Genomic DNA, 243793 nt, shown 5'->3' with positions numbered 1-243793 from the left:
TGCCAATCTCGGTGTCACCCAGTGAGAGTGGAGTTCAGGTCAGGATCATCTGAGCACTTCAGACACTGAGACAAGTTGTTTTATCGGTCACTGTCTGACATTTTATTTCCCTGCTGTTTGTTTCTGTGAGTCAGTCTGTCTATGCTTTCCAGTCTGCCTGAAAAAAAAAAGCATGATTTCTTATTTTTTACATTCCTTCATGTTCTTCTCTACTCTTCTCTTCTTTCTCTTCTAACCTTTCTCTTACTTGTTTCAATTGTTGTGTGCTGAAATATTTTTGAAACTGTTTTGGAAATCCACATTCAACTACCCAGACTTGCAGCTGATTACAGCAGCCTTTGCCATAAGTATTTATCATGTATTTGCTATTTGGAGATCCCAGATCTAGTTCGTCTATTGCCCCTTCATTTTCCTTTTTTTAAACTTTTGTTCAAATCCATTGCCAAATCAAACGACTACGCCAAGACTGTCGTGGAAATTCCGTAAAATAAGAGATTCTCCAGAAAATGTCTTTCTGGATCTTTACTAATACTTGCAAGAAGTCTCAGTTAACATACAGAAATCAAAGGTTCCTACAGGTGAAGAGCAAAGCACTCTTTGTGTCCTCATGCCTCATACTCTGCCGGGCATGGTTTCTGTAATACCCTGTACCAGCAGCAGACTAGCTCCTCTCTGCACTGACCACTCAGTATCCATGCTTCGTACAAGCCTCGGGCACGTGAATATATCGGGTCTTACTCTACTAAACGCTGTTGCTGGGCAAAATTAGGAGAGGTCAACTAAAGGACACACACAGACACACTTTATAACAAAGCATAGTACAGAGCATCCACACATTAAATGGTATGCAGGGGAGATAACAGAGACACAAAGTACCGAGAAGAAAAACAATAGAATACAAATCTTCCATTACACTATCTATCTATCTTGTATTTATTCATGTAATGACACCTCTTTCATTCTGTCTCCCTTTGCGTTTTGGCACAGTGATAAAGCTGGACATGCTACACTCATAAGATGAAGATATGAAGGATCCAGTAACAAATCCTGAAAAGTCAAGAACTTAAATCACGTTTTACTTACAACCCTAATTTAAGAGTGTCTCATTAAAATAAAAGTCTTGGAGAAAACAAATGTAAATGCATACATTACATTTATATATTTTGTTTCTTGGAACATGGAAAATAATGGCATTGTATGGCTCAAACACATGGTATACCATATATCAGACACCAGTATAAAAACTATGGTAAATTAACATGAAATTATAAAATTTCTGAAAATGTATATAGATTTGTTACTCACCCATAGATGTTGCAACAAGCCTGTAGTGTCCAGTATCTTCCAAGTGTAATATCACACCATTTAAAATGTTCTAAAAATCTTAAGATGAAAAAAGGCTACAGAGTTTTACTTGACTGAGGAGAAACCTTGTTAAGTAACCTGAATAAAATGACAAGGCATCCCTTCTTAAGGACTATGCAAACGTTTTGCAGGGGTCAAGTGTAAAAATAGGGCCGTTATGAGAGAACCAGTTAAAGGCAACTCTTTATCATAAACATTCAAAACGAATAGCACTTTACAGAAATATTTTATTAACTCAAGTCAGAAAATCTATTTTCGAAAGCCAAAAAACTGAATTAAATTCTATGAGTAATTGTGCAAATTTTGTCACACTGCATTAAAAGCATGCTTCTCATTGAATTTAAAATAAAAATAAATGGACTAGAAGTGATTAGACAGTTTTCATGCACTTCTTTAATATATCAGTTTTTCATATTCACAACAAATACATTAAGCTCTTTTTTCCTTTTATATAATACAGTCTTAAATATTTTTACACAGAAATATTTTCTCAGAACTTCATCTATCAAAATGTCTTTTCTTAACCTTTACTTCTTAAGATGAAACATTTGAAGTCATTTCATTGTTTTTAGCTCCATGCCTCCTAGCAAACAGACATTACTTCCTTTGTACAGCTATTTACAGGTGAAAAGAGTCTCCCAAAACATCTGTATGATAATTCTCACTTGACTGAACTTGCACTGGGGTTTAAAGTGCAGACAAGGCAACAGAAAGGAATATGCTATGGAGGTTTCATTTTCTGTTGGGGGGCCGGTTAAAGGCTTAAAAAGCAAAAAAATAAAAAGGGGTTTGGATGAAGCTAATTTATAAAAAAATCTCAAAGTAGGTCCCTACAAATTCCAGAGACAAGAAGGTGCAATCCATCGAAAGACAAACCTGTCTTCAGTAACATTCCCATAGAAAATAAATACAGCATTCTTAAAATACACATCTACCATTCCTATACGCAACCCACGTTAGGTTTGCCAGCTTAATTTAAGAAGTGTTTAGCCCACAACACACAGAGCACTTCCAAGTCCATTTAAACATCTATACATGTTTGGGCCGTGACCACTGCCACAACCAACGGGGTCGTGAAGTAGAAACTTACATTTCCTCAAGTATAAGTGGCATGTTAAACAAATAGCCAATTCACAGAGCATCACCCTTGATATTCCATATAAAAATTATTGGAAAAGAAACTAAATAAATTATTGAATCCTTCTGAAAAAGCAAGAAGATTGGTGTGTGTGTGTGTGTGTATTTGTTTTTGTAACAGAGCATGAAAAGAAAATCAAGTGCAGATCCTAGGTTATCTGTGCAATATCGAGCATTTCGTGGATTTGCAGTTTTAGTGAAAAGCAAGAAACAAAGAATGCGTAGTATCGTACAGGAAAAAAAAGAGGCCGTGACAGCGGAGCCACTGACGCAAGAGCAGGTTTCAGTACAAAGAGGCCAAAATAACAACAACAACAACAAAAAATCACTGACTTCATCTAAATGAGGACAGGTCCAACATCCACAGTGTCCAGGTGAACTTCAAGGCTACACAGTGCTAGAGTCACCACAGCCCAAATCTTTGGACCACTTTGTTCATGTATAAACGAAGAGCTGGCGTTTCATCATACTTTGTGAGCTGGACGGGCGCTTGGGATGTCTGTTGAAATCATAAGGCAAAACAGCTTGGTTGACGATCCAGATAACCGTTGTCCGGCAATGGTGAAGGTGGACGCAAATGTCGTTAGGGTGTTGGATTAGGCTTTGGTTTTTAGTGTCCCATGGCCCTACCTGCCTTGTAATTGAGCTTTTCATTTTGGAATCCTTTAAACCATGCTTTAACCTCTTAATATGACAAAATATATTAGTCTTTAAAAAGGCTATTTGCTTATCTGCATCAGTCATTTTTACAAAGTGCACAGACACACTGCTTGAAAAGTCCATTTCAGCGATCACATAATGAGTGAGAGAAAATATATATGTATATACACACACACACCTCTCCATAGGTTTTGAAACACCAAAATAAAAGTCATAAAATTAAAGTAATATAAATTAATGTAACTTAGCAGGCCTGCCTGTCTGTCTATAACACAACACAATGTAAAAAAATATATAAAATAAGCAAAAAAAAAAAACAAAAAAAAAAAACAAATGACCCGTGAACGAATGTATCGGAATGAACGCCAGCGACGCAAGGTCCAATGGGTTGTCAAATGACATGCGGATGAAAAAACAAACACAACAGCAACATCATTTAACCATTGCGGCCTCAAAGGAATGGCTTCTCATGACAACAGTAAAGCATAAACTTGAAACTTGCAGTGAAAGACATGTACAGAATGACTTTGCCCACATCTGAATTTCATTACAAGGCGTCATGTTTGCTTTATACACTGTTTTTTTTTTTTTTACAAGCAACTTTAGAGTCAAATAATATTACCTTTGACAGCAGTAATGGAGAACGCCTTATTCAGAAATATAACTTAAGCTACCATACGGCAGTGAATAGTCAAACAGGAAATCAAAATTAAGCTTTACAAGCCCAGAAATGACTTTAAAGTATTTGTATCCACCCCAGAGCTTGATGGTTAAAGCTCTAGAAGACTGCCTTTTCAGAAAAAGCACAGAATCTACAGAAACTCTACAGGAATTTTGAATATCTCCTAATGTTTTGTTAAAGAATAGCTGGTCAAGAGGTCAGTGACTTTTCTATGGTTGCTTCATTTACCCATGCTCACAAACTATATCTGCAGAAAAAACCCCATCCTGGTTCTGTCTATCTACAAACTTAAGACCCAGGTGAAAAACAAAAAGCCAAAGGCAAATAAATGTGTATTATTAGCAACTCCAGCCATAGGCAACATCACAGGTAACACATTCATTGCAAGAGAAAGAAACATTTCTAAACATCATTCAAGTTATCGCATGACTTCCAGCACTTCTCCACGATTGGCTGCGACCTGACGTCCTCCCGTTATGCCGACCAATGTGCATTTACTCCAACATTTGCATTGGTCCAAACATGGTCCCGGTTGTCTGGCTGGCCAATCCTGTGCGTTTTTTCCTTCCAGGGGCGGAGACAAGGCGAGGCTTATGCTCCCAAAATCACAGAGTTTCTTCTTCAAAGACAGCAAAACCCAAACTCAGCTAAATATATTTTTCCCACCACAAACTATTAGTTTGGTTTGTTTGCCTCTTTGCTTCCAGTGGCCAGGATTTTGTTTCTCATATCAGTCATTTTAATTTATGCTGCTTTATCGAGTCCTATTTTCTGTTTATGACATTTTTGTGGAATCAGCAACGACACCCTGCAGAGATCTTTTTATTTTAAAGCAATTCCATCGAGGCCGTAGCTCTTCGGATAAAGAGGAAGAAAAACAGCACATTCTTTAAAATGATTCCTTTTCTGTGTTTATGGATGAGCCCACTGTAGGAACACAAGACGTCTTAAAAAGTGACAAGGGATGGAGTATGAGGATTTGCAGCACTATTTGAATGCTGAAAATTCACCTAAAAGGAGAGAAATAAAGAAGTGCATAAGATCAGTCTTTTACAATTTTAGAACAGAACACAAGCATTCTCTCTTTTCAGCTGCAAGAGGATGTTACAAATAAATAAATAAAAAATAACAATAATGTTTGAGCATGGCTGATGTTATGAGAGCGGAGGTCTGTCTGCACACGCGTTCATACACAGTACATGTGCGCTTGCGTGCAGTCGGTCAATCAAACATGCACGCTCACAATCTCACTTGAGTATGGAGTGGTGGTGGCGTAGTGGGCTTAAGCACATAACTGGTAACCAGAAGATTGCTGTTTCAATTCCCACAGCCACCACCATTGTGTCCTTGAACATGACACTTAACTCCAGGTTGCTCCGGGGGAATTGTCCCTGTAATAAGTGCACTATAAGTCGCTTTGGATAAATCGTTATGACTTGGCACTGAAGGATTTTTGGTGCTAATACTGGATATATTGCTCTTGTTTATGAAAACATCTCTGGTGTATGTGATGTTGAACACTCATGGTGTTTGTTAGTTAACAATCACAGTGACAACAGAACTGATCTATATCAGAAAATCTAAATGTAAAACCCATTATGTTTAAAATAATTACTAAAAGGGATAGTTGACACCAAAATAATCCTTCTCTCATCATTTCCTCACCCTCATTCCATCCCAGATATTTATGACTTTCTTCTGCAGAACACAAAGGATGATTTTAAGAAAATTATTTCAGCTCTGTTGGTCCATACAACGCAAGTGAATGGTGACAAGAACTTTGAAGCACCAAAATGCACATAAAGGCAGCATAAAAGTAATTCATAATACTCCAGTGGTTAAATCCATGTCTTCGGAAGTTATAGGATAGGTGTGGGTGAGAGAAAGTTCAATATGTCCTTGGCTTTTTTTACTATAAATCTCCACTTTCACATCTGTAAGTCACATGTAGCACCTGTTTAGTTTCACATTCATGTCTAAAAGTGAAAGTGGAGATTTATAGTACAAAAGCCAAGGACTTAAATATTGATTAGTCTCTCATCCACAGAGCTGAGATATTTTTTCTAAATAATAATCATCTTTTGTCTTCAGCAGAAAAATAAAGTTATACACATCTGGGATGGCATGAAGGTGTGTGTGTGTGTGTGTGTGTGTGTGTGTGTGTGTATGTGTATATATATATATATATATATATATATATATATATATATATATATATATATATATATATATATATATATACACACACACATATACATACATATATACACACACACACACACACAAATTAAGAGTGCGGCCCTCGAGGGTACATGGATCCAGCTTTGCAGCCCCTGACCTTTCTGAATTTGAGTAGCCCTGATTTATACTGTACAGAATGTAAGAACCAGTACGCTAGTATTCCATTGTGTAACACAGCACATATACTGTAAGTGAATACAGTGCAACTGTTTTTGTTTGTGTCTACTTACCATAGCCACCAGCTTGAATGGGCGTCTTGGGGGAAGCACAGGCGTATAGGCTGAAGTCCTCCGTCTGGAAGCCAGCGCGGTTCAGGGACGGCTCAGAGGCGCTGCGGTGGATCTTGGGCAGAGAGCGTGCCAATAATTCGATGGAGGCCAGGATCTGTCAAAAAAGACAAAAATTAAAACAAAACATTTAATCTAAAGCAACTTGAACATAATACTTTACCACACTAAAGCATTGAGTTGATACTGTGAAAGCAAATTCAAGATTTGATCACATTAATACAGCAGATATATTAGAGGTAAACCAAAGTTCTGAAAGCATGGGTTAGAATCAGCCAAATTTTTACATTTGTCATCCCAAAAGTTGCATTCTGCTAATTAAAAACACTCTGATGCCATCTTGTGGTGAAATACATGCCTTTGACAGATCACAGGCATAATACATTTCTGTGTGTACTATCTGGAGAAACCAGATATGTGTTCACAACATTAACATTGCTGCAGCAGCGGAGTCCAGCAGGGGGTGCTCACCCTGTGGTTTGCGTGTGTCCACATGCCCCTGTATATTGACAGTTACACTATACTGTAAAAAGGCACAGTCCTTCGGATGAGACATTAAACCAAGGTCCTGACTCTCTGTGGTCATTAAAAATCCCAGAACACTTCTTATAAAAGAGTAGGGCTGTAACTCCAGTGTCCTAGCCAAATTCCCCCCATTGGCCCTTCTCAATAATGGCTTCCTAATAATCCCCATCCATAATATTAATATATAACTCTACTCTCTCCTCGCACACTAAAAGCTGGTGTGTGGTGATCGTACTGGTGCACTATGGCTGCCATCGCATCATCCAGGTGGATGCTGCAAACTGGTGGACGTTGAGGAGAGTCCCCTATTCACTGTGTAAAGCGCTTTATGTGTAGTGTCTGAAAAATCACTATATAAATGCAACATTCATTCATTACCTGAGGGAAAAGAGGTCTTTCCTCTCTCTTCTTTTTCAGACAATCTGCCATAAGTCTTTTCATGGCCTTGGGGCAATTACTGCGTACTTTGCTCAGGTCAGGGGACAGGTAACCCCGGCCAACCATGAAGATAATCTGGAGTGGGAGGGATTTGTTAATTGATGTCATAGTTATCCTCTTACACAACGCACTAGTAGACATGCATAACATTAACATCAGTAAACGATAACCGAAACCAAACAATAGATAAATGCATAAAGGTTTGCAGGTTTGGCAAAAAATGGCTAAAGATACTATTTAAAGGAGTAAACATTTTGAACCTAGTCTTCATTTAATATTACTAGTTGTAGCAAGAAATCTCAAACTACTTAAAAAAAGGGATAAATCACTCACCTGGTCTCTGTTGTTAATGTTTGAGTAAGGCAGAGCCCCTGACATAAGCTCATACAGCACTATGCCAAATGCGTAAACATCTGACTGGAAACTATATGGGTTTTTATCCTGCAGTCTGATCACCTCCGGGGCCTGGAAAAGACCAATATGTCAGTCAAGATGAAAGCATTATTTCACCATTTAGCTGATGCGTAAACTATAGGTTAAGTGCTTTGCTCAAGGGCACAATGGTAATAATTGATGTATCAGCCCTTTTACCACCCCAGATCTTTAACTACTAGGCAACATCAGCCCAAGTTTAAAATCAGAGAGATCAGAGAAAGATAATTGCACTGACAAACAGAGGTAAAGACCTCAGCCCATGATACGCACCATCCATAAGATCGAGCCTGAAAGCTGCTCAAATTGATGTGAGCCACTCCAGCGGGACTTCACTGTAGCCAGACCAAAATCACCAATCTTTACCGTCAGGTCCTCATGCAAAAAGATATCTTTGGAGGTGGTGTTAAGGCAGACATTCCAAAAAGCATATGCGAGCACTTATGTTGTGGTGAATTTCATAAACAGATCAATGTTGACTTACAAAATAGATATATAACATAGTGATTTATGAGTAGAACAAACTTCATAGCTGGTAAACAGAATACATCATCATGACTAGAGCCTGGTCCTAGTCCTTGTGCTTTGCCTCAGATAATCAAATGATTGGCATTAATCTCTTAAATAAAGATTTTGGATCGGTAAATGTTTTGCAGGCAACCAGTTTGCAGTTGAAAGGATACTGTTGCTCTTCAGATCTCTATGGATGATGGACTTGGCATGCAGATAGCTTTGGACAAAAATAAAAATGATTAAAAAAATATTAAATTAGTGTATTACAGCTTTATCCATTTAGTACTGGGATAGCAGTGCATTTCAGCCTTTCTGTGCAAGTCTTTTCTTAGTAAACATTAGAGTGCATCTCTACATAACAAGCCCATATTGCAGCCTTGAGGACATGCATTTGCTGATTCAGTGACTCACTCCATGCCCTGAGCCGTTTGGCGGGCGATGTCAATCAGCTTGATCATCTCAAACTTGGTCTCGATGATGTGCAGGTGGTGGTAGAGACTCGAGCCTTCACACCACTGTGTAACAATAGCCAGCTGGGGTTTAGTGGTGTAGCCCATAAAGAGCAGTATATTCACATGGCGGGTTTTCCTGCAGAAGACAAAAGTTAATACAATAACATAAGACAAACATATCAAAGGTTAACAAATAATAAGTGAAACTGATAAAACATCTAGTTAGGGATGCAAGGGCTACAATTTAATTAGATAAATATATAGTCTGCACATGCTGCATGCTTCAAAGTAAATAGATCTTGTTTAAGAATTTATGAATGTAAATGTTGAGCCGACTGCTTATACCAAGGAGCTCAAAAATACCATCATGAGAATTGCATGCTCTGTTTATAGCAGATGACAGTGAGCAGAGTGCTAATTCATGATGTATTGTGCAGCACATACAGACTACATATTTATTTAACGAAATAGCAGCCCTTTGCGGTTTAATAATAACATTTGGTCACGTAGCAACCTGCTTTTTCAGAGGTGAGAAGCTACTGTCAAAAACACACAGAAACGCAAAGGGCTTCACTTCAAAAATAACAGCTTCTGCCAAAATAAAAGCTCCACTTAAATGGAAAAATGTATGACAGAAATATATCACTACCCTATAGTTATGTAATATTCACTGTACTGCTACTACAAATAATAATGAATTAATAATAATTATCTTATATTTAGGCAATATCTCACATTTGTGATGGTCTGTTGTGCAGCACTTTATTTGACGAAAATAACTCTACTGTTGCATTTTGGATTGTGTTGTGAGGTTCAGTATAAAAGCACTTCATTTGATAAAAACAATATGTTGGAAATGTTATGTTCTATAAAAATTACAAGCAAAAAAAAGTATCAAAATGGAACCATCAGATCTTGTACTCATTCTCCAAAAATGGTATCGGGAAATCCCTACTTCAAGTAAAAGGTTCGGCCAATAATGTGCTACTATGGCATATGTATACAGGGGGGATAAAAACACTTATGATAATTTTTTACATGTACAAAATGTCTTACTATGATTTTAATTTATTTATCCTAAATGGGGTGTTAAATTTGAAGCACTAAATCTACACCATAGCGATAGGGCACTTTCCATGAATGGAAATAAACATAAATAATAAATAAATGTGTACAATAAAACAAAAAATGCTAGAATGAGTTACTGGATTGTGAGTAACAGGGCTGAAATAGAATCAGCCATTAAAAAAAAAAAACATCGGTTTACCACTACTATCACAATTTAAGAGCAGCCTGCAGTTCTGGCCTTATCGTACCTGAGGACACCCACTTCATTCTTAAAGGCCTGTAGTTGTTGTGGAGTGGGAGCTGTGACATTCAACATCTTTACAGCCACATCACCTATGAGGAAGAAACACAGATTACAATCTATTCTAAAAACAACAACAACAAAAAAATCATTAACATTTTTGCGAGACCCACCATGCCACTTTCCCTTGTAGACTGTTCCAAAGGAACCAGACCCTATCCGCTGACCCAGGGTGATCTGACCTTCTGGGATCTCCCAATCATCGCTCGAGTCCCGTCGACCCAAAGTTTTCTACCAAGCAAAACAGAAAACCAATTAAAATGGTTTATTCTATTCAATGACCTCGGACCTGGACCACAAGATCCATTGAGGTCAAAGAGATTCTTGATCAAGCCTACAATGATCGCTGAAGCTCCTTACCATTTTATTGCGGTCCTCAGATGAAGACGATGGCTTCCGCTCCCTAGGTTGGCACGGTGATTTTGACAACTTCACATTGGTCAGGGAACCGGGAAGAGAGGCAGGAGGTGTGGCTGACAGGCCTGCTGTGGAGCCTGGAATTTGGAGAGGTTGAGAAACAAAATAAAATGACTTTAACAGAATGTAAATACAAGCAAGAGAGGAGACAGACAGTAATAGTGAAATAAATAATATTTTATAGAATCAAGTCACATAGGGGAGATAATACAAGGATATAGTGAGAAACGGGGGACAGTGAGCGATGCATGCAGCAACTAGAGAATAACATCAAAACCTGAACCAGGGGCCAAAGTTTCAAAATCTAATAGCATCCCAAAACTGTCTATCATTGAGCTATCAGCAGTCTAAAATTAACCCCTGACACACAGACCAGTAAGAACAAAAATATACCCTACGCAAGTACTACGCAAATGCAAACATGAATGCTTAGCCTGCATATTCCAAGTGTGCGGTCCCACTGTACATAATACCCGTTTTTGTGTTACTATGCTGTAATAAACCTCAGGATTCAAGGGGTTGGTAGTTACCTTCAAATGTTGCGTCATTAAAAATGATGAGTTATTATTCAAGTAGCTAGTGTTAAACATGTCGACAGTTTAACTAAGTTTAATTCGCTGAGTAAAATTGTCTTTAAACTGTTACTGTCACAACAATAGTTGACTGACTGTAGAAGAGTTTACACCAATTAAACTTTTTTACGTGTATTCATTCAGAGTTTCCACCGGCTTTCCAGTTGTTCATGATACTGGATATGTATTTTAAGAGAGTAGGGCAATAAAAACAAATGTAGCTGTCGAATAGTCATATGATCTAATTTAATGTAAAATGAGATCATATGAATCTCTAAAGTGGGTCATGTAAATAAGCACAAACTCTGAAACTGGCATTTCTCTGTGCGGTTAAAGCTGCTTCTATGAGTCACCTTAAGTGACCCAAACTTGGGGGGTTGAAACTGCACCCGGAGACGCTCATGACATTAAATCATTACAAACTGTATGTGCACGTGTTTCTTATCGTAAAGAAATTGACGATACGCAGCTCTATTAAGTAAAGAGAGATTGTTTTAATTGTTAAAGATGGATCCAAATTTAAGTGAACAAAAAGGTGAGAGAAGGTATCTTAGTCAATTATACATGGCAACAAAATTATATATATTTTTGGCTTGTTTTCAAGTACTCGAGGAGCTATGATGCAGAAAATATAAAAGTTTGCTTTCAGAGAATGTTGAATATAACCTTGAATATATATGTGTGTATTTTGTCTCTAATACCCTGGCAGAAGTATAAAAAAGTGAAAAAAATACACATACAAAATACACATATATTCAAGATATATTCTCTGAAAACAAGGATTTTTAGATATTTTTTTAATGGAAAACAAGACAAAAACACTTGATGACAATAGGATTTGTTTTTCCAGTGAACTTTTTACTGTATTATAAGTTAAGAAATTAAGTGAAGATCATTTACAGGCATTTTTAAAAGATTATATTGTACTCTTTTTATTTTTAGTAAGCACATATTTAATACAACTTGAATTGTTGGTTAAGAACTAAAGATTACCGCTAAACGGTGCAATAATCGCCCGAAAAGTCGAATCATCGTTCTAATAATCGTTAGATTGGTCGATTATCAAAATCATTTTTAGTTGCAGCCCTAGTACGGAGATGGCATGCACTACGATCATTTTTGAGCGGATGAAATATTTTAGAGCAGAGCATTGAGGCTATTTTCCAAGACTTTTTGAGACCTGGAAATAACTTGTTTTTCACAGGTTTTCAATGACCGTGGGAACTCTGTTAATTGAGTTCTGACTCAGATCACAATAACATGTAGAATCGAGCTTGCGTTTGTGTTAATGTGCTCATGTATAGTATTGCTGCACAATCAGTCAAATAAATAATCACATTTACAATTATAGCTTTTGCCACAATTAACTAATTGTGAATATTGTCAACTGCAATTCATTTGCAATGTTCATTGCCGTGTTGGTGCATTGTAACAAAATCACATACAGGTCTGCTGCCCGCTTTGCGTGTAATTTATTCAAAATTTTAAAGTTTTGTTTTCTTGCTAAGAGTGAAGATTAGGCACTTTCTTGATTTACTGATGTATTAAACAGAAATATTCAGATTCATCTATTCATCTGCTTTTTTTGAATGTGTAGACAACATGAAGTATATCACACCCACACAAAATAAGTAAGTCAAATTAATTGCAACTACAACATTAAGGGAAATAATCGACAGTTATTCATTTTTTAATTATCAAGCAGCCCTTGCATATAGAGCATGTTTCTGGCCTAAAATGTGTCCTGGAGATAAGGATGCTGGTGACTGCTTAAAAAAAAAGCTATAGCATGAAGGAATCTTCATTTAAAAGGGGGACAGACCTGTCCTTTGAAAATGTGTGAGTAGCATGTGCTGTTTTTGCATCACTAAGTAAATTTGTTAAAATATAGTGTTAACATCAAAGGAAAGTGAGTACAGCCCATCAAATGTCATTGTAAGCATTTATATGAGAGAAGTGGCAGAGAAAGTAAGAATTAAAAAAGAGGGAGTGAAACACGTCAACAAAACACACAAGGTGACAGACAGACAAACAAGCAGAGGACGAGACAAGGTGTGGGACACAGTGACGCATAAAGGCCTAGCTACCTCTGAACACTGGCTCAGGCTCAAAATCAAAGACAATGTCATTGGGGTGGGAGGACAGAAGGGGGCTTGAGGTCCGTGTTCGGTTCTTCCTCAAGCACCGGGCTGGTTGTTGCGAGGGGGCTGCAGGGGGAGAGAGACAGACACAGGATCACTGGCCCTGAAGCTCAGGTGAACTTCTTGTCTCCCACTACCAAAATCCTGTGTCTACTCTCAAAAGGTTGTTTAGAGATTATTAGGTGAAGCTTAGATGATATAGAGCCAGTTTTGCTTTAGAATGATATAAAGTCTATCCTTTAAAGGAACATTTCAACCAAAAATGAAAATCATACACTCACCCTCATGTTGATCCAAACCTGTATGACTTTCTTTCTTCTGTAGAATATCAAGAGAGATGTTAGGCAGAATGATCCCATTGTGCTTTCAATATGAACGTGAATGGGGAGGGGGGCTGTCAAGCTCCAAAAATTACTAAAAAAAGCACGATCAAAGCTGAATACACTAAGGGTTATAAAACTTTTTAATTTGTCAAGAAACCTCATAATTGATGATCCCCTTGCGAGGGACCACCTTCCTAAAATATAAAGGCAGCTGTATATTTTCATTTAGAATCATGTATATTTATGCTGTGTGAGAAAAATATTTGATTTTTTTTTTTTTTATTATAGATATTTGTCATAATCCCCAAATGAATAATGAAAAAATATTATATGGAATTTTTTTTTTATTTAAATTTTTTAAATGTACTGTATTTTTTTTAACTTTCAGGAATGAGCAATCTAAAGGCAACAGTGGCAAGGAAAAACTCTAAACAGATACACAAGTACAAACTATTATTGACAGTACAAACAAGGCAAAAAATGCAGAGATGAACACTGAAAAATACATAAAATAATGTAAAACTATATCCAGAATTGTATTTACTTCTTACTGTAAAACGATATGTTTGTCAATAGAATAAATAATCACGATACAGCTCAGGATTTCAGAGAAATCTTTAGAAAGCAGAATGAAAGGGGTAATAATGTCAAATTCTGTAAATATTATTATACCTTTTTTCAACATTTGACACCCTTTTTTGTCTGAACATTTTCTGTTGACCCCAGAGAACCTCCTTGCAGCCCCCTGGGGGACCCCGGACCCCATATTAAAAACCCCTGGTCTATATGACTCGTGCACTATATTCCAAGTGTTTTTAAGTCATATAATAGTTTTGTGTATATAATAGTATAAGACATTATTTTCAGTCATTATTCACTGAAAATGTTGTCCTTAGCCATGGCTCTCACATCACATTTTTACATATTCAAATTTGCCATGTTGTAAACCAACAGCATTTGCAATCACCATCAATATCAAACCTGGTGTGACGCAACTTCATGCATCAAATTTTAATATGCGCAACTTCATTTTCAATGAATAATGACTAAAATTTCATTATGTTCATAACACTAAGCTATCGTATGATTCAGAGGGCTCTGAAAATAGCAAAATATTTGTATGGACTAATTGTACGAGAATTTTACGGTGCATTTTTGTACATTTTGGAGCTTAACGGCCCCTATTGACCTGCCTCACATCTCCATTTGCATTTCACAGAAGATAGAAAGCCATACAGGTTTGAAACAACATGAGGGTGAGTAAATGACAGAATTTTCTATTTTATTTCAACTGAATTGTTCCGGATTTGTTTTGGAGCACCGCTCAAACAGAAAGGACTGGTGTAATAGGCATAGATCAGGAATTAGTTGTTTAGATCAGGCTGCTATTGATAAAGAAATGGGCAAAAGCAATTCACATAGCAGATGGGGAAGAGAAGTGTCAATCGGTTTGTCAGCTTTAATACCAGACAGAGTGAAATGGAACAGCTTTGCCAAACCTTTAAGGCCAATGACACAGAGATAGCACAAAGACATGGGATGATGGAAAGCCATTTGAACCCGTTGTGTCTAAGAGTATGTTTTACGTTTGCAAGATTCCTTACCTCCATCTGACCTCGGTAAGCCTTGATCACGAATCAAATCCTGTACCAGAATAAACCAGATTAGCAGCAACTACTGTTTCCATTGGTATATCCATATTATTCAAAAACCTGTTCTAAAAGTTTATAAGATCCCTGTAACTACACACAGACACTTTTGGGTAGTTGACATGAAATGCTTATTAAAACTGATTAAAATAACATAACTTACGTTGGTTTAGTCACTATTTACTCATGTTTAAAACCCTTGTCTTTCTACAGTGGAACACATAAGCTGTTAAGTAAAATTCAAGGGACCTTTTTTTAAATGGAAAAAATGCAATTAAAGTGAATTGTGAATGAGGCTCACATTCTGCCAAAACAAATAATTTGGTGTTTCACTGTAGAAAGTCAAATAGGTTTTGAACAACATAAGGATGATTAAATAAATACAAAATTTTCATTTTTGGGTGAATAATGCTTTAAAAGAACCAGTGACTGGTCAGACCACCAAAAAATATACACTTTCCATTATATATTCAGAAAAAATGTAACCTAAAATCTAAAAAAGATCATGGATCTGTTCTATCAACTACCCATTTAAATATATATAGAACAGAACATCTACTTATAACTTTGCAACTATGTGCGCATATTTTAGTTCTCACGTCAATGTTGACCGGTTCGATGGTGTTGAGATGGACGTTAGGGGCGGAGGAAGAGCGATCCCTCTGGCCAAACTGGTTGCGATGGTCCTCCTCTCCGGGTCTGAAGGGCTGTGGGATAGGGATGGATTTGGATGGGGACACAGTAGGATGGCACAGACACCTGCAAGAAACACAGACAGAAGCCCAGTTAATTTCCACATAATAATGCAGTAACAAACACTGTAGACTTTTTAAACAGGACAGGCCTTTTCCAAATTCTTAGCAATAACAGATTGGGGGGTCTTACCCAGTGGACTCAAATGGAGGGAGGGAGGGGCACATCTCTGACACAGGGGTTGTGCCCTCTGATGACACCTCCTCCTGGGTAATGGGGTGGTGCACCAGAAATTTTGATGCCAACAGTAAACTAAACAGGAAAAATAAATAAAATTCAGTAGAAAATCAATAATGCATGATCATTACATGGACCCAGAGCACAAAACTTTTATTTTGAAAAAACATTTGAATAAATATTACACAGAAATGTGGAAAACACACACAATTAGTGATGACCAATTAATTAATAATTTGCCCGATACTATGCATTTTTATGTTCAATTGGCAGATTAAAAGGATAGTTCACCCAAAAATGAAAATTCTCGCATCATTTACTCTCCCTCATGTCATATCAGATGTGTATGGATTTCTTTCTTCTGCTGAACACAAACGAAGATTTTTAGAAGAAAATCTCAGCTCAGTTGGTCCATACAATGCAAGTGAATGGTGACCAGAACTTTGAAGGTCCAAAAATGCACATAAAGCCAGCATTAAGATACTGTATAAGACTCCAGTGATTTAATCCATATCTTCAGAAGTAATATGATAGGTGTGGGTTAGAAACGGATCAATATTTTAATTCCTTTTTTACTATAAATCTCCTCTTTCACATTGTTCTACTTTTTGGCAATTCACATTCTTTGTGCATATCACCATCTACAGGGAAGGGAGAATTTATAAAAAAAGGACTTAAATATTGATGTTTCTCACCCACTCCTATCATATCACTTCTGAAGATATAGATTTAACCACTGAAGTCATGTGAATTATGCTGCTTTTATGTGTTTTTTGGCAATTAACATTTCTGGCCACCATTGACTTGATGTCATTCTAAATATCTTGGTTTGTGTTCAGCAGAAGAAAGTAAGTCATACACATCTGGGATGGCATGAGGTGAGCTATCTCTTTAACAAAAGTGGTCTGGCTGGTGTTCCAAATTCTAAAATCAATAGCTATTTAATGGATAGTGCACATTTTGTTGTCAAATAACTTTTAATGAATGGAGTACATTTTATAAATAAATAAGAGTAAAATAAGTGTTTATCTTATTTGATATGACTAAATACATCAAAATTATTAACCATCGGGCAACTCTGCTTCCTAGATGTTACTATCTGCCATAAAACTAAAACGAATAATGAAAAAAACATATTGGCTAGCCACTACACACAATACGCAAACTATTTCAAATATCACTTATATGGTGCAGATTAACTTAAAAGTTAAAAAAATAAAACTATTATCTTATTGTTTCACTCTTGTGCAGACCATGAGGTAATACACTACTGAATCGGATGAAATCTCCCATGATGACTCACTCCAGCTGATCGTAGTTGACACACATGAGCGGGACCTCTGTGCTGCAGCGCTGGTGGAACTTGTAGCCACATGTCTGACAGCGAAAGCCCTGAAATAGCAGCTTCCGGCAGAAATCACAGAAGGCCAGCGTGAAGAAGGTCTTTCGCACCTGCCAACAGCCATCATAATAGCGGTCAGGGTTCAAACCCAGGCCATGAACAGTTTGATATCTTCAAAGCATGGTATTTTTTACATTAAAAGAATAGTTTACCCAAAACTTTCCAAAAAGTATGACTTTTTGCTTTTAATGGAACAAAAAAGGAAAAGTGTTAGTCTCAATCTCAGTCACTTTCATTGCATCTTTTCTCCATAAAATCACAGTGAATGGTGACTGAGACTAACACTTCCTTTTGATCTTCCAAACTCATACAGGTTTGGGCAACATGAGTGAATAAATAATGCCTGAATGTAAAACTCTCACTTTAGGTCACTTAAGGTAAGTTAAAACATCATTACAAATTTCTAAAATAAAAATGACCACACCTATGGCGTGCCCTGTCGTCTCTTACTCCTTCTTTCATGTAACTTCTGATTGATTATGAGTCAAACTTTGTGGTCAATTTCATCATACTTACAAAATTGTGGGTCGTCAGTGGCACATTCTCTAAAACCTCAACATGAAGCTCCTCCCCCGTCAACCAGGAAATGTCTGTGTCCCAGCCAATGGGCTTCTTCTCCCTATTGTGGGCAGGACAGTGTAAATAGCAGTGAAATTCAGTATTCAGTATGACAATAGCATTAACTTAATGGCTTAGATTAAAAGAATACATTGTTATGTCCCCTGAATGGGCTTATTACTTATTCGCATTAGTTTCACTAGTAATTGTGTGCATTATTAATTTTTTTACCCATCCTGAATCCTGTAGACCGCACAGCATTCTGGGATCAACCCTCGCATCATGAGAGCCTTCTTTAACGAGTCTCTCACAGTCATCCCACAACGAGCTGGGACCTGACACATACACACACACACACACACACACACACACACACACACACACACGCGCGCGCACACAACACACAGATGAGACCACCACTTACTCAAATGTAGCTCTTATCTCCTTTCAGTAAGTCTAAGACTTACTCGTCTGTGGTTATGTCAGGGCACATTTGATTTCTTGGCTTCTGTTCACATCGGAGCTTCTCTTTACTAACCCAACAGAGACATGCTGAGCAGATAATCAAAGTAAAGGGGGTCACCTAGATTTGCTCATTTCACATGGATTCCAACAGCTTTACAATCTGGCCAGTGGAAATGTCCTTTCTGAAGCCCTGTTTGCAGCCTAACTGGTGAGTGTTGTCAAAATATCTCAACATCTCAGTTAATGACAATCAGGTTGGGAATCAAGAACCAGTTCCTGTTTAAAACCAGTTAAATTCTCTCTAAATTCTGTACATATAAAAGCAAAACAGGACCAATAAGTAATCAGAAAATGGCAACAACCATCTTCAACTCACCACCGTCCTTTGTTTGTTGGGCAGGAATACCCTTACAATGGGTTTCTGAGGTGAGCGGGGATTGCTTCGGCTTGCGTCAGTTGGGGTTTGTAGGACAGCCAAGGTGTTTGGGGCAGAGGGGGCACTATGCCCCTTCACATCCAGCAGTGTTGGGGTTGGAGAGGAGCAGAACTCTGTCCCATTCCCAATGGACTCCAAAAGTTGCTGTTCCCGCTGTTGTAATGCATCCAGCTTACTTGTGTACTCCTCATATGCCTGTGGCATGGAGGAAATAGATCATCAATACTCTATGACCATGTTTCACATAAATGATCATCTGTTTTGAACCTATAGAAATAATACAGATTTGAGGTTTTGTAAGCAGAGACGAATTAGCGGTTAATGCATACACAAGAAAGGCAATTTTACATTCGGTGTATTGGATATTCCTCATACAGAATGCAAGATGAAAGTATATGCAATTTCTCTAAACTTTAAAACACTAGTGGGTTCATTTGCCAGAAACTTGATTGCACTGAATTTTCACTCTTCAATAACTTTCATGAAGGTCGCTAAGCGACAGCAACTAACTGTGTTGCTTGCTATAATTTCTGTCTGCCAGCAAAACAAAACCAGAACAAAAACAAGACAAAACTAAAGCAGATCAAAAGAAAGTTTCTGCATTCAACAGCCAAGTCTACAACAGTTTATATCAAGAACAATTGTACATGCCATGGTGTCAATTTCTGCTCACTTATTTATGATAAGAAGTTTATTTTTATTACATCAGGTATCTTTCAAGTTTTTTTCTCTTTCTCCGGCCAACTCACCTCCAGGTATATAGATGGCGGATTGTGTTCTCCTCCAAACTTATCTAAAAGGGCTTCAATGTGCTCTTGTGTTAGCTTAATCATCTGTTTGATGTTCCATATCTGCAAAGAAAATAAATGATTTAGGTGTTAGCAAACCAAAATTTCCCCAGCTTCCTTTTTTCGATAACACTCTTTTTAGTGGGCAAGCGTTTCAGCAGAGCCTTTTGAACTTCACCACAGCAGAGTGAGGGCCTCATGCTTGTGCTAAATCTAATAAACAAAGTGATTGTTAGTTGTCCTCATTAAGCTATAAAAACTGAGTGTGGACACCCTGTCTCTGGCCCTGCCCACAGACAAATGTGTAATAGTGATTAAATCTGAAGTGTGGAGGATGTAAAATATAGGCTAGACTAGGCCTTAGATCTAGCTCTGACAATGCAACAGTGAAAACATAACAAAACAACTTACCGGTAGCTGAATCGGTTAACCTAATGTACAATTTAAAATAATGCACTATTTCTGCAACCTTAAATCTTCCAATTGTCACACCACTTGAGAAACTCTAAAAGTTACAGTAACTCCCAATCAGGTTTTCACTCGAGTCATTCATTGGTCGAACAAACGAATAGTTCAGCATCAAACTCAAGCCACTGGTTGAGCCAATGTTGCCGTGTCAGGCTGGTCAGTATGCTCATAAACAAAGCAATCTTTTGATTGTGTAACAGTGCTTGCACCTTTTGGGCAAATCGATCTACGTATGGCTAACTTATAGTAGTTTCTGCATAAATACATTTGGATTAAAAATCACATTTAAACTGAATATTTCAGGTTCAATACAAGTTTAGCTAAATTGATAGCATTTGTGGCATAATTTTGATTACCACATCAATAAATTGACCCTCCTTTTCTTTCAAAAAAAAAGAAGCTAATATCCGTGTTCCAGTGAGGCAATTACAATTGAAGTGAATGGGGCCAATTTGTAAATGCTAAAATAATCCGTTTCAAAGAAAATTGCCACAAAATAAACAATATTCATGTTAACATGATTCTAGTGTGATGAAATTGCTTTCTAACATTTTCTGTAAAGTTATAGCCAATTTTTCAAATTCCGTTGCCATGACGATGTAATGTCAACAAATCCTTAAAACTAGGGATGCTCCGATCGATCGGCTACTGATCGGTATCGGCTGATATTCACGTTCTATGACTCGATCTGTGATCGGTAATTAAACGATCACCGATCGCTCATGCCGCAAAAGATGCACGGCTACTTTAAGACTTTAGAAGCACTGTCATGACATCACGGGGGGAATACTGGCATAATTTTGTAGGACAACAAGCTTAATTCAGCAATTAAGAATGATGCTGTGGGAGAGGTATGGCGAATATGAAAGGTACTGTTAATGTGGCGTTTCACACGCGTCAAGGCAAAGGGAAAACACCGCTGTGAAAAGGTCTATATTATCATTCATAGCAGCAACTTCTCTGTCTCTGCCAGGCATAGTAATAACCAATGTGGTGTAATTAAAAAATCTTTATTAAATATCTCCTGATTAAATGGCATTAACAATAGTAGCACATAGTGTTGCCACGGTACCAACCACAGTAGTCGGTACCGATACCAGTTCAATTTCACGGTTCTCGATACCAATTTCAATACCACAGGAAAAATATGCTAATATGATAATGTGCTATCGAACACACCAGTTTAGTTATTTTTAATTATGTTAATAATTATAGTTTAATAATTATTATTATTTTCCAGAAATTTAGTTTAGTTTAATTTAATTTCATCATTAAAATGGTGTCTAATCAATAAATTCTTACAACTTTTAACAAGGGAACATAAAACTTTTTAACATGTCATTGCATATTTATTTTTTTTGCCAAACTTTTATTCAACAGATGTCTTGCTTGTGATACTTTAATTATTATTATTACAGAGAATGTAAAATGTTACTATAAAGTTGAAATATATTTGTATTCAATTTCAGGCATCTAGATTTTATTTTGAATCGTGCTTTTATTATGACGTATTTTTTGCCGTATACTCACTGATCTATAGAGTGCGTGTGCTTCACTTTTCTGGATAAACAGTTTGCTACACTGTGCAGTATGATCACTGAAATCTCATCTTTTTATACTGGCCTTTAAGTCTGACGAATGAAATGTAGGACACAGTTTTGGAGTGTTTGTATTTTAGATTACTGGTGTTTGTGTATGTGGTCATTTTGAAATGTTGTTATGTTTTAAATTGTATTACTGTGACGCACTTTGGTTAACTGTTGTTTTAAATGCGATATAAATAAAGCTGAGCTGAGATTAGAGCGCAGATGCTGTGATTTTAATTGTATAAATATATATTTTACATGATTCACAATGGATAAGTGATCTGCTTCATACAACGTTTGATGCAAGATTGCAGCCTTTATCAGTTTAATAAATCATACTAGGCCATGTCACGACTTTAATTTGGTTAATTGTCATTTTCAGTCTACAAGAAGTAAAAGATCACGAATTCAAAATAAGCCTGTGAGCATTTTAAAGCTGTCGTGTGTCAGTCATACTGTGCGCTGATACCGGATAGATTCGGTACTCGGTACTACCGAAACACTGGTACCATAACATCTTTTTTATTTTAGTATCGACTTGGTACCGAAGTACCGGTACTTTTGACAACACTAGTAGCACACATAGAGTCCAGAAACATGTGCTTGTTCTCTGCTTTCCGGTCATCTCTTGCCCTCATGAGAGAGCATGTGTTCTCCTCATTGAACTCAAGTTCAAGCAGCAACAAGTGAATAATAAACTATTAATACAATCATCCAACTAAATGAGAAAGCAGGGAAGGAATTTATAAATATAATAATAATTTTTACAATATTAAGATACCATAATGTAATGTATTAAATACACTCACCTAAAGGATTATTAGGAACACCTGTTCAATTTCTAATTAATGCAATTATCTAATCAACCAATCACATGGCAGTTGCTTCAATGCATTTAAGGGTGTGGTCCTGGTCAAGACAATCTCCTGAACTCCAAACTGAATGTCAGAATGGGAAAGAAAGATGATTTAAGCAATTTTGAGCATGGCATGGTTGTTGGTGCCAGACGGGCCGGTCTGAGTATTTCACAATCTGCTCAGTTACTGGGATTTTCACGCACAACCATTTCTAGGGTTTACAAAGAATGGTGTGAAAAGGAAAAACATCCAGTATGCGGCAGTCCTGTGGGCTGAAAATGCCTTGTTGATGCTAGAGGTCAGAGGAGAATGTGCCGACTGATTCAAGCTGATAGAAGAGCAACTTTGCCTGAAATAACCACTCGTTACAACCGAGGTATGCAGCAAAGCATTTGTGAAGCCACAACACGCACAACCTTGAGGCGGATGGGCTACAACAGCAGAAGACCCCACCGGGTACCACTCATCTCCACTACAAATAGGAAAAAGAGGCTACAATTTGCAAGAGCTCACCAAAATTGGACAGTTGAAGACTGGAAAAATGTTGCCTGGTCTGATGAGTCTCGATTTCTGTTGAGACATTCAGATGGTAGAGTCAGAATTTGGCGTAAACAGAATGAGAACATGGATCCATCATGCCTTGTTACCACTGTGCAGGCTGCTGGTGGTGGTGTAATGGTGTGGGGGATGTTTTCTTGGCACACTTTAGGCCCCTTAGTGCCAAATGGGCATCGTTTAAATGCCACGGCCTACCTGAGCATTGTTTCTGACCATGTCCATCCCTTTATGGCCACCATGTACCCATCCTCTGATGGCTACTTCCAGCAGGAGAATGCACCATGTCACAAAGCTCGAATCATTTCAAATTGGTTTCTTGAACATGACAATGAGTTCACTGTACTAAAATGGCCCCCACAGTCACCAGATCTCAACCCAATAGAGCATCTTTGTGATGCGGTGGAACAGGAGCTTCGTGCCCTGGATGTGCATCCCACAAATCTCCATCAACTGCAAGATGCTATCCTATCAATATGGGCCAACATTTCTAAAGAATGCTTTCAGCACCTTGTTTAATCAATGCCACGTAGAATTAAGGCAGTTCTGAAGGCGAAAGGGGGTCAAACACAGTATTAGTATGGTGTTCCTAATAATCCTTTAGGTGAGTGTATATTGAAAACATAAAATAGAAATAAAATGAGGAATTATAATAATTATATGAAACGATGACAATGAATCATTAACCAAACACATTAAGTTTAATTGCACATATGGGTTATCACTTTGTCTTGAGTTTGACATTAAGCCATTGTTAGCCAATACTTGATTTGAAGTCTTTTTATTTTTTTATAAAAGCTTTTTTTATAAGCATTTTAAACTTTTAAAGGCAAAGTGACATTACTGGGAAGATGCACATTAAATTAATAGTGACAGTGAGCAGAAAGCTTACGTGTAGCATTCTTCAATTGCATCATAAAATTTTATCATATTCAAAGTTTACTGGAAAAAATCCCAGCCAAGTAAACACAATTTGAAGGTGCTACAAAGCTTCACATGTACAATTCATTATGATCACTGTTGAGAAATAATTTTACAGGAGACGGTCAAGAATCCTATAATGCCTCAATGCCCCACTTGAAATAGTTGAAGTGCATCTAACTTTATTTCGGACTTAAAATCCTGCATTCCGATTCAAGCCGACACTTGATTCTAATCAACAGTGCAGACAAACTGGCTCTACTAGTCAAATTAGTGCAAGAAAATGCATTACAGCATCCTGTTTAAAAGGCACCCGTGACCAGGGTGAAACTGTTGTGATTTTCTCCTGACAGTTTCTTTAACAGAAATGTGTTAGAGGCCTCTCTTTTAATGCAAATTCCATGTGGTAATAGACCACATGTTTTCAACATGATGCAACAAAACCAAGTCCGTTTTAAATAGCATGATACATGTGAAATACTTGCAGCTATTCACAACTTCTCTTTAACATTCATACTGTAGTGTTCCTGTAGCTAAACTAGCAATGTGCTAGCACTGACAAGGATGTGGGTTCTAATCCCAGGGAACATGCTAATATTATGTATAACTTAAATACACAATACGTTGCTGAAAACAGCAATGTTTACCATTCCTGACATCAAACAAATACATATAAATAATTGTAATAAAAGCAAATTAGTTTTATGGATTGTGCTACACAATCAAATCCTACACCAATCTATTTCAAGAGTTATTTTTGTTCTCAAAACATGAATAAAAGACTAATATTAAGTAAATATACAATTACTATTATGAGTAGCACAAGTAAAACCAGACATTATAACTGTTAGAGAAGCCACCAGTTAAATTAATTCTAATCACCACTAAGCTAGCACTCCTATACCGATAATTTACCAGCTCTTTAATCCAACTAGTCTGCCAGCAAATCATGAAAGCTGTTTCCATAATAAACACGTATGTGACCTGCTCTGTGACGGTGTAAAATATTTTAATAATTAAATGAAATTAGATGAATGGATGCATAGATAAATACAGTGTGTTTCAGTAATAGAGAGGGCCCGTTATAACAGCACAGGTGATTTGAGCACACAGACAGCTAATTTATGTTTGGAGAAACGCAGGGCTTCGTGCACGAGCACAATGACATCACTGGAGATTTAAATTTAAATGCATTCTAAAGCAGATTCGCAGCTCGCGCCAGCTGGTGTCACAAAGAAGATAAAACAATGCATTATGGTTCCCCGTGCGATCAGTAGTTCGCTCGTTAATAAGGTGAGATAGGTAGCATGCATGCTATAGAGCTGGCCTGCCTGAGCTATATGAAACCAATAAAGCCAATGAAACACGGACAGGCCTTCTGATAAACATTGGCTCAGAACTGCATTGAAAACGGGAGAGAATTATAAATGGCGTCATTCGGAAATGCACCTTGCGAAAATACATATGCATATGACTCCGCATTTGCTCGACTATATATTTGTGCATTATCTTGCACCACCGCCTGCAATGCATTGCATCCCTCAAGATCCGTAATGCAGCCGGTGTTTCTAAAATATCTCCCATCCAGCCCAGCTCCGCTCAACAACCGAGCTCTCCTTCAACCTCGACTCCCCCCATTGTACCTCCTCGGGAATGTCTTGTTGACATTCGGGCATCGCTGCTCCTGCGGGACAGGCGGCTTCGAGCCCCGAACCCAGCTCGTCCAGTCCCGGGTCCCTCTCCGGATTGCGGCTCATGGTGTCTCCGTTGAAGACGGCCGGTGGGGACTCGGCGCTGCTCAACGCCGCCATTTTAAACCGCGAGAAACTGAGTGGAAAATAATAGAGGAAAGAAACAGAGAACGAGACAGGAGGGGGAGACAGATTCAACAAATGTAAACCCTTGGAGAGGTAAATGGGGAGACTGGATACCGAACAATCCACTAACATTAAGTTGAAACCTCTTGGAAGCCATTGTGTCAATTATAAAAATGAATAACTCGCTGCATGTTACACTTTGTATACTTGACTTGTAGTAATATTCCCATGATATCTTATAGTGATTTTATTCCAAGGCATATAAGATCACACAAATTGGGTGTGACTTTCAATAAAGTAGAGTATAAGAGTAAAATTGCAGGTTGATGAACTTGGGAAAGGGGAAGTGTGTAATTATATCTATGTTAAAATACTTGTCTCCTATGTCATATACTGAAACAACTAAGTAAACCATGATAACACCGAAATAGTAAACATTGGGGTGCTTTCAACATGTTTGGGCATCCCGGCATAGCAACACCCTAGATAGCATCTCCAAGATGTCTTCTGGAAAGTGTCACATTATGTTTTACATCTGCTAACCATCTTAAAAAGATCCTATTTACAAACATCCTAAATCATAAACATCTCAAAGGCATCTTCTGACTGTTTTTTGACATCCACAAAGAAACGTCTTATAAATGAATAGCAGATGAGCAAAAAACCTAAACAATACATTTTCCAGATGTTGACACTCTAAAGACGTCTGTCAGGAGTAAGGGGTGGGTCTATCTGCTTTTCAACCAACGGAAAATGGGGGAATGTTTGGAAACAGTAATTATTTTAGCAATTTTATGCAAACTGCATTTTGAAACCACAAACTTCACATTTTAATCTTAAATGAGTAATTTCTGTGAAACTAGCGCCACCAAAAAGAATGGCAACCCTTACAAAAATATAAACTGGCCACAAACTTGCCGCCAATTTGCCGATTGTTATTTTCACATGCAAATGAGATTTTAATGCGCCGTAAATGTTTGGCAGAAGTTTGGAGCTCTTCCAGCAAACCTTTGGCAACAATGGACCATTTGCCGCAAAGCTCATTTGCATGTGAAAATTAGCAGTGGCAAATTTGCCATGAACTCTGTTTTCATAAGAGAAAAATAAACCTTGTATGCGTCAAATCTTTTATGAAGGATGCACATCTCAGCGGGTAAAACAGTACATTCTTTAGGTATGTATGGGAATAGTATGAATTGATTCCGGAAATACTTTACCCCAAAATATGATGCAATAACAACAACGGTGAAAATAATCTAGTCTGGTTTTGTTAAACAATACCATTCAAGCAATTTTTTTTCTATTTAGCAATTACAGTAGTTCAGAGCTGCCTGACTTGTGGTTCTCTGCTGTTTTTTTTTCGTTTTTTTTAAACCAGCATTTTGAATGACATCTCCTCACGTCCCGTGGCATTATGGGATATTTATGTGTCCAGTCGATGCACATTTCAGAATCTCACTCGAAATAGTAAGTCATCCGGTTATTTCTTGCTTACTGTTTTATGAATACTGAGGATTTGGACATTCTACTAAATTGGCATACTTTTCAAAATAGCTTTCAAAATACACCCTTTGTCTGCCAGTATAACTGATAGTCCCTCCTCAGTCTTACGCCATTGGTTGGAATCAATGTTGCTGTGTTTGGCTGACCGGGCCACTCAAACAAATAGAGCAATATTAAAAGTGTCATAGAGCCACAGTCATTAACACGTTTCAGGGAAATCAACCAACGAATGGTTTACTTACAGTTGTCTCTGCTTATTGAGCTGGGATATAACAAAAATTGAACATCGGGAAAACTAACACACATCAGTTTTTCCAGTTGAGAGCTGGTCTGGGTGATTAACCAAGACGAGTAGGTTCCATGTTTCCAAAATTAAACAAATATATAAAAATCATACACATCTAAAAATATGCCTCTCTCTACAGCCCCTCCCCGAGAATCCCCCAAAAACACCAAATAACTGCCCTATTTCCCATCAAATGAATCCCAGATCCCCAGCTTTCTACATGACACCTCCTCGAAAGCTGCCATCCTCCCCATCACCACGCAGCACTCCCAAAATGAGGGAGCTCCCTTTAAAACAATCTGTCTGCCTGTCATAACACTGGTCAGAACCCAATTTTGTATGCGTTTATCCCCTATATTGATGACCGCCCCATCGCCAAAAATGCAGTTTCTGGGTCAAAACGAAACCCGAGTGCCCAACACGTCAAACACAATACTCTGAACCTTCAACCAAAATTCATGGATCTCAACACACCAAAAACATGGGTTGTGTCTCCATCTTCTGATGGGCATTGCCAGCAGGTGGGTGTGTATTTAAGACCAAGCCTAAAATATCTACAGGGGGTCCAAAAGAATCTATATAAAATCTTGAATTGCATAAGGTGCACCCTTGCATCTCTAAATACAGACTTGATTTTTTTTTAGAATCCTAGCCCACACTCCCTCCTCCAATACCAATTTTAAATCTTTCTCCCATAATCTCTTGATAGAAGTTAAAGCTCCATCCCCCAGACTCTGAATTAGCAGGGAGTAATATACTGATGCCTCATGACCTTTTCCAAAAGCAGTAATCACCACTCCCAGAGTATCTGCCGCTTAAGGGGGGTATATGCTACTTCCACAAATAGTACATGGTGCAGCTGTTAATACCTAAAGAACTGAGATCTGTGAATCCCAAAATGTTTAACCAAATTTTCAAAGGATCTCAACACTTGTGCGTATTAACCTCCCTCACAATCCGCTCTGACCAACAGAAAGGTAACTTATTAATACATAATTTTGGGTTCAGCCATGTGCTCAAGGCAACATTTAAATAAATGTCTGAATTAAACACTCCGAACACTTTTGTCCATACCGAGTGCAAATGCGAGATAACGAGGTGTAACTTAACTTCTCCGATTTGTTTGAATGAAAGGCTTTGCAATAGTGAAATAGGGGCAAGAACTTCCGGTTCAATACAAAACCAGGGAGGGGCTCTCTCAGGTGGAAGTGACCAATGAGCCAAATATCTGAGATTGAATGCATAGTAATAAAACAAAATCTTGTCAATCAGCCTATGTAACTTATTGAAATGTGCTCTGGGTCTAGGATGCTTACCATTCCAAATGAAGGACTTCGCTATGCTATCAAATTGCTTGAAATAAGAGAGGGGGACATCTACAGGGACTAATTGACTCTGTATCCTGAGAACTTAGAAAATGATTTCATAATTCTGTGGAGGCAAGGCATAGATCTAGTGTGGTTGGAGACATATAATAAAATATCATCTGTGTAGAGCAAAAGCTTATGCGCCATACCTCCTACCACCACCAAAATCATCTTCCTTTCTTATCGCGGCTGCTAATGGTTCCAGGGCAAGACAGAACAATAATGGGAGTAAAATAATTGGAAATGTATCCATATGTTTGTACCACCGCTACTGGATGTCTATAAAGTAACTTAATCCATCCAATAAAAGCATTCCCAAATCTGTATATTTCCAAAATCTTAAAAAGAGAATACAATTCTACCATATCAAACTCCTTTTTGGCATCAACTGACCACATGATATTGATGAAACATCTAATGTTATCAGAGGAGCTGCGGCCCAGAATAAACCCCACCTGATATATATGTATAAGAGATATCATAACTTTACTTCAGTTAGCCAGAATATTTTTCACAATATTTTTACATCTAGCTGGATCAGGGAAATCAGACTGTAACTTTTACACTTGCTTGTGTCATGGTTGGTGGACGCTTTCCATTCTTTAATGATTCAGTATAAACTTCTAATAAAAGTGGAGCCAGTTCTGTAGTATAAGATCTAAAAAATTCAGCAGCAAGGCTGCTTGCCCCAGAGACTTGCATGTAGGCAAGGCCTTAATTACCTTCCAAGCTTATCTCAGAATCAAGAGAATTCCTTTGCTCGGTCATCAGCTCAGGAAATTATAATGGTTCCACAAGGTTTCTAATATCTTGACGCGGAACTATAGAGATCAAGATCAAGAATTCTTTAAAAGAGTTATTAATAATAATGGCTGAAGTAAATATTTTACCACCAGCAGATTTCACTGAGAGAATGGTAGAAAAAGACTATCTCTGCTTTATATATTGAACCAAAATTCCCTGCTTTGTCCCCTGACTCATGGTATAACTGTCTTGCCCTGAATAGCCAAAACTCCACCTTCTGTATCAAAATAGTATTATATCTGTATTTCAATTGGGTCAGTTCTCTGAGGCCATCAGATGACATTCGGCACTTCAGCTATACCTCAGCACTTTTAATATTTTTTGGTGAATGAAGGCATACTGTATGATCCGACCCCTAAGAACTTACTCGCTTTCTTATTGGCAAAACAAATTCTGAAGACATACTCATACTAAAATCTGTATTATTCTTTCTCAGACTCAAAAACTGAAATGAAACATTTGAATAAGCAGACAAACCTTTACACTCTTGAATTGTAGAAATAAAGAAAAACATTCTGTGTTGATAAAAGCATCATATTTTTTAACCAATGGCTCCCTACAAACTTCCTACAGATTTTTGTTTTCCTCATCAGTATTAATGCTTGGGTCTCTGAGGGTTAAGGTGCTTTATTAATGTGACAACTATTTGGAGTCCAGATAAAAAAGTGCAAACAATATACATACTATAAGAAAAGACTAAAAGTCTCTCTCTCTCTCTCTCTCTCTCTCTCTCTCTCTCTCTCTCTCTCTCTCTCTCTCTCTCTCTCTCTCTCTCTCTCTCTCACTTAATTGACATGACAAATCACAACAGTGTTCTGTTAAATTGTAAAGTACTAGGAATATTTGTAATTGTAAATATACTCTCAGAAACTCATTATCCATGATTCCTGCATAAATTGAGTGTAACAAAGACTTTATTTTAAAGACATTTGTTTTCACTCTCAAATAAATGTGAAGTAAATTATATTTCAAATGTTTTTGTAATCTACATGTGTTGAAGGACTCCTGTATTTACTCGCCTCATAATCTTCCAGGTCTTCTCTAGCGGGTGCGTGGAGCATCTCAGGTGGGGGTGTGTAGACACCTGAATGTTAAAATGCACAGTTTTAAATGTTAATCATACTTTACAAAGCTATAAATTAATTAATTAAATCACTTAAATCAGCATGTTAGCTGTAGCCTAAACTTTCAATTGCAGATTATTTTGGATCTCTTTGACCATGATTCTTTGGATTATGTTGGATTGGTATGTTTCAGTTAAGGCACAGTTCAAACATATTATGTAGAAAATGATCTGTGTTTATACATTAAATCTCTTTAATCTTCAGAATAAGGGATGTCTTGGGCCATACACTCAGCAAACCGAAGCAGATTTCTGGGAAATATGAACAGGTATTTGCTGTAATGATGGAAATCGGATCATGGACAGGTAATGCTTATACAGAAGCCGAGCCAATACTAATTGTGATGTCAAAATCATGCAGATCACTGATTGGTCAGGGAGAATCGTCACAACCAGCGTCACTGGATTTCCGAAACGTGACATCAACCCACTAGTTTTAAAGTTAAAAACAGCGATAACAGTATAATTTGTTCACGCAACTTTCAAATTGTGAAAAAAGAAATGGCTGTGTGCAAAACCACGCCATGGTCAATAAACGAGGTGCAGACGGTCCACTTGTTAGCGATGAGTGAAACGATAAAGTCTCTCAGGAAGTGTCTCAGCTGTTGGCCACAAACGGCTACCCCCGGACCTACCAACGGTGTAGGGAATAATATTTTTATAAAAATGACTACAGAACCATCAAGCAAAATGGAAGTGGTTTGATCAAATGGACGCTATCTAAACTGGTGAGCAATGGGAGGGAGAGCGCCCTGGACTGGCTTTGATCCACGATGGAGGATGGTACGTTTTGTTATGTTAACTTTATGCTCTACTTGAAAGCTTCACTTTATTTAGTTGACCAGCTACTGGAAGCTTGTTTCTAAAAAAACCAGGGCAATTTAACTGTTACACTTGCTGTAAAATCACCATGCAACAACTGCTTTTGCAGCACAATGAGCTAGTAGCTAACAGCTAGCGGTTGTGTTATTGTTTTGGTAAGTTTGTGTCGTGTTTAAGATGATGTCACTGCAGTAGAGGTGGCGCAACTATGACGACCAGCCTATAATCCCACCCATGTTGAGATGGCACTATACTGCAATGAAAATGCAAGCTCAGAAAAGTAAAGCGAGTACAGTTGAGGCAAGTCGAACATAACGTGCAGTGGAAAAGTGCCATAAGACTGATTATTGATTATTTAAGTTGATTATTTTCTCAGGCTATATGAAAAGCAAACTCACTCCTGAACACTAGGTGGTGATTAATGAAAAGCAAAAATTTTTCCAGTACACCCCTGCTTACACAGATGTTAATGAAATGTTTTATAAAAACCGTTATTAAAGTCGGATGACAATTTCTTAATAGCAAGATTACTTCAAATAAAATACAATAAAGAAAATCTCAACACTGATTCCGATTTTCTTTCGATTTGTTGGATCCGTTGTGAATAGCGCCATAGGAATCCTATTCTAAAGCTTGTTTGCACCAAATTGTTGGGCTTGGTGTGAATAGGCCTTAATTGTGAATGTGACTCACTCTGGTGGCTTTGCTCAAAGTCTTGGCCATGGGCTAAATAATTTAATTAATTGAAAAAATCTGCAGAAGCTGCTAAAACAATCTGCAGTCCAGACAATGTGTTAAAGGTGTCATGAAAGGTCACAGCATATATTCTGAACATTCACACAGCAGTGACATAGTGTGGAACACCACATACCATATTTATGCAGCACCGGGCAAAGTGGTAATTTTAGAAAAACTTGAGCACTTACTGTATACTAAAACATAAGAGGATTTGTTTTTGTTGCCATTGTATTCTTATAGTAGAACTTCTATTTTATGCGTCAATCACGGCTGCTGCAAGCCCCAAATAGCTAAGAACTTTATATCTGCTTTTATCTGTAAAATTAGCCATTTTTTATTTGTCAGTGAGCTTGCTTGTGTGAATCAATGTTATATCTTAGTTTTCCATAACAAAATATGAGGTCCAGCAGGAAAGCATGCTAAACAAATCATCGGAAATATATTATATCAACTATTGATGATAAAGTGTTATACAAGAATTCACTGTGATTGAAGTATTTTACAGTGTTTTTGAAGGTTGTTACATATGACAAAAATAATTTAAAAGTTTGCACATTTCACATTTAAAAATGGTAAATTATATTTAAAATAAACTAGAATATTACAAAGCCACATAGACTTTCAGGAGCAAAAGTGCATCCACTGAGTCACTGTTTGGAGTGTGTATTTAGGGTAGATATTTTGTTAAATATCACAAAAAAAACTTAAAAATTGCTGGATTTGAACCTAGACTTTCGGGAACAAAGGGCAAAAGTATTTCTCCTGAGCCACTGTTTTTGGCAGGTTTGTTTTTGTTATATATAATGAAAGGAACATAAAGAAAAAATGTGTTAGATTCACACCGAGACTTTCAGGAATGAAAGGCAAGCATTCATTTCCTGAGCCACAAAAGCTGAAGTGTTTTACAGTGTGTTTTTAAAGTGTGTGCTTTGACGAAAGAAACTTAAAAATGACTAGATTTGAACCTAGACTTTCAGGAATAAAGGGCTAAAATTCATCACCTGAGCTACAGAGGTTGTAATGTTTTTCTGTTTTGTAAGGGGGGATTTTTCATCAGAGATGAAAAAAATACAATAAATAACCTGTCAAATTTAAACCAAGACATTTGAGGACAAAAGGTGAGCTTTTATCCCGAGCTTGGCAAAAGCATATTATTTGACCCGCTGAGTTTGTTTATTGCAGCAGTGTTTTCAAGGGTCTTCAATTTTAGTACCGCTTTTTTGGGGTTGTTTTTCTTGCTCACTATTTCCTGTTCTTTTAGCTGAAATAACTTTGCTTATTTTGTAAATTATTTCAAAAAGGTGGCATTTAAAATGCAGGATTGAGTGTGTGTTTCTGTGACCCACCATACAGGCAGAGGCAGAAGACATCCCTTCAGATTCATTATCTCTGGTTACTTTACAGTAAATGTTAGAGGATTCCCTCAAATGTATTTTAATTCACAGGAAACTAGTCCAGACATCCACAGTATTGGTTTTAGATGATCATGTCAGTCATTATACACATCTGGAGGATCCCAGAGGCTTCATCAACTCATTCTGAGCTAAAGCTTTATATAATGACTGGAGAGACAGCTACCTACAACTCTGCATTTGTCATGAGAATCAAGGTTTTACAGGAGTAAACATGGACATTAAGCACTGAAATAAGTAGTTTCAAGTTGTGGCACAAAGCATACCTGTCTATTTATTAACAAGCCACAAAGTCAGTCAGTCATGTTTAAAATGTATGAAACTAATATGCAAGTGTTCATGGTTAAGTTCAACTCTGTGACATGCTGTCGATCACCATTAGAAATAATTATACTCCATCCCACAATTTGTAAAAACAAATTACACTATCAATTTGTGTGCACTCATTTAACAGTGGGAACCAATGAATATTCTATTCTATAATGTATATATATTTTGTAGCAGTATATCCTTTCAAACCCATATACACTGTATAATGTAATTTTAACAAAGCACCAAATAAACAACCTATTTTTGTGCTCTAAGCATTTATGGATGCTTGCACACTTAATTCTTTCTGAATTTAATCAAGTGTTATTTTAGGAAAACAGACTGCTGATGAAGTAAATCTGAGGACGTCCCAAGATTTATCAATAGTACAATGGTGAACACAGCTTGCAGAAGAATGGCACGATGAAAAGAAAAGTTAACATTTTTTAAACACTAAAGTATTGCAGTATAAATTAAGTTTATGTTTTACATTTAATCTCTGACATCAAGTGAGTCCAGGTCTGCCAATACGGTGTCACCATAGTAACAAAGATTGTCCTGTTGTCAACGCAGGTTTATAGTTCATGTACAGAGTCTCTTCATCAGATTTCAAGTGTCTGTTCAATAAGAGCTGCCCAACACAGAATGTTCTGGTCTACTTCTTCTTTGTGGCTCTCTTCCCCTCTCCCTTCTTTGGTTTTCCCTTTCCTCTCAGTTTTCTCAAGCGCCTCATTTCCTCCTTGAAATCCTGGTGCTCATCTCTACAACATTACCAAAAAGAAAATGTATCAGTATATTCCACAAAAACAAAGTGACTAAACAGAAAACAAGCTCATAAGGTGTAATATCATTTTGTGTCACAGCCTACCTGAAGAGTCCCATGTATCTGAGCTTCTGTGTCATGGAATAGTAGATCTTGTGTGGGGGGTACCAATCATACACTTCTTTTTTCTGAGCCACAGGGGGCTCTTTAAAAAGTTCTACCACTTTCATGGACTTGGGGTCTGTGTGACGTGCCACATCTCCAAAGATTCGGGCGCTCAGGCGAGCCATGCGCAGGGCATAGTTAGACAAGCTGGCCATCTTCACCTAGAAGAGTGTGCACACTTGTTAAGCATTAGTTAAACACCTTACACATTCATTTATTAATATATTATTTAATAAGTATATCTCTAGACCTAGAATTTGACAGCTATCTAAAGACAAAAAAAATCTTTATTCTTCGTCTTTGCAAGTGTGCATTTTAGCTGAAGTAATTAATATCTTACTAAATACTCTGTCTGCAGGCGATAAACTTGTATGCTTTGTAGACTAACAAATAAGTGAAGTATTGTACGTGAGACAAAATAGCTTACCTTTTACTAAAATTCCCGATTGAGCACCTGCGGTCAGAAAAAACAAGGATTAAACATATAATACAGACATTTGCACAGATATCAATCAATATCTATAAAACAAACACAGAATCTTCTGTTAGCCGTTTGATTAGCTGACAGTACAACCTTCAAAAGCTCAAAACCACATTTGAGACAGTGAAAGAATGCGCATGCGCAGATCGACCGAGCGCTTCCTCTTCGTTAAGGTAGTCTCTCGGGTCCTTGATATAATAGTAAAATATGGTTTATTATTTCCACTAACTTCGTGGTACAGAGTCTTCCAGTTTTCCAAGGTGATATGTTTTAGATTTAAATACGGGGGTTATCGATTTTAATTATATTGAACGGTAATGCGAATGCCTATCTTTATTTGAAAAGACTATTGCTTTAAGGACCTGGCCAGAGAGTAATTCTGTGGTGCTTCCTTTCCACAAACAAGGTTAGCAAAACAAAGCCAATGTAGCGGCACACTGGCACAATTCTTTTTGAATGGATGTCTATGTTGAATTAACTGATTTTGTGAGAAAACAGTGAGCTCATAGTTTAATGGATTGACCGTCTGTCGGCTCATCTTCAAAATGTTTATACTAAACAGTCCTTTTGATGTGAATTATGTGTGGAGATTACTACGATAAAATACCAGATTATAAAATAAGTAACGGACAATTTTGCGACAGGTCCGTGTCAGTTTACGACTAATCCCTTTCATTTGTATGGCATCCGCAAACAGTGATTTACTGTCGTAACATACTGTCGCTGTTCATTGAGTGGCTTAGAAGACTCACGTGATCCAAGTTCCCCTCCCTCTCTCTCTCTCTCTCTCTCTCTCTCTCTCTCTCTCTCTCTCTCTCTCTCTCTCTCTCTCTCTCTCTCTCTCTCTCTCTCTCTCTCTCTCAATTTCAATTTAAAAGTACTTTATTGGCATGATTGCGTTTACGTACAATATTGCCAAAGCATTAATACACAAAACAGATAATGACAAGACAAATAATAATGATAAGATAGAATTAAAATAAGGTGCCAGGTAATGAATCAAATAAAATAAAATAAAAACTATAATAACAATATACACTATACAATATAAAATAAAATATGCATTTAATACAACATTATAAACATAAGAGAATAAAAGTACTGTGAATTAAGTACATTAAAGCAGTAATTGGTGTCTGAGGGTGTGCAGCTCAAAAATGAATTTAGCTGCAACTGATGCATGATTGTCCTCCCCCAGTAACACCAGCATCTGATCGGTTTCTGCCAAACTGGAAAACTGTGGCATGAATTAAATTCAAAGGGACTTTATTGGCATGAATGTAAACAATACAATATTGCCAAAGCAGAGGTTGTGTAAAAAAGCAGAGTTACATCTTAATCTATAATTACATTTAGTTTAACAAATATAAAAATAAATAATACAAATAAATACAAAACAGGTTCAGAACTGCTGAAGATAGGTCTCTCTCTCTCTCTCTCTCTCTCTCTCTCTCTCTCTCTCTCTCTCTCTCTCTCTCTCTCTCTCTCTCTCTCTCTCTCTCTCTCTCTCTCTCTCTCTCTCTCTAGCAGTATAAAATAATCTCTGATTCTGGTAATTCTTTTCAAGATAGCTGCGCTTTTGTCTAGTCATCATTTGGTTCGTGATTTAAACAGTATTATGGAATAGATACCGTTTTATGGATTATTTGGTTTGAATCAACTTGTTACAGCGATTATATAAGTGTAAATGTTGTGAACTTTACTGGAAACTTTACAAGCCTTTTCCTTATGAAAATAGTTTCCAAGATTAGACTTCTGTCCAATGATATAAGCAGGGCATATTGAAATGATCACGATTATTAGGGCTGCGTGACGTTGACATAATTTGCAGTACCATTTTTGTCCAATAGATGGCGATACCTGCGTTACAGAAATGTAAAAAGAAAGCTGCAGAAACACAGTTAAATAAATTAACTGATGGACAGCTCTCTGGATTAGCATGACAATCACGTTTTTCCTTTTGTTCTAGAGGATGTATCTATTAACACAATTCTGGGGACAAAATAAAGGAACAAGAAGATAACACATCCTCAAATAGCACAAGACAAATTGCCTTGTGCATCAGCTGCATTTTTAGATTACATTGTTCAGTTTTCACTATTTGCTGCAAATGAGATCTAAACAGACTTTGCCTCCCTTAAAATGTAATTTACATTTAGCTGTCAAGCTGTCATTCACACTGTCCTAAAGACAATTACAGTCTGAGAGAATACAGAAAATGCATCTTGGAAGATGTAGCCCCAATAAGAGTCAATTCATTGCATCAAGGCTCATATTATACTGCTTTCAAACTTATTTTGCAAATCATGTCACATTAAATCTTAGTCTTTAAAAAGTTGCATGTTCTCTTGCATGAGACATGACCTAAAATGTGACATTTTAGTGCTTGAGATGCAGGTAAAATAGGTTTCCATATACTTTTGTTCTCAAAATATCTGTTAAAATACCTAGCATTGCTTTAGATGATGACTGCCTTTTAACTGCATAAATGCACATATTTTAACCAAATATATTTGTTTTGTCATGTTGTGTTATGACATTGTGCCTTATATGTTATATGCTTTTTATGTTGTTGTAAGCAAACCTGTACTAAGCAAGAGCTTGTATATGTAATTTGTAAAGTATACCAGCTTTGGTAGACAGTTGGATGAAGCACTTTGGTGCAGTTTAACAAGCTCATAACACATTTATGTATTGACTTTTCACTATAATTAAACTGCATTTTTACATCAGTATTGTTAATGTCAATATTTTGTCTTCGTCCATTGACTTACACAAGTCATACACCCAGCACCACTAATATCTTCCTTACAGTGACTCATTAGGGATTTTTCAGCTCTCGCTGAAATGCAAACAGATGTACATATGGACATAATACATGTTTTGAATGCATTCTATATACATATTTTAGAAATATGTGTAACCCAATTAATGTACTTAAAGGAATAGTTCAGCCAAAAATGAAAATGTTCTCATCATTTACTCACCCTCATGTCATCCCAGATGTGCTGAATTAAGATTTTTAGAAGAATTGTTCAGCTCTGTAGGTTCATACAAAGCATGTTATTAGGTACCACAAAATCAGAAGTGATATGATAAATATGAATCAGAAAAAATAAATAAATATGAATCAGTCTTTTCTTTTTTTTTTTACTATAAATTCTCCTCCCTGCCCAGAAGGTGGCAATATGCACAAAGAAGAATGTGAATCACCAAAAACAAAAGAAGAAGAATGTGAACTTGGAGATTAATAGTAAAAAAATCATACACATCTTGGTATGGCATTAGAGTGAGTAAATGATGAGAGAGAATTTTCAATTTGAGGTGAACTATCCCTTTAAAAGTAATTACCTTAATTTAGTCAGTAACTGTAATATGAGAAATTAAAATGTAGTACATTACACTACTTTTTGATTTTGTATTCAGATTACACCCAACACTGCACACTAATAGGTGAAGGACAGGAGGAGAGCCCCTACACTCGGCCACCCAATAATAATGAAAACATTTACAATGGCCTCACAGACTGCACTCACACAGATGGGGATCATTCTCATTCATTATTCAGCAATATACCTGACTGCTGCTGTCTCTGGACAGTGTGTAGTAGTATCAAATAACCAAACTTAGTATGAGAGAAAGGATCTGTTTTGATGTAGAATAGTAAAATGAAAGCTTCTTTGGCAGACTTTAGTTATTTATTGGCGGAACACCAGGGGTGAAAAGAGTACTGAAAAATAAGACTCAAGTAAAAGTACTGTTACTTCTTAAAAAATGTAGTTTGAGTAGAGTAAAAGTACCTGTCCTAAAAACTACTCAAGTAAGAGTAAAAGAGTAGCTCATTTAAAAGTACTCATGAATAGTGAGTTGTGGAAGCTATGCCCCTTTATAATAAAAACTCTATGCTGTAATTTAAAAATGTTGCACACATCCTGTAATTTAAATTCCCCTTTGTGGCTGTTTGCCAGAAAGAATAAAACATATAGGTATTTGATAGGTGTTTGTGACACAACTTTTAAAATACATCAATTATCTATGATACTGTAAACACTACATGAATCTGATTTAAAAAATAAATAAATAAAAAAAATAAAAGGGCGACATGATTGCAGGAATGAAAAGATGAAAAAGTTATTTTCAGTACAATGATCCCCATTTCATATCATAATGTATGAAACAATTACATTAATATTAGTTTATGTGTAATGTCTAAATTTCCCTTAATGCCGACAGAGAGATTTACTGTTGTGCATGAAACATGTTCAAAACAATGAAAGAAAAACACTAAAAAAGCAGGGTCACTTGGTGCGTTCTCATGGTGTTCTCAGTCTCATGCATGATGCACAATTTTGTGACTTGTGGAATGTTCCGCTGAAGTATTGCTCTGCAAATGTTGACACTTTTCTATCAGGTATTACAAAAAACTTGACAAAGTCTAAGCATAATTATTAAATATTTTATCATCTCTATATTCCTGGTAATTTATTATACAAATGAACACACTCTCTACATCAGGGGTTGTATTATTAAAAAACTAACAATATGTTTAAATAATATTATTATTAAAAATGTCACTATTTTATTCTATTACATTAATACTTTTAAAGCTACTCAAGTTATTCTGCCAAAAGTAGTGAGTGGTTTTCTCGTTTCCTTATTAATGTTGTTTGATTAATAGCCTTTATATGACATAGCCTACTATACAGTGCTCAATTCGGTTACATGCACACTTCAAGTCCAACATTTTGATGCAAATATGCTTTTTGTCCCACTGTTTAAGTTCACGTTAGACCAAACCGACTGCGTTTACATTAAATCCTCACCAAGACGGGCATTGGCTGAATTATAAATTGTATTTGATCATTTAGGCGCGTACCCGCATTAGCGCACAAACATTAGCAGCCTGTCAATCAAACAGCGTGCAGCTACAGACATATCTTTTATATTTTATCCAGATCAACCAACCAGTGGTTATCTTGCTATTGTGATCGATGTAATGAACACCCCTGTTCTAGATGTAGAACAGAGGCTCAAAACTTTATCATCGGTATGGAGGACATCTCTCTCTATCTCTCTTTTCAGATAAAAATCAAGATTGTTTTATCGCCCAGCCCTAGAGATAACATTGCCTTAATCTCACACAGAAACTCAATAATCTCAGTGATAGATAGCTACATTTCAGTCTACATTATAGACACAGAATCTAATAAGCAGAAATATGAAATTTACCTCGATGATAATTTTTCTTCAAATTAGAGGTAGGATTAATGCTGATATCTGGCTTGAGCAAGTTAAACTTACATGAAACGATCTGACCGGCGTAGAGCAGCAACTTCTGCGTAGAGCAGGTATCTGCCACTGCTGTTCAAGTTTATTACATGTGAGTTGATGAGAGTCACGAGACTTTCCCTTGCCAATCATGTTGATAGATAAAAAGAAAATCAGGACAGGGAAGTAGCGAACACAGATGGAGGTAAAATAGCGCAGTAAAAGTACAGTTACAGTACTTAAAATGTACTCAAGTAAAAGTATACCATTTTGAAACTACTTAAAAAAGTACAATTCCTGAGAAAAACTACTTAATTACAGTAACGTGACTTTTTGTAATTTTTTACTTTAAACCCCAGCAGAATACACAATCTAATTTATCTAAGAGTGCATTGCCAACAAAGCAACTCCAGCTACAGTTGGACATGGAGCCAATAGCAGTAGTACGACTCCTTTAAGAAGGCGCTTTAATAAACAATGATCATCTCATATTGACAGCATGACATCACTGCTGTTTTTCTCAGACAGAAGCAACATGCACAGAGGATGTTCGAGGAGGATGCACCATCTGCCAAATGTTCTAATGTCCACACACTCATCTGAACATCAAGCTTATGAGATGCTGCGTCGTTGAACCGTTTGAAAACGCAGACCTTTTTTTTTTCTTTCTTTTTTTTTGGGCAGCGCATCCTGTATAACGTACAGGCTTCAGTGACTGCAAACGTAACATGGGCTGGGGATGCTTTTATTGCAGTGGAGTGGACCTGCCTCCCCAGCTTTAATTGGGGTAAGTGCACAATTTAATTTACTTTATCGGTTCTATAAATGTCGACCCATAGATTTCCGAGCAATGTATGCAATAAGAGCATAGCTGTTCGGAAACATTCATTTACAGGGATGATCCCGAGAGCAATGTGAACAGCTTCAGTATTCATTTCTTTAAATTCGATTTGAATAACGGTTTATTAGAATATAGCCTAATTATTATCGAGTCATCTCGTTAAATGTTTTCCTAAACAGCCAGCAATGTGATTAATAATCTAGAGACTGCATGAGAAAATAAACTATTGTACATTTCTATGTTATGGATATGAGTCTGCCAGGTAAATGTGATAGGGAGTGGTGGCTGGGCAGATGTCTAAACCAAACATGTCCCTTTAAATTGGATAGATGCCTTTAAAGCCTTTAGGGTGACGCCATGGTGCGATTGGGCTATTTCATAGCACGGTTTCGACTGGAGCAGCTAGTCTTTTATATCAGATTTTAATTAAAAGTAATGTTGAACGTTTGATGTTTTACATTTTTTTTCCCTCTCTGTCTTCTTTTGTAAAGCTTGGTTCCGGTGAGCGAAGATATTTGGACTGAATGCAATACGATTCGTTCACTCGTATTACATGGGAAGCGCTACGGATGGACATTGAGTTGCGAGTTAAATAAGGCTTCTTTATATTTTCTTTGGTCAAATAAGCACATAGTGGCTTCACCTCGAGCTCTCAAATTCAAACGAATTCCGCTGCACCGCCTGAAATTCATTCTCTCTGTCCGGGTGTCCGGCGGGATGCGGATGCACGTCCAGGAGCTGTCCGAGCTGTTGTGGTGCTGATGCGGCTCTGAGCGCACGCGAGCATGGCTGCCGGGAAGTTGCTGCTCTACGCCGGTCTGTCTCTCTCCCTCTGCGCTCTCGGGATGCTGGCCGTGGCAATCTGCTCCGACCACTGGTACGAGACGGACGCGCGAAGGTACCGAGAGCGGTGCCGAAGTTTCTCCAGTCGCCGGAAGGATCCGGGCTTTATTTACATCCCCAACAATAGCCTCCCTCTGCGCGCGAGCCGCTCGCTCCTAGACCATTGGGAGGAGAAGCTGCTACTGTCGCGGAACCGACGGCAGCTTTTCGCCATGAGCGCCGCCGATGAGTGCAGCAGGCAGTATAACTCCACCAACATGGGGCTGTGGAGCAGATGCCATCGCCTGGGATTTGATCAAGATATCGAGGACCTCATTCGCAAAGGTAGGGGACACAGCTGCTTATTATGGTGTCTGTCAATAATGCCCAAAAATTGTATCTGGTAATCTGGTAGCCTGATTAATACAAATAGCACGACAGAAATTATAATCAGTAACGAAATCTTAATTACTTTTGGATTATTTGCATGATTTGCTGAAAAAAAAAAGTTGTTAAAACCAGCTTAAGCTGTTTTAAGATTGTTTTAGCTGGTTTAAGCTGGTCTCCAAGCCTGGACAAGATGGTGCACAGCTGGTTAAGATGGGAGGCCATCTGGTTTCCCGGCCACACCAGCTAAAAGTTACACAAACCCATCTAAAACCAGCTAAATGACCAGGATGGGCAACCATCTAAGACCAACGAAGTGTATTAAAGGAATATTCTGGTTTACTACAAGCTAAGCTCAATCCACAACGTTTGTGGCATAATGTTGACTACCACAAAAATTTCAACTTGTCCCTCAAGAATCAAGAAAAAATCGAGATGACAGTGAGACATATGAAGCTTATAATTTATAAAAGCACTTACATTATTTCTTCTGTTAAATCTTGTGTATTATTCCAGAAGTAATCTATCCCGCACTGCCGATGCTAAGTAGTATTATGGATATCCGTTTAGCATTGCAGTATCATGAAAAACACTGAAACGTTTTTATACACAAACTGAAGTCAGTACTCTCAGCTGTAGCCTTGCGTTCAACATTATTGCCTCGTTCATGTGTACTGACATAAATAATAAAACAGATGATACAAAAATTAAGAGCCCACTGAGCTCATTTGTTAGCCGGACTGACAAGTCACTTGTATATAAATGTGCGAAGCCCTATGGCTAGTCTCACACTCTGGGCCTTGTTATCTTCCACCAAACTAGGTTAGTTTACTCCTCATTGCATTGAGGCATATCTGAATGTATTAATAGTTGCACACACAAGGCTATGAATAGATTTTGAGTATAACGCTGTGCTAGCCCAAACATCATGGGTTGTGCTCATTCACTTTTTGTCAGGGAACAACAAACAATTGATTCAGATGGTCTGAGGATTGCACACACTCCTGTTACATGGGAACCTCTGTGTGCAAAATGTGTGTAAGGCAGCAGCACAAAATGGCCTCTAAAATAGAAAAAAGCAAAATTCTGGATGTTTGAATTTTACAGCCTTCACCAGAACTGGTGTCAGATTATGTAACAGGGATTTTGTGGTGAAGAGGTTCTCTTGTAGTGCTGTGTGTTACAAGACTTTGTGCATTGTGTATTGCCTCTTCAGCGAAAGCTCCACTCTCTGGGGCAACTGCCAGCTACATCCTTCGTGTTAATTTGGGCAGGTGGTGTTGCACTGATAGAACAATGCAGTGTTATTCTACACCATATCTGCCTTTCACCTTGGGTGAAGTGGGAGCATAATAAAAGTAGTACTGTTGCTTTCTTGTGTGGTGGTAATATATAAAGAATAATTGATCATTAGTTGACTGCTTATGTTTGTGTATTTGTAAAATGCATATAGCTCAAATAAACAGCTTGCTTGCTTTGTTTGGTAAGTATTAGTCAATAGCCATGCATGTTTAGAAATAAAAGTGTGAATGGTATGTATCTTATATATTATTCACATCATTGTCTGTGTTGCAGGCACATGGTTTTATGAAATGTGCTGACTGTGCTCGTGCTCATTGCTGTCTCTCAGAGGAAGTCTTTACCCAGTACCTTCTCTTGGGAGAAAGAAGGGAATAGAATGATGTATGAAAGAGCAGAACAGTAGTGCACAGGGTCAAAAATTATGGAAGGGAAACTTATACACAGAAAAGATGGGAGAAAATTTATATTAAACTAATATTAAAGGAATAGTTCACCCAAAAATTAGAATTTTCTCATTGTTTACTCACCCTTATGCCGTCTTGGACTCGTATGATTACGTCTGCAGAACACAAATGAATAATATTTGGAAGAATTATTTTTTATTTTTTTATCCATGTAGTGCAAGTCAATGGGGTCCAAAACATTTAAGCTCTAATAGGACATAAAGGCAGCATAAAAGTAATCCATATGACTTTAGTGGTTTAATCGATTGTTTTATGAAGCGATGCAATCAGTTTTGGGTGAGAAACAGACCAAAATGTAACTCCTTGCTATAAATCTTGACATTGGAGCTTGAAAGTTATACGAGTTTGAGATGGCATAAGGGTAGGTATAGTGAACTATTAAATTAATAATTTATTAGCACCCCCTTCTTGTTCAGTCACGCCTTGATAATGTATTAGTTTTAAAGGCATATTCGTTCTTGAAGATATTTCATTATAACTAGTGGTTGACTGATATAGGTTTTATAGCCAATGCTGATACCAATATGCACAGTTTAGAGTGGCTGACATAATTCTAAAATGTAATAAATAATACAATTTAATGATGGTTGGGATGAGGAGGAGGGTGTGGTCGGGCCATGATGATGAAGTTTTCTAATCAGTGGGAGAGAGATAAGGAAGTGCCGGGACGCCAGTTAGAAAGAGAGAGAGATATGCACGTGTTGTGTGTGTGCGTCTTTGTTTTGTCTGACTTATGTTCTGTCATTAAAGTTTAAGTTGCTGTTCAGCCGATTCCCGCCTCCTCCTTGCCCATGCGCTGAAACTAGTTACAATGGTAAATAAGATGTACGTAAAATGCTAAAATTAAATGTTTAAAATATTTGCACAAGAGTCACTAAAAATATTTGAAATCAGAAAATACACTCAATGAGCACTTTATTAGGAACACATGATCTTCAGCTTTTGTAGCCCATTTGCCTCAAAGTTTGATGTGTTGTGCATTGTGAGATGCTATTCTGCTCATTACAATTGTACAGAGTGGTTATCTGAGGTACTGTAGCCTTTCTGTCAGCTCAAACCAGTCAGACAATTCTTCGCTGACCTCTCTCATCAACAAGGCGTTTCCATCCGCAGAACTGACGCTCACTAGATGTTTTTTGTTTTTTACACCATTCTGAGTAATCTCTAGAGACTGCTGTGTGTGAAAATCCCAGGAGATCAGCAGTTACAGAAATACTCAAACCAGCCCATCTAGCACCAACAATCTTGTTACGGTTGAAATTATTGAGATCACATTTTTTCCCCATTCTAATGGTTGATGTAAAAATGTAATGAATCACTGGCCCATATCTGCATGATTTTTTGCTCTGCACTGCAGGCACACGATTATCTGAATCGCATGAATAAGTAGGTGTACATGTGTTCCTAATAAAGTGCTCAGTAAGTGTATTTATTATTAGATTTGTTTATGAATGTGTTTAGTAGATGTTTATTATGTTAACAAGGTTGTTAGGTTGAATTTGGAATCTCTTCGGGAGTTTGTTAATTGGCCAACCAGACTTGCTGGTCGATGCATCAGTCTTAATAACTAACAGTAAAAATGTAAAGCAGCCCAGAGGAAATTATGTTACTAGTTTGTAAAAAGACAAATATCTGACATGTGAAATGGAAAGGGTGACCAGACATAGGAAATGATGCAATATATTGTGGCATCTGGAGTTTGTGGAAAATTGAGAAAGTGTATGAGTGTGAGATCATGCAGAAAGAGCCAACCCATCTCATTGTCCACCATCTGTCCCTGCCTCCCAGCGGGACACTCATCAGGGCCATTTTAGGCCATGGACAAAATCACTGAGAGGAGACAACTCAGAGTAAGACAGTCAACCTCTCAACATATATACATGCAAAACTAATTCTAGTACATTATCGTGGCCTTGGGGATGAGATTGAGAGAGCATAGAGTTTGACTGTGAAAGAGACACTATGCAGTTAGCAGGCTACAGTGAAATACAGGATTATGCTCTGGTTTTCAAAGGATATGGCTTCCTTGTTTTCAGTGTTTAAATTGCATGCCATGTGAGAAAGATGCCATGCCTTCATGGTTCAAGAAGTAAGTCCCACTGGGACTCTGGCGCTGGCACTAATCAAATAGACAGGTGTTGAGGTGAGATGCTGGGTACATCTCCAAGGAACAAGTAATACCCTGTGCAATGCAGCTTTTATTGCTTTAAATATCCTCTGACAATTATTTTATTCCAAGGCATATTAGATCACAGAAATTGGGTGTGACATTCAATATAGTTCAGTGAAAGGGAAAAGTATTCAGTGGTTTTTAGGGCCAGTAGGCATTTAAGACTAAGGAATTGTTATTAAAGGGGAAGTGTGTCATTTTATTGATGTTAAAATACTATCTCCTACCCCAGCTCAATATGCAGAGAAAACTTTAATTAAGCCATTTATGGATTGACTCCCACGAAAATAAGTAACACTGTGGTTTTTTTCAACACTGCTCTGTTGGTTTAAACCAGAAATCTCAATTGACCTTTTTTCTTTTGGCTTTTTACAAATATCCACTATGCAATATGTGACTTAGCCCACAACCTTTAATCATGATTTGGCCTTAAAGTGTGTCTCGCTTAGAATAAGATACCCAGTTGTGCATTTCAGATACGATGGATTTAAAATAAGTACCCTGCTTGATAACAGCTTGAGTTATATATCCTCTCCACTACTTTTTGAAATTATGCTAATATGATCATTTGCTACAATATTGGCACATACTGACATATTTTATCACACTATGAGAGCTCTCAGGACTGAGATCATCTCATGTGGTTCTTCAGTGGATTTAGTAGTTGTGAGTTTCCTGGAAGTTTGCATTGCATGGAGTATGGGCACTAATCTGAGTGATCGAGACATAAAATTGGCGCACTCATAAGAATAATACATGTATTTTCCTTGTTTTATTTATTTATGTTTATTACTGTTTAATAAAATATAGACAAAGACTGATCTGATATCTTGCAATGGTGCTAATGATTGTATAATGGCCCTAAAAGCTAATTTTTAACACTCCATGAACAATTGTTTGGAAAATCTGGGCAGTGTATTCAAAAATACATATTTAGAATGATTGATATGGTTATTATGACAAAATTATCACTTTGCTGAAATAAGAAAATATGATTTTCATTACAAGGAAATTAGAGACAGGACTTTACAAGCCAAAAGAGTATGAAACGTTTTTCTGAGATTAGATCTTACATTGGAATTCAATGGCATGGGGAAAAATATAAAAATTTCAAATATTGCATCAGTTGGAACACAATTTTAGATGCTCAGAAAAATATGAAATCAAAATCGACCCTATATACTTATACAGTATGTATACATGTTAGTTCGTAATGCTCAAATAATACATTTTTAAATAATCAATTAAATTTGATTCTAAAGGTACAGTCTGTACATTTTGTTAATATTGCTCTTTGCTATTACGGCAGTCGTCCTGGACTTATATAGACACCTACACTCTAAAAAAACGCTGCACAGTAAAAAAAACTGGGTTATTTTTTCTACCCAACCGTTATGTTGAGACTGTAGTGTAAGAAAGCTGGGTTGATTTGACCCAATTTGGGTTGGCAACAGTTCCTCACCAGTAACCCAACAGCGCTGGGTTGCCAAAATAACCCAAATTGGGTTGTTTTTAACCCAGCATTTTTTAGAGTGTAACGGCATGACATCTACAACCCCCCCCCAAAAAACAGCTTTGTGAAATATAGGCACTATAGAGCTACATGCTTTTGACAATTTCTACAAATGTAATACTTTAAACATCCCATTAGCCTGCTAAGAATATAGGCAGATGCGAGTGGAAACACTGGAGACGCAAATTGAAAACAGGTGAATCGTGGAAAACTTCCGCGTTCACGAAAAAGTTGGATGTGGGCTTACCAAATTAAAACGGTCCCAATGAGGAAGCCCATCTCCATGTAAAATTATGTTTGAAACATTTCAAAAGTACTATTCATTCATTTAGGGCTAAAACTTGTTTAATGGAGAAAAAACAACTAGTGCACATTTAAAGCAATTCCTCGATAAATCTGCCATTTTTGAACCATTTCTGGAAATCAATTTGAAAACCACCAGAATACTTCCTCCTAATTATAGTGTGCCAAGTGGGGATGGTTGGAGTTAGCAAAGGGGTTAAGAACAAAACAAAACAACAACAACAGTAATACTGCAAATAAACGAGAGCACAGCGAGAATATAGCTTTTTTCCAAAAGCTTGCAAGTTGCATCGTTGCTTACTGCCTACATAGGCAGCTACATTCTAAGGCAGCATTCTGTCATTGATCATAATATACGACAGAGTTGGAATACACTACATAGGCTACAACTCTGAATATCATACAAATATAGCTAGAAAACAATTGATTTCTAAAAGAGTATGATGTTAGCATGTTGCTAAGCTAATGGTACGATACTCCAATAAGCAAAAAATGCATAGTGCACACACACATATATTGGAAATAAATGATCCACTATTGTTGTTATTGATACTTTTCATTACTGAATTAACTTATTAATTATTATTGATTATATAATCAAAATGTCTCTTAAACATGTTTACTATCTTGGATTTAGGCTTGTCACAACAGATTCTGTAATTTTCTTCTGCTTGAAAGATACTACCTTAAAATGTGTCTAAAAGAAGGAGACAGCATATTTAAGTTTCTGGAACAGCTGTGTGACTATGATGCCTTAAAGGGATGGTTCATCACAAAATTGTAATTCAAAGACTGCCTCAGTCACCATTCACAATCAATGTGTAGAAAAATGTTTTAATGAATGTGAAAGGTGATTGAGACAAACATTCTGCCTAATATGTCTCTTTGTGTTCCATGGAAGAACAACATAGAGGTGAGTAAATAATGATAGAAGTTTTAGGTGAACTATCCCTGTAAAATCCCATATCCGTAGGCAGCTCACTAAGTTTCTGAACTGAGCATGTACGTGTTGCTGTGGAATTATAGGTAAAACGTCCAGTCAGATCAATGCAGATGGTTTGTGCAATTACAAACAGAAGTGGAGGGATAAAGGATAGACAGCGCAGGCTGTTAGTCAAGAGGAAATGACACTCTGTCTTCCCTCCCCCTCGCTCGATTTGTCTCTCTCCTTCTCAAGCCCAATTTATATTCTGACATGCAGATTAGTTTCCTGAAAATGAAGTGCTGACGATTTCACCATGAAAGGATTACAGTGAAGTGACGGATAGAATGAGGTAAAATACGACTGAAAAGCGTCTATTTTTCTCTCACACTATCTTGTCATTCATGTACACCTAATCAAATGGAAATTCCTTTATAGAAGTTATCTAGAAATGGCCCCTCAAAACCCCTGACGATCAGTCATAGAGGATCTTTTTAAGTTTCTTTGACTTGAGTCATAAGGCAAGTAATGCATTTGTGAGACTGGGACAGAGATAGATACATTCTGCTACTCATCAGTTTGCCATTGAATAAGGGAGAGTGTAATAAACATAGGATGCGCTGCACTCAATACTCAAATCTGAACTGAAATTTAAAAGCAAAAGCCTTAAAGTCAGCACAAAACAACATTTGCAACCCATTCAACTTTCGTAATGTGACATATTTTTGTAGGACGTGACTTTAATTTATACATTGGGATATGATTGGATCATGAAAAGTGGGCATTCTGAAAGACAGCTGGCACCCATTGGTTGAAACTTAAGTGGATTTGATGATTTTTGCCAAAAATGAAAGTAATTTCTTAGGTAGAGGAAGTTCAAACACAGTGTTAGTTTTAGTCATAATTTGAGTCTGCATATAGTGCATTGTTATGGCAATGGCTTATTCACAATGGCAGATATGCATTCTGACTATTGTGTGTTCACTTCCTTGTCCGTACAGATGTAAGCTTATAATATTATATCGAAGTTGTAGATAGTTGATTAATCTTATATCCTTGTGTGACCCCGAGTACACATGGTTGGATGTTGCATTTTGGCTTCACTATACGCAATGCATAATTTAAATTAATTTAAACCAACTGATCTCAGTTCAGGAGACCCTGTGCTGTCAGCAAAGGTTTAAACTATTGACGCACCGGGTTATGTGACAAAACAACATGGTGCAGACCACAGGAGAGTTTGTCTTTGGGAGAAAACGACATCTGGTAAGAAACCCAATTAGTGTCAAAAGATTTGTTTCATCCAATATGCCATTTAAAAAATGTGAGCAATTTATCATGAAACTGCACTCTGCTAAACACAATGTACAATAAAGTGTATTATAGCACAAGTTTTCATAAGAAATCATATGTTCACAGTGCATTTTCACATTGAAGGTTTATATGGAGTTCGGATGTAAATATGGTGCATTTCCAATTGTTCTGAGACCAGTACAGACAGACAGCACCCTTAAGGTTAAGCCATTTTACTAATTAGGTAGCAAGGGAGCATCCTATAGCTTTCATATGAAGCCAGGTGCATTCAATCCAAACTTCCCAACAAAAGTTCAGTTTTAGGCTGCAGATGATGTTTGAACCACTCAACATGGTTGGCAGACATAAGACAATGATAATCAGAATTAATGAAAAATATAATTTTATTTTAACATTGGCAGTAATTTGACAGTGCTGGCCATTACTTTGAATCAGAATAATTATGCTAATTTCGGATTTGAAAAATGTTTAATAACTGGCTATATCTTGTTTGTTTGAGAGTGCAAAGAGAGAACATTAATATTGTATTGCCAAAGTAAAATAAAAAAACAAAAACATTGTTAGGTAAGTCAAATCAAGACAAATCATTTTTATTTTTATGGTTTTTATTTGTGATTTTCCCAATACACACTGTACCAGTGCAGCTTTACAGAAAATCACCTGTGATGTCTGTAAAGTCTCAAAAACATGAATAAACAACTCTCCTGGAAACATAAACAATTTGATAAAAAAGAAAAAAATTAAAACATGACTTTCTGTAGGTTTAGATCAAATTTAAGAAAAACTGTTTGCTCTAGATTTTTGTTGGTTGTTGCATATTTATTATGTGATACTAGTTAAAAATCAAAAAGGAAAATGGAAAATACACACAGCAGTCACGCTCGGGTCTCAGGAGGATATAGAGCCTACATAGGATGCGTTTGAGTATGGTGATGCGGTGATGGGGGTGTCTGCGGAGAGCGAGGCAGAGAGAATGAGTACAGTAAGGATTGACACATGTGCGATATCACTTCTAACAGTTGTTAGAGGGATTTAAAAGGACAGTCCAAACCTCCGGAGATGAGAGAGATGCACAAAGCTGTGTGTGTGTGTGTGTGTGTTTGAGTGTTGGCTGAAAAGAAACAAGTTTTTGTGAAAATAAAGAGACTTACGTTGGATTGTTATCTGGCTCCCGCTTCCTCCTTTGGAGAGAATTAAGGACCTTGTCACACGTGATTAACCCTGTTGTAAAGAAGCGCTTCAGTTTCCAGATGTTCAGCTCTTTTATCTCACGCAGCTCATGTGAAAAAATCCCCAAAATACTATGACTGTATCATTTGAATCAATGATATTCAACAAGATTGATCTTATTCTAAAAATATTGTTTGTTCATTGGTCATTTCTTGCAGTTTTGTTTATTTCTCATCATATTTTCATAGTTTAAATCAAGTCGTTTAATTTGTATCATGATGCATATTTTGCATATGACTTAAACATAACTAACTATTGTGTGTTCAATTCATTGTTTGTACAGATGTAATTTATAATTTTATAGCGAAGTTGTAAATATCTGATTAATCTCATATCATCTGATTGATTTTCAGTAATCCATAATGCTGTGGTTGAATCACAATGAATTAATCACAGTCTACACACACACACAATTGTCATCACCCTCAAAGTAATGTCAATCCCTACTTCCTGTTGTGGTTACACATCTCAATAGATTTGATTGAGGGATAGCTAGGATCCAGATCTAATTTCTGATGTATAACCTCTCCTTTCCTCCTCTCGGTGACCACCCCTCCTCTCTCTCATCCCCTCTTCCTCTCATCCTTTCGTTTGATCAATGGTTCATCAGAAGGTCTGGACTTCAGTGAGGTTTCTCTCACAAAGCAATGGCACCAATCAGCCATCCATTCAGGCCTGAGAAAGACAAGACACTTGTTAAAGCTCTATGGGAGAGAGCCGAATAATTCGAATGGGAGCCACGTCCACCGCAGCTGCTAGGCTGAATGGAGAGCTTGTAGGAAGTTGACAAAGCAAGAATTATGGCAGACAGAGGAGTCACACAGCTGCTTCTGCCTCTTGGACTGAGTGTGTAAAACAGGGTCAGACAGGAACCAGGGCTCGGGCAAAAAATGCCAACAAAAGTGACAAATACCCCAGATATTTAAAATGTATTGGAGCAAAAAAATGCTTCTTTGTTAAATGCAACATATCTATCATTTGCTATATTTAATATTATACAACAGTTGGTTTCAGTCGTAATCTGATTGGACAAGGTTGCGAGACAGCAGATTGCGTGCAGGTTAGTGCTGTGTTAAGGTGTTACCGCTCTGTGATGGATGGAGGCAGTTGTTTGTTTTTCGTATCTTTTACTGAGGCAGACAAATAAGGCACCGGCAGAAGGCTACATGATGTCATCTGTCAAGATCTACGGAATAATTTATCTCGCTTTTGTTGTCGTGGCAACCCGAACACACCATTTGACAAATGCTCTTTGAAACAAGCGTTTATTTGTTTTTTATGGAATGATATTCCGGACATTATTCAAAAGGAATTGCAAATTGTATTTGCAATTGCGTTTTCAATTTGTGGACGCATAAAATGTGACATAATCCAAACGCAATTGCAAATCGCGCATTACCGTTTGCATTTTCGTTTAAGCGAACGCACAGTGACTGCCAAATTTCAAATGGAAAAGCAAAGTCCGTTTGCAACTGTGTTTCCCATATCTTACGAGTTTTGGCCCTGTCATATTTAAATAGCAATTTCAATTACCACATCTGCTTTTTCACTTTCTCAGCGTCGCGTATGTAGCCAGCCAAAACTCAAATGGAATACTAATTCCCTTAGTATTTCCATTTCCGATGCCTTACACAGAAACCTGTCAATCAGGGTCAAGGGTGGGATTATGCTATGGGGCGTGTTTGTCTTGGGAAGTGACATCACTCACAGTCTATCAGGATCAATAATTAGTACTGCACTTTATTCATCTATAATCTCACACTGGACTGTCAACATATTCTCCTCAATATATATACTATACTATATATATATATATATATATATATATATATATATATATATATTTCATATACTCCTACTTATTGTATTGTATATTGTGTGTATTGTTTACTGTACATTGTATATAATTATTGTGTTGTGTAAGTATGTGTACATTTGATTTGTAAATTGTGTTGTGTAAGTATGTTGTTTACTGTAATTGGTATATGTCTCGTCACTGTCATGACTGCTATGTTGCTCGGAACCGCACACAAGAATTTCACCTACTGTTGCACTTGTGTACATGGTAGTGTGACAATAAAGTGATTTGATTTGATAAACCGGCGTCTGTTCAGGGCATCACCTCTTGACCGTCGACTGTGAGTGACGTCACTTCCCAAGACAAACACGCCCCATAGCATAATCCCACCCTTTACCCTGATTGACAGGTTTCTGTGTAAGGCATCGGAAATGGAAATACTAAGGGAATTAGTATTCCATTTGAGTATTAGAAAATCAGTTATTTTGAATTCTTATAATAAAGGTGGCTTAAATTTCATTGATTTTGATTCTCTTAACAATACCTTAAAAATTAATTGGCTTAAACGTTTCCTTCACAATCAATCTTCTATTTGGAGTATAATCCCAAGATATATTTTTTCTCAATTAGGAGGTATACATTTTCTTTTAATGTGCAATTATTCAATTAGTAAACTTCCTGTCAAACTTTCCAATTATCATCAGCAGATGCTTATGGCTTGGAAACTTATTTACAAGCATAATTTCTCGCCACACAATTTTTTAATTTGGAACAACTGTAATATTCTTCATAAGAGGAAATCTTTATTTCTTGAAAACTGGTTCAATAATGGGGTGATATTAGTAAACCAGCTATTTGATAGTGAAGGTAATTTATTTAATTATTCCGATTTTGTTTCAGGATACCAATTCCCAGTATCTAGTAAAGAATTTAATATAGTTTTCAAGGCCATCTCTTTGGAAATCTGTATGCTGTTTAGAAACAATAATAGTGCTACAGTGACTTCTGTTTCTCCCCCTAGCCCTGAATCTACTGTGGTTGGTTCTATTTGTTTTTCAATACATAAATCCAGTTATAAAATTAGGTCATTATTTTTGGACCCTGTTACTTCAATTCTTTCCTCCATTTCTTATTGGAATAACCTTTTTGATGATATTAAATGGTCATATGTTTGGTCACATCCTCAGAAATTCTTTCTAACTAATAAAGTTAAAGAAATATCCTATAAAATTATTCATAGATTTTATCCAGTTAAATACTTTTTAAAGAAATTTAGAAATGATATTGATACTTCCTGCTCTTTTTGTGAAGCCTCCTCTGAAACTGTTGATCATTTGTTTTGGAAATGTCTTTTTACTCGGTCTTTCTGGAACAATATTGATGCTCTGATTGTCCAAAAGGTTTTATGTAACTTTTCTTTATCATATAGACACATTCTTTTTGGATTTTATGTTAAAGACAAGAATCTAATTAATGCATGTTTTTGTATAAACCTTCTTTTATATATTGGAAAGTTTCATACCCATAAATGTAAATATATGAAAAGTAAACCCCACTTTAGCTTTTTCAAAGAAGAACTGAAGATGTATTTAAATACAATTTCAACTTCTGTTAACAAGAAAGCAATGAAAACATCCAGAATTAGTGCCATGTTTAATATTCTCTCTTAATGTTTTTTTCTTTTGTGCCCTCTTCTTCTTTTTTTTTTCTTTCTTCTCTTACTCTCTTTTCTTTTTAGACTATTGTTGAATATATTTCAATTTCTTTCACATTTCCTCTCTTAATGTATTCTGAACCATAATTTCTCTTTTGTTTTGAAAGATTGTTTATATTTCTTGTATGTATCGTCTTGTTCTGTTTCTTAATATTGCAATAAAAAAAAAAATTTAAAAATTAGTATTCCACTTGAGTTTTGGCTGGCTACATACGCGACGCTGAGAAAGTGAAAAAGCAGACGTGGTAATTGAAATTGCTATTTAAATATGACAGGGCCAAAACTCGTAAGATATGGGAAACACAGTTGCAAACGGACTTTGCTTTTCCATTTGAAATTTGGCAGTCACTGTGCGTTCGCTTAAACGAAAATGCAAACCGTAATGCGCGATTTACAATTGCGTTTGGATTATGTCACATTTTATGCGTCCACAAATTGAAAACGCAATTGCAAATACAATTTGCAATTCCTTTTGAATAATGTCCGGAATATCATTCCATAGTTTTTCTCTTTACTGCTTTCTAATTCCTTTGGTATTTTCAGAATGGGCTCAGGAGAGACTGTAAAAGACATCTGTGTGTGTGTGTGTGCGTGCGCGCGTGCGTGCGTGCGTGTGTGTGAGTGTCTAATTTTCTCATGAAATGCCAGTGAATATGCAAACATCTCCAACCTAAATACATGACTTTAACTTTTTTGCACTGTAACATTATATTTTTGACAATTTAGCTCCCCTATGCACTGTAAATTCTCATGACCGTAATGCAAAAAATGTCATGAGCACAGTTTGGGGATTTTTTTAATTTTTTTAAATTGAGTGTATATTTTTAATTAATTTTCTGTAATACATTATTTAAAAGTAATTATACAGCATGATAGTAATTGTTGAGCTGCCCTTAATTAATGCCTATTTATATAAATAAAAAATACCCCAGAAAACATTTAAAAATTATTTCAAAGAATTTAAAGACAATCAGTACTAAGAATTATAGGGTAAAAATAAATAAATAAATAAAACTGGCTTGAGGAATCACAATTATGAGAATTTTGGGGGAAATGTGTTTAATTTTCATGCTAGTAAAAAAGCCAAACATCTTACCAAAACATCGGTCCTAAAAATGGTCTTTGTTTTCTTTATTCAAAATAAAATGTATGTTTTTCCTTTGATTTTGCTGTGAAATATGACCCGAATACATTTTCATGAGATTCACCCACGTGTGTTTATACTTTATGTGTAGTAGAGGTTGCCGATGTATCGGTTTTACCGGTTTATTGGTTTTACCAAATAACTGGTGCCGATTCTTGCTTTTTGGAACTCTTGGCTATCGGCAAAAAGCTATGTCGATAGGTTGTTATTATGACTAGACAATCATGTGTTATAAATTGAAGTGAGGGCATGCAAAGAAAAGTGCAAATATATGGAAATGTGCCCCATCAGCACATGTAGTCTCCAACTTCATATCTTGTGAATAATAATAAACATTATTCAAAATTAAACCTCATCTGGTGGAATATATAGGCTATAAAAGCATTGCTCCAGGCATTAATAATCATTAAGCATTAAAATAGAGCATTGCAACAGGGCCACATCTCTGTCATATCAAAATAACAGTCCCTGGTGTGTTTTAGGCTTGTTTATAGTTAAAAGTACCATGTTATGCACCAAATTCTATTTTGTTTTCAGGTTATTATTGTGATTTTGGTTGGACAGTAAACTGCATATGTGGTTTTATTGATTTTGGAATATTGTAGCCTCTTTGTCTGTGCCCATCATAGTAAGGAAAGAATAAGAAAATTTTTAACATTCTATGAATCTGCCAATTAATCAGTTATTGGTCTCACACCACCTTAGTTATCGGTTTCGGCAAAATTGGTCGACCTCTAATGTGTATGTGAGAGAGAAAAAACTCTTCAGATGAGAATGTAAACAGATGGGTTTAAGTAAAAGAAAAAAATAGAGACCCTCATAGGGATTCATTCTTATTCACATACACATACGCAAAAAGAAAAGGCAATGACAGTTACTGTCTGATTATATAAAACAGAACATAACACATTGGCAGGTTTGGGAGGGTTACTTTTAAAATGTATTCCACTACAGATTACATAATACATTCTTTTTTGTAAAATGAACATGTTAAAAATGATTGTGGTGGTAACATGTGCATGTAAAATGGCTAAAAATTGCATTTTAGCTTAGCGTAAAGCTGACAATTTACACAAGGTTTATTTCTATTTCTTCTGCTCCAAACTTACTTCAAACTTACTTCTCTGTCTGCTCGTATGAATGTAACACATCATAAGAAAGTGTTTCACCGCTGTTCAAATGCACTTTGGATCGCATCATTTATATGTATAAATGTTTTCCATCTGAAAGGACTAAATATTAAATTAAACAAATGACAATAAAATGCAAAGTAATCTCTTCAGTAATCTTTTTGAATGTAACTGTATTTTGATAACCAATTATTTAATTTGTAACTGTCACGAACGCCGAGATAGGCGCCTCCTCAACCGGCCATCGGAGATCTGAATCACCCGAATATTGACTCTGACACTACAATTCCCATAAACCCACATACCTGGTCTTATTGCACTACAGCTCTTCCCTATCTCTGCCTCTATTTAAACCCTGCCCGTTGTTTTACTCATTGCGAAGTCTTGTTTGCCCCAGCTACATTTCTGAGCGTTATTGGTTATTCTATCTGATCTGCTGTGTACCAACCTTGCCCTGTATATTTGACCACGTTTGTTTGCCACCTGCCTTCATTGAACTCTCGCCTGTTACACTACGTTTACCCTGTTTGCCTGTTGCTTGACCCTCACCTGTTATAACCTGCGATTCTCAATAAACTGCTTATGGATCCCAACTTACCTGAGTCTTCATTACAGTAACTGTAGTGGAACACAGTTACTTATATTTTGTATTATAAATATGTAATCCTGTTACATGCATTCCACCTCTCCCCAACCCTGCACATTGGTCATTCATAAAAATCCTCTGTCCTCAAATGCTTATTATATGCAGTTATTGGGTCTCAGGATGCTCAAAAGGCAATAATAGCAAATAATGATGGGTTTAAAAAAGTGTTTTTGCTATACGTCAAGATTCTCACAAGGGTGAACTTGACCTTTAGCCTCTAAACCTAGACATATTGGTTCTCAGCAGGTAGAGACTCAAATAAATATGACCTGATTCCTGCAGGACAAAAGTTTCATCATCTCCTCAATCAACTGCAAACCACATCTGGCTCCATTCTGATATGGAACGCCCACTTTTCATGATCTAATCAATTGCCAGTGGATAAAATACTGTCTCACCCTACATCTTTTTCTTGTATTTCACTCAGAATCATATTACATTACAGAAGTAAAATGGGTTGACAATTCTATTTCATGTTGACTTTAAAACTAAAGCATAGTAATTTAATAAATCAGAAGTCAATTGTTTCCCCAAACTCTGAATTTACAGAACATCTTACAAAAGCCTTAGATGTGCACTTTACAGAGGCATTTTAGGTCCACGGCAAAGCATAAAAGAAGTAACAGAATATAAGTTCTCCAACAGCGCTCTATTTCCTATTCACTTTGGGTGCATTTAATCTCCCCTATTCACAGTCTGAAAAAGTTCATGTAATCAACACCAGGAAGCTGGATAAGTAAAGCCTGTTCTCTCTCATGTCTTAGAGATGCAGCATTAGCATTTCAAGCTTACTTATAGAAGAGTGTGGCTGAGAACATGGCACATACCCTCTTTAAATGTGAATAAGCACCTGATCGCAACCTATTAACCTACAGTATATTAAGGATCAGAGAGGCTTTGATCTTCTAAGAAAAGCTATGCACCGAGGATTCAGTCTCAAACCCTCTCAGCTACTACAACTAGAGTAAGCTATAAAATTTAGATTCTGATATCCACTCCCCGAGGTCTAAAGGAGACTGTGTCATATATTAGCCATTACCAACAGTTAACATGTTGCTTGAAAGCATAAATACCCGAGAAATTATACTGACTGGCTGCAGTGGTAGTGTAATTTAATACTGGCATCTAAATGAATTATCCACATTCTTCTCCAAAGCAGTCTGAAACTGAAGACCAACTTAAAGTGGCTGAGCAGGTAATTCAGTTGCACCACATACAATGGGGTCAAGGTTTGGCTGGTTGGCATGGCCCAGTTAGCCCGTGCTGGTAGACCATGCTACACCATTCTGCATGCCAAAACATCTTTCTTCATTGACGACCATACCAAAGCTGTGTATTCTGACAAAATAAAATATTTGCCAGTGACCAATTGTCACATAACAACTATTAATCGAACTTCATTCTCAACTTCTTGTTTCCCATATATGGGCTGCCCTGTGAACGTGCAAAATGATTGACAGGCAGAAAGTGAATAAAAGACCTCTGATTTGCTAATCAAGGAATTTGACCACAGCCTGCTGTCACATTTTTCTGAGACTAGTGATGTCACAGAGACAGCTGTAATATTTCAGGAAACTGAATTCAGTGATATCTGTCAGGAAATGTTAAAATTTTTCATTGTGCTATTCCTTAAAAAAAATAAAAAAATAAATAAATAAATATATATATATATATATATATATATATATATATATATATATATATATATATAAAACTGTTCAGATGGAATAAATCTCTCAAATGTTGATGCAAGGATAGAAATGTCAAAATTAATTAACATCACCATTAAAAAAAAAAAGTTATTGAGTGTCATCTATGGTCAAGAGCAAAATTAAAAGTGGGGGAGGACATCTTAAAGGGTCGTTTTGTGTCCATCTGTGCTGTTTCCTTTTATGGTTTTACAAATTATAATTTTTATTGCATTGCTGCTGCTGTGCATTTTGCATTTCCCTTTTTGATTTGTAACAAGTAGCACCTAATAAACATGCAAAAAAAAATAATTTTCTAAAGCAAATAATTTTCCTAAAAATTGATGGTAACAAATGTGGACCTGGATCGGTATCGCCTTCGAAACTGAAGCTTTTAGACGGATTGGGTATCGGTCCGACGGGCACCATCCAAATCTGATACTCTGTGTTAGTCATGTTTGTTACCGTCAAGCACCAAAAATGACAAAAGAACTAAAAAAAACGTCTGGGTTACGTATGTAACCTCCATTCACTGATGGAGGGAACGAGACGTTGTGTCGAAGAAGCGACACTAGGGGTCTCTCTTGGGTGCCTAGTGTTGCTTCTTAGACACAACGTCGAAGTGAGTGACAGACGGGGAACAACATTAAAGCAGTTCATATGACTTGTGCGTTTTATTCAAAGCTACTTGTAGACATGCAATAGCTCTGTGAATCACAAAAGGCTGTTTAATAAGAAAATATATAGTATACGCAGTGCCAGCGCATTATTGAATGGCGCTGCTCTGTTTACACATACACTCACAGCTATTTTTAGCCTTCACGTGGTGCTCAACATTTGAGCGCTTCTCACAAATGACATCTCAGATGTAGATGCTCAATAGTTCGGTTCACTTATAATATGCATTTAGAACGGCACCAGAGGTGCATTTTACCAGAATTTTTGCTTATTAAATTACTGTGAACTTGCCTACAACAGACACTTACAGGACTTCCTGGAGAGTTCAGAATGTCAAAATAAAAGTGTGAGGGTTTAAAAAGTGCACGATTGAGATATATTACTGTTGTATTTAAAATAGTTTTTGTCAATAATAATAATTTGTCAAGTCAATAATAATAATATGAATAAAAATGTATTATTATTAGTAGTAGTATTATTGTCATCATTAGTATTTGTTTACAATTTATAACAATATTTAAGTTGAATGGGTCCCAAAAAATAACTGTGTGAATGAAATGTGGACTGATGTCTTACTACTAAATTGAACAAAAAAGAGATCTGAATCCTTTAAAGTCCAGATGCAAGTTGAAAATGTTTTTGGGAAAAAAATAAAAATAAAAAAAATACACTGTTTGTTAGACTTGAAGACTGGAATTACTTTTAATTTTGCTGCTACATTATCCAGTGTACTAGTTAATAATTAAGTATTTCTTAATGAGCTATACATTTATATTTACATTTTTTAGTTACATATTAAAGAGTACTCCCAATTAGTTCCACACAATAATGTAAAGATACTCTAAACTGATTATGCAAAAAACACTCAAATCGCATCGGGATCGATATCGGCTGATACTGAGATTTCCGGTATCGGAATCGGAAGAGAAAAAGTGGTATTGGTGCATCCCCAGACTTAACCTCCACTGGTCTCAGAATAGTTTGAAATGCACCTCCATAAAGCCTCTGAAAGCAAAAAAATTCAGCTTTTAGATGCATCCATTGATTCTAAATGTGATAACACATAGTAAATAAAGGATTTCTAAGGGAAAAAAAATTAGCTAAAGTACACATAAGTGTACATAGTGTTTAGCAGCCTGGTGTTTCACGATACATCGCTCAATTTTTTAAAATGGTGTATTGGATGAAACTAGAGACTCTGAATCCTATTTGAGTCAAAAGATTAATGTAAAATCTTAATTAGGTTTCTTACCAGATGTAGTTTTGCTGGCATTTCTCTCAAAGACAAGCTCCACTCTGATCAGCGCCATGTTGTTTGGTCACATGACTCTCTGTGCGTCAAAAGTTTAACCCTTATCTGACAGCCGAGAGTCTTCTGAACTGAGATCAGTCGGTTTAAATGAATTACAATTATGTGTTGCGTATAGCAAAGACAGAATACAACGTCCTTGCATGTGAACGTGGGGTTGCATGAGGTTAAACGTGCTTAATGGACACCTTTGACCATTTGCACTGCATCTCGTTCGCGTGTCTCTTGCTAGAGTGCTGCAATTTTAAGATGCCATATCAAATTAAAAGAACTTCATCTTTTAAAAACACACCTCGAGACACCTTCATTCTTTTCCATTCATTGTGTTGTGTCCTGCCTTTTAACAGAAGAATGCATTTGGTCTGAATGACCCCGTACCCAATCTTCCCATACATGAAATCACAGAAATCCTCTGATAATAATTGTAACTCAGATATCATTTAGAAAACAACACCCATCCAAATAGTGCTTATGTTAGCAGAGAGAGAAATGGAGGCAGCAACACTATTTCAATGATCCAGGGATTCATCACTTATTTCAACAGAGTCAGTGGGGAGTCTGTGTCTGTCTCAGCACAGCTTTATCAAACAGAGAGCCTCAGGCTAAGAGCTGACCACTCAGATAAGCAGGAGATGATTTAGGGATGTGGAACTCTGAACATCCACATTTTATCCCAATCCCAATGGTCTGCTGTCCAGACTTGAGGGCAAACAGAAAAGTAAAAAACAAGAAAACAGAGGAGGATCAATATTGGCATCACAAATAATGCAATGACACATGCAGCGAGGGATGGATACCTGCACAGAGCTTGAGGATCATAGAAGGTGTGGAGTAAATAAAAAGAGAGAGCACAGCATCATGTCATTTCCATTTTTACCTGGGGTGATGGAGGAGGCAACAAGAATACTCATGCGGAGAGGGGAGATGGAATTCACTCTCGCCTGAGGGAGTTGGCATTAACTCACTGGGCTGTAATAGGCAGACGGTCATGCTGCTGTTGCTAGGTACACACTTCTATAGGACTCATAAGAGAAAAAAACCTCCTGTTCCCTCTGGCCACACTAAAATCCCTAAATGGAGTGAAATCTTCACTCACAGAAAGCCAGATTTCCCTTGAGTTTGTGGTACTTGCTAAGGGAGTCTTCTCTATTACTATTGCTCACTTGTGGTTGGGTATTTTTTTTAAACCCATATCTCTAAATATTAAACTTTAATGTATAACTCATCCTGCACTGTTTGAGTTACAAACATAAATTATACCTCAAATGAAGGGTTTTCAAACTTTACGATGCCAAGGAACTCCCAAATATGATTCTCTAGCACCCCCTTGAAGCCCCACGTATTGACAATGAAGAATCAAAGTAATATATTGTATCTGCAGTAGATAATGTGTAATTATGACAGCACATATCAAATAACAGAGTTAATATGCACTTAGTGAATTTGAGTAGATCTGATTCCTTTTGTGGATTAATTCAACAAAAACATCCCATGACACGGTCTTGGAAAATGTCTCCATGCAAACAATTGTACAGATGTAGATACGTTTGGACCAGCTTGCTAATAAAACCGCAATCCTGTGTTCATGTTGAATGATCTTAAATTACTTAAGTTTGTAAACAGAATTAGTAGCCGGCATCAAAGTAGGTGGAGCTCCAGGTCACACTTACCAATGATATGGACCAATGGCAGTAAGGTGGTTAGTAGCCGGTACAAAGTTTTCCTGAAAGTCTGAGCTGGCGAGCGGTCACGAACCACCGAAACGAACTGAAGAAAACCATTGTTTTGGCCAGATTTTGTTCAACACACCCGTTTGTTTTTCGATTTTGTATGAAGTATATTAAAATGTATTTACTGGAATTTAAATTTGGACAGTTCTTGGTCTAGAAATGTTTTTTTATTTTTTAACAGGTCATTGTTTTGCCATAACTACAAAGCATTTCCAGCAACGCATCACACTTCTGCACATGACTCATCTAACATAGATTGTGTGCTGGATGAGACATGAGTCATACCTGAATTATTAAATGGTGCAGCTTATTGAGCAACGGTGTGCAGGCAAAAATCCAATCAACTTACATTGAAGGAGGGAGCTGAGCCATACCTGGGGACCTGGGGTTAGTTTTCTTGTTTCTACTATTGGGCCAAATGAGGGTGTGTCAGTGTGTGCCAGGGCCAGTTGCGTTCCCACTGTCACTTCCCAAACTTCATCGTGCCTCATCGTTGCTTCCTTTTGGCCAACAGCCAATGGCCTTTGGCCCACCAATTACCCTTGGGTCAAAAAAGGCCAACTGGGGATTGAGGCTCAATGTCAAGGCAGAGTTCAGCTGAGTCCGGTCAGAGGATCAGCACCAAGATACTAATTTCCCAATTTTTCAGAACTAGCTTCAAGTTTACCTCAACAGATTAACGTCAGAATTGTCAGTACTGGTCAGCAGATGAAATCATGTCTCTTCATCAAAATGTGCAACATCAGATCGACACCATCTGCCGAAATGAAGATGTGATTACGTATATTGTCGCCGAACTTGCCTAGTTGTGTATCCACTGAACAATGGTACAGGTTCGGAAAAATAAAAATCAATGCTGGCACAGTAGAAATCAGTGCTCATTTTGAGGGCTAACTAGTTTGAAGCTTGAATTTCCCTCTTGCTTGTGAAATGGGTGGGGTGTGTGATGGTGTACTAAGGGTGGGTTTTAGGATAACGCTGCAAGGCTATTGGCTCGATGGTTGGAATGCAGATTGATTCTGGTCTCGTGGCTTGTGGTCCAAGGCTACTGGCCCCGGCTGACCAGTTGATAGCCCTGGCTCACACTGGCCCGATTGTGCAAAAGCGGTTATTGAAACTTGGGGACAGGGCCGGATCTAGGGGGTTGCTGGGGTGGGCTTGGCACCCCCGAATTGTTCCTTCTCTCATTATCCTAGAACTCTCAGGAGACTAGAAATCTCCTCATCTCTGCTTATTTTCAGTCTGCCAGTCAACTTGCAGCTGACACCTAAGGGATATTATTACTGTCTGCAGCTATAAGCACAAAACATAAACACAAACTAAATATTTTTTGTTTAACCCTTTAACAACAAATACCACCAAAAGGTTGCATTTAGTTACAAACATGCATGAATAACACATTTATGCATTATCTGTACAATTAAAATTGTCATAATTTGTGCCTTAAAGTCAACACAAAACATTTCCTACCAGTTCTTACATCTGTAATGTGAGATGTCCAAGTGAAACAGTAAATTCAATGTTGGGGACTTGATTGAATTGTGAAAAGTAGGCATTCCATGCCAAAATTTGGCCAGACCTGAATGTGAGTTCTCTAAAAGAATGCTAAAAATGTTTTTTGGGTATTGGTTAATATTATCCAGTAGCTTGCATGGCCTTGGTGACAACTGAAAAACGAACGTAGTTTCAGGGGAAGAGGAAGTTATTATCTTTTGATTAAATATTACAAAAACCATCTGGAATAATGTGCATCGATGAATCATTCACTATAACACCTGGGGACTCATGTATAAAACTTTGCTCATACTAAAAGTGATTTCATACAAAAGTTTTAATATTTATAAAACCGTACATTCGACAGGATATGCGCAATGTTCTCTTTATAAATCCCAGTTAGCGGAAGATTTTGCGTACATGCGCTTGCTTCCTTCAGCACCCTGACTCCCCAAAATAACCATATATGGAGCCTGCATCACCTGTTTTACAATGCACAACCTCATCTATATATAATTACCTTCATAAAACTTCAGGCAGCATCATTGGAATATAAAATATCACAAGCCAAGAATCCTCGCTTTCATTATAAATATGTTCCCTCCATATGATGCCATGGGAAAGTCTTCCAAAAGCAGAACATCCATTCCCAATATTTCTTATATTTAATTGGATTTTCAATTAGTTATGTATATATAGCCTTATATCAGCTGCATAATAGCTTTTCTGATTTGATTGCTGAACTATTTTATTTGAACTTTTTATTTGAAATATGGTTTATCAAAAGAAAACTTTTGTTTATAATCAGTCTGTTCAGTTCATTACTTGCCCATTTGGAGTTGCCAATTCAAACACACCAGTAAAAGTGTGCAGATGGTGCGCACATATTAACTGCAAGTTTATTTTTTATAAATCCCGATGTGTGAGCCCATTTTGTGTGAACGCAATGATAATACATCAGGCCCCTGGAGCATGCATTAAGATAGTAAATAGAGTGAATTTCGCAAATTTAAAATCTTTTGGCACCATTTTCCCTCAGTTTCAGTATCATTACACCATTGCATCTACAAAATCCCTGCACTACAAAATCTTTGAACTATGCCGATAAACCAGCAGCCATCATGTTGTTTCTCTTTGACTTTTGCTGTGGCAGCTGCAAATCTAACTGTGAAATCAAAGAGAAAAAAGTGAGAAGCCATGTGCGAGAATTCAAGAGAGGCTGAAGAAGTTTTGTAGGTTGCCACAGTGGCAGTTCTCTCTCCTCTGGTGTGATGAGGGGAGAAGCTGATAACTGTCTGACTGCTTGTATTGCTCTGAGACTGGCTGCAGCAGGGTGCCCTCTGGGTAATTGCCTTTCCCCCTTTTTCCTCTATAATGCCTCTCCTGATCCTCACTCTCTCTCTCTCTCTCTCTCTCTCTCTCTCTCTCTCTCTCTCTCTCTCAATTTCAATTTTCAATTCTCTCTCTCTCTCTCTCTCTCATGCACATGCACAAGCATGAAAACACACTTACATAAACACTGACACACAACCACTTGTAATAGCATCAATAATCAGAGTTCCAATACATAGTGCAGCTTTAAACTTGAGTGTTTCAATTTGAAAGGAAATGTACATTGGGATTTAAAGGCCTGAGTCCACACTGAAAATCAGGGATTTCATTTAAACTTCAAAATAAACTATTATTAGGATTTAGAACTATTTAAAAAAAAAAAAATTATAAAATGGCATAAAATACTTGAGATATATTTAAAATTCTGCACTATTTCTAAAGTCATTATTGAAAAAAATGAAATTTGAGACATTGACTATGTTAGCTTCTTTTACTAAAGGCTAGATTTCCTTACTTCCATTGAAGCACACAAGATGCTCTTTGGAATATTCTCAAATCATGCTGGGATAACATAGATCACCTGGTTTTGCACAAATTCTGGAGTCCATGCTGGTTCAAGGGCATGCTATCAATAAAGCAAAAGGCAGAAGTATAAAATAAAAGAAATTCTGAATAATTTTCCAATTCAACATTTCATTCATATTGTTATATTGATAATGGAATTCCCAATTCCTTTCGAAAAGAAAGACACTATTTAATTAGAGTCAAAATAGAAGCATTTTCATAAGTGGACTCAGACATTTGAATCAAGGGCTGACAGATCAGCACAATGTTAATTAGGTTCACGAAAAAATTACAGCTCACAAAGTGTTCTCACCGACATCAAAAATGTCTTTCAGAGGAAGTGTAGGTGGGATCTTTGGAAAATCAGACTGTGGTAAAGCCCACCAAGTGTCTATCAGTTTGATTTCAATGAAATGAGATTGGATCCAATCAGCAAAAACTAAGGTGGAGCCCCAATGAAATGACAAACTGCTAGAACACGGATAATTTGGACTGATTGCATGTTTTGCTTTCATCAAGTGCGTTTTGCAAAGGCGTATTATGAGCAAATATTCCCCCAGTGTCAGGCCCATAATTATCAACAATCAAAGATTAAAATTGGCCATCTAATCTAGATATTATTTATGGGCAACCATTAGAGTTTTGCTGCATAATCCTGGCATATGAATACAATTAAGTTATTGTTGTTTTTTTTGTTTTGTTCGATCAATCAGCAATTGGGCTTTAATCCAGACAAGGTCCCCACTTCACTAATGATTCATTAAAGTCTGTCACAGCTTCATTGGCTCATATTTAGGAGTAAGGGGACACAATGTTCTGGGGGTTGATAAAAATTTTTATGATGCTCCCTGATTGGTGGAAGGCATTGATTTTGTTTGTTTGTTTAAACTAATTCTCTTTTACCAGAAGGTGTTTACATGATCAGAATTGCAACCTGGTACTCTACTACCTAGTCCAGAAAATTGCCATAATCTCCATTAATCTTCTGGTTACTGGATGTACCCTGGTATTTTTCTCCCTGCTACCACTAATGGGTTTACCCAACTTGATTTGGGTACATGATCAGAATCTATGAAGTCAACATGAAATGGCATCACAGACAATTTTACTTCTGTAATATGACGTATTTCCATATGAAATTAGATGCTGAATGTGAAAGAAGTCGAATAAGAAGGCTTGGTGATGTTAGCCAAAAAGTTAACATGTTCTGTTAAACATGAGTTAAAAATGGAAACATGAGTTGAAGCAAGCTATAACTTTTTTGATTCAAGTTAACGAATGCATAATTTTTCTTTGAATTGAAATACTGATGGTCCATTTTTGTATTAACAAATTTCATGATGTCAAATTGAGAGAGCTGAAGCCTCAGACCACGCCACACTAATCTATTTGCGTTTGAAACCTCTGTTTTCATTTTCCTAACGTCATTGGTTTCCAAAGTATTCGGTGATGTAGAGCATTTTTTAAAGTCTCAGCTTTCTGTGCAGGAAAATGCTGTTCTAGTGTGGGTGAGAGGCATAAACATAGTGAAATTATTGTGTTTTCAAATGAAAATGTATTAGTGTGGACGTGGCCTCATAATCACCCTTGACCTGTAATAGGCATTACATTCCATGTTCAATTTCCTGTGCATAACCCTGGACTCTGGTGTAAATGACCTACACTAGAGCCAAAACAGACTTGGTAGATTGTTTACTCTAGCCTTGATGTTTTCACCGGAAAATGAAACAGAATCCACACTCGACATACAAATCTTGTCGTCAGCTAATGGCAGCCCGGCAGCACTACTATCATTAGGAGTTGCATACACTCTTACTGAAAAGATGAGTGTTTAATTCACCTCTGAATTTCCCCAGGAATGGGTTTCATTCATTTGAGCCCAGTATGAAGTGATCGAGACAGTCTCAATAAGCCAGTCGCTACTCTTTCTCCATCTCCACACTGGGTCTGTAATTGAATTCCTCTTTACAGCGGGTGCAGGGTTGTGCCAATGTGGTGTGTGCTGTGAGCTGAAAGTACTGTGGAGTTTGTAAGATGTGTTATGGAAGAGCACAGAACTGACAACGCATGACGGATACTGAGAAGGGAATATGGTCTGCTTTTTCAGTGGGAGACAAATTTATAGATAACTGGTACATTATGATTGCAGATAATTAACGTCATATGAGGATGGCGTAAGCTAGAATATAAAATACATTCTTTTATCTAACTGTCTATATTTGTATGCACTAACTGTCCAATTCTCATGAGCATGGTGCTGTAGAGCAATGGCTCTCAACTGGAGGTCTGCAGCAAGGAAACATTTTATGCAAATAATAAAATACCCAACCATATAATTGTGCATTTAGCCTAGCAAAATAAATAGGCTCATCAGCTTTTAAAAGGGAGGAGAAAACGTATATCTTTTGTTGTTGAAGTCATAGGTTGTGCATCCAATCAAAAGATATCATCACATTTCACAATTTGTCACTTGGTAGTTCATGTCAACTTTCTGAATTAAGAAGATGCAAATTTCAAATCAAAACAAGTTGAGAACCTCAGCAATAGACCTATATGCTCTACTTTCTAACCATCCAAATCTTATCGTCAACTATTGGCAACCCAGTCGCACTCTAGGCCAATAATTAGACGTTGAACACTGTCTTGCCTAGAGGAATCTTAGAAACACACCATTACACAATATCCTGCAATACAGTGTAATGTAATATAGTGAGACCACAATAGACATTTTCAAGTCATATAGACAAATATAAGTTTGTTCGGCAAGCCGGCAGCTTTTGCCTTCAATGAGATGTTAATTCAGGAAGTAGTTACAGTGTACAAATGGACTGACAGCACCGTAGTAATCGTCCCATCTGTGAGGTGATACACAGGAAGCAAGCAGTCATACCAGATTGTGGATAAAGATGGCACGCACCATGGTGCCAGCCTACAAAATGATTGTATTTATGGAACATTTTTTCTGTCTGATATTCCTATGCTTTCCTCCCTGCTCAGAGAGACCCAAAGTGAGAAAATGTGAGCATAGTGCTTATAATGTGAATAACTAGCCTGTCTTAAAATAATTACGCTTTATTTATCTGGAGATTTTCTTGGCGTTAATGCGATTCATCAAAAATTTTCATTTGGCTGAATTTGCATATCATTTAAATTTGTAGTTATGGTTTGAGGGACAGATAAGTATTTGTTTATTTATTTAAATTTTTTTAACCTTTATAATCCTTTATAACATATTGTGTCGACTGTGTTTTCCACAACAGGGTGGAAGATAAATGTTATCCATATCAGAAAAAAAGAGACATTAAAAATCTTTAAAGGATAGTTCACCTCAAAATGAAAATTCTGTCATTATTTAATCACCTTCATGTTATTTGAAACCTGTATTACTAATGGAACACTAGTAGAGATGTTAGGCAGAACATTAGCCTCAGTCACCATTCACTTTTATTGTATGGAAAAAGGATACAATGAAAGTGAATGGTGACTGAGACTAACATTCTTCCTTCACAGATGAACACTTAAAAAAATGTTCAGCTTATTTTTAAGATGTGTGCATTTCAAATGAATTGTTTATTATTGTAGGTTCAATATGTGCCATATGTTTTGGGATATTCAGAAAATGAATAAAATATTGTAAAATAAATAATTACATAGAAATATTACCAGAGCCAATTGAATTTGTACCTGAAAAGTTAATGCATTAACTTTGGCCGCCCTAGTAATAGACAAAAAATATGGGTCTCTTCTAAAATTCTGAGAACATAAACTAAAAGGTAGAGAAATAAAACTTACTACCACAGGGCTTTTGGTAACTAGTTCACAAGAATTGTCCATTTGATTAAATATCCAACCAGGGAGACTAAACAGCTTTCAGTTCATTTTCTTCAATAAAGCTTCTTGCATTTCATCATGTATAAAGATGTTCATAACCAAGATTAAGTTCTAGCTGAGAGGAACTTCTTGTCTAATGAGAATACGGTGGTGAACAGCACCAAAAGCATCTGCTATACCTGTTTGGAGACTCTTGTGAGGCTGTTCCTCTTAGGCAGTCAGTAGGGATGCCAGAGACTGAAATAACTTGATTAATGTATGGCACTGCTGTTCGCCAAAGCCCCCTGGCTATGAAGTATTCAAAACAAATACCATTTCTATTGGTTTCCTCTTCTAGCTTGCAAGACTTGGCTTCGTGGAGAGACCGGCTGGTGTTGGCTTTTAATCATCTCATTTGCACATGCATTGATAGATGATTTTCACTGTTATTGAGTTGTAGTATGCTCCAAAGGCCAGCTTAGCTTGTCATAAGCACAAATTAGCTCAGGCATAAAACTGCTATCGATAGTCTTGCGGCATGTTGTGCGAGTTATAATTGGTTTCGGACATAATTTTTGCTCAGAAACGACTCAAAAAATAATCTATGGGCGTTTTTCCTACGCCCATTTTAAAGCTGTTATTTTACAATTCAACGGCTAATGCACACACTTATAGAGATGGATGTTCTTAGGATCTTTAGTCCTCTTCAAGGGGAGAGCATATGATGTAGTTCCGAGAAAGGCTTCATTTCAAATGACTTCAAATAAGTGGGACTTGGCAGCTTTTAATTAACAACGAGGTTTGCTCTGGAAACCGGAAGATAACGTACCACTCAAATTCAGTGCGAAGCACACAGAAAGATGGATGGAGAGAGAGTAACGTTCCGTTCACATTAATTAAACGGCTGGCCGACCCAGCTTTACTAAAATAGTGAGACGCAGAGCAAGGAGAAGATCAAAAGGGAGGGAACACAGTCCTTTAGTACAAGCTTTAGGAAATGGGGCAAAAAGGCCTAGGGATGATTTATGCATACATATAGGCACTAAAAAGACGTTTGTTTTGCATAGTTCAATCAAAATAGCTATAATAGCAGTCAGTGTCTGGTAGCAACAGTCATATTTAAAAACAAGTGTGAATGGGTAATCAAAGTCAATCCCCTTTACTATAGAGCACAGCAGTGCCTGCCCACTTATTCAGCCATTTTGGTTTCAAAAGTGTTTTTCCGATCTATATCATGAACCCAACCAACAAGCTCCGATAAGAATCATAAGATTACAAGCTTTAATTTGAAGGAAAAAAGTATTTGAAAATAGACATGAAAGGTACAAGACTGTGTACTTAACACCTTTGATGAAGGCTATACAGCATTGCAAATGGCTTAACGAATGAAAAACTATGGAAATATCTAAAACTATTGATTTTACTTTGTTGATGATAAGTATAGAAATTATATATATTCAGATATATACACATAATTGGGTACTTCTAGAGTGTAGGGAAACAGACTTGATTGTGTTATGGGAGTAGGCGGTCACTACAGAGCTCTTTTGGCACTCTTTATTCACTGCAATTCTCTGGTTGGTGGATCTTTTCCCTTCAGGATTCACAGGTAGAAATTCTGCTACTAAACATGATTTGTTTTTAAAATGATAAAATTAAATAATAAAGACTAGTGGCTTTAACAGAAGCATATACCATTGATTAACAACATGGAGGCGCTCATAAATGTGCGCCTAGCACCATAAGATGTATAAAGCAGCTTTTTCTCCAAGACTGACATGACTAGAGTCTTCATCTCATATGAGTGTACACCAATTTAAACATTTTTAAAAATATCTTCTACTAATACTATTTCTATCTGTTGAAACATTTAGCAATTAGTGCACCTTTAAGGGAGTCACTTGTGTACATAACCATACTGAGTGTGAACATAACCTTATTTAGTGCTAGGGGATATGCAGTAAAATTCTGCAGCTGTGCAAATGTGTACTAAGGAAGATATAATGTGCTGGTGAAATGTCCAATTAGGACAGAAGCTCTGATTGCATAAATGAGAGAAGTGATTGACAGTTTCTCCCAAGAGACAAGCCTGGCCATGACTTCCAGTAGTAACTTGACTCCTATAGCAGAAGAGTCGATTGAGTGACTTGCACAGGTCTCTTGCCCTGGAAATTTGCAATCCAATCAGTCTCAAGGTTGACAGGCCTCAATTGGAAAGTGTATATATGTGAGCTTTGCACAGCGCAGTAGGCTCAATGCTCTTTTCAACACAGTTGAAAAATGTATTTATATGTGATAGCGTCCTTCGTTTCTCACTGGAATTACTTACATGGCCCCTTTAGCTACCAGGGCCAGATACGGTCACACGATATCTGGTAATATAAAATGGCAACGAGTGAATTCGTTACATATATATGACTTCTCTTTTCATGCCTTTGTCCATCTTACTCACTCTTAATAGCATGATGGCCTTTCGATAAGTGGGCATAATTATATTTGCATGCCAGCATGGAATCAATTTTGGGACAGATCTCCGGTGCACTTCATGAAAGCAGTGCTATAGCAGTTAGTTTCTAATCAGTCACTTATGAGGTTCCATTTGGGTTGGATGCTGCCTTAGGTAGATGGTTATTTAGACAGTAGACATCAAGGCGGCTCACTTGTTTTTGGAGCTATTATACTCTCTTAAACGATCAATGTGTGGTCACATGACCAAGTGAATTTGAAGAGAGGCCATCAGATTTTGATTTGCATCAGCAAAGATGATAGTTGCTAGTCAAAAACAAAAAGCCTCTTTAAATGACAAGAATATTAGGCCACTTACTGCAGTCTGTGGTCTTACAGTACTGACATCCTTAAAGCTTTTGAGCTGATGACACAATCAGTCTTGGCTCAGCTTGGCTGCAAGCTCCTTTAATTCCACCAACTCAATCTTTGAGGGAGGAGACATTGCAAGTCATTGTCTGCGGCCGAGAGTGGGCTTTTGGGGGATTCAAGATGGTGACACACTCTTTGAGCTGACTAGTGAAATGAAAAGTGTAGGGTGAGCAGCTAAGATGTATTTCTGTCTTTGCAGTGGCTGCAGTAAGCAGATGGAATGGTAAAGAATTAGATCCGAAGGCCTTTGAGTTTCCCTGACCCAGATTTCACTCTCTGCCTGATTTACTGTAGGTGTGCTGTGCTCATGTTTGAGGCAGAATGTGTCAGCTCTCTTATACGTCAAACTTTTGTAGGGTCTTACACTTCAATGACCCATGTAGAGGGTTTTATTTGTCTTCCAAATCAGCATAGCTTTACAATGCCACAGATAACTTATGTAAGTGTGTAACTTCAAGACCACCATGGTCAAAGCGATTCTGACATTGCTTGGAAGCTGGAGGTTTGCAGTTGCACTACACTCTTGCATGATTGCAGCTCAGCAGCTTGCAAATGTATCATGAATGCATCCACCCCCGCCTTCCCTGCTGCTTTATACGCACCTCTGCCTTTCTTTCGGCTTCTCGTGACAACTGTGTGTTCCTAGTGAATGGAATATATTTGTTTATACACTCGGCATCTTGATCACTCTCTTGGATAAGAGCCCACAAGACAAAGTGCCGGAAGACTGAGCAAATGTCTGCTTCCTCTTTCTCGCTCTCTCTCACTCCAAAGTAAACTCAACTAACTTATGGATGCAAAAAAGGAAAAGTTTGGACAAGGTGGAGAAAATAAATTTGATTTGCCTCTTGATCCACACCTTGCCAAAGGTCAAAACTCCAGTTCTCTGCCTATTCCCATAAACTTAATTGAGACCAGCGATTATGTTAATGAAGCACACACCTGAAAATCTCTGGACAAATTACCTTGAACCATAGCTTAAGGTCTTCTTTCCAATTAACAGATCAGGCAGTGCACACAAACTTTAACTTGCGTGTAGGTATATTGATGTTCAAGACCTCTTGAAATGGCTTGGTGAGTGCAGTTGTCTGTCCTGTGTTGACTTATTTCATATCAAAACAGTAACTTTGGGTGGGACGTATTAAGGGCTCATCTCTTTTTGGTTTTAAATGGCCACTAAAGTGACACAGAACAAGTGCGATACATTTTTTCCATAGGGAAATTGATTTTTAACAATGACTTATGAACATTAAAAGAATTGTTAATTGATGTTATATGCTTCTGTTGAAGTCATCTGTCCTCGTGAAAAATTCCATGGTTTTAAGTCATTCGCAATGCTTCATAGGATTGTAGTATATGCCCTCATGTAAAATGTTAAGAACACAGTCTTGAACCTTTGCTTTGGTCACATTTATTTAGTTGCTTCAAATCAAAGTTTGAAATGCTGTGATTCACCTCGGAGCTGGTTGGTTCGGTTCATAGCTCAAAACTCTGTTATGAAGAATTCTATTAAATCCCTATGAAAGAAATTAATGGAAAAAATATTACTGGAAACAAGATGCCTGAAAAAGTGTCCAGACACTGTTGCGATCTAAAGGCTTTAGTTATGTTACAGCCATGAACAATGATTTGCTACTTACTGGTCGGATGACGGGCGAGTGCAAGATGAGTCATCAATATTTTTGGTCCGTTTTCCTTATAGACAAAGTCTAATTTTGAAATGTGCATATCTAATTTCATCAACTTTTAGGAGTATGCAAGCATATAGACGGCTTCGAATGCTAATAGACATGAACCAAAAGACACAAATCTCCAATTTTAGAGCGAGGGACTAACAAAGTGACCCTAGAAACATTCTGTAAACTCCAACACTGAACAAGCAACACTATCCAATTCATTAAAATGGACAACATAGGAATCTCAACAAGACAAGTCCCACAGTACCATATGTCTGATCATGAAATCAGTAGAGAGCAGTAAAGGAAAACACTGCCCCCCTGGTCTTTTCTGTACCCAATTCTTAACCCTGCTGATAGCAAGCTCAGCAATCCCTAAAATGTCCTTATCAGTAGATCCTAAGTAACATGCTGGCTGTATATGCCCCAGTTTCCCTGGCAGAAAGCCAGATGGCTGTCTCATAACATCTCTCACCTCTATTTCATTGAGGCGGATGCCAATCTTGAGATACAGTGTACATTCTCATTTATTATTTACAGGCGATATGAAGTTTTGCTGGGTTCTGTTTGCTTTTCTGTGAGAAATACCAACACTTTCTGTTTAACAATTAATTTTTTCATCCATTAATTATCCTCATTCAACAAAAACAAAGGGTTTCCAGTCAATAGCTTGCTAGATACGAAAGGTTAAGCAGCTTTACTTTCCTTCTTGAGAATTTGTCAAGCCCTCGAATGCTTCACTGTTTTATCTTTTGATAACATTTAAACAGATCCAAAATTAACACTCGCCAAATGCCAAATGCATAATGAGTAAAATTTGGCTTTTGGAAGTAAATAAAATTGCGTTATTGGCCAGCTGGCAGTATTAGTTTAAGGAATTTTTACAGGAATAAATTAAATCCTAATTTAAGAACAACTGTATGACTTTCATTTCCAAAACAATTTAAAGAGATTCAAACTATCTACTAAAGAAAAGTCATATACACAAGAGATTGTTGACACCTTGAGCCATACCAACTTTTCTGGTGCAACCTCTGGCAAAAGTCTCCTCAAACTGAATGCATCTCATGGGAGCCTTTACTTAGTGTTGAGACTGCCATTATCTATTTGCTGTGAACGTCAGCAACATATTTAATGGCAATGTGAGGTTTCTCCTAGAGGAGAAAAGGACAGTATGTTGGCATCCATTTTCAGGCCTTTAATTAGCAGCTCTCGGTCAGTTTGTCTAGATAGTATCTGTCAGTAATGTCTGCCTATGCTTCCATCTGCAGCACAAAACAGATAATGATAATACATCTTTTTAATTATCTCATCCTTCGTGGGGTGCAAACCGACCAAGACTAACACAGCAACACCCTGTGACAGCTTGTCAAAGACTGAAAATTGACTTTAGAGGAGTGATGATTAACTCGCTAAACAACACTGTTGCCTTGTTATAAGATTAAAGTTATAAAATAGGTGCATATTTTGAATTTACTTGGAAATATAAACTGAAATGATCTGATATATCACAACCACCTAGTGTTGCCAGCTCTCACGTGTTAGACGGGACATCCCGTATTTTGGTCGAAATGAAGATGTTTTGACCAAAAAGGCAGAAGTTCCTGTACTGATGGCACAGTGACACTAGGACCACCAAATAAAACAAAAGGTAGATTATTCAAATTTGATATGATTAGGGGACAACTCATTAGGGCTATTGCACACCCACAGAGTTAAAGAAGAGCGATTAGACTGACTATTTATTTATTTTTTCACCGACTCCGGGTGAGATCCACCACCCTGTGTGAACTTGAGCCTAAACAGCAGGGCGATGTAGACCACACACCAACCCAGATTCATTAATCTTCGTTCTCTAACATAGTGGCTTGAGGGCTTCTACCATGTACATTCTGATTCTGGTGAATTACAAGAGACAAGCAACTCCTGAGGGAAGCTTCCATGGCCCTTCAAAAAATTGTGTGATGCTGCAGAGTGTAGATTTCTCAACATGATGATCCATAGCCATTCAGAGCCATTGCAAACCAAGATCAATGTTCCCTTTCAAGAATACCTTGCACTGTTTTTTTCAAGGTATATACTCTTGAAAGCTGACTATTAAGCTGAAAGAGTACAGTGATTTTTTTCATGCATTGAATAAAAAGTAAAAATGTTGCATTTTTACATAACAATCGATTAGGTCGTGATAATGCAAATCTTTAAAGTAATTGCAGGAATTTCCATGCTAATTTAGGTAGTTTAAGAATGTGTGCAGGTCTCCAGCTCCCACTCCAGGCCTTTAAACAAGATCGGCCTAATGTACAGCCTCAGTGATAACTCACAACTAGCAAAATTAGCTGCATATTACATTCATCAATGTGATATGCTCACCGTCTGCACAGAGCATATCTGAATTAATTTCACTTTGCTTGTAGAGCAAAGAAATGCATCCCTCACAATTTTCCCTGCAGCAGCTGGCTGATCTACCTGCAGAAAGCATGTCTGTTGTCTTGTAATTATGAAAACAATGGAACATATCAGCTGGGTCAATGAGAACATGGCCGTTATAACCCAACCCATGCACTTATCTGGTGTATTTCACCCACTAATCCAGTCTGGCTTGGTTTCGGGGAGGGATGGCCCGCAAACTGGGTCAACAAATAATGAGGCCAGGGAACGTACTGCATCGTACCATCCATCTGGCAGCTACATGTGCATGTCTCTTCCAGCAATATGCAGGCCTGGAGATATAAACATGGTGGGCACACAAAAAGCATGTGTTTGTACCTGGCTTTGGCTGAGAACCTATTTTCTTATACTAATATAACAAAAAGCATGGTGGCACAAAAGCATAAAACAAATCATTTCATTGACTATGCATTGAGATTGTAGCCCACTTATATATATATATACAGTATAGAAAGAGATTTTGTTTTTGTAAAATTGTAATCGGAAGTCAATAATTATCATGATGCAAAATAAAGGTATATTATTAGTAGTTATATCATAGATCAATACATTTATCTGAGCAATAAATGTAAAACATCAGACTTTATTTTGTTGCTTGGTTAATTATTGGTTTATTAGTTAATAAATGATGCAATTTATATGATGTATTCTGTAATGCAAGCTCTAAAATTCTGTTAGATATAAACCTGTTTATTTTTTCTTCTGTGCTAATAAAGCTCTCGAATGATCCATATCCAAATTTCCTTTTACACACATTTATAGGCTTATTTTATGGCCTAGATGATGGTGCATGGAACGGGCTGCTTAGCTTGCACGGAAACCATTAGAATGAATTGCAATTAAAAATAAATGGAAATGAACTAAAATGTACACAGCCATTAGCAAGCTGCTGTTCCAGCAATGCTCCCAACTGAAAATAAAGCCACACATGCATTTATGCGAACCACTGCACCCTGGGGGCAAAGAAAAAAAACAGATTGTACACCACGCCACACAATGACAGGGATCTTTGATGTGCATATGTGTGTGGGTGACAGCACACAGTGGACTAAAGCAGAATATTGACTCATAGACAGAGTTATGCCAAAAGCCTCTCTCTGTCTTTATCACAAGCCTTTATCTTCATCATAAGGACAGAGAGCGCCACAAGGCACATTTATAATTAGATTGTGGAGTGTTGGGTCAAACCCTGTGAGTCAGCTAGATGAAAACAGCGCTCTGGGACTATTAGCGTGAAGCGCGGCTTACTCCAGCTTTGATAAAGCACTCATATCATGGCTTTTGTTGATCTTTTGCTATGTGACAAAGATCTACACGTGCACAACGTGTTTTGAAATGCAATACTCCTCAGAGGAAAGAACAAATAAATTCCAATTATTTATTCTGAATGATACTATGTAGTTAGGATCAGGGGTCTTTAACAGGGGGTCGGCCAATAAGTGTTTGAAATCAAAATTTTGTGAAAAAATGAAGATTAAGCATTAAGCAAAAATAAAAAAAAATTAAGTTAACTTTAACCTAATGACACAATAAAAATGTTTGGGTGAACTATCCCTGTAACTTACGATTCAGGGGCGTGTCCTGATGGGGGCATGTTGTGGCCCTGACTTGTGTTGTCTCTGGTTTGTTTGAATCAAATACCCTGCAAGTACCCATGCTGTTTTATTAGCTTGTTTTAGCTCTTACGGTTTGTTGTGGAGAACATGTGAAAGGAATAAAAGGAAGACAATCACAAACATCGGCAAATGTGTTTTATTCAATCAGGCTGCTACATATCGTTTGTTTAAATTGGAGCGGAAAGCAGTGTCAGGAAATTATAGTTATCCAAGTTGCAGGGCTGGATTGGTAATCTGTCATACCGGGCATTTTCTCAGTGGGCCGATGCGCTTTGGAGTCGATCACGGGCAGACTGGCCATCGGGAGCACTGGGCTGGCTGTGAAATGGGCCGAATAGGCCGTGATAAGCTGAAATGAGCCGGCCTGTTATGTAGAACCGGCCACAAAACGGTGCCGCGATATGCCAAAGGGGGCAGCGATATGCTGAAAAGGACTGCGACACCTGTATCCCCATACCAAAACAAACCCACACAATCTCAAAATAAATAATGCATCACAGACTCTTACAAGCTCCTGTGTACTTGGAGAAAATACAACAGTGCCGCGTATTCACTCTGAAGGACGTTGCGCATACATTTATTTAACCAGATCATAATCTTTTTAATTCGATAATCACGTTAGGTCATATCAAGATTCTGTTTTTTATATTTTTATATATATATAAATAATTCTTGCAATTATTAATATTTCAAATAAAAAAAGATATCCACATCAGTTTTTTCAGGATATTTTCAGACCGCCCACTCCAAGATACGATGCCACATTGCAATGAACCTTGTAAACTTTGGAAGGGTTTTTAATCATAATCATGTGTTGGAGTTCAAATATTCACATATACATTTTTTAATTAGCAGATATCTAAGTATTCATTTAGCCTTTATTTATTTGCTATCATAATGTAATGCATTGAGTCTTAATTTGTAGTACGTCTTCAAAAAAAATTGGAGATCAGAAAAAGTTTTAATATCAAATTAAGTTGTTTTTAAGGCACCATATAATTAATCAAATTATCTTTGGCAGTCCCAATATATGGCTAAATTGAGAAGCTTACACAAAACTGAATGCACATTCACATTGTACATTGCACATTCTTTATGTGTAGGCCCTTGATAAGATATATATCTTCAATATTTTCTTTATTGTCTGAAAATAAAACAATAGCCTACTTAGTAGTATTACATAATGCCATGTTAGCATCATCTCTCCAACTCCAAAACTCCACAAAATTGCACAGAAATGTGCTGTTCTTAATTTGTTCATATTAGCAGTGTCATAACATTTATGCAGTTTAAAGCGACCCTACATTATACAGAGAAAATACTAAATGTAAAAAAAATAAATGCTATTTGGCGTCTTCTGTGTTTTGCAGTATTAATAAAAATGAATCAATTATTTAGCTAAGTAACATTCGACTATTACAAATTCCTGAAAATGTATACATCTTCTTCTTCTTATTATTAATAATATCAGGGATGTTGAGATACACTTCATGCCACCATTGAATGAGTCTGTGCCCCACATTGGCCACCCCAGTCAAAAAAGTCTGGACATGCCACTGCTAAGATTTAAGACCCCTGAGTAAGAAGAAAAATATAAATGAACAAAAATGGACTAAAGTGTACTGCCCAATTGTAACAATAACATCTTAATTATTTTATTTATTAGCATATCATCAAATAAGGAGATAATACATGGATTATCAATAATACATTGATTATCACTAGAATGTCAGAGCAAACGGTGTCTAGCAGTCATTCTTCTATGAAGCAGCGTATTTGACCCGAATGCAACAGTAAGTCAACAAGAACAACATAATGATGACTAATGTATGCCACTGAACAAGGGGAATTGCACCAGATGACAGAAGCACAGCTACAGGCCTGTAGCAGAGGACGGCGTTTATGATTAATGGAAATAAATATGAAAAGTATCACATCGGCTTCAGCATCTGATCACTCTTGCCTCCGCAACTGTGTTACCGCTTAGCAAACAACTACATCACTAGAATGAATACAGCCATCAGTTCAGTTGTGTGTATGCACTACACTGCACTCCTGATGGAGTCAGTGGCCGGTAATGATGTGTAAATATCTCCTGATAGAGAGATCAGGATTAATCAAGCACATGATTTTGATGGAACTATTTGTGGGTGTTTTTTGTATTAAACAATTCTACTCTTTTAAACCCTACAATCTCTAGTAAAGGGGTTATATTGCATACTGTATATTAAATATGTTGAGGGGATTTTAAATGTTTGTTTAAATATGTACCAATGAAAATATTTCCTGCATTTTACTAATCATTAAATTGTTTTATTGAAAGAGTACTGGACCATGAATATTAAGCTGGGATAGGAAAAAGTACTTTAAAACTGAAAAAATTAAACCCTTCACATTTAAGCCTCACTTATTTGGACACTTATAATGTATGAATTCATTTATATATATATATATATATATATATATATATATATATATATATATATATATATATATACTATACACATACTGGTGGCAAAAAGTTTGGAATAATGTACAGATTTTGCTGTTTCAGAAGGAAATTGGTACTTTAATACACCAACTCATTCAACTGATCACAAAGTAAAGTCAGGACATAACTTATGTAAAAAGCAGCACCATCACTATTTGAAAAAAAGCAGCCATCACTCCAACAACTTATATATAAGTTATACAGTATATATATGTATACCGTGTATACTTTATGCTAATTCTCACCCTGTTATATTTGAACATTTAAAGGGACAACTTTCCCAGAATTGACAATTGTCATCATTTATTTTTAAGCTTGTAAACATGCTATTTTTTTGAATATACATATTTTTTTAATTATTATTTTAGTACACAGTTTAGTTTTTGCATATGTAGCAAAATAAGAAAAGAAAAATGTAACACAGAAGGAGATGTTGGGTATATTGTTCTCCCTATTCAATTTCATCTTATAAAAAAAAAAAAAATAGCAGTGTAAACATTCTTGAAAATGTATCCTCATGTTGCATGGAAGAAAGCAAGTCATATGAGTTTATAACATGAGGATAAGTACTATCCCTTTAAGACATTTTTAATATGTAGCACAAGTACTCGTCATGGTGACTTTGAGATATTACAGTACACCACACTAGAGTAGTGAAGTATTGATCCAGATTACATGTAATGAGGATACTGGACACATATAATTGTTTCCAGACCAAGTCCAAAATCAGTCTATTGTGTTTGTAATCTGTTACCTTACTGACATGCAAACCTTCTGCAAGTTGAGCAGTCCTCTCACACTGTTGTCAATATTGTGTTTCTGAGCTTTTTCGTAGGAAGGTTTTCGCTAATTAGGAGACATGAATTGACTAGAAGGACTGAAAAATGGAAGCTAAGGGCTCATGTATTATTGACTTAAAAAAAAAGACATTAGAAATATCACAATGTGACATTCCAAAGGTTCCTGAGGAAATTCAGAGGGTGATTAATTTTGCAATGGCGCCTTTGCACTTCAGTTGGCAACGTGCGAAACGTGTTGCAAATGGATTATTTAAAATGCGCTTATTTATTTATTTATTTATTTATTTATTTGTAAATTCGGCTGAGCAGCCACATTAGCTGTGAATAATGGTAGTGATTAATCCTGGAGTAAACAGCTGAAAATGCCCTTGTGATAAAGAAACACCATTAAATTCACCCTTTAGGAAATGAAAACGAAAAGTAAAAATATCCTTTCTCACTCTGTGATGGTTAAAGCAAAGCAAGAGGTGATGGAAATTCATAAATAATTTAAAGACTCTTCCAGTCTGCCAGATTCCTTTCTGTGGACTTTAGATTAGTACAATGAACAGAAGAAAAAAAGATTGCACAGGGGAGTCTGCCATGTTCTATGCAAAGCAATGGCACTTGCTGATTCTTATATGATTTCTATACATGCAGGAATGTCCTGTCAAAACGATATGGGAAAATAAAACACTAAACAAACAATAGTATATTGAATTCTAAAGCCACTTTTTTCTATTGTCTAATCAATGCATTACTTTTTTAATCTGAATATCTTAATATTTTTATATTTGTATTATTTATACACACACACACACACACACACACACACACACACACACACACACACACACACACACACACACACACTCTATAAGCTTTAGTGTGTCAATACGAATTATAAATTTTAGACTCCCAAACATTCCTTTTGCAAATAGAATAGAAGAACAGGGAGCACTATAGCAGATGTCATGGCCCCCACAGAACATTGAGTCTGTCTGGGATTACATGAACAGACAGAAGCCATTGAGACAGCCTGAATAGACTGTGGCGAATTGACATATGAAGACATCCTCATTATGAAATCTTTTTCACAAGTGCCTAAGCCTTTGTACAGTACTATATACATACATGTATATATACTCACTGAGCTCTTTATTAGGAACACTATTGTTCTAACAAAGTGCCTGACGTGGTCATCTGCTGTTGTAGCCCATCCACCTCAAAGTTCAGTATGCTGTGCATTCTGAGATGCTATTCTGCTCACTAAAATTGTACAGAGTGGTTATCTGAGTTACTGTAACCTTTCTGATAGCTCGGAACAGTCTGACCATTCTCCGTTGACCGCTAGGCATTTCCGTCCACAGAACTGCCACTCATTGGATGTTTTTAGTTCTTGGCATCATTCTGAGTAAACTCTAGAGACGGTTGTTCATGACACAACCCAGGACATCAGCAGTTACTCAAACCAGCCCGTCTGGCACCAACATTCATGCCACGCTCCAAATCACTGAGTTCACATTTTTTTTACCATTCTGATGGATGACGTGAACATTAACTGAAGCTCCTGACCAGTATCTGCATGATTATATGCACTGCACTGCTGCCAGACGATTGGCTGATTAGATAATTGCATGAATAAGTAGTTAAAGTCATGAAATCGCTTGATCTGTGCAGTTTTCCATACTTTGTTGATGTATTTCCTATTAAAGCAGGAAGATGGGGGTGCGACAAATCTAAGGGCTTGTTCCTTTTTTGTTAAATAGCCATTAGCCTTTAGTTTACATCAAAGCACGAACATAATTTGCTACTTGCTAAAGCTAGTCAAAAATAGATGGTATTTGGGGAAGGACATTTTCATTCTAGAGAGCAATTGATTAAACAAATATAGTGAGTGCTGTGTGAGTAATTATTATTTTAGAGCCGTTGTGCTGCTTTAAATCAGCTTCTGATCAGCTTTACATTTTTAGTGTGTTTATCTGTTAACAGACATGGATTAAAGCCACAAAAAAAATCAAACCCTTTGATTTCATGGGGTCTTTAAATGTGTAAAATGAAATGAAATCTCATTAAAATAACATGAAATCCCAAATCACATGAAGTCAGTTGCTCTAACTGAAGTGAACAGATTTGAATTTGAGTCACACATCCAAACTTAATTCAGTACTGTGGTCCCAGTGACACTTACTGCTTTCTTTCTGTGATGCCTTAAGGGTTCTTTGGCGTTTTTAAAATATATTGAACTCTACCAGGCTTGGCAGGCCATCAGAAATCTATATACAGGAACACTGCTGTCTGGTCAGCCTGGAAGAAAGATGGTTTTGGTTTACACTCAGTTGCTGACCCGATCAGCTTTAACTCCGCAGGGATGCTCAGGGCACAGGACGATCTGTCTTACATGCCTGTGTAACGGGAGATGTTTGTAAAGTTCTTCTGTTAAGCTCAGCGTAAGCTATGTTTAAAAAGCACAACACAACACTAACTGTAGTGACTTAACTAAAGAGATTTATAATTGTACATCTTTTACTTTCCCCCAATATTACTCCATCCCCATTCAATTACCTTGTTACAACAGGCTCTGTTGATGTGGTCCAGAAAGCAACAAACCCAGAATACCTTAGCAACTGTATAGCAACATGCTAAAAACCACTCAGAACACCTTAGCAACCATCCTGCAATGCCCTGATAACCACCCACAACACACTAGCATCGCAACAGATTTCTTCACGGGCAAGCACCACTCACACTTTCTGTTTTTAAACGCAAGACATGGTTCACATGGTTTTCGTATAAAATTAATACAAGTCATTTGATATCAACAACATCTACTGTTCATATGTTTTTTTTTATATTATTTTGACCATGCAACATAGAAGAACCTCACTTACTATAGCATATCCATTTTCAACTCGTGACACTAATGATTTGCTAATCAATGTGACATTGGAACTTTCCCCTGTAATATAACATACATTTTAGCTGGTCTACTAGTTCCTGGAAGAAGGAGATGATAGAAGACCGGGCCAAGAGCTGGTACTGAAATTCTCATTTCAGGATGAAAAAAGGCTGCTATTTCTATCTGCAGAATTTCATTATCAACAGGAAATGATGTCTTGCACAATAGAGCAAGCTGGAATGACTGCTGGCATGTGCCGTTAGGACACTGAAAAATGTATAATTATCTTTGTCACTGCGTATTTTCACTGCTGATCTGTGCATGAATGAGTCCTAAGGACATGAGCACATCACCTTCCTGTCTAAGGGAGAGGATGTGTTCAGGCCTCATTCTAAAAGCAATATTATTCTCAAAGAAGCTCCAGAGTGTTCTCAAATGAACATTTCAGACACAAAGCAGCATATCTGTCCACTCAAGGCAGATTTAGGCTGTACAAGTTGACAAAAAAAAAAAAAAAAGCAAGCTTAAAAATGCATTGTTGGAGATTAAGTGGGATTTCAAATGAATAACAGACTGTGGGAAACCACCGTTTGATTCAAAACAAAAGAGAAACACAATCATATTACTTTGTTGGTGTTGGAAAACCCCCGGGACGTAAAAAAATTAGACCTCTTCTATAAAGGAGTTCAAACTCAAGTCAAGTGAAAATTAAAAACACAACAAAAAATCGAAGGTGTAAAGATTTTAGCTCTGATTTTGTGGAACACAGAAATTGAAAACAAAATCTCTTGCAGGAGTGTGTAGATGGTATGCCTCGTAAATGAAAACACAAGCTCTTTTTCAAAACATAGCAGTCGCTCAGAATCCGATGTTAGCATGTAGCTAAACTGAATACCTAAACCTGTCAAGCACATAAGCATATAAATACATAGCACACATAACTATTGGGTAAAATAAGGGGGGCAACAACTGGCTGGTTAAGCAGGTCACCGTTAGCCCCTGATATTAGATCATACCTGTCAACGCTCCCTTTTTCCCTGGAGTCTCCCATATTTCACACCCATCTACCGCCCCCCTCCCATTTTGTAAATTCTCCCGGGAAACTCCCGTAATTTGTATGGCCCAAACCTCGTTATATGAATAATCACATCAGTATATTATTCCAAGGTTGTCCAGTTGCCAGATCTTGTATGAAACGCATCCTACTCACACAAACGACACATCATACACATTTCAACCCATTTGTGACCTCAACCTGGCAATCTACAACCAAGTTGCACTGTTGATATCTGCGCAGGTAGTAGATGCGGGAAGTTAAATCAAGCATTACTGGGAGGAGAAGACTCCGGCGAAAAAAAATTAAAAATATGCATCTAAATTTAACAACAGCCGGATGGAAGAATTTAATTTCATATCTCGAAGCAATATTGAAAATGACCACGCCTTTTAGCAAAGTGTGTCGCACTGATTTTAACATCAGATACAGTGGGAAAATTAATGGTACTCAGGACAATAAATCACAACGGCACAATTTGTATATATATAATCTGCCCTTGTGATCCAGCAAAGCCTTCTCTGCTGGCCTAACATGTCTAATAAATAAATATTTTTTCATCCTTTCATTCTCATTCACCTTCATCTAAAAACGAATAGCAATCAATTAATAGTTTATCCAATCAGAATTTATTCCTTGTTCCTTACAAGCGAAGTGTGACGACTGGTTCACAAATCGCATGCCCAAAGCTGAGTGCTTCCAAAGCAGTTCCACCCCGGTAAGCCTTCAGAATTTCTACAGAATCCCTCAACAGTTCAAGTTAATAGGCATCTAATGTCAGATTGTCTGAGTCATCAGCCAATCAGATTGATTTATTTGTTCTTGGTGGGTGTGATCTTTAGGATATGTCCCAGTCGAGGCCTTCTAGCTGGTGTTGAGTGACGCAATCACGCTTTAAGTGATGTATGTCATTTGAAAGCGAAGAGCACGAGATCTAGCTGACTAGTTGGCTGTCACTGCCGCTATCGCCAAAGAGAGCCGTAGGGATTTATAAACCTGAGATGTAAACAGGAAAGGAGGGCTTATTTTCACTCCAAGTAAATTGGTAAGTGCTTTTTGCATTGTTAAAGCAACATCAGGAGTTTTCTATGTGTAATTTAGCCTGCTGGAGCATTCAGTGTCAGTTTAAGTTTTCAAAATGAACCGTGTACCCTGACAAAACAAAAAATATTGCAAGCAACATATAGATCGCAAATATTATTAGATAGTTTTCCCTAATATTAGACCTTCTTGGTTTTGGCTTTCGTGCGTGGACGTGTTTTAAAAATGCCAATTGGTATTATTATTTGGCTGCAATGTAATGTATGATATCCATAGGCATAGGGTCTTATTAATTGTGAAACAGTGTTTTTTTAATGGCATTAATCGCACTGAAGGACAAGACTTAAAATACATGGGCTTACACATGCTATTTTTACTGAAGGTGGTTATGATGTTTCTGTGATTGACTTGATTTTCATTTAACATTGCTAGTTGACGAAGAAAAATGTGGAAGTAAACTATAGCAAGTGCAACCCATGTATGATTTGGCTATTGTCATTTTGGTGTACTACTGAAAGTATGTAAGTTGTGCATCTATTTAAACTCAATTATTGCCTGAGAAAATAAATATGCAAAACAACTGAGTGCAATTCTCTCAACCTTTTTATCTCTTCCTCTTTTGCAGGGTCGATTGCAAGATGCTCCTATATCAAGTACCACTACTCCTCAGCCACAATACCCAAGAATCTCTCCTACAACATCACTAAGACCATACGTCAGGATGAGTGGCACTCTTTGCGTGAGTAACCAGACTTAACTTTTATAAACACACTCAAGCTATGCAACCACTCTCATTAGAGATTCTTTGCCTTGTAATAAAACTAATACATTGGTTTCTCAAAATTTGCCACAAGGCCCATCATACCTCACTTGAGGACAATGAGCTGCCATAATAGCTTGACTAAGTTACATTCATGGTACAAATCAGTGTATATTCTACCAACTGATGATGAGAAAAGCACTCTCGAAAGAGCTCAAACAGTAATCATCAAAGGCCTAGTGATCTCACTTGCTCAAATGCTACACCTAAGGTCAAGTCAAATATGGAAATGGTAAAGCAAAACAATGTGATCATATTCATTATTTTACACAAGCAAGCACTCGGTAGTCCTAAAGATAGAGATAAGGAGATATGTTGTTCCTTTTTTAAGAGTAAGTAGGGTACATATGTCAGAGTCAGATACAGGATACCTTATTGACCCAGTTTTGTCTGGTCCTACATTACCTACCACATAAGATGGAAGTTATGATGTTGCTTCTGTAGAGTGATGGTTGAGAAATGCTCTAATGCTGAGAGCAGGCCATTAGCAGGCACACACTGAATCTGCAGGCAGAACTCCACAGAAAAACCACTAACGGTGAAGAGCTACAAAATTCTTGAACACATTTGAGGTGAATCGCAAGCACGTTTGCATGTGAAAATAATGAGTGGGAAATGTGTGGCAAGTTTGCAGCAAGAATGGGGAAACTCGGGTTGAATGGGGATTTTTTTGTAAGGGTCTGCATGGGAAAGGCAGCACCAACAGATCTTTAAAGGGGATTAATTTAAAGTTCCATCTTCTCCAAGAGGGTTTTTCTATGCAAACTTTCTAACAGCAAAGGCTGACAGAAACCTAATTAAACTAATATATTTAAGAAAAAAATCTAGATATACTAATACACTAGGTCAACATTGTGACCCATCCCTAGTGATATATATAGATAGGCCTAGCATTAAAAAAGTTCATGTTATTAACCCTGTGCTTATAAAAATGGATCTAAAATGGGAACACATTGGAATTGAAACATGAAAAAAGGAATTGTTTTGAGAATGCACAAGCTTGTCCAAACAATGGCTCTTTTGGGGTGAACACACATAAGCTTCTATTTTCTGGCTAACAGCCACAACTGTGAAACTGATTTCCACTACAACTTTGAAAATGTACACTTAGATGGGCAGTGTGAAAATCTACACACAGTGCCTTTGAGGGTATCAGTTTGCAAGAAAACACTCTTAAGAAATTAGATAGTGGTTTGCAGATGACGTGTATAGCGTTTCGTCAAGGCTAGTGTGGACATAAGGATGAGCAAGCACGTATCTAGCATGGCGTAGGCCGCGCCAGCCTTTTGTCTCTAAGTTTTATCTCCACAAAGTATTTAGTTATATTATACTCTCATTATATGCACCAGAGAAGGTGTTCTTTTCCTATCCTATTATTTCAGTGGGAAAAGAACCCGCAGAGACCACATCCTGCCCTGAAGGGGAGGTTAACATGTGGCAAATACATCTCATGGGCTCACAGCCTCACATGGAAGAGGCGCAGTGGTAGGTCCTGCCTCGAAGGTGAGGAGCTCTACAAAAATTGCGACCGGGGCAGAGAGGGCTCTGCCCAAAGGAGACGCGGGTCTACCTATAGGGAGACCGTACCGCGAAAGATACATCACAGGGGGCTACCGAGGTAACCGGCACCTGTGGAGCACCTACCCCAGTACATGGTAGGTTAGCACATGTACCGGGTCCAACTACGAATTCCTCAGCCGAAATTGCAAGCCAGAGGGCTAGGGAGGATGGGCATTCAGGGTTCACGGTTCGTGAACTCGCATGAGAGCGAGAGCGCATGTCTTTGCCTCATGGAGGGGAAAGGTGCAATATGAAAGCGATACACCCGGCCAGCTGTCCTGCAGTACCAAACTTACCTATTCATACCTGAAAAAACGTGGAATGAGAAAATATACTCTTTTGCTCAGAATATATACTCTTTTAGCACTGTCGAAGCACCCAGGGGTGTACTCTGCACTAATCGTGCAAATGGAGAGAAAGCAGCTGGAATGCGCATATATCCAACAGCATACTCTTCTTGATAGGTGGATGGACTGGCAGTAGTATTCAGCTTGTTGACACACAACCGCTTGGCTCTGAAGAAAAAATCTGAATGAATGGATGCATTCCAGCTCCTTTTATACCCGCATGTCTGGGGGAGTGGCATGCAAATTCCACTCGCCAATTCTCATTGGCCTTTTCTCAAAGATCTACTTGGTTCACATGAATTTGTTCCGTGATAAGTTTGGCCTTTTCAGCTGGAAAACTGTTCATTCCCATTACTAGCCTTTTTGATATCAAAGACTGACCCAGGCTGGCATCAAGACGATTTTTAACATGCATTGATTGGGCACAGTTTAAGGTGCATCAAATATTTGCTTTGTTTTGTTTTACCTTACACCAAATGAAATGTATTGTACTTTTGGCAATTTAGATTGTGTAAACTCACATGAGATAAAACTCCACTCCCTCATGGTGGCCGCCATGTTGAAATCGCACAACCAGTCGAATACTCTTCACTTATCTTTGTAATACCCCTGTTTTGGAAACTTTTGGCTGTTAAATAAAATGATAATGGGAACAAATAATCCTGTAAATAGGACATTTACGCAATGCCAATGCTAACTGAAAACTTTGTTGTAGTGCAATGTTGCTTCCACACCTATTGGTCTCAGTACAAAGTCCAAGACCATTGCTGTATCAACCAGAGGAAAATGGGCTAAATCTCTTAAATGGCTCTTTAAAGAATTTGATTAAATTATAAAGCAAACATTTAGCTGAGGAGTTGTAGAAAATCTCCCATCTTTTTGAGTTTTACTCTGTTGAGTGCCATATTGATTTTGAGGCCAAGAGAGGTCAGAAGATCAAGAACATTTTATTAGAGCACATTGAGAAGTAAATTACTCCAATGCAGTCTAAGTAATCTGTCTAAACCTAGATGCACTACCAAAAATAAGGCCCAAAGTCTGCATTTACACGGCAAGGCTTAATGCAGAGACCTGATCTTTTGACAAATAACAGATTTGTTTTGTCCCACAATTACATTCACTCAAATGACTGTTTACATCAATGACCAATTAAGACTTAGGCTGGCACTTTTAACTTATTACTTTTAGTCCTGTCAAGTGTATGCATAATCCATTAGTGGTTATTAATGAAGAAAAATTGTGAAATAAGAGAATAATCAGACACAAGTTTTTAGACTTTAGAGTGTATAAGTCAGATGATCTCTGTATACATATTACCGTACATTTAGAACCACATACGAAAGAAATCAGCCTAAAAAATCAGATCTGCCTCTGTTTAAGTTAGATCAAAGCTTGTGTTGTGTTAAAATTTATTGAAGCAACAGAACATGTAACGATCAAGTGTCACTGCAGCTCTAGTTGCGTTTCGCTCAGATGAGGGCCCAGGCCTGACATTTCATCAAGAGTGTGAAATTGAACAAAGGCAGGTTAGAACATTTCCTGTGCTCTCATAATGCTTATCTGCTCGTGGGTGACATCAGTGAAACTTCACAAGGCTGTGGGATATAACACAGCACTCATTTGTACCTGTCTGTCAAAACCCGGGAAACCAACTGTACCGGCTAGAAAGTTACAAATAAAGACACTGCTTTTATTATGCTGAGTATCAAAGCCAAAGATAAGACTCAATAGAAGCCTTAACCATTTGTTTTTAGCAACGGACAGATTCAACATAACGGATGCTTTTTGGCATTTTCTCTTTAGGTGAATGTATAGCCCTCTGGGAAACTACTTTCTATGTAGGTTATAGGCATAGTGTTCCAAGAGTGCTGATATTTACTATTACAGCACTGGGATGCTTCATTGTTTGTATCACTCCACTTATATGTTTTCACGTTGTTCCAGACAGGCTTTTAATCTGTGTGTTGCTCTGTGAAACTTAATATTTGAGCCTGCTTTGGCTTTGTTTGGACCTATTTTTGTTAACAGAGCAAAAATAGAAAAAATAACTGGCTATATTGTGTCTAAAATGTAAGTTACTAGATATTAGCTTTTTGTTGAAGTTAATAATGCCGAATCACAGCAGTGCTGATAGTCCGAACTCTTATTAGTGTTATAGTGCTTAAATATACAGTCTTTCATTACTCCACCTTTTACTTTAGTCTTATACAAAATGGGAGTTTGATTGCTTGATTGTTGTTCTCTTGGGACCCTACTTAAAACAGGATCTGTAATGACATGCTAACATTCTAAGCTGTAATTTAGTCTTTACCCTGGGGTGGGATACACAGAGGAAATGAATTAAGAGTAATTAACCATCACTGTTGTAATCAGATACTATTAAGTTGGGATGGAGCCATTTGTATCATTGCTGTACTTACACTTGAACTGTATGAGTATTAACTTTTAATGGATAGAATGGCAGACGAATTGCTTTTAATTGTGCTTTGTAGAATGTGGAGTTCGAATATGGCCACGCCATATCATTCACTTGTTATACACAAGGGATTTAATTTCCTCAAGATGAGATATTTATATGTGTCTAAGCATTAATAAATGGAAATTGGCAGTGGTGTCATCATGCAAACCATCTGGGCCTGACATTAGGACGGTACAAATCAGCCAGTCACAGGTTGAAGGGGAGGAGGGGGAAGTGTTCGAAAAATCTGTGATTTGGCATTTTGACATCCATGATGATGATATTTACTTTCAAAAGTGGAGAGACCTTTTCCTCGGTAGTTGAGCTATCACCAGCCAATCTGACTGGTGGAGACTCTGACATCAGGACTCTGATTTTCTTTCACCCTAAAGGCATATGTATATACAACAGAGGTTATAGTCAACATGAAAAAGCGTTTGCAACCCAATTTATGGGTTCATCTATGGAGGCGATATTTTTGCCAAATGATTTTAACAGGACCCTTAAAAATATCTCTGCAATCCTGAGGTAAAATATCCACTGAGTGGCGCTAAAAGTGAGTAAATATTTTTCCTAAACAGATTGTTTCGAAGGTTTATGCTCTATCGTGTTTTAAATCGACAAAACCTACCTCCCTACCCTTAACCCAATAGTGTCATGAAAAGCAAATAAAAAAATGCAGTTGCTAAAGCAACCATGTTATTTTTGGGTGCTTCTGCGACACTTTTGGCTCACGTGTCAACTCGTGCACTTCGGAACTTGAATCCCAATCCTTTGTGTTGCAAGTGCAACACTCTCTTAGTTGAGCTACCACACAATTTGATTGTATTTGAAAAAGTTTGTAAATGTAATTGGTTATGCAATGCAAATCTTAAAATGAATTGGCTGAAAGTAATGCACTATAGTAAAAGTGTTTTGATGTCATAAGAAATTATTGTGTGAGGAACAGGGTAAAAAGTGTTTATGAACTAATAATCTGCCGTATTACTCGTGATTTGTGTGAAAGGGAATGAAAAGCATTGTTGTTGTAATGCCTATAATGTTTATTTCACCAGAAAACTGCCCTGATGTGATTCAATTGGATGAGGTAAAACATGCCAATAAAATATATTAAGGGTTGTAGGACAAAAATTGTTGAAACTAAAATGAAGAACTATTAGATGAAGCACACTTGGAATTGTTTCCAAGTATTTGGAAAGACTACATACACATTAAACTAAAAACTGCATTTTTGGCTAAGGGAATAAGTAAGGCTGTAATATTCCAAATGTGACCTTGCAGGCTTGGAATGACAAGGATGATATTCTATGGATGGAAATTGACAACAATCAATCATCACTGACAAACACAAAGTAAGACAGTGCTAAATACATTTGGTATTATCAGGCAACAAACACTCTGCCATGTAATAATAATTATTAAAATCCTTATTTACAACTGTAATCCTTTATGTACCACATAACCTCACTGGAACACAAAATTTGTAGTAAAAATCTTGGGTCTCTTTTTTATAGCTGTTTATATAAACCAAAACAAAACAATGCTGTTTAATTTTATCATTACCAAGAGGAAATTGTCTCAGAAAAAAAATATTCAGAGACCTATTTATGTTGCCTGAGTACACAGTTGCTAATCCCTTTGCCATTAATTACAAACCATGATTTCTTTGTCCTGCCTGTTTTAGTGAATGCACCATTTTGACTTGCAATAATCATCACTCACGCATTATATAATCCACAGACCACAGCAGCAATGACAAACCCTTATTTGAAGGATGATTGATGGCAAATACAATCAACAGAAACAAATTTTACAGGAAAGACTACAACAGTCATAGAAAACTTAGAGCCATAGATTGATGCAGTTCACACACATGCTCATCATTTCAGATTAGCCAGAGATCCCTTTGTGTTTGAGTGTGTGATCAGTATGCCCAGAAGGGCTGTAATCCGACAGACGACCACCTAGTGATGATTAGTCTGTGAATGGTCAAACGAAAGTTGCCCAGTGGCCACAAAGTAACGGCTTACTTTGATCTCTGAGTTTAAATGGAAAGAATACTGCCCTGCTATTGCAATAAATGTTTACAATCACAGTGCCACATGATGGAGCAGAATCTACAACACAGTTTTAATCTCCATCCATCCATCCATCAATCCATCCATCCATACATAAAATGACTTAACATTTTAACACTCTGCACTTTGCAATAAGCCTGCATAACATCTATAATGGTAGCATAGCCCCAGACACATGAAAGTCATTGTCTATATCAGTGGAACATTTTTGTCAGATTACAGTGTTTTCAAATAGAGCTCCTTTTTTCAGTAAAACAGAGGACACTGACTCACATATTTTGGCCCCTTTTAGCTCTAGTGAATTTGCAGATTAAATTAGGCCAGGAATTCACCATGAAGGCCTGTGGCAAAACATGTGACAAGACGCTGACAATGCACAATCTCTTCAGTAATGTAAGAATACGCTGTCAAGGTCAAGCATTTGAACCAGACTGATCTCATAGTGGAATCATTGACTTTAATTAAAATCAGTCTGATCCCCCAACCCCCTATACCTATACCAAACCGAGTACAAATGTAATGTTAGGGGTGAAAATGCCACCTCCAAATTTTGCTTGTCACTGATTATGGAAGAGTTTACTTCCTGGTATCAATGTGGGATGTAAACCCGGGTCTGCCATGGTGCTGACGCAACATCCAGTCGTGCCACAAGGGAAGGTAAACAAACTGGAGCGATGCAAAAAATGGCTGTTGGAAGATGGAACTTGCCAGTAAGTCAGAATAATGGGGGTGATACTAGAAGTTTAATTTGTAATTTAATTTAGTCTTATCAGTTGATAATTTTTTTTTTTATTGCGATTAATCACCGATTTTGAAAGTGCTGAAATTTCACACTATATGTACTTCTTTTCCTATCAAAGTGCATTTATTTCCATCATAGGAAAGAAAACAAAATAATATGTAACCAAATAATGCTTTATTAACATTTTACAAACAAAGCCTTCCACAGTATAAAGACAGAAATGCACCAGATATCACCAATTCAAGTTACATTAAACATTTCCCAAAGTCTAATTAAGAGCTTGACTAACTGAAAGAACTAGTCTCCACACATCGGTTGAATATTCAGTGCAATGGGCATTAAATCTCTTAAACTCTCATCCTCCACAATATTAATCTGCTGGTAGACTGTGGCTATCTGCTTTCTTACTGTAATCGTGAAGTCATGTTTATGATTCACATCAGGGCGGCAATGCAAGCATCAAGCGGCGCCATAAACTCCACACGAAAAGCGCTTGCAGACAAAAATGTCTCATTCTGCATTTTGGTGATAGTTAAGACATGATGTGCTTCTGTGGTAATTAAAATGTGCCTTACATAGGCTGAAAATTACTTGATTCCAAGTTTGATTCCAAGTCCCATCTGATTTTAACAATAATTTTATCACTGAGACGAAGCACTGTTGTGTGTGTGTTGTGAAGTGTCCATCAATTTAATGACTCCGGCAGACACATCACAATGGTTCCGCACATCCAACCAGTGCTTATGCTGGTTTATGCTGTATTAATGGTAAATGCATTTATCGCAATTAAGAAACATTTATGCGATAAAAGATTTGTATTAATCACATGCGTTAATGTGTTAATTCTGACAGCTCTATATTATTTTATTTATGATTGTTTAAATTAATACATTTAAATATTATAAGATGCATTCTCTGAAAACAATTATTAATATCTTAGCAATTGTGTACTCAAGTACATTTCTTGTTTTTAGGATGTTTAGAACTTTTTACTAGAAAACAATAAAAAATACTGATAAAAAAAAAAAAAAAAATATATATATATATATATATATATATATATATATATATATATATATATATATATATATATATTAAATTTTACGTGTTATTTTTAGTCAAAAGAATCAGCACTGAATTAACGCGTTAAATAAAAAAAATATAATAAAAATATTTTTGTATTTATTATTTTTATTTTTTTGATTTAACGCATATTTTTTTATTTAACGCGTATATATATATATATATGTGTGTGTGTTTTTTTTTTGCAGAGCATTTTGATGATTTGTATTATTACTTGAATTATTGTGCCATCCTATCCATGCACAATTCTACGGAAAACGATCCATCAGTTGATCTACTGTGCTTAATCTATTTCAGGCTCTTCAAATGGGTTAACAAAATGATCAAAGAACTGTCACTGACTGCCATCTATGCCTTCTGTTCTGAAGGGAGTACTTCCTTTCTTTTAGATGAGTACAGTGGAGAACAGAGGGCTGTAGCTAATTAAAACAGGGAGAGGAGAGGACACTATAAATGAGCCAGAATTTGCCTTCTTTATCCCACAAGAGAGCAGACAATGGCTTTGTTGCTGTAGGTGATGGCATCCATAGAGACTCTCCTGGATTAGTTGAACTGCTGGACTGTAGCTGAGGCTTTCAGTTCATTAAGCGCTTCACTGGGAGCTGGTTAATGACAAACGCTCTAATGGTCCTTCCACAACGTACTCATTGGAGAGTAAGCAATGGATCTAGCACTGTGGAGGCCTAAGAGAATATTTTCTTTTCCTTTTCCCTTTTTTCTGTGACGTCTGATTTAAAAATAGCAGTGTGGAAATTTATCATGCATATGCAAAGCAATAATGGCTTGATGAAAATGCATTGCCATACTTCATAGTGGTGAACATCAGGACAGTTTTCCAACAGTATTGGAGCATGGATTTACTTTGAACTGTGTGCCATCAGATTTGTAGATTACGTGACATTTCGATGAAAGGATTTTGCTCTAATATTTATTTCTGGGTGAATCCTACAAAAACATGTCCAGGCCACTTTTCACCCAAGGAATTATATTTTGCAACAAAGTTTTATATTTGAGGACAATTTTTAAGCCTATGTGTGACAGGGCGGAGGGCAGGGCTGGGTCATGATTCCACACACCCGGCCCCTAATCAGGCTAATCAAGCCTCAGAGAGGGGTTAAGGCCGAGATTTACAGACAGCTGTCCGACACCTTTGTGTGTTTGTCTTTTTGGTTCAGTTTTATATTAAACTATAATTTATTTTGTCAAGCCGGTTCTCTCCCCCTCCTTTCCATTAATGCCTTTACACTGGTGCCGAAACCCTGGAAGAAGGAGGGATGCGCCGCAGTAGAGTCCTCACCAATACCATCCACCCCAACGGAGCAGCGGCAGCCATCCGCTGGAGGACTGAGGAGCCCGGCCGCCTGAGAGCGGACGAACGGCTGCCGACCGCGAAGGGAGAAGGGGCTCCTAACCGACTGCCTGGAGTGGTCAGGGCCGCTGCCAGGGGTAGAGGAGACCCCTACCAGCTGCTGAAACGTGGCGGGTTATGAGATCGCCAACCGCGTGCGGGGATGGGCTCCTGGCTGGCCGCCTGAAGCGGGAGAACCACTGCCAGGGGCAGGGGAGAAGCTTTCTGTTTCCCGAGAATGTGGCAGGGCGTTCCGTCCGCCAGGGGCCAGAAGACTGCTTCCGTCCGTTGGAGGTTGGAGGAGTGGCCGAGGACCAAGCTATGGCGTATCGGAGAACCGGCAAGTAAGTGTTTTTTTTTCTCTCTCTCCCAATGCCACTCCGTGTTGGCCTTTCTCTCTCTTTTTTATATTTTGTTAATTTGGCACGATCGTTACGGGGTTTACGTGCCACATTTTTTTTATTTCCCTCCCCTTGTCCCCTGCCTCCTCCAGGTAGACGGGGATGACCTGCCGGCAGACGGGGCATTAAGCACGCCCCTCCCCAGGGAAAGAGGGGGGGGGTTGTACGTCATGCTGGGGGCTCCCCGGCCTGAGAGAATGAGGGAAGAATTTGACAGGGCAGAGGGCGGGGCCGGGGATTCCACACACCCGGCCCCTAATCAGGCTAATCAAGCCTCAGAGAGGGATAAAGGCCGACTGGAGACTGCAGTGGGACAGAGAGAGAGATTTACAGACAGCTGTCCGACACCTTTGTGTGTTTGTCTTTTTGGTTCAGTTTTATATTAAAATATTATTTATATTGCCAAGCTGAATCTTGCCTCCTCCTTTCCATTAATTCCTTTACACTAAGTTTAAGGATCATTAAGAATTATTATTTTAATTATTTGTATTTTAATATTTTGTTTTGCCAATAAAGCCCATTTTCCACCAAGTCCTCCAACAACATTTATTTGTCATCAATATTTTGGCAAAGTTATGCAAACCTTTTGTTTAGTTGTGTTTGCATGTGTAATCAGTTCTTCTGTATAATTATTATGTTTTATTTGTTTGAAGAGTCTTTTTGACATATGGAGACATTTTTGTACACTAGGATAAATTATTTTTGTAATGCTATAAATTTTGATTGCTTTGTCTTTTCAACACAAAATATTTTGCAGATACAATTGACATGATCAAACAAAATAAATGTTTAAGAGCCACCTTATTTACACCCAGAGATATATAATGTCAGATCACAAAAATAACATAAAAAATACAATTTGGGCTCAAATGTTTTTGTGATTGTTCAGCAGTTTCTTTGTCTGAGAGTCACAGAATGTATCAATCTATATCATTAAACAATTTGAAAACACTTGACCCTCCATGTTTGTTTTGTAGAGTTATAAGCCTTTAATTTTGGGTTCGCCACTGAAACAGGAAATCTTTAGAAACACCTTCAGAGCTTATAAGTAAAATAAATTTTCACAAAAACACGTCCAGGTAACATTTCATCCTAAGATCAAAAGAAATAAATTGAAAGATATAATATGATTTCTTTATATTTTCTGTTTTATTTTAGGGTGAATTATGAAATATTCATGAGATTCATACTTCTGTTGATTTTTAGACCATATACATCAAGAAACAAGGAACAAATACATCAAGTAAGCAAACAAACAAACAAACAGATGTAGAAAGCACAGAACATTCAGAATGTGTGGATTAGAAGACTAAAGGAGAGTTTCTTGTTAAAACAGAAAATACAATGTTTGAAAAACAGGACTTCAAAAAGCACTAGTGTCTCATTAAATCAGCATGTTTGGCAGCGCATTTTCTGCATAATCACGGCCGTTAATCCACCTGACACATCGCTATATATGTCTGTGTGGATAATCCCTCTTTTTGCTATTCCTCAGCTTTTCCTTTCTGCCTCAAAAATAGCTTTATTCTCTTCAGCTTTGCCTTGGAGGGACTGAGCAAGAATCCAACTTTATTTCATCCCTTGTAGTCACAAATGATGACAAACTAGCCCCAGTATTCAACCTTTAGAGATCCCAATTGCAATGAGATCTTTGGACAGCAAAGCTTTATTTTAAATGTACATTTAGCCCCTATTTGCCACACAATTCTCAAAGGCTCATTGCACTGCATTAAAGGGTCTCAGAAGTAAAAGCTACTCTCCCTAGAGCAATGTTGTTTTATCAGATTCAGTATATCAGTAAGCATGAGTAAGTAAGTATCCAGTGCTTGGTCGGCTAAATTAATAATTATACATGGAACAGGATTAAAGTCAGCATGTAAAAAAAATAACCCCATTTACTTTCTTAATCAATTACTGATTGATAAAAGTAAGTCCCGTCATTCATTTTCCCATTGAATTTTCAGATTCAATCAGTTCCCATTATGGAATAAAAAGGGTTGGAAGCAACATTTCATGTTGACTTTAAGCTTGCATTGTGAGGGACATTATATATAGACTAGTTTTAAAAACAACAACAACAAATGATTAAAATGATTAAGATTAAAGGACATCAGATAATTTGATTATAAATAATTTATGATGTACTGTATTTACATAGTCGGCTCACAATGCTGAGAAAATGAGCAACAGCTCTAACCTCCATTTAACATCTGTAGGGGGATTTTGTTGGGTATATAAACTGAATATTTAATGCAGACAAATTCAGATCCTTTAATGATTTATAGTCTAGCAGTCTACATCTAGCATTACGTCCTCAGTCACCTTGAAACCTGGCATTGATAATATGTGTGCATAGATATCTGTTTTAAAGGCCAGATGAAATCACTTGATGAGCACAGCTTTCTTTACCGTCTTGACATAGTGGAACATATCAAAGGGCTTGTCCCCTTTTCTTCAGAATAGTCCAATAGACTTTATTTAACATAGCAAAATAAAAAAATTACAAGTAAGATTGACTTAATTTTCATTTCGTAAGTTTTTGCACACAGTTCTTTTAAAGTAATTTAATGGTATGAAATTAAGTAAAATTGACTTAGCTTCATGACATGATTTTGATTGAGCAAATTTAATTTAAACATTTCAGTTAATACAGTAACTTTTCTTACATAACTTATGTACATTTGAATGACATTTTAATGAACATTTAATTGGCACGTCATATTTAGAACTTTCCTTTCAAACTCGTTTAATCACATGATATACCGAAACCTTCCACAGTGAAGCTTAATGCACGTCATGTAGTCTATTAGACAACATCACCTGGCAATACAGGCAGTAGAAACAAGATAAGGGGCTGTGCATGCAGACCTCAACACTTGGTGCACACAAAAAAACAGTGATGGCAGGGACGAAAATTTCATCAAAATGTTGGGGGGGGGACAATAAACATTATTTTAAGAATATATCATTATATTATTTACAATACACATATTTTAATGTTATTTTAGGGGGACAACCCTCAGATGGGGGTCGGACCCCCAACCCCCCGCGATTTCCGCCTATGAGTGATGGTAATAATCAAAAGGTAATTTCTTTGATCATGAACAGGTCATTTTGAGTAGAAAATGATCTTCAGACTTCATAAAACAAGAAGTTACCAAACGTAACAGCAAAATTAGCAATAAATAACCCTCAAACCAATGAAGCCGTTCATTAATTATTCAAGCCTTCATGGTGCACGCTGGAAACACCAGCTTTCAAAAGTTAAGTAAAATTTACTTATTTTATTTAATTGTGATATTTACTCAAATTAGAAAATAAATATGACAAGGTTTTCTACTTTAAGAATGATATATATTGGCACATTTTATAGATAAGAAACAATCATGAATACTTATAATCTAGAGCATTAATTGTTACACGTTTGTATTTCAGTAAAAAATATGAATTTATTTCATATTTCCAAGTTCATGCTTAAACTAACTTATTCAAAGCAGAAATTATGTAATCTTTTCTGCTATATTTACTTCACAATATATATATATTTTCAGTGAAGGACATGATGTGCTATTGCTAACCAGAAACAGGTGGCATTAGGGGAAGGGAAATTCTCATTCTAGAGAGCATTTTATTGGGCAAAATGAGTGAGTGCAAGATGAGCCATCAATCTACAAAAAGTAAATTTTGTCAACTTTTAGGAGTACACTATCATAGATTACCACAAAGCTAACAAACATGGACTATTGTAAATGCCATACAAACTCAACAATTGCTAAAATGAGATCTACTGCAGTACCTGTGACATTAAAAACACAGCCCTCTGCCCTCCCTTGAAGACAAGACTGCCAAATAACTTCCCATTTCAAAACTCCAAGCATGCTCTTGTTTAATTTGACACGAATTTTCAAATTCAGCCGTGACATTGAGCTTAATCAGAATTTCTCAGCACTTCAGCAGTCCCATCCACTTTCAGAGTGAGAGGCAAAGATATTTAATGATCTTAGGATGTGCCGGAAGGAAAATTGTTATATGAATGAGTATGTGTGTATATTTGTGCATACTGCCTTAAAACGTGTTGAGTAAGAGAGGGAAGTTGGAGGTGTGCCATGTGTTGGCTCAGCATCCCCCACAACGCTTGTTCTCTTAGGGCACTAGAGAGAGAAGATACACAAACATGACTGTACTCACCAAACACAGCAAACAGAGATGTGTGCAGGCTGCTGAATACTACTACTACAATACTACACCATTAAGCAAATTAAATTCTATTTTTTTATTTACTTGCACATAATAGTAGCTTCCTTAAATAAAACCTGATGTTCACAGATGCTGTTTGTGTTTTAATAAAATTGTATTTGTAGGCCTAAATATAACATAACATAACATAATATAATTAACTGATGCCACTCGTGCCTTATTGCTTTATTTGGTGTTACCAATTAACAGCCTTTAAGTGTAACATTTTTATTTCTAACTGCTTGGAAAAAAATGAAAATGATTGGCAATATTGCAGATGCTGGGCATTAGGTTGTCTTGGCAATTATTAAAACAACCCAAAACCTAATAAATGTGACCATTTACCTCTTTGAACTTACAGTTCAATTCATGAGATGAATATGGTTGTAAGCATTTATACTTACGGCTTTGAAGAATCCAATTGGATAAATTTGATACAAGTTGAGAGATACTTGACAGTAATTGTTGTGGTCCTGCTGTGACAGGCTCCTCTTATTGATAATTTTAGTCAATAATCTTCAAACGGCTAAAAACACATCTTTTCCAAGAGCACTTAACCAGTCACTAAAAAAATAAATACATTTATAATTCTTGTTGCACTTAAATCTTTCTTGAATACTATTCTGATGCTAGTCAAACTTTTCGTACCAATGTCTCCTTAAGATGATTCGCTTATGTTTTCCTCTTTTGTAAGTCGCTTTGGATAAAAGCGTCTGCCAAATGAATAAATGTAAAGAGTCCCTCTAAATGACCGGTCTACTTGTAATACATTAGCAACTCCTGTGAAAATTAATTGATAACTCTTTACATCACGTAACATTACCCAAGATTGATAAATGCTGAAAAAATATATTGTTCCATAGCATTAACTGTTACGTACACTCACCTAAAGGATTATTAGGAACACCTGTTCAATTTCTCATTAATGCAATTATCTAATCAACCAATCACATGGCAGTTGCTTCAATGCATTTAGGGGTGTGGTCCTGGTCAAGACAATCTCCTGAACTCCAAACTGAATGTCAGAATGGGAAAGAAAGGTGATTTAAGCAATTTTGAGCGTGGCATGGTTGTTGGTGCCAGACGGGCCGGTCTGAGTATTTCACAATCTGCTCAGTTACTGGGATTTTCACGCACAACCATTTCTAGGGTTTACAAAAAATGGTGTGAAAAGGGAAAAACATCCAGTATGCGGCAGTCCTGTGGGCTGAAAATGCCTTGTTGATGCTAGAGGTCAGAGGAGAATGGGCCAACTGATTCAAGCTGATAGAAGAGCAACTTTGCCTGAAATAACCACTCGTTACAACCGAGGTATGCAGCAAAGCATTTGTGAAGCCACAACACGCACAACCTTGAGGCGGATGGGCTACAACAGCAGAAGACCCCACCGGGTACCACTCATCTCTACTACAAATAGGAAAAAGAGGCTACAATTTGCAAAAGCTCACCAAAATTGGACAGTTGAAGACTGGAAAAATGTTGCCCAGTCTGATGAGTCTCGATTTCTGTTGAGACATTCAGATGTTAGAGTCAGAATTTGGCGTAAACAGAATGAGAACATGGATCCATCATGCCTTGTTACCACTGTGCAGGCTGGTGGTGGTGGTGTAATGGTGTGGGGGATGTTTTCTTGGCATACTTTAGGCCCTTAGTGCCAATTGGGCATCGTTTAAATGCCAAGGCCTACCTGAGCATTGTTTCTGACCATGTCCATCCCTTTATGGCCACCATGTACCCATCCTCTGATGGCTACTTCCAGCAGGATAATGCACCATGTCACAAAGCTCGAATCATTTCAAATTGGTTTCTTGAACATGAAAATGAGTTCACTGTACTAAAATGGCCCCCACAGTCACCAGATCTCAACCCAATAGAGCATCTTTGGGATGTGGTGGAACGGGAGCTTCGTGCCCTGGATGTGCATCCCACAAATCTCCATCAACTGCAAGATGCTATCCTATCAATATGGGCCGACATTTCTAAAGAATGCTTTCAGCACCTTGTTGAATCAATGCCACATAGAATTAAGGCAGTTCTGAAGGCGAAAGGGGGTCAAACACCGTATTAGTATGGTGTTCCTAATAATCCTTTAGGTGAGTATATATAACCTAATTGTAAATTTGGTTATATACATTTACTTGTATATGAGCTCTTAATAAAACATTTTAAGACATTTATAAGATGTGAATTATTTTCTTATGGGAGAAATAATAACTCATTCTAGAAATGGAAGTCCCACCTTTCAGTTAATAGAGCCAATCACCTTTCATGATACATTTTATTTATTCCAGAATGCACATTAGCAGGATACAAAAGACAAAAACAAAGAAAATTAACTAAACAAAAAAACGAAACAAAGAAATGAAACAAAACAAAGAAAGGAAACAAAACAAACACAAAACAAATAAATGAAACAAATCAAAAACACAAAAGACAAAAACAAAAAACTAAACAAATCAAAAGAAACTAAACAAAAAAAAATGCAAAAGACAAAACAAACAAAAACAAAACAAAGAAACATAATGAAAAAACATTACAAAACAAAAAAATAAAAAAGATAAAACAAGATTTTATTTATTTCTTTTGCCATGACATGAGCTATAGCAAAATAATTATACCATTATTGTCAGCGACTTTATTGATGATTTGAAATATATTATCGATACCATCTGATAAACAGTCTTTTCCCTTTCGAATAAATTGAAACTATACTTGTAGACCAATTACCCACATATTATTAAAACAGCTGTTACAAAGATGGCCACTGAGTGAATTGACTTGCCTAAAGCAACTTTGTTAGTGCATATCCTCCAACACATTGAGCTTTGAAGTTCCAACCCAGTTCCCCGCATAATTTCCTGCCATATCTCTACTATGCCTAGAACTAAAAATGCCAATATATGATCCTTGATTTTATGGGATTCATTACAAGGCTTGATTTCTTTCCCAAATGCTTACATAATTCTCTTCCTGCATCAGTATGATACCTACTGTAACACTCAGTATTGACACTCACTTAGTGCTTTCTCCAGCAATACCAGCACCATACTGACGGCTCCATCTTCTCCCCAAAGTGCAGCAATAATCTGGTTAGTCACATTGCCCAGTCTCTCTGTCCACTGCCTGGCAAATCCCAACGTAACTTAGACTTAAAAGAAGAGGAGGTGGTTTACGCTGCTGCAACTGGCTGCCACGTAGAATTTCACACCACAATGTTTTGTATTGCTCCACTGTTTAGTGCCATTAGATCAAATCCCGTCTTCAGCTCGTGTCTGCTGGAGACTCACCACGGTGTTGAAATGTTAAAACGGTGCAAAACACCCACTTCAACACCCTACTTTATCTGACATTAATACACATTAAAATTCAACAGCCAAGGAGCAATAGCATAGTCATAATCACATGATGCAACGAATGTAATGAAAAGCAGTGCTGAAAGTGAATATTCACAGAGTTGGTTTACCAAGAGTTCTATGCATTTAGATTGTACATGTGCATCTATGCGTTGTACATGTGTCTGCCGTAACTCTGTTCATCTGAAAAATATCTGCTGTGACGACTGTGGAAAGAAAGAGAAATGTTCTTCGAAATGGAGTTTTGAATTTCCTGTTATAAAACTGATAGTTCCAAATGTACATTGTTTTTCAAATAAAAACACACCTGTGACTTCATATTCAATATTAATGTGCCAAGTTGCTACGTTGCTTGGGAAATCATAAAAAGCATACCTTTAGAGTAATAAATCAATACTTTGCTAAATAATTGTTTATTTAGATTATTATTAATAATATATATATAACAATGAATTAAAAATTGGTGTCTGGTCATATTGCGGTTAATACCATATTACTGACAATTAAGGGGGTTCTAGGCAAATATATTGTAGTAGAAAGCAGTTCAAACAAGCATATTTAGCTTAACTTGTCCTGAAGGCTTGGAATGCAGTCACACATTTTTACCATCCTTTCTCACTTGTCAAAGGTCATTGTGCGAGAACTTCTTTTGGCACCTTGCCTCTGAAGAGCTTGCTGTCTAGCCTTGTTAGGAGTTGAATGAAGAGTGGATTTTGCCACCATTCCCTTAAAATTGCACTTCCCTTACCATCTGTTTGTGGACTATATGTACAAGTAAAATAGGTCACGAAGCATTTGTCAGACGAAATGTAATCTGCGTGACTCCAGAGATGCATGTTCAAGTTTCAGTGGCTAAAAACTGTGTTTGCAAATATTTTAGCCAAGAAAAATCATTTAGTACAGATACATATTAGGATGCAAATGTACAAGAAAATATGTAACTAAATCTGCAGCGATTCAAGTTGAATTGTTTTAATACAAAAGACCTGTTCAAGTTCTACATCTTGCTGTTGTTGAAAGCAAGAATCACAGACAAAACACGCCAAATGTGCAAACAAAAGACTATGTTTCTGCTTTGACACACTAAACACAATGAGCACTTTTGGGCCTATTTGTTCAAAGCACTTGACCAAATGAGTCTCAAAACTCTATCAGAAAGCCCCTTCCCTCTTGTTGTGGTATTATATACAGCTCCATTGTTTGTCCATATAGCTGGGAGGGAGCTGTCTGTGGATTCGGGATTATGATTGCTTGATTTAGGCCACAGAGAGTCAACATTATAATGGAAGTGTCCATGTTTCACATTGGTATAGCAGAAAAAGACTTATGGTGGTGGCCAAAATATTGGCACCCTTGGTAAATATGAGCAAAAAGGCTGTGGAAAAAAAATCTGCATTGTTTATCTTTTTGATCTTTCATTAAAAAAGAAATCTCAAAAATCAAAATTCTCACACAAATAAAACAGCGGAAATATCATATTATTAAATAAATATTTTTCTCCAAAACACATTGGCCATAATTATTGGTACCCTTTTATTCAATACTTTTTGCAACCTCCCTTTGCCAAGATAACATCTCTGAGTCTTCTCTAATAATGCCTAATGATGTTGGAGAACACCTAGCAAGGGATCTGAGATCATTCCTCCAAACAGAATCTCTCCAGATCCTTCAAATTCAGAGGTCCATGTTGGTGGACTCTCCTCTTCAGTTCACCCCACAAAATGTCTATACGGTTCAGGTCAGGGGACTGGGATGGCCATGGCAGAACCTTGATTTTGTGATCAGTGAACCATTTGCAATTTCTTTGGTCACTTGAACCATCCTCCTCACTGTGCATAGAGGCAATATAGACACACATCCTTTAACGATTCTTAAGATCTCCTGTTGTTTGGAACTTGGAAATTATTGCCATGATGGTGGAAATGAGCATTTTCAATGCTTTGGCTATTTTCTTATAGCCACTTCCCATTTTGTGAAGCTCAACAACCTTTTTGCCGCACATCAGAACTTTATTCTTTAGTCGAATCCGCTGTTATTGATGTTTAAGGGAATTGGTCTGTGTTTTGAAAGCTGTTTTGAAAACCAAGAGCCTTGAAAACTTTATTTTTGCGTTTAGTGGCGCCAGTGGCGAAGGAATCACATACTTCAGCTTTATTGATATTACAAGTACATTTCAGTGCTTGATTTTAAGGACAATTTTGCACACAATTCTCTACAAGGTCACTGTATGCCATAGCATTCAAATTGTTCTGTAGTGTAGTGTATTGCTGTATGTTTTGATAGAGGTTGTTTGTCAGTACCAAGTCAATGTAGTGAGGCAAAGATAAGAACCAGTTTCCTAGTTAAAACAGCAAGACACCGAACTAAGTCATTTGAGCTGGACACGGCTGTCTGGCTTCCACCAGCATCTTGTTGAGAAGTTAAAGCTTCTTCATCTCTCTCTCATTTTATCTCTCTGAGATGGAAATATTCTGTGTGCCACTCTGCTGGAGCTTTTGGCTGGTGTTTGGAGGCACGAGCGTCAGCTTTTGCTGTCTTATCAGCTCAGTACAGTCAAGGGACAGACTAGAACGCTCAAGGTCACTGCTGCCTCACAATTCACAAAGAACAGAACAGCAAAAAAAAAAAACAGCATTTTGGATGCATATTTATGGCGCAGAGGGAATGCATTTTAAGTTATTTTATTTGTATTTTTTTCCACCACCTTTGGTGAGGGATGTTTATGTACAGATGTTGCAGGCAAGATGAGGGTAGAATAGCAGTGTTTGTGTATTCTAATGGCAGCTAGTTTGCCCCTACATAAATCTTTTCCTTAGGGTCTGATATAGTCTTTGGGTGTAAAGTAGTGGTGTTGTGGTTACTAAAGAGATGGGCATACTGTGAATTTGTCAAGAACGCTGAAATGTTTTTCCACTAAGAAATATACAGTACATTGATATGTTCTGTTACAGTATGTCACAAGAGGAAAAAAAAAAACACTGTCAAATCGTGGGTTTACAATTGCTGTAGCAAAGTGGATATCAACAGACTGCCAGCTGATTCATTTTGTGGAGGATGAGAGTTTTGTGGAGGAAGAGATTTAATGTCCATTGCAATAAATATGCAACCTATGGAGGGGCTAGTTCTTTTAATTACTCATACTCCCACTTAGACTTTGGGAAATATGTAATGTTACTTGAATTGGTGCTTTTTTATTCCATTTCTATCTTTACTACTTTGGAAGGCTTTGTTTGGAAAATGTTAATGAATGTTGTTACATATTGGGTTTTTTTCTTCTAAAAAGCAAATTAATGCATTTTGACAGGAAAAGAAGTATATACGGACTCAAATGTCACTATATTCAAAATCTGCGATTAATCACAATTAACTATGAAAAATTACACGATTAATCGCGATTACATATTTTAAGTGACAGCACTAGTTTAAATGTATAAATAAGTTTGAGTTTAGCAGCAAAGTATGTTTTACAGCATGCAGATTATGACACAATGTCCACAGATCAGCATTTCAGTAAGTGGTGTAGTGGTGACTGAAAAGGTGGGCATACTGTGAATTTATAAATGTTTCAAGGACAAAATGCATGTTAGGGTAAGAAAGTTTCTTGCTGGCATGGTGTTCCATACAATACTAAAAACCATGGAATGCCATTTCAATTGATATATTTGATTAAACGTTCTTGTTCTGACTAGGTAACACTTTACAATTAAATAGTAAACTAATACATACTGTACATTAACTAATACATAATAAACTATTAAGCATTGTATGGCTAATATAAGTTTAGTAATGTTCATGTTTGCTATCTTTTATTAATACATAAGAACTTATTATACATAAGAATTTATAATTTGTGTTTAGTAAAGTGAAATAGAGAGTTTTTCTACTTCGCAAAAATTTCAATACCATGTGGAAAAAAGCACCACTGACAGCAGTGAAAGTCAGGGGGAAAATTACATTTAATATAATTAGAGGACATTTAGGTTAACTTGGCCAGCATCTGCAAAGAGCATCACAAACTAGTATGGGTAGGATGCAGTTAATAATTTTATAAAGTTGAATAGTACAACTTGTATTTCAATGCATAAATGTTCACATTTAGCAGCTAAGTACATTTACAGTGCTAACAAAAAATTGTAAAAAAAAAATTAAAATGACTCTATTACTACTGGTGCATCAGCCAAAGTCTTTTTCAAAGCAAGTCAGTCCACTTGGCGGCCAACTTTGGAACGGTCCCTGGCAGCTATTTTCAATGGATACAAGTGGCATAAAGGTACAGCTCATATCTACTTGAATGGGTAAAGACCGAAATCTCCAAACCGGTTGGTCAAGATTAGGATTTCAAATCAGCAGTTAAATCTGACGACAGTGGTATCATAAATTGTGCTTCTTTAGCTCAGATCATGCTTGAAATCACCATTTTTCAGGCTGGTCTAGCTTATGCGCATGCGCTATCTCAAGTTGACTGGCAGGCGATGTCTGCATAAAAGGTTATTGGCTTTTGAGGCAGGACTTTCTTTTCTGCAGCCGCCATTTAGGCTGTTCCTATTTCTCCCATTCATTTTAATACAAGTGATCCGTCTTGTGTTAAAAAGTCTTTGCATCAGCATTTCATTGTAGATGCTACAAATGTCCTGCACTTAATGAAATTAAAAATACAAGTGGTTAGCAAATATCACATTGTGGCTGAAACACATGTTCTGATTGGTTATTCAGCTGTTACACCTTCTGTCTTGCCCTTGCCTTAAGTTCAGATCATCTGCCTCCCACTGCTCCATGCACTTTAAGGTAGAATCTTAAAAATAAAAATAAATTATTAAAGAAATATTCCGCAGATCAATTTAAATTAAACTCAATCGACAGTATTTGTGGCATAATGTGGATTACTACCAAAAATTTTTTTGACTTGATTAATATAAAAGAATTACTAAAGCCTCAAGGGCTCCACATTTTTATAAGCTTTATAAAGTGTGGAGATGCCACAAACGTGAGGCAGTATCATTCTGAAGAACATCAAGTTGTTCAGCTACATGGCTGAGGCAGGTTCTGTCACAAAGGGCCTGTCATGGGACATTGGTGGGCTTTCACACCCGCACAGCTGGTGTCAAATCCTTCGCACTGGTGTCAGCTTCTCTCACTTCTGTTGTGACAAGTGACAAGTGGAGTGACACTGCCCCCTGCACTCTTCCCAAAGTCCCACTCAGCATCAGTAACAAGCAGAACTGCATGCACCCAGATCCTTACACTGCTTGCTGAATGCGTGGTTTAGCCAATCAGGTGCTGCAGTGACGTGTGACATTAGCCTAAGGCAAATGTGGTAAGATAAGGCATTGGCAAGTTAAGAGAATAAATAAGGCAGGAATGTAAGACACAGATGGGTGAATGTGTGGAAATAGGAAAACGAACAGGGGAGTCTAATGTCATGGATGTCTGAATTGGTCATATTGGAATGAAATGAGGGTGAATAAATTATGCCATAATTTTCATTGTAGGGGGAACTATCCCTGTAAGATCTATTGACAGCATCTGTCACCTGCTTTTTAGTACAACAGAAAATGATTTCACATAGTCCAGTTGGTAAAAAAATTAACAGTTCATTATTTTATGTGGTAATCGACTGCATGGAGGTTTTGCTTGCCACTGTCACCTTTACCTTATCACCAAAAGTTCTTTATTAAAAAAAGTCTACTTTCTACTTTCAAAGTCTTACTAATTTGCATTGCGTAAAATCACTATACAAATAACATTTAATTGAACTCAACTTGAATTGAACTCAAAATACTCCTTTCAGGACATTAAATAAAATCCAAATATGTCTAGACTCACTGCATAAAATTATGTTTGCTATTCAATAATTTGTTTTACCCCCCACATATTTGATGACCTAATAACAGCGTTATAAAAGGACGTTAATTGTTAAATGTTAAATCATTAACTTAGGGGCAGTGGTGGCTCAGCGGTTAAGGCTCTGGGTTACTGATCAGAAGGTCGTGGGTTCAAGCCCCAACACCACCAAGACACCACTGTTGGGCCCTTGAGCAAGGCCCTTGAACCTATCTGCTCCAGGGGCGCCGTATCATGGCTGACCCTGCACTCTGACCCCAGCTTAGCTGGGATATGTGAAAAATAAATAATTTCACCATGTATATGCAGAAATGTATGTATAATGTGTGACAATTGGTCAAAATTAAATTAAATTAACCTTGAAGTCATATGTCTAGACTGCAATCACACAGGAAAGCTGGTTGGAACTTTTCCTTGAATTTGATCGCATTAATCTGTCTTACAATATTTAAAATGTAATTACTTTCTCCGTTCTCCTGGTCTGAACCCATTTGCAATGCATAATCATTTAATAAAACAGAACAGAAAGGACCTCAATGGACGCTCAGGTCTTTTGTAAGTGTGCATGGGAGATGGGTTCAGACAGGTTAAGAGAAGTAGTCGAGAGGTAATTGAATGGGGTGACAACAAGGCTCCCATATCAGTGGTCATCCCTTAATCAAATGGCTAACTTGTTATTTCGGAGACTTTTAGCTCACTAAATGGGCTTCAAGGTTAAAAAACGAATGCTTGGAAAACTCATTATTTGAATCATTATTTTTGCAACTTCTTTTGGCAATGATGTTGTAGTGTGGTAGAAAATACTAGCTTTCCCTTTAAGTCTCCTGAGCTATAAAAGAGCAACCTTAGAGTGCTAAAATTTCCCTCTGGGAAGGCATGTTCAATTTTCTTTTTAAACGACCACACAGGAAAAGAAGACGTGCCACCTGACAGCTGTGCATGTGAAAACGTATGGCTTTAAACCAAGTTCCCTCAATTGGTCACACTGTGCTCGCAAAAACCAAAGCGCTATTCTAATTCGTGAGTGAACAAGTGAGAGAGCTTAGATGTAAAAGCTGCTCTGTATCTCTGATTCCGCCACCCTCCCCCTCCAGCCTTTATGTCTTTCTATCCTGTGGGCTTTGGCCATCCTGCTCTAAAGCTGTCCTGTGATGTTATGGAGCCAGACCGTACTATGCAGATGCCAATTGCGAGAATAGGTGACAGTTTAGCACACAGACAGTAGAGGTACAAGCCATCCAAATACACTTCAAGGCAGAACCTCCTCTGGGGTTTCACCTCATTTGTGGAGAGTGCCCGTGTCTTTGGTGTTCATCTGCCATTTGGCTGAATGACATTTAAAGCATATCTAGTTTCAAAGCACTGCTCCATTTGTACTGATTTTCTTGAGCTTGGCATTGTTTCTAAAATGTTGCACTGACAGCTGGAGTCATTGTGTAACATATCACAACCTTTTTGAAAATCTCAGATTTGAATTACTTTAAAACGATTTGTAAACACAAATGCACAGTCAATAGCACAAAATCGGCTAAATGGAATGATGCAAAGCCACAATGCATACAAGACACAAGATTTGCTAGCTAAACAAGATTTTGCATGATCTAAATGTAAACAACAGGATTTAAATCTAGGCATGGTGCTTAGTCTCATTCATGTGTGCATGAGCGCATAAGGAAACACCAAAGATGGTCAGAGCTGTGTTTTCTGTTGTACATCATGACTGTAAACCAATGAATTGAACCTTTTCTCTCTGATTGGACAAGCTGTTCGATAAAACCCTTTGGGTCATGTCCCCATCATATCTATATAAAATCAGTATATTGAATAAGATGTTAAATTCACAAAGGCCAAATTGTATATAAATTCACTACTTTGGTTTGGATGACACCATGTTGCAAAAACTGGCAATTTATTACCAAAGGTTCCAGGTGCTTCTTAAATGTTTTATTTTCTCTTTTTGAAATGTTTCAAACAAAACCTGTTTCTTGTGAAAAATGTTTTAATTGGTAATCAATTTATTTAAGTTTTTCAAGTCCTCAGTATCACTTTCTGTCCTATTATAGTCTTTTGTACTTTTGTAATATCCCTTTAATTTTCAGTCTGATCTCATGAAAATTACTTGACTGTGGCAACATTGTTGCATAATGGTATTATGCGGTTTCTTACACGTATTGCAGTAGGTCCGAGGTTAAAGCGAGTTAAATGTTCTCCCAAACAGTTAGAGTTTTAAATCAACAAAACCGACCTCCCTCTCCTAAACCAAAACGAATGGTGTCATAAAAAGCAATTATGAGATGAAAAACGCAATTGCCGAAGCAACTCAATCATTTCAGGGTGCTTCTATGACACTTTCGGCTGAAGTATCCTATTTTGGTCATTTGCATCGCAAGTGCAACGCTCTAGCAGTTGCCCTACCGTGCAACTTGATCACACTGAAATAAGCTTGTAAATGTAGTTGGCTATGTAATGCAGATGTTAAAATGTACCACCTTACAAATCATGTGCTATAATAAGTGATTAGATGTCATAAGGCAGCATTGTGTGGACAGGGCAAAAGGTATGTGTTTATGAACCGAATAAAGTCATTATTGTTGTAGTTCAAGTGTTTATTTCACCAGGAAACTGCCGTGATGCGTACGAGACACAGAAAAAAATCATTTAGCAAAAATATAGGTATGGTAATGAGTTTCTATAAATCCAGGTTGTTAATTTAGGATTTATCTACCAAAAATATGCTCTGGTAGTCAAGCTCAAATGCACAAAAGTTGTGGATGGAACTTTTAAGGAAATAACAGAATGGAAATAAAGAGCTAAATATAACTATTGCTCATTGAAAGATTAAGAGTTACTTTATTGTAACTGCGTAACAGAAATAACTCTTATTATCATACAAACATTTAAAAGACATGATCTATTTTGCAGATATTAGCAATATCTCTGTCGCCAGCATTTTCTCAAGGCTTAGCCTTATGATCAGTATGCAAATCCACTGCCGTATGTGAGTGTCTGTCCAGTTGACAGCAGCATGCAAATGTATCGTCCCATAATCACAATGCAAGACAAAGGGAATGCAGCTCCCTTTCCCGTCAACACAGGAAACAAACAGCAATGAGTGGCAGTAAAGTCAAGAAGAGGTGACTGACCAGGATGTATTTGCCTTTAAGCCCCTAGCGACAAACAAGTTTATGGTTGCGAGTGCATCGCAGCACATAGCCTTGCACACAAGAGTGCAGAATAGCTTTTGTGTCTGCATAAACAATGTCAAGTGGCTGTCACATCAAATATCTGCCCCTTTGCCCGTTCTGTCCCCTGCTGTTGGGCTTGTGATGACTGCGTGCAAAAGCACATGAGAGACAGATGCAGTGATTGACAGCTGGCAGAGACTTCACTGTTACACTCAGCATTTTACATAGCTGTGCCATTCTGCTGTCAAGATCGGCCATCAAGAGGTTCACTTGATTAAATATAGAGTATGTTAATTCAGTGCTACACATTGCATTGGACTGAGAGACTCTAAAATCATATTCTGTGACAACAGTAAAATGTAATGCTTTTTGATGTTGGTTTTAAAAACCCAATGAAATCAAAATTTTAGTTGGGGTTTTTGGTCCATGTTTATTATTGTACTCTTAAAAGTCCAATATATATTTTTAGTAGATATATGCTTTTAAAATGTACAGTTGGGTGAAAAAAAAACAAAAAAACAAAAAAACAAAAAAATATGGATGACTCATCTTGCACTACACAGAATTTTGTCCAATCATATGCTTTTATAAATTACAGTTGGGGGAAAAGGACCGAAAAACTGACCAAAAATATGCATAACTCTTCTTGCACTTCACATATTTTTGTCAAATCGCATGCTCTTAAAATGCACAGTTTGGGAAAACGGACCAAAAATAATATAGATGACTCATTTTGCGTACACAGATTTTGGCCTATCGCATGTTCTGAAGAACGAGAATGACCCTCTCTGTAATACCACCTGCAACCAACTAGCAAAGTAGCAAATCGTGATTCATTGCTGTGATGTAACTAAGAGGCTAGTCCCTTCTTTTTTTATACATAAATATATATTTTTTTTAATTGCAACTAAGCCAGTGGATGTATTAAAACAAGAATGGGGCCCCCCCTCAATTCGAACAATGTAAATACATCAACACAATTTACAAAGTAGAGTGCCTTCTCTACTGTATTGCAGTGCAAGTCAGCACACGTGATAGAGGACGAAAAGCTTTCTCACCATGCCTTCATGTGTCATCACACAAATCAACACTTTATTGATGTAATGGCACAGGGCTGCGGCACTGTCTAAATGATACATTGCCATCAGGCTACCATCATCAGCACTGCTGCAGACATGCACAACTCCATAAAACTGCTCAACCTCAACACTTCATTAAAAAAACATCTCTCCAATTCTCTATATCAATACTTGTCCCCTGCTGTCAGTACTAGAACCATCTAATTACATGTGCATGTCCTGCATTGTACTTTCTTTTAAAAGGGTTTGTGCACCTAAAAATGAAATTTCTTTCATCATTTACTCACCCTCTTGTCTTTCCAAATTCGTATGGATTTTTTTGTTTATATTGAATGCAAAAGGAGATCTTATGCAGAATGTTATCCTCAGCCTCCATTCATTTTCATTGCAGTTTTTCCATGAAATAAAGGTGAATGGTGACTGAAGCTATCAGTGCATAACATATCCTTTTGTGCTATGCAGAAAAAGCAAGTCATACAGGTTGTTAAAGAGTTTTTATTTTTCGGGTAAACCATCACTTTAAGTAATCTAAAGTCTTGAGGTCAGAGAGGACATTTTATGTCTAGACAGAGTTTTTAGATCTACTTATTCTAGCGTTGACCGCACACTTTATGACAGTGGAGATATGGATTGAGATCATTTTACAGTACTCCCAGAATGGCTTGTTTGTGGTTGTTCAATTTGACCTTCTGATCTGTAAGATTTTAACCTTTATTTATCACAGTAAACAGCCAGCATGCATAAAATGTATTTGTCTCTGAAACAAGCAGATCTTTTTAGGTGATACCATCTTTATTTCACAGACTATCAGGAGAAAATGTGCTATAAAGCATGCTGGACCACAAAATTAACTAACCTTACTCCCTGAATATTGATTCCAAAACAATTCATTTCCTCCTCAGGCATTGCATATCTCTGTATACAGCCTGAAATGCAATGAAAGTGAATGGTCATGGAGACTCATATTATGCTGTAACATATTTTGTGTTCCAGAGAAAAAAGAAAGTCATACCTGTTCAGAAAAATATGAGAGTGAATGATGACAAAATATGATGGATCCAACTCAATTGCTGTAATCACTATAGAACAGGTAGTGAAAATAGTGGAATGTTGCACAGTAGTCCTCTGTCAAAATCTTTCCATTATAAATGTGTACAGGACATTTTATTTGCCATATCCTATGGTGTGTTAACTGACATTGCAATGTGCAGGAATGAGCCATCATCCACAAGGACATGTCGGACACTTCCGCTCGGCACGCAATGCTGTTGATGACCAGTCGATCGCGACACATCAGCGCAGTGCTTGACTGAAGTGCCAGCTGTCTGTCATTCAAGAATTCCCACAGTGGCTCTCTGAGTGAGCTCTTATTGACATTGCCATGTCCAGCTGTAACCTCCCTCAACGTATAGCCTCAGTCCATCCCCTATCATTGACACTATCACTTTACACCATCGGATTGGCAGGTCCCACAGGATTAACAGCAACTCTAACCACTAAGGAGCAATGCAAAGAGTTGTAATTTACCTGGAGAGAGCTATCCGATATCGCAGTGCAGTGAAAGTCCAGTCATGCTTTTTAATGGATAATTCACCCAAAAGGACAATTCTGACATATACTTACCCCCATGTTGTTCCAAACCCCATACTACATACAGTACACATAGCAAAGAGCAAACTGCAGAAATAGTTAAATGTTACTATATTATTCCCAACATAGTCAGAGACTTGTTAGTCATGCTGATTAAATGCAAAGTTACATCCTCTCACCTTGTAAACAGTCGCACACTTGCTCCTCTTGAGCATACAGCAAAAAAGTATGATGTTCTCCCAGTTTCTCCCACACGTCTTCTGTAATCTAGTTTTAGCTTTCAATTGTTTCCTACCCAGTGGCACTTGACACAAAATAATGTAATAAGGCTTGGTTACCTTTAGGGGCCATTCCAGACAGTGAGAAAATGCAGTAACAAGAAAAAGTCGTCTTTTCTTAATGCAAGGAGAGTAAAGCAACAACAATGTAGCACTGAATCACGCTGACTCTTTTCAATGAAAACTTGAAACAAAAACACGCAATATGCTTGTACAGTCTTTTGGAATCAGTTTGACCTATAAACTTCTGGAAAATACAAGCACTTTTGTGGATAACAGAAATGTGTTTCCAATTGGCAGGGTAAATCCTGCCAAGAAAGACGAGGTCCTAAAACAGAGAAAAACAAAGCCACTAGGGCTAGGCAAATGTTTTTGTTTTAAAACATTTCAACCAAAGATATTTCTAAATTCAAATTGCACTTAACTAAATGAAAAAGCAATAAAAATAAAGTGGCCACAATGTTTTATACAACCACCCTTCATTTTCCATCATGCCAGTATTCGTCTACAACAGGTGGAAAATTACTAATACAAATTAAGATCTAAAGACAATATAAATGTAAACATATTAATAATGTTACATGATACATTTTAGGTTCAATGTGAACAGGTTGTATACACATGTATAGGCTATAAAGTTAACCCTGCAGGGTTGTGTTCACAATGCATGTTAAGTGCGAACTGCTCCATGGAAATAGTAAACTAAACTTCGAGCACCTCCTGAGATGGTCTGAGGTCACTTGGAGCATTCTCATAAACAACACTATTCTTGCAAATAGTTTTTAGATGACTGAAACAGAAAAGAATGAGAACTCTTTACATGTGCGTTTCATGAGACACAATCGCACGCTGGACTCTGAACAACCAGATATGCTGTTAGACACAATGACATGTGCTTGAAGAAACATACGTTATTATATTTTGAAGAACAGACGAAAGAAAAGCCATTGATGTGTGTTGGAATATGATGCACAAGCCACTTTTTTTACACTTTTGGGTGCAATTTTATGTTTAAATTCACTATCGACTGCCGTTGAATGGATATTTGTTTTTAAATATCTTCTTTTGTCTAACAACATTTCTTGTCATGTGTCATTCTGAGACATCTGGCAGTTAGCCGGCCACAGTGGCGGGTAGATGAGCAAAATGACCCGCCATGTGCATAAAATACCTGCATTTGGGTTACTACAGTATTTCATGTATTTGGCTACCTCCTAGCTCCATGTTTTTTTATTGTTGATTCCTGATATTGGCGATTGGGAATCGCCAAAATGATCTGTCAATGAGTGTTGCAATTGGCATCGGGATATTTGTCAGATAACGTTAATATCCAGTTACATCGTCCTATCGCTCAGCCCTAAAAGCCACATCCAAAAATTGCTGCTAAAAGCCGAAGTTTTTTGTAAAATAAGCAGAACAAAGCAACATGTCTATGTTTTAGTATCCTATAATTCTGTGCAGCTATTGTAAAAAAATGTCATAGAAGGAAAACAAAATTAATAATGTAATAATGAGGTGCTGAAGAAGAACAGCCCTTGGCCTAGCAGTTAGCATCAAGACACATTGAGCCTTGGAGCTCATATGGGAATCTCAGGTCCCACCTGCATCATGTTCTGATCCATCTCCTCTCCTGTCTAGTCATTTCCTGTCCCCTGTCACTACTTTCCAATCAAGTCCTGTCTAAAAATAAAAACAATATAATCCAAGAAAAAGAGTCTGCCACAGAAACAATCCTGGCTAATAACCAGCCAACCAGTGTTCTCACTTTGGCTTGACGATTCTGTAAACTAATGAATACCGCCACCATCCATATGAGTCAAGTCTCACCATCCTCATGTTGAAAAAAAAAAAAAGGAAACTGTTAAACCAGTGGAAATAAAGTTAATGCGTATTATTCCACAAGCAATATGAATACCGCACTCCCCAGTATCATTTCATTTGTTCCCAAGCAGTCAAATTTGCATTTGCTCCCTGTAACAGATCTCATTTCCAGACAAAGACCTTCCTCTAACAATGATGCAACCCTCTAAAGCACCATCTTGAAAAGGTCAGAGATGAAAAGAGTCATGTGTTTCCCTCTCTGATTCTGTTGCCTGTAAACAATGTTGCCATATGACTCGAGACATGTTTGACATCATCTGATAGGGATACTGGCAAGGGCTCTCGCTGTCTGGCTTGGCTAAGACAACACACAAACCTGCTAACATTTGCGATGCCATGGGATAACTTTGTGAAGGGGAGCAGATATTTGCCAAGCAGGTTTGTTGATTTGGCTCTTCAGTGTGGTAGCCAGGGAGGGCCTATCAGGAGTACTGCTCTGTCAGGATCCTCAAGACTATTGGTTAGTAGTCTCGTATAGCCAGATCTTTTGAGGACAAATTACAGTAGTGAAAATACACGTTTCCCAGACTTAATTAAGAAAACAAAGCAAGACATAAAGTTCTGTTTGTGGATATCTAGTTTACTTGCTACTCCGTGCCTCAAACAAAACTCTGAATATTTGTATTTTTTTGAATAAGCTTATTTTTAAATGCACTCAGTTTTAACCAGGTGCAACCATTAGTCAGTTTAGGGTTAGGTAAGGGTTGTCAGGCCTGTCAGGTCTCATTCCCCCTTGACCTGTTATCCATACAGTGGGGCTTAATTTACCATTATCTGCAACTGAATTAACTCTGTTAGCACACAGTATGTTTATGTGAAAGACACAAAATTAAAAATCTAAAAATAAAATCTAGATCAAATAGTCAATTGCACTAATCAACTAGTGAGTTGTTAGAAGACTAGTCCTCTAGTCAACCATCTTTTCCCATTCTCAGTTCATGAACATACTGTACCTGAGCTGTGTAATCCCAATTTGATTACAACACAAAATCATTTCCAATTTAAGTATGATGTTATCCACCATGACTATTTCATCATCAATCATGTTTCACATTAGCCTAAGATGGCACACTGACTATGCATTAGATAATGGAAGAGACTAAAAATACTTTTGTTACAGGGATTAAAAACTTTATGAAGAGAAAGTAATGTGATTTATCACAGGATATTTACAGACAGCGATGTAGCCTGATGTGGATGTCGAAATGGATTTACAATTATGCATGAGGTCTGTGATCATTTTGGGAATAGTCTACAAATTTGAACAAGAAACTCTACTGTTAACAGAGCTTAAACTGGGAAGGGAAAGATAAAAAAATCCCAGGCAGAATATTTGACAATGGGCTGAAAAAGGACTTTCCTTATCTCTTATCTTATTGATTTAATTTATGCTCTAAATATGGCTATTTACTCTTTACTTTCAGAATACATTAGTATGTTGCTTTACAAAAGTGAAAAGGGTTGCTAATTCCATTTCATGTTGACTTTAAAAAGTCATTTTGTTGATTTGGTATGGTGTTGTCCAAAATAATCTTGAGCATATCATTATACGTCTCACCTCTAAAAACTGCAGTTTATCATATGGATCAGCACTAGCTCTGAGACTGTACTACAGTTGGTTTCATTTTGAGGATGCTGTCAGGTCTAGCCCTGAGGGAGCTGCCCATCATTTTGGGCATTCATGAAATATATTCTAGAAATCTGCATTTGAAAAATTCCACATTTTAGTTTGGTGGATGCTGAGAAACCACAAGCTTTAGTACAGTCTAGTCTTGAATGGACTCACCTATACTTCTATACAACAGATACATATAATCTCCTCTTTCTCTCTGCCAGTTTGATTCCCCCCCTCATTATTTTAATCAAAGATCTTTCGGCACAAATAATTTTACACCCTCTGCCTCAGAAATTTTCAAGTCTTCTTTTTTATTCAGCACTCAAAGGAACAAGGGAAACAAAAAAATTGGCAGATCCTGACACATCTAGAAGCCCAGCAGGATAAGAAACAAGAAATTACATGAATATCAAACAATGGAGAGGCCAGCTACACTTCTTGTCCGTCTATTATTTTTCATTCTTGTAGCCTCTTCCTCCTCCTATATCTAAAAACAAATGCTGTTATCATATATTTTGAAAGGTTCTGACAGTTTGGTTCAGTATCAGACTGCAAATTTCTTCAGAACATTACAGAAACCTTTCCACAACCTCTTCACAACTCATGCTTGATAGATTAGCTTGATGGATGAAGTCATTAATGGCAGCAAGGCTAAATTGTATGTGCATGATGCCTGCTATGGATGTGTAACACTCTCGTATGCCAACTGTCATGTTCATTGGTGTCTTTTGTCTTCGTGCTTTTATGTTGATGTTTATGGATGTTTGTTCTTCGCCTTTCCACCTGTTCTCCCCGTTCGTGGTCCCTTGACGTCTTCCTGCTTTTTGTTTATTTTTCCCATCGTGGATGTTTGGTTTGTTCCTGTTCAGTCTGTTTTACTTTAAATAAATACGTACTGCATTTAGATCCTTGCCTCTCGTCTCCTTCATCTACTCAGTGTTACACCAATGGTCAGAAGTAGTAACTTTTCTTTTTTGTTGTCCAATCACAATATGTTTAATTTGGACTTTATCAACTTCTCTTTTGGACATATTATTTTAAGTATTTATGCTGGGCACTTGTGCACTGCTATTGCTTCACAATTAATTTCCAATCCATTACAAACAAACACTGAACAATAGATAAATGTGCCAAACCTTATGATAAAAATGTATTTTAAAACTATTGCTTGAATGAACAAGATCATGAATGATCTCACTCGATGAGAGAAACCTATTGGTTTAGTCATTAGAACAAACCATTAAAAGATCGCTCGAACAAACCAAGGAACGATCACTCACACTTTCTGATAATACACTCAGAGCGCTTTACACAGTGAACAAGGGACTCTCCTCAACCACCACCAGTGTGCAGCATCCACCTGATGTTGCGATGGCAGCCACAGTGCACCAGTATGCTCACCGCACACCAGCAATTGGTGGAGAGGAGAGAGTAGAGTTACTGAGCCAATTAATGGATTGGGATTATTAGGAGGCCATAATTGAGAAGGGTCCATAGGGGGAATTTGTCCAGGACACCGGGGTTACACCAGAACATTTTATAAAAATTAAACATCATTCCTATTCAAAGTAATAAAAGCTTCTTAAAACATTCTCAGGCAGTGTCTGACTTGGAGGTATACTCTGTGACCCGTTTACAGTTGGCTGCTGTAAGCTACTGTACCCTGCATTTTGGGCCAGCCACCTCCTTTACTGTGAGAATTCAACTGTGAGATTAAAAAGAGTAAACAAACCCAAATGCTGTGACCTACCCTCTAGCTAACACAGAGTCAGCCCTGCCACGCACAGGTTGTGGCCGCATACACACATAAAGGGACAAGTGTGTGGGATCAGTACCATTGCATGATTTATAAACTTTATATTTACAGAGCTATATTAGTTTTTGACTCAGTGTTTTCAGAGTTTTCAGTGCTAAAATACATTTGAAGTCTCATCCAGGAAAGGTTTTACAAAAATACATTTGGGGTTCATTGAAACCCTCAGGCTTTTCACACTGAGTTTAACCCTGGGTTAATGTCATTTTTAGCACCAGATTAATCCATTGTAAATCTCAAAAACCTGAATACTCAGAATTAATTACTAACTAGGGTTAAGTATAAAAAGTGTGAAACATGGAACAGAATAACCAAGGATTATGATAACCCAGGGTTTAGAAACAGAATTACCCTGGATTGACAATTTCAAGTGTGAAAGCCCAAAACATTTATTCAAAATGCTTCATTGTGCCAACCTATTGCCCTTATCAGCTGAGTCACAATGTTTGACTTACCTTATTTCTTGACACCCACAGATCTGCGGAGGATGACAGCAGGCTTCATGGGAATGGCAGTGGCCATTATTCTGTTCGGTTGGATCATTGGGATGCTGGGCTGTTGCTGGGATCGTGGCCTCATGCAGTATGTGGCAGGACTGCTCTTTCTTATGGGAGGTGAGTCAATTCAAACAGGCATGGACAATAGAGACTGTTTATAAAGGGAATGCAATCAACAAAGTGCAAAGTATGTACAAGTTTGAGTAATAATGAGATGCTGGGTTCCTCATTGCATAACTAGCATAACATTTTAAAATATGTTTAAAAAATTAAGTTGTTTAAAGGAATGGTTCACCAACAAAATTCTAATTTTCATCTCACCCTCATGTTGTTTCAAACCTGTATGACTTTTGGTTCTTCTGCAAAATACAAAAGAAGATATTTAAAAACAAATATCCATTCAACGGCAGTCGATAGTAAATTAAAACATAAAAAAAGCACCCAAAAGTGTCAAAAAAGTGGCTTGTGCATCATATTCCAAGTCTTCTGAAGACATATGAAGTTTTAAATGTATTATAGCTCTCTTGCATTCATGGGTGCATGAGAGAACTTAATTCAAAATGGATTATGCTGAAACAGCAAATGCAAAAAAGATCACAGAAGGCCCATTGCACGGGCATGAACCACTTGCATTTTCCAGAAAATTTAAAACACTATTTTTGACTAAAAAGTGGATTGGATAAAATCTATGTATAATGAAAGAGAGCAGATTTTGCACTAAGAAGCAAAGAGTTAAAACAATTTATTTAGAAGCATTGCCAATGTGCAAATTGTCTCCAAATGATTTTCTTCTGATATCCTGGGGCTATATCACATATATTTCCAAATGCAATAAAGACAGACACATTTTATTATAATATAATCAATATATAATTCATAAAACTGCACATCATGCTCTCATATATGGCTTACATATTGCAAGCAATACTATCTTGCCAGAAAGCATACAGCACTCTTCTGAAATGCTCTCAGGGTACTCAAGCCAATGTACGAACACCCACACTCAGGCCTTGCATATTGTATGCTGAGCACAGCGCAATCATCAATAATTTCTATGCAAATAACTTTACGATGACCAGTATTGTTGACAAAAGCTCTAGTCATGTTGATTTTCGCTCTTTTGAAATGCACCAACAAGCTCATCACCTCTCTATGCAGATGCTCGAATCAATCAACAGTCTGTGGCCTTATTATTGCACATTTTAGATATTCTGTTATGCCCGTCAAGTGAAGGAAGTGACTGTCTTGTTTGCGTCACTCTCTCCGCTCCCATAAGTGCGGTGCCGGCACCATAGAGTGTGATGCAGAGACGCAATTAAGATGAGTGCAGGATTAATGCGATGCCCTGTGCATGAATAATGAGATAGCAATTAAAAAGCCAATTAAGATGCTAAATTATAAGGCAGAAAGCACTGAGGGTCAGATTATGGCAGGCTGATTCTGCTCTGAATGTTCCCTGGGTCTAAAAGTGTAGTAAATGAGTTCCCTAGGATAGAGCATTTAACCGACTAGCATGATATGACAGTATTATCTACAGCAGTGGCTCGCAACTGATTTTGCTTCAGGACCCAGATTTTACCTTGGACACTGCGTGGTGACCAAAACTGTACCAAACTTGTTTACCGCACAAATTTAAGCCAAAATGTCCTTAAAGGAATGTTTAGGGTTCAATACATGTTAAGCTCAATCGAAAGCATTTGTGGCACAATGTTGATTTTCACAAAAAATTAATTTTGACACGTTCATCCTTTTCTTAAAAAAAAAGCAAAAATCAAGGTTACTGTGAGACACTTACAAAGGAAGTTTATGTCTTGAGGCAAAACATTTTTTAAATATAGCCTCAAGACATAAAGGCTTTGTGAGTAAACATGATTGTGTCTCTTGGGAGCCCCAAACACATCAGATCTTTGAGAAAAGGCCAATGAGAATTGGTGAGTGGAATTTTCATGCCACTCTCCCAGACATATGGGTATAAAAGGAGCTGGCTCGCAAACTCTCATTCAGGTTTTGTGCTGAGGAGCAGAGACAGGGTCCCGGACATTTCAGTACAGCATTGTGGCAATGTCTCGTTCCCTCCATCAGCGAACAGAGGTTACGACAATAATCAAGACGTTCCCTGTCTATCACTCACTTGAACTTGTGTCGATGTAGTGACACTAGGAGTCCATATGCAAAATGCCACAACAGCTGAACTGTGTTACGTGGACTGCCGCAGGTCCAAGCAGGCTACTGTGTTCGTAATAGCAGATGCACTCAGACTGCATGTAGCCTCCCCCAACGCCCCAAAAAACGTAGTATAGTTCCCCACATCCCTACTTTTTCGGCTGGGGCCTTTTAATGCTCATTATATGCATCAGGGAAGGAGTTCTTTTCCTTTCCTATTCTTTCAGGGGGAAACGATCCCGAGAAAACACATCCTGCCCAAAGGGGAGGTTAACATGTGGCAAATACGTCACATGGGCTCACAGTGGCACATGGAAGAGTCTCAGCGGTAGGTCCTGCCTCGAAGGGGAGGAGCTCTACAAACACAGTGAGAGAGTGCTGCCCAAGGGAGACCCAGGTCTACCGATAGATATACCGTACCATGGAAGATACATCACAGGGGGTTACCAGGTTAACCGGCACCGGTGGAGCACCTACCCCAAGTAGAGGGCATGCTAGCACATGTACAGGATCGTGAACTTGCATGGGAGTAAGGAGCACACATCTTCACCTCATGGAGGGGAAAAGCGCTATACGCAAGTGATACACCCAGCCAGCTGCCCATATTCCCAAACGTACCTGTTCGTTCCTGACAAAACACGGGACGAAACCGGCGAATGTAAAATCTTGTGAAGGTATTGGGTGGTGCCCAGCCAGCTTCCCTGCAGATGTCTGCTAAAGAGGTGCCATTGGACAGTGCCCACGAGGATACCACACTCCTTGTAGAGTGTGCTTGAATTCCCAAAGGGGCGGGCACGGCCTGGGCCTGGTATGCCAAAGCGATGGCATCCACGATCCTGTGGGCAAGCTTCTGTTTGGAGACAGCATTCCCTTTCTGCTGTCCACCAAAGCAGAAAAAGAGCTGCTCAGAGTGCCTAAAGCTCTGCATGCGGTGCAAGTGGATCCGCAAAGCGCGCACCGCACACAGCAATTAAAAAGCTGGGTCTGCCTCCTCCCTGGGCATTGCTTGCAGGCTCACCACCTGATCCCTGAAGGTGGTTGTGGGAACATTGGGTACATAGTCTGGTCGTGTTCTCAGGATTTCATGAGTCTTCCGGACTAAACTCCAGGCAAGTATCGCTGACAGAGAATGCCTGCAGGTCCCCGACCCTCTTGATGGAAGTGAGTGTGATCAGTAGGGCGGTCTTCAATGAGACGACCTTAAACTCGACAGACTCAAGGGGCTTGAACGGGGCGCTTAGAGGGCCCAGAAGGACCACAGAGAGGTACTGAGGTACAATACTTACCGTCTACTGCATCGTGATGTGCTGATATAGCGCCTACATACACAAACAGGGTGGAGGGGGACAGCCACCCCTCCAACTTCTCATGCAGGTTTGAAAGCACTGACCTGACTGTGCATCTCGAAGGGTCTTTGCCTCGGGAAGAACACCAACTCACGAACACACACCACTTCAGAGCATAGAGCTGTTCATGTTTATGCTGTTCACTTCAGTGTATGGAGTGTTCATGCTTACCACTGCGGGTGGTAGACTACTTAAGTCTTCCGCATACTGTCCAGACATGGAGGTCCGGGTGTGGGTGCCAAATGGTGCCCCGTCCCTGAGAGAGGAGGTCCTCCCTCATGGGAATTTGCCAGGGAGGTGCTGTCAGGAGGAGCTTGAGGGCCGAGAACCAAGTCGGGGTGGGCCAGTGTGGTGCCACGAGGGTGACTTGTTCCTCGTCCTCTCTGACCTTGCACAGAGTCTGTGGAAGTAGGCTCACTTGGGGGAACTCTTATTTGCGCAGCTCCCGGGGCTAGCTGTGCACCAGCGAATCAACTAAGAATTAGCTGGACCACCTGGGGGTGGAGTCTCCCCTCTCACCTGAGGTCACCTGCCGTGACAGCGTGTCTGCTGTGGCATTGAGGCTGCCCGGGTTGTGAGTGGCCCACAGCGACCTTAGCCACTGCAAAGGAGACATGGAGACACAAAAGGAGGAGACATGCGACGAGAACGTAAGACGCCTTGGTGATTTATATACACTACAGTTAACATGTTGTCCATCCAAACAAACACATTCTTGCCCTGGATCCAAGGCAATAGCCTCCACAGGGTGAGCAGTACAGCCAGCAACTCGAGGCAGTTGATGTGCCAACACAGCCACAGTCCTGTTCAGGAGCCAGCGGCTGCATGCCTGTTGCACACAGTGCCCCAGCCTAACTTGGAGGCCTCTGTCATAACCACAACGCACCTGGACATTTTCTGTAGGGGGACTCCTGTCCACAGAAACACAAGGTCTGTCCAAGGGCTGAACAAGTGGTGGCAGACCGGTGTGATGGCCACACGATGTGTGACACGGCGCCATGCCCACCTCGGGACATGAGTCTGAAGCCAGTGCTGAAGCGGTCTCATATGCATCAACCCGAGCGGCGTGACCACCAATGAGGATGCGATTTGCCCCAGGAGCCTCTGAAAGTATATCAGTGGAACCGCTGTACTGCGCCTGAATGACTTCAGGCAGTTCAGGACCGACTGTACGCGCTCGCTTGTGAGGCGCGCTATAATTGAGACCGAGTCTAACTCCAAGCCGAGAAAAGAAATGCTCTGAACCGGGAAGAGCTTGTTATCAGTAGACGGCTGAGGTGCGTGTGCACCAGGTCCCTGTGTGCACACAGCAACTCTCACGAGTGAGCTAGAATCAGCCAATCGTTTAGGTAGTTGAGTATGCGGACACCCACTTCCCTTAATGGGGCAAGAGCTGCCTCTGCGACTTTCAGTTGGCCGTGAGCGGCGCCCAAAACCCCCGAAGGCACTAGCCCAGCCGAGTCCTCGGCGTCTGACATCACCAAGGTGCTCACCGATGCAGCAATTAAAATCTCATCACTGAGGCGAGCTGCATGTCTCATCTCAGAACTGGACCAGAAAGAACGAGCATGCTAGGGAATGAGCAGTCCTCGGGGATTACCTGGCGGAACCAAACCCATTGGAGCCCCCAAATTGCCTCCAGCATTAACCGGGCCGGGCTCATACCCATAGGTAGAAGGTCTTGTGCGGGGGACGGCTGAAGTGGCTTTCCCCCGGAAGAAAGAAAGCCGCAACCGCAACATTGCCATGGTTATGTTCTAGCATCTGTACTGTATATATTATGGCTGTCGATTTATCATGTAAATTCAGTGCGAATAATAACATAAAAAATATTGTGTTAAATAATAATTCAATTAATCATGTCCCCGGACTGTAATAAGGAATCTTATCAGAGCTATTTCAACTTGAAGCACCACCTGTTTTCAGCAGGGGGCAGTAAGCAAAACTCCACCTGTTTAGCCAACCCCACCTGTACAGACAGCAAACCACACTCAGGCTTGCCTAACAATAGCAACAGCAAAAGAGGAGGATGGATTTGTTCTTGCATTCAAACACAGCGTTACGGAGCACAATTCCAAATGCAGGGATCTTGAGACGTGTTTTTTTTTTTTTTAGTTTCAAACTACATTTAACTAGACATCGACCTAAAAATGTGGCGTATATAATGCAACGCAACCAAAGTGAGATGCTCTAAAAGCATCCGTCTGATGCAGGTATACATTGGCGCATCCCTAGAAGATCCCTTATAATATATCTATCTCGGACAGCTTGACAAATTCAATTGCAAAATGGACTGCTGTGGACTGTATGTAATGATATAGCTTATGTTCAATAATATGGAAATAAACAATTTGCCTTCTAAAGCCACTTTTTGTCTTAATAATGCTATTTGTCTGTGTAGTGCATTTTAATTATCTTGTAATAAAATGTTTATAAAAATTTAAATAATTGTTATATTTATGATGTATATATATATATACACACACACACACACATACACACATATATATATATATATAATTATTATTTAAATAATTATTTATAATTATTTAATCATTATATACTGAATTATTGTTATTTTAGGGCCTTTCTCAACAAATATTTAAATATGTATTAATCAAATTAATCTAATTTTTAATACATCGATTGACAGCCCTAATTAATATAATTATTATATATTTTTTTTAATATAACAATTATATATTTATATTAATTATTAATTACTATTTACTATTATAAAAGTATTACATTTACTATAATTTTCATTTTACATAATAATATAACTTATATAACATAATATATACATTTACTAACATTACAGGTTTCAAAGAAAAATTTTGATTTCTTGAGCTTCTGCATAGGCTCAATAACATACATAAAAAATAGGACTGTATATACTGCAATTATTTAATGTGGTCTGGGTTCTATTTTCTTGTGCACATCTACCTACTGTAATATGGCTAGGTTCTACCAAGTGACAGATACATTTGCACCAAAATTGGCAACAATTAAATTAATGGGAAGTGTTTTCTACTGTTTAAAAGTTAATTAGCCTCTTTATTTTGCTATCCAAACTGTACACAATTACATGATTAGTTTTATTTGATTATTTAGGTCTCATCTAAAAAATTATCAGCAATAGTATTTAATAACACATCTATAATACATTTATAACATAATAATGTAGTAATAATAGTAATAAATTATAATAAAGTAATAATACTACCTATTCTGTATTAATTCATGATTGTCCCTCTCTCTCTTTTCAGGCACATTTTGCATAATTTCCCTGTGCACCTGTGTAGCAGGCATCAACTTTGAGCTGTCCCGTTATCCACGTTACATATACGGTCTCCCGGATGACATCAGCCATGGTTATGGCTGGTCCATGTTTTGTGCTTGGGGCGGTTTGGGACTGTCCCTCATTGCTGGCTTCTTCTGTACACTGGCACCCTCCGTACAGCCAATTCCCCGTTCCACATGCCCCAAGTCCCGTCAAGAAAATGGCACTGTGTGTTAATCCCTGATCCCTACATGCAGCTGGACAGTGGAGGAAAAAATACATACAAAAAAAATAGACCATAACTGACGATAAAAATTATGAATTCATATAGAATCATTCTAATCTCACCAACCAGGCCACAAATGCCATTTTAACCACATGTATGAGTGTCCCGATTGTTCAAACGAAAACAGACAAAAAAGGCGAAAAAATAGGCCAACATGGTTAATTGTAAAGATTGTGTTGGTGAGCCTTTCTGTTGTTGAGATATGGCACAAGAAAATGGTACGTTGTTATGAGCACAAGAACAAAGATGACATGAAATTAAGAAAATACTTGCACATTGTTCAACAACAAAGAGACAACATTGCTCATTTTGATGCCATTGGATAAATGGATGGATATGGACATATAGACCGATACCTAGAAACTGCCAAATGTCCTCTCTTTGGAGTCTATGGTAATAGTGTCTGGAAAGCACCACATGCAGCTATATAAGCAGTGTATGGATGTCCCGTGCCAATGTTTTAAGCCCAGGAGCTCTGAGAGTTCTGAACTGCAAGGACCATGGTGTTCATTCTCGTGAGAGGACAACTAATTGGACGCTTAGATTTGGATCTGTTATGTTTGAATTGTTTGTTGGGCCCTGGAGACTATTAAAATGCCTCTTGGGATCTGGCTGAAGGATCTGCTCAAGCGTGAATCTCTAGAAGATTTTAGGAATGGGACATGCCTGCTCATGACATTATATTGATATTTCTGTACAGCAAATTGTAATGAAAAAAAAAACCCAACAACAATACTTATATTACAGAAGATACAAAAAAAGAAAAATCCAATCCGAGAGGACACATTTTTAAGCATTTACTTGTTTTTCCATTCTTCATTTCTTAGTCCAAATGGTGTCAGAGAACATTTCTTACATGCTTTCCATTTTATCATGTGCTTTGGTTTTCTTGTAATTACATTTATCATTACAGTGAATGAGTGATTAGAGAGCGTGTGCAAATTCTTTACCCATTATTCTCATTGAAAAAAATTGTGTTTTGCAGTCTTCATAGAGAGAGAAAAAAACGGACAAACAAGTCGTCTAATGTAAAAATCATACAAAGCATAAAATGAAAACTCTGCCTTGAGGGAAATCAAATAAGCTCTTTGTTGAATCGAGAGTTTCTCTCAAGGAAAGATGCCATATCCTGTTTTAGACAGCTGAACACTTAGTCCCTGTAGACACAACTGACGTAGTATGCACAGAGACAACTCAACATCGCACTGTTACTGCCTTAAGCTTGCCTAGGAGGCGGCATTTATTCCATTTGATGGGAATGCATGCTGACTTTCTTTTGAAAGCATCAATGTACTGACAAAAGAAATCCTCATTTGAATCCAGCTTACTTCTCCGTTTAATCGTGTGTCTCATTTGACTCGAAGGGAACACCCAAAACAGGATGTGGTATGTAAGTGCCTCCTGATTACATGAGAGAGCAGTGATGCACAAAAAAGGCACCTCTGTGGTAACATGACCTCAAAATGGAGGATGAGCCCTAACATTGAGTGAAGCACAAGCTTAAAGGGATATTTTACCCAAAAGTGAAAAGCACCATAAAAGTGGTCCATACAACATGTACTGTATTCCAAGTGTTCTGAAGACATTTGATAGATTTGTGTGAGGAAAAGACTGAAATGTATGTTTTTATTTATTGCAAATATTGTGTGACAGCTGGTCACCACAAGAGCAGCTTGGGTATTTCACTACATAAATGAAAATAAAACCCTTTTGATTTCCACTGAAGAAAGTAATACGGTTTCGAAAGATTAGTAAATGACAACAGAATTTTCATTTTTGGGTCAACTATTCCTTTAATACAATCTCTAAGCCAATATGCGATTGGTTCCCTTTAGATCAGGGCTCAAGCTTTGATGCTCACAGTGATCTGAAGGCATTATTATTTATCTCATGCCCCTCTGATCACTGTAGCAGTAATTTCATAATCACAAAGCCTATTTTTAATATCCATTTCACATGCAATAAAATCAAACATATACTTGAGCAGCCATATTGCAATTTGACATGCATCAAGGGTCACTGGCAAATCAGTTATAACACTCAATTCAACCATGCCAGTTGTTTTTTAACAAGAATATTTTAAATTGCCGGACGACTATGTTTACAGATTTCCAGAAGGGATAACTATCAGTTATCAGACAAAGGATGTCCAAAGGCACTTTGTCTTATTATTGAACATTGTCCATGGATGTTTTAGAGCAGGTGGCTATTGCCTCATACAGCACATACACACAGTCTAGTATGCAGTTAATCCATGTTTCCGCCAAGAATGGGTGCTTGGATATTAGAAAACCCCATGAAATTGAAAGATTTGTGGCTTTTAGTCTTTGTTTAATCTTTGAGGTTAACTATAGGTTAGTGTACTCCTAAAAGTGGAGAAAATTGAAGATGTACACTGATCAGCCACAATATTAAAACCACATGCCTAATATCATGTAGGTCCCCCTCATGACACCAAAACAGCTCTGACTCATCGAGGGATGGACTCCACAAGACCTCTGAAAGTGTCCTGTGGTATCTGGCACCAAGACATTAGCAGCAGATACTTTAAGTCCTGTAAGTAGCGAGGTGGGGCCTCCATGGATCTGACTTGTTGGTCCAGCACATCCTATAGTTGCACAATCGGATTGATATCTGGGGAATTTGTAATGTTCCTCAAACCATTCCTGAACAATTTTTGTAGTGTGGCAGGGTACATTATCCTGCTGAAGGAGGCCACTGCCATCAGGGAATACCGTTGCCATGAAGGAGTGTACGTGGTCTGCAACAATCTTTAGGTAGGTGGTATGTGTAAAACTAACATCCACATGAATGCCAGGACCCAAGGTTTCCCACCAGATCATTGCCCAGAGCATCACACTGCCTCCTTCCCATAGTGCATCCTGCTACCATCCCTTCTCCAGGTAAACGACACACATGCACCCGGCCGTCCATATGATCTAAAAGAAAACGTGATTCATCAGACCAGACCACCTATTTCCATTGCTCCATGGTCCAGGTCTGATGCTGTGGACAGGGGTCAGCATGGACAATCAGACTTTTCTGAGGCTATGCAGCCCCATACGCAGCAAGCTGCGATGCACTGTATGTTCTCACACTTTCTATCATTGCCAGCATTAAGTTTTTCAGCAATTTTTGCTAAAGTAGCTCTTCTGTGAGATCGGACCAGATGGGCTAGCCTTTGCTCCCCACCTGCATCAATGAGCCTTGGGTGCCCATGACCCTGTCGCTGCCGCACTTATGGGGTACTAACCACTGCACAATGGGAAATCCCCACAGGACCTGCCATTTTGGAGATTCTCTGACCCAGTCATCTAGCCATCACAATTCGGCCCTTGTCAAAGACTCTCAGATCCTTTCGATTGCCCATTTTTTCCTGCTTCCAACACATGAAATTCAAGAACTGACTGTTCACATGCTGCCTAATATATCCCACCCCTTGACAGGTGCCATTGTAACGAGATAATAAACATTATTCACTTTACCTGTCAGTGGTTTTAATGTTGTGGCTAATCAGTGTATGTAATTAGACAGTCTCACTCCTGGCAATGAGAATGTCACCTTCACCTAAATTATAAACACCCCCTAACTCTAAATAGCAATGCTAATGCTTGTTCTTTATTTCCTTCACAGCCATCAATTGATTGTGAAGGAAGTGGAACAGGTTGCCATTTGGATATGTCCCAGCCCAACATTTTTCAACAGGAAAAATAACAATCCATTTCATGGGGTTTTAAACACAATGGCAATGCAAGTCAGCAGATCAAACGGCCCACCAAATGCTATAAATTCTCCCCATCTAATAGTGTTGACTTCGTATTCATGAAATTTGGGTTCTGCAATCTTTGAGAGAGCACTCTAATTTAGATATAATTAGATATTTACTGGTGGTTTGCTTAGTGTGTTAGGAAGTGAAGTGAAAGGTCTTAGTTGCAAGGGATACGTGCTGATAATGCAATCGTCCATGAAATAGCATGAACTCTTCCAGCCACACTTAAAAAACTCCCAAGGATTTTTTTTGCACCTCCTAGAAGCAGACCTTGAAGACAAATCTACCCTGTTGCTACAAAACAAAGTCCACAGTCAAACCCACTGAGAGTGCTGAGTCTTTGATTACCATATGCACACAACAGAAAACACCAATAACAAACAATAACAATCTGTTTTTAGAGGCATCTTGCAATAAGCCATCTGGTCTTATATAAGATAGTGTTCCTTGACACACTTAGGCAGAAAATACTATTTATTTCAGTGCACACATCATGCTTCTAGGCGTAAACGCAAATGGGGTCAGTCACTGGTGGTACACGAAGTTCACATTTATTTCATGCAAATAAAAAAATCACCATTTCATAGTCATACTTGAGATGTAAACTTTTACCATTTTTAACAACATATTTCTTTGTCATTTCTTACTCCAAATATTATATTTCCAATAAGGCAAAGAGGGGTGTTCCATCTCAGAGTATAAAGATATCAAAAAGTGAAGCGCAGATGCTCACATCAGATGCCAAGAATAAACACTTTCAATTACAGTTTAATTGGCATTCGTCCCAGACAAAGTGAGATTTGATGGAAAGCAGGTTGTAAACTGCTATTCATAAGCTTTGTATGGTTCATTGTAATGCTTAAAGCAAATATTTTTAGCCAAAACTTGTTGTAGTGACTGAAACCTAACAAAACAACTAACTGTCACATAATGGGCATTTTAATAACTCCTAAATGTTGGGCATGTTGGTTATGAATGGGCTCAGGAGTACAGTTTCCTTCATTGGGACTGGCAAGAAATCATAATCACACTCCATTTGTTTGGTACATACAGATGTGTTTACATTACAGCCAACAGTTGGTAGCCTTTGCGGTTTAGTTTTGGTTTTTCTTTGGGTAGGGCGGGATGGATTTAAAGTGAGTGGGAATATTTTTTCTGTCTTCAAATGTAAAAATATAAAATGGAAAAATGTAGCAGAAACTGCAACTTTCATTTTTATGGGACACTGAAGCTTATAAAGGTTTATCTGATCCTTTTTATCAGTAATGTGTCTGTTGAGTACATGAAAAAAAAATGGTAAACTGTAAAAATGTTGAAGAATAAAAAAGGAAAGAAAATCCTGGAAAATATAAAAAATGTGGAATGTAATATCATTACATAATAAAAAAAATCTCATTGTTGTGTTTACATGTATTGTATACTTCCCTTTATACATTTAACATTTTGGTAAAACATGATTCTATAGGTGATCAGTAATTAGACGTAATGAATGGCTTACAATTGCACTTGTGACTAGTTTGTGACATTGTAAGGCATTTATTAAGCCTTTATTGGCTGACTTCATATTCTAAGTCTCTTTTATATTTGTTTTTTATTCCTAACGATGAACTTATTAGTTAACAACAAAAAATACCTAAAGCTAGTATTGTGCAAATCATAACCTTTATAGGTTATCGGTTCACTGTAACCAAATAAATATGGCATGCATATTTCAAAGGCATTCAAATGAGCTGAAAAGCAACAATACAAATGTGGAGGCAGGAGTTTTCTAGATGTTTAGTCTTTATATAAAGATGCATTATAAATTATTTGTTGGTATATAACTACATTTAGAAAGATTACTCCACTTTTGTATAACAGAACAGTGCATTCCAGCTCATTTAACTGGCTTTGTTGAAATAACCCTTCTACATTTATTTCACACGTATTCACACAGACTAACGTCTGGATTAATCTGGACAATAATAAGTACTGGTGTTTTTGGTTTTTAGCTGACAAGTTCATTGATAGGATTTTTTTGTTTGTTTGTTTAAATTGTTTTTGTAAAGAACAAGAAACAAGCCCATAACTAGCCACTTAAAAGTGCAATTATTAGTCATTAAATAGTTTAAGCATTTCATTTCCATAACATAATTCCATCAAAAAGAATGGAGTATTCTTTAATAAAATAAAAACGTAATATTTTAAGTTAACAAAACATTAAAACCACCTACCTACCTAATATTGTGTAAGTCCCCCCTCGTGCCAACATAACAGCGCCAACCTGCATCTCAGAATGCTATTCTTCTCAAGATAATAGTAAAGAGCAGTTATATGAGACTTTGTCAGTTCAAACCAGTCTGGCCCTTGTCTGTTGACGTCTCTCATTTACAAGTCATTTCCATCCACAGAACTGGAGCTCACTGGATATTTTTGGCACCATTCAGAGTAAATTCTAGAGACTGTTGTGCGTGAAAATCCCAAGAGATCAACAGTTACAGAAATACTCAAACCAGCCAATCTGGCACAAAAAAATCATCCATGCAATTATCTAATCAGCCAATCGTGTGGCAGAAGTGCAGTGCATAAAATCATGCAGATGTGTGTCAGGAGCTTCAGTTAATGTTCGCATCAACCATCAGAATGGGGAAAAAATGTATCAAAATTTATCATATGACCGTGGCATGATTGCATGGAATGATATACAGTATATACTGACTGTATCACACAGGATGACAGTCAAGCAAGACCACAAGATCACACCCTGACATTTAAGGCAAGTAAAATCAACCATGGCAACAAATATGATGAGATTACATATCGGCAGCTGTGGCTCAGGTGGTAGAGAGGGTTGGCAGTTCGATTCCCAGCCCATATGACTACACATGTCGAAGTGACCTTGGGTATGACACTAAATCCCAAGTTGCTCCCAATGGCAGACAAGTGCCTTGCACGGCAGCTCTGCTATCATTGGTGTGTGAGCGTGTGGGTGTGTGGGTGAATGAGTCAGTGTAAAGCGCTTTGAAAACCACTAAGGTTAAAAAAGCACTATATAAGTGCAGACAATTTACCTTTATTTTCTGATCAACTGTGCAAACTGTCCAATGAAAGTAAAAAAAATTAAAAATAGAGGGCACATTCATCAAATTTGATAACAGTAAGCAGTGATGATACACTCAATAACATTTTATTAATAAAATCTAAAAACTACATTTGTTCAAGTTTAATTAATTTAATTTTGTTAATGATTTCCCATTTCAATTTGATAAAATTTATGATATAAAAATGCGTAAATCTTAAAAATAGGCTAATATACAGTGTACACACACACAACTAATATATATATATATATATGTGTGTTCTGTGAAAAAGTATTTGCCCCATCCTGATTTCTTCTGTTTTTGTGTATACCTCATACTCAAAAAAACAACAAAAAAACAAATCTCAATTTCAAACAAAATCTAACAGATAAAACAAAGGCAATCTGAATAAACAAAAAATATAGTTTTTAAAAGATAATGTCATTTATTGAAGCAAAAAATTTATCCAACACCCATATCACCCATGTGAAAAACAAACTGCTCTCTTAAACTTAATAGCTGTTTGAGCCACCTTTAGCAGCAACAACTGCAACTAAATGCTTCAGATAACTGGATATCAGTCTTTAACTGCATGTTATTGCATGTCGCCTTGGCTTTGAAGCAGCAAAGCATCCTCTCACCATCACATTACCACCACCATGCACCATTTCGTGGAATTCTGTGTTTGATTTACGGCAGATGTAACGGGACACCTGTCTTCCAAACAGTTCCACTTTCAACTCATCAGTCCACAGAACATTCTCCAAAAAGCTTTGAGGATCATCAAGGCGTGTTTTGGCAAAATTCAGACAAGCCTTAATGTTCTTCTGGTTTAGCAGTGGATTTCACCTTGCCACTCTCCCACGAATGGCATTTTTGCGCAGAATTTTTCTGATAGTGGAGTCATGAACGGTGGGTGACCTTTACTGATGCGAGAGAGGCCTGCAATTCCTTGGATGTTGTCCTTGGCTTTTTTTTTTTTTTTGAGACTTCCTGGATGAGTCGTCACTGTGCTCTTGGAGGAATTTTGGAAGGTCGGCCACTTCTGGGAAGGTTCACTACTGTGCCAAGTTTTATCAATTTGGAGATAATAGCTCTCACTGTGGTTCTTTGGATTCCCAAAGCCATTGAAATAGCATTGCAACCCTTCCCAGACTTATTAATTTAAATCAACGTTTTCCTCATCATTTCTGGAATTTCTTTTGACATTGGCATAGTGTGATTTTGAGACCTTTCAGCCAACTTCAAGCTGCTGAAAAGGTTTATTTAGGTGTTGATTTGATTGAATCAGGCCTGGGTGTGTCTAGTCCAGCTGAACCCCATTATGGATGCAGATTCATTGATTTGAGGATTTTAGCAACTTGGCAAATACTTTTTCCACACAGGCCCAATTGGTATATATTTGCTTGAATTAATAACATTATCATTTAAAAACTGTATTACTACTACTACTACTTTGTTTTATGATAAGATTTAATATGAGATATACACACACAAAAAAGAAATCAGGATGGGGAAAATACTTTCACAACACTGTATATATATTTTGAGTGCAGAGGCCAGGTTTTTTTCTGCATTTGTTCAAAGATAAAACAGGCTCTTAAATGAGTGGCATTTGTTTGAGGCTTGACGAATACTTGAATGCATTTAGAGGGTGTGCAATACTATGAATAGACACCTCTGATTAAGAAGAAACAGCTCGTGTTCGAAAGGGCAAGGACCATCAGACCCCCTTAAGAGAATGAGTACTGAACCTACTTTTGATGGCGTGAGACAGAAATGGTGGCACGTTAACATGAAAAGCATTAAGCTCATTATACTCAGATATCTCTACAATATAAAGTCACATCCACAGAAAAGGCAGTTGATCGTTCAGTCTCCATATACTGACATCTCAAACAGCTTTCAATTCTACATTTACCACTTGGAAATACATTACATATTTGGATCATTATAAGACCCCAGTGAAAACACATGCCCAGTTGCTGCAGTTTCAGTAACACATATTTGCAGGCAGCTTCCACTGCCAATTAGATCAGCACTGCAGTAATTTACAGACGAAAGCATGACAGAGTGGCTGTGCTGAGCATTTGAAAGAAGAGTGCTCAGTAAGCTCACTGCAAACGCACTCTTGACATTATCTGGGAGCTGCTGCCTCTTTACTGAGATAAAGTTAATTGGGCTGCACTGAACACATTTGAAGGCTTGTGGACTGGAGGTTGGTACTGACACCCACTAGAGAAAATAAATTCAGCAAGTGTCACAAACCATCTCCTTTTTCTTCCTTAATCTTTAACAGGGCCAGTGGAACAAGATTTGCATGAGCATTCATCGACAATCACTGACACAAATGAGGAGGATGCGTCCACACACTCGGGGGGTAGAATTAGAACATTTGACAAAACATATTGCTTCGGGGAGAAAAAATAATTAAAAAAAAGCTAACGGCCAATCTCTTTTGTGCATTGGTTACGAAATCATGTTTTGGCCTGTCATATGTTGAAATGCTAGGGTGAAAAAGTGTTAAAAATAGACTGTTGTTGTGGCATGACATACACAGGGTCCCCACAACGTTTGACAAATTAATTTCCAATCTTTTCCAGTCATTTGTGATTACTGGATAAGGATTTTCAAAACTATTTTTCTAGATAATCACACACAAATAGCAATTTCAACCCAACAAAATATTTCAGACACTTTCTTTTGATTCTTTCCATTTTGAAGCAATTACATTTGTAAACAGACATATCTTTTTTTGTTGAAAATGCTCTTTTGAGTACTGCTATACAAGTAATATCAAGTGGTCCAAAATTAAACTGATAGTTAGTTCACCCCCAAATTTTTATTTTGTCATAATTTACTTACACCCAATTCTTTCCAAACCCATCTGACTTCCATGGAACACAAAGAGGTATTGGGCAGAATAGGTCTCAAACCCCCTTCACTTTTAATTCGGGATGCACAGATATAAAAATATGTCTGGCCGATAACGATTTTAACAAAAATCTATAGGCTGATACAGATACGCTGTAACATGGATTGGATCTGTTAAATAGATGACTGGCCAAAATTTTAAGAACCACAATTAAAGACAATTACAAGATATTGTGTATATATATATATGTATATATATATATATATATATATATATATATATATATATATATATATATATATATATATATATATATATATATATATATATATTATATATATATATTATATATATATATATATATATATATGATATAATTAATTATGTTTTTCATATGTGTTTTCATGCTTATAATCGATATCTTGATGGTTTCAATTTGGTCAGAATTTGTCCAAAAAATAACCGTGAGCTGATATACATCGCTGCATCTCTACTTTTCCCACTTTCATTGTAGGGAAAAAAGATGCAGTGACCGATCGTATAATATGATATATATATATATAAATATTTTTTTTTTAAATTGCACTCACAAAGAACAAAACCGAACCAACAAAACATTTCAGTGCTGATCATAACAAGAAAAACTCCTTGTCACTGTAGAAATTTCCATGACTTTTCTTAAGATTTTATTAATTTCCATGACATTTCCAGGCCTGGAAATCACAATTTTAAAATGACCTGATATATTTTATAAGACTTTCCATGACTGTAGGAACCCTGTAGACAAAAGGCATGATGAATGAGAAAGATTAACAATTTTCAACACAAGCTCACATTTTCTCTTTTATTTAAGATTTAGTTTTCATTGTCATCCAGACTTGTAGAGAGGTACAATTCTTTTAGCTCTTAATTCTTAAATTTTCTTACATTTTAGAACTGGGTAAAACCCTAAGTTAAACTGTACTGGTTTCTTCATGAGATTTTAATTTATTCATTCCTCTGGAATACTGTTGAATACTGAACAGTCGGCAGGAAACTAAACAGCTGATACATGATTAAGATCATTAAAATAAACTGAAAAGGAGGGGCAGTAAGAGAGACAAACAGTGTTAATGGTCACAAGAGACCTTGTGTATAGCCAATACCTCTGTTGCCCAGTAGCGCTGCTATCCCAGCTTTCACCATCATTATAGCACCCAATCATAATCATCTTGCAATGCCAGTGGAAACTGTAAAATGTGCAAAGTAATTGCTACAGACACAAAGAGTATGATCGCATCCACTACGCAGCCTTTTTTCCTCTTCAACAACTACCAAGTAAAATTACTGATTAAAAGCAACCGATTTCTCTTCAAATGTGAACATTCGAAAAAGCCCTTAATTCAATTTTTTTTTGTTAATACATCCATCTAAATTACATAGTTAATCATTTAGTTTCATGCTTTGCATTCACATTCAAAACATCACCTTGTTTCAATTTGATGAATCAACACTAGATCTAATTCTTACATTTCATGCATACTTTCAAGTTTCTTCAAGGAGCATAGTCAGAGCGTAAACACCGATTAGGCCACATTCATACTTTTGCCCACCAGGCATGCTACACAAGCCCTGTACTTTAAAGGGGTCAATTTTCCCAGCTCTTCTATAGAACAGCCTTCCTCTTAATTTTGCAAAGCACCGCCTTCTGATACAGAGGTTAAATGCGGTGTTGCATTGAAAGTGAAAGCCCCTCTCACCAAGCAGGTCATTTGGTGCAGGGGTCATAGGCAAAATCCATCTAAGAGATTTAGAATTTTTTTAACTGGTATGGCCGATATGATCCATAACAGTATTCAGAGTGGGCTTCACATTTATGACCCTTAAAAATTAAAGGTAGAACAAAGTTAAAAGGCCAAAGATCCATAGAAAAAGTGCTTATGCTTTTTGCTTCCTCATCATTATGTATTTGATCCTTCAGAATAATGGAAGTCAAGTACCCTTTTAATCAAACAAGCCCTGTATTTATTGGGGGGAGAGGGTCTACTTGATTGCTTAGAGTGAGATGGGTTGAAGAGCCATCACAAGAAGTCACTCACTTGTGCAGATGTTGAACTGGGGCTGTACTTTTTGGTTTAGCTTTGAAGGCAGATTTGCTTCTAATCAAGAATCTTTCTTTTGATTCTTTCCATTTTGTTTCAATGGAATAAAAAAAATGGTTTTTTTTTTCCATTGACAAAGCTCTTTTGAGTACTGGTATGCAAGTCCAAAATGAAAGGGTTAGTTCACCTAAAAAAAAATCCTGTCATGATTTACTCACCCTCAGGTCTTTCTTACATCCAAAGAACACAAAAGCAGATGTTGTGCAGAATGGTGACTGAGGTTGCCATTTTGCCAAAAATCTTTTGTGATCGAAGCAATCAAGCAATAAACCCGTGAGTAAATGACAGAATATACATTTTTGGGTGAACTATCCTTTTATTGCACTGATGTTAATGCTACATATTGTGTACTATGTTCTAACATGGTCTAACAAGTCTGATTAAGCCTCTAAAAGATCTCCTACCTTTCAGAAACGTACTTGTTAGGCTTTGCTATGACTACTGGCTTGTTTATGTGATGGTTTCAATCGGGAAAGCTGGAACAGAACACTAAGGCAACAAGGAAAAAGTACTAAACCAGGAGAAACACAAATCCAGAAATGGGAAAAAATGACCGCAAAGAAACGCAAAATCTTGTTATTTTGTTAATAGGTTTGTACTGATTTGACTGTTGTGTTTGCTGTGTGTTTTGTGATGCGGAGGATGGGATTAGATTTCACAGATTCTAATGGCGGTCCATGCCGGCAGTCTGTAGCAGATCTGTAGAGGCCTGGGCTGAGGGTCTGAAGGCAGACTGGAACCCTGGAGGAGGTAAGTGGAACTGGGTGGTAGGGTTAGCCGAGGCTGTGGTTGGATAAGGTGCCCAGCCGGCTCTGTGGGGGAACTGGGCCCCGAAAGACCCACTGTGTGGGGGCTGTGGGGGCACTGTGGCACTGGACGGGACATCCATCTCTGTGAGTGCCTGCAAGGATTTGAGCCAATGTGGAGGATTGTCATCCTGCAGAGAGTCCAGACTGTTGCCCGAGGAAGCTGGGATACCTGGAGGACACAAAGTGACAAAAATTGTAATAACCAATTCAAACTCATAACTGCATGTTATAAATCCTGTAGTGTCCATGCCATTTTTGACCCATTTAAGAGTTAAAATGAAAAAAAAAAAAAAACCTTAATCCTGTATTTGGTCAAAATGCCTTTGAATTTTCAATGAATGAAAACAATGAATAAATTAGGATTTCCATTCAATCGGACAATTCGATACTACGTCAGTAGCTGACACTATGGGAAACTCCTCCCAGAAGTGACAATCTATGTGGCCCTTTATAATCATGACAATCTATTGGCCGGTGCCGCTTGGCGGTCGGCCCCTGATGCACATGTCAATGCAGGCATATAATCTGGAGCACAGCACCATTTCATCAGAATAGGGACCATCACAACATCATTATAGCACCCAATTATAATCATCTTGCATGGTCAGTGGAAAATGTAAATGTGCCAAGTAATTGCTACAGACACAAAGAGCATGATCACATTCAATACGCATTCTTTTTTTTTTTTTGTCTGCCAGGCTTACGTTTATATTCTAATATAAAATAAAAGTTTTTTTTTTTTTTTTTTAAATAAAATACATGATTGTCCATTTTTCTCAAACGAATACAATTTGCAATTATTCCAATGATTTCGTTTTTTTTTTCTCAAAATAAAGGCTTAACCTTACACCTACTGTAAACTGGAAGATTTTTTGCATTTTTTTACATAATCGGCATCGGCCAATATATCCAAGTATATCAAGCCGATTATTAGGCAGGCGCATCTGTGGGCAGCCTAGTGTTGTTGTGGAACACGTGTTCGACGCACACTGCCCCTAGAGTCATTTTCCGAGTGAGCAGACCTCATCCAGTGCCTAAGGAAGGAGCAAAGTTCCTTGGAGAAAACGGTAAGATTAAATTCTTATAACTCCTTTATATTTAATTAAAAACTTTTGATATGTTACTGCCAACTTCAAGAAAAAACGCGACAAACGCGATAGGTGACATGACGTTCGGCTACTTTGGATATTGATAGCGTAGTTGAAGTTGCATTATCACAGCAGAAGGGTTGCTATCATGTCACAATAAGTAAGCAAGAATTTTTCAATTACAGATAGTGAATCTGAGACTTTTATTTGTTCTGTTTGTGTGTCTTATATTTGAGAGGGTTGTCACTCAGTGCAGAGAAATAAGTAATAAAAAAAGATACCAACGCAGTATTTGAAGGACTGGCTTTGGTAAGCTCGGACATTATCGGTTCTGCTGTCGGTACTGGAGAAATTAAGAAAATACATTTATTATTGCTATAAAGAGAAAGTTATTTTATCTCGCCAGCCATTTCTATGTATAATAATATGAAACCATTTGTCTCTGTGATGCAATTTAGCTATTCGCAGTCAGAGAGAGAGAGAGAGAGAGAGAGAGAGAGAGAGAGAGAGAGAGAGAGAGAGAGAGAGAGAGAGAGAGATCTCGCTGACGCGGTGCCACAGCGAGCACAACACGAGCCCTGCTTAATGAGTGATGATGGAGGAGAGAACTAAACATTCAAATATAGCCTGGTTTAGATCTGTGATTATTAGTCTGATTTTATTAGTCTGATTTTATTTTAGATTTCGCCTTCCAAAGATTATAAAAATAATATTTATACATAAGCTGCATTCTGTCTAGCACAACTTCCTTCCCTTCACAGCGGTGCACTGACATTTCTCCCTAAAACTCAAACTTGATGTCAGAATCAGCACGATCGGTGATTGTTGTAAAATGCAGTCTGGCTACTGTTGCTAAATTGCGGGACGCGTTTAATAATAAAAAGAGCGCAAGAGATACCGTTCCCAAGGCGATGCGCGCTCCGAAGCAGACCGCAACGCGACAAGCAAAGTATAGGCTACTTTGGGTTTCATGTGCGCGTCTAAACGATCAACTATACACGATATAACGCTTGGAGATTCACTTAAACACAGTTTATGTCTTAAATGGACGTAGTTATGAAAATAGTTAGGAGAAAATATGGTGCATCAGGAGCCTATTAGACTCGGTCTTAAAGGGGAAGCAGTCTAATAAACATGCTGACGATTGAGCCATCGCTTACTGCGAATCAAACAACAAAAGGCAAAGAGAAAATCACTTTCAGCTCTTGAATGAATAACTTCTGCATTAATAAGCATTAATCTATCTTTGATAAACTATGCAGTGTTATTTTACAATTGATTACTTTATTAGATTTCTTTTTAGACCACACCTGAACAGTAATGTTAGTAGACCTTCCAGAAATTAAATCACTGTGCCTAATGTTTATCTTTTGTTTTATATATATATATATATATATCAAAAATAATTATTTGTGTTACATTTTATCTTTCAAATAAAAGGTTCAAATAAGAGGTTAAAAACAAGCACATATCGGCCAAAATAAATCTGCAGCATTTATCGTCATCGGCCGACCCAGATTTCAAAAGATCGGCATCAGCCTGAAAAAACCCATATCGGTCGACCTCGAAAAGTACCATCACTGACATACAGGTGGCATTCTTTTCCACATTAAATGCTCTTAACATGGGTTGTGTGAAAAACAAGCCTAAATTAATGTTCATGTTTAATATCAAAACAAAGGTGCTGTATATCTATTGCACTTTACCAGGAACAAAATGGTTGTTTGGAATTTTCTACAAAACAGAAGGGTTAAACAGCATTTTTAATAGAAACATTAAATATTTGAAAATTTGTCTCACCACAAGGCCAATGAAATGAACTAGAAGCCAAAAGGGTGATTCAAACTATTAAACATTTAGAGGAGTCAAAATGTACACATCCTTTTATACATTCATAGGCTATATATTTGACCATAAAATATTTGTTGATGTTATCAATAACCCATATAAAGATTGTACATAGTTAAAATCATTAACAGATCTGAAATCACAAATTATTTACAGGGTGACATACAATGGCTACAACTGAGCAAAAATTTTGCTTGCTGTCAACAAATCCAGTGTTCTTTAGTTAGTGCCATCTATGAATATATTTAGAATGCGGGCAATATTATTGACAACATTCTTAAATCAGTAGTCATAATGGCATTAATTATCATGGAAACTGAGCATTTTGGGGTGCTTTTTGCGACACTTAAAGCATTGCAGCCTGCTGCGAGCCATTAATCTCAAACCCCCTGTGGATGATGGATGCTGCAGGCAGCCGTTGTGAACACCCACACAACAGCCATGACATCCATACAGATTGCAACTATAACCTTAGGGAGCTATAGATAAGATGTTGCAATTGCCTCTCCCAGCAGAGAAAAATGGCAAAACTTTGCTAAATTATTGATTACTTACAACTACAGCTCTTCAATTCAGTTATTCTCTTTGCTCTCTTTATTTCACATATAGTCCCAATTAAAACTACTCAAGGCATTTCAAAACACCACTAACTCAATTATCATGCATGCTAATTTTATGATCTCATATTCATTTGTAAAAATAAAACAAAATTATGTGTCACAATGTGAAACTATTTAAAATGAATGTGGCATTGGTGCACGCACGCACGCACGCACGCACGACGCACGCACGCACGCACGCACGCACGCACACTTAAAACCACCTGCCTAATACTGTGTAGGTCCCACTTGTGCCACCAAAACAACCACATTCTGAGATGCTATTATCACCACAATTGTACAGAGTTAGGCAGTTCGAACCAGTCTGGCCATTCTCTGTTGACCTCTCACTTCAAGGCATATCCGTCCACAGAACTTCCGCTCGCTGGATGTTTTTTGTTTTTGGCAACATTCAGAGTAAATTCTAGATACTTTTATGCATGAAATTCTCAGGAGATCACCAGTTATAGAAATACTCAAACCAGCCCATCTGGCACAAACAATCATGCCATGCTCCAAATCACTGATCACAATTTTTTCCCATTCTGATGGCTGATGTGAACATTAACTGAAGCTCCTGACCCATATCTGCATGATTTTATGCACTGCTGCCACACGATTGGTTGATTAGATAATCGCATGGATGATTGTTGGTGCAAGACAGGCTGGTTTTAGTATTTCTGAACCTCCTGATCTCCTGTGTATATATATATTTAGCTGTCAGAATTAACACGTTAATTTTTCTTAATCGCATTTAACTTAAAATGACTTAACATCAAGACATTATTAGTTGAAATGTTGCTGAATAAATGATTTAAAGGATTACATGCATCATTTATCTCCCTAACAAGGCAAAACGTACATGTAACTTTTTGTTGTGAAAGTAACGGAGAATAACAGGCGAAAGATGACAAACAGAATTGTTATTAAAATGTCAGCTAGAATAACTTAAGAGAAATGGGGCTTTTATCTCATTCCTGTGCTCAAGAGACAAGCCTGAGAATGACAACCGATGAAATTTGTACACTGTGAAATGATGAAGCTGGTAAAAACTAGTGAATTTTCAGAGAGGCTTTTACTGTGGTATCAGCACAACACGCAGTCAGCACACTGAAGCACCGCAGCTAAAAACATAAAAACTAAAATAATTTGAAATAAAAATAAATAAATAAATCAAGATAAACTAGATGACCTCACTAATTAACTAGCTAGTTGTTGGACTAGTCGATTAGTAATAACTGGCATGCTGACTGCACCTGTGATGATGGCAGGGTCCATCCAGCTAGTTGTGCCATCCCAACTGAGGCTGTGTGAGATCCCGCCTGTGTGGTTCACGCTGGAGGATGAAGACGAGGATGAAGATGAGGAAGAAGAGGAACTGGGCAGTCCACCGAAGTTAATGTTTATGTTAGGTAAAAGTGCTCTGAGCCCATCCTGCCATTCCTTTACATTTAGACTTTCTACTGAGCTGCTGTTTTCTGTTTGGAGAGGGAGGAGGGGATTCCAAACACCCATGTGTCCAGATATTCCAGCAATGGAGAGTGAGAACAAGAGAGAGAGAGAGAGATAGGGGATAGCGGAAAAATGACAGGAAAGACAAACAGGAAATAGAAGAAAAGGAAAACATACTGTCAGTTTCAAAATCTTTCTGGCATAACATAGAAACACAATGCAATCCAATTTTATTTCGCTCTGTTTTTCAAACCAAGTCTTTTGAATTCCACAAGTAACGCATCTTTAATAATATGAAGTGAATTCAGATTCAGTGTGCTATTTTATTAACCTATAACTAACATTGTATGGACCTATAGAGCTGAGATATTAATCTAAAAATATTTGTTTGTGTTCAACAGACGAACGAAAGTCATACCAATCTTAGATGGCATGAGAGTGAGTAAATGATAAGATAATTTTCCTTTTTGGGTGAACTATCCCTTTAAGACATTACATACAGCACTGTGCAAAAGTTTTAAGCACTTGTGAAAAACGTTGAATAGTAAGAATTTCTTCAATAATAATTACATGAATAGTTTTCATTTATCAATTAACATCATCCAAAATTTAGTTAACAAAAATAAAGCTAAATCAATATTTGGTTTGACCACATTTGCCTTCAAAACAGCACCAATTTCCTAGACACAACTGGACAGTTTATCTTGGTTGTTGGCAGATACAATGTTCCAAGCTTCATGGAGAATTATCCACAGTTCTTCTATTTATTTAGGCTGTCTCAAATGCTTCTGCTTCTTCATGTAATCCCAGACAGACTTGATGTTCAGAGGGGAGCTCTATGGGGGTCATGACATCTGTTGCATGGCTCCATGTTCTTCTATTCTAATCTTTTCTATTTGCAAAAGGAATGTTTGGGAGTCTAAAATGTATATTTCCCAGTGACACACTATCGCTGAAGATATAAATAAATATTTTAGGACAAATGTTTGTGAAACATCTTATGTGCTTTTGAACAGTACGGTACATTACATCCAGATTTTTCTGTAAAAACTGCTTTTAATATGTATTGTAATAAGCGCAAAACAAAAGACTTGTCTATCTTATATGTAGTAAGAAAGTAAATAAGCTGTCATTCGGAAGATCCATATTATCCATAATAATTTACAGTATACTTATTACAGTCTCCCTGGCCATCAGAGAGCCAAAGCGCGCACACGCACAGAGAATCCACAGTCATTTCCAGGACAACGGCGACATGAGGCGCATGTGGCGGTGCATCACCAACTACAGGACAACATCAGTTGCCTGTGACAAAGATGCCTCCTCTCAAGATGCGCTGAATGACTTCTATGCTCGGTTTGAGGCGCAGAACGACGTGGTGGCGAGGAAGACCACCCCTCCTCCCAACGACCGGGTGCTCCATCTTAGAGCGGCCGATGTGAGGAAAACTCTACGTAGAGTCAACCCACGGAAGGCTGCTGGACCAGACAACATTCCTGGCAGAATGTTGGTGCTCAGAGGATGTGCAGACCAGCTGGCAGATGTTCTTACCGACATCTTCAACATCTCTCTGAGCAGCGCAGTCGTTCCGACATGCTTCAAGGGCACCACCATCGTCCCCATGCCAAAGAAGTCTTCAGTGTCCCTCAACGACTACAGTCCCGTCGCACTCACACCCGTCATCATGAAGTGCTTCGAGAGCCTCACTAGACCCAATGCAGTTCGTGTATTGTCCTAACCATTCAACAGACGACGCCATCGCCACCACCCTCCATCTAGCACTCACACACCTAGATAAAAAGGACTCCTACGTTCGAATGCTGTTCATAGTCTTCAGCTCATCATTCAACACAATCATTCCTCAGCACCTGATTGGAAAGCTGAACCAGCTGGGCCTTGACACCTCCCTCTGCAACTGGATCCTGGACTTCCTGACTGGGAGACCTCAGTCAGTCAGGATCGGGAACAGCATCTCCACCAGTGTGTGCAGTCCACTGCAGTTTACTCGGCTGACTCACTACTGTGCAGCAATGCACAGCTCGAACCACATCAACAAGTTCGCCGATGACACGACCGTGGTGGGTCTCATCAGCAAGAATGACAAGTCAGCATACAGAGAGGAGGTGCAGCGGCTAACAGACTGGTGTAGAGCCAACAACCTGTCTCTGAATGTGGACAAAACAAAAGAGATGGTTGTTGACTTTAGGAGAGCACAAGGTGAACACACTCCGCTGAACATCGACGGCTCCTCTGTGGAGATGGTCAAGAGCACCAAATTCCTTGGTGTTCACCTGGCGAAGAACCTCACCTGGTCCCTCAACAGCAGCTCTATTACCAAGAAAGCCCAGCAGCGTCTACTTTCTTGGAAGGCTGAGAAAAGCACATCTCCCAGCTAGTTTCTTATTTTCTGTGCGTCATACTAGAGGAGAGATGTGCAGCTTCAATAATGCAGAGCTACTTCAAACTGGACTGAGGCCAAAATAAACCTTCTCTTATCAAGGCAGTATTCTCCTAAGGTTTACTTCTGTCCACAGGGAGGGAGAAAAGCTAAAGATATGATGGGGAGAGAGCAGGACAATCATGGAAGAATTGCAAAGACAGTAGAATAAGGTGAAAAAGATAAGCCAAGTCTTTAGCCTCCGAGTCTGACTTAACACAACACGACTTTAAAATCTAACCAGATTTTTTAAAAACTAAGCATCACACACCAAACGAATGGGGAGTCACACACTACTCCCTGCATGGCATTTTACAAGCTTTGTTTTAGTAAATATATTATGTAGCTAAATATTGTTTTTATTATTGTGTATTGTTATTTTGCCGCATATGAAAAGAAAATTTGTCCGTGTACATTTCATAACTATTTTTGTTTTTTAATTGCAAATTTTTTTTAAATGTTAATTTCATCGTAATTTTTTTTTTAAGATGAATAATGTATTTACTTTTTTTTTTATATTTTATGATACATTGCCCAGCCCTAATCCAGATAAGACAAAGTTGGTTAGTATCAGTGAGACAGAAGTCTATTGGGGCAGAATCCTGCTGAAATCTCTTCAGACAATAAAGGTGAACCCTGCCAAGAGACCAACGGCTTCGATGCTGCCAAAAAGGTCATGCTTGTAATTGCATTACTTTGCAATGTGGGAATTTCAGTAGCAGACAGACCTCCCCCTCTGATACCATATTACATCCATTTCTTCTGAATATGGATTTCCTTTTTGATCCGATACAAAAGTATTCAATGCCAATATAGCCGGTATCAATACTAATATAGATACATTTTTGGGATTTCTGAGGATAACATTAAGAATTATACATTTTACCACACCCACCCACACACACACAACAATTAAACTAATTTTCTCCTCTAACAATTACAGAGCATGACGATTTAACAACTTTTAATTTAAATATATATACATACATACATATATATATATATATATATATATATATATACATATATATATATATATATATATATATATATATATATATGTATATATTATAATAAGTGTCATGTTTAGCTTTATTTATTTAGTGGAAATTATGTATTTCAGCATTTTTTTTATGACCAAATTTTCCACTTTACTTATTATACACATTAGTTTTCAAATTAAAAACAAATAACATTACTAGTTAATTAAAACATTATCGATATTATTATATGAGGATCGATATTCAAGATAAAACATCAATATCAGATTTAGAAGTATCAATATTTCAATATTGATCCACTCATCCCTAGAGCTATCAGATGTGAAACTGTGGATGGTGCAAATTCAGCTGTGTTAATTCTCCCTTAAATCAGTTAGTGAAAAACATAAAATGACAACCAATAAGCAATCAACCCACAATGGATCAATATGCTCGTCTGAGAAGCCAAACACCTCACCTTAAAAATAGACGAGAGTAGGCGGCTGCAGTCAGGGGAGGAGTTAAATAACTACTGTCAAGTCAGACAGTTCTCACATCTCATGGTGGATCAGCCACCAACAAGATCAAAAGGCAGATCATGTGCTTTGTTGTTTATAAAGTGGATGTAATTTAAATAGTTGGTTTTATACTAAATAAAATACGATGATCAAGTTACAATGTATCTGATAGTTCATTCCCCCCAAAAGCAGTGTCTTTTTCATACATTATTAGTTTTATAAAAGACACGCATGAGACAGTGGTGAATTCTCAGGGCAAGCAAAGCCTTCTCTGCTGGCCTAACATGCCAAATAAATACATATTTTTCATCCTTTCATACCAATTCACCTTTTTGCTAAGTATTTTTAATCGCTTTCCACTCTTAATTTAGTCAGAATTTATTCCTTGATGCTTACAAGCAAAGTGTAACAAATTTTTCACAATTTGCATGCCCAAAGCTGAGCTCGTTAGCCGAAGCTGTGCTCGAGTCTGAGCTCCACCCCCTCATACCTTCAGAATTTCCACAGAATCCCTCAACAGTGCAAATTAATGGGCAACTTAAGTCAGATTCATCAGCCAATCAGATTGATTTATTTGTTCTTGGTGGGTTTGATCTTTGATATGAACCGGTCGAGGCCTTCTAGCTGGCCTTGAGTGACGCAAGCACGCTTTAAGTGATGTATGTAATTTGAAAGTGAAGCGCATGAGATCTCGCTAATGAGTCAAATGTCACTGCTGTTATTGCCATTGAGAAAGACATTCATTGTGAAACTGTGTTTTCTTAATGGCATGAATCACACTGAAGGCCTAGACTTAAAATGCAAGGGCCACATTTTGATTTGAGACATTTTAGAAATATGATTAATCACATATCCCATTCAGTGATCACACTGTCAGTGTTAGGAATATTCACACATCATTTATACACATAATAACAGAGTAAAAAAAACAAAATTATTTTTAAGAGAAAAAAAAAAAACGTATTTAAAAAAAGTATTTTAGTCATTAAGACAGATTCTAACCAGCATGCATCTGTCATTGATCAATGGTGATTGGTTCTGCGCAGAACTTCTCAAGTTCTCATCTCAAACAAGCCAAATGGATATCAGAACTCAAACACAGAGAAAGTGACATGTTCACATTGGGCACAGCTGAATTGGTTCTCTACTTGATACTGACCGCAAAGACAAGTCAAGTGTGAGAACGAGCCAATATGAGGATCTAGACACTCAATATCAACACCTGAGGGGGATTGGGTTTAATGAAACACCTCAGAAAAGTGATAAGATAAATAAGGTTTTGAATGAAATGAATGAGTTCTTTTTAAACCAATCAGTTTAACAGTTCTTCTTTTGATTGGAAAGTGCTTATCTAGCCAAGTGTGGCAGGCATTAACGCAGTCACCAGTGTTCCTATTGCATACACAGATAAACAAGTGTTGTCATGTTTTATTTATGCAAATTGAACAAAAGATAAATTCAGAATCATATCATCAAAGCCAAGGAACGTCTCTTGCATAGTTGTAGAGCAGGTCTTTTTTTTTTTTCATACAGCTTTTAGGGAATGTTTGCTTTGCATTTCACTTTCTTCCTGTTTGTTATTTGTCAGATTTTTCTTGACATTTGTTCACCAGTGACACTGACATTAATTTAAAATGTTATAAAATAGATAATTCTGGATCAAAATTCAGAATAGACACACTCGACAGACTCATTGCTGAATTTGAATTCTGAATAAAGAACAGTTCACTACTTAATAAAATAAACTACTTTTATGGTGCTTTTCTGTTTTGTTTTTGTCTATTTCAGAGCTTAACTGTCATGTTTACAATGAAGTGTCATTGTAAGGCAAGAGCTGCATAAAGATACTTTAAAACGAGTAAAGTTTGACATCAATGGTATTTTGACACCAATGGTCCTTTAGCAAAGTTGTTCAGAAAGCGGAGGCAACTGGGACTTGTCCTCCACCCCCCAGATTGAGGTGAGGAACCGCACCACCACGAGGACCTACTAAGTAGTGGGAATTAGGCATTTCAAATTGGGAGAAAAGGGGATACAATAAAATAAAAACATATCCTTAATCATTATATTGCTTGGAAACCATAATAATGACAGGTTATACTTACTGGGCTATAACAGACTTCTTTTAGTTCCCCTAAAATTATGACGAAATGCATGCAGATATTTTTGTTCTGCTAAGGTCTTCGTTTGGTGATATTTCTCCTGTTTGCACACATGCCTAAAATTCTAAAATGCAGTCATAAATATTGCATGTTCACATCAAAGAGCGTTTTTTTATTTTATATAAGCACCTTTACTTGCATTCTGGCAGCTTTTTTTAATGTCCGCAAGCCTGTCAAAGTAAACAAACATTTTTTTTTTTGCATTGTTTTTTTTGCATTGTTATAATTATTAGCTTCATTTTGATAGTTATCTGTGTTTTGTTGTGCTATATGAATACACAGCTTTATTCATGAAACACAAGCAAAACGATGTTGTGTAAATTATATGCAAAACAATTTGTATGTAAATTGCATGATTAAATTGGACAATTTAAGTACATATGGAATTACAAACAATATGCACACATTTATTCTGCTAGAGTTTTATGAATAAGGAACCATGTCTGTAGAAAAGACTGCCTTCCATACATGTTTTTTTGGCGTCAAATAGAACCAAGTCTATTTGATATTTATTCCAAATATATTTGATATGAACCAAGGCTGTGTTATGATATTTGAGATCTGAATTTTACAGCTTTGCTCTTTGCTGACAGGTTCAGGTTAGGGCTTGAATAAAATGTCAAACTGTAGCCTTTTCCCCTTGTTGGAGTTTTCTCTTCAGACTGACAGTATTGGTATTTTATTATATTTTTTGTGAGCTATGGGCTGTTCCAAATATCCAAAGAGTAAGCAAAAATCTAGACGGTTTCTTTGTTTAAGCTCCCTTAGAGTTCATGTTAGGAGAATCATCTGCCTTTTCCATTCAAATTGAATTATACTGGCTAGACTGGCTACTTTCAATAGAAGCACTTATTGCCCTACGTGGACATGCATGCTCAAAAGTCTACATCAAAGACCATAAAAATTACCCCCAGAGAAAAATGTAAAAGAGAAAAGTAGGTAGATGTAAAAGGCCTATCATGTATTATCCAGACTGCAGCAATGTCTTGAATTGACCTCAGGTAATGATGATTGTATGCTGTAAAATTTGTAAAAGGAAAAAAAATAAAAATAAATACACCAAGCTCAGTGCTATACTTCAAAATCACGAGGATGTTTTCGATGTCAGAGCAATCACCAGAACATTCTATGAAAGCAATCTGATGATTTCTGCATGCTGCCAAAAAGCAACACACTGCCACCCAGTGGCTGGTTTTGCTGTGACGGTTACCCATAATGCAATTACCTAAAGGCAGTTTACATTTCAATATGGTTCCCTTTAGAGGTGTAAATTGCAAATGAGTCATCACATCTTACTGAGGACTTGTTCAGAACTTGCTGCAATTTAAATATTAGCTGTAGGGATGAAAATCATTTAGTGAATCTGGCTCCGATTCATTTTCAATGGATTCTGGGGACTGATTCAAAAAGCATTCTCAAAAATATTTTTTTTTCTCATTTTCTAATAATTTTATTTATGTTTTTTAAATATTATTTATTAATAAGCCTATTCTCATATATATATATATATATATATATTTTTTTTAGACTGTAAAAACTTCTACTTCAAATAAATTTTTAAGATTTTTGTGAATCAAGCCCTTGGTTTCTTAAATGATTTCTTGTAGAAACTGAGGTAGAACGAATAGAAAGAGTTTGGGAAATTGTCATCAAAAGCTTGTTGGTAAGTGATGAGAATTTCATACCAACACATCAACAGAACAGTACTAAGAAATCTTAGGTTATTAAGTCATTAACGTTTTTTGCCAACTTTGCGGTCTAATTTTCTTTATTATTTCTCTCTAAACCCTTACATCGAATTAAGTTTGTCTCAGAGGAATGTTATGTGAACCATGTCCATGAAATGGCATAAATACCAAGAAAAGGCACATGTACACAGTTTCAAATTGAGGGAAAAATTATTTTTACTCTAAAAAGTTGATTCAAAATGCACAGCGGACAGAAAATAAAATGTGCCCCGATGATCACGACAACAGAACCAGAAATTTTAATTGACTCCGATGCGTATATTGCACATTACGGATGGACATCGCCAACCACCTCATGATACGATATGTATAATGATGCATATGTTGCGATTCATAATATCATAATTGACAGAGCATCTCCGCAAGAGAGAGGCTCCTTCATTATTGAGCTGTTGGACATGATATGAATACACAAATAAATTACTTAAAACATCAATACCGGGATCAAAAGTAACGATACAATATTGTGAAAAAACATTATGCAATATATGGCTGTATCAGCACAGCCATATTGCATATTTTGTTATAGTGTTCCAAAAACATAGATGAAAGAAAGCAAATGTTTCAGAACTATTACCTAAACCAAGCATCATGGAAACCATTTTTTTTCTTATAGAACCAGTTCTGCATGAGAACTTTAATCAGCTATCTTAAACACTTGATCAGCCTACAACATTATTATACTCTACACATCTTTTCGACAAAAACACTCCGGTTCCAGTACCTATCTCTACGTACCTGTGATGGAGATACCTCCAAGCCCCGTACTGTGACGATGCTGTTGTTGTGGCACCATATTTAAGTCCAAAAAGCTGCTGTGATGTGTAGCAGAAGAAGGGGCGGCGCCGTGACCAGTGATGTGATTCAAGTGCGGTAGGTTATTGCGCATGGACATGCCCATCCAACAGTGTCGAGAGCTCTGCGTCTGGCCAGGAAAGCTAAAGGAGTTGTAGACGGCACGATGTGGGAGCTGGGAGAAACCCCGTGAGGGCAGGCTGGAGTTTGGGTTGAAGTGTGAGGATGTAGGAGGCTGAAGTGGGCTTTTCATGGAGGAGCCGCTGTGGAGTGAGCCCAGTAACGGCCCATGGGGGAAGCCTGGTGCTGACGTTACAGTGGTTGTGGGTAAGGAGGCTTTGTCTTCTACAGAGAGCTCGTTCTCTATGAGGTCAGCCAGCGCCTTACGGGTGATGTCAAAAGGGTCAAAGCCAAGGTCATCATCCTGTTGCTTGGTCGACGAGCCAAAGCCAAAGGCCGCTTGCCAGTCTGTGGAGGACGACACTGGTATGGTATCTGTCGGAATGAGGACAATTTGAAGTGCATTTCACATTTTTGTCTTAAACAAATCAGTCAGGCAGGTGATCGCAAAAGGAAAAGGTTCAGAGAATTTTCTGTCTCACAGCAAACATCTTAGATAACAGACAAAACTTTAGTTTATTACATATATTATTCAATTAAATCTTGACAAACACATCCAATCAGTCTGTAGATGTTATGAAATATATAGACAACATTTGGAAAAGGGATCACAAGCTCTGAGATTTGACTTGAAAAATCATTACATTGGATCAACTCTTCTGATGTTCAGCACATGGCCACTAGAGGGCGCTACTAGCTCACACATCACTGACTGAAGCGATCAATGCTGTATGCAGACGGTTTCAAAACACACCATTTTGCAGTTTAGTAACAGTGCAATGCCACATCGTGATTTCAATCTTAATTCAACCCATAATGCTGCGTTGATTGATATATCAGTATCTTAGAGGTCAAAGTCTGCAGGTTGCAAAGCTTTTCGGATGATTTTCCCTCTACATGTACTGCAAGTGCCAGGTTTACAACCAACAGGCTGTTTTTTTTTTTTAAATGACAATGAAGAAACATTTAATTATACAACCCTTCTACATTCTGTGGCTATTATTATTTCTGGATTGCGCATTTTAATTCACAAAGGTTTTACAGATTGTGTGGTCCATCAAAAAAACATTTCATCATGTCCGTAACGCAAGATTTTAACAGCAGCGGTTCCATTCGCGTGAAGGTTGAATGACACCCTTTGGGTGCAAATGCTAACAAGAATGCACAGATAAATCAAGCATATCAAGAATTAGGATGGGTCTCATTTTTATGTCCCAAAAACAAATTCCAGATGAATATCGTAAAAATCACATCCCTAAACAGTGTTTTTAATAATAATTAAAAAAAAATTATACAAAAGATCAGAATCTTAAACATAACAAAAATGTGGACCCTCAAATGTTGAATCTAAGCCAGGCTTGTTACCTGAGGTGAAGAGGCTCTGTGGTTCTGGGGCTGTGGGCCAGTCTGAGTTGCTGTGAAGAGAACTAGGAAAACCGGGCAGGCTGCTGGGGATCGGGTTAGGGTGCCTGAAGTTGCTGTTGTCTGAAAAGAGTGACTGTGACACGGCTGCTACTCCCACAAAAGGTGACCGTGCTGTCAGCCCTGCTACACAAATGGGCACCACTAGTGGTGGCTTAGTCAGGCCAGGAGGGGGTAATGGAGAGTCATTGCTGGAGATCTGAAGGGGTTTAGTAAGGAAAGAATGAGTATCTAAAAAGATGCCCTTATGCTTAGAAAATCATTGTTCTAATTGAGAAAAGTGTGCTTTTAGTTCACATTTTAGGTGTTCATGATGTATTTTCTGTTCCACTAGTGTCAGCAAAAATAATGCAAACATAGGGAAAAGAACATTCACTTATGTATTCATGAACTTACTTGTGATGTTTCTCCGTTACCTATACTGATGCCATCCAAAAGGTTGTTACTAGGGCTGCAAGAAAAGAGTGAAAATGTGAGAATCACAGCAAACTTTAACAGCCTAGGATGACTGTTCTAAACATTCTCTCCTTCTATCTTGAGTATTCAGCCTTTATACTGTTGCCATGCAACTATTAATCACACTTATAGTAATGCCTTTAATAACACTGTAACCATGATACTCAAGAATCTTTAAGGATTAGCGTTTCAGATATACTGGCAGGAAAAAAGCTGATATCTGTAGTGGGCCTGATATTTTGCTCATGTAGACAAACTTGTTAAAATGCTCCGATACCAAAATACAATTTCATGCAGCACACATACAATGAACGCATGTTGAAAAATGCTTGGTTTGCATCCCAAGGTAGGAGTACAGAAGTTGACAGACCGGCTACCTGACAGGGTCACAGTTTGGCATGAAGGGGGGTAGGTCAGTGATGGGGCCTAAACCCAACTCTGTGTCTGGTCTGTCTGAAGTCATGTTTTCCGAGTCTGAGCCGCCATCTGGTGGTGGGGTCTTATGGTGTTCTAGAAGCCCATTGGGTGTCTTCCCTGTGATTTGTAATGAAGGCCATGAGTCTTTGTTGGTACTGTTGGAACTGTGGATATGGGAGACGTAGACGTGACAAGAGACAAAAACATACGCTTACTAAGAGAAGAGCAACAGCGCTTATAGTAATGCTTTAGTGCCAATCCATTTTGAGAAGGAAAATGACTAGACTGCATGAGCAATATATTGACTTGAAGAGCTGTGAAATGTAATGCAGTTTGTTATAAAACCCCGTGACTGGCTGAGAGCATTTCAAATAATAATAATAATATTAATGTAAGACTAATATTAATGATGTTTTAACCATTTTTCAGGGACATATCATAAGCACTGTTAGTTTTACACACTGAAAAATATATATTTAAGTTGTCAGCTGCTGTGAAAGGTGATTTTTTTTAACTACAAACCTCTGTGATAAGCCTGATTTGCTCTTTGTCTTATCCCCAGTCCCTGTTGAGTTCTGTAGGAAGTTGGGGTTTGTTTTGTAGAGGTCTTGTAAGAGTTTCTGCTCATATTCCTGGTGTTTCCCTGCCTGCAATGCCAGGTGTAAAGTTTAGATTCAAATTTGTAGATATACCAATAGAGGTTACAAAAGGAGGCTGCGGTGTTACCTGCATTTCCTCTTTAGTGAAACTTGCTGCTTCATCTCCCAGCTCATGAAGATACATGCAGTCTGGTTTGGGGCACTGCATGCTTTTTAGAAAATAACTGCAGTATTTTGTTGTACCTAAAGAAGCCTATAGGACAAAGTTGGGCACATTTTTAAGCAAATAAACTATATATTGGATAGTGCACAGACACCGACTAACTTTAAGATGAATTATGTGCACAGTATTGGTCTATTTTTGTCACAGATTACCTTAAGTGTTCTGCTGTCTACTACAACATTGTTAACACACTGTATCGCTCTAAGGGCGTCTTCTGATCGAATGTAAGTGACGTAGGCACTGGCGCTAGGACCCTGGAGACAAAAAGATGAAAGGAGTTTTTCCAGTTATGCAATGTGTCACACATAAAATTGAGCAATTTAAAGAAGCTTTGCAAGACAACCAGGAGACACAGATAAAACTAAATCAGTAAAACAAATCAGAAGTTAGGGTATTTGCACTGTAGTGAGGAAAACTATTTCCTGTTGAACTGCAAGCAAAATAATCCTTGAGAAATAAGCTCTTAATGAAGGTTAAAAATATATTTGCTTGTTCAAGGGTGATTTATGAAGAGATGAGGTCAATTAAGAAAGCAATGCTCACCTGTGAACCAGCATATGAAGTGCTGTTATTGATGACCACTTTATGGATCTTCCCAAACTTCCCAAAGTATTCTGGCCTTTTTAAGATCTACAATAAGAAACCACAATTATATATATATATACATATTTAAAAAGATGCTGATGTACCAGCAGACCTGGTTCCACCAGACTCAGTCTCACAATTAAAGAGTTCTCCATATCAAACCTAGGTTAGGAACTAAATATAGAAAATCAAAACTGCAGCAAATAACCTCTATAATATATTTTAACTACAACATTTTTTACCACTAATTCCCATGTAATGTTTGTAGGACGATTTAAGACCTTTTTTAAGACCTGAACAAATAAAATTAATACTGTATCCCCTTACCAAAACAAACCCACACAATCTCAAAATAAATAATGTTTCACAGACGCTTCCTGAAACAGCAGGGACACACATTCAACATGGCCTTAACATTGCTTTTCAGTAAAACAGGTTAGCTATATCAAAGTCTTTCTAGAAAGTCAGTCCAATGTCGGCCATCTTTGGAACGCTCTCTGAACTATTTCCAGTCATGTCAGTGCAGCTCCTATCTACTTGAATGGGGAAAGACCGAAATCTCAAAAATTGTTGGTCATGATTACAAATCAAAGAACATATTTTAAATCAGCAATAAAATTGGACAATACTGGTGTCATAAATTGTGATTCTTTACCTCATATTACACAAAAAAAATAATAATTCCTGGCTTGTATAGCTAATGCAAATGCACGTTAGTGAGTTGATTGACAGGCAATGTCTATATCTAAAAGGTGATTGGCTCTTTTAACTGTTAGGTGGGACTTCCTTTCTACATCTGTTGACCGTTGTGTGCTCAGAGCTCCTTGGCTGGGTGTTCCAGTTTCTTCCATTCATTTAAATAGAAGTGGCGCATCTGCTAAATAGTCTCTGGCTATATGCAAGTTCTAATCCTCAAGACATGTTTTCCACACTTTAAATCAGTTTATTTACCATTATATAAATGAAAACAAATTAGAGGTTGACCAATATTGGATTTCGCTGATATGATGTGTTGAAAGAAAGAATAGTTTTTAAAATTGGTAGCCTATATTAAACGTTCTTAGTCTTTCCTTACTGTGATGAGGACCAGAGACTACAAGAGTCCAAAATGAATTAATTTGCAGATGCAGTTTATGGTACAACCAAAATCCAATAAAAAAAAATTCATAGTCATAGTCATAGCATGGAACTTTGAAGGCTGAAATACACCGGGGACACTTATTTTGAAATGTATGAGCTTCACTGCTTCCAGCTGCTCATTCAAACAGATAACGGAAATAAAAATGTATAGTTGAAAATGTTGTAGATTATTTTGAATTAATCTACAATGTATAACAATATAAACAATTAAAAGTAAATATTGTCATATTTCATCCACACTATGCCATAATCATCAGCAAATAATCTTAAGTGATTGCTTGACATAAATTTCCGATATGTCCTAATGGTTGCAAACTGCTCTGCAATGGCAGAAAACACTCACAAGCCCCCGCATGCTTGAAGAAATTACAACACTTCCATGTGTTCACTTTGAAGGATGTAGCGAATGCATTTATTCAATTAAATCATATTCTTTTGAAGTTTGTTAATCACATTAGATCATATCAAGATTCCTGTCTTTGCACCCCCAAAATTAAGTCCTCTTTAAATAATAATTCAGACTTTTGTTGTATCATTTAAGATATTTAAGACTTTGTCTAAATATAGTCTTATACATTTTGGAAAACTGAATTTAAAGTTATTTTAAGACTATAAGGATCTGTGGGAAGCCTGTATATGATAAATGAAACTTGTGCAAGAACCCCATTTTTAAACCCATTATAAAATGAGGCTTTGGAGAAAGTTATATAAAAAAATTAATAAACAATATTTATGTGAATGACAGACTGTATAGAACTGATGACCTAAACACAATCAAAAGGATGTCCACAATGTTCAGCCAAATCAACAGTACAACAAAAATGAATGTAATGAAGCGTGCCACACATGTAGGTTTCTGGTGGGTGACTGACAATTCATTGGCAGCGGGGTCTGCCTTGACAGCATGGTGCTTTTTAGATTCTGGTCACTCTTGAACTGTGAAAGCAGCCCGGATATTTCTTTGTGGTCTTTGTTTTTGTGTGAAGCAGCTTCGTTGAACTCTGTTTTTTCACACCTTCAATAAGCAGTCAGAAACAAACTGAGGCAGAAAAATCCCAGTAGGAGATGTGGATGAAGCTAGGCTACATAGCTAAAAATAATGACATTTTTCTGGCTTTTGACTTGACTTTGATCTCCTATATTTCTGTATTTGCTCATAAAATGCTTAAATTGTGTCCGTGAATGTAATGATGATTTTTCATATTTGGCCATTGTTTCTCAAAGTTGCTTGATTTTATATAGCCATATTTTATATAGAATATAGCATGAATATAGAAAATATCACCCAGCCCTAGATGGAGAAAGAAAAAATAAGAGAAAGAAAAGTGAAAGGACAATCAGTACAAAAAAGAAAATCAGACAGACAATCCGATCAAGCAAAGTCTGTCCCCTGCAAGCACTGAATTAGACCCCTGAAATTATGGATTTTCTCAAAGCACAAGGTTATTTATCAAAAAGCATTTCACGTGCCTCTGGGCAAAGTGGTTTTTCCTCATCTCATTCAAACTGTCAAGGAATGAGAAGGCATGTTTTTATTCTCTCTCTTTTTCCCACTGAACAAGCTGTTCTCGGCTGTGAGCTATTCATGGTACATGACGTCAGCTGTGACGGCAAATAGAGAAAGGGCATCATAAAGGAGTGGGGGGGGGGAGGCAAGAGAGGAAGAGCTACTTTCGTTGGACTACTACTGCAGGCTAAATGAAGCTGGTGGGCAGGCAGCTTCCTCCCATTTCCCAAGAAACCATTTTATCTCATTTTTAAATTACCTTTTGATAATGCATGGCATAAAATCAAATCTACACATCAAATACTGTAATTTCAAGCGGTTCCTTGCAAACACTTTGGAGTTGGATGGAAGTAAGCCTCTTAACCATGCCAAAGTTAAGCAATAATAATAATAAAGGGAAATTCTAGATTATTACATTTTGGCAGGGTTTTGCGAGTTGATGCCAGGGTATTAAAAAGGTGTTCTAAATGTTTTTTAGCATGTTGCTATGTGGTTGCTAGATAAAGCTTGAGTCCCTCCTTCAATGCAATCAAATGCATCACCTGTTTTATCATCCAGCAGGTCAAAATTGTAAATTCTATAGCTTAGAAAAAAAAAATATCACAGCCAGTGTTGGGTGAATCTGATTACAAAGTAATTAGTTACTGTAATCTAGTGTAACAAATTACATTTTAAATTGTTATCAGCTTACAGTTCCTGACTTCACTGAAGTGTTTTAGAAAGTAACTTAAAAGTACAATTAGTCATGTGAAACTAATCTGATTACATTATTAGAGAAGTTATTGGTAATTCGTATCAGATTACTTATTTCAAGTAATTTACCCAACACCGATCACAGCTCTGATCACAGTTGGATAATTTGAGGAATCATTCAAATCAGTAACGCCATGCAAAATGACATACCCAACAAAGTCCAATATCTAGGGTCAAGGGTTTGCTTAAATCCCTAATCCTCAGCACTAGCAAATGCGATGCCTTAGCAAGTACCACTAATTAACTATTTTCTCATTCATTTCTAATTCAATTTTTAGTAAACATACTAAATTTAAAGTGGGAGTGAGTTCACACTTTCACATGTTCACACACACCAGCAAACAGTCATCAGCGGAGTCTTAGAAAAATGTGAACTCAAATAGTCTCTTATGTTCTTTTCACTCACTCAGGAACGAGGACAAACACTCCTTAACCTTCATATTTCAACAGTTAACAAATAGATAAGACCTTTATGAGACACAGAAGGAGAGAGAATATGCTTCCAACAATGAATCAAACAGTATTCTTGTCATACCCTGTTTGGAGTGGAACGTTTATAAAGCATGCTCCAACAATACAGTGTTTGATTTATGAAATTTGGTCTAATGCTAAAGACAAACAAGATGAATAACAAGGCTTGGTGCCATGTAATATTTTTGCATTTGGGCAATATATGGTGCATGGAAACATATGAGATGCTCAATCATTTTTAAAGCATCGAGAACATCAGTTAGAACTGGCTACAGAGGATTGAAAAGCATGTGACTTTTGTATGCAAGCTTGAGTCACCTCAGTGTCGGCGAGTCTCTGTGAAAGGCCCACCACAAAAACAAGGTTTCTCTGGACAACACGCACACTAGAAAGGTGTTTGCGGTTTTCTGTGATCTTCTGTTTCCGCTCGTTCTGCTTCTGCTTCTTCTCATTCTTTATCCTCTGAAGTTCTTCTTGAGAAAGAGGTTTGTAAACTGCAGGGTCTTCTGGATATGGCTGTAATGTTGGGCGATATAAACAAGTTAATAATAATAGTAAGTCTTTGGTTAATATACATTAAAATAAATACTTGTATGGAAAACTTAAAAATTGCCTTAAAAGTTCATATGCAATAACACAAAACAAATGTATTAAAAATAAACTATTTTATTTGCTTGGCATCATATTTTTTTAATAGCTTAGTATTTAATTAATCCTAATAATTAACTCAATCCAAACATATCTCTGTCCATGGAACACCTATTCCCCTACCATGCATAAGTGTTTTGCACAACATAGAAACAATACTTTGGACTACTTTATCTTTTGAACTGTTCATCGCCCAGCCCTAGCAAAGACCATTTTTGTTATTACATATGAGAAGGCATGCATACTTCATCACAAGATACTCTCTTAAATAATTAACTGGAAAACGATTATGATAAATTCTGACACAAATATAATGCTGTACACCAGTGCCTTTATGTGAAAAGCAATAGCAGCATCATAAGGGTTTGCAAATTAATGCTAAGGAGCTGTAGTAAACTGGACACTAGAGGGACTTATTGTAGTGATTAGCTGGGAGTGTTTTAAAAAGAATACAAGCATTGAAGGCATGTTGTGCTTGCACATATTCCCCCTAGACCATTGTACAGCTGCAATGAAATCACGCAGACCAGGATAGTGAATTGTTTGATCACAGCCCCACCAAAAAGATATTAATTCTTACAAATAAAGTGCTGCTTCACAAGCTCCTCAGGTTAGGTTAACACTGTATGAATTTAACCCATTTGTTTACGTGCCCTATCAAGTTCTTTGACAAATCTACAGGCTCACAACCTACCTTTCTGCAGGCCGGACAGAGGCCGTTCTCATCTGTGCGAATACGATGCCAGCAGAAGCGGCAGATCTGGTAGCCGCAGGTGCAGGGGAAGAAGTTGACGTCGTCAATCTCCAATGGTTCCATGCACAGTGGGCAATCCATGTGGTCTTCCTTCACCTCAGGGCTGTGAGACATTCTATGGCACGACGCAGAGAGAAGAGGGCGGCTTTCTCACAGGTAGAGCTGATAAGGGAGACAACAGGTTCAACAAGTGTGTTGGATCACATACATTAGTATCATTATTCACATAGCTCTCTGGAATATTTGATTTTGAATGATCAGTGTACAATAGCCACTTTTCCACCATCGGGCCAGTGTAAGCCAGGGCTATCAACTGCTCAGCCGGGGCAATAGCCTTGGACCTAGAGCCGCAAAACCAAAATCTTTCTGCATTTCCACCATAAGGCCAATAGCCCCACAGTGTTGCCCTAAAACCCGTCCTCAATATGCCACCCTGGTGCAAACGTCACACACCCTGCCCATTTCACAAGTAAGAGGGAAGCTCGAGCTGAGGTGTCAATGGGAACACAACTGGCCCGACACGTACTAGCATGCCCTTATTTGGCCCGATGGTGGCAATGCGGCTAATGATTCTTAGCTGTATATTTGACTGTTTTCCAACAAACTGTAGCTGGGCTAGTTCATGTCTCTCATAACACTCTGCAGCCTCTTTCTTCTTGCATAATAAAACAGCAAAAAGTTAATTTCTGTTAAACTGCCATATAATAAGCAGCATAATGTGCAAAAAGCCAGTGTTACGTCCCATACTAGTTTTAATGTCTGCTGCTGTTTTGCTCTCTTTCTCTCTCACTTTCTGTCTGTGCGTGTGTGGTTCATTTTTGCTGTGTGATCAATTTCAGGTGAAGCAGATCAGCAAATGACATCACCTGAGCGAAGATGGTTGGCTGTCTCTGATGGTGTGCCTAATAAGATCCTGTTGCAATGCTTCAGATAGGAGCGGTCACAACTCTGGGAAGGTCGTGCTATTGCCGACTGCTCGCAATCCGTCAAATCAAACTTTGCTCATGTCTTGATAAGATGCTACACTTAATATGTAGTGTGTGACCTAACATTTGAAGCTTCAACAAGATATTCATCTTTAAAGCAGACAGACAGGTTTGAATATGGTTTGTTCCCGTTTTTGTTAGAATAGTTAGGAAAGTCTCGTTGTATTTTATTTTCTATACATATAGCTTATTTATGTCTTCTCGTTTTTAGATTACTTTTGTTTATTATTTTGGGCCAGGGGTCACCCCGAAGTCCTTAATCTTGCTGCTGTTAATGATACTTGTTTACAACAACATGATTGTTGGAATTTAATATTTATTGTTCTGTCGTGATTGGTTTGACAAGTGTGTGAGAGTCGATTTATTACCTTGTTGCGTCCAACCCCTAGGGTAATAGGGCAGCTAACAAGTTAAGACATACAGCAAATATCAACTAATTTTATTTTGTGAATTTAATGTTAAGATCATAGACAAAAATAGGTTTACATTAGCCATTCAAGTAGCAGAGTAGATGTTGTATCAGAGAGCCAATATTACAATGCTAGTAATAAGACTATGAGCGTAGGGGGGCATTTTGAATCTGAGACAGAGGAACTGACGGCATAATTGGAATCGACAAAAACAAATCACCCACACAAGCAGTAATAAGAGGTTTTATAAAAGGTAGACCTATTCTCTAGGTATCATCCAGTGAACTTGTTGTCTAGTGGGACTTTTTCACTGCATGGTACAACTCGACTCAACTGCGCTTGCTTTTTATGGGGTTTTCCACTCTGGATAGTACCTGGAACTTTTTTTAGTACCACCTTGGTGGAGGTTCCAAGCGAGCCGAGACTAAATGTGATGTAAAAATCCTGCAGATCACTGATTGGTCAAAGAGAATCATCACTACCAGCGTCACTGGATTTTTGACACATGACAGCAACCCGCTAGTTTTAAAGTTAGCAACAGCAATAACATTATCGTTTGTTCACGCACCTTTGAAATTGTGAAAACATAAATGGCTGTGAAACCACTCATTAGCGATGAGCGTAACAAAATACACGGCTACCACCGGTCCTACCAACATTGTAGGGAAAAAGTAAAAAAAAAAAAAAAACTTAAGTGACTACAGAATATTCTAGGAAAAGTGGAAGTGGTTCGACCAATTGGAATCGCCATCTAAACCGACGAGCAATGGGAGGGAGAGTGCCCTAGACTCAGCCACGATGGAGGATGGTACATTTTGTTAAGTTAACACTATACTCTGCTTGAAAGCTTCACTTTATTTAGTTGGCCAGCTACTGGAAGCTCGTTTCTAAAAACAACCAGGCCAATTTAACTGTTACACTTGTGTAAAATCACCATGAAACAACTGCTTTATGCAGCACAATGAGCTAGTATTTAACAGATAGCGGTCGTGTTATAGTTTTGGTCCATTTGTGTCGTGTTTAAGATGATGTGGCAGTAGAGGTGCCGAAACTATGATGATCATCTTATAATCCCACCCACGTTGAGGGGCACTAAACTGCAGTTTAAATGCAAGCTCAGAAAAGTGAAGCGAGTAGAGTTGAGGCGAGTCGAACCGTAACGTGCAGTGGAAAATTGCCATAGGTGTTAGGTGCAAATTCAGCAATAACTGAATATCAGGTTGATGTCTCGTGTAGAACACAGATACTTGGGCTCATGGCAACGTGAGGGGGATTATTTAGAAAATGTGACTGCTAAAACATTCAATTAAGAGCCTACAAGAAGTAAGGCTGGGTATTGATACAGATTTCCAGATTCGATTTGATTTTATTCAATTCACAAGCTCTCTATTCAATTCTAATTCGATAAAATATCGATCAATATGGGTATATTTCAGTTACAATATCCATTATGCTGCCATTTTTTAGAAATTCTCTCTCAGCTAATGCTGTAAATTATACAGGGGGCACTTTAACTTGGTACATTATGACATTATTCATTTATATTTGTTTTTTATTTTATCATTAGTTTTTCATTATTTTGGGTCACATTTTAGATAAAATATGCATTCATTCCATGTACAGTGCATTCAGAAAGTATTCAGACCACTTCATCTTTTCCACATTTTGTAATGTTGCAGCCTTATGCTAAAATGCTTTAAAATTATTATTTTTTTCACACCAATCTACACTTCATACCCTATAATGACAAAGCAAAAACAAATGTATACTGATTTATTACAAAGAAGAAAAAAAAAGAAATATTATAAGTATTCAGACCCTTTGCTATGCCAATTTTAGCTCAGGTGCATCCCATTTCTCTGGATCATCTTTGAGATGCTTCTGCACTTTGAATGGGGTCCACCTGTGGAAAATGTAATTAATTGGACATGATTTGGAAAGGCACACAGCTATCTATAAAAGGTCTCACAGCTGAAAATGCATATCAGAGCAAAAAACAAGCAATGAGGTCAAAATAAATGCCTTCAGGGCTCAGAGAAAGGATTGTGTGGAGGCGCAGATCTGGGGAAGGCTACAAAAAAAAAAGTCAGCTGCATTGAAGGTTCCCAGAGCACAGTGGCCTCCATAATTCTTAAATTGGAAGTTTGGAACAACCAGGACTCTTTCTAGAGCTGGCCAAACTGAGCAACCAGGGGAGAAGGGCCTTTGTTAGAGAAGTGACCAAGAACCTGTTGGTCACTCTGGTTGAGCTCCAGAGATAATGTGTGGAGATGGGATAAACTTGCAGAAGGACAACCATTACTGCAACACTCCACTAATCTGAGTTGCAAGATGGAAGCCTCTCCTCAGTGCACGACACATCAAAAAGGACTCTCAGACAGTTAGAAACAAGATTATCTGGTTTGATGGAATGAAGATCGAACTGTTTGGCCTCAATTTCGAGCATCATTTCTGGAGGAAACCACGCACCACTCATCATCCGCGCAATGCCATCCCAACGGTGAAGCATGATAGTGGTAGCATCATGCTGTGGGGTGTTTTTCAGCAGCAGGGACTGGGGGACTGGTCAGGGTTGAATAAATGCTGAACGCATCAAAATACAGAGATATCCTTAATGAAAACCTGGTTCAGAGCACTCAGGACCTCAGAATGGGCCAAAGGTTCACCTTCCAACAGGACAATGACCCTAAACACACAGACAAGACAACACAAGAGTGGCTTAGGGACAACCCTGTGAATGTCCTTGAGTGGCCCAGACAGAGCCCGGACTTGAACATCTCTGGAAAGACCTGAAAATGGCTGTCCACCAACGGTCCCCATCCAACCTAACAGAGCTTGTGAGGATCTGCAGAGAAGAATGGCAGAAAATTCCAAAATCCAGGTGTGCAAAGCTTTTCGCATCATAGACAAAAAGACTTCAATATATATATATATATATATATATAAATAATCGCTGCCTACAGTGCTTCAATTAAGTACGGAGTTAAGGGTCTGAATACTTCTTTACACAACACAACATTAAAACCACCTGCCTAATATTGTGTAGGTCCCCCTCGTGCTGTCAAATCAGCGCCAACCCACATCTCAGCATAGCATTCAGAGATTCTATTCTTCTCACTACAATTGTATAGAGCGGTTATCCGAGTTACCAAAGACTTGTCTAGTCTGGCCATTCTCTGTTGACCTCTCATCAACAAGGCATGTCTATCCACAGAACTGCCACTCACTGGATGAATATTTTTTTTGTTATTGTTATTGTTGTGGCAACATTTGGAATAAATTTTTGAGACTTGTGTGAAAATCCCAGGAGAGCAGTTACAGAAATACTCAAACCAGCCCATCTGGCACCAACAATCAATCATCCATGCGATTATCTAATCAGCCATTCGTGTGGCAGTAGTGCAGTGCATAAAATCATGCAGATATGGGTCAGGAGCTTCAGTTAATGATCACATAAACCATCAGAATGGGGAAAAATTGTATCTCAGTGATTTGGACCATGGCGTGACTGTATGTTTTTTGTTTTTGGCACCATTCGGTGTAAATTCTGAAGACTGTTTTGTATGAAAGTCCAAGGAGATCAGCAGTTCCAGAAATACTCAAACCAGCCCATCTGTCATCAACAATGAGCAACAGTTCTCGCGCCACACTTGTGTAAAAAACAGGCTTTAACTGCACTGCCAAAGCGTTTAAAGTATATCAAGCGCCAGACCCCAGCTTCAGCAGCCCAACAGAGCAAAATGTAGTCACATGTACATGTGCTTTACTTGAATCGATCTTAGGATTTAAGAATCAATATCAAGAACGTTCAAATGAAGATCATGATGCATCAGGAAATAAAAAAATTGTACCCACCCCTAATAAGAAGTAAAAAAGTTAAAATAAAATAAAAAAATGAAATAAAATAACAAAGAACAAAACAGCAATTTTTATCGAGGAGAGATAGTACTAATAAGTACTAGAACAGGCATCAGGAAAACCACAAAAGAAATTGACCAATCATTCTTCTTTTAGCACATTTTTTTTTTTTTTTTTACAAAAAGGATACAACCGTTACTTATTATTCTTGTGATATGGTTTAGATCAGGGGTTTTCAAAGTGTGGGGCACGCCTTCCCACAGGGTGCTAGAGCATGTCAGGGGAGGTGGGGAGAGTTGTAAAAAATATGATTAAATAATGTATATATGAGTTGAGTTTAACTATTATAGTATATTTAAAACATTATCAACGACTCCACAACAGCCAACGCCATGCACAGGATATGGTGGGCATGACTGGGCCTTATGTTAGCAGTGATTTTGTCATTTCAATTTGTGCTTCCAAAATGTGTAGGCTGTTCAAGCAGGTGGAGTGGATTAATGCTCACTCTGTCAGTAGGGGAAGCACCAGGAGAGTAAAGAGGAGTAAGGAGTTGGGGATGGGGAAAAGGGTGCCATCTAAAAATATCCCATCCTGGGCAGACAGAGTGCAACAGGAGGAGTCAAGCCCTAAATCTGCCTTTAAAAGGGAAATTGTGATTGTACGCAGGAGGTGGTCTGATCTACATGTAAGGTAATCAGTGCTTCTTCGAATCAGCAATGTGTGGGGGGCAAAGCACACTGTACAGTCTCCCAAGCATGCCAATATGAAATTAGAAACAGGGTTTTTTTTTTGCAGTCCCCAGTCACATCTGTTTGGAGAAGGAATTCCCAGTGTCCCCAAGGATGGGATTCCTTCCCAGCAGAGGTGGATATCAATTCTGCGTAATAAAAGCTTTGCGCTGGCTCCTGCTAGGGATGCTGCATGAGTTCGAATCCAGGGCATGCTAAGTGACTCCAGCCAAATCTCCAAAGCAACCAAATTGGCCTGGTTCTCGCTCTCGGTGGTGCGCGTGGTGAGTTGTGTTTGGATGCTGTGGAGAATACCATGAAGCATCCACACACGCTACATCTCCGCGGTAACACGCTCAACAAGCCTGTCTGATTGTAGGTAAGTTCACAGTAGTTTAATTTGCTACTTATTCAAATTCTGGCAAAAAAAAAAAAAAAAGCACCTCCAGTGCCATTCTAAATGCATATTATAAGTAAACTGAACTTTTCAGTATCTACATCGGAGATGTTGTTCATGAGTAGCACTCAAATATTGTACAACACTGTGAGTGTGTGTAAACAGAGCAGCGCAATTCACTGGCGCACTGGAGCTGCGCAATTCACTGGCGCACTGGAGCTGCGCGTGCATTTTATATATTTACTTCTCAAACACAGCCTTTTGTGATTCACAGAGCTATTGCACATCAAATGCTATTGGCTTTGAATCAAATGCACGAGTCATATGAACTATTTAATTGTTTTTTTATCGTTCGTTTATGTCATTTCGACACCAACCGTATCGGATTTGGATCAGGCTCGTCGAACCGATACACGATCCGTCTAAAAGCTTCAGTATTGGAGTGATCGGTGCATCCCTACCTGGTAATTTTTTAGTATCACCTCATCGAGGTTCCAAGCGAGCAGAGCCGACAATAAATGTGACATCAAAACCCTGCAGATCACTAATTGGTCAAACAGAATCATCACTACCAGCACTACTGCAACACGGGACAGCAACCCGCTTGTTTTAAAGTTAGCAATATCTATAGCAGTATCATTTGTTCATGCGACTTTTGAATTGCAAAAAGAAATGGCTGTGCGCAAAACCATGCTGTGGTAAATAAACGAGGTGCAGACTTTCCTCTCGTTAGCGACAAACGAAAAAGTATTTCAGGAAGTGTCTCAGCTGTTGGACACCGGATTGATTCCATTCGCACCGCAAGACTTCATGACAATGGTTGCGCCCTCTCATCATCTCTAGTGAAGAGCGCGACAGAACAACAGTGATGTGGACAACAGCTCTGATCTTTCTGCGCTGTAATCTTGAAAATTGTTCTCTAGCAACAAACATGCATTCTATGCCCCATACTTGGGTATCTGAATCTAAAGAAATATAAAAAAATATTTCATTTTAATGTAAAAATATTCCAACAAATACTGGACTGCTGTCACTATGCTTCAGAACAAACAAATGATCTTTTAACATTCATTTTCAATTGATAGACGGTAAAATTGGTAAAAGATCCCGCAGACCCCCACTTCTATGGCCGTCTCTGTGCAGTTTTTTTTAGAGACTATTTGGACTGTTTTGATTATCTTTTCTTCCATCAACTTTGAAATAAAAAAATAAAAAAGAAAGTGCAATGTGTAAATGTATATCGTGATAAATATCGATATCGAACATTATGAAAAAGATTATCATGATAACCATTTTGGCCATATCGCCCAGCCCTACGCTTATGTTAACTATACTCTGCTTGAAAGCTTCACTTTATTTAGTTGACCAGCTACTGGAAAGCTTGCTTCTAAAACAACCAGGCCAATGTAACTGTTACACTTACTGTAAAATCACCATGCAAGAACTGCTTTATGCAACACAATGAGCTAGTAGCTAACAGCTAGCGGTCGTGCTATTGTTTATGGTCAGTAGGAGGTGGTGCAACTATGACGATCAGCCTATAATTCCACCCACGTTGAGCCGGCATTAAACTGCAGTGGAAAAGCAAACTCAGAAAAGTAGAGACAAACTTTTTTCACAGATGTCACTGTTGTTAATATCATAAATTTCTTCTGCATCTCAACCTCACAATCAATGCTGCCCTGTCAAATGTGCATTTCAATGCACATAATATGTAATATTTTTAGTAATATCATGGGTGATACCAAAGCAGGTGCTGCTGGAGCCACATTTTCAACTGCTCAATTAAGGGCACAAATAAACTCTGATGTGACCTACGCTAAAATTGAGTTTGGGGGCTCGTGGATGCATGCACAACAGCACAGCTGCTGAAAAAATCCTAGGGGAAACACTGAAATGTAATATTCAATGTAGTTGTAGTAATAATTATAATAATATATCAATAATTATTATGTAATATTTAAGCAATATCTCAAGCAAGAGTTTATTCACTGCTTTAATACTGTGATGCTCTACCGTGCAACACTTTCATTTAATAAAAAATAATGCAATGGTATGTTGAAAAGTAATTGTTGTTTTCATTGATTAAAATTCTATTAATTCATTTGAAGGGTGTTTTTAATGATAAAATGTAATTAAACTTTAAAACCCAGAATTCAGAGAAAATAAAATGGAAAACACGGAATTTGAGAAAATAAAAATAAAACCGAATTTTGGAAAAAATAAAACAGATTTCATTAGTCCCTATGTAGTCTATTACAAAAATCTAGGCCTAATCAAAATATAACGTCTTGTATTTTTTCATTACGTGAAGACTCACTAGCCAACTCAATGAAAAAATGCTCAAAGTGAGTCTCTCCGCTCTTCATTTAAGTTACCATAGTTATATTATTTTCATTGTGGCTCGCTGAACTGTGTATTTTCATATTTTCAAAAAAGAAACACACACACACACACACACACACACACACACACACACACACACACACACACACACAAAGTGCAATGTTGACTAAACTGGAGACACCACAACCAAAAGTGTTAAGTTGAAAATAGTTTAAGGCAACGCGATCTGTTCCATTCTGTGCTCCATTTAGCTGTTTAAAAGGAAGAATTGGTCGGGTGTGTGTGTGTGTGCGCTTCTCCGGAGTGTTAAGCATTTTGTCCTGCCATGGACAGAAAGTCACGGTTCGCTGTGTTGTTGCTTTGCTGTGATGATGCAGACCACAAGGTACCGTCAAAAATCATTAGACACAAATCAAATTTTAACATTCACAGATTTGCCCCCATTCACTTCCATTGTACTGTAAGTGCCTCACTGGAACCAAGATTTAGCTTCTTTTTTTTTTAAGAGAAGAGGGGCTAGTCAAAATAAATGTTTGTGGTATTCAATATTATGCCAAAAATGCTGTCGATCGAGCTTAACTCGGATTGAACCCAGTGTTTTCCTTCAAAGGTGTCAACATGTAGGAATGTTACCTTTTCAGATCTTTTAAAAGCTGAATTTAAAGAAAAAAGATCTACTTTCCACACTGGCCAGATTACAGCTGACCTGTTCATATATAATATACAGGAGCATGTGAACTTTTCAAGCCAAATACATTTATGCAAATAGTCTTTAGGCTTAAGGAAGCGAGTCATTTCTATGTAACTTAACACCAAAGCAGGTTCTTCTTTGGAAAAGATAATGTAGCAGCATTGACCCTAGCCACAAAATTGTCTCGAAAACATTGTTTCTGAAACGAACAATGTCTGACAGTGCACTGGAACCGGGCCTAGAGATCATAGTCTCTCTCCCCTTCTGTCTGGACTGTTTAAACGTTTCTCTGCCAAGTGCTTGATATCGCTCCCAAAAAACAATCCAAGCAGATTTTCCTAAACCTCTCCTTGAGTTCCCATTTCATAAGAATGTTCAATACACAACTGCACAGATATGGCTCTCATGGCTGTTACAACATTGACATCCCTTCAATCTACAGTTGAAGTCAGACGTTCACATACACTTAGGTTGAAATCGTAAAAAAAAAAAAATGTAACCACTCCACAGATTTAATATGAGCAAACTATAGTTTTGGCAAGTCGTTTAGCACATCTACTTTGTGCATGATATGCGTAATTTTTCCAACAATTGTTTACAGACAGATTGTTTCACTTTTAATTGACTAGATCACAATTCCAGTGGGACAGAAGTTTACATACACCAAGTTAACTGTGCCTTTATGCAGCTTGGAAAATTCCAGAAAATGATGTCAATCCTTTTAGCCAGTTAGCTTCTGATAGGAGGCGAACTGAATTGGAGGTGTACTTGTGGATGTATTTTAAAACCTTCCTTCAAACTCAGTACTTCTTTGTTTGACATCATGGGAAAATCAAAAGAAATCAGTTAAGACCTCAGAAAAAAAATCGTGGACCTCCACAATTCTGGTTCATCTTTGGGAGCAATTTCTAAACATCTGAAGATACAATGATCATCTGTACAAACAATAGTATGCAAGTATAAAAACCATGGGACCACGTAGTCATCATACTGCTCAGAAAGGAGACGCATTCTGTCTCCTAGAGATGAACATAGTTTGGTGCGAAAAGTGAAAAGATGCTGGAGGAAAAGGGCAAACAAGTATCTATATCCACAGCAAAACGAGTCCTATATTGACATAACCTTAAAGGATGCTCAGCAAGGAAGAAGCCAATGCTCCAAAACGACCATAAAAAAACAGACTACAGTTTGCAAGTGCACATGGTGACAAAGATCTTACCATTTGGAGACATTTCCTCTGGTCTGATGAATCAAAACTTTTATGGTGGTGCTTTGCTGCAGGAGGGACTGGTGCACTTCACAAAATAGATGGCATCATGAATAAGTAAAATGTGATATATTGAAGCAACATCTCAAGACATCAGTCAAGACATTAAAGCTTGGTTGCAAATAGGTCGTTCAAATGGACAATGACCCAAAGCATACCTCCAAAGTTGTGGCAAAATGGCTTAAAGACAGCAAAGTCAAGGTATTGTAGTGGCCATCAAAAGCCCTGACCTCAATCCGAATGAATTGTGAAAAACTGAGTTTAAATATATTTGACCAAAATGTGTGTAAACTTCTGACTTCGACTGTATCAAGATACAGGACCAAATCATGGTCAAATCATGCCATGCAACAAAACAGCATGACAAACACAGTAAATACTATGCTCACATCTGATAAAAAAAGAAAATAGTAAGCTCAAAAAGATGCTGACAAAACAGTATTAATATTGCACGATCAACACAGGGACAGCAGTAACTGCACTGTAAAGGAACACAAAATTGCAACCAAACACAAATACTTTTGGGAGAAAATACAGTGTATTATTCTTAAAAACATGCATCACTCATGGTATTAAAGTGTGTTGATAATATGTAATTAAACAACAATAACAGAGCCAGTGACCGTGCTTCAGCGATGTACTGGGAATATCAGGCTTCTTTGAGATGCTTAAACAAAATGTCCTTGCTGTCATCGGATAATACTGAAACTCATAGCAAGCTCGTACTCAAATGAAAAGGAAATTCCCTCTTGAGTCAAGGAAACGTTTCCTTGTTATTGCCTTTAAGAGATCCTCCGAACGCATTTGGAAGTTATTAGCCTACACCAGTCAGAATATCAACAAACAACACATACACTTAAAACCTGTCCCAACGAATGAATAACACAAAACATGTCAGTGTTTTGCAAACTGAGTTTGAATATGCGCGTATTTTACCAAAAGCCGGTCTAACAGAGCGGCTAGCTGCTAGTCGGCTAATGTTAGTCTGTCAGACTGATTTTAATAGACACATAATCTGGACAAATACAGACATATTTACATGAAATTGAAGTTTAAGGGAGAAACAGGGATAAGATATGTAATAAAGTGGTGACTAAATATGTAAAAGCAATTGAACGTGGAGGCGGTGGAGAGGAGAGGCCTTTGGTGGGATACTCACCCTTCCTATTTGTAAAAACAGATTCACTCCAATAAAATCTATCTGAACGGAAAAGGTCTAAAAAAAACTGGTGCTTTTAATTTTCCAAGGTGGGTTGTCCCTGTTCCTGTGTGATTTGATGAAAACACCCAGCCTTTTTTTCTTATTGCCTCTCTGTAGAGCGGTACTGTCTCCTAACCACCATCTTAAATTAAAATAGGGAGGGAGCGCGTCAAGCGTTGAGTTTTCAGCGCATGCGCGGATGATTTCGGGAATCGGGACCGAGTTTGTAGATTTTATTTATTTATTTATTGCACTCTATTTTAATTCTCATATTACTTCGTAAGTTTTTAAGAATTTTGAGTATTTTTTTTTTTTTACTTAATTTAAATTCTATATACATCTTATTTAGAGTAGCGCCATGTTTAATTAGACGGGAATTTGTTGTGTTTTTTTTTTGTTTTTTGTTTTTTATTAAAAAAAACAATATTTAAACAACCCCTATTACAGAATGCCTTCATCGCTCCCTCACAGCGTCATTTTCATTCCCGTCAAAAAATAAATATGACGCCAATCTGAATAAGGTAATTTCTTTAGATCAAGAATTTAATATGCCTTTTTGCAATGACAGAAGCATATTAGTTGAAGAGGAATTGGTAATGTTGATACTAAACCCATGCTTCATTAGTGTGAGCTTGAAAATATAATAATACAACTGGAATGTATCTTTTTGATCATTCAGTTAGGTCAAAAATCATACGTAAAATCGTAAAATGCTTGTGTAAAGTAAATGGTATTATCTGATCAAAAATCATCTTAATTTCAAATATATTACCACTAAAAATAAGCCTATATCAGCAATAGGATGTAAGGAGGTTGTACTTGAAGGTATTCTAGTGGTAAATTCCACTTTTCAGTTTAAAACTGAAATTGTGCACTGGACAAAAATCCTTAATTCATTTCCTGTAAATCCACTCAGTCAATAATTAAAAAATATTATTTTTATTATTATATTTAAACATTACAAGCCAATGAGATTTATATGCATTCCCAAACCCATAGAACTCCACAATACAATTTAAGCTTAAAAATGCAAAAGTTAGTACCTGTGCTCTTATCACTTTAATTTGACAGTAGATGGAGACATAGGACAAGGCTTTCAGAAAGAATACATTTCATGTACACATTAAAGGAATAGTTCAACCCAAAATGAAAATTATAATTTTCTCACTCTCATTGCCATCCCAAATATGAATGACTTTCTTTCTTCCTCAGAACACAAATTAAGATTGCACGAGGGTGAGTAAATGATTACAATTTGTCATTTTTGGGCGAACTATACCTTTAAAAGTGTGGCTTTTCAAGGCTAAACTGAAAACAAATTAATGGTTAAAAAAGAAGTAAAAATATCGAAACAATGAATAGAATAATAAAAATGCATATATTGCTATCTAATTTGTTCTGTACTCTGTTTTGGAATCATGAAACACAGGAAATTAAGCTTCTTTTGTAAATAATGTTTTTATTTAAATGGTATATATTTTCCAATGTGATAAGCTGATCCTCATTTCTTAACAGACAATAGAGGATATATGTCAGCAATGTCAGTGGCCACATCCTTTAGAATCTTGCTCCTGTCCACTGTCTGCAGAATAGCTCTAAGATTACGCCAGAATATTAGCTTTTTGCGCTCATCTGTGGGCCATTCCAGGTAAGTCTTCCGCCTCAGCAATGTTCTTAACTTAAGGAACTTCTTGGGCAGAGAGTCTGCTGGTATAGGCTCCAACAAAATGAAGACCATGGAGTCATCATTCACACTGATAGCCCTGTGCTGGGCAAAGAAGAGTTCATAGTTGCACCATTCACTTTGAACAAAGTTTTTGGACAGGACAAAGAGGCTCTTGTAGCTTCCCTCCACACAATTGATTATGTTGTCCACAATCCACTTTCCAGGTTCAAAGTCTCTCTCGTGGATGCAAAGGGACAGACCTGACCCTTCTAATTTTGGTACCAGCTGGGATCCTACCCAAGCTGAGTCATGTTGACTGTAGGAAATGAAGGCATGATAGCGGAAGATGGCGTTCATCAGTCTATCAGCCCTTTTGTAGCCTCTCCTTTTTACTCTTATCCATACCCAAAGCATTTTAGTGTACCACAAACCATCACAAGCATAGAAGGTGATGACTAGAGCAGCTACTACAGTTAATAATACTGGCAGAGCCACAGCAGCCTGCAGGCCTGGTAGACAAGACAGCCACCCAAGCTCATATCTCTCCAAGAGCTTCCCGGAAAATGATGGCGGGGTACTGCAAGTGTAACCCTGGGGCCAATCAGGGAGAAGTGACTTATTTAATGCTGTCATGAACCAAAATGAATCACAGTTACAGCTAAATGGATTGTGTCCTGCTTTCAAAGTCTTCAGATTGGGGAGACCTTCCATTGCACTCTGGCTAATGAAAGTAATTGCATTCTGGTCTATGTACAGGCTTACCAATGTAGGTGCATGGAGATCTGCTGGGATGGCCTGTATGCTATTGAAGCTTAGGTAGAGATGTGTTAGTCTAGGAAACTGCGATGTAATATATTGGGGAATGACACTTATGCCTGTCTTTGAGAGGTCAATCTTCTGGAAGTGGGTTGACAAGTAGCTGAATATGTTATTTCCTAGATTGTTGTGGCTAAGACTCAACTCAGTCAAGTGGGAAGGCCAAAAACATGGCTTGCTTATAAAAATGGAGTTAAAACTCAAGTCAAGAGACTCTAAGAACTTCATGTCATTGACATTTTTGGCAATGAATGCAAGGTCACTAAATCGGTTATGGCTTAATGAAAGATGATTCAAGGCTGGAAACACTTTTTGTGATGAACAAAAACTCCACCAGAAACCGGTATCATCCAAGAGATTGTTTGACAGATCCAAGATTTGTAGCGATCGTATGGCTGAAATGAGATTGCATGGTAGTATATTCATCCCTGTGCCAGAGAACTTCAGGTAAGTTAGTTGATTGATTAATTCCATGCTTGCATTAATAGTGGGGTATCGGTACTGGTAATGGTGCACGCCATCAAGTATAAATGCTCGTAGATTTGTTGTGTGGTTCTGCATTGGTAACTGGAAGCCACCTGAGGTGTCCTCATTATATGTGATATTTAAAAAGGCAATTTCTTCCACAGATGACTTCCAGACATTTTTGAAAATGTTTCCTAACACCGAGCTGTTTATCCAGGTGTCTACAATGCTTAGATTACTGAGGACACGCAAATCTTTAAGGGTCTCAAATGGGTCACCTGTGATGGTACACTGATCTGGAAATAATTTAATGAGCTGAATGTTTTTGGTTTGGATTTGGTCAAAGTCCATAATCATGTTTTTGAAAATGTCAAAACGTTCACAAAAAGTCACTTTCAGAACGACTTCCTGTAATGTTTTGAGTTGCGAAAAGGAGTTATTTTCATAGTTTTGCAATTCAGTGCCATCTCCAAATACAAATTTTTCCAAACTGACATTTTGAAGAGGAACAAAGTCTTTCACATTAACAGATGTAGCATTTTGACTGCCAATCGCAAGGACAGAAATGTATCTTAAGTTACCAAACAAATCAGGAAGCGCATAACTTGGAAACGGATTGCTGGAAAGGTCTAGGATCGTAAGCTGGGGCAAAGGTAAATTAGGAATGGTTGTCAGATGGTTGTAAGAGATGTTCAGGACTTTGATTTCAGAGTTGCTGCTGAAGGCATCAGAAGAGATGTATTGAAGTCCACAATGTGTAACTTTCAGGAAGCAGAGATGGGTTAGACCAGACAAGTCACTACGAACAATGCTGGAGATATTGTTGTGGGAAACATCTAAGTATACGGTCTCATCTGGCAAATTTGATGGTATCCTTTTTAGGTTACTGTAGGAAAGATCTTTTGTGTTCTTTGTCAACGTGGCACAAAATCCACATTTTCCATCATCACCATGTGCTTTAAACAAAAAGATTAAGAGATATGAAAGTGCTACTGGCCAGATAGTGGTCAACATCCTGTGAAAATACAAATGTTAAGAATTAACCAAATTGTTTGTGCTGAATTTAAACTCACATTAAAGAACAAGTTAATGCAAAAACAGATAATGCAAAAAAAAAAAAAAAAATACTTTTATTGTTTTCTGAATGTACTTTAGATTATTTTAACCATTCATATAAGACTATTAAACTCACTAGACACATTTTCTAAATACACTTTCACAAAAAATATCTGAAAATTGTAATTTACCTTAAATTTCACTTGCCTTAGATAAGAAAATAAAACGTGAAATTTGGTTGATGCTCAAAACGAATTCACAGAATCTCCACCTGTACAATTATGTAGCTTGAGCTCTGCACATGATTATATGACCTAAAGACACCCCTTCACATGGTATTAACTATTAAAAAAATTCACACAATGGCCCAGTTATGTTTTTCTCAGCACCTGAACTTCTCTAAATGCCAACTTCAGAACTTCTCTAAATGCCCACTTAAGAACTTCTCTAAATGCCCACTTCAGAACTTCTCTAAATGCCCACTTCAGAACTTCTCTAAATGCCCACTTAAGAACTTCTCTAAATGCCCAGAGGGAAATTCCTAACATAGAAAAAAAAGTTCAATACTATAGGAATACATTTATTTAAATACATTGTATTCATCATTTATTTGTTAATTGTTAGAATGCTGCATTCCAAAATGACAATTATTCATTATTAAGGTATGCACCACTAAACAAACAATTTACTGAATATTTTAATCCACAAATAAGTAATGTCTAATTATTGCTGCAGTTCAGGAAAAAACAACAACAACAACTGGCAATGTCAGGGATTTATTTGATAATAAGATTTGATTTGTATTTAATAGTCACCATGTTGATGGTTTCAGGAGAGAGGAATACTCAGTCTTTCACTTTGAGATGCTGTGAAAAACAACAAATGTTTTAAGGCCAGGGCGGAAGCTTTCTTTCAGTTTTACAAGAAAAGGTGTTTACAAATTGCATGCTATTTAAGCATTATTTGTATTTCTTTTTTTCCCCTCACAGGCATCTTTAAGAGTTGGACACCACTTGCAGTGATAACATATTGTTATATGTAATACTATTATATGCAAGCAACATTGCTTAAAAACAGTGTATTATAAAACTGTTTTACTCTACAAATGTAATACGTTGTAAATAAGTAGAACTTCAGTGATCAACACATTTACACTGAGAATAATGTAATTGCCTATAATAACTATAGCTTCTGTATTTATATATATATATATATATATATATATATATATATATATATATATATATATATATATATATATATATATATATAATTCAACATTTATGTATCCATCTCTGAACATTTGGTGCATTGACAGTCCTTTCAACTGGCACTTGCCAAGGACAATGTAGCAGGAATACATGCAAACCCAGACACTCAGCACATTGTACCTGGTTACTACATTTCCTTGCCTCAATAGCACTGCAACCTAGATAATTAAAAAAAAAAAAATGAATAACAGAATGAAATAATTCAATTTTCAGATCAAATGTCTTACCATATCAGATTTGAATAACCATATTGAGGCTGATTAACATCATTAAACCCTGATCTGAACATCCAAAAGAATCAGAGACCAATGCTTGTTGTGTTGCACATGTTTTCCTTTCCATTACCAATAACAATACCGCAGATGCCTACTTTTCTAAATTTCATTCCTAACAGGCAGTTAGTGGTGTCAGAAGAATTGACTACTTTATGCACCTAAAACACCTGCAGGAGCACAGAGACCTCAACCAGCTGATTATAAATGATAACCACCACAACTCACTTTCATCCTGTTGGTTTTGTTCTTGGATACATTTTAGATGGCTACATCTGTGTTCTAAAAAACAAACAAACAAACAGTATATGAGCGAGTACTGACGCTGACTACCACCCATGGAGTCATGAGTTTGAATCCAGGGTGTGCGGAGTGACTCCAGCCAGGTCTCCTAAGCAACCAAATTGGACCGGTTGCTAGGGAGGGTAGAGATACATGTGGTTACCTCCTCTGAGTTTCAATTATATGGCTTGCTCTCGGAGGGGTGCATGGTGAGTTGTGTGTGGATGCCGTGGTGGATGGTGTGAAGCCTCCAACACACTATATCTCTGCAGTAACGTGCTCAACAAGTCACGTGTTAAAATTCACGGATTGACGGTCTCAGACACGGAGGCAACTGAGTTTCAAGTCAATATGCTACCATGAGGACTTTGAGCGCATTGGGAATTGGGCATTCCAAAATGGGGAGAAAAAAATATGAGTATGGTCCCCCTTAGTGACAGAATATAAATTTGTCACAGAATGAGTCAGGAATGAGGACCTAAATGGCTCTCAGTTCATTTCAAGAAATCCCAAAAAACATTACATAATCTGTCTGATTTAATCCTCCCCTTGTCTTTGCTATTTTTGTTTGTAGTGTGAATATTTGGTCACCAGGTACTAGGTTTTGATCTTACATTTTTCCATTCAGTTTTATGGGGAATTTGTGGCAGAGAGGATTGGTAGATTAACATTAAACAAGAAAAGGTGACATCTCACTCTTTTTAGAGTGGTTTAAGAATAGATGATATTACTTATATAAACTTGGGATAGGACATAACAAATTACTAATTTTAAGATCACTGATTAAACCTTAGTCTTAACTAAACTTGTTATTATTAACTAAATTCTGTTATTATATTTTAACATGTTAAGCTAAAGTAGTGGGTCTGAATATTTCAAAAGCAGTTGGGATTTGTGTATGATCCAATAAACTGTTAAAGAAACTTTCATTTAAGGATATATAATAGTAAAGCATTTTAAAATGGAGATTTTAAATTTAAGACATTTTAAGTTCGTAATAGTAGCCAGATTAAATAAATAAAAAAAAAATAAATAAAACAAATTATGTTCTGTTTTAGTCAGACTGAAAATATGTTACCAAGGGTACAACCAGGTGAAAACATTTGAACAGGTGAGCAAGAGCAAATCACACAAAATAATGAAGATCACAACTTTTTATAACAACTTTAAACTACCTGTACACTAAATATAAAGCATATACAGTATGCATTTGTGAGAAAAGTTTTCCAAAAGAACATGCAATTCATGCACAAAATAAATGATTAGGATGGATGGACGGATAGATAGATAGATAATTGCATACATTGTAGGTGTAAAACATATTTAAAGAAATATTCCAGGTTCAATACAAGTTAAGATTAAAGATTAAAATTATTTTGACTTGCCCCTCCTATTTTTTTAATAATTAATTAATACATTTTAAAAAGTGAAAATCAAGGTTCAAGTGAGGTGCTTACAATAGAAGTGTATGTTTTTGGTGGTTATCAATATCATTCCACCAATGCTGTTGATTGAGTTTAACTTTTACTGAACCCAGAATGTTTCTTTAACAGTCATAAAGTGTAATGTTGGGGGAATTAGTAACAGCCTAAATCTTGTTTTACTGTTTGTCCCTGTAGTTGAGTGACACAGCTCACGCTTACCCCACTGACATGAGTTTTTACATTTTTGTTAGTACTGCCGCTTCGGTTTTCCGAAAACACCCGATTGCGATTCGTCTTTTGTTTTACGAAAACACCCGAGTGCGAATCGGCCGCTTTCCGGAAGATCCGGGTGCTGGGGCTTCAACATAAACAGCAATGGCGGAGGCAGCGGCAGCGTCAACAGCGGCTCCAGCAGTTATCGGAGGTTGGACGAAGCATGTAACCTGCAGGTTAGTGACAATCCGCAGAAGGACCGTTTTTCCCTCCTCAGTATCAAGTGGCCATAAATATAAAGCGCAAAAGCCTGTCTGTTCGTCGACCGTGAGACACTTAGCACCGCTGATGTCTTTGTGTATGTTATTGTAAAATACCGACAAGAAATCAGCTAGACTGTGGCTGCTATGTGCAATCCTTTCTTCCCTCTGTATGTGTGTATGTTAACAGCAATAAGGCACCACATTTACCACATATGACATTCAGTTTGACGGAAGGAAATGCTCAGGGAAACAATATAAAAAAAGGAGTTTATCAGTCTGGCTACCAGCCAGTTTGTCAGTGTCACAATGGACAGGAATTTATTTAGTAAGCTTTAATGTTTTTTTTTTTATTTTATTTACATAAGGCTTAAATTGTTACAAGCGGGATTTTAGGGGAATTCCAAACGCATGTGGTATGCATAGTTGACATGTGCATTGTTGTCAAATGTAACGTGCACTAATAAGAGGTTATTTGGGTCATGCTGTTTACTATTGATGTTTGTGTTGTAACATGCATCAGTCAGAACCTGCTTTTTTTTCTGGCTATATTATGTTTGCGTCTACAATGACACGCATATCAATTATTTTGATTAGGATGTTTTATGTCAGCCTTTGTTAAAGCTATCAACAGAAAACCACAGCTTCTGGGTTCATTATTTCTTTAGCTCATGTATAAAAGCCTACAATGGAATCTGTTGGGTGTTGACATATGGCAAGCAACTGTTATGATAAGCGCAAAACAAGTTGTTTCAATGGTCTACTTCACTTTTAGGTATTTCATGCACGGCCTTTGCAAAGAGGGTAACAACTGTCGATATTTACACGACCTCAACAGCTGCAAGCCAACCATGACCTGCAAGTTCTTCCAAAAAGGATATTGTGCTTTTGGGGACTGTTGCAGGTAAGAAATAGTGATACAATGAAGAAACATTTACGAATGATTGATAGTGGAATGGACTAGGCTTTAATCCTCAGAATATACTAGATAAAAACAACTGCTGACAAGAGCTGCACAGAAATTACATAATAACAAATGTAACTTAATCTGTATTTCCGTGTTTGTGACCGTAACATGAGTGTGTTTAAATGTAGTAGTGTCAAGGCTTCTGAGAACTGTTGCTTCATTCTACATGACATCAGAGATGCAGAATTTTCTGTAAACAAGTTTGCTGAGATTTTCACTTCTTCAAGAGATGTCAGTTCTCTTTTTGCACAAATTCAAGCTTTTATCTTGATCATATTCTTTATTTTCAAGGAAATAATCCTCCTTTTGATTTGCGGATTTAAAATGCTTTCATGCAAATCAACCTATTTTATCTGTATATACCATGCCATGACATTTGAGACACTTTTGTTTGTCTATATACTGTATAGCTCATGTTATTTTCTGGAAAGTGTAGCCATGCCTATAGACACAACAAATGCAATCTAAACAAAATTGGCTACAAGGGCCACCTTTATACGATTTCGAACAAGCCATTGTAGTCAAGTGCTTGAAGCAGTGTAAAAATTAGCCTGCAAGCCAGACAGTGCTGACAATGTTTGTCTCATATCTGTCTGCGGTCAAGTGTATCCCCATAGTAACTGCTGCCCCCAGCTCAGCAGTATGGGAATGTCTTTGTTTAGGAAGCCTGCTCTATGACAGCGTTACATCTCGCTAAGAGCTCCCTCTTGCACGGATTGTGAGGACTGTTCCTGTGGTTTCACCGGCTTGAGCTTAAATATTTGAAGTCTGGAATCTGGATTGATGTCTGAGAGAGCTGTATTGTCAGTGTTGAGATTGTTGTGCCCGTCTGAGGGAGGTGCAGTGAGGCGTTTGTCTCCATATGGGGGCTTTATGGCATTATTGTTGCTGTGTTTGTGGTGGGGGGTGTCCATAGAAAGGGCCTCAATGTATGCTTCATTATAGATGGATTCCTCATTGCTGCTTTGTGTCTATCTTCTCCTTCCTTCTCTCTCTCTCACTCGCAGTCTTCTATGTGCCCCCCACCTCTGGGGGCCAAATAAATCACACTGCAGCCTGCATTGCAATTACATAACCCATGTGTTAACATGCATGCTCTATCTCTCTATCTTTCGCTCTCTCTCCCCCTCCTCTCCCTGTTGCTGCTGTTGCTACTGCTGTCGGGTTTATTCAGTTAACGCCGCCATTCTGCAGTAGCCACTTGTGCTTCCACCACAGTGTTTTTTATTAATGCGACCCCCACACAACACTTATACACACGCACAAACACTTGCTTGGCTGGAACATGGCTGAGCGACTCAAGGGGTTTGGGGATGATGGAGGGGTCTCTGAGTGCAAAGTATTGAAGTGTGTTGGGGTGTAATGGGAAGGGTAAGAGTTACGTACGAAACTATACACTAAGGTCAGACTTGTTAGCAAGTATTAATGATATGCATTAAGTGGGGTGGGGTTTTTTATTTTTTTTCTCATCTGTAAATGGCATTAACCCTTTAGTCTCAGATGGGATTTATTTGGGATTGTGTCAATTTTAACAACTACTGTCATGATCAACACAAAATAGGTATCATTTGAAAACTTAGAAGCTCTACTTTACAATGCATGTAGGCATTATGACCAAAACTCAGTGAGTGCTTTGAAATTTGCAGACAAATCAGAAGTGCTCCGTTATGATAATTTATTAAACATTTTGCACTGTACGTATATGATGTTTTTCTTTGTGAATTTCATTGTTTTTTGAAACTGTACAGTAATTGCAACATGTTCTAAAAAAGCTGGGACAGTCGAGTGTTTCCCACTGTGAAACATCATTTCGTCTAATTACACTTATTAAGCATTTGGGCACAGAGGACTCAAGTTTGTTAAGTTTAGAAAGTGGAATTTTCCCTCAATCATCCATTATGTAGGTCTTTAGCTGCACAGTTGACGGGGTCTTTGTTGCCGTATAGTGTGCATCATAATGCGCCACACATTCTCAATTGGAGACAGGTCAGGACTGCCAGTCTAGCACCCACACTCTCTACATACACAGCCATGCACTTGAAATCCGGGCAGTATGCTGGAAAACACATGGATGACCCTGGAAAAGATGGTGCTAGATGGCATTATGTGTTGCTCCAAAATTTGTACATGTCTCATTCATGGTGTTCTCGCAGATGTACGAGTTATCCATGCCATGGGCACTGACATACCCCTGGCCCATACAGACACTGGCTTACGGACCTGACGCTAATAACAGCTTGGATAGTCCTTTTCCTCTTTGGGCCGGATAACATGACGGCTTAGTTTTTCAAAAAGGTTTTGAAATGTTCAGACAAAAAAACACAGTTCCACTGTTCTTCTTTCCATTTAAGGTGAGACCGAGCCCAGAGAGGTCTGCAGCGCTTCTGGACAGTGTTGATGTAGGGCTAACTTGTGTCTGTGGATGCAGCGGCGAGTGGTGTTGACTAACAAAAGTTTACTAAAGTTATCTCAAGCCCATGTTCATGATATCAATTACAGATGAATTCTGTTTTATAAGATAATGACATCTTAGGGATCAGAGATAAAGACCAGATTATTTGAATCTTTTAAATATATTGTGCACCGTAGAGGGTGAAATGCCCAAACTCCTTACAATTTATCATTGGGGAACATTGTTTTCAAAGTGCTTGATTATGTGCTGAAGCATCTGTTGGCAAATTGACAAATCTCGAATGATCCTTGCTCCTTAAGGACTAGGCTGTTTTTGGAGGCTCCCTATATACTATGACACGATTGCCTCTCCTGTTTCACATTGCCTTATTTCAACTTGTCAAATTGTTATAAAGTGCCCTTGTCTCAACTTTTCTGGAGCATGTTGCAATCATCTGATTTGAAATGACTGTACATTTTCAAAAAACAATTACATTCACAAGGAAAACATCAAATATGTAGTTGAAGTGCTTTCAATACAGCAAAGGGTGAACATAATTAGCAAATTACAAATTTTAGTTTTTATTAGCATTTTTCATTATGTCTCAACTTTTTCGTAATTGGGGTTGTATATGTTTCATGTGAACAAGTGCTGTTTATATGCCACATTCTCTTGTATAACTTGACGAAAAATAAACGGAACGTATATTATTATATTATATCACACACCATTATTTAGAGGAGGTGATTTATATTTCAAACGAGCCCACACACAAGGTAATTAAATCATTAGATAATCCACACAAAGCACAATGTTACATATGGCCACCAGGTTATGGCGCCAAGTCCATGACACAGACTCGATGATGCAGACTTGCGTTAAATGGCACTTACTCTGTGAAATCTCATGAATAAATTAATGTCTGCATGCTATTCAAAACTTAAGTCATTGTTGTGTTTGCATGTGCAATTAGTTCATATATACAGTTATTATGTTTTATTTGTTTGGAGAGGCTTTTGGACACTAGAATAGGTTATTTTTGTAATGCTATATCTTTTTTGATTGCTTTGTCATATCAACACAATTTTTCTCTATGTGCCCTGCCCTTGCTCAGATATTTATCACGCATGGCGGTCTGATAACCTTCTGGGTTTCTCGTACCGTTCGCTCTTCCTTTCTACCATAAAAACAGATCCTTGTTCATTGGTATCCATGACTCCAACAATAACCAAATACCAATAGAGTAGAATTCAATAAGAATCCAAATTTTACTAGTTGCACGAAAGCACACAAAACATGCCATAATGTCTCCTTTTTTCGTCCAACATGTCACTGTGGTTACGACACGTTTAACTTTTTTTCTGGTTCTTTTTCAAATTAAATGTAGTTTGATAAAATACGTGTCTCGTGAAACATACACTTTTTCTTTTGATGAGCTATCGGTTTGTTGCCAGTACAGCTGCCCATTATCGGTACAGCTAGAGTTGTGCTGACTGCCCCCTGCTTGCAAGAAATCGCAAAACAATCAAGGTGGTACTGGTACAGATCAGGTGGCATGATAATTGTTAGACTTTTTTTTTTTTTTAAACATTTTTTTTATATATATAATTAATTGCACTGCCTTTAAATATTTTTACATTTAATATACTATAACTATCTGATCAAATGTTCTCCAAAACCTGAGAACATGTTCCTTAACAGATTAAACATAGCAACTTCTTCATTCTACTCTCACCCTGATATACAAACAACCTGACATTACATTTAACCAGTTCTTGTACATCAGCCTGGGCTCTTATGAGCAAATGGCATGAATCTGTATGCAGCTAATTGCTGCATTATGAGTGTGAACAAGACATATACTCACCATGGTAACCACCTACTTGAAGTTTGTGACAAATATCAGCTGTAGAAAAATATCACCAGTGGGAGACACTCCAACGCCTAAAATGGAGAGGAAACACTTATCAGCGTAATTATTGTAATGTGCTTAAATCTCTAATCTAAGACCTTTGTCTAAAATACTTGGATTATATGAATACACAGTCTATTACTGATACTTTTAAGGTTTCATCCCAACCGTAGCAACTTGACTTTGTATGTTGATATTAGTGTTTTGTAGTAGGAGTAAAACAAATTTAGTAACACCGTTTCATTTCTACATCAGAACCTTTCAAAACTGTATCCCAATATAAAATATAAAGCAAAGATCCCAACCAAGCAGTACTGTTTTGTAGTTGGTGTACCCAACGTAAAATACTTTTACTCGTAATTGAGTTTTGCAACAGGCAAGTTAACAAGTAACCCAGTAAAACCTGAATAACCATTAAGCTAACTTTTTCAGCATCAAGTTTTTCCTGTTTTTCACCTTTTTAGTTTTTTGCAGTTAATTTTATTGGCCATGTGGTTGACAAATGAATTTTGAGAGTACAAATAGTCTGTGTAGTCACTCTATAAACAATACAAACTGTAGTATAAGACTTAAGAACTACCACTATGTAAAACGTTTTAGATGAAGTATAGCATGTAAAACTGAGACACTACTGACACTGCTAGAAATGTTATGTTGTGGCTTAAATTCTGTGTATGTTTTAATACATTTTCAGTACATTTGCATTGTGCCCCAGGTATGAACATACCAAACCTGCCAAGAAAGACGAAGTCCCTAGTTCAAAGCCGTCGGTGCCGCTGACCGCTGCTCCCCTTGCTGGCACTCCTGATCCCATGTCTGATGGGTCAGGTGGCATGACCAGCACCCAGGAGAAGCCCCAAAGCTCGGGGGCAGTGGACTGGGTGAATGCTGCAGAGTTCGTGCCAGGGCAGCCCTACTGTGGGAGGGGTGAGTGTGGCAGACAAAGATGTGCATTTTTTCATTGCCAAGATAATGTGAATTTTTAAGTACTTTGAGTTCAAGCATTCAGTGCTTTAAAATGGGCATGAAGACTGTTTTTACAACAAAGCTTTATCCCCCACTTTATAATTAATTTGTTTGAACAATCACTTATTGTAATTAAGACATTCAAATTTGTTGTTGGCGCATTCTAAGGCAAGCATTTTGCAAGTGCTTTGGTTTTTCATAATAATGCTATTTGTTTTTTGAGGCACACTGCTTAATGGCTGTTTACAAGAGACAAAGGGGCTGATTCTCACTTTTTGGAACATAAATGACAAAATATGCATAATCAGATTGATTTTTCTTAACTTGAATGAAATGGTTAGATTACTTGGACCAAACCCGAGTTTGTTTGTGCACTAATGTGAAGACTGTTAATGGTTGTCTACCGCGAACCCGCAGATACGTTTCAAGAGATGTGAAGAATCTAAGCTGTTCTCCGAAGGGGATTTATTTGGACACAAGCAGGTATGAGAAATGCATTATACCAATATAATTGCGATCGGAAGGCTGTAAAGATGTAATTTATACGTCATCAATAGTGGTTCACTTCCGCCAATTGGTACGATTGCATTCATATCAGCAACGAAACGTACTAAAGTTCACATGAACCATACTCCAGACAACCTTTTAAAGGAGACTCTGGTGTGGTTCGTGGGAGCATACCCAAGTTCGGAAAACAGCGCTCACATTATCCAAACAAACCGAACTTTGATGACTTTTGAACCCAGGTGCGCAGCAAAAGTGCTAGTGTGAAAGCATCCTAATTACTTTCCCTACTAAAATTGGACTGACCCTGCACACAAAGCAAATCTGAAGCTCTTCTCTACCAGTGTACTCTCTTGTTCTTGCTGGCCCAGACCCACTTAAATTCATCTTAAGTGGTGAATACTGCCATTTCTTTCCTAGTCTTTGGGTGCCAGCTAAAAGCTCCTACATTATCTGGCAAGCTGGTGCTTTTCTTTCAGCTTTACTGCAAAAAAAACAGTCTATTCAAAAACTGAATTTAGGCTATATAAAAGAATATGCATCAAGCTGACCGCAGCCAAATTCATAAATGCATCTTAATATTAATATGAGCTCATGTATTTAATGCATTTCAGGGCGTTTTCAGACATGTAGCTTGTTTGATTAGTTCCAAAAAAGGTTGCATTTTCTTGGTTCGGTTTGCTTTCACAAGGCAACATTTCAAAATGGACCACAACTGTGTTAGTCATGTGAGAAAACTGTTCCCACATTGGTCAGAATTGTTGTGTGCTTGTACTGGATTTAGCTCATACATCAATATAAGGTTTAAAATTATATACCTGGAAGAAATTTGTCAACCGGTACAAATTTGAGTATTGTTGGTCACCGTTATGCAAAAGGTCGCGGCATTCTAGTCAGAGATGGTGCTACAAAAAAATGTATCCGTCACCCATATGTAGGGCTGCACGATTATAGCAAAAATCATAATTTTCAATTATTGCTCTTGATATTGTAATCGTGATTATTAATGTCGATTTAAAAAATGTAATTACCATGACGTCACAAAGCAAGCAACCGTGTGGTTCTTCAGAGTAGCAGATTTCAAAGGTGGATATTAACAGCTGATTTAAATCAACCAAGTTAATCTGTTCAGATGTTTCATCCCGTTAGATCTTCAATGGTGATCTTCTTCATGCAAGATCATCGTTAGATAATTTTTGGCCTCAGTGGTTGCACTTTGAAAATTAAAAACAGTCATTTGCTATCTGAGTTTGTGTGATTCGTTAAAATGAAGAATCTACCAATACCAGCAGCGTGGCAATGTTGTTAGAGCAGACGCAATAACAATGACGGTGATTCCTGAAATATGCTATTCATGCCATATTTATGTTGTCTACACCTCTTAAACACACTTAGAACAGTTAAGCTGAATTATTGTATTGCTATTTTGTACAAATCAAATTCACATTGGCCAACTTATTAACATGACAAAACCTTTATTACATTTTTTATAAATTGTACACAGAAATCGAGCAATGTGACAAATTCTCCCATCACAATGACTTCCGTCACTGTTTGAGACCAGCATTTCGATGCGAGCGCAGTGACGCTCCACACAAAGTTCTGCACTCTCGTGAATGCTCTCATTAAAAACAAAGCCATCTAATCAGCATAACTCTATTTACACCACATCTGTGCCTTGATTAGAAAGGGAGTGTTTTAGTTTTGTCGTGTTGCTCATTTGCAGTGTATTTAACATCTACGTTCAAAGCGAGCGGTGCAATATGCAATGAATCCAAAATAATTACAAAGTGCTTTTCGCTCTTGTTCTACAGCTTCTTTTCAAGTGTCAGTTGATGTTTCTTCAGTATTAATTTTTGTGTGCGGCGCGAACAGAGCAAGAACATAAAGCATGGGCATTCAGACGATTTAAAACTTGCGCATTAGGATCAGTTGTCATTACAGATAGGACAGAGGACTAATCGAAGTGCCTCTGATTGGCCATTGCCGTTTTGTTGCCCAACGGACATGTTAGTGATTGGTTAGAATACTCAACCGTTGCGAAACTATTATCGCAACAGGAGCAGACTTAAATTGAACGCTGTAATCGTCAGTTTTCACGATTACTTAATCGTGGCAGCCATAATTGTAATCGCGATTTAGTTTTTCGATTAATTGTGCAGCCCTACCCAGATGGATATTAATTTGTCATTAAAGAGTAGAAAGAGTAAAGCCATGTAAAATCTTCTGTCAAAGTTGCTAACGCAGTCCTATTTTGCTGCTATAAGCATTCATACTAAAACTGACCTACAGGTTTCTTCTCTGCAGATCAATCAGTTATGCTCATGGTTTTTATGTGACTATTGTTTGGTTCATTGGTCCTTTAGGTTGAACTGCATTCTCACCACAAACAAACCACACCAGAGTTCTTTGTAGTCGGACTGAGGCTTCCTATTCCAGGTGGTCTCGGGCCGATAGTGGATCCGAGTGCGAATGCTGTGTTCATATATGCCTAAGCGAACCAACCTAAGGGAGAAAACCCTCCAGGCTCCAAAACAAACAAATGTTCCAAACAAGCTAGATGAAACAAAAATGCAACAATGACTAATTTGTGACCGTAACACTTTTGAATAATCCTGTAATTTAGTGCTATCATCTCTGGGGATGTCCATGCTTAAAGGCCCTTAAACAAGAGGTTTGATAGGCCTCAACCCATACCTCTTTAAAACAGTTTCCTATTCATATCCCTTACACCTGTCTTAACCAAACGCTACATAAAACAATATTATAAAACGAGTGATATAAGCTGTCTTGTGATGTAGCTTTCCCCATTGTGAAATCTAATTGGTCCAAAATCCTAATTGGTCCAAAAACATTAAATATGTTCCAATTAGCTGGGATTGTGTCATATCATGCAAAAGTTTCAGGTTCAGTGTGGACAAACAAATCACTCTAGAAATGTGTTGCATTGCACCTATAGGAACTTGGTTACTAAACCGTAATATTGTTCCTTTTGGTTCCTCAGCTGACCCAGTGCTGTTTGAGGGGCCTGGTCCCCTCATTGAAGAAGAGTACGAGAAAGAACAAGCTAACAAAGAACTGAAGAAACAGCTTTGCCCATATGCCGCGGTCGGTGAATGTCGCTATGGTCTTAACTGTGCTTATCTCCATGGTGACGTTTGTGACATGTGCGGCCTACAGGTGCTCCACCCTACCGACACCTCTCAGCGCTCACAACACATCAGGGTGAGTGGCGGATTAGCATCTCTTTTGGTGATTTTTTTTTTTTTTTTCCTTTTTGTTTTTTTTGTTCTGCCGAGCCTAAAACATGCTGTACAATTTGTTAATGGCAGGCTTGCATCGAGGCTCATGAGAAGGACATGGAGATCTCCTTTGCCATCCAGCGTAGTAAGGACATGATGTGTGGCGTGTGCATGGAGGTGGTGTTTGAGAAAACCAACCCCAGTGAACGCCGTTTCGGAATCCTCTCTAACTGCAGCCATTGTTACTGCCTCAAGTGCATCAGGAAATGGCGGAGCGCCAAGCAGTTCGAGAGCAAGATCATAAAGTAAGAATGTGCTTAGGATAATTAAACATGTATTAAGATGAAAGGGACTCTTTATTAGAGACAATTAGCTTAGCGACATTGTGAAATATAAGCTTTGTCATCTCGTTTAAAAAAAGCCAAAACGTCTGTTACAGCATTATACATTATTGGAAATAACTTAACAGTGATTTTATCACACTGAAATTGTTAATCCATATAATGTTTATCCAGGTCTTGTGACTACTTTTGAAACTTTTTTTTTTTTTTTTAAACTGGATATGCCACAAATGTTATTGATTAAACATATCTTGTATTGAACATGGAAAATTCCTTTTAATGAGATAAAAATGTTTTATGGTATCCACTTCACTCAGATCCTGCCCAGAGTGTCGAATCACATCCAACTTTGTCATACCAAGCGAATACTGGGTGGAAGACAAGGAGGACAAGAAGCAACTCATTCAGAAGTACAAGGACGGCATGGGGTACATGCTTGAGAATATATTTTGTACCCAAATAATTAGGAATGGGACATCTCATGATTTGGTTCGATGTATGATATGAGGTTCACAATTCGATATGATAACATTTAAATGACAAATGTGACAGAAATTGTTTTATTTGTTTTTAAATGTTATTAGCAAAATTTCTAATTGATCAAAATAAAGCTTTAATACGCAATATAAATGCTCATAGGGGCAGAACAAGCAGTAGAAATGAACAGGACCTGTCCTGAAAAAATGTGTATTTTATTTGTTAACTTTTTTGTGTCATTTATGTTCACATTTATATATTTTATTATATATATATGTTTTTTACATTCTATCAATTCATACTTTATTATAAAATGTTCTATATAATAATATGAGCTTCCGCTCTTTGAAATAATGTGTACAATTTACACGTAATAACATTGAGCGTACATTAATTTGTATTACAAGCGCTAAAATGGTACTGTCACTTTAAGAGTTAAAGCACAATCTTGCACACACTGTTCTGGTTAACGAGAGAAGAATTTTGGTTTGTTTATCACATATGTGCTATGTATGATTACAAATAATATTTCTTTTTACTTTTTTATCTGTCTGAAAATATCAGAAAGGATATTAAAGACACATTAATTCAATAAGTCAATATTTGATGGACACACATTACATTGAAGAAATGGCCCTTGAAGAAAATTTCAAGCAATTTTTAAAAACATGGCGGTTTTACAGCTATTCCAGTTCGTACATTTTTGAAAGCTAAATTCAAGCACTTTAAGGACCTCATGTGAACCCTGTAAACAGTGTAGAAAAATAAAGTGCAGTTTATAAAAAACAAGCGATAGAGTATGGTGTTTGACGGGTCATTTTGTGATCACACGGAAATTTCTAAATATCAAGTTTTGCCTCGTTATGGTTGGTCATTTTTTTGGTTCGAGATATATCATAATTCTATATTTTGTCCCATCCCTACAAGTAATGAAATTCTGTCATTTACTTACCCTCATGTGGTTCCAAACCCATATGGCTTTGTTCTGTCTTTGTGTGTAGTATCCTGGATAAGTGAAATGGGACTGGCAAATGACAGAAAAGCACCATAAATCCATAAGTGGTACGGTCCATATGACTCTATTTAAAGTCTTCTGAAGCTATATATAGATTTATGTGACGCACAGACTGAAATTCAAGTTATTCACCTGTAGTTTTGAAATCAAATATGGCACGATTGGATGTAGTGCATCAGGCTTGACATCAATGAGCATGTTTACATGCACACCAATATGCTGATTACTATTAAAAATCAGCTTATTTAAAAAATCTAGCAAAGCAAGAAAACCATGTTTACATGAGATCGCGTTATTCTCATCTTTTGATATCAAACCATGAAGACGTGCTCAACATGTGCACACATTAGATAAGCCTGTGAGAACACTGGTAAAGGTGTTTACATGCCATGCGAAATCGGCTTATTTGGCAAACCCATGTCAATAAAGGAACGCTGTTTATTGTATTTACATGACCACACATGTTGTCGGCTTATTAAAGTATAATCGGTGTAAGAGCATGCATGTAAATGCGCTCAATGACTTTTGGCCACTAGACTAATGGCAAGAACCAATGGTGTATGGCATCAAATCACATCAACACACCATTTTTGTAGTCCATTTAAGAGCTTTGACGGAGAGCAACATAAGGGAAAGTATATGATTATTGCTTTAAAGGGGTCATGACATTAGGAATCAAATTTTCCTTGATCTTTTGACATATAAGAGGTCATTGTACTATTAAAAACATTGACAACTGTTTCAGAACTCAAAACTTCCTCTCCACAAAGATGGCATTTGTTGAAACCAAGCTGACAAAATTACTAGTTCTAGTTGTGTGATGTCACACTGTGAAAGACATTTGCATCTGACCACCTCCACAAAAACACATCAATGCATACTTTACCTTTAATCATTTTTGAAGCAACTGTGAGCCGTGAGACGGCATGAAGAGAAAGCAGGTCAGTCAAGAGCAGTCAAGACCCCATTAAGGCCGAAGCATTGTTGTGAGAATGACCGAAACGTGGATGTTTGTTTAGCTAAAAAGTTAACTTTGTCCTCCTTATACAGGACTAAACCATGCCGATATTTTGATGAAGGTCGTGGGACATGTCCATTTGGAGCCAACTGCTTTTATAAGCATGCGTTTCCTGATGGGCGTCTGGAAGAACCTCAACCCCAGAGGAGACAGACAGGCTCCAATGGAAGAAACCGGGTAAAGCCCAAGCCCCTTCTGAAGTCTAACAGCCATTTTCTTTTGACATTAGTGCCAAAATTCAGACCTGCCGTATGTGAAAGCATATTGTTTTACTTAAAGGTGTAATGACGAGAGACAAATTTGTTCATGAGCGTTCTGTTGAGCCATTGTCAAAATATGTCTCTGTATGCGTTGCAGAACACAAGACCGGACGCCACTCTGGGATCTTTTGGACGGGCGGGAGCACAGTGACTCCTTTGACAACGAAGATGAGGAGATGGTGACGTTTGAGCTTAGCGAGATGCTCCTCTTGCTTCTAGCTGCTGGTACCGACGATGATGTCACCGACTCCGAAGATGAGTGGGACTTGTTCCATGAGGACCTGGACGATTACTACGAGCTTTACCTATAGCACACTCCTTTGTCCAGCATCTCAAAAACTAACCCTTACCCTGTTTACTCTATTTCTATCCCTATTAGAAAATAGACAGGACTGTCTTGTGTGACTGATGGGCAGTAGCATCTTTTTCCCCTGTGTTGTGGCAGTGTCTTTCAGCAGGCCATTAAAAACAATTAATTCATTTCAAAACCAATGAATGAATATACAACAGAAGTCAAAAGACAAAAATTGCTCTTGTGCTAAAATCATTTCTAGTACGCCTTCTCCATTCTGTGAGTCTGTTAATGTACTAGAAACAAGTATATAGAGCAAAAACAAAAGTATGTAGTTTAAAAATTGCAAGAAAGGGGACACAAAGTTATATTTAATATCGGAAAGGATGGAGCTAATAAACCTTACTGAGTTCATTCTCAGGTTTGGGCTTGTCATGTTTATCACTGACTGTGAGGATACAGCAACTGTGTATGACTTCACTAACTGGTGGCTGTTGATGCTTATGATATTTCAGAAATATCTCTTATTCTCATGCACTGATTCTGACTGGGTGGAACATGGTGGTGAGCTTCCTAGATGTCGCAAATGCACTCGTTAACGTTCACATTGGCAACTCCACAAAACATATCCTTGATGTAATGTCCTTTTGTTAGTTTTTTATTCAATTATCCACCAAGTTGTTTTGTACTTGTTCAGCTGTACCTGATTAGCTGTGGTATCCAATGGAAAGTCCCACCTAAGAACTTGAGTGCACTGATCATTTTGTGAATCTGGACTCCCAAGAGCAGACTTAAATGCATTTGATTATGAATTGTAAATCTGTTTTGCGTCAGTAAGTATTGCATATTAAGCTCAGCTGGCAGTAGTCAAACTACAAACACCCAATTGTCTATTCGGTTCTTGTCGAACTTGGTTGATATGCATATGTTTATACAGATGTGCTCATTTTCTATGGTTCAGAACCATCCAACTTGAAATTAAAGTTTATTATCAAAGTATTTGGTTTGTGTGGCTGTTAATTCGAACTGTATCATTTACATATTCATATGTAGCCTCGCTGAGGATTGCAGGTGTATATATAATTTCTGAAAAATGTCAGGGCAATTCTTTATACATTGCCTGGCCCAAAAAAACATAAAAAAAACAAATCACCATTTGGATCTAAATCAGCCGATACTTAAGAGCCTATGATTGGATCATTATTGCAGTGATTAACATGTTTCAGCTAGCAACAATTCTTTTAACCCTCACTGATGCAGTGTGTAGCTTCTCATTTCTTAAACAACCATGTTGGAATACGTGTCCCTTGGTCATGGAAAAGGTGTTACTGTGTTTCAGAAGGGGCAAATTATTTGCCAGCTTCAAGCAAAGAAAACAACTAAGGAGATTGATGCAATCACTGGAATTGGGTTAAGAACTTTCCAATGCATTATTAAAACCTGGAAGGACAGTACAAGCCTCTGGAGGCAGTGTTAGGATCTGTTGTTGCTTCCATTGGCCAGGTCTAGGCTCAGCAACGGAGTCAGCTGACTACCTGAATGTATTGAATGACCAGGTTATCCCATCAATGGATTTTTTTCTTCATTGACGGCACGGGCACATTCCAGGACGACAATGCCATGATTCATTGGGCTCAAATTGAGAGAGTGGTTCAGGGAGCACGAGGAACCATTTTCACACATGTATTGGCCACCGCAGTGTCCTGACTTTAACCGCATTGAAAGTCTTTGGGATGTGCTGGAGAAGACTTTACAGAGTGATTCGACTCTCCTGTCATCAATACAAGATCTTGGCCAAAAATAATGCATCTCTAGATGGAAATAATAGTGGTGATAAGGTTGTCGAAACAATGCCACGATGAATGCATGTCATAATCAAAGCTAATGGTTGTCACACAAAATATTAGAGTATGCAACTTTTATTTTTTGGCCAGGCAGTGTAGTTAAAAGTACTTTCTCAAGGGGCAAAATTTTTGCAATTTAAGGATATACCACCAAACACTTGATTATGGTTAAAAGTGATAAATCCTCACAAACCCATTTCCAAAACCAATATTAAGGATAAAAATAGTAACAACATGCAATCTACAACTAAACATATTTATAATGGACATTGCATTATTTCATACTGTAGCTTATATGATATTCTAATGTGAATGATTTTTCAAACTAGGCATCTGATGTCCTACATTTCCATATAATATTACATGAAAACATTTATTACTATAGAATTTGGGTGTATTATTCATACATTACGGCTATACAAATAATGACAAATGGAAATACACATTTTATTCCATTTAAACTGAGTGCTACGTTTGTGAAAGGCTATGTGAGTTGTTTATATATATATATATATATATATATATATATATATATATATATATATATATATATATATATTATTATTATTATTTTTTTTTTCTTTTGACCAATTTCATATTTCCTTATATTCCACATTCCATTCCAATGGAACTCCATGACGGGATTTCCTCCACTGCCCCCCTGAGCCGCTATCTTTACACTAGCAGAGCCAAAACAAGTCTGGAGGAAAAGGCATAAATACAATGACATCTGAAATCATTAAAGACATCTCCGTGTCCAGCTTTCCCCAACCCGACTCACCTGTCTCGTCAGCACCAGAAAACGGACAGCTGTTATTCATCCGAAACGTCGCGTCCAGGAGGGGCACACAGACAACCAGCGGCAGTGCCAACCTCGAGGAGGGCAGCTCCCAACCCCTGGTAACTTCATCCACAGCCGAACCCCCGTCTTACACCATGACATCGGGCGAATTCATGCAATCCACACCTCTGTTCGTGCAGAGGTCCAAGAAGAACCTATTTTATAAGATCTTGTGTTTTCTCGTGCTCGTTCTCCAAGGTGGCATGTTGGATTTCTACCTCATCGTCTTCACGGATCTCTACTGGTGCTCGTGGATAGCCACGGATTTGGTGGTTATATCGGGATGGGCGATCTTCTTCATGAAAAACGCCAGGAGCAAGCGAGAACGAGCCTGTGGTTTCCACCAGAAGAGCTCTATCTTCGGTTGCAACCTCGGGGAGTTCACCTTCGCCTACCTGGCATGGCTCATCTACGTGATCGCCTCCATCCCGAAAGTGGTGCTCGTTTTGGAAACGTCCATCCTCGACCTCATTGCCCTGAAGGTGCCGTTCGGCATCACCGGTTTCAAAATAACCATGTTACTCTGTGCGCCTTTGCTTTTCTGTCTCATCAACTCCATCATTGAAGATCTGAACGGTGCCACGCGCTTCCACTCCCAAGGTTGCTTCATGAGCACCTGCATAGACCTCCTAGACAGCTTCACCTTGGTGGAAATGCTGCTTAAGAACGACATTCCCAACCTTTACCTCAAGTACACGGTGATGTCTGTGTATTTCATCGCATTGGGCGTTCCGGTGATATGGCTTTACGAGTTGACGGCCTCGGAGATGAACTGTCGCTGGATCTGGGCGAGGTTCTTCACCGGCGTGCTGATCAACGCACCGTTGTTGGTGGTCAGATGTTGCCTCGTCTTCGTTTACAAAACGTCCATATCGGTTTTCATGTTCAAAAACATGTTCTTTTTGGGGTGTAAGTGCCTGGAGCTGATTGAGCAGAGCGTGTCTTTAAGAGGTGTCCGGAGGTTTGCACGTGGACGTGGGGGCAACCCAGCCCAGTTCTCCCATTGCGTTTCGGAAAACGACATGTGTCCTCACGGCTATGTGAACACACTGGCTGTAAATACTCGTAAATGCGCTCATTAGGACAGGCGTTTATGGGAGGCCACTTAACTACTCAGTGTGTATCGGCCTTTTTAGGGGGACGTACTACAGGTGAAAAGGTTAAAAATCTACCTTTCCTTTTAATCAAAATGAAAATTGAATGATACACAAACTACAAATAAACAGTAATCCAATACAGAAATCTGATATAAAGCATGCAAAACACATAAATATTGTGTTCATGTATGGTTTTCACTGATACAAAAAATATCACATATGCACAGTACTGTGCAAACTTGTCTTGGTTTTCAAAGATCAATTAGCATCATAAAAAGTCCAGTAAACATATAAAAAGCTTAATCGATATTTGCCATGACCACTTTTGTCTTCAAACAGCACCAATTCTCCTAGATATACCTGGACAGTTTTCTTGGTTGTTGTCAGATAGGACGTTCCGAGCTTCTTGGAGAATTCACCACAGTTCTTTTATCTATTTAGGCTGTCTCAATTGCTTCTGTTTCTTAGTGAAATCCCAGACTGACTCGATGTTCAGTGGGGGACTCTGTGGGGCTCCCTGTTCTTCTATTCTATTTGCAAAAGGAATATTTGGGAGTCTAAAATATATTTTTCCTGTTGACTCACTAAAGCTGAAGATATAAATAACCTTCTTAAGACAAAAGTTGTTGTGAAGCATCTTATGTGCATAAGAATTTGGCAAAATACTGTATATGCAACATATATTTCAAAATAATGAAAAACTGGCCGTTGAACTTATATTTTGCCCAATTACACACGTATGATATTTATATATTTCTACAGTATGAATTGCTAAATATTAGATGTATTGATACGTGTAATATATTGTGGACTATAAGTGAATAAAACATTTACTTTGTTACAAATAAATAGTGGAATTGAAAATAGTTTTAATAGTAGATTAAAATATGTTTTTATTTATTTAAATTTGTTACACAATTCAATTAGCATTTATGTTATTAAATTGAAATACGTAAATAGGCTAAAATATATATATTTTTTATAAATATTAGAATATGGTTGCATATCAGATTTCTGTATGGGTTGTGGCTACATGAAAGTAAAAGTAGGCCACAGTAAATGTGCACAAATTTGCAGATCATAACAAAAGCGATACAGACTCCACAGAAATTTCCACGAAATGTTTTATGTGATCATCAGCTCAGTGGTTGGCAATCATCAGACCCTTTTTCAAAATGTGTGTATCATAACATATAAGATTTTCAATATCAGCAATATTATTTAGGCAGAAAAATCTAAATTTATGAAACATGAGAGATTGTATTTGTTACTGTATCCAAAATGTCACTAAATCGTGACAGTTGAAAGATACTAACTGATGCTAATTTAATACTTAGTTGTTTTTTTTGGGCTTAGGTGATATGAAATCACCTTTAAAATGAAAAAGTTAATTTTTTTTTTTAATTCTGGAAAAGTAAAAACAATTACTGTAAATCCGTGCAAAATCATAATTTACAGTATGCCTGTAGTACCTTCCCTTAAAGACAATCTGTCGTTCTCCTCCACTATTAACAGGTGCTACAACCAAACAACTCAACGTGCCAATGAAAAACATTCCCGCCTGTGACCTCTGCAGTATACTTAATGTATTGGGCGTGACTGATTTGCACTTGTTTTGTGAGGCACTTTAACTATAGTATGTGAGAGCTGATGAAATGTTATAAGTGCAATGTTGTATAATTAATTTTCCATGTAAGAAATGTCCTTTCTGTACAGTATCAATTTAATGTATAGGAAAATGTAGACTGGTGTATCTAGTGTTTTCAAACACCTTGTCAAAAATGTTTCCTAAATGCACTTATCAAACGTGTTAATATGATTTGTTAGGCTTGGTGTACACTTCAAAATGTGAATGTGATGTGATCCTTTCCTATTTCAAATACTTGTCGATCATAGTGGTACTGAGGAATGGAAAAGGCCACAATCATGCAATGGTGAATCATATGGATTTATGAGGTTGGCAAATGTTCCTTATTGTTAATATACTACTTTAAGTATAGAATCTATGAACTGTAATCCATCTTTAATGACCAAACTCTTAAATGCATGGCCCCAACCAGGCCACAGTAGAGTCTCATCAGTGTGTACAAGGCTACCTCTTTTTACACAACCTTACGGCTCATTTTTTTTAACCAATCCAGAAGCTATATCGTTCACGCCAGTAAACAAGAAATGGTTGCGAAAAGATATTATCACAGTTAACAACACATTGACTGTCTGAGACAATTTTGCTAGTGTTGATAGAATGCAGGAGGACATGATCCATTAATCCACCTCTACATGCAGTGCAGCTTAGTCTAAATGCGAATCAAGATATTTATATTGCAAGGTCAAAGGTGATTAGTAACAACAAGAATTACAGAGAGAATTCAAACATATGTCAACTATTCTATTCACATCTGGTTCTAGTTCTCCAGCTAAACTGTGAGGGGCAAAATCATCCTGTCAATTTTAGTCATTAAGGTTCAAAATACAGTTTAAATATCGCTGTAATAGCAGAGTATTATATATTCATGAGTAACTTTAAAATAATTATGTACTAACAAATGTGCATCCTTAGGCTAACATATGATTAATATTATGCTTTGAGGATTAGGTACAGGGTGAGTTTAACATGTTAAATATGCAGGCCGAAAGTGCATTATGGGATTTTTGTGCCTCATTGCTCAATGTATAACCCGTCAAATATATATAACACTGCAAACTTTGCATGCTTCTTTTAAAATACAGGTTTTAGTGTATGTACATAAAGTTTTGATAAGGGAAGCTATTTCCAAACCCACATTTCTCTAATTATCCACATTGTTTTACAGAGGGTTTTCTCACAAGGGCTTTAATTTGCACGTTGCGTTACTGTTTGTTTACATAAGAGTTTATTTGCACTGAAACAGTCTAGATGTATCCTGGATATATATATATATATATATATGTACACACTGGCGGCCAAAAGTTTTGAATAATGTTCAGATTTTGCTTTTCGGAAGGAAATTGTTACTTTAATTCACCAAAGTGGCATTCAACTGATCACAAAGTATAGTCAGGACATGACTGATGTAAAAAAAAAAACAGCACCATCACTATTTGATAAAGTCCTTTTTGATCAAATCTAGACAGGCCCCATTTCCAGCAGCCATCACTCCAACACCTTATCCTTGAGTAATCATGCTAAATTGCTAATTTGGTACTAATCACTTGCCATTATATTATGTGAAAATCCAAAGAGATCAGCAGTTACAGAAATCCTTAAACCAGCCCATCTGACAAAAACAATCATGCCATTGTCCAAATCACTGAAATCAAAAATATTTCCCCATTCTGATGGTTGATGTGAACATTAACTGAAATTCCTGACCCATACCTGCATAATTTTATGCACTGTACTGCTGCCACTTGATTGGCTGATTAGATGGATTATTGTTGGTGCCAGACGGGCTGGTTTGAGTATTTCTGTAACTGCTGATCTCCTGGGATTTTCACACACAACAGTCTCTAGAATTTACTCAGAATGGTGCCAAAAACACAAAACATCCAGTGAGTGGCATTTTTTAGGACGGAAATGCCTTGTTGATTAGAGAAGTCAACAGAGAATGACCAGACTGGTTCAAACTACAAAGTCCGGTAACTCAGATAACTGCTCTGTAAAATTGTTGTGAGAAGAATATATTTTCAGAAAGCAATTCTGATATGCAGGTTGGCACTGTTTTGGCAGCACGAGGGGGACCTACACAATAATAGGCAGACAGTTTTAATGTTGTGGCTGATATATATCAGCCCTTTCTCAACACTAATGTGTGTGTGTATATATATATATATATATATATATATATATATATATATATATATATATATATATATATATATATATTTTTTTTTATTATTATTATTATTATTTTTTTTTTGTTAAATGTCCATAGTTGGATGAAATTAAGTACATGTAATTCCTATTGGACTGAGATTTACTGAAAATTATAGTAAAAAGCACATGACAGATGATTACCAAAGAATGCTGCTTTATGAATTAAGAAATGTACTCATAATGTTACATATAAAGCAGATACAGTAGAGGGTTATTATGATAGATGATACTATGTAATAAACTATAAATACAAAAAACAAATCTAGTGCAATATGTTACAACACATAAAAAAAACATTTACATTACCAGCCCAACCAAATTACTTTGACTTGTGTTCAGTAGCTAAACATCAGCTTAAAAATTGTGTGCTGTGTTGTTCTATATCAAGCTGTTTGACAAGGTACTTGTTCTTATCCACTGTAAAAGTGAACTGATCACACCCTTGTGCTAATGTCTAATCAGATGTGATATATACATTGACTTATCAAAAATTGTTGTTTGAAGTACGTATTGGCACACACATACCTGTTCTTCAGGTTATTATAAAGCTGCAAGGTTGCATATCTGATGGCAGAATTGGTTAACATTGTTCCTTTAACTCATTTATTAAACAGTTGACTATTTACCTCATAATCATGTCTGGAATATTATTCAGTTGGTCTGTTTGATGTTGACAACTGTCTCCTGTAACATTGGCATAGCAATAGTTTAAATGTCTAAGTGGGGATGACTTCAACTAACCATGGATTGTACGAGAACATTCTGCCATGCTTTGAATGCTATGGCACATTGCAAATCAGACAACAGCCTGCTGAAAAGACCTGCTCAGAAAATCATGGATTTCCATGATGGTTCAGGCTGATTTGGCCCTGGTCTGGCTTGTGGACCAGCTGTTCCCGAGCAAAAAAATAAATGCTTATCAACAGAAATGTCTTTCTTTTTTTTTAATCTTTCTGGTAAGGCACAGTCAAAATCCATTTTCCATTGTTTGGATGCAGAAACCTTAAGAAATTGGGCCGTTTATGTAGAGTTCTTCCTTTTTGGGCACAATGGAGACTTGGGGCTCTTCCCTTACATTGGAATACCTGGAACTGTATCCCTGATCTGACCCTCGTGATGGTCTTGTCTCAGAGGCTCCCTCCATTTCATTTTCCTCCATCTCCACTGGCTGGGACATGTCCATCTCCTGGTCTAGATGGAAGCTATCCTCCATTGATGGTGGAGGTGCTGGGATCTCAAAAGCAGTTAAAAAACGTTGCAGGGCCAACAGCTGCTGGAGAGCATTTTCAGAAGGCATGGCAAAGGACACTTGAGTCTGGCCTTCATTGCTTGTTGTCAGACAATTATCTGACGGTTCTCCCATTAGAAACATTTCATTCCATCTTGATTCAACTGGAGGATGTGAGGATTGCACGGGTACAGGTTCAGCAAGCAGACAAGGGTAGCTTTCTAGGCCTACTGGGATCATACCAACTATGGGTATTTCAGGAGGGGGTTTTACTGTTGGGTGAAAAGAAAGTACTGAGCTGTGCTCTGGTTGGACCCTGGGTTTAATAATCATCACAGACGACTCTTCGGACATGACTCGAATTTGGGGAATTACGGCACAAACACTCTGGGGCTCTTGATGGATTTCCACCCTATTCACAAGGATTGGAAATCCACTATTACACAACGGTTGTAACTTATAGATTGGCGGTATTGAAATGCCAAGAAGTGTGCTGGTTTCTCCTCTCACCTCCACTTCGCTGTTTACACACTCACTCTCAAACCAGTCTGGAGTTTCAATTTGGTAGGCCTGGAAGGTTTCTATTGCATCCCTCAAGGCTTTGCCTGTGGGGCAACTGAAGTACTCATCCTCGCCGATGGCTTTAATACAATGCACCATCCCCTGTTGATATTTCTCCATATCAAGGATACGGAAGTAGAGCTCTTCGAAATACTTCATCAGCTTGTACTTGACTGCAATGTCAAACAGAGATGGCACATCACCTTCGCTGCTTATGTCATCAAAGTATGCAACCAAATACTTTCCATAGGAAGCTGGACGCTGCATATCAGGTGTAATCAGCTGAAGGGCGAGGGTTAGCATATCACCCTCCGGAGAGCAAACATCTTCTCGTAGGAGGACGGGAGGGTCGCCACAGATTGCCCTCCACTTGGCCTGCACTCCTCGGGAGCAGAGGACCAGGATCTTGTCTGAAGACTGCTCAATACGTCGCTTTTGTTGTTCAATCCATGGTAGCTGGCCAATGGTGCCAAGCCAAGCAGTGTCAAGTATGTCTAACACAACCTCAGTACCACATTTGGCTCGCAGGAAGGCACAGAGCTTCAGCACTATGTCTGCGTACAGGGGGTGATCTCTGGAGTAGATAATCAGTACAGATCGAGGGCCACTTGGTACAGGCTGCTCGAGAGGGGCCTTTACTGGCATTTCTTGACCTAAACAAAATAAATAAAAAACAGGAACAGGATTACACTTTGAAAACAGGAAGTTTCACACAAAAAAAAACGTAACTACCACTGTTGTGTAGCAGATTATAAGCAAAAATATCCTTCTTAAATTGCATCGCTTACCTTTCTTTGGTTTCCTGCAGCACAAATAAATGCCACAAAAGCCGATGCCAAAAATTAGAAGGCAAATACCAACACAAATGATCCAAAATACAGAGTTCTTCTTGCAACAATCCGTGGACTTCTCCAAGGTAATATCGGGTTGCCATGTATCTCCTAAGAGTCAAATCAAGCCAAAATTAATCTCATAGGTTCAGTGCATACAAAAAAACAGCAACAACAAAAGATGCCAACACACTATTCAATACTTCGCCAGGCTGGAACTTTATTTCAATGTGGATATACTTCCCATATATACTCTTACATAGCCTATTCTCTTACCGCTCTCCAAACAGATGTTGGTCTGTTGCATCAAAGGATCTTCACAACCTGTGGTTACACACAGAAACTGAGGTATTAATCCATATATAAATGGTTATGTAGCATTACTTGAGCTGTTAATTTACAAAAAAGGAGCAAATCATTCATACCTGGAACAACAACACTTTTGACGATGTTGTAACTGGTATCCTGTTTATTTGGCTTGGGAATGTTAGAGACAGTCACAACATACATGCTGCCTGGATCTACCACAACTTTATCCAGAGAAAAAGACCACTAAAATAAAATAGATAATACAAGTAAAAGCTGTAAACAATATTTTGTTCATTGTTAGTTCATGATTCTTATTGGATTAACTCACGCAAATGAATGGAACCTTATTGTAAAATGTTACCAATAATTCAATAAAAATAATGAATCTTACTTTTTCACCATTACTTTTTCTCATGGTCTCAAAATGTTGGAGGAACATGTAATGTACACACAGGTGTTCATTGGTAGATGACTTCATCACACTAAACTCTGTTCCTTTCAAAAACTGTATACTTCCTGTAAGAAGTGGTTTATTAAACTTTGAAGACTACAAGACCTTTGTATGTGTATCGTTCAAGTTCAGATACTATCTAATGCTAATCTGATAATTTTACATAAATTCAACAAGACATGCATGACACTGCCTAAGTTACCCACCATCATCCTTTGCTTTCCATTCTGCCACAATCACGGGCTCCGGATCACCTTTTGTATTATTTCTTACATCAATACGCACTGTTAAATCATCTGGCCCACTAGGTGTGAAATCCGAAGGCTTGAGACAGCCATCATATATGCAGTTATCTTTGAGGAAAAAAATCAAACCAGCAGTTAAATTATAACCTACAAAGTTAATAAAAACAAAGTCTAAAGAAAAACTTTGGTGCTCAACTCAAAATATGGTGACAAACATGTCCCTTGACTTTACAGTCATAAAAAAGATTTAATATAGTCAAGAAACCCCATTTAAAAGCCATCATTCTATAAAAAGACCGTTTATTAAATCATATGAAATGGTTTGACTCTATTTTGTTTTATGCATTTTTTAGACAATATATTTGAATTTGTCATTTATAGATATTTATCTGTTTATTTTTTACTCATTTTATTTTCTCAGGTCAAGCATTAGTGTAAGGCATAACAAATGTGCAAAAAGCAAAACAAACTAAGTAGTTCATAATTAAAAAATAATGTTTGTCCCTTGATTTCATGTCATAGGTGTTATCAATGTTAAACACTTTGACAAGGTCAAAGTTCAGCGGAAGAAGAGGCTGCTCAAATTTGCATAAAGTGATTTCCTTAACAATACAGTTCACTCGACATTGCCGTAAGCACTATTGGGAATTGTTACACAATCACGGCAATCCTCTGATTGGCAGCTCTCAGGGAGACATACACTGCGATGTCATGAATCTCAAGACGTTGCACTCTAGGATCGACCTCGTTTTGAGGGAAGATCCGGCCTCTTATGCCCTCCCACCCATCTCTTCTGTGTTAAATGCCAAGGGACCACATAGGGAGGCATGGCAGGGCAGTGAGGATAAGCTGGAAGAACTAGGGGAGGATCTCATGCTAATCATAGATCTGAAGGAGGCGTACTTTCATGTACCAATTGCACCACGTCATATGTGTTTTTTGAGATTTGCGTTCAAGGGAACTGCGTATCAATTCAAAGTCCTTCATTTACCACTGAGAAGAGAGCTTCTATCACAAGAACAAGGCATGATTTGGTCTCCCAGCCAGAGCTGTTAAGCCTACACGTGTGGCCTATGAACGGAGCACAGCGGATAAGCCAGAATTGGCTCAGTTGGTGATGAACACCATTTTACAGGCTAAAGCACCATCCATGAGATGCCTCTATGCACTTATATGGCGCGTGTTTGCAATTTGGCGTTTGAACCCCCCTCACCCTGCTATGGTGCCTACTTGGGACTTAAATTTGGTGATAAAGGCACTCACAACCTCCCTGTTCAAACCACTAAAATCAAAAAGGCAATGTCTCATTCCCTTCCTCTCAGGGAATCTTCATTCCACATTATTAATTTACATTTTAACTGTAATTATTTTTCACGTGGTTCACTTAAATATGCCACTGGTGTTACATTTTGTTTTAATGTTAATGAGAAAGCATTTTATTGAAAAAAAAAAAAAAACATTGACTTGATGTGATTTATTGATTTATATCAGTTGTGTATGCTTTGTTATGAAAATGTCAATATTTTGTAAGTCGGAATGTTAAAATGTTTTGAGAATGACCCTCTTGTGATTTTTTATCATATATATATTCTATCAAATATATCAAATGTATAAAAACACAAATTAATAAAAATAATACACTAAGCACTTACTAATGTTTGCTTTACATGGAACTTCCTGGAGAGAGAGAGAGAGAGAGAGAGAGAGAGAGAGAGAGAGAGAGAGAGAGAGAACAAATACCACTATGATTTGAAGTTTCAAACCCCCCAAGGTGACAAATATAAGATATATAAAAACACACAGAGCATATATAAAATTAAACACATGTGTTGGTATTTAATGATGTTTATGTAGGTCATAGTATCTTACTTTTTGTGTACAGTTTAGAGAGAGTCCATCATCCAGAACTCGCAGATTCAGCACAACAGGTATAAAGGTGAAAAACACAGCACCTCTAAGGTACAAGAAACTCATGTTCCGCGTTTGATCCTACAGAAACCTGAATACAAGTGAATAAATGATCGTTTTAAACCAAGTTTTAATCAAAGTATAAGCGCGACAAATACAAAGAAGGGTAGACGGTGGAGTTAGTGCAGGAAACAGTCGACCTAAAAATAACTTCCTGGAATTATGCTAATTTGTAAAGCAGCTTGACTCACACCGCTACACTGGAAACGCGCGACGCCTTCAAAACTAGAACGCAAGACTTTCATTACAATAAGTTTCGATGCGCATGTTGTTGAATGTAGCCTATTATAAGAGGGCGTTCACACCGAACTCGTACTTGCGCTAAATAATAATAATAATAATAATAATAATAATAATAATAATAATAATAATATAAAGTTAGACGCAGCACCATGAATCTAACGGTGTCTTAAAAACGCATTTTGAAAACAAAACAAAAACAAACAAAAAAAAACTGTTAGATGTAGCGAAGCGGTCAAATAGCCTACGTCCGTGTAGCGCATGTTAACTTATAAATATTATTGAAAACGGACATAAAACGTGTTCGGTGTGAACGACCCATGTGAATTGAAAAAACAAAACTCGTTAGTTAGTTGCAGTACTTGTAAGCTAGGGATTGTTTGAAACCCCTCATAGGCTTAACTCTTACAGAGTTGTTTTTGAAATTACGTGTAAAATATGCTATATGGTACACAACACATGACGATACGTGAAAGGTTTGCTCTACAACATAACGTACACAAAATCGTACCTCAAACGTGAATTTACAAAGTATGTAATTAAATACGGCTTCACAATTCACATTTGTGGTATGACTGTGTGTACTTTATGTTGTAAAACAAAACGTCTTCACATGAGGGCGCTGCTGTACCACTGTGCGTCTATTTACTTCAAATGTATGTTTTCTGTTTCTTGTTTAAACATTGTTTACAGTATATATCAATAGACTGTATAAGATACTCATATAAATAAGGATAAATGGGTATTTCTTCCAAGGAAAATTTTATTGCATGAAAATAGTATTGCATAAAATCATGTGCAACATTTTGGTTACATATTATAATGCAAATATACTGAAATGAAAATGATGCGTTTGATTATAATATAACATTCTTTGTGTTGCCACATGGTGTCAGTATTTTTTCAGTGATTTATTTTCTTCCTTCCATTCACCTTCCCTTATGTGTATTACACGTCTGTCAATATTTATATATCTATTTGTATTTATTTATACCTTTATTTTACCAGGTTAGTCTCTTGAGATTACAAATCTCTTTTACAAGAGAGACCTGACCAAAATGGCAGCATAAATTACAGTTATAAAAACGTTATAACAATTTGGCATGAAGTACACAAGTAAAAACAGGTACACAGATACTGTAAATAAAACAAATGAGAATAAAATTATGCTAACTATACATTAAAACACTGACACTGGCCAAAGTTGCTGTTTAAAACGTCTCCTAGTATTCTTTTTTATTTGTAGGTTTTGAAAGACTTGAAATTGATATACATACTTTACAAAACATATTTGTCTTATAGATTCACTGTTGACACAAAGATTTTAAAAGACACAACCTAAAGGTACAACACTATTATCAACATGTATAGCCCATGTATGGCCTACAAATGTTTGTCATAGGTGGACAAAAGGTATTTCAAATGCCCAAATTTGATGAAGAGAATCAAACGAACTGAAACGGACAAGAAAATTAATCTGCTCAGGTGATCTGTAACAGTCACAGTGTCAGTTCTTTGTATACTGCATACAAAACTAATGAAGAAAGTACAAATCACTCAGTCTATGAGGGTCAGACAACACATGGTCCCAGTATCAAAATCCTCAGATTAACAGTGGCATCACAAAATGAGGGCTACCCACACCTATCCCAGGTGTGCACTCTCTTGTTTTCATGTACTGGACAGAGATTAGAGGAATCTGGGGTACTAATATTTGCATCTGTGGATTTAAAGTGAATTGTTTGGACACTTCCATGCAGGGTGTGAAAAGATGGACAAAGACGTTGAATTTTATTATAAATGAAAGAGAAATACTGTGTCTCATCCATCAACAGCTCAGAGGTTACAATCAAACTTTGCGGGAATCTTAAAAAGGCTAGAAGTGCCTATACAGTCTCATACTAGCTACACTGAAGAAAATGGATTTAGCATCAAATAATTGTGGCTGACGTTGAAAATTTGGGATTCAAAATGAGAAACTCTAAGTAAACAGAACATTTTAGTTCTTACATTCTGCACTATTTCTATGTCACCAAGAGACCAAGCTTAACACTGCATCAGAGTTAATAATCTTTTCCAAACATCAACAAATAACCTTAAAACTTTGCTAAGGTCAAGTACTTCTCTTGAACGTTTATTATGACAGCTATGGATACAGTGATGACTGTATCAACATTTGTAAAATACTGCACCTTTAAAAACATCTGGTTAAAGGAATAGTTCAGCCAAAAATGGAAATTCTCTCATCATTTACTCCCCACTCATTCAGTCCTAAATGTGTGTGACTGTTATTTATTCTGCAAAACACAAACAAAGGATTTCAGAAGAATATAACATGTCTCAGCTCTGTACATCCATACAATGCAAGTGAATGGTGACCAACATTTTGAAACTCAAAAAGACACAAAAGGAAGCATAAAAGTACTCCATAAGACTCCAGTGGTTTAATCAATGTATTCTGAATCTGATTACAGTCTCTTGGCACAATCATGATTTCAAGTTTGATTACACTTCATAGAGCTTTACGTATGCATAGAGTGTTAGATGGTGCTATAGGAAGCGTTATCAAGCTTAAAATCATGATTGCCAAGGAGACTGCAAATGTAAAGATTTATACTGAAAAAGGAGTTATATTTTGGTCTGTTTTCACTCAAAACCGATTGGATCACTTCAGAAGACATGGATTAATCCACTGAAGTCTTATGGATTACATTTAAGTTGCCTTTAAGTGCTTTTCAGAGCTTCAACGTTTTGATCACCATTCACTTGCATTGTATGGACCAAAAGAGCTGAGATATTCTTCTAAAAATCTTTGTTTGTGTTCAGCATAAGAAAGAAAGTCATACACATCTGGGATGGCATGAGGGTTGAGTAAATTATGAGATAATTTACTTTTTTAGGTGAACTATTCCTTTAAAACATGTCAAATTTATCACTTGCCAGCAATGAGATCACCTGTCTTGATAAATAAATACAGTATATTTATAGAGAGAGAACAGTGGAGAGATTGAGGTGGTACTGAGGAAACCATTAAGAGTCATTAGGGCTGACAAGTCTGACAGAACGGGACTTTGCTAGCACATATACAACAGCATGGCCAATATGCCAAACCTGTCTGAAAACGGAGCAAAGAGATGTCAAACACTGGCAAAACCATTTCATGATCATCATTCTGAAATAAGGGTTTCTTGAATGACTGTAGCTGGGGTCAAAGACATTTTGGAAAATGTCAACCAACACCACCAGAAAACTGAATCTGACCAATGACTTACTTTTTTCCAGTGGTACGTGTCAACAGGGTCTTAATCGTAACCATAAGTGTAATGCTTTGGTCATGATGACATACTTTTAAAAACAGGGAATCTTGTAGGAGTAAAAGTTCACAACTAAACTAGTATCTGAGAATCAGTCAACAAAAAGGTAGGCCTTTAAAGCCAAGGAGAAATTCAAGAAAATATAACAACACATAAAGTTCTAACTCGGGTTGCTGCTAAATTCATTATTTAATATGCTAATTAAACAAATACAGCACCTGTGATCTTGTGTTGCATGAGACCAGCAGAGCATGCGAGTCAACATGTGAACCGAAAGTGTCATAGAAGCATCACAAAATGATGTGAGTGCTTCATCAATAGCATTTTTCACCACACATTTGCTTTTTAGGTCACTATCAGTTAGTTTAGGTTTAAGGTTTAGGGTAGGGACATCGGTTTTGTTTATTTAAAGCTCGATAGAGCATTTAACCTTCAAAACCTCATCTGTTTGGGAGAACAATGAATTCACTTTTATCACCACACCGGGGACATGTAATTTCAGATCTGCCGTGATACAACACATGTAATGAACCACGTAATTTCATTTTGCAAAAATGTTGCCACAATCACGTAATATTTGGGGAGGGACATTTTTGGAGATTGAAAGCCTCTTGTCACCATTCCGTTTTAATTTATGTAAAAGAGAAGTGTCAACAATCTGCTAAATGTGTCATTTTGTGCTCCATGGAAGAAGGAAAATAACAGATTTGGAATGACTTGAGGGTGAGTAGATGATGACAGAATTTTCATTTTTGGGTGAACTACTCTTTTTAACAATATTTTTTTGTAAACTTCTACTCTATTTCAACATTGTACAAATGAGATGTGGAAGTTGACCGAACCAGAGATGCTGTGATTGTTCAGCTATGCCAGAAGTGCACTTAGGGTGTCACTGGCGCTCAGACAAAATGGAAGCTGGCTATGTACCCTTAATTGTCCAAAACAGTGCCAACAGAGATTTTACCTCGGAAAGGAGTAATGAAGTATAAAAATTCAGCTGTGGTTATTTACTAAATGAAAATCCCATGACATCATGTATCAAAGATAATGCTAATGGTACTATTGTGGGATTCGTATGAATAATGCTATAGGAGGAGTGCAGTAATCACAGAATAGGTTGAATCTGTACCTACACAACACTGTACAGAAAACTAAATATTTGGCTAAAAATCCATTGTACTTTTAAAAGAACGAACCCTATTTTCATTAAATGACATGATTGAGAGGGTCCCCTTTAATACTATGTACTTAAGCATTAGATACAATATACTTTAATTATGTACATACGTGTTACATTTAAAGTACCTGCATTTAATTACATCTGTATTACATTGTTAACCTTACCCTTAAACCCTGCTCCTAAACCCTGTACCTCAACCCCATTAGCAGAAAATGGGAATCTTGTGAGAATTTAGTTACACAGTAAATACATTGTATTGTATGTATTTTAATGTTAGTACATAGTAGTTAAAGACACTATAAATTGGGTCCATTGACAGCCATTGATTCATTTTGACACATTCACACATGTACTGTTCACAGTACACATAGTGACCCCATTGGATTAATTTAATAATTAGTCATTGAAAGATTAAAAAAAAAAAATCTAACAAAATGCAATTAATTTTATAGATAGCACAAATTCACTTTTCCACTTATTATTTGGGGACTTTCTTGTGCCAAACATAGTGGAACCTGTCCATAACTTTTGTTTTACAACAACTTTTATCTTCAGAGTAAAAAGTAAGGCAGACAGAGAGAAAAAAAAGAGATAAAGAGAGAGAGAGAGAGAATTAGGACATCATATATGTACATGTATTTATGTATACTGTTTATAACTCCTATATACTATATGCAACCAGAAATATTTAACAGATTTGTTTAAACCATGATAATAAAAAAGTTAGAAATATTCTAATTGTCTAATTAATGTGTGACAATTAAATAAACTCATTTTTTCATTAATCTAAAATAACAATACATTTCAGGACAAGATCTCTTTCTTTGATACTGTCAGGTACAACACTGCTATTATCTCTGTACAGTTCTCTATAATAAGTATAAATAAGTATCTCTGTACTTATTTTCGCCTGGAATATAACAAAATATGTTCTTGACGTGTGAGTGGACTGCTATAATCTCTGTACTAGTGCCTCCCTCCTACTCTTTGCTCAGCGGTCCGGAGAAGAGTCCCACAAGGTCTCCTGAAAGTAAACTTTGTGTCCTGAAGGAGACTTGGCAGTGACGGCAGAATCGGATAGGACAGCTCACACTTTAGCTCCAGTAACTCTATGTTTAAGATGTTCTTCACTAGTTTAAGAGGCAAAGTAAAGGACAAAAATCTAAAGGAGGTGTACAGATTTAGTTTAATCCCTAAACTAAGCACTCTTTCAGATGATGTTTTATATACTTCTCTCCCAGCTGAATATACAGAGACATCTATAAGTAAACCATTTTGGGGCTGATTTCTCAGAAAAGTGTTCACACATTTGCTTAACCAATTGCATGAGTTTGGGGCAGGACTACCTGTTTGTCTAACAAATGAAAAACAGACAAGGTGTTCAGGAAACATCTTCAGATATTACGTTTTACCCTAAAGGCCCTTTGACATGATTCTAGTCAGTGTTTCCAATACATCAAACCTTTCGGTGCAAAGTGTCGAGCTGTAATGTTTCTCCTGGCACCATATTGTGCGCTCATTTTTCAGTCAATTTCATCTTGATTCGATTTGCAACCGAGAGACCTTTCGACAATTTGTATGACATATCATTTTGTGGCCAATGCTGGCATATAAAATCAAAAATAAGACGGCAAAGACTGTACGAATGTAGTACAACACAATGTTGAAGGCACAAAGCAACATTCTGAGAGAGAAAAAAACACATTTGACCAGTCCTTTTTTCTTTTTGCAATGTATCAAAGCAATCAGAAGGATTTTTTTTCTGTTCTAGACTCAAATATGTTACCTTTCCTGTATGCACTATGTACACTTTTATTTTCTTGCTACAAAGCAACCTCATAAACCTCATAAAATCACAATTATTTCTGCAATGCTTTTCATGGAAGTCAGCGTTGTCCATGATGCTTGTGTGTAGAGGTGTGTTGAAGCCATGACACAGAGTAAAATATCTCAGCTCAGGTCCAGTGCAAGTGAATGTTGGCCAGAACTTCGAAGGTCCAGAAAGCATATCAATGCAGAATAAAAGCAATCCATACAACTCCAGTGGTTTAATCTATATCGTCAGAAGCAATCTGATTGGTCTTGGGTCAGAACAGAGCAAAATGTAGCTCTACATCTTGCCATTGCAATATGATAGGTGTGGGTGAGAAACAGATCAATATTTAAGTCATTCTTTTACTACAAATGTCCACTTTCACTGCCAAATTCTTCTTATTTTGTTTTTGGTGATTTGCAATCTTTGTGCATATCGCTTCCTAGTGGTCAGGGAGGAGAATATTTAGGGAAAAAAGGACTTTAACCACTGGAGTGTTATGGATTACTTTGATTAATATGCTGCCTTTATGTGCTTTATGGAGCTTGAAAGTTCTGGCCACCATTAATGTGCATAATATGGACCTACAGAGCTGAGATATTGTTCTAGAAATCTTCGTTTGTATTCAGCAGAAAAAAGAAAGTCATACAGATCTGGGATGGCATGAGGGTGAGTAAAAGATAAGAGACTTTTAACTGTTAACTGTGTAATATCACTTTAAAATTGTATTTCCTGTAGGGATGAATAGAGAATTGGCATTCAGATATTATAATATTCTTGTAAGGTTACTATTTATTAATGTTCATATTTGTTTCTAATTATGTCTAACAAACCTGATTCATGGATGTTGATTTTCTATTGACTTCTTGTCCTCTATTGAGTTGTTTTATTGAGGGAACTAGAATTTGTGTGTTCTGATGTGAATTACATATTTTTTCATCTATTCATTGGTTGTTGTTTTTTGCTAGTGTTTGTGTATGCAAAATGTTCCTTAATTTGAAGTGTAATACAGGCCTCTAGTGCCCAAACACATTGTTTGATTTAAATAAAGCTCTTCCATCAACAAGTGTTGTTGGAGTTACCTTCCTTACCTGTGTAGTTGCACCAGACGTACTACTTAAAGGAACTCTCCGGTACATTCCCTTACATGCCTGAGCTGAGTAAAACCTGCAACAGTGCTGCTAGAATGGCAGGGCCAATAGCGCTGTGGCTAGAGCCACTGCTCCTTATCTCCGCTCAAATACCTGCAGTCTGAATGTGTGGCTCAGCCAGTATGCTCCACTTTTGACTGGGCCTAAATGGCAGTGTGCTATCTGTGCCATCTCTGCTCCTTTTCTGTCAGTGAGGTAGCTTAAACACAGCCGGGTGCCAAGTATTTCCCTTTAAACTGGAGTGGCATAAAATGGGTCTGGGATTATTCCAGCTGTGAGGTTCATTGTATATTTGCATTTGTCTTGGAGTAAAATGAGTTCTTTTAAAGATCCTGCAAAATTGGGTAGGCTTTAGTTTTGTCACAGCCATGAACCATGATGTGCAGTTTGCTAGTCGGTTTTAGGTGGTATTTTTCTCAAACGTGTACATTTAAATGCAGAGAGTCTGACCTCAAACAAATGATATTGGTTGCTCCAATGTCACTGTGTCAGACTGGTTGGCATATTCTGAGCAATGTTCATTTTTGGGTGAACAAGCCCTTTAACTCTGAAGCATGTCAGTGTCATTAGGTCATAAATTGAACAGCTGTGGAAGATGAATGGATGGATGGATGGATGTTTAACTTGTCAAAAAGAAAAGAATAATAGTAAAAAATGAATAAAATGCAATTAAGGCAGTATTTGTTTGCTTTGTTCACTTCCTTTGGCAAAAATTGCCATATATAATTTTCCAGGAGGTACACGCTCGTCTCGACTTCATATCCTAGCACATTATGCGCATCATTTCCCAGGGATAATAAACACGGGACTGGATTTACTGTATGGAGAATGGAGACTGAGCCAGGTGTGGGAGAGATATGGGCAAGCTGCCATATTGTATTTTTTTGCATCACCCAAAAATGCTTACAGTCATCTGAACCAGTGTGCAAAATGACCCAGCATGTCCACGATATAAATTTAACAACAGCCAGAGAAAATAATAGTTTTGATATTTTAAACTTCAGTAAATTAAACTTAAGCAATATATTTATTATTATAATAATTATTATTATTGAGAAGTCCACTGGAAAACATCTAACAAGGACAGAAAGAGATGTTGAAGGTCAGATGTACAACTAAACAAGAGGATAAGTACATCAGAGACTCTAGTTTGAGAAATAGACGTCTCACATGTCCTCAGCTGACAGCTTCATTGAAATGTACCTGCTCAACACCAGTTTCATGTACAACAGTAAAGAGAAGACTCAGGGGTGCAGGCCTTATGGGAAGAATTGCAAAGAAAAAGCCACTTTTGAAACAGGAAAAAAAAGAAAAGTTTAGAGTGGGCAGAAAAACACAGACATTGGACAACAGATAATTGGAAAAGAGTGTTATGGATCTTAATCCCATTGAGCATTTGTGGGATCAGCTAGAATGTAAGGTGCGTGAGAAGTGCCCGACAAGACAGCCACATCTTTGGCAAGTGCTACAGGAAGTGTGGGGTGAAATGTCACCCGAGTATCTGGACAAACTGACAGCTAGAATGCCAAAGATCTGCAAAGCTGTCATTGCTGTACGTGGTGGATTTTTTTGATGAGAACTCTTTGAAGTAGTTTATCTTGTTATTCTTGTTATTAATGTCCTGACTATATATTGTGATCAATTGAATGACACTTTGGTGAATAAAAGTACCAATTTCTTCCCATAAGAGCAAAATCTGTGCATTATTTCAAACTTTTAGCCGGCAGTGTGTATATATATCATAATGTAATATATTTAATGTTTGTTTTAATGTACCTTGATTAATCGGGAATAATCACTGAAAACTGAGATGAATTAGTAAATTGTTTTAATTGATTCACAGCCCAAGTGATAATGGGTCCTTAACAAATCACCCTCCCACTGAACTTATATGAACTGCTCATAATGCAACACATAATATTCAAAAATGTGGATGACATATATGTATGCCTAATAATACGTGTGGGTTAAAAGGAGTTTAAATCAATCTCCAATCTTTTTGAAGTGGAGGCCAATATCTGTACCCATCCGCGTAATGCACAATATATGATTTTGACCACAGTGTTACCGTTTGAGGCAAATTTCAGGAATCAAAAATATTTATTTTATCATAGTGTGACATGGTCACTGACAGCCAATTATTTGCGAGCAGTCTTAGCCTCTGACAAAGTTCTGACAGTGTCTGAGTGCTGCAGTGTAATTGCTCCTATGATGGCCGACAAATAAAGAACAAATAAGACACGTTCAGTTAAAATGTTGTATAACATGAAACATAAATAAACCGTTAATAAATGTTCGCTTATATCTTGATCATACTATTCAAATTATAGCTGAAGTATGTAAATTTTCTGGTGTTAAAATACTTCTATCCCAGCTTAATATGCAGAAACAACTAATCAGTCATTCATAGTCTAATCGAATTGTAAACACTGTGTCGGTTGCGCTATTACAATTCCTGTGTTTGTTTTGAGCAACCCGCTTAGACCCACCCTAACAACATTACTGAACCAATGGCATGAGTTGAGGGCAGGACTATCTGATTTTTTTTAAGAATGGAAGGCAAACAGAATAGCAAAAGCAATATTTTTCAGGGCAGCTTTCTAATTACGCCCCTTTATTCAGAAAGCTATTCCGAAAAAAAATTATGTTCGGTGGCACTAATGTCGCAGAAGTTACATATATATTTCAACTTGAGTTCGCTCAGAAGATTAAAGAGCTGTCCACAAATTTGTTGATAGACTGAATGGGATTATACACATGGTGCAAAGATTAAGACTATAACATCAGTATCATAACGTACAACATACAGACACTAGGCTCTTTTGCAGAAAAGAATCAATAAATATTTTTTGCCTGTGCTAATCAGATCCATATGTTAAGACTTTGCTCTGTTGGCCTCATCAAAGAGGTTTCAGTCTGCTGCCGCAACACAATCCCTTGGCCCAGATATGATTTAGCTTTTGGCTTTAATGGTTTATGGAGTGCATGCCACTTTCCTGGATCTTCTTCTCAGGCAGTGTTAATTTTTGTAAATACAATTGTGGAAACAATAATACAATTGTATGTCTCTCTTTACATCAATAGTTTAGAGGTATAAAGGTTCCCATGGCAACCAACTAACCACTGTCTGAATTTCAGTTGATATGCTATGTATATATTGATAGACAACCCTTCAATAACATTTCATTAGTACTGCTGGTGTACACACTTATGAGAGATTGATTGCATGTCTAAGCACAGAGATTATTCAATATAATTTGAAACCGTCTTTTCTTGCATTACCAAACTAAATCAGATTAATTCTAGCACAAATGGATCACAAGTCTGTTCGGATTGAGGACTGGAGGGGAAAAGACAATGCTAAAATGCAAATAACACAATGCAACTGACATGCATTTAGGAGAGCAAAATAAATAGGCTTGTAAAACTCTGCATACTATATAGTGCATATTAATGCATATTACTCTGTCACTTGGAGGAAGCCAGCCAGATTAAGTAGATGCCAACATGGACAGATTGAAAAGAAAGCATGATCCAGGCTACTACTTGATGTCCAATGTAAAATCTGGGTCCTGAAAAAAAAAACAGTTGTGAAACACTAGTATATAAATACTAGAAAGCTTTCTCAAACACTTAAGAATGAATTTATTCAATGATTGTTCTTCGATCAGATGCACATGTCCATAATTCATTTATAAGCACTAAATGGAAATGTGGGAATCAATCATATATTACTCTCCTGCTGACCTGGGACAGCAACGCACCTGTAATGCCAAAAATGTTAACACTCTACCATTGATGTGTGCACAGTCTGCAGCATTTGTTAATTTTGCATGCTGGCCCAGGCTGTGCTTAGCTTTTGTCAGGTGTTATGATCGCTGAAGATCTAAAGTTTGCCAAGAACACCTGAAAACGGATAACACGTGAGTTCAGATCTGAGGTTAGGAAGCCAAATCTCACAGCCGTTTTTTTGCTATCCAGCAACACCTCTGTCTTTGTATTTTTTAACTGCTTGTCCTCCCACATGTTTGCACATGTAAACACACATGCACACATACCCACCCACCCATCCACTCGCCCACGGCACCAAATGCTCTCAGTGCCTCTTTACCGGGTCAATGACGATACAAGAACATAGCATAGTAAACAATATTATTCATTCTGTCTCATGGGCTAATTGAGCTAGAGCTTAAGGTGGGAGGGTATACTGAAAAGATATGACAGAAAGGTTTGTTTTCTTTATACCTTGATCATTTTACAACAAAGCAAAATAGAGTATTAATCTAGTTTTGATCTCCATAGCCATGACTGTCTGGCATGACAGCTGTGATTAATAAAGAGGTGGGTTAATGGCACTCATATTAAGCTGTTCTCCAGGTAAAACTTTAAACTAGAGAAATAAACAATACATAGCTAGGTCACGGTGTACTTACTTGCCATGAGGAAAAAGTTTCCATTATAGAGATTACTTCAATCAGTGCAAAAATCAACAAAATCTAAAATAAGTGCTGGCGGAAACATAAGGTGACTGTGATTTTACCAAGTAGGATGTTTGTTCCTGGATTTTTTGTAGGTACCGGAAAAACAATCCTGTCAAAACAAACATAAAATGATTTTCCCCCATTGGGCTAAACGGTCTCTGTTCTAATCCGGGTTCGTTGCACGGTTAAGGTTTTCTTTTTCCACTATGATTTTGTGAAATAAGAATTAGAATGGACTGACTGGGCCAGTGGCCAATCGGGAGTCGACACGTCACTACATGCATTCCACCAGCACAGTTCTCTATCCTGAGTATGGTTAGCTAACCATGCTGAGAAATCAGGGCTGGGAATGGTTTGTAATAATACCGCACTGAACCATGCTCAAGTTGAAAAGCTACTAGAACCTTTAATCACAGTGCTTAGAACTGTTTGGCCTGATGGTAGGAAAGTGCTTATAGTCCTATATCTATTCCCAACGTTGACGCTAAACATTAAGTTTAAGGTAATACGTGTGATTACTCCACCACTAGCGGAACCAAAAAGAATTGTGAAATGTTTTTCAATAATAATGCTTTCAAACAACCTTCAATTGCTACCCATTGTTCGCCAAAGAGGTTGTCTTACCCCAAACTCACACCATTTGTTGCACCTATGTTGTAATGTATGGCCCAGTTCAGGCACTCAAACACCTTGTTAATCCTGGAGCAATATTTCAATCAACCAATCAGATTTTAGGGTTAGATTTAGGGTTATTATTATAGTTAAGCTTAGGGGCTTGTACACCATTATTATCAACCTTTCTTATCATCTTTCCCTCTAATCTGAATACCTTATTCGGAAAGGCGCGGATAATGACTTCAAAATTAATAACGGATTCATTTGAATAATACAAATATTAATTTGACTGATTATCTAAAAAGCACAAAGATAAAGCGACATTTTAAATAAACATATCCAAAATTACGAATTTTAAAAGAATTTATGAATCTGTGTGGCCAAGATTTCTAAAGATTAAACATTATGAATGAAAATGCACATGTTGTGATTTCAGATCAGATGGCCGCGGCCTCAACTCGTTTGTGGTCTCTGTTAATTGTGCACATCTGGAACTTATCTAGTGTAACATTAAGATACAACATCATATACACGTTCCACTTCTTGAAATGTTGTCTATGTTAATGTATCTGTGATTGTCATGTATTTATTGATAGCCTAAACCTGAGCGCAATTTTAAAATCCTAACATGAAATGATTTAACGTCTACATGTATCCGTCTCTTAAATTGACCACATTTATATTCACATCAGCGATTAAGGTAATTATCTGTTTAAGACTTCATTCCAAAAAAACTAACAAAAAAGAAGTTAAAATGCTCCATAAAGGTTTAAATGCTCCATAGAGTATTCATCTATTCGGAATATTCCTCCTTATATGAAACGAAAAACTAAAACCTGCTTTTCTTTTTCTTATTTAAACTGTGCTAAATTTGAACATGATAAGTGTTCTTGCACTCTGGTAAGGCGCTATATAAATTAAATTGTATTATTATTATTTAACTAAATAATAGTGTCCTATCATAAAAAATCCTGATAGACTTAAGAGACGTTTACCTGTTTGTAGGCTATACTGATTTTAATTTGATTTCTTTTAATGTTTGAATTTGTATTTATTATTCACTGCAAAAATATGGGCTTGACATTTCACATTTTGCTTGACGCCTCTTGCCTCCAGAATAATGTTCTTATACATGCACAGAAAACAAAAATTCAGTTTCATGCAGATATTAATATCTGAAATACCAGAGAAACCACAACATATTCCACAGTTAATATAGCCTAAAAATTCAGCTTCATCTGGTAAGAAAAAAAAAAAAAAAAAAGAATAATCGTATATTATTATTATTATTATTAGGCTATTTTTCTAAAAAGGCATATACAAGTCATATTTTATAAGTAGAAACTATAAATGTAAGAGTAATACTTAAAATTGGGCGCTTCCTTTAGTTTTGACACACTTCTTTTTTAAGCCCCGCCCACACCCGGTTCTATCCAAATACAGCCGGGATGGGCAACTGGCGCCCCGCGGGCCTTAAACGGCCCTCTGTATCATTGAATATGGCACCTTGGACAAGACTGAGAACTGAAGGTGCATTCCATTTGTACTCAGAAGTCAGAATTTCCGAGTTCCCAGTAGGATCTTTAAACAGGAACGCCGCCTTAAGTCGAAGTTCTGACTCAGAAATTCAGAGGAATCGCAACAACCCTGACTTCAGAATCCAAAATGGCTGCTCAGCGCATCATAGTAACTGAAACAGTAGTAATTTATTGTTTATTAGCACTTCTGTTTGTATGTATCTCAATAAACTCAGTGGTGCACACAGTAGCCTACTATCCAACTTCTATCTGTGGACATGATACTTTGGCATTATCTGTGCAAAATACCGCTTTTTTATGTGTTTTTATCGACTGGTATTGCGAATAATACTTCCCCCACACATCCATCTTGGTTTTCCGACTTTTGTACCAGAAAACACGGTCAACTTGGGTGTGACGTCATTCCCAGCTCCGATATCTGACTTCGGAGGTAAATGGAACGCACCATGATTGTATTTCTATGAAAAACGGATTATGTAAAGATTGCATTCAGTTTATGATGTTATTACAACTATTGACCAGAAGAGGTCGCTTGTTCTTAGCAGACCAGCTGATCACTCTAGGATTCTAGCATGCGACATCTTATAATTGCTAATCATTTATAAGGTAAATTGAGCTACATTTCACCTCAGCTTGTCAGCGACATGAATATGAAATCTGTCATTAAAGATTTAAATTTGATTCGCTAATACACCATTGATCAAGTGATCAAAGAGACATACATTATGAGAGATGCATGCACCAAAGCTGCTCTCCTCACAGATGTAAAGGGTAAATAATATACAAGGGTAAAATACATCATTCCCTCGTGCTTGTGAAAAACGAAAAAGTTGTTATAAGAGGGAGAAACTTTGAAGAAATGCACGATTGAGATGCCTGACTGATTGTTGGAAAGTCTTGGGAATTGAGAGAATTTTCTCTGACGCATGGGACCATTCGTTCGGTGCGTGTATGTTTTGGTGCTAATTGATGATTGATGATAATTTTTTAGATTTTGACTATTAGCTGTTTTATGAGGTGCAGTTGAAAATGTTGTCTGTTCATTTGTGTGTTTGTCTGATGCAAATTAAGATACATTTTCTTGAAAATGTAAGTCTGAAGTATATTGGTTGTCAATTGAACATGAATGTGTATGTGAACAGAATGTTTTAGTAAAAACCCAAGTTACAAAATAATAATATTCGTTTTTATAAATATTGTTAAATAAAAATTTTAATATAGGTAAAAAAATCTTTAAAAGAACATTGCAATAGTTGTGCATAGATTACCCACAATTATGTGGAAATTGAGTAAGTGGTGAACATTGTTAAAGAGCAGATTTGTAATCCGCACCCTTGGTAGAATGAAGAAAAAATGTTGGCCCTCACCCCCTTTAAAGTTGCCCATCCCTGGAATACAGTGACAGATACAGATAATTTTGTCAAATGAACAGATACAGATACAAATACAGATAATAGCTCCACTAAACACACCTAGTGAGGATTGCGTTTCTTTGACAGGAATGTTATTCCACAACAAACAAAAGATCCAGGAACATGTCCTACTTGTATACATATTTACAGGAAGAACATAAAGATACTTCTTCTCAGAAGGAGAGTTCCAAAAGCATGATAAAAAGTGATATTCCCAGCATATGTTTTGTTGTCTAAGATGCGAGTCTGTGTTTATCCTGGATCCAATGCATGTTGACAAGACCCTTATAAGTATCTACTTTGTGATTATTATCTAATCTTCAATCAAAGCTTGCAAACAGCCATCCACTCCTCTCCCCTATGTTGAAAGATGGTTTTCTCTACTTTGCTAGAACTTCTGCAGGTATGTGAGCTCAAGGTGCCCAATTCACACTACACCTATGTCTCGAGCGTTACACAGCAGAACTTGCTGTTGTTGGGACCTATCAGCATCAATACTGGCCAGATGTTCAAAGGGTCAACAAAAATGGCCTTGTCTTTGGCCTCGTTGCTTGCTAACGATTGGTTGTTAACATGTGCATCTTTAAATGTCAAAGTGTTCCAAATGGTTTTTAGCATTGTGATTGCAAGGTTGATCGGGAGGGATGCTAGGTCATCTCTGGGTGGATACTTACTGGCCCAAGTTGAAAGGGACCTACTTCAAGTGTCTATAGCCGCTTTTCCACTATTGGGCCAGTGCGAGACAGGGCTATCAACTGACCAGCTGGGGCCAATATCTTTGGACCTCGAGCTGAGAGACCAAAATCGATCTGGCTACCAACCAGGCCAATTGCCCTGCAGCGTTGACTTAAAAACCCACATTTAACACGCCGCCCTGGTGCCAAAATCACACACCTGTCCATTTCAAAAGCAAGAGGCAAACTCAAGCTGAGGTATCATGTTACCTAGAATATCAAGTTTATATTGTTTGTAAACATAAGCTAGCTAGCAATATAAATTAGCGTTGACAACTCACTGACTGTAACTGCCAAACTCCGCTTTTGACATTGAACCTGCCTTAATCCCCAGTTGCCCTTGTTTGCTCATTGGATGGTTTTTTTGGCACCATTCAGAGTAAATTCAAGAGACTGTTTTGCATGATTAGATAATTGCATGGATGATTTTTGGTGCCAGACGGGCTGGTTTGAGTATTTCTGTAACTGCTGATTTTCACGCACAACAGTCTCTAGAATTAACTCAGAATGGTGACAAAAACAAAACAAAAATCATCCAGAGGCAGGCAGTTCTGTGGATGAAAATGCCTTGTTGATGAGAGGTCAACAGAGAATGGCCAGACTGGTTCAATGCTATTCTGAGATGCGTGTTGGCGCTGTTTTGGCGACACGAGGGGGACCTACACAATATTAGGCAGGTGGTTTTAATGTTGTGGCTGTAAACATTAGAACTCTGTGTATCTGGCACAAATTACAACCACCATTTCTAAATCTAAATCTGTTAAACATTATCTCCAGGCTTTTCTTGTTACCCAAAACTGTTGCACAACTTCAAAGATAATGCTATTTCTGGTCAGCGTTTCAGATAAAGTGTTGAATTCTGCATATTGATCACTTTTTTCTGCACATAGGTCAGTTACTGACTAATTCTGATGAAGCAAACCTCCTTCGATGTGAATTCCTAGATGATAAAAAGATGCTTGTTCAATACGGTCACATTTTAATGCACAAATTTGATTCTTTTACACAAACTTGAAGTTATCTTTTAAAAAGATTTTACATTCCAAACTCTCATGAGACCATTAGTCAGTCATTGTTTGCACCATATGTGTAGAAAGACATGAAACAGTGAGCGAACAGCTTCTTACATTGCACAAAATTTGTAAGTGAACAACATGAAAGAGCTTATCTGTGATTACATAGCAAGCTAGTCCATATTTCACAAGTTCAGAGTTGACTTTGTCTTTAAGCATGCTCATCATTCCTCAAGCTGAAGTGGTGTCCTCAGCTTAAACATTTGCTGTTCATCCAAAGAAGTGATCAAAGAAACATTTAAGGCAAAGAGCAGAGATGTACTGTACAGAAACAGCTAGCACAATTGCACACAGTCCTCCAGTACAAAGAATGATGAAGACTCAATGTTCAAGACAAGGCATTAGCAAGACAAGTAAGCAGTGTGGAACTATAAGGGTTAATCTCACGATTAATCCAAGCATGTCCATTTCACCCCGAATCAAAAGAAATTATATTTAGCAAAAAGAAAATTAAGCCTATTACATGACCACTTAGATTCATTTTGTTTCTCTTGCAATATGACATTATGTTCAAGACAATTAAGCAAATTTTTGCCCCAAATTCTCACTACTGTAATGTGTCCTGACATTTTTAAATGCCATTATTAAACACTTAATGGTGTTTCCCATTAGATTCACATTGCAATACAGTATTGTTTTAGCGTACTACAGTAAAAAATATGTAGTTATCCCACGGCTTTTACTTTTAAACAAGTTTTAATGATACAAGAGATTTTACCACAATGTATAAATATTTTACAATTTAAATGCAATTTGCATTACATTAATGTGAATGAGATTTTATTTTGCATTACGGTATTAATAATTGTTTGGGTCGTAAATTGAAGATAAAGTCACAATTCAAATTATCTTATGAATGGTGCTAAATATAGGCTTCCTTTTCTTTGAGCAACAGACATTTTCTAATTTCTTTCGATTTTGGGGTGTTAAATGACTCGGACCTTTTCTTGACAGATCTCATGAGATTCACCCATATAACCATGTTTGCAGTGCTGCCACCTGCAATCACACATTCATCCTGATACCATTGTCCATATCAAGGTTTATTCTCAAACGGATTTCCGCCGTTTTCCAAAGACATTGTTGATGAGCTTGGCCATGGACTTGGAGCCGCTGGGGCGCCGGCGACGCTCCTTGGCCTTGCCTCCCAGACCGGCATGGCTGACAATCTTCGAAAACATGAGCACGACATCCTGGTAGTGCTCTGCTGCAGACAACTCATAAAACTGGCATCGGCACTCGGATGCCAGCCTCTGGCCTTCCTCCCTATTCACCTCCCTCATGTGGCACAAGTCTTGCTTATTGCCCACCAGGAAAATGACAGTGTCTGTGTCTCTGCAGTCACAGGGGTAAAAACATCAAAACATCACTCATTATGATTTGCCAATAGGCTTTAATTACGTCACAGCCATGAACCTTGATGTGCTACTTACTAGTGAGAGGCAGGTGATATTGAGGGGAGGGATATTCTCGAGAATATTTGATTGGACAAAAACCGTTATTGTGAAAGATTGTTTTTAATTCAGATATCTTGTAGACTTGGTTCAAATTGAGTCAGACTGGTTCAAGATGACAGAAAGCCTACAGTAACTCAGATAACCACTCTGTACAATTGTAGTGAGCAGAATAGCATCTCAGAATGCACAACACATCGAACCTTGAGGCGGATGGTCTACAATAGCAGAAGACCACGTCGGGCACTTTATTAGGACCATAGTGTTCCTAATAAAGTGTTCAGAGAGTGTAAATGGCTTTATTGCCAATAGAAATGGACTACAAGCCACAAAACTTAAATTTTGCTTATTAAATAGGGCCTTTATGTGGATATCTAAATTTCCTCCAAAAGTAGATTTGACTGAGCGATATGTCTCCTTACGTTTGGCTCCATCTGGCAACATGGATTGATTTACTATGACCAAAGTAAACAGTTTCTAAAAAAATAAAAACAGCAAGAAAAGTCTGCAAGCCCAATCCATTTTAATGACGAATAAACAATGTCTTAACTGAAAACAGAGGGCCACTAAATATTACACTTATTTCTGCTATAAAGCAAATCTATCTTCAGTACATCTACTTAATCTCCACAAAATCCCTAAAAAAGGATTCTCAATGGCCAAAGCTAAACTACAGACTTAAATATGGAAGATATTTCCCATTGAAAAAAAAAAAAGCACTTAGTTCTTGAGCCACCAGCTTATCCACCCATCAGTACCACCTACACCGTTGATTCAACAATTCTCCTACCGAAGCTGGTCAATTATAACAGAAACACTTGTATGTGAACAGAAATAGCCACATCGTCTCCACTTCATCTCCTGCCAGAGGCTGTTATTGTGAACAGTATGTACAGATAAAGATGGGTACCTTTTAGACGCTCCCAGATGAAGCTCTCGGATCAGGTGCACGATAGCTGTGGCCATAAGGAAAGAGGAACGATTGCTCACATCGTAAACGACCACAAAGCCATCGGCCCAGTGGATCTGCTCATTAAGAGTTGAGTTCCCCTCACATGGCTGCACAAAGAAATCAGACATCCAAACATTCTTGATGGTCCTTAACTACAGTAAACATCACTGATTAGACAATATGGGATTTTTAGGAAAAACACACTTTTCAACAGAACCCCCAAGAGACTAATGCACAGATGGTATCCAATCACATAATGGCCAACAGATTTGATTAAATAATCGGATACCTTCCAAAATTAAAACACTGTCACCCTCTTAGACGAGGGGTTGCCAAACGTTTTTGGCCAGCTGATACCCTGTGACCTAAATAATTTATTTGAAGTACCACACACACTAGGGCTTCACCAATGCCCAGTTGGAACACCCTTTCTTAGACAGTATTTACCTGATCGTTTACTACATTTATACAAGGATAAATAAACATTTTATATATAAAAGTTTCATAAACCTAATAAATGTGCATTTAAAGTAAAAACAACACATTAACTCACTCTTGTACATTTTTAGTGTGGTTATGTAAGGTGTGTATCTTAAGAATAATATGCGCAGGCAGCCTAATGTAGTCTTATAGGGCATGATTGATTTGTGAATTAAACACTGCTGTCTGTGTCTGGGAGTTTATGAAATTTGTATATATGACATGCAGGTCTGCAATACTCATTAATGCCAGTGAGAAAGATGATACTGGTTTTCTTCTAGGCATGCACCAATGGTTAGTATGTAAACCCTTTTGCTTTTGATGAAGCCAGGGCCTCTGGAAAACATCTAAACTAGCAACTATGAAAAGGGATCTGATTACAGTAAAAAACAGCACACAATTATGCAACTCAGATAAGATATATAACAAACACATACAACAAATTCCACTTAAATCCATGTGTTTGCAATCAAATTGGATCTTTCTGTGCAAACAGGCAAATGTTGAAAGTACTCTTGAGGAAAGATGCGTTACGTAACAATTTAATACTTGAATATAGCTACTCTCATAGTCCACATTGTAGGTATTTAATTCAATAAAACAATATTCTGAGTTTTTTAAAATGCTCAAACACCTACCTGAGAACAGGGATCATAAAGTTCAAGATTGAGCTGCCTTCCATCAACAGATATCCGTTTTCTGTAAATACACTCTGTAAAGGCAAATCCAGACCACATTTATCCAGATTAATGCATGTAAAAGGCAAACTGGAGCAATTCCTTGACACAATGTGCAGCAAACTTGGTACTGCACGCATTAGAGCCAAAGTTCTGTGCTGTTAAAGACTGCTGGGTGGTCTCACAGATAAAAGGCATCCAACATAAAAACAGGCAGTCAAACTTCCTATACAAACGTAACTCAAAACACTAAATATCAAATCTCTCCAACCCCCCACATCTCTATAATAATCTAAGAATAATACAGGCTATTAATAATGAATCCAATATTTATCTTTCTAATTTAAATATTTATATAAACAATTGTGTGTGTGTGTGTGTGTTTATGTATATATATATATATATATATTACATAAAAAGAATTAGTTAATGCATTATGAACTACTTTATTATTTTGATAAAATATTATATAAAGCCTAAAATATTGTTAACGAATAGAAACTTCCTATGAAGTTTTACTCAAGTAATGCAATATGAATAGAACATAGAAATACCACAAATACCTGATGATGATGCATACTCTCCAATAAATCGCTTGGTTAGAAATCGAACAATAAGTGCTGTGGATATAAAGAGTAAAAGAGGACAATGCTGAAAGAAAACATTATTTCTGTAAGTAGCTTTGCTCAACGTACAGTATAAAAGAAATGAAAACTAAAACTAAAACAAAACGTACCAGATTTCCCGACACCCTCGGATCCCAGAACTGCTACTTTTATATCATTCATTATCATTCGTTGAAACGCGTCCAGGTCAAATCGCAAAGGAATAAAACTCAAATACGTCTTAGTTCAAAACATGCTCCACATTTTAGCACGCTTTTAGAAACAGTGCAGATGGAACGTCACAATGGACTGACGCGTTCTCTAATGACTTGTTCTGCTTCTTGATCTCGTGCAGGTGTTTGTCAGACTCCAGTCTCCACTGTTTGACTCGAGCTCAACGCAGTTTAAGCATCAACGGTATTGTGACGTCGCAATGACGACAGCAGCCACAGGTGGAGCCTTACATCGCAGGCTGACTGCTATGCGTATGTTATCTTTGTTTCTATGCTTTCCATAATTTCCTCTTGCACTAGATTATATAATAAGGTTTTTGTTCCTCTATGAGATTTGAGAGAAACAATGAAACATCTTGAAGTATTTAATCCTCTACAAAACACATATATATAAATGTTCTTAACTGATATTAAAAAAGTCCCATAGTTGTACATAACTGAAAATATATATATTAAAATACAGCAAGAATGGCAGTTTTCATACATGTAACATTTTCTCAAATAATAGTAGAATTTGACATATGTGCATACAGTAAACTGGCGGCCAAATTTTAGAATAATGAATAGGTTTTGCTGTTTCAGAAGGAAAATTGTACTTTAATTTACCAGTGGCATTCAGCTGATCACAAAGTATAGTCTGACACAGGACATTACTGATGTAATAAACAGCTCCATCACTATTTGAAAAAAAGTTATTTTTGCCCCATTTCCAGCAGCCATCATTCCAAAATCTTATCCTTGAGTAATTATGCTAAATTGCTAATTTGGTACTAGAAAATCACTTGCCATTTATAGCAAACACAGTTGAAAGATATTTGGTTCATTAAATGAAGCTTAACATTGTATTTGTTTTTGAGTTGCCACAGTATGCAATAGACTGGCATGTCTTAAGGTACATTTTAGGTCATAAATGGCAAAAAAGAAACAGCTTTCTCTAGAAACTGAAGATATCATACAGTCTTCAAAGACAAAAGACAACTGGCTCTAACAAAGAGTTGTGGCAGGGCAGATGTACAACTAAACAAGAGGATCAGTACATCAGAGACTCTAGTTTGAGAAATAGACACCTTACATGTCCTCAGCTGACAGTTTCATTGAATTCTACCCACTCAACACCAGTTTCATGTACAACAGCAAAGAGAAGATTCAGGGGTTTAGGCATTATGGGAAGAATTGTAAAGAAAAAGACACTTTTGAAGCAGAAAAACAAAAATAAAAGGTTTGAGTAGGCAAAGAAACACAGACATTGGACAACAGATAATTGGAAAAGAGTGTTATGGATCTTAAACCCATTGAGATTTTGTGGGATCAGCTAGACTGTAAGGTGCGTGAGAAGTGCCCGACAAGACACCCCACATCTTTGGCAAGTGCTACAGGAAGTATGGGGTGAAATGTCACCCGAGTATCTGGACAAACTGACAGCTAGAATGCCAAAGATCTGCAAAGCTGTCATTGCTGTACGTGGAGGATTTTATTTATTAGAACTCTTTGAAGTTCTGAATTGAAAAAAAAAAATGTAATAGTACATTTTCATGTTATTAATGTCCTGACTATATATTGTGATCAGTTGAATGCCACTTTGGTGAATACAAGTCCCAATTTCTTCCCATAAGAGCAAAACCTGTACATTGTTCCAAACATTTGGCCACCAGTGTATGTGGCGAAGTGGAGTAGAGGTTGAAAGGGAGGGGTAATCAAATATGTTTGGATGTAACCGACTACACCACCATGGGACTCTCACCCGAGGACTTAATCTTAGCTAAGAGGGAATCACTTGCACTCAGAAAGAACACAGGTTTGTACTACCTAGTAAAGATGAAGATGATTTCGCACATTAAATATACTTTTTTATTTTATATAAAACTCATCTTAATTAGTTTTTTTTTACAACATCCAATACATTTACATTCCTTTTAATTACCTTGACGTTTGAGTAGAATAAATGCTTTATTTATTAAAAAAAAAGGGAAAAAAAGAGGAATTGCTGGGGCTGAACTTCAGGGAGGCAAACTGCACTGGGAGAATAATGACCCCAAAAAGGATTCCACCCACTATACCCACACACCAGTGCTCCTAATGCACAAAGTGATAAACCTGTTATGTATGCGTCTTGCTACACATACATTTACGCTCAAATATATGATCTATAATTTTTTATATGTGATGATAAATATATGGCAAAATATCAGATTTCCGTATCACTATATACAACAAAAAGTCTGTATTGACCATTCATGTAGCCTATGTAGAATCGGCAGACAAAACAAGCTTTACAAAATAAAAATAATAGATTTATTAATTAAAAGATTATTTTAAGTCCAAAAAAATCTAAAGATTGAACCGCTTAAAGAGCACCTATTATGGTTTTTCAAATATTATCTTTCATGTAGTGTGTTATATAGCTGTTTGTGATGTAAAAAAAAGTCTGAAAAGTTTCAAAAATCAAAGTGCACAATAAATGAAGTTATTGACTCCCATAAGAAAGAACCGATTCTGAACACCTGAAACGAGTCGTTAGTAATTCCAGACTTATTTCCTGTACTAACCAATGTAATTTGGTAACAGAAAAATCCTCCTCTGGTCTTCATTGGCTGCTTGCGAACTGCTTTGACCCGCCCTCAAACACTACACTATGCGGAGGGTAGACCAATCACAACAGACTGGGGACATCTGACCAATCAGAGCAGAGTAGGCTGTCTGAAAGGAGGAGTATAGAATGAATGCTTTGGAACGGATCATTGAACGAGTCGTTTTTGACACTGGGGTAGAAAGTTAATGCTGCAATTTAAATTATTAGCAAATTAAAGTGTTTTTTTTTTTTTTTTTTTACCTCGGATGCATGTAAATCTATTGTATGAGACCTTTAAAAATAAAACGAGGCACATTTAAAAACCATAATAGGTGCACTTTAATGAGAAGTTATCTATATATGGCAGTGCATAAAATAAGACCCATTTAAATCTAATGTGAAGTTTTGTGGCTTTTAATTCATGCCTGTCAGCTTTGAGGACACCTATATGCTAATGTTTTTCTAAATATGACAAAATTAACTTTTAGCAGCTTCACAAAATTGAAATGGTCCAATAATAAAGATGACTGATCTTGCACTCACAGTTGTATCCAAATTGTGTCCAATCAAGTTCTCTAGAATAAGAATGTACTTCCTCCTGATACAACCTTCCTCTGACTAGCAACTTCACTTAGCAATTCATGGTTAATGGATACAATAAAAAAAAATACAAAAATGCTATCTGCTATGTAAAACATGTCCCATTCAATTGGAAGTAATTGTTAAAAACAATTAGCTTGCATTTGCTATAGACATAAAGACAGAAAAAAATTAAATGATTAAAACCCCTAAATATTTCTCTGCCAAACAGTGCAAGATATACAGTATCGTCTGCTAAAACCTGTTTATTGTTCGCAAAAACATTATTATTTCAAATAATTCACATTTTCACCCAAGAGGAAACCCATACTGCTAAAAGCAAAAGTTCATGCAATTATTATTAGTTTATAAATGCTTTGCGCATAATCTGTGGGTGTTATTTTACACCAATGAGTGTATGTGAATCAGTTACATAGCTAGATCCCTCCACATTATGAGTCACACATAACAATCAAGCTTTAACAGTTAAATTCAGCTCAAAACATATCACATCAACAACTATCATGTGTTTAGGGAGAGCAGCTGCTGTTTGTTGTTTGTTAGAAAGAGCCACAAAAGGCCAAGCGGCCAAAATTATACTTTTAAAGGGGCCATGAAAGCATTTTATTTTATTTTTTTTTCAAATAAATGTATTATCTTCCCTGAGGTCCAATGATAATGTTATAAAAGTTTTTTTTTTGCACCAAAAGTCCCAATTAAGTAATATATGATAATTTTGCACCCTGTTTTTTTTTTGTGCCTTCTGTCTGAAACGCTCGGTTTTGGCCAAAGCGCATGAGTTTGCTGAATTTCAGGGACTGCATGATGTTAGCCAGTCATAACAGTGGGAGTTGCATAAACAACCACTGCACTGTTATGATTGGCTTACATCATGCATCCCCTCAAATTCAGCAAACTCAATCGGAAAAGAATGAACCTCGACATTATAAAACAAAATTGTAGGATTTATACCAAACACACATCCTACACATTGCATCTGAATATATTCAATGGTTCATCTCAAGCACAACTGTTAACACTCAGCACCATAAACTATCAAACAGTCATGCCATTTAAAATATTCATTCCTTTGCAAAGCTTGAATCGTATTTTGACTGTTCACAAGCAATCCATGCTGACATGTGCCAGAAAAAGAACCCGAACACATCACAGTCCAAAGAATGGTGAAATGATGCACGCGCACTGAAGGCGCACTGAGGTGCACGTCATTAGAAACACAGAGAAATGGTAAAATAATTCCATGCCTGTTTTAAATTTCCAGTCTCAAAAGTGGAAATGGAATACTAGTTTACTGAATACTGCAGATTTAAAAAATGTTTTTTTTTTTTATGAAATATAAGGTACAAACTTCTGTAAGTGAAACATTTCAAACAGTAGCATGCTATCTGTCTGTCTATCTATCTCAGTGAGCTGTTGTATACAGATACTATTAATTTTGGCAAATGTAGAAGATCATACAGGTATTTTATGCATACAAAATTGATTATTTCAAAGGGCAATCATCCTTCTTCCAGATATTAGTGAAACTTTTCACTCGTGCCACAGACACCAGTACAACATTTTTCTTAGGCAGCAATGACTTTGAAAATGTGACAGATTTTGTAAGGATTCTGTCTGCATCTCCCAATCCCAGATTTAAAGGGATAGTTCATCCAAAAACAAAAAATAATGTCGTCCCAAACCCGTATGATTTTCAAAGTGAACTTTGAAGGATATCTTGGACATTGTTTTCCATAAAATGAAAAAGTGTGCCAAGCTCCAAAATGACAACAAGACAACTTTTATGACATTTAATTGTGCTTTTATGTCCTTTTTAAAGCTTGAAATGTACTGTCCCCATTTTGTTTACTCCATGGAAAAACAAAAGTCATATAAGTTTGGTATAACATGTGGCTAAATGAGTAAATGATGACAGAATTTTCCTTTTTGTGTGAACTATCCCTTTAAATAGTACATTTTTCTTCTCTCTAACACGATTTTCCCCCAAGCAAATTTTTTTTTAAATTATTTATTTATTTATTATTATTATTATTATTATTATTTTTATTATTATTTAGCAGGTGGGTTGGGGGGAGTTTTGGTTTCCAAAGATCAAAACTCCTTGCTGGTGTTCCATCCCTGGGGCATTAATCAAAGAAGATTACCTGACTATGGCAAACTTGATTCTTCTCATAAATAAATATTTGAAAACAACTTATGGACAGTCCACTTGGAAATCTCTCAAAGAAAAGATTTTCAGTACATCTTCAAGCGAGTATTCGGGGCACATCAATTTGTGTCATAAATCTAGATAGCCCAAAAGCCCTAATCTTAAAATAGGATGGTCCATTTCTTGCTTATAATGCTTTGTTCACTTTTTTGAAGTTTCTTGTTGAGCTACGGCCTTATTGAGAAATTAGATTCTGTTGAGCTATGAGCTACTTTGTGAATTAACCACTTAAGCATTTTAGTTTGAGGGGCCAACCCAGTCTCACAACAAGTCGTAATAATAGTATGAGATGACAAATTGACCCAACCATGATTTTAGTCTGAAAATTGCTGTTGTGTACCACAGAAACATTTTGTTTTGTACTCCAAATGGAATTAGAAAATAATGATTGTTTTCTTACAGGTTTCCTAAAAACTCCCCCATCATCCATTGATCAGATAGTACTGCCCTTAACTCACACATTGGTTGAGTCAATGTAGCTGTGTCAGTCTGGTCGGGATGCTCAAATAAACAGATTGATGTATTGTTAGCACCACAAAGCCACTTTTCGGGAAATCAACCTACAAGCTTACTTATAGTTGTCTCTGCATATTAAGCCAAGATAGGAGAAAGCAACCTTCTTGATAACATTAGTGGAAAATTTGTTTGACCCAGGGCAAAAAAACAGGGTCAATGGGTGATACAGAATAGAAATAAAGATGAATATGCTGAACATACATCAGACTGTAATAGGATTAGCTACAGTGTTACTAGGTGAGGAAGTTCTCTGAGGTGAATGTCTAAGGAATTTGTTTGCTTTGGCCTGATCTTGAAAGCACATCTCTAAATTGAAAATGGATGTTCATAGTAGCAGAGGCATTTTAGCTGCAGATATTTTTCAAACTAATCCATGGAGATAGCGAAGCCAAAAAAAGCTGAAAATATAGCATGAGAGGGAAGTAGAGGGAGGATGAACAATAGAGCACTTTGTTTTCTATTCCTATTATCTTCATTGACTTTTGATCACTCTCATTGCTTTTGAGAGAGAAACCTGGATTTTCAACTAGTTGTTATGCATGAAATATGCATAGATAAAGAAGCCAAAGTTCAGCTGAATATGCCTTCACATTAAAATGTTTTAAGTATTAAAGTGTAATGTACAAGTATGTGAATCTGTAAACGGCGCACATGTACACGGCCATCCAAGTGACGTCAAACTAAACGGGACACACTGAACCAGGCAACCTTCTTCCACTGCTCCAAAGTCCAGATCCAATGCTTGCGTGTCAATTGTAGGTGATTTGTCAGTGGAAAGGGGTCATCATGGGCACTCTGCCCACTTTACACAGCAGGGTGAGATGCACTCTATTGTGACACATTCCTCCCATAACCATGATTAAAATTATCTGTGACTTGTGCCACAGTAGTCCATATGTCGGTTTGGACCAGACGAGATAGCCTTTGTTGCCCTTGTGTATCGATGAGCCTTAGGTGCTCAACACCCTGTCGCCGGTTTGTCTCTCCTCGGACCACTGTCGGTAGGTACTCACCACTGCTGAGTGGGGGCATCCCATAAGCCTTACCGTTTTCAGAGATGCTCTGACTCTGAATCATCTGGCCATAACAATTTGGCCTTTGTAAAAGTCGCTCAGCTTTACTCCTGCCCATTTCTCCCGCATTCAACACATTGACTACGAGAACTGATTGTTCGCTTAACATCTAATCTACCCAGACATTGTCATGTGGCCTTGTTAGGAGATGATCATCATTATCTGTTTCACCTGTCAGCCACAACATTAAAAACACCTGCCTAATATTGTGTAGGTCCCTCACATTGATTTGGACTGTGGCATGATTGTTGGTGCCAGACGGGCAGGTTTGAGTATTTCTGTAACTGCTGATCTCCTGGGATTTTCATACATAAAAGTCTTTACAATTTACTCTGAATGGTGCTAAAAACAATGCAGTTTGGCTTCAGAAAGCATCACTCGACAGAAACAGCAAATTGTTTTTTTTGTGGAACAAATCAAAAGTCTAATTGATAAAGGCGGTGTCGTCGGAGCTGTGTTTTTAGATTTTAAGAAGGCATTTGATACCGTTAATCACAACGTTTTACTATCGAAACTTTCTAAATTTAATTTATCCATTAATACCATGACCTGGATGGAATCCTATTTGAAAAACAGAAAACAGTGTACAAGAGTGTGTGATAAGTGTTCCTCATTTGCAAACTGTATTTCAGGGGTCCCTCAAGGGTCTATTTTAGGACCTCTTTTATTTTGTATATATATAAATAATCTCCCAGAAGCATGTCCAGATGTTAACATCCAAATGTATGCTGATGACACTGTGATTTTTACCCACGCAAGATCTAAAGAACACGCTGCAGCCAAACTGACAGCTTCGATGAGTAAGGTGTCGGATTGGCTGGCAAATTCATGTTTGACACTTAATCTAAGTAAAACAGTTTGCATGTATTTTACAGCGAGGAATATTAATTCAGTTAATCCTGATATTTTAATTAACGGTGAAGTCATTACATCTGTGACACATGTTAAATATTTAGGCATCATAACTGACACAAATTTGACCTTCAAAAAACAAGTTAGTAAGGTCATCAAGACTGTTAAATTTAATAAAAAATTTTAAGAGTATCAGACATAATTTGTCATTGTCTGCTGCAAAACTTTTTGTACACACAATGATTTTTCCCCATTTCTATTACTGTATAACAACCTGGTCACAGGCAGGAGTGACTACGCTCAGGCCTATGTATTCACTTTACAAACAAATTTTAAAAGTACTAGACAAAAAACCTAAGGATTATCATCATTGTACTAAGAATATAATCTTCTAAATTTTGATAATTTCTTATTTTATTCGGACGCATGTCTAATGTTTAAAGTTTTCATGATCTTGCACCTCCTCCTCTTAGAGGATGCATAGTATTCTCTGGCAGTGGCAGTGCCAGTAGAACTAGAGAATCAACTAGAGGTGATTTGGTACCGCATTTTAGAAAGACAACCTTTGGTCAATCCGCATTCTCTGTTAAAGTAGTGGGGAAGTGGAATTCAATACCCACAAACATTAGAAACTCAGGTTTCGCAGTATTTAAAGCCAGCCTTAAAGTTTGGCTAAAATCAGCGGAAGAGTGTCACCATTAATGTTGTGTTGTATTTTCTGTATAATGTATTTGGTGTATACATCAAACCGTTTTTATCAAATTTGAATTGAGGGATAATATGTATTTTGTAAATGTATGTAGTGTATTTGTTGTTTAGTGGTTGCTTTGTGTCTTTTGTTATGGTTTTGTCTACCTGTCCAGGGACAACAGATGCAAATTAGCTGTTAGCTAACTCTGGTACAATTGTTTAAATTGTGCGCT

At 37.4% G+C, this 243793-nt stretch overlaps 9 protein-coding genes across 13 annotated transcripts; 3 read left to right on the top strand and 6 right to left on the bottom strand.

The window, feature by feature from the left end:
* Positions 1-1753: 1753 nt before the first annotated feature.
* Positions 1754-26010, bottom strand: braf (B-Raf proto-oncogene, serine/threonine kinase). Of its 2 annotated transcripts, XM_052119095.1 has the most exons (20): positions 25813-26010; positions 19744-19845; positions 18935-19189; positions 18325-18428; positions 18052-18154; positions 17437-17585; positions 16089-16208; positions 15803-15962; positions 15159-15198; positions 13178-13297; positions 10462-10595; positions 10215-10332; positions 10049-10133; positions 8692-8868; positions 8451-8497; positions 8041-8159; positions 7669-7800; positions 7276-7410; positions 6316-6469; positions 1754-4854 (listed from the first exon to the last, which is right to left on the bottom strand). In XM_052119095.1, the coding sequence occupies exons 1-20, from the start codon at positions 25978-25980 to the stop codon at positions 4832-4834; spliced, it is 2445 nt and encodes an 814-aa protein (XP_051975055.1). In that variant the 5' UTR covers positions 25981-26010; the 3' UTR covers positions 1754-4831. The 2 variants fall into 2 exon arrangements, with proteins under 2 accessions (XP_051975055.1, XP_051975056.1); XM_052119096.1 differs by lacking the exon at positions 13178-13297.
* An 8279-nt stretch (positions 26011-34289) lies between these two features.
* Positions 34290-35896, bottom strand: mrps33 (mitochondrial ribosomal protein S33). The gene is made up of 4 exons (XM_052119112.1): positions 35853-35896; positions 35706-35732; positions 35219-35439; positions 34290-35111 (listed from the first exon to the last, which is right to left on the bottom strand). The coding sequence occupies exons 3-4, from the start codon at positions 35431-35433 to the stop codon at positions 35006-35008; spliced, it is 321 nt and encodes a 106-aa protein (XP_051975072.1). The 5' UTR covers positions 35434-35439; positions 35706-35732; positions 35853-35896; the 3' UTR covers positions 34290-35005.
* A 5738-nt stretch (positions 35897-41634) lies between these two features.
* Positions 41635-136622, top strand: LOC127637816 (transmembrane protein 178B-like). The gene is made up of 5 exons (XM_052119104.1): positions 41635-41814; positions 42360-43035; positions 88839-88952; positions 124398-124535; positions 131197-136622. Exons 2-5 carry the CDS (start codon positions 42654-42656, stop codon positions 131445-131447), a joined length of 885 nt encoding a protein of 294 aa, XP_051975064.1. The 5' UTR covers positions 41635-41814; positions 42360-42653; the 3' UTR covers positions 131448-136622.
* Positions 136623-141874: 5252 nt separating this feature from the next.
* cnot4b (CCR4-NOT transcription complex, subunit 4b) lies at positions 141875-178888 on the bottom strand. Of its 3 annotated transcripts, none has more exons than XM_052119097.1 (13): positions 178717-178888; positions 166812-167033; positions 165788-165985; positions 161557-161643; positions 161166-161267; positions 160918-161043; positions 160714-160838; positions 160152-160355; positions 159715-159769; positions 159262-159517; positions 157720-158271; positions 148941-149162; positions 141875-144318 (listed from the first exon to the last, which is right to left on the bottom strand). In XM_052119097.1, the coding sequence occupies exons 2-13, from the start codon at positions 166983-166985 to the stop codon at positions 144005-144007; spliced, it is 2415 nt and encodes an 804-aa protein (XP_051975057.1). In that variant the 5' UTR covers positions 166986-167033; positions 178717-178888; the 3' UTR covers positions 141875-144004. The 3 variants fall into 3 exon arrangements, with proteins under 3 accessions (XP_051975057.1, XP_051975058.1, XP_051975059.1); XM_052119098.1 differs by lacking the exon at positions 178717-178888 and adding an exon at positions 170086-170170; XM_052119099.1 differs by lacking the exon at positions 148941-149162.
* Positions 178889-180259: 1371 nt separating this feature from the next.
* LOC127637811 (toll-like receptor 1) lies at positions 180260-183691 on the bottom strand. Its single transcript, XM_052119094.1, has 2 exons — positions 183577-183691; positions 180260-182720 (listed from the first exon to the last, which is right to left on the bottom strand). Exon 2 carries the CDS (start codon positions 182717-182719, stop codon positions 180260-180262), a length of 2460 nt encoding a protein of 819 aa, XP_051975054.1. The 5' UTR covers position 182720; positions 183577-183691.
* A 2598-nt stretch (positions 183692-186289) lies between these two features.
* On the top strand, positions 186290-196775 carry mkrn1 (makorin, ring finger protein, 1). The gene is made up of 5 exons (XM_052119105.1): positions 186290-186459; positions 187259-187387; positions 192470-192681; positions 196229-196449; positions 196557-196775. Exons 1-5 carry the CDS (start codon positions 186386-186388, stop codon positions 196773-196775), a joined length of 855 nt encoding a protein of 284 aa, XP_051975065.1. The 5' UTR covers positions 186290-186385.
* A 5661-nt stretch (positions 196776-202436) lies between these two features.
* On the top strand, positions 202437-203636 carry LOC127637495 (transmembrane protein 121B-like). The gene has a single exon (XM_052118588.1). The coding sequence runs from the start codon at positions 202437-202439 to the stop codon at positions 203634-203636; it is 1200 nt and encodes a 399-aa protein (XP_051974548.1).
* Positions 203637-207584: 3948 nt separating this feature from the next.
* On the bottom strand, positions 207585-213269 carry LOC127637814 (interleukin-17 receptor A-like). Of its 2 annotated transcripts, XM_052119100.1 has the most exons (8): positions 213001-213269; positions 212784-212808; positions 211093-211239; positions 210827-210951; positions 210552-210678; positions 210403-210450; positions 210085-210237; positions 207586-209949 (listed from the first exon to the last, which is right to left on the bottom strand). In XM_052119100.1, exons 1-8 carry the CDS (start codon positions 213103-213105, stop codon positions 208511-208513), a joined length of 2169 nt encoding a protein of 722 aa, XP_051975060.1. In that variant the 5' UTR covers positions 213106-213269; the 3' UTR covers positions 207586-208510. The 2 variants fall into 2 exon arrangements, with proteins under 2 accessions (XP_051975062.1, XP_051975060.1); XM_052119102.1 differs by lacking the exons at positions 210827-210951; positions 212784-212808; positions 213001-213269 and having other exon boundaries at positions 207585-209949; positions 211093-211221.
* A 17282-nt stretch (positions 213270-230551) lies between these two features.
* Positions 230552-235177, bottom strand: LOC127637818 (ras-related and estrogen-regulated growth inhibitor-like protein). The gene is made up of 5 exons (XM_052119106.1): positions 234950-235177; positions 234777-234833; positions 234175-234248; positions 233015-233163; positions 230552-231985 (listed from the first exon to the last, which is right to left on the bottom strand). The coding sequence occupies exons 1-5, from the start codon at positions 235005-235007 to the stop codon at positions 231700-231702; spliced, it is 624 nt and encodes a 207-aa protein (XP_051975066.1). The 5' UTR covers positions 235008-235177; the 3' UTR covers positions 230552-231699.
* Positions 235178-243793: the final 8616 nt, after the last annotated feature.

This window comes from Xyrauchen texanus, chromosome 45 (genome assembly GCF_025860055.1).
Source record: "Xyrauchen texanus isolate HMW12.3.18 chromosome 45, RBS_HiC_50CHRs, whole genome shotgun sequence".
In the NCBI taxonomy this organism is placed as follows: Eukaryota; Metazoa; Chordata; class Actinopteri; order Cypriniformes; family Catostomidae; genus Xyrauchen; species Xyrauchen texanus.
This window is presented reverse-complemented; position numbering and strand designations above follow the sequence as displayed.

Excerpts from the sequence above, each read along its gene's own strand:
- braf (XM_052119095.1), bottom strand. The coding sequence starts at position 25,980 with ATGGCGGCGTTGAGCAGCGCCGAGTCCCCACCGGCCGTCTTCAACGGA. Across the intron at positions 10,596-13,177 it reads GCCTGAGCCAGTGTTCAGAG|GCTCCACAGCAGGCCTGTCA; the intron begins GTAGCTAGGCCT and ends TCCAAATTCCAG. Across the intron at positions 10,333-10,461 it reads CTGAGGACCGCAATAAAATG|AAAACTTTGGGTCGACGGGA; the intron begins GTAAGGAGCTTC and ends TTTGCTTGGTAG.
- mrps33 (XM_052119112.1), bottom strand. The coding sequence starts at position 35,433 with ATGGCCAGCTTGTCTAACTATGCCCTGCGCATGGCTCGCCTGAGCGCC. Across the intron at positions 35,112-35,218 it reads AGATACATGGGACTCTTCAG|AGATGAGCACCAGGATTTCA; the intron begins GTAGGCTGTGAC and ends GTAATGTTGTAG.
- LOC127637816 (XM_052119104.1), top strand. The coding sequence starts at position 42,654 with ATGGCTGCCGGGAAGTTGCTGCTCTACGCCGGTCTGTCTCTCTCCCTC. Across the intron at positions 43,036-88,838 it reads CGAGGACCTCATTCGCAAAG|GGTCGATTGCAAGATGCTCC; the intron begins GTAGGGGACACA and ends CCTCTTTTGCAG. Across the intron at positions 88,953-124,397 it reads GGATGAGTGGCACTCTTTGC|ATCTGCGGAGGATGACAGCA; the intron begins GTGAGTAACCAG and ends TGACACCCACAG.
- cnot4b (XM_052119097.1), bottom strand. The coding sequence starts at position 166,985 with ATGTCTCACAGCCCTGAGGTGAAGGAAGACCACATGGATTGCCCACTG. Across the intron at positions 161,268-161,556 it reads CTTCATATGCTGGTTCACAG|GGTCCTAGCGCCAGTGCCTA; the intron begins GTGAGCATTGCT and ends TTTTGTCTCCAG. Across the intron at positions 144,319-148,940 it reads GGACCCTGCCATCATCACAG|GTATCCCAGCTTCCTCGGGC; the intron begins GTGCAGTCAGCA and ends TGTGTCCTCCAG.
- LOC127637811 (XM_052119094.1), bottom strand. The coding sequence starts at position 182,719 with ATGTTGACCACTATCTGGCCAGTAGCACTTTCATATCTCTTAATCTTT.
- mkrn1 (XM_052119105.1), top strand. The coding sequence starts at position 186,386 with ATGGCGGAGGCAGCGGCAGCGTCAACAGCGGCTCCAGCAGTTATCGGA. Across the intron at positions 192,682-196,228 it reads GCAGCCCTACTGTGGGAGGG|CTGACCCAGTGCTGTTTGAG; the intron begins GTGAGTGTGGCA and ends TTGGTTCCTCAG. Across the intron at positions 196,450-196,556 it reads AGCGCTCACAACACATCAGG|GCTTGCATCGAGGCTCATGA; the intron begins GTGAGTGGCGGA and ends TGTTAATGGCAG.
- LOC127637495 (XM_052118588.1), top strand. The coding sequence starts at position 202,437 with ATGACATCTGAAATCATTAAAGACATCTCCGTGTCCAGCTTTCCCCAA.
- LOC127637814 (XM_052119100.1), bottom strand. The coding sequence starts at position 213,105 with ATGAGTTTCTTGTACCTTAGAGGTGCTGTGTTTTTCACCTTTATACCT. Across the intron at positions 212,809-213,000 it reads CTCTAAACTGTACACAAAAA|GAAGTTCCATGTAAAGCAAA; the intron begins GTAAGATACTAT and ends CTCTCTCTCCAG. Across the intron at positions 209,950-210,084 it reads CTGCAGGAAACCAAAGAAAG|GTCAAGAAATGCCAGTAAAG; the intron begins GTAAGCGATGCA and ends TATTTTGTTTAG.
- LOC127637818 (XM_052119106.1), bottom strand. The coding sequence starts at position 235,007 with ATGATAATGAATGATATAAAAGTAGCAGTTCTGGGATCCGAGGGTGTC. Across the intron at positions 233,164-234,174 it reads TTTATGATCCCTGTTCTCAG|CCATGTGAGGGGAACTCAAC; the intron begins GTAGGTGTTTGA and ends TTCTTTGTGCAG. Across the intron at positions 231,986-233,014 it reads CATCTGGGAGCGTCTAAAAG|AGACACAGACACTGTCATTT; the intron begins GTACCCATCTTT and ends CTGTGACTGCAG.